This window comes from Zootoca vivipara, chromosome 7 (genome assembly GCF_963506605.1).
Source record: "Zootoca vivipara chromosome 7, rZooViv1.1, whole genome shotgun sequence".
Taxonomy (NCBI): domain Eukaryota; kingdom Metazoa; phylum Chordata; class Lepidosauria; order Squamata; family Lacertidae; genus Zootoca; species Zootoca vivipara.
In genome coordinates this window covers 30,342,780-30,583,991 of record NC_083282.1, presented here as the reverse complement: position 1 = coordinate 30,583,991, position 241,212 = coordinate 30,342,780, and the positions used below count along the sequence as shown (strand labels likewise).

The 241,212-nt window shown below is 41.6% G+C and overlaps 2 protein-coding genes across 6 annotated transcripts; one reads left to right on the top strand and one right to left on the bottom strand.

Moving 5' to 3' along the window:
• Positions 1–18,574: 18,574 nt before the first annotated feature.
• On the top strand, positions 18,575–97,076 carry ST6GALNAC5 (ST6 N-acetylgalactosaminide alpha-2,6-sialyltransferase 5). 2 transcript variants are annotated; one of them, XM_035121998.2, is made up of 5 exons: positions 18,575–21,641; positions 22,902–23,189; positions 83,505–83,914; positions 90,747–90,854; positions 96,845–97,076. In XM_035121998.2, exons 1-5 carry the CDS (start codon positions 21,627–21,629, stop codon positions 97,074–97,076), a joined length of 1,053 nt encoding a protein of 350 aa, XP_034977889.2. In that variant the 5' UTR covers positions 18,575–21,626. The 2 variants fall into 2 exon arrangements, with proteins under 2 accessions (XP_034977889.2, XP_034977890.2); XM_035121999.2 differs by lacking the exon at positions 96,845–97,076 and adding an exon at positions 95,033–95,987.
• PIGK (phosphatidylinositol glycan anchor biosynthesis class K) lies at positions 90,849–204,418 on the bottom strand. Of its 4 annotated transcripts, XM_060276807.1 has the most exons (15): positions 204,299–204,418; positions 202,069–202,122; positions 201,386–201,477; positions 192,533–192,668; positions 190,432–190,543; positions 189,058–189,154; positions 188,332–188,449; positions 187,535–187,645; positions 184,151–184,323; positions 132,025–132,100; positions 103,179–107,401; positions 97,114–97,160; positions 96,092–96,156; positions 93,196–93,293; positions 90,849–91,536 (listed from the first exon to the last, which is right to left on the bottom strand). In XM_060276807.1, exons 1-11 carry the CDS (start codon positions 204,392–204,394, stop codon positions 107,285–107,287), a joined length of 1,182 nt encoding a protein of 393 aa, XP_060132790.1. In that variant the 5' UTR covers positions 204,395–204,418; the 3' UTR covers positions 90,849–91,536; positions 93,196–93,293; positions 96,092–96,156; positions 97,114–97,160; positions 103,179–107,284. The 4 variants fall into 4 exon arrangements, with proteins under 4 accessions (XP_060132790.1, XP_034977403.1, XP_060132789.1 ...); XM_060276806.1 differs by lacking the exons at positions 90,849–91,536; positions 93,196–93,293; positions 96,092–96,156 and having other exon boundaries at positions 103,179–103,326; positions 104,059–107,401; XM_060276808.1 differs by lacking the exons at positions 90,849–91,536; positions 93,196–93,293; positions 96,092–96,156 and having other exon boundaries at positions 103,179–104,204; positions 105,749–107,401.
• Between the last annotated feature and the right edge of the window lie 36,794 nt (positions 204,419–241,212).

The following is a 241,212-nucleotide window of genomic DNA, read 5'->3' as shown; positions in this document are numbered from 1 at the left end:
TCAATGGTCTTGTTTGATAGTAAATTTCATGTTGCTGTTATAGGGGTTGTCTTTAAAAGTCTGAAACGGATTAATCTTTTCTGCATCACTGTCTATGGGAATGCGTTCTTGGTTTTGGAACACTTTGGTTATGGAATGGACTTCCAGAACAGATTACCGTAAGTTTGAGAACCAAGGTACCACTGTAGAATGCTTTTTAGGGTGTATGTCATTGTCACTAATATACAGTATTCATGCTTGAGCATGCTTTGCCCCAGTATGTGTGTTTTTGTGGACATTATCTGGTTGGAGAACTGTGCTGCAAAATTCAGAGAAGTGAGGATTTCAAAGGACAGCTGCCTTTTGTTTCAGAAAATGTTTCCATCAGTGCATTCTTTCAGAATTTCTCCGCCCGCCCCCCATCCCTGTGGAAATGCTTTTTTCATTTTCAACCACCAACATTTGAAAACCTGGGAAGTGTGCACTAAAACTGCATGTTGAAATTTCTACATGCTTCTCTTTTAACATGCTGCTTTGTAAAGGACTGTGACAGCAATTCTGAACAAACTGTGGAGAAATTAATACTGTACTGAACAATGTGACTGCCTTCTGAGTAAACATACATGGGATTACCTTGTAAATTTGCCTGCCTTAAGCTTTGTAACTAGCATTTAAGGTAAAGGTAAAGGGACCCCTGACCATTAGGTCCAGTCGTGACCGACTCTGGGGTTGCGCGCTCATCTCGCATTATTGGCCGAGGGAGCCGGCGTATAGCTTCCAGTTCATATGGCCAGCATGACAAAGCCGCTTCTGGCAAACCAGAGCAGCACATGGAAACGCCGTTTACCTTCCCGCTGTAGCGGTTCCTATTTATCTACTTGCATTTTGACGTGCTTTCGAACTGCTAGGTTGGCAGGAGCTGGGACCAAGCAACGGGAGCTCACCCCGTCACAGGGATTCGAACCGCCGACCTTCTGATCAGCAAGCCCTAGGCTCAGTGGTTTAACCACAGCGCCACCTGGGTCCCTTTAACTAGCATTTACTTGGCTACAAATGTTTAGCATCAAGATAGTAAGTCAATCCTTAGCACAGTGATGTACAAAAGTTTAATAATAATAATAATAATAATAATAATAATAATAATAATAATAATTACTAAACTCCGCCCATCTGGCTGGGTTTCCCCAGCCACTCTGAGCAGCTCCCAACAAAAGATTTAAAATACATTAAAACATCAGTCATTAAAAACCTCCCTAAATGGGGCTGCCTCCAGGTGTCTTCTAAACGTCAGATAGTTGTTTATTTCTTTGACATCTGATGGGAGGGCATTCCACAGGGCAGGTGCCACTACCAAGAAGGCCCTCTGCCTGGTTCCCTGTAGCTTCGCTTCTCACAGTGAGGGAACTGCCAGAAGGCCCTTGGCACTGGAACTTCCAGGTTAAATGATAGGGGTGGAGATGCTCCTTCAGGTATACTGGACCGAGGCCATTTAGGGCTTTTAAGGTCAGCACCAACACTTTGAATCGTGCTCGGAAACATACTGGGAACCAATGTAGGTCTTTCAAGACCAGTGTTATATGGTCTCGGTTAGTGGATTTACCAAAGTGCCCTTCTCAGCTACAATCAGTTTGAACCAAATGTAAGATCTGATCCAGTGGAATATGCTGGGCAATTGCTGCTGCCACTCTGGGCAACCTGTCCAAGTGACTTCAGAATCTGATCTGAACTACCATTGCCATGGGTGAATATGATGGAGCAAACTCAATGATCAGAGATAGCCACTGACCCTTCCACAACTGAGACTCCTGGTATTTCCTACAACTCACAGCTAGAAAAGCCCCCTGCTCACCTTCCTCTCCCCATCCATCACCACGCTCCAGGTTAGGGGCAGGGGGAACCTTTGTCCCTTCAGGTGTTGCTGAACTACAGTTCCCATCAGCCCCAGCAAATATACCCAATGGTCTAAGGTGAGAGGAGTTGGAGTTCAGCAACGTCTGGGGAGCCAAAGGTTCCCTAAACTTGCTCCGGGCAAACTTATGGGAGCAGTGTACAGTCAGTGTGTGTAAGTCAGTTCATCTTATAGTTTGAGATTGTCAGCAGTTTCCATTTATTAGTTTTTAATTGTTTTGCAAAGCTGATCTGCCTTGAAGCACCAGAAGCAATTAACTCACAGCATATGCTAATAGCATGACACTTTAGAAAAAGGTTGCAGGAAAACTCAAAAGTTTCCAAAATAATCTCGACAAGCAGATTGCAAAACAACATCAACATAGACACTCTGCACCCATTGCTGAAGATGATTTCATCACATTGCTTTCATAGCTATAAATTCTTAGAAATAAAGGTGTTCCTAGTGGAACTGCTGATATTCCCTTAAAACCATGGTGGCCTGATCTAATTAAAGCAGGCCAATTGGGTAAAAAGAAATTTGTTGTTCAGCCAGGGCTCATTAAGATAGGTCATGTGGTCCAGTATGCATGGAGACACAGTTATTTAGTGAGTAGCAGATAACATGAAATAATTTCATCAAAATAAGAGGACAGTTTTAGAGCTATGTGCTTTTGAAGTGAAATGTAAGATTTTGTTTAAGGTCACAGGCACTTATCTCTACAAGGCCACCTTTTTCCAACCCCCTCTTGTAAAATCTCTGTAAAGATTAAACAGAAATGCTGCCCCCCAAAAAATTGAGTACACCAGAGTTTGAACCTTCCCAGCACCAGTCCAAAATGTGTGTGCGGGAAATGACAGATGACTTCATATTGCTTGTCAGGACAAAATATGGCTTTCTTTTGTTTAAATCCCACAGTGGGTTTTCTGTTGTTCAGAACTGGCAAAGCTGTTGTCATTGTCAGTGTGGTTCCAACTGGCATTTCCTTGACAGGGTGCATAAATATCTTGAAAGATCAGTTTTGCCCTCTTGCTAATCGTTATGTGCTTGTGTGTTTGACAGTGGAGCAAGGCTGTGTGGGTGGGGATTGAAGCTGCCATTCCCTGTTAACGCTGATATGGTTGTAACAAGCATGTGACTCAGTTGTTCCTTTCAGCATACTCTTTGTTTTCTGCTCTTCTCTGCTGCTGGCTTTCAGTATCTGAAGGGTGCTCTGAAGAATGACCACTTGTTCAGTCTTGCACATGGCCACACGGTCAAAACTGCAAGCTGGAACTTTGGGCATTTCCCAGAAGATCTCGAAAAATAAAATTGATGTGGCTGTCCACACAGAAAGTAAACAGACAGGAGCATTTTTAAAACAATTAGCAAGGAAATATGGACATTGTCAGAAAACAAAATAATGTCAGAGACCGGAGGCTTGTATGTGCTTCCTCCCCTCTGTGAAACTGCAAGTGAGCCAGGCCTTAAAGCATACCCTCCAACCTTTCTCAGATGAAAATAGTGATAGGAATTCTTTTGGGGATAACACAGGAAGGGATATCCCCTAAATTATAGGTGTACACCAGCGCTGGGGAACTCCATTTCCTCATGGGCAACCTTTTGAGGGCTGAAGATCTGTGGTGGATGGGACCAATGGTAAGAGTGGGTGAAGCAATGTTACATTTTAGCCACACAAAAACTTGAGGTTTCTACACATGTGTGCTTTCCCTACAACCACCATATTCTTATCAGACAGACAAGAGGCATTAACACAATTCAAGGACACATTTCAGCCAAACAAAAGCAGGATGGCCACTGGGAGAGTGCCAAGGGCCAAATAGGGAGCCACACTTGTCCCCTGAGGCTGAGGTTTCCCACCCTGCTGTGCACTTAAACTCCTACATGTACTCCTAAAAATCACAACGTGTGAAAACTCAATCTAGTGGAGGATTTAGCCCATATATAGTTACGTAACTGGAACACAGAAGAGTTTGTTAAACGTCAGAAGTGTTATGTTAATCAACATTTTGCCTAGAAGTAGCAGTGGTTGTGACCATGCCTGCATAACTATACTGGGATCTATAGAAGCATGCAAAGACTTCTATAAAGCAGAACAAAACACTAGAAGAAATCTATAGGAATTTGCATGCCTTGCAAATTCAAGATTTGGCTATTTCATTGGGAGCTCTTAGAAAGAGCCAGTTGCAAAGGTGGGCAGATACATGGCATTGCAAGCAAGAGACATAAATAGCAAGAGCTTAGCTGACACATTTTTATTATTCAATTCAGAAATGTGTCACACCTACTTCTACGTCCTACGGAGAGGGAATACGTGCACAAACTGGCAGCATGTACTCATATGTGCAAATTGTATTCTGCATATGCATCAACAGATGTTCAGGAATATATGGGCATTTAAATAGCATTCATTATTGGTCCATTATGCTAAGCTCTTATTAACATAAAGTGAAAACAGAAAAGATGATAAGCAGAGATACACCCTCCCTTGAGGCAATAGCAGGATGCATTTCAGTCAGTCACAAGTGGGAAAGTAAGCATTGCTGAGGCACCTTTATATTTTGACACCCCACCCCCCCAGATGCAAGCTCAGAAACTGCCATATATTCGAGTAAAGTTACTTCTGGTTTCATGGGACATTATTTATATGGCAAATAAATAATGGCTAGCCACACTGTTTTTCTTGGGGGAACCTGATATAAAGTGTGAGGGGAACAACCCTTAACAATGCATTGCTACTTTCTACATATACTTTCTACCCAGTGATCTAATTAGCATGATTTTGTATTTGCTTTGGAAGCATGCCAAGCAAACCATGTTTGCATGCTTTGGGGAGTCATAAAATCAGCTCTACTTCATCCCCCTGTGTTGAGTTGAAAGTTTTTAAGAGTTTTGATAAATACTCAGCATTTCTATACAGAATGTTGTTATTGGTATCCAGAACACCACCATCAATAGGGCATCTATTGATTTGCATAGGCCAGGCATGGCCAAACCTGGCCCTCCAGATGTTTTAGGACTACAATTCCCATAATCCTTGACCACTGGTCCTGTTAGCTAGGGATGATGGGAGTTGTAGTCCCAAAACATCTGGAGGGCCAAGTTTGGCCATGCCTGGGATAGGCTATATATATAAACCTTCATATGAAGTATTGATATCAGCGCATTCAAAAACAGGTCCAGTGGAGCTTGAGGAATTGCAGCCTTAGATCTTAAACCAAGGGTGGTGAACCACTGGCCCTCTAAAAGGCTCCCATTAGGCCCAGGCAGCATGACCGATAATCAAGGATGATGGGAGTTGTAGTCCAACCATATCTGGAAACCACAGGTTCCTCATCCCTGCCTCAAACCATACCAAGGCATTGGTATTGACTTGACAATAGATTGTTCATAATCGGTTTTGAGTTGTTGTGATTTCATGATCTTTGATTAATCTGTAGATTCTTCAGACCTAACGTATGAGTTCAGTTAATTCACTGGCTTGATTGGTGGTGTTGCAATTTAAATGTTGCAGTGAAAATGCAATATGATGCCTCATTCAACTAAATGGTCAATTATAGCATCACCTAAGCAAGTTCAAGCAATTTATTATGATTACGGACCAGTAAAATTCAGTACAAAGGGACAGAACATTTTATTTTATTATTTTTTTAAAATTATTAATTTTCTTTTCTCTCATTACAAATATACTTATAACATACAGCTTACATAAACATCTCTCCCTCCTTCCTTTTGACTTCCCTCAACTTCCATTTCTGATTTATTAACCTCATTACTATATTCTGCTACTTTCTACAAATATCATATTTTCCTTTTATTACATTACCTATTCCCTATCCATAAAATTGTGAATGTTTATTTAAATCCTACCATCAGATCGATATTCTGCCTTTGTTTCTGCAAATATAGTATAAAAGGTTCCCACTCTTTTTCAAAATCCCTAATGTCTTTTTCTCAAAGTCTGTGTGACAGCTTCGCCAATTCCGCATAGCTCATCAGTTTTTCCTGCCATTGTTCTCTTGTTGGAATTTCTCCAGTCTTCCAATTCTGTGCCAGCAATATTCTCGCCACCGCTATCGCATGCATAAATAATGAAATAATGTCCTTTTCTCATTTGGCAGGTCTTGCCCTAAAATACCCAACAGGAAGGCTTCTGTTATTTTATACATTTTTTAAAATTCATTATAAATCATTTCCCAATATACCTTAACACTTTTACACTCCCACCACATATGATAGAAAGTCCCTTCAACCTCTTTACACCTCCAACATTCCCTCTGTTCATTTTTATATATATTGGCTAGTTTCTCCGGTGAGATATACCATCTATACATCATTTTCATGTAATTTTCCCTTAGCAATATACAATCCGTAAATTTCAAATTTACTTTCCAAAGTTTTGTCCAATCTTCTACTGATTTCACTTCTTCATCTTTCGTTTCCCATTCCAAAATGATGTTATACATTTTCTTTAATAATTTTGAACTCTCTTCTATTACTTCCTTTTGGAATTTAGAAACCGTGTATGAAAAGCCTTTTTTATTGTCCTCTTAAAAAATATCTTTTAGCTGTCTATGATGCAACCAACTTTGAAGATGTTCCTTTATTTCCTCATATTCCTTCAATTATAGTTCCCCTTCCTGTTCTACTAACAATTCTCTACCATATATGTCGGCCAGTCTCCCTTTCCCCCCAATGTTTTTAGTGAAAATGCATCAATAGGTGATAACCACCAAGATGTTTTGGGTTCTAATTGTATTTGTCCCATGCCTTGAACAATGCTCTTCTTATTATGTGATTGTGGAATCCTTTATGAATTTTGGTTTCCCCATACCATAGGTAAGCATGCCATCTAAACCTACTGTCATGTCCTTCCAGGTCTGTTATCTCTTCTCTATCAAGTTTGATCCAATCTCGGAACCATATTAGGGTTACAGCTTCATAATACAGTTTTAAATCTGGAAGTGAGAAGCCATCTCTCTCTCTTTCACATCTGTAAGTATCTTTTCCCCATTCCAGACAAATCTTGAAATTTCTTTTTGACAGAACCTTCTAAAACAAATAAAAACAATTACACATTTATCTTCTCTCAAAAAGCCCGCTAGTTTTTAAATATATATTAATTACATAGAAACACTTTAAGATCCTTTTCAGTCAATCAGATTTCTCAATACTATGAAAGCACACAAATTCAAAATATCATATATATAATATTCATTCTCAAATATAACTCATGACTTTGAAATCACCAAATAATTCAGCTTTGCTCTGTAGATCAAGCAATGCGATCTGACTTTATGCAACATCGGTTGAGACTTCATAGCACAGCTCTTTCAGTTCTGTCTCATAATTGGATGTAGGAGCAACACACAGTGACTAAGAAAGCACAAGCCAGGCAAGGTGGGATCCTTGAAATGGTTTATATCAGGCACCCCCAAACTTCGGCCCTCCAGATGTTTTGGACTACAATCCCCATCTTCCCCGACCACTGGTCCTGTTAGCTAGGGATCATGGGAGTTGCGGGCAAAAACATCTGGAGGGCCGCAGTTTGGGGATGTCTGGACTATATTGTATGTGCGAAACAGGTGAAGAAATTGGCTGCAGAGGTTCCAGATTTTGCAACAAAATGATAGCTTATCCTTGTCATAAGTCAAATAGATTGTTAAAATAAAAGAGAGGAAATAGTTGTCAGGATGGGTTAGATCAAAGACTTACTGCAGATGGAAGCAATAAATTGGGAGGTTTGTCTCAAGATGCCAGAGATGGCATGTTTTTCTGCCAACCACTACCCGGAATCAAGTGAAAGGAAAGACAGAGGTTTTTCCTAAAGAGAGATTATAAGGCTAGAAGTCTCCCAACTACCTACCTTCTCACCTACCTACATGTAGCTGTCACTGTAAACCAAGAAAGAGGGTTACAAACAACCAACAACAACCACCCTGGGTCTTTCATGAAAAACTGGTGTTAGCCACAGGGCTCCAGTAAGCACATATCATTTGACATTATATATACTCATGTATTTATACATCTAAATCACTTGGAGCTGAACCACTAAAACAAACTAGCTGAACAAGAAAACAACAAAAACAAAAGGTTCCACTGCCTCCCACCGCCTACAGCAATATGGATTTGATAGATGACTGCTCTGCTCATTTTCATTCTGAGCTAAGCCTGCCTCTCCAATGCCATCAATATCATCAGTGTTGTTACTGCAACTGCTGACTGAAGTTGATGCAATAACTATTAATTAGGTGACTCTGTCCTTTTGCAAAAGCACAGCCAAGCCTGTGTAGTTTCTCCTGGAGTTTCCTTAAGCTATTGTGGCTTGTAGAAGTCTCAAAAGGAACAGCGAAGTTTTGAATCAGTTCCTTCTCCTCCTCCTCGGACTCTCAGTTTTTGATACCATCACTTCTGGACTGTCTGTAGGAGATGGGCCTCAGGGAGACTTTTCTGCAGTGCTTCTAGTCTTTTCAGGGAGTGTTCCAGAAGATAGTATTTACTGAGTGTTTCTCATCCCCTTGGCTCTTGGAATATGGAGTGCTGGTGGATTGGTCTCCAATGCTATTTCACAATGCTGTTGTTGTTTAGTCATTTAGTCGTGTCCGACTCTTCGTGACCCCATGGACCATAGCACGCCAGGCACTCCTGTCTTGAATTGAATTCACAATGCTATTTTTGATAAATCATATACACACTGTGTTGAATTGAGTGTTAGTCAAACTTAGAGTAGTCCCATTGATTTATTAGGTCTGTTCTAAGTCTGGATCCAACTCATTGGTTTAGGTTTATTAAATTTATTAGACACCTTTATCTTTTTTTTAAAAAAAGACTCCAACCTTCTTACAGCAACTCAATTATATAAAAGTGAGGGGGGGAAATGAACACAACAGCAATATCCATAATACGCTAAAAATCAAACCCACTATTTCTAATGAGAATCCACCAGGAGTAATTGATTAGCATGATGCCAGTATTTAAAAATCATCCAGTCCCATTACAAACTTAAGACTAGAGGAATCCCTTAACCTGGTGTTAAACAGATGATAATGTTGGTTCCAGGAGGAGGTCCCTGCTGGGGCTGGCCATGCCCCTTAGCTGATGCATTATTGGGGTGAGTCTGAAGGAACCAATAGGTATGCCCGAGGGCACAAAGTTAGGGAAGGCTGGTTTAGTTGTTTAGCTTTACAGTATTAGCCACATCACACCGGATTTCTCTTCATCCTTCACCTGCACTAACCCTAGTTTTATTTGCACTTAGCAGCAGCAGAATCTGGGATAGGCCTAACCCAGCCATGGCCAAACTTGGCCCTCCAGATGTTTTGGGACTACAACTCTCATCGTCCCTAGCTAACAGGATCAGTGGTCAGAGATGATGGGAGTTTTAGTCCCAAAACATCTGGAGGGCCAAGTCTGGCTAATATTGTTGGGCTGTCCCTTGGCTAAAACACCAGGATGAAAAAGTAAAGAACAGACCTTTCTCCACCTGACCTCACTCCTTTTGTTTGTAGTACGTGATGATCCATTTTAACATTACAGTACACAGGGGGTTTTTTTTAATGGTTTTATTTTATGTAATATATTTTGTGTGTCTGCGTACGTTGTGCTGTGCTCCGGGATTATTTTTAACGAAGAGCAGGCTAGAAATTCTCTCAATAAATAAATATGTGAAAAAAATGTCATCATTCCTGTCTTGTAAGGTAGGAGCTATGCCTGCTGTTTTATCTGGCTGCTCCTGACAAGACCAGGTCCGGGGCATTGTGGATGATAAGAATAATTAACTGTACTACATGGGGTGGCAGATAGAGAAAGACTTACAACCAGCCCACAGCTATTTTCCTTCATCTCTACGATCTTTGATTTGGTACCTCTCTGCACTTTATGCCTTGAAAGTTTTCCTTAAATGTGTCATTATCTCCTGGATAAACGGCTGCATCTCCCAGGGAAAGAGCACTATGAAAATCAGTGGTTTTGTCTTTTAGTGCATTGTGCTGCTGTGGCAGCTCTACTTAATTATCTTGTTGGGAATGGTTTATTTGCAATAAGAAAAGAGACCATTGTGGCTGGGCTTCCTTGGCCCGACTCCCTCGGAAAATAAAAACAGAAACAATGTTGTGTCATTAGTATGCATCCTTGCTCAGAAAACTGTCACTGGTGCAATACATTTATGGGAATATTTTTTATAAAAAAAAAAATTCCATCATAGTAAAAGAGTAACTGCCATTCAATTCTGCGAAATGCTTTCTCAGCGTCAAAAGATGCTATTACCACTGGGCTGGCATCATCTTTCATCTTAAAGAGGACATTAAATAAGCGTAGCAAATTCGTGCAGGCGAACCTTCTGCACTAAACATAAAATAAAACCCCATGTTGTTCAGGATGAATTATTTTAATACTTATGCTTTCGCTCAATTGGCCAATAACTTTTCCAATTGATTAAAACCTACATTTCAAAGGAAAAGGGGGCCTAAAGGACCCATATTCCTATATGCTTTGGTCTGCTTTGAATATTGTTGTAATCAGCACAACAGTGCAGCTTGGGCAACATCTGTTGGTCAGTACCCGATTTGCATAGTCCAGTGCTATGAAAACAATGATGATTGTGAATACTTACTTCCAAGGGAAGTATCCTTTCTGGAAACAAAAGCTGAAAGATTTTTGAACTCTGTAGAAATGGGAAAGAGTTTTGATTAAGTTCGCAAAGTTACCTAATTATCACCTTCTGAAACAAGTCACAGCCATCCTTCAAAACGTGCACTTTCACAGTAAAATGTTGATTAATTTTCATGTGGGTGTTTATTGTTTGCTTATTAAATCACAAAGTGACGTGAAACCGTTGAGAAGTGAATTTCTCCCACAACTCGCAACTCTCACCATTTTTTTGCCAAATTGTGCCCTTTGCACCCCTCTGAAAGTTTCATATTTAATTTATTGATCAAAGAAGGCTGATCGCCGAAGAATTGATGCTTTTGAATTATGGTGCTGGAGGAGACTCTTGAGAGTCCCATGGACTGCAAGAAGATCAAACCTATCCATTCTTAAGGAAATCAGCCCTGAGTGCTCCCTGGAAGGACGGATCGTGAAGCTGAGGCTCCAATACTTTGGCCACCTCATGAGAAGAGAAGAATCCTTGGAAAAGACCCTGATGTTGGGAAAGATTGAGGGCACTAGGAGAAGGGGACGACAGAGGACAAGATGGTTGGACAGTGTTCTCGAAGCTACGAACATGAGTTTGACCAAACTGCGGGAGGCAGTGCAAGACAGGAGTGCCTGGCGTGCTATGGTCCATGGGGTCACGAAGAGTCGGACACGACTAAACGACTAAACAACAACATCCTACTTTCTCTTCACGAGGAAGGAAATCACAATGGATGATATCACAAATGATAAGGAAACTGGGTCCCATCTGCCTCCTCCGTAAGTCAACCACTCTATGTACCAGTTCCTCCAACTCATGAAGAGGATTGATGACTAGCTAAATGTACAGGAAGCCCTATGAAATGAAATGCATCAGAGTTTTAAGCATTCCCATCCACCAGACGTTTTGATATGAACAACATGTTAACTGTACTTTTTGTTACCGTTTTTGGCAGCAGCTGTTATTTTCTCCTTGATTTTTTGCTGTGCTTCTGTTTTCATCTGTTGGTATATTTTGATTAAAATGAGGAGCAGTCTTCAATAAGCTAAGTTTAGACTCGGATATTAATTTCTTAAGGTCAGAAAAAGCTGCAGGTTCTTTGCATTTGGCTCAGGTGACGTATACAGTGCACTCAGTTTTTAGTACACAGACTGCGATTGTTTGCTACTTATAATGTACAAAAACAACAACAACCCAATTACAGGACATAGTAACTGAATCTTCTGTTTAAAATGGGCAGTTCGCTTCAGGTTAAGTACGCTTCAAGTTAAGTACTCCGCGGACCCGTCTGGAACAGATTAATCCACTTTCCATTACTTTCAATGGGAAAGTTCGCATCAGGTTAAGTATGCTTCAAGTTAAGTACAGACTTCTGGAACCAACATGTATACTTAAACCGAGGTGCCACTGTTATATTGCTAGGGCTTGATTTGAATATAAATGCTTCACCTACGTTCTCGGGTATAGTTTCTCAAGTGTGGATGATGTTTAGCTACCATATTCCCATTGAAAGTAGTCATATGACTCTGGTAAACACAGAGGAATGTTTTCCAAGCAGAAGTACTCAATGCTGCAATGTTTTGTCGCAGAGTTCTACCTGTTCTAAAAATATTTCCATGCCATCTCTCAAGGTGGCACCCAGAAAAGATAAAAACACCTTAAAATAAAACAACATAAAAATAAGCATGGTGAACAAAGCATCGATTCAGCTGAGGGAATGGGACAAACAAAAAACAAAACAAAAAAATTACTGCAGTTATTCATATGATCGGAAATCTGAGGAAGCAGGTGATAGAATTCTTCATAGCATTTAGCAGAATGATAGCAACTGATTACATGAACACAGCCCTGTCCTTGAAGAGAATATCTGCTGCCATTTTCCAATGTGGCATCTTTTCATCTTTTGCATCTTTTGACAACCAAGCTGCAAATACAGCATTCAACTTTGCAGTCTTAACCATGTCCACTCAGAATCAAGTTCTATTTAATTCAATGGAGCTTGTTCCCAGATGAATTGGGTTAGGATTATAGTTTAAATCCATCTTTCTTTTAAAGGACTCTAGGCTGGGCTATTCCTATTTGAAATACAGTCTCCCTCATCCCAGCACCTCTCTGATTTCTACCCTATACAACACTGCGGTAAATCCCTTCCACCTGATTTCAAATTTCAGAACCTGACACAACCGTGAGCTTTTCTTCCTTCCGTGTGTGACAGAAATTGCACCGTTCATGCTTAATCCTGTTTTAAATAGTATTTTTGGCCTTCTGGCCTTCTGTGATGATATCTAAGATCTTTTTTATCCATCACACACCGCTACAACTCTTCCTATCACATACAACGTCCCCTTCGTGATTCACATTCTCTCCCCCTATTTTAATGTCCTATTTCCTAGTGTTAAAAAACAGCCTTTGTTCTGTAACAGTCGCATATTACAAACACCAAAAAGAACAGCACACACAGTTTTTGTCATTTGAAAGCCCTGCAATAATTAATTAATTAAATGTTACCTCTGCATACCTTTCAGTTTAGCTCCTTTGTGCTGACACTCTCCAACACAGCTGGATAGCACTTTATTTTTCCTTTGAGGCTGGCTATTTTGTTTTTGCCCAATACAGTATTATCTCCTTTATCAAAGTAGCCAGGGAAATATTGCCATCTTTGGATAATGCTAAGGAATATCTGTCACAAGGCACTCTTCAATGAAGCCAGAAAAGACCAGGAAGCTTTCAGACACAAGCTGGGCAGATTCTCTGTGGCACAGTTAGGACGGGGAACTTTTGTGGCCTGGGGGTCATGTCTTTATCTCTCTCCATGCTGTGGACCAACTTTGACATGTGGGTGGAACCCACTGATTTCCTTCTATAAGTATTCAACACCTACAGGCATTGGTGTCGATCTTGTTGGTAGTCACAGTTTTGAGACCGTGTATGTGAAGAAACAAGAAATTAGGAATCTGAAGCCACGGCAGGAGATTTTAGTTCGCTATTTGCCTGCACCTTGACTTCCCATGCAAACTTATATGTACCCATGGATCTCTTGGTTATTGTGTTTTACACCTTGGAGAGATCCAATGCACATGCACATTTCTCTGCACATGTAGACATTTAAATGGTTGGGGAACCTGTTGCAGGTGAGCTGAATATTCATTTATATCAAGTATTCCCCAGGTCTTGTTATCAAGCATAAAGCCTGGCTCCACTGATGTACCATAACCAGGGTGTACCTGATTGTTACTGATAGAAACAATGCAATATGATACAGTTTTATTCCAGAGTGACTCATTGTCCCTCTCTGCTGTGCTGATATGGCTCCAAACAGTCCTGCAAGGCTGATGTACATTGTGCTTTGTCCACATTTATGCCAACCCTAGGAAATCTACAAGTTTCACATTTTCACTATCTGTGTTTTATGTATCACACTGCTATTTGACTGGGATACAAAATAACTGGATTTGTTTTACTTAATCCTATGCCTCACATCTCTAGTATGAGGAATATATGTTAATTTTGCTTTCAGGTTATGGGTGTGGGCTCCTCTGGAGGATCCTGGTATCAGTGGCTGTCATTGGGTTGATCCACTAGTCAAAATCCCCAGTATCTAGTGTGGTGAATGAATGAGAAGGAGAGTTCCTATCTATGCATATTAGACAGGAACAAGTGTGGGGTTACTCCCTGGACACTGCGGACATCAGCGGCTTACGTCCATGCTATCTAGTCAGCAACTGTGTGTTTACATGATGCTGGCTGGCTGCCCCCCTTCTACAGCTACTTCCTGATGCTTACAAGGCAAACTTCTGGCTGTTTTGCTTAGTGAAGCATCTTACTTGGCCACCACTGCCAGCTACAGTACATAGAAGACCTTCATGCCCGCTCTGTCCCATAAAGCTAAATCACACCTACCCTACAGTATAAGGAGAGTAACTATTGATTCCTTAGCTGCCTTTGCCCCTTTACCTCATGCATACAATCTCTTGTTTGTGAGAAGAGCAGCAATACACTTTTGGCCAAAATTCAAGAGCAGAGTTACCCAAGAGTTGCACTGCTTTCTGTCATATAGACTCCTCTTGCTTACAAAATAAGTACTTGTGCATGTGTCAAGACAATAAAATAACGCCAAGTCCCTCCAAGCCTCACACACACACAAAGCCCAATGACAAAACAAAAAAACAATTGCTAGGCTGATTTCAAAGATATTTGATGGGTCTCTGACGTGCCCTTGCTTGGATTTCACAGAAACAAATCCATTTGTTGTCAGTCTTGTGGTTCAGCCTGTCATCGTAAGTGATGTTTGTGTTTGTGTAAGTAACAGCAGGAGAACTCCCTCTGGGCTATCAACTAATACATAAGACATTGAAAACTGCATCATAATATATTTTTATCTTTTTGTCCTTTCTCGTGGTTTATTAATGCCTTCTTCTATGCATATTAGTTAGATGAGCCTACCCTCTTAATGCTAATTTTATTTCACGTGCAACATTGTTCTAGAATATTTCTTAGTCAAAATAGGGGGTGGGGGACAAAGACAAATGCAGACTGCAAATCACAATCTGCTACAGACACAGCACTGTTTATAATCCCTTCTTTTGAACATCCCCATATATTTCTGAAACAGCTGTCCAATAATTTGCAGAAATTGCAACATTTCACTTTGCTTTTATGAATTCTGTAGCATTCCATTAAATTAGCTAATTTTCTAGGTAGAGAATTTATTCCTTTGTCTTCAGCAAATTTACTTAAACATACACACACAAAAATGCAAATGTCTGTATCTTTGAAATAGTAATAGGAAAAGAATAGGCTTGCCTTCTGCACTTCAGTGACATCATTTATTTATATTCAAAATGTTTAAAAAGGTATGCCTTATCCCAGATATTTAAAATGCAGAAGATACTACTTTGTTAAACCAGGACTATGTTTTTGAAAGAGACAAGCAGCATGCATATTGTTTCTTCACTGGTGGGTTTCATCTATACTGCTTGAAAATATTTGTTCTCGTATAGCTAATACCTTTATGTATACTGCCTAGAATAAAGAGAACCCCAGGAATAAAATGTACTAAAATGGCCAAGTCAGCAGATCTTATCATGGTTTTCCCCGTGCATTTTCATTTGCACTTCTTCCTTCTCGGCAATATTTCATTCTTTAGCTGTTTGCTGCTGTCAGAAGTTCAAAGACAGCCCAATTTCATAAAAGGGAGATAGTATTGATTGATCCAGCATATTGTTACCACCCCACCCCCCTTTTGACCAGTTTTTGATGCACATTCCCAATTTTGAAAAGCATTTCATGAATCAGTGTGCAGTTTTTAAAAAATCTATAGAATGAGCTCATTACCATGCTAGGTGCTGAATATTTTCCACTGGTTGCGTTTGCAATGCAAAGCTGATTTCACTAAGCCTTTATCTCTGCAAAAAGAAAAAAGAGTTAATCTATAAATAAAATATACAATGTATAGCTCAGTCGGTGGAACATGAGGCTGTTAATCTCAGAGTTGTAGGTTTGAGCCCCACATTAGGCAAAAGATTCCTGCATTTGCAGAGGGTTTGGACTAGATGACCCTTACTATCCCTTTCAGCTCTTTCTAAACTTCTTGTGAGAGGCTGAAGAGACTTATTAGGATTTGGAATTCATAGGTTGCATCCCATAGCCAACTGCACCCCCAGGTTGATAGCATTTGGCTAGTATGAGCAGCTCCCTCCATTTGCTGTCTTAAGACACTCTTTCTCCCTGATCTCTCATAGGCAGACAGGTCTCCTCCACTGTCAAAAGTAGAGTGTTTCCTGTCTGTGTTATGCTAAATTCCTAGTAGGTGTAAGCAATAACATCATAGCTTGTTTTAACTCAGTTCTATGTGATCCCACCCTTTGTCTTTCTGCTTTGCTTCCCCAAAATACCAGTTTATCCCCCCCCCCGCTAAACACAACGAAAAAGAGAACAAAATAAGACAATGATGCAAAATGCACAAAGGATTTTTCTCCCTCCGTCGTTTGTGGGTTTTTTAAAAATGTCATTAAAAATCATCTATAGCCTGGTGATTCCACATCCATTTATCCTCTGATCTCCCCTGTTTTAATGTACATTCAAGTCCCACAGAGGGGGAATGGGGTGGGGTGGAATCCCATCTAGCATAGGAAATTATATTATAAATACAGGTGAGCCAGAGTACTGTAATATATGTTGCCCCAGAGTATTAGCACTGTTTTTAAAAAAACCAACCTGAAAATTAAAAAGTGCCTCTCAGAGAGACTCAAAACAGTTAAACCTCTAAGAGAAAGATGTCATGAAAGGAGGAGAATGAAGTTGAACAGCTGTAGACTCTGCATGGCAATAGCTTGAAGGCATTCTGAATGCAGAGGACAGATGCTGACAGGCTGACTCTGGGATTATTATGGGGAGAACATTTGCATGCTCAAAAGTGGAAGCCCTGGTTACTCAATGGGAGTACTGCAAACAAATATGTCCATTTGAGCAACCACAAACAAGGACATATATATATTTCATGTCTTGCACTGACAGTGTCCAGATCAAGGTAGCACTCTATTCTGCCTTGGTCAGAATCCCACCTGGAGGTTCTGGGCACCACAGTTTAATAAGGATGTTGGCAAGCTGGAATGTGTACAGAGGAAGGTGACCAAGATTATCAAGGGTTCTGGAAGCTAAGATTTGTAAGGTATGGTTGAGGGAGTTGGGTATGCTTAGCCTGGAGAAGAGAAGACCAAGGGGTGATGTGATAGTCATTTTCAAATATCTGAAGGCATGTCACATGGAAGATGGCATAAGCTTGTTCTTTGCTGCTCCAGAGGGCAGGACCTGAACAAATGTGCTTAAATTTGTGATGGAATTTGTGATGGTAACAGCTGTTCAGCAGTGGAATGGACTGCTTCAGAAAGTAGTGGACTCTCCCTCATTGGTGGTCTTTAAGCAGAATTTGGATGACCATCTGTCAGAGATGATTTAGCTGTGATTCCTGAGGTGCAAGGGGTTGGACTACATGACTCTTGGGGTCCCTTCCAACTCTACAATTCTATGATGATTCTATTAACACATAGCACCACTGAAACGGCTTTGCTTTGGAAATATTGCAGTGGCGCGTTTGAATATTACAAAACAATTCTGCAATTTTTCAAAAATTAAAAACCCACTAGATTTGTGGAGTAATACATGGTATGTGGGGCTGATATATGGTTATCATTTTCAGATATGGTGGCATTTAGTACATGCACAGCTATATATACACTACGTGCATAGTATAAAACACATCACACAGGAACTCATATAACAGCCCCAAATTTACACCATTTGTGGACATACATGTAGTGATCATTTTCAGCTATGTCTGCTGTGCCATGCTGAAACAGAAGCATCATTTCAACCAATTGTGCATGCAGACATGTGTGCAATACCACATGCCTCCATGTCTGAAAATTATCACTATAAATTAGTCAGCAACTGGGGTAAATTTGAAGATTCTCTCGAAAACGACATGATTGATCAAGTGTGCCATTGCACTACTGCCTCTCAGAGGCACTGAGGAGAAAAGGCAGGCTGGAGCAGTCACTCCAGAACTTGCAGCAGTTCTGAGGTTAAAAAAAGAAGGCAGGAAGATCCCAAGATCACCTTCACTTCAAAAGCAGCTCTGAAGTTTGGGAGGACAGTGCCTGTTTCTTCTTGTGGTATCAGGGCCATTACTCAGTTTAAAAAACCCAGTTGGGCCTGAGATTCAGGAGTTCTGAAGAGTGATGGATTAGTGTCTCAGAATCGGTCACCCCATCCATCACCACTGGTGTGCCTTCTGTTAGTGCCAAGAAGTCATCCAGACAGTTCTGGGCATTGAGACTTTCTCCCACTGTGACTGTCACCTTAATGTTACCCACTGGAGCTGATAAGATCTGGACCCACCTAGTGCCTAAATGACAGACCAGCCAGGAATCCCAATTGCACTCCTCTGATCTCCACAAATGGGATGGATACCAGTGTTGGGAGCGAGCCCAGTCCCTCCACAGACTTGCACACTCCACCTTTTATCTTCTCCTTGGCACAGTTGCAAGAAGGCAGAAGCTTTTGCTTCTGATGCTGATTGTTTAGCATTGCATCCAAAACCTAAACTGTGGTTAATCGTAGCTATGATTTGTTGATGCAAGTCAGATTCATAAATGATGGTATGAAATTGGTTTGTTCCAACAAACCATAGTTAAGATTACCCACCCTTTGCTGAGTTCAGGTGACACAGCAAGCTTCAGATAATCTCAAACAGAATAAAAGCTTATTAACTCCTCCTCCTCTGCTGCTGCTGCCACTGATGGGAACCCAAAGAGTGCAAGCCCCAGGAGACACTAGACTCATTGCCAACATGATAGACTATGGCACCTGTAGTCCTCCATATGTCGTTGGACCCCAACACTTATCACTTCTAGCAAGCCGATGCAGGTAATGGCCAGGGCTGATGGGAATCGGCGTCTAGCAGCATCTTGAGGTCCTTAGGCTCCTCATCCCTGAACCTTGCCTTTTCAAGACACCTGAAAGCAGCCAACGTGGATCTGTGATATACAGTTTATAATACAGTAATGGGTAAAATGGCCTAGGATGTCAAGCAAGATTGCCGATCAGAAACTATTTGCATAAGGGATAATGGGTATAAAGCAAGGAGTAATTATTTATGTCTCCCTTGCATTTAAAACAAGAAATTACAACTGCTATGAATCACTTTGCACTGAATCTAGCAAGTTAGTTGAACTCTTATAAAAATGCTTTATTGACTTGTTCCAAACTCAATTAAGTGTTTATGAACTCAGTCTATTCTGCTACTTGCTGCAAATTTAATTATTTTTGTGGAATGTGTCTGTTCATTTTTCCATGTAATACATATATGTGCTCACCAATAATGTAAAATAAACAGCTACAGAGCTAAAAAGCTTACGGTAATTTCAGTGAGTTTAAATTGAAATTAGGTTAACTTGGCTCTTTTCTAATTTACTTTAAAATTTCCCTTGATGCACTATTTCTACACATAAAAACCACTGCAGAATTTACATTACACTATCTGTTTGTAATGGTACCTGTCATGGCTGCCAAGGTATGTGTCTATGATCATCATGGCTATCTAATTAAATATATGTGTATCAGACAACTGGACATGATTCAAGGCAAGCTCAACATTAAATTACAAAATTTAGATGGGCCACTTAATCAATAGACCCAGCAACTAGCTTGAGCTATCACCCCAACTCATAAGCTTGATGGCTTGGTTAGACATACTGTGTAACAGATGTCCAACATACATCCATGAGCCTTAATCATAAATATGATGCTTTCATTTGGCATGGGATAAAGGACAAGTTTCTCAGCCAGCAACCTGCTTGCTCATAGCAGGGGGGTGGGGAGTACTTTTAAAATGCATGAGCTGTCTTTTGTAGCCTGTTACAGGAAGACTTGGAAATCACCATTAATTTTGCTTTCAATAATCCATCAAGGTGGTCCTTTGTTCTGATAACCTGAGTTTCAAGTGAGACCACATGACAAAGAATAAGACCTGATGAGGTTCTTTTCATATTGCTTCTCCTCTCTATTGGTTCTGTTCAGTTCTAAACCACAAATTGAGTAAATGGCAAAAACAACAACCCAGTGCCGACAATCTTCTTTGAAATAAGATAAAACGTGTTTACTACCTGATCGTTTTAGTATTGTACACTTCTGATAATCAGTTTTACTTTATTCTTTTTTAAAAAAAAATCCTTAAGTGCTACTTTTGCAACAGACTAGTGATTGTATCTGCTCCACCGCTAGTCCATGAGTGAATTAGTAAAGATGAAAAATGGATTTCAGAGACAATTTCAGCCTTGAAAAGATACCATTTGCAACTATGGATAGATTAGCTTGCTGATAGTTTTCTCCTAAATACTGAATAGATATAGGTTAGATGGGAAGTTATATATTACAGTGTGATGGTTATGTGTAATTTGGAGAGAATGTGAACATAATTAAGAAGTGCATATTATCTAAAGTATCACAGTATCATTTTAATCACTTCCTAAGAAAACAACTTAAAGTGTACACACTTAATGTGAGTATGAAATTCAGTTTACTTTACTAAAAATTTACACCAATGAAATATGAATCATTAATAAAGAAGAAGAAAAAGCCCCAGGGAAAGAAAATGGGACACATAAAATAAGCAAAACCCTTTTATTAATAGAGAAAGCTATAATCTAAAATTAGTGCAAAGCAAACATTTTAAACATTATGCTAGGCTATGTGATACAAAAAACAACTAAATATGCTTTATGAATGATGGGAAGGAAGGTAGGATATATTATATGAATAACTGGTTCACAGACATAAGACCTAGAAAACATTTAAACTGTAGTTAAATAATCAAGCACTATGAATAAATAATGGAACTATTCAGAAAAGAGTTGCTTGGAAAACATACAAAAGCCTTGGAAAACATACAAAAGAGATGGAGATTCAGAATTAATGGCCAGAAAACTACAGGCACTTAGGTCTTTAAAAAGTAAATGATTAGGTGGAGAATAGTGCTTAATACAGGAATTTTGAAGAAGATAATTGGTGGTATTATCAACCTGCAAATACGCCTTGTATTTTTTAAATACATACCGGTATATAATTTATGTTGATCATTCACTGATCGAATATGCCATTGTAGAGTTTGTGAGTGCAAATTTAGGATTCCTTTTCCTGTCTCCTGGAGCGATCTTTTCCCCTCTCCACAAATCGAAGAAAGTAGGCATCTGATTCTCACCTAGGGTTAATAAAAGCTAAAAGTAAACTGTTAAAATTCTACCTATGCTGAGCCCGAGAAGGAGTTGTGAGAGGGCGCGGTTTAGGACCCAGAAGGCCGCGCCAGGCGGCAGTTGTGTAGATCACTGGGAGACTCTAAAAGGGTCCAGTTTTAATTCTCTCTCTAATCTCTGCAACAGCCGCGCTTCCCACAACAGCTCAAGGTTGGGCTGATCCCGACTGTGGCTTTGGATTTTTTTATCTCCGCTCCCAATCCCCGGCGGAAACCGCATTAACTGGCTCCTTCGCAATGGAAACCCTCGAGGAAAAAGTGGCTTCAGTCGCTCGAGCCTGAGATCGCGGTATCTGAAGGAGAGGGGCACGAAAATGAAGACGCTGATGGTAAGTCAGTTTTGCAGGAACTAAAAATGGTCCCAGATTACGCTTCCCCGCCTCCGGTCCTTAGGAAGTGTGAAGCGAAACCACCAGACCTGGCTGGGAGTTGTCGGGAGAGACAGACAGACAGACAGACCCCAGCCTTCCTTTGGGTCGGGTGATTTCAGCCTCTGTGCAGCTTGTCCTATTTATTTATGGGCATTTTTGCTCCATGGGCAATTTTGAAAGGGGGTCTTTGGCTGAAACCTTGTCAAGGAAGAGAAGCAAAGGAACTTCCCACCTGCCTTTTTAAAAATAAATAAATAAATAAATTGCAAATAGGTTCACATGCCGTGATGATGGCTGTTGGTGTTCAGCTGAACCGACTTGCCTTGCAAGGAGGGATCTCGGGCGCTTAGGGCAATAATCACGGGCGGGCATTTCTCTTCCCCACCCCCACCCCCACCCCCCCAAAAAACTGCAAAACGTGGGAACAGTGGGAATGACAGCGAAAGGGTAAGCCGGGAAAGTGAGTGGAGGATAAGAGAGAGAGGCTTAGGAAGCAGAAAGCGGGTGTGTGTGTGTGTCAAATTCAGGAAGTAGGTGCACTTTTCAAAAGGCTTCTCTGCTTTGGAACTTGCAGGTGCTGGGAATAAGCGGTTCCACCCCTCCCCACCCCGGCTTCTTCCGCCACCCCAGAGATTAAAATGGTAGCGCTGGGTGGCACCCGCCCGCCCACACCAACCTGCAGCCCTTCAGGGATCTTTCCATGGAGAGACCCAAGAACAAGTTAAAACTTGCAAAGGCTACCAAGGGACGGAGCTGCATTCTCCCGCGCGCACACCTGCATCCCCGCCATAAAAAGGGGGGACAGGGGAAACTTGCAAAAAAGGGCTGCCTCACACGAGTAGGCTGGCGCGGGTGGGCAGAGAGAGAGAGAGAGACGCCAAGCTTCTATTGACAACAATCAGAACTCCTCAAACAGTGGCGGGTTGCATAGGCGAGGCGGGAAGCGGCGAGGCGCGCGCGGGGCGGGGGCTGCGCAGCTCTTGAGGCAGGAAGGAGAGCGGCGGGAGACCTGGAGGGGCGGCGACGGTGCTGCCGCCTGAGCCGCCCGCGCTCAACGCCTCCTGGCCGCCGCCGCCGGCGGCGTTTCCCGCTCCGCCCTCTCCACCACGTCCGGCCTGGGGCCCCGCAGCGCTCCGCTCGCCGCCTGCCTGGTGGGGAGCGCGCTCTCCCCTGCGCGCGGCGGCTTCTCTCAGCGTGTCTCCTTGTCCCCCCTTTCAGCGCCATGGGCTGGCTGTGTCTTTAGCGCTCACCACCATGTGCACTAGCTTGTTGCTCATGTATGGTAGCATCGGTGGCGGCGGCGGTGGTGCTGGTAGTGGCGGCGGCGGCGGCGGAGGTAGTAGCGGCGACGGAAGCCCGAAAGAGCAGAGTCAACCGCAGCAGCAGCAGCAGGTGGCGGTGACGGCGAGCCAGAAGCCGGAGAGCCAACAGCCACTGGGCGGCAGCGGGCAGAGGCGCCTCCCCGACCGCCCCTTGGAAGGCTACATCGGGGTCCTGGACCACAAGGTGAGCGCAGGCGGCGAGGTGGGGGGGGGGCAGGAGGCGAAGGGCGGACAGAGCGCCTAAGAGGGAGTTCCTCCTGTTCCTCTAGGGCCCTTGGCTTGGGGTGACTGATGAAAGTTCTCCGGCAAAAAAGGGGTGTATAGACATTTCTGTTCCATGAACTATGGGGAAATGGCATGGGAGTTAAGGAGGCGACTACAATAAGAGCCAAGCTCTTCTCAGAGGCACTGAGCGTGGAGTGCCCCCCCCTCCCACGGACATTCAGCCTTGTGGATGTTTTTAGGGGTCACGTTGCCATTTAAAAGGCTGCCCTTTATTCCAGGGGGAATCAGTCCAAATTATTCTGTAGATCTCTTTGGATTCCTTTCTGTGTGGGGAAAACCAAAAAGCAGCGAATGCCTGTTGTTAGCAATAATAATGAATTCATATAGAATCCTATAGAAGGGACCACAAGGGTCATAGAGTCCAACCCCCCAGCGATGCAGGGATCTTTTGCCCAACATGGGGCTCGAACTCATGGCTCTTGAGATGAAGAGGGTTGTGATGTACCAGCTGAGCCAGTTTTATTTTATTTTATTAATACTGTTTGATGGGATATCTCAGAGCAAACGCCACATACTGTCTATTGCTTGTTAAGGGATGAATGTTTCTTTAAAAAAATAATACTTATTTTGAAGAATGAATGGAAAATGTATATAATCGATGTAAAACTCAATAAAGAATAATAACAGAAAGGAATGTTTCATTTGGTGGCCGTATACAGTGGGTGGTATCCTAACTAAGGCTGCAATCCAAAACCCACAGGAGGCGTTAGATTGCATGAAGATGTCCCCCCTCTTGTTTCTGCTGGCTCAACTAGCTTCTCATGTGTGGGTAAGCAGAAGGCTTACAGGTGCCTCTGCCAGCAGAGCCCAGCAGAAACCCCCCAAGTGGGGCAGGGTAAGGCTGAACTGGCTGGATTCCCAGCTGATTCCACAGCCAGTGCCAACCAGCACAGAGCCTAATTTGGGCCCAATCGCTGTGCCATCTTCCACTGCTGCCACCGTGAGTGGGTAAATTCAATGGGTCTGTTCCCTGTATGGCTTAGTCAGATTCCACCCACTGGTTTCACAATTGGGAAGTGTCTTAACAGGGAGTTCTGTTGCACTGGGAGCTTTTCCAGACAAAAAAATTGGCATGGCCTAAATTATCAGAATCAACAGAATCAGATCAACAGGCTTTAATCACTCCCTTTTGCAGAAGTGTTTTTGTGAAAAGGCACTACCTTCAGAAGGAATTCCTTCCTTTAAAGTAAGCTTCATCTGCCAGTTTGTAGGTCTGCCTGTAATGGGCAACTTCTGCTTCTTAGCAGATCAAAGTCTCTAACATTGGTTTTGAAGGCTCTGCAGACCCCACAGAATCAATATTCTCAAGGGCAAAGGAAAGATAGCTGGCTTTAAAAAAAATGGTCCATACAAATTTCAACCTTTCCATTGGGCCTTGGATAAATGATGCTGATGATGCAATGCTGTGCGTGCTTTGTGTGTACTATACAAACCTATTTGCAGAAGTAAAATTTGGTGTTGTAGATAAGTTCAGCATGGCACTCCTCTCAGTAGTAATATTTGCTACAGAGGATACTTTCAAGACTGATAGTCTCTAATTGTGTTCTGAAGTGAAGGTGACAAAAGTATGGTTTTCATTAATGCAGCAAGAAGTGTGGGAAGAGGTCTCAAATTACTGTGGTGTAATGAGATTTAAATGCATATTATGTGTGGAAAAACTGGATAAAATATGTGCACAGAAGCATATACCTCCTAGGACTTCACAGAAAATTCTTAGCCTATGAAAAGCGACAATGTCACCAAGAAGGCTTTGAGCCTGCCTTCTTTCTTTCTACCTGCGGGGAGCTGGGTGTTGTCATTGCTTTAACACTGGGGGCAGTTCAGACAGGTACTGGTAAACTCCACCTATAGTCTGAAGACATTCCATTCCATACAAGAAGAGCAAGTGCTCTTTCTGCACATTTCAGGTGGCTGTTCAGAGTAAATAGACAAGATTTGACTGTGATTTTTGGTAGTAAGCATTGTAGTAATTGTTGTCCTTTGATTGTTTTTTAAGCCATACATCTACTGATAGGAGTTACTTAAAAGCATGATTAAGTGATACGGGAGATGAAGTATGGATTAATTTGAGATTAAAAAAATTAATTACTGCACCTTTCTAATATAAGGCTGTGGCCCCTGTGCATAGTTCTCTTGAAATAAATGCCATACAAGTCAACAAAATTTAGGTAAGGGTGCTTCAGGGCTGCAGCCCTTCACTACTGCTGAGGCATTGCTTTTCTATAACTAGCTACCGGTAGGAGTGGAACTGAGACATAGGGTTGGAATTCAACATCATGTTATGTGGGTGTCCCATCTGTCAATCCTCCTGCTGCATGCTGTTCTAGGAGTTCTCCCATAACTGCCACAAGCCCATTTTGGCAGGCGCCAGAGGGGGTGGTGGGATGGACAGGGGTGGGAGAAGCCCCATTGTGCAAGGAGGAGCCCTCATGCAAGATTTGCACAGATGGGACTCATTGTGTGAATCCTGCCCAAAGGCTCCACACACTGCTTAATAGAGTGCTTTATTTAAAGACCTCCTTCTTTGGAGGTCTTTAAGCGGAGGCTTGACAGCCATATGTCAAGAATATTTTGATGGTGTTTCCTGCTTGGCAGGGGGTTGGACTGGATGGCCCTTGTGGTCTCCCTCAACTCTATGATTCTTATTATCCAGCAATGCCATTCCCAATGGCAACCCAGAAGACTACTTTCTAATGCCTACTACTCACAAATAAGTTCTTGTCAGTAAAGCTCAGTTTTCTTGCTAATTAAAGGTTTTATTGCACCAGGTTTTGGGGGGTCTGAGTGACAAATAGCCTCTGGCTTATCACTTGAATGAAGTCCATCTCAATTGGTCCCCACACCCATTTCTTTTTCCTGTGGTAGAAGAATTTAATTACTGATTTCTTGTCATTTAAATCATTATTTTTTAAATGGTGCTTTTAATAAAGCCTTTTTTAAAAAAAGAAGAAGAAGAAAGAAATAGAGAAAGAAAGAAAGAAAGAAAAGAGAAGAAGCCGCCACAGGACATTATGCAATTTACGTTGCAGTCTTAAGCACTCTTACTAGGAAGCTCAATGGGGCTTCCTTCTGAGTATACATAATGAAGTTTATTCCGTTAGAGAGACAATTCAATGGGCAAATCAGAGGCTATTTATCTCGGGAGTCCTCCAGCATGCATCAACAGAAAGCAATAAAGCTGGCTGAAGATGCAAAGAGGAAGCATTCAGTGTAAAGGCACAAAATCCAAGAAAGACTTCAAACACTGCGCCTACCTACTGGACAGACTTTCTTACATAGGGCATGGGGCTATTTAGTTATTCGGTTGCAAGAATTGTGTTCTACCCATAAGCAGGTCTAATAACATCAGGGAAGCAATGGACTAACAATGACAACATGCAAATGCTCTATGAATAGTGTATAAACAACAACTGGAAATTCCACAGAAAGGAGCTACTTTGGAAATACTTTCACAGTGTATTTAGGAACGAGGTGTTGAAGGTTGTATCTGACAGAAGGTTGTACTAACAGATACGTAGAAAACTTTGCAGTTTCCATCACAACTTCACCTGATTTTATTTTTTTAACATTCTATTTTCTCTTTCAAAGCATCATACATAATTCCTATGGGATCTATTCATGACTCTATGTCAAAAGTAAACAGCTTCCTCCCTTCCTTTCATAGTAGGTTCAAACACTGTATATAGCCTTGATTTGATGAAAGCAGGGTTGTTCTTTCAAGAAAGAAGTATCAGCGCAATTTTCAGATAGTTTAACAAAAACAAAATGAAGCTGTCAGCAGTAACAAATACAGAAGATAATGTTGGTCACTTGCAGATAATACCATGTACAGAACATGAATGAAAAGACAGTTCAGTATTACTCTTAATACATGGAAAAATAAAGGGATCTGGTTCAAGTGACTTGCTTTTTCTAGTTATAATGAGATATTTCACTACCGACTTAACATTTGGAAACTAGAAGAAGGGAATTTTTTCTATAGAAATAGTTGAAGGAAAACCTCCAACAATTAACTGGTCTGAAGACGTAGAATATGTTGCTTTCAGAGAGCATGATGGCCAGCATAATTTAATTGTACCACACTGGTATAAATGTGTGTGTGCGTGTGTGCGTGTGTGCGTGTGTGCGTGTGCGTGCTATATCTATCTATCTATCTATCTATATATTTAATGAAGAGTAGTTCTGCAAATGGGACGCGGGTGGCGCTGTGGTCTAAACCACTGAGCCTAGGGCTTGCTGATCGGAAGGTCGGTGGTTCAAATCCCCACGACAGGGTGAGCTCCTGTTGCTCGGTCCCAGCTCCTGCCAACCTAGCACTTCGAAAGCACCTCAAAGTGCAAGTAGATAAATAGGTACCGCTCTGGCGGGAAGGTAAACGGTGTTTCCGTGCGCTGCTCTGGTTTGCCAGAAGCGGCTTAGTCATGCTGGCCACATGACCCGGAACCAGCTTCCTCAGCCAATAAAACGAGATGAGCGCCGCAACCACAGAGTCGTCCACGACTGGACCTAATGGTCAGGGGTCCCTTTACCTTTACCTAGTTCTGCAAATAGTTTGAAATCTCCATAGTCTCCAGTATAGAACATACTTGGGGACATAATTACTTTGTATAATTGCTGTTGGAGAACAATAATAATAATAATCCTTCATTCTCTTCTATGGAGACCTTTTTGTAACAGATGGCATCTGTTGAGGGTTGCTGCTTCATCTCTTGTGATGCAAGATAAGGCCATGAGGGAATGTATCTGGTACTCATTACTTCTGCTCATTATGTTGGTGTGTGTACTTTTCAAATATCTAAATATCTCTTTCTTTAAAAAGCCATGTGTGCTTTGTTATCAAGTAAGCCTGCAATCTTTTGTTCACTTTCCTAAAAGTAGTACCCATTGAAAGTACACATTCAAAGGGCTTGTGCTGAGCATATAGATAGTAATGGAGCATTTGCTCTTCAATATCCACCAGCAGGAGTCTTGGGGTGGAATTCAATGTATCATTAAGGGGGGGGGGTATGCATGAGCGGACCATGGTCTGCTAGTGCAACTGAACTTTCCCCCCTCTGTTCCCCCTAAGTTTCCCCCCACACACATACCCCTAAAGTTCCAGGGTTTTCCCCAGAACTTTGGAATAGGAGGCAATCTGGATGGTTAAAGATTACCATTTTTGTTCTGAAAGGTGAAGTAAGTAGTTGGATCAGTTGTATGATCACTTTGTTCTAGAATAGGCTGTCCAAAGGTTTCTATTCTATATAAGACAATGGAGATATGCTTTCTTTCATGGCCACTTACCACGAAAGCTTGAAATAACAAGTTTTTGTTTTGTTTTTAACACATCACGATTTAATAAGAATTAATCTAACATTCTAAAAAGCATTGTGTGGAGGGGAATAGGCCAAATAATAAAGTAACCAGTTAGTGGGTAAACTACCTTGTGTTTAGCATTAATAGGTTAACCATGGATATGCAGAAGTAATTCCCTCCCTTCAGTTTCCTGGGACTTACTCTCTAGAACAGTGATGGGCAACCTTTTGAGCTTGGTTTCACCAAAAAACTGAGCATAACTCGGGTGGTGTGTCACTTCGAGAAAAAACCCATAATTTCACGATATTTAGAGTTTAAATAACAAAAACGTATAATTGTAATATATAACTATTTAATTAACCAAAAAAATTATTTTAAAAAAATAATAATTCCCCCCCCCCCACACACACACACTGAGCTACTCTCACAATGGCTACGAAGCCAATACTTAGCCACGAGAGAAGGAGGAAGGTAATGAGGCTCAGCAGAGGTTGCAGAAAAATTCCCTCCGAAGGCAGGGGACGTTCCTCCCTGCAAGCGTGAAACAAAGAAGCCGCTGAGCGCAGAAAGAGGGTTTGAATGCTGCCGCACCAGGCTAAACGTTGTCAAACCCCGCCCCCCGCCGGCCCTATTAGCCAGCCAAGAGGCTCGGAACAGCAGCAGGGATAGGCTGGAGCAGGGGGCCAAAACACGCCCCCCTGCTGAAGCGGATCCCGTTCGCAAAATCTCCCCTCTTGAAAGAGGAGAGATCTTTCTGCCGCCGGCCAGAGATCGCTACGTGTCACTGGAAATGGCTATGCGTGTCAGTGCTGACACACGTGTCATAGGTTCGCCATCAGGGCTCTAGAAGTATGCATAGGACTGCTTAAGTATCCAGTCGCTGCATCCGTCTACAGAGGAAATCTGGGGGTTCTTTCATTAATGTAACAGTTCATCTTGACCAAATAATGCAAGCAAATAATATAGTGTTGGGAAACAGCATTGCTTGAAGGAAGAATCACAACAAACCAGTGATTGGTTTGTGCATGCTCACAAACTCATTTTGCATTCTGCTGTGCGCAGGGGGGGAAAACAATTGGCTTTCTGTATGGATGAACCAATGCACACTACTGCTGAAAACTGGGAACAAATCACTATTAGCCTCTATTGACAACTATGATTCAGGATGTGAATGCACATCCAAGAGAACAGAGAGGCTACCAGATCTTGGATGAGGAGGATCAGTCACCCCTGATGTGAGGAGGCATGCTGCTAAAAAAGATAATAATATATATATATGTCTCCTTCAGATTGATGCTCAGCAGACAAGCCTGAAGGGTCAAATGACATGATAAGGCATTAGTTTTACATATAATCCTTGTGGGTAGTTCTGATTTCCATAAAGGTCATTGATGTTACCATACAGTTACTCTACAACTGTTTTTTAAAAAACAACCTTGAGATCAAAGCCAAATATCTAGATGAACAGGTTCATTTGCATATCACATCAAACTAGCCTTTACCAGTCTGATGCCCCCCAGATGTTTTGGCCTACAACTCCTCCCAAGTTTGGACTACAACTCCCATGCATGAGTTGTAATAAAAAAACTAGGCAGTGTCAGGTTGGCAAAGACTACATTAAACCATAGTTAAAATGAACTCAAGTTTAATGTGAACGAGCAGTGTTCAGTTCACAGTTTATTGCAGAGAAATAAACCATGAGTTTGTTTTGTCCCCAGCAGAGCAGGGAAGAGAAATTTGGGAGCTCCCATTAAACATCATTCAGATGTTGACACTGCATGTTGTGTGTGTTCTGCTTTTTGTTCCCAACAGCATTAACTATTTCTCTGAGCTTGAAAAATTGCATCACTGGTTCATTTCATTCTGATGATTCTTGTTTAAACTTTCAGTGTGCATTAAGGGATAATGTTCTATCTGTATCACAAAGCAGTGGAAGAAAGATAGAAAATGGTACCTTTTGCTCCATGCCAGATTGCTAGTTTCTTTGCAAGCAGCTGTCAGTCTTGACTTGGCACCAGCTCTGTTTGTAATCCTTTGAATTACTTTATCCCTTATTGCTACTATGTATCAATCAGCTCAACATGTTGTGCATTTGAAATTCCACATCATTATGTAAGGTGTGGAGCTTTGCCCCAGCAAAAAACCTGATTTGATTGTGACCAGAAGACAGGAATTAGGCATGTTGGACAGTTCCAACAAAAACAGACATGGGAGCATAAATTGCCAATGTTCCCCTATTCATCCCATGTCCAGAACAGATATCAGTCAGCGAATATGATCAGTTTTCACAGTGGTTGCTTTCACTCTGCAAAGAATACGTAATTGATTACATTTTTCCCCATTTCCATTGCATATCCTTTGTATTGAAATGAATGGGGTGGAATAACACAATGCCAACATGTAATTAATTACATAATTGCGCCACAGTGAGCAGTGAGACAAATAATATAGTTTTTGGCGGGAAACAAACTGCATTGGAACAGAAACAATGCTGCATGTTATGCATACAGTACATCTCACAAAATATACAAGTGACTGTAAGTCACTTGTATATTTTGTGAGATGTACTGTATGATATATACATTATTTTGAAGTGGCGAATTAGTATATTTTGAGTGACATTGTAATTAATTATATATCCACTACCAGTTAATAGCCAGCGTGTTGCATTTGCATTTGTGTTGATTGGTACATTTTGCAACACAGGGGTTTGTGTTTGTCCATGTTATGCATACAGGGCAGAATGGAAAGCGGTGCCTTCCTACTTCCCTGGCTGGAATGCCATATTGTTAAGGCCCAGTGATTTGCTTCAGACGGTAAACATAGTACTGTAGAGAGTTGTGCTGTGGTCAGAAATATGCTAACTTCTCTCTAATAGAACTGGATCCATTGGTAGCAGTCCATGGAGCAAGCCAGTTTGTGGAATTCAGAGACTCGAAAAGAGAATTCAAAGCAAGCAAAGTGGCAGGATAAGTAACAGCAGCAAGATGAAGTAGCGGCCTCAGTTTACTAAGACCTAAGAGCAAGGCTGATCCCTGAGGTTCTACATAATGTAGGGGCTGGTCCCCATTTCTCTTTCTGCTGCTGTGTGGCTAGAATTTAATCTCAAGCACTTGCTGCTAGGGTGGAAAAGTTCTATACTACTGTCCTCCAGCAGCAATAACTTATTTAATCAAAAAGTGCAGTAGTGCTATATATATGTGAACTTAATCGGCTAGTTACAGCTACTCAGCCTCTGGCCACATCATACATCCCGGGCATAATGCTATCCTACATAACTTCATAATCTTTGCTGCGGCTTACTCATCACAAGCACCTGCCCACAAGTAGTCACTAGAATTGTAAAAAGATCAAAAGGTTTAAATTGCCTCAAAAATTGACAACTCTGCAAATGCATCAAAAGTGCCAAAAAAATATTTATTTTGCATGAGTATTAGCTAGGTTTTCTGTCTCTGTGTAGTACAGATATCTTTTACACACACACACACACACACACACACACACACACACACACTATACCTCCAGTAAGGACTAAAGCATGTTAAGGGGACATACTGGTAGCTGGCTTTTAATGCGATCAGCTGAAATAGAAATTCCTTAACCCAATAGCATTTTGCTGAAAGAAAAAAGTGGGCTTTAGCTTTTAGTTTCTTTTTGTCACTGGCTTTCTGCTTTAACCTGCCCTGCATTGCTCAGTGACACATGCAGATAATGGTGCCCATGAAACAAAGGTGGCATTGATATTAAGGACCATGGTGTATTAATTTAGCTCCTAATTAGTGTAATCAACTCAACTGAGCTTTGATGCTGATATAAGCTGATGTGACAGCACAAAGGCCACTTTCAAGGTGAGGCTGGATATTGCATTGTCTTTGCTTCTGTCCTACACAGAGTCTCTTCATTTCCTGCTCTTCCTGTTTAATTATGGAATAATTGTGGAATTTTCTTATTAAAAACGGCCAACACTCTTCAGCAATCTTACATACAGCAATCATGTGCATGTCTCCTCAGAAGTATGCATGAGTGGATTCAATGGGCTTACTCCCATGTAAGTGGCTACACGGTTGCAGTCTGTATATTTGAAAAAAAATATCTTCACATTTATGTGTGATACTGTGGCTCTGAGAGAGAGAACTGGGGTATCTTTTTAGTAGAACAGTGGAAACATTTAGAGCAGAAAAAATGGGTGTGGGCTGTTCAGCTCTGTGGTGCTTTCACAGCAGCATTGCTGAATAATGCCAAAGGTTGCAGGGTCAGCCCTAACATTAGGCAGAGTGAAGTGCAGTTGATTTCCAGTGTCATGGAAAGGAAATGAATATATTATAATGTTTTTTTTTACTGTCCTAGAGAGGGACTTAAGATATTTTATGTCTCAAGTGCCAAATGGCTTGACTGGCCTCGATTTGTGATGTCGCAGAGGTGGAGAGAGGGTGCCAATTTCTGCTTAGCCTCAACCAGCAAAATGTTTTGAGTCAGCCCTAGGAACCAGAAATGTTGCAGCTGTACAAACGATAGTTTTTGCGACTGTGTGATTCACAGAACTGCTAATACAGTATGTAATAAAGAGTAAGTGCTATGTTTTTTTGAAGCAGCATTCTTAATTGCAGTATCAGATTGGGTATTTTTGTGGAAGGAAGAAGGCATCTTACCATTGATGTTGAGTCAAGGGAAGTTGTAAAGAGAAAATATATAGCACAAGTGGTAAAGGTGCATTTAATAGACTTTTTATGCTATCTCCTTTTTGATAAGAAGACCTAACAACATGAGTTAGGAGTTTTGCTCTTCTGAAGATTCTTTGGAAGCACTAGGGCAAGTGGAAGATGTAGTCAAAACAGCTATTTGATAAGAAATAGCCTAGAAGACAGAGAGGATAATGTCTCACAGCAAATTATGAATTGTGAACATGCCTTGGTTATTTTTTACAGACTGTAAAATTTGCCTTGTCAGCCATGTCAAGTAACCTCTGGTTTCCAGTCTGTTCAAGTGTGTTATTAGTACATGTTAGATTTGCTCTGGTTTTAGTACCCATAAAATAAATATTTTTTAACATCCACCCTTTCCCTTATATTAAATTTGAATACATTTTGCCCTTTGGTTACAGGAAGGTCAGGAGTAGATGAAACAGTTGTAATAACACTGGATAGCACATTAGTCCTTGCAGTTCCCTCTAAGGGAAAATAAAATCCAGCAACCGAAGAGCTGGGGAAAACATGTACATCTATATATGAGGCACAGTGTATATAGGGACCTTTAGGGAAAAGTGTTGTACTTGGGAAATTGTTTAGTAAGAAATAATCAGGTATAAAAGGACATAGTGCTTCTGGAGATGGCATTTGTTATCAGGAACATGTTCTCCAGTCCTCCAAATAGCGATAAAACATTTTGCCCTGTTGCTCGCGGCTCCAGAACGTGTTTCTCAACTTGCTTCTCCTTATTTCTCTTCTCTCTTCTGCCTCCTCCTGCCTTCCTACACAACTTTATAATTTCATCGTCTGTGTACAAAACCTCTCTCCTGTTCCGGTGAAATTCACCTCCATTATGCTGCAGGAAAGCACAGGATAGCTTTTTTAAGCCTGTGGCCAGCGTTTGCCTTCCCTCTTTTTTATTATTTTATGCCGGGACTCTTAATGTACCAAGCCAAAATTGTAATCCTCCAGGGATGTGATAAGCCTCCAGTTTTTGCTCTCTGTCAGGGCTGGGATGGGTTATGTTTGGCTTAGTGGATAACAAGTTGCACAGGTCTGTTATAAAGACCTTATGAACTTTCTTTATTTCTTTCGAAGCTCCTAGAGTGCACAAGAATTCTTGGACCAGTGATGACCTCTAAACTGCATTCTGGATTATTGTCACAAATTGTCGCTGGCCCTTGGCAGTTGCAACTGTATACAGTAGTTAAAAGGGATGAAAACTTTGAAGGTGACCCAGAAACTACAACTAATCCAGAATGCAGCAGCTAGACTGGTGACTGGGGAGCAGCTGCCGGGACCATATAACGCTAGTCCTAAAGGATCTACTGGCTCCCAGTACATTTCCTAGCACAATTCAAAGTGTTTGTGTTGACTTTTAAAGCTCTAAATGGCCTTGCCCCTGTATACCTGAAGGAACGCCTCCACCTTCATTGTCCAGCCAGGACAATGAGGTCCAGCTCTGAGGGTCTTCTGGTGGTTCACTCACTGTGAGATGTGAAGCTACAGGGAACCAGGCAGAGGGTCTTCTTGGTAGTGGCACCCTCCCTGTGGAATGCCCTCCCATCAGATGTCAAACAGATAAACAACTATTTGATTTTTAGAAGACATCTGAAGGCAGCTATGTACTGGGAGGTTTTTAATGGTTGATGTATTATTGCATTTTTAATATTTTGTTGGGGGCCGCCCCGAGTGGCAGGGGCAACCCAGTCAGATGGAGACATGTTGTTGTTACCAAAAATGCAAGAAATTTCATTTGAAATCATATGAGTTTTGATTCATTGATTAGTTGACATGTTTCAATAAAATCGGTATTTCTGAAGGAAAAAAAACCATGCTTTCTTTTAAACGATGCTTGCATATTTCATAACATACATCTTTAGAAAAGCATTTCCCTCCTCTTACAGACAGGATGTTGCTTGCCAATTTTTGCATGTACATGTATTTAAAAATGAATAAAACAGCTTGCCAATTAATCAGGGCATTCTTATCAGTTTTTCTTAATTAATTAAGCAAACCAATTAATTGCTGCTGCCCCAATGAAAGCATCTTGTTGGATGTGGTGACAAGTGGAAGGGACACATGCATTAACCTTCTGATATTTTCAGCTCCTCTTGGTAGCAGCTAGGGAGATAATATTTTAGCTTTTGCATGTATTTCACAGAATAGCATTATTGTATTTATTTTCAAATATGACTTCATTTTCTGTGTCTTTTAAGGTTTTGTGTGTGTGTTATGCATGACTGCATTATGTCTTATTTATGTTCTGGTAAGTGAGAGACAGTGTTTTCAAGAATAATTCATACTTTTAACTTTCTCTTGCCATGATAATCTTGGAAAGTCTAACAGATGGGAAGCGAAGATTAATGCCACTCGAAAGCCGCAGATTTAAAGGAGGCTACATTAAACACAGTCTCGGAAGCTCTTAACAGACACTTTTTAAAATTGTTTCATGCGCTGAGGTGAAGTTCATGGAAATTGTATGTCTGGGTTGGGGGGAAGGTGATCATCTTAGTGAATATTTAAGGTAATGTGTCTGACAAGTAATCTGAAATTGTGTGTTCCTCTTAGAACCTGATACAAAGGTAGTTTTATTCTTTTGTGAAATCAGAATAATTCTTTTGAAACAAACTTATCAAAGTAGTATAATTTTTCTTCCTATCCCCTCCCTCACCCCACCAGCAAAATATTCCATAATGGATATAATATTTGCATCTTGGTCTCTAGATCGTTTCATAAGCCATATTTCCCTTGTCTTTAGAAGTAGAAGTATTGAGCATTATATTATACTGTGTATATTAAAGTTGTTCTCCATACGTGGGAAGTTTTATGAACCTTAAGGATAAAGTTAAGCTTCTCTTTCAAGCATGTTACTATGATAGGAGTGTTAATCTTCTACTGTCGCAGCCAGGGCTTGCTGTGGTCTTAGTCTAAGCAGATGTAAGTGCAAATAAATTAAAAGGAATCAACTTCTCAGATATTTGTGTTTTACCTTATTCTAAAGAGCAAAGGAGAAAAAGGGGGATGCTGTACCAGATATCCTCTATATAAGAAGGCTGAAGCTTATACTTAGCTGCATCATAAGTTCTTTTATGTCTCTACCTTTGGAAGAGGAAACTAAATTTTCAACAACAAAATCCATGAAAATGAGATGTACACTTGGGGACAGGAAAATCATAACACATTCTGCTTTTCCCTAATTAAAATTCCATGGAGTTGTCTCCAGTATGTTCATGTTTTATTACATCAGTAATTACTCTTATTTTTTCCTTCCAAATTGCACATTAAGCCACTAAGGAAGAACGCATTGCAGTTACAGTGAATATTTGAACAATGTGTTAAAATATTCAACCCCCCCCCCCAAGTTGTAAGAGTAGTTTGCATGAAAATGTTAGATATAGAGTTAAAGATTAAGATTTCAATTTTTAGACATAATAGGGCATGATATAGTGAATGTTTGCCTTCCTTAGGTTTATGCGTACATATTGCATATTTAAGGCTCAAGTGAGTAAACATAGCATTCTTTCCTGTAATGACCCATTTCATTTTTCTTTATAGATGACACCTACAAATGCACCAGCATTTCCCTCCACACACACACACACTACAATAGAATATCTGCGGAACTGGAGCAGTTCTGACCAACCAGGCCAGCAAGTGGACAGCTCCTCTCTCTTCCCACATGAACGCATGGAGATGGATCGCCTACATACCGGTAGGAATAAATTGCAAGGGATTTTAAGGAAGTCACCCTGGTGTCCCATGCAATTTGTATGTACATGCAAGGTAATTGATGATCCTTCTCCATGTGTACAAGCAGGGACAATGGAGTTGGAGATGGCCTGCTGGGTGGGCAAAGAGGAGCCCTACCTTCAACCTACCTGAAAACCCTAGATTACCCTGAAAATTGTTGTGTATGGTTGGTTTTATTTTGTACTGTTTTTCTTGTTGTAACCCTTCCTGGGACTTTATGCTGAAAGGTGGGTAAGGAAAATAATGATGATGAAAGGAAAATGATGGTGATGCTGGTAAATAGGGAAACCTGCATACACAAGAATTTAATTGCTCTGTTGTAGGATGTACCTAACATTTCCGGCCTTCCAATTCTGCTGGGCTGCAAACTCAATGGCACATGATGAATGTAATACCTTTTAAGATCTCCCTCCCCTTCTGTTACCTTATCCTATGGGTTTTCCCAGTGCCCTTTAATGGACCTTGCACAAGTAGCGAAGGCCAGCCTAGGCTGTTCCTTCAAACTGTCTTATTATTTGTGGCCCACAACCTGGCATGCTCAGCAACTGGCGCTCTCCACTTCCAATTAGGTAAATGTTCTGAAGGCATGCCACCTGCTGCTTGTCGCTCAGTCATTCTCTTTTTACTAACTCTTCCAAGGCTTTGACCACAAGGCAGGTGCACAAATGTTAAGGTGACCCTGCAGTTCTGGCAGTCTTGAATTTCCCATAGTGCCTCCATTAGCTTTCCTTCCCATGCTATCTGCACTGATAGTTCATGCACGGTTACTTGCTTACAGTCCTGGCCTTTTTGTTACAACAGTAGCACACAGCTGTGGCACAAAATGAGTGGTGTCGGCATGATAGCCTGCTACCAAGGGAGCATGGAATCCTAGCATTTTCATACTTTACACTATTGCTGAGTTGCAACCCTGGAGGTTTACTAAAAGGTCAGTGCTTTCTTTCATAAGCCACTGACCTTTCTTCTTGATTATCTTTGTGAATTGCTGCTGTCTTTGGGTTAATAGAACTTTGTAATCAAGGGGCTGAGACTGGGGGGCATGAATAGAGGTGACAGGTTGCTGATGTGTGGTAAACACAGGGAAACAGACAGTGGCATTGACATTATGGAAAAGTAAACAATAACAACCCCTTCCTAGAAATATTGAGGAGTGCACCATAGATGTATTCAGCTTTTTGAGATTTTGCCAGAGATAAATGTAATATCTGCTGGTAAATATCATTGCACAGGGCTTGCCTTAATCTGTCACTGAGCTCAGGGGCAACGAATTTTGTATATTCAGCAAGGCAGGTTTCTTCCTTCAGCTTCATATTTCTATTTCTTTATGGTCCACTGAGAATAGGCAGAGGTATTTTCTTTCCAATATTGTCCTGATGCAGTAAGTAAGAACAAAGCTAAATTAGATCACTTTTATGGAACTCTTCTTTGCAGGACAATTGTCTATAATGCAGTTTTTAACCCAGTTAGTACTTGCTTGAAGGAGGTGGCCACATTAAAGCCAAGTGAGAATGGGATATATGCTATGTGTGGTGGCTTTCTTATGGAATTGTGGTATTCTGGTATATGGTGGTGACATGCGCCGCCCCACTTGGCTTGTGCACAGAGTTGCAGCAGTGCTGTGGTGTGATGTCAGTGGAAAGAAAACGAGTCCTGGTAAAAATCGGGTGAGGGTGTCAGAAGCTCTTCCGTTTTTAAATAAACACAGCTTGTTCTTCCATTGTTAACCAATCAAGTGTGCTTTATCTGAACTATGGCTTGCTGTGAAGCTTGTTTCAACAAGCTATAGTCAAAATGAACCATGGTTTAGGGTTCAGGAGTAATGTTGAAGTGTCATTAATAATAATAACAAAATAGTAAGTGTATCCAATTTCCTGCTCTCAGTCTTTCTGGAGGAGCGAAGGGGGGAGTGTGTGAACCTGAGACTTGCTATGGCTAATTCCCATGATTATAAACCATGCTTTATCATCATGCCATAACTGGCCAACTAATAATAGAGGAGTGGATAACTAAAAGCCAAGTATTGATGAGCCTCCCCTCACTTATCAGTCATCATGTAAACATAACTCTGAAGGGTGTAAGCAAGTTATCCTGGGAAACTCAGAAAATCTTATCTGTAACTGCACCTTCTTGCTGGGAAAAGCTGCCACAACTGATGAACAACAAGATTCCTGCCAGACAATCCTAACCATAAAACCTGTTGATTTCATTTGTTTCTTTGTTTAAAAAAATAACATAGGTTGAATCAATGAATACAAACAGAATGTAGTAGATTCTGATTCATTTATGTGCAGGCATAAAGTGGCAATTTAATGTATGCATCAGGTCTTGCTAATATTGTTCGTTCTTCCTTTCAGGCCCCATTTTTAAACACTTTAACTTTCATTCTTTAAGTCCTCAGGGTAGATTGAACTTAATAGTCAAATAAATAAATAAAATTCCTAAAGGGTCTGTTGAGAAACAGCAACAAAATTGAATACTATCAGCACCTTCACCTTATGGGAAATTTAACAGCTCCCCTGCTGAATACTTATTTCCCTGTCTTAAGCAATTTGCTCAAGCATTTCTCTAAGCTCTCACTGGGGACATGTGCTTGCTGGACCAGCACTGATCACAGGACACAACTCCCGAACAATACTTGGTGATAAGTAGTTGTTGAGAATACAGCAGTAATAAAGCCTTTGTGTTGTTGTAATGGACAAAAACCATTTTGTCTCATTTACAACCCAAATGAAATGAAATGTGAGGTTTTCGTCTCACTGAATATTAGACAAACAGGAAATACTTGTTTTGTAAATATTGCTATTTTATTTTTGCCAATGTGCTGCTTATGGTGCAACCCTAAACATGTCTACTCAGAAGTAAGCCCAACTGATGTCAGTAAGTACTTCTTAATGTGTGAGCCACCATGCAGAATGCATATTTTCAACCATGTAAAGAGTCCTACAGCGGATTGATAAACACGCAAAAGTAGGGAAGGTTGTGAAACACTTGGCAGACTGTAGCACCTAGCTGGCAGACCACATTTGGCTCAGTATGTAGGTGTTTTCCACCATACTACATGGGAGGCAAGCAGCAACACAGGATTGAAAAGGGACTGTGCCCTGCTATGTCACATGTTAACTGCTTTCTGGGAGTGCCACAAACGTTTGCCTGTGGCCTATGCCACAGTTGGCCCTCCATGAGCATTCTTATTACTTCTCCTTCTTAGCCGGTGAACTTAGTGACTTGCCAACAACTATCCAGTGAGTCCATGGCAGACTTGGGATCTGGCCACCCAGTCCCATTTCAGTTAGTTTTGTTTCATTAGCTTTATTCCTGTACATCCAAAGATCTCAAATAGTTCTAGTGACTGTATTACTGCTGATTCTCCACCGCTGTTAAAGACTAATGTATTGGGAATTCTTTGTTTTATTCCTTCTCCATATAGCCAGTTGGCCATTGATTTTATTAGGAGCTTAGCTAAGCCAAATGTGCTGGATAGTAGCTATCACTGCACAACACTGGACATTTGCCTGAATTTCCCAACTTAGTGTTAGCTGGTTTTTTGTTTTTGTTTTTGTAACCAGCTGCTGTATTTTCAACCTAGAAGTAGGTTAGATGAAACAACCTTGTTAAAGATTGCATTACTTGATACAGCTTTGCTCTTGCAACTTACATTGATCAGGCATACTCAGGAAGCCAAAATGCAATCCTATATGTACAGAATGGGTAACTTCCAGCCCTTGCCCAGATATGGCCTTACCCATGCCTTTCTACCTGGTCCACCAGCTTCCCCTCAGACCCACACACTTCCTTGCTTTCAAAACTTTGTAAATGTTATTTGTTTTGTATGGAAGCCAGACAATGCAATGTTACAGTTGTTGCTAAATAAGTAAAGGAAACTAAAATTACTTCAGCATAGCTGAAAAAGAGTCATTCTGTTTTAGAAGTGTAGAGAAAAAAGCATAAAATAATGTGACTTGTATCAGATCCTGTAGGCCAGTGTTTCCCAAACTTGGGTCTCCAGCTGTTGTGGACTACAATTCCCATCATCCCTGACTACTGGCTCTGCTAGCTAAGGATGATGGTAGTTGTAGTCCACAAATAGCTGGAGACCTACCGTAAATTTGGAAAACCCTGCTGTGGGCAGTTGTCTGTGACAGCTCAAGCCATAGCGTTCAACTGTGTCTTACTCAGAGTCATTTTCTTTAATTTCAGTGGACGTACTCTGATTAAAAATTAGTTGAACATCACCTGCAGGAAGCTATCTGCATTTTTATCTTAGCTGTATTTGTTACCATTGCTTTCTTTTTGTTTAGGAGGCTGGGAGCATTTTTGTGTGTATGGAACAGTCAAAACAGTTTTTGGGACAGAGAATCGGTGATTAGCCAAAACCTCATTATTCCTCTATGCTGTTTTGAAAAGGCAGGTGACACGTGCAAAACGACTCCTCTTTCAAGCAGCCAAGAGAAGCTGAGGAAATAGGCTTTGTCTCCCTAAGAAAAAAAGAATATAATTTAATCACATGATAAGCTAATTAACTGAAGCGCTAAAGTCCTATTGTAGGTAAAGCCATTGTATTTTTAACATGAAGTAAATCCTACAGTTTGCTTTGGCCAAGAAATATACGGTCAAGCTGCAGTTGCCTAAGCTCAGATACTGTAATTTACTCACACATCTTATTTTTATGGCATTTTTAGCATGTGGATATATTTTCATCCTCCTGTGCTGATGTGGAGCTTGGAATAGAACACTTCTGTATTGCCTTTGATTAATCAGGTCTTCCTTCTTCCTCAGACTTGTATAAACAAAGTTAGACCATCCTTTTCCTCCAACCTCCAGCTGTTCATGTGGTGTGGCAGCCATGTTGTTTGGATGATTAGATTTCCCCACTGCAACCACATCAGAGATACTGTGGCATGTTTGGAAACTGCCTGGTCAACACCAAATTTATACACCCATGTATCTCAGGATCTCAGTGGCACCTTCATTATCAGGATAATGTTTCAATCAATACCTTATCTCCGGGATCTGAGGAAAAAAACAGTCTTGTTTTCCTCAATGTGCAATCCTCTTAATGAATAGCTGCCAAGTACCCCGTTTTCCCCGGGAAACCCCCATATTTTCTTACCGTTTCCCGCAGGTGTCCCGAATGGCAAAATACCCCGTATTCCTCCGGATTACGGAGCTCCTGCCAGCGGCCATGTTCTTCTGGTGCCGCGCCGGCACCGGAAGTCACTTCCACGCACTTCCAGAAATGCATAGAAGCGACTTCCGATGCCGCTGTGCCCATTTCCAAAATGTCCGCAGCGCCAGAAGTCACTTCTACACATGTCCAGAAGTGTGTAGAAGCGACTTCCGGTGCCATGGTGCTGCTGATCTCGGATTTTTCAATCCGGAACTTGGCACCTATGTCTTAATGGGGCAGTGCTCGTATAGAGGTTCTCAAGCTAAAAGTTTGCATATTCCTGCATTTCAATGCATTGCGTATTCCTGCATTCCAGTGACCTTTGGGAACTCAGAGCTAGAGCATCTGCTGTGCATGCAGAAGCTCCCAGCTTCAGTCCCTGGAGTCTCCAGGTTGGAAAAGCTTCCAGAATGAGATCCCTGAGAGCTGCTGCCAGTCTGAGCTAGATACACAATGGTCTGATTCAGTATAAGGCAGCTTCCTACATTCATAGAAGGTTTTGTTTTGGATTGTCTTAAATGAAGATACATGCCACTGTGTTCACACCATACCTTTTACTGTTGGGCCATTTATTTCCTTTACTGGCAATATGCTGAAAATTGTGCATGGAAGGGGAAGAGTTCTAAAAGGTCATCATCTTCATCTTAATTTCAATAATCTTATTTTCACTCCTGGTTAATCATGATAGCAGGTGATGATAGGGCATGATTTACAATGCATATTTGGGAATCAATGCAACATATTTTTTTTCAAAAAGCCAACCCTGCTTGAATGCAAAGCTTTCTTTAAAAAAAAACAACAAGAAGAAAACAGGAGCCATTTTCTATTAGCATTCATGTCATGCTATATGTATTGCATTGGCTGTTTAATATAATTTATCCGACATGGTACATTGAACCCTGTTGAAATCAATGAGAAATGAGGATAGGACCACTCATTGTACACATTTGTTGACATTTTGTGCTGCTTTAGAGTTATGGGCTGATGAGTATTATCACTTGATATGCATTCATAATAAACAAAAGATGATTTCTGGGACAGATAGGTGTTTGTCTCTGTGTAGTTTGGAACAAAGTTGCAAAGGTATTGACAATGGGTAGGGGCTCTGGAGTTGCAAAACCTATGTATGGGGAGCTCAAGAAATGTGTATTTAAAAAAGGAGCACAATGTGAATGCCAAGTATTGGTATATAAACACCTTGGACATAGCTGTAAATGCCTTATTGCTTCTGGTGAATAAAAATTCCTCCTTGCGATCCAGTACAGCCCCTCTACTGCCCTGTGCAGCTGCAACTGATGTGTAGTAGCTCCATTTTGTTGCCTGGAATGGGATATATAGCAGCCAGCTGCCACTACTCTGTTCTGTTTCTTTGTCTCCTGATTGAAAGAAGCTGGGAATGCTCAGGCTTGAGTAGCCATCAATGCCTACTAGTCACAGTGGCTAAGTGCTACCTCTGCTATAGGAGGCAGCATGTCTCTGAATACCAGTTGCTGGGAATCACAAGTGATGAGAGTGCTGTTGTATTTGGGTCCTGCCTGAAGGGATTCTTTAGGCATTTGGCTGGCCTCTGAGAGAGCAGGATGCTGGATTAGATGCGCCCATTGGCTTAACCCAACAGGCTCTTCTTACATGTGTTGTGTTTTCTTTTGACTGCTCTCAGCTGTTCAGGTGAGTTTTGGAACCTGGTGCAGGATTCTCTTTTGGACCTTTGTAAGCCAGAATGCTAGACATAGAATATTTTGTAATCAGAATTGCTTCCCTACAGTCTAGGAAACACTCTCAGTTCCTGGGAATGTTCATGAATAGTTTGTGCCTGCACTGTTTGACACAGTTTGCTTGTATGGGAGACTTGCCTCCCACAATTCTCTTGATAAAATTTGGTTTTGTGACTAGGCCTTTAGACTGAAGAAACCAAGAGGACAAAAGCATTTCCAGGGGAAGGGAATTCATCCCCCAGCTATGTGTATTGGGTTCCAATATCTGACCGGTTATACAATACTATTTATAGATTTGGGTTTTAATGGGCAGCTTAACGAGCCTTTAAATGTTTTGGTGGAAATAACACTTGCAGCCATTTAAGGGTTCTCAAAACAGCCCAGTTCAGGCATCCCCAAACTGCGGCCCTCCAGATGTTTTGGCCTACAACTCCCATGATCCCTAGCTAACAGGACCAGTGGTCGGGGAAGTTGGGAATTGTAGTCCAAAACATCTGGAGGGCCGAAGTTTGGGGATGCCTGGCCCAGTTTCACCTCTTACCTTGCAACTGCAGTTTATAGCAAATTTTGTTGCTCTTTACTCATACTTATATAACCACATTTTACTCTGTTGGTCCCTGCTCTCGGCATGGATTTAATATTGTCAGAACCTCTCAGACTGAAATGGATAGAACCACCATAGAGGAGGGCTGTGAGACCCCTGCAGACTGCAGTATGTGTTCAAACCAAGAGCAGGAAAATCTCTACTGTATAACCATAGCTATGAAGGACACACACTCTCCCCTTGGTCCCCACCAAATCAAAGAACTCAGTTGTATACTCCTTTCCCCATCAGTGGGCTCCATATGCCACACAACCCACCACAATCTGTTCTGGGCCCCAAGAACAAAGACCAGCAGTGAACCTGAGCAGAAGCCACCATAGAAAGGTGGAATAATGGTAGCATCCATTCCCAGAGCTCTGCTTATGAGAATGAGATCCTGACTTATGTGCTTCCAGGATGACTGGAATAAGAAGAGTGAAGCTACATGCTACAAGAACTCTTAGTTTGCCTGGTTGGTGCCGTTGTGACCACAAGCCCAGTACCCTTTTGTGGCAACCCCTCTGGATAGTTCACCTGCTAACGTATTTCAGCAGTCATTCAGAAGCTACCTTTCCTCCCTTCCTTCTCTGTCGCATTTACCAGCTTGTGACATTTTCATGATTTGTTAGATCACCTGCTTTGTTTGCACGGAAAGGGATTTGCATTTCTCATCAAGTCTCTGCCATCTTTTCTGTTGTTCTTTTAAAAAAATGCTTTTTGGGAGGAAGGGGAGCGAATGTGTCTTTTTTATCCTACCCTTTTTATATTTTAGTCAATCTGGGAGTTCAGAATTATGACAGGGTCCTTAACAAGCACCTCTGGTTAATGAGCACCACAGTTAAAAAACACCTCTGGTTACGAACTTAATTCGTTCCGGAGGTGCATTCTTAACTTGAAACCATTCTTAACCTGAGGTACCACTTAAGCTAATGGGGCCTCCTACTGCTGCCGTGCCACCACCACACGATTTCTGTTCTCATCCTGGGGCAAAGTTCTTAACCCAAGGTACTACTTCCGGGTTAGCGGAGTCTGTAACCCGAAGTGTTTGTAACCCGAGGTGTTTCTAATTCGAGGTACCACTGTAAGCTGGAATGCCAAGCAGCAGAACTATCCGCCTCCCCCTCTGAAAGTGCAAATATTTTTTCTGGTTAATTGGCCTGTATTACAAAGCTACTTGCAAACTCTTGAACAAACAAAAAACACAAAACTCAACCATTTCAGGTGAAGGCCAGCCACAAGCCAGGCACCCAAGGAGGTAAATGAGTCGTTAAAGTTTATGAAGGCACACAGCAGGAATTGGGAAAGAGTGCATAGGAACGTAAAGGTTATATTCTCTAGGATCATCTTGCAGTAGTGTCTAGAGTTAGTACTGATCCCTCCTGAGGCACTTTCCTTTTGATAGCCAACCTTTTCTTGCCTGCCATGTTTGCTCTGCTGATGTGCTGGGTGCTTCTTTCATCCCCTATTGTGTCTTAACCTGTTTTTGATGTAAGGCGGGGGAGGGGAAAGGGAAGATGGAGAATGTCATCCTGCTTCCTCACACACTTTAGAGTATCAGCAGTGCTTCTACAGTACATCAGAAAGAAATGCTTAAATTCGTAGGCAGCTCTTCATTTCAAATCAGCCTAGAATTGTTATCCTTTTCTGAAATTTCCTCTGTGATTAGCCAATACATGGGCAGACACATTGCAAAGCAATTGTTCTTCATTGGATTTTGAATCTGATTGTTGTGCATTCAGATAATTGCTCTGTCCCAAATCTGCATAAGCATGAAGGGAAGGGCAAGATAATTACAGATCTGTGTTGTTAAAAACTTCATTGTGCACGATGCAAACTGTTAGATATATTTTGTTGACAAGAGTTGTTGTTTTTAAATGATCTCATTAGATTTTAATGAGTGGTTAGAGTCCTTTGCTGAACTTCTCCATGGTGGCTTTTTCATGATAACCAGGTGGCTCACTGAAAGAATCTTATCTTAAAACACAGACCACAATCTAGTTGCTTTCTTCTCCCTCACTACATAACATACCACTCTGCTCCTCTTTCTGTGTACAAAGAGTTGTCCTTGCAATGCTCCACGGGGTGCAGACTTTATTGTGCTCCTAGTTTTTATTATTTTAAAATGTCAGTTTATTTGGACATCATCAGAATTTTGGGAACATTTATTATGATAACATAAAGAAGGAAGGGATGGTTAGCTCACACCTAAAGCATTAAGATGAACACTTCAAATGAAATATTTTAGAATAAGGTACTTCAGAAAATTCCTTGTTCCTTGCTGCAGAAATGTTCTATCCTGAAAGCATCCTGAAATATTCTAGGCTACTGGCGGCCTAAGGGAAAGAAGGCAACAATAACTATTATAGAACTTAGAGGTGGATGTAGATAATTATTCAAAAAAAAACAGTTGCACAGCTTTTGTCATTAATATGGAGAAATACATTTTGCAGAGTGTTGGATGAAGTTTTGATTGCTGACACTCTTGGTTTGTTTGCATGCATGTTTGTAAGCTAATATAATGTTTTGGCAAGAGTAATGAATATTTCTGTATGCATGTAATTAATTCCATTAAGAATAACACATTTTGCAAATGATACAGAAGATACAGAAAAACTGAGAACACAGTGAATATTATGGTTCCCATTAACAGGATAAATAGGCAGCCAGTATTTTCTTAGTTTTTCATGAAAGCTAGTAAATAACCTATTTGATAATGGGCCATTCCTTTTTTTGATTAGTATAATCCACCAAGCAGTGATTCAGTATGAACCCCATTCATTTAAGCGGGGCTCACAATGCCAGTGAATTGTGATCTCCAATTTATAATTGCTATTTAGCCTTGGGGGGGGGGAGGTTTTGAATATGTAAAGTGCACAGCTTCTTCTGTTTAGAAATTAAAGGTAGCATAAACAGGAAAGATGCTTATTTCATTTTGAGACAAAATTATTTCTCTGATAAATATTCAACATTATTTAATGCTTTCTTGACTAACCATGCAATCCTAGCCACGTCTCCTCTGAAGTAAGTCCTGTTGAGTTCCATGGAGCGTGTTTCCAGATAAGTGCAGTTAGGATTACTGCCTTAATCTGATTCCATTTATATGACGGAAGTGCAAATATTAATCGTTTGTCTTGTAGGCTACATCAGTATGTCTCAATGTGAGGGGTATCCTAGTCCATTTCATTACCCACCCACCAAACTAACTATTGGGAAATTTAAAAATGGCTGTATTTATTTATAGAAGTGGATCAAATTTGCAGGTAAATTAGCCTCTCTATAGTAGATAAATCTTGTGGAATTACAGTCAAGTGGATCCAGAGATTCTATCACTTTTAAAGTTTTGGTAAAATTTGCAGGTAAGCTCGCCCCTTCTGAGAGTGTTTATTCTGCCTCCTTACTACCTAGCCCGTCTCTTCCTCCCGGTAAGCACTACTGGTGCTGCTGATGGGAGGTCAGTTTCACAGTGGCACGCCTCCCTGCTGATTGCTCATAGCAACTAATACATCGTGGAGGTAGAATATAGTCTTATCCGCCATGAATTTGTCAAATCCTCTTTTAGGTTACTTAAGTAGATGATCATTTTCTGACGTATGGCAAACTATTACTATTACTATTACAATTCTATGCAAGTCTATTTGAAAGTAAGTCCCTCTGAGTTCTATGTAGCTTACTCCCAAGTGTTCATAAGACTGAAGCATAAAAGTTTAATTATTCCAATATTTGTCTTCCAAAGAATAGTGCCACATTAAATAATGTACCCCATTGAATTTTGGAGTAAATTGCTTGGGATTTTTAAAACAATGAGAAATGTAAAAACAAATTCCAAGGCCCTATTTATTTTCTGCAGCACAACATCCTTCAGTAGAAATGGTGCTCTATGCTGGGTTTTTCTTTCCCTTTCTTGACAACAATGCAGTAGCTATGCATCCCTTTGAGTATTCCTCCACCATGCATAAGGAGGACAGAATGTTGCAAGATGTTGCAAACACTGACCCATAATTGTATTCATTTCCCAGCAGGATGTGCCTTCTCACCATCAGCCATTATTGGCTTCAGTGAATGAACTGACTAGACATTTTTGGACTTGGTTCAAGCAGCACCATCAGCTGCATTGAATAGTTGCCAGCATGAAGAATGGGCTATGATTAACAAGTAAAGTCCTCTAGTCCCCAAAGATGAGGAAGCATGTGGCTAACCTGGAACATAGAAAATACTCCCTTTGCTTAATATTACACATGTGCTTGATTACCTTCCTGGCTTTGGGACTATAATGATGAGTGATGAGCTGTTTGTTTTGCTAGGATAATGTAACCATTGTTCATCATCCCATGGTGAGTGTAGATTGCCTTGATCCACTGCAGAACAGTTCAAAGGAAGTCCAGGTTTTCCATTGGAACAAGATTGTATTGAGACCATAAACATTCAGGGCCTTTTATTAGTTCTCTTTACACATGGTAAAATACAAAAAAAGGTGGGTAATCAATGCCGGAAGCAAGCTCTCTCCCTCTTCCTGGCTTTTCTTGTTTGGTACAATATGAACATCATTTCAAAGTATGCAAATACGCTTAGTATCTTCTGCATAGTAATAATGAATTTGTTTTGACGTGCTATTGTAAGCTTAGAGAAGGAAATCAATCTATCAAATCCATAGCTGTTTTAAACAAACAAAATTGAAGATATCTGTATGCACTGATTGAATGGAGAGTACAGGAATTTATTTGAAAGCTGGTTAAAATCTAGTTACTGCAATTCAGCTCCTTGGGCAAAATATCATTGACCTTCCTTTTTTCTCAAAATTAATATTGTGATTGCTAGTGAAAAAGGAATGTGTACAGTGCAGTGGACTTAGATTCAGTATGAAAAAGAAGAAATGCTGCTTCTTAGAAACAGCAAAATCAACACAGTAGTGTTTATATACATACCCTTTTGCATCTGCTGCTTTGATGCTTGAACTTGCTTGCGCTGTGCAGTAAACAAAAAGAGCATGCCAAGAAATGACATGATTATACAAAAGAAGAAGAGCTAAAGATAACTCTGTAGCATTTTGATAAGAATGGAACAAAATGCCAGTTTCCTAAGAAATCAGATGGTTTTTTGGGGGGAGATATCATATTGCGGTAGTTGAGTTAGCTCCAGCCTGCATGCGGAAATGAGGGGGGGGACCCTTTTAAGTTAAGTTTAAAAAATAAAAACTGGTTCTTACTGATTCCTTAGACACACATCTGAAGGAAACACTGGAATTCAGAAAACTGAATTGCTAAGGAACACCATTATGTCACCTAAAAGCAATCTGGATTGGAGAGGTCTGACAGTCTTTTGCTTTAGCAGTTGTAAACTGTGCTTCCCAAAGTGAATTCCCAAAGTGAATGTGCCAGTGAAACTGAAATTTTGCTAGCAGAATATGTGAGCCATTTTAAAGAAGTGCAATGTGTGTGGATCAGTATTCATGAACAGGTTGTTAGCAGGGAAATGCTATAAGCCTCTACTTGTATGTGGCAGGTTGCAGCACTTCCTCATAGAACTGTTGGCAGAAGGGAAGGCTATCATCACCTCTCTCAAGCAGATCTTCATTTGGGGAAGGATTCCAGCCTGAAACTTTGGTCTCTTCTTCCCTGATAATACAAAATATTGCTGCCTAGAGAATGTGTAGAAAATACACTCTTGCTTATCTGCAAGCCACTGTGCTGTGTGAAATGTGAGGTTCCACAGACTTGAGTTCTTAAGTGAGACTTGATCTAGTTGGGGCTCTTCCAATGGCAGTATCTGAAATATGAGGGCCAGTTTATAGAGGCAGAATTACATTGCACTGTGAAATGCACAGTGGTGATATTCAGATGGCTCACTATGTGGTAAAGGGTTGGTATGATGAGCAGGTTAGCAAGTGCACTCCAAATGACGGCGATAGACAGGGGCAAGGGATGTGGCAAGTTCTGATGGGTTTCTGTTTCATGACTGGGTAACAGGATAAATTATTCAGTTTGATTTTAAGGAGTGCACCCAAGCTGGTTTCGACCCTCTATCTCCCTGAGATAACTTCTCAAAACTTGGCCGTATTTAACAAGGTAAAACAATGCCTTAGAAGTAGATGCTTTCACAATTTATACCCTTCATATTTCCAGCTGTTCAAGATGAGCATCCCATTGGGTACTCTGATGCCCTCTTTGTGTCATGCACATGAAAGCAAATGCATATAGTGCAATGATGGCAGACAGATTGTGAACTGTCCATGTACTCAGGAATAAATTTGACCTCTTGCTCAGCCATATATCGCCTGGATGCCTTTCCACTTTGTTGGCTGCATTGTTTATCTTTAAAAGTCATGGGAGACGTCACTGAATTGTTTTTTGGAGCAGGGAAAATAAATGTGGAATATTATAGGCTGCAACTCAATAGGTACTTCTACTTCAAATACCAGATTTTCACCCATAGCTGGTGCCTGTCCCCTAAAAGTAGTGAAGCACTGAGAGTAGATGCAGGTACTGACACTGAGCAACATTTTCATCCACAGCTTTAAAAAAGAAATATACCATCTCTGGGTGAAGATCTGTCAACCCCAATTTCACCTGAAGCATTTCACTTTAGATGGTATTATGCCCTCAGTACGTTTCAGCAAGCTTGAGTGCAAGTACTCCAAAGTTAATATGCTTGTGGACCACAGTATTAGAGACTTGAAGCATAATTGCAGTAGCACAGTGACTGCACAATGCACAGAAATAATAGATTCAAATGCATGTTCATTTCTTTTAATGAATGTTGAGCCTAGATAGCATTCCCAAACTTGCCCACTGACACCTAATTGCAGGGCCGGCCCTACGGCCAGGCTGGGTGGAGCAGGGCACCATGGTGCCGGCCCGCCAGGAGGGCACCGCGAGCTGTGCCCGCCCGCTGGCCGGCCGGTCCGCCGTGCAGCTGCGCCCACAGCAACCGCGGTGTGCCTGCCCGTGCACCGCGCAGCCGCGCCTGTGGCAGCCGCGCTGCGCCCGCCCACCACGCTGGGAAACGGGGCGGGGGTGCCGGAGGGGAAACGGGGCGGGGGGCGCCGGAGGGATCCGTCGCTCCACGGCGCTAGGGGCACTTAAGACGGCCCTGCCTAATTGATCTCCAGTCACTCACTTTTGGTGCTTGACAAACTTATCCGCTGGCACAGAATATGATAAAAGCATAGAATTGTAGAGTTGGAAAGGACACTAAGGATCATTAAGTCCAACCTACCTACAATGCAGGAATATGTAGTTGTCCCAAATAATAATAATAATAATAATATTTATTATTATTTATACCCCACCCATCTGGCTGGGTTTCCCCAGCCACTCTGGGCGGCTTCCAACAGAAAAAAAGAATAAAATAAAAGGCTCCCTAAACAGGGCATCAAACCTGCAACCTTGGCATTATTGAACCTGCAACCTTGGCATTATCAGCACCACACTCTAACCAACTGAGCTATCCAGCTCCATCCCAATCTTTCCAAATAAAGAGCTAAGATTGTTTCTATAGAACTGAAATATGTAGGGTTCAACTTGCAGCATACATCACATAATACAGCATTATTCATGTCACAATGTGCTCCTTCTGGCGTAGTTTGTCCACCTTTTGTCCCCGCCCAGCCCTCAGCTCTCACGTGTGGCTCCTAGAAGCTGTCAGCACATGACAGTAGCCACACCCCAGGAAATGACTTTGAGTGGCCGGCTAAACCAGGTAAGGATAGCCAATGTATCTCAAACCCTTGGTGAGTTAGGGACTTCCTGTGGGTGCAAAGACAGACTCTGGTGGGTTGAGCAAACGAGACCAATAGTGGGTCCAACCATCAAGAAGGAAGTTTCTGCATGTGCTTTAGAGGGAAGTGAGGTGCAAATGGGACTCATCGACCAGGAAAGTAACCCAGCTAGGAGAAGGAAAACTCTGGTCCCAAACCTCTGCCTTGCTGATATCTTCAGGAGAAGAAAAGGCTAAGGAGTAAACCCTACACACAAATCTGGAGTGGAGTCCCTAAGATGATTGCATGGCACCTTCTATGGCTCCTACCAGCAACTCCTGCAGCCAACCTGGTGCCAAACGTATTGCTCTGCTTTCCTTTGGTCTTGTTGTCTGGTCAGCCCATGACCTCCATACACACTGTCCAGGCTTGTACCCCAGGATGGTCACTTCAGTGCTGCTAACACAACAGTTTTACTGCATCCCCAGAGACACACTCCATGGTCTGTCAAGACAGATAAGATACCAGCAACATGTATCTATGTAAGCTGTAAGACTTTCCAGTCTAAAAAATAATAATCCTTATATTCCGACACACTTTGTGCAAAACATTTAGTGTAGTACATTAGGGCTTTGACCCTGAAGTAATTGAGTTCTGCTGAATAATTAATGTAGGGGCAGGGCCATCCATCAGTCTGTGTTGTGGTTGTGGTGTGACTCTGTGTGTATAGTAACAAAAGCAAAGTGTTTGGGAGGACTTGGCCCAAAATCTGCCTAATAACTTTCAATGAAATTCAAGATTGTCCGTGGTGCTTTACATTAATATCAAGTGATTATCTCAAGCTAGGATGTAATGAGGGTCAAGACTGGTTCTAACTAATAAAGATAGCATGCTTCCTACTTTGTTCAATGTGTTAATGCAAAACTATGTTAGAAAGAAAAGAGGCAGAAATGCACTTTGTAGTAAGTGCTAATATAAATTTTGATTATTGGTTCTTTGGATCTGTATTTTTTTTTGGAGTTTCTACAACCCTGCTCCTAGTGGTTATGCAAAACTATGTTAGAAAGACTATGTGTTAATGCAAAACTGTTAGAAAGAAAAGAGGCAGAAATGCACTTTGTAGTAAGTGCTAATATAAATTTTGATTATTGGTTCTTTGGATCTGTTTTTTTAAAATGAGTTTCTATAACCCTGCTCCTAGTGGTGCAGCAATAAAACTGCTAGCACATTTACAAAGCTAAGCAGGATTTGGTATGGTTTCAAATTGGATGGGAGGTTGTGTGTTGAGATGCCTTCATTGCAATGGGTTGGACTAGATAACCCTCAAGGTACCTTCCAACTCCATGGTTTTATTTCAAGTTACTCCCATGCTATTTAGTTTAGAATGTAAATTTCGAACTATACCAGTTTGCCTCTTTTGGGGGGTTGTTTTATTATGTTTTTGTTCTGCAAGCTTGCACATGGGTGGTAGCCAACCATGTCATACTGAGTACAGACACACTGAAATCAGTGGACTTAGCTTAAGTCTGTTGTCTTGAATGGGTCTACTCAGAGTATGACTTAGTTGGACAACACCTAATATTTCCGCATCATGTTGAGGTCTTAAATTGGTGGTACTGTATTTTATATTAATCTCTAAAACTAGCATGGGATTTGAGATTGGATCCAGAGAACTTTGATCAGAACACAATGGACTTCCATACCTTTCTTTCCCACTACAATCTCCACTCCTGAATGCTGGAAATAGTGTGTGTGTGTATGTGTGTGACTAAAGCAGAACAGGAAAATCAACAGAACTTGGAAGTTGCACAAGAAGTTATTCTATCTCGAGAAAGGCACCTTCAAATTTTATTTTATTTTATTTATTTTATTTTAAAAGGCTTCTATTATGCCTTTAAAAAAACCCTTCAAAGTGGCAAACAGATCCAAACATACAAAAAAACCAAAAAAACAACACCCATATCAACCCCAGTTGGAACCATTAATGTCTTAAGAATCAGTCCATCAATAGGTTAAAAACTATCAAGAACAACAAAGTTTTTGCTAAATCTTAACAAATTGGAGATTTCACTAGTAGCATTTTCAGCGACCTTCAGTATTTATATGAAGCCCAGATGCTGAAAATTTTAATAATATGCTAATATTACAAAGGAAAAATCATCTAAGCAGATCTGGGAAACTAGCCCACTTTGTGAAATAGTGCAGACATTCAAATCCACTCCGATAAATAAAACTATTAATTGCTAACCAGCCTAGACTTTGATTTCTGGCTTTGAAAGAAGTATGCTTATACATGATTTATCACCTCTTTTGCTTTTGGAATGGCTCTTTAAATTAGCATTCCAATCTAGATGTATTCCATCTCTCCCCCACCCCCTTTCTCAGAATGGATTCTGTAAATCCAAAGGCAAACTATTCCATCCTTTATTTATGTTTCTTTGTTTTATCACATAGCAGTATGCTTTAGAGCTCAGAACTGCATCAAGATAATTCATACAGAAAACTTTGGTTCAGGGCTGTTTTATTTTCCCAACCGCAATCTTTTAAAATTGCAGTAGAACAACTGTGAAAATTTTTGTATGTTTTCAGGATGCCTTGTTTAAAGGGGGTGGAAATATAACGGAGAACCTAGCAGTCCACCTTCAGTTCAGAAGCCACATCCCAAGGACATTTGAAGGGATAGCAGCAGCCTTATCTAGAAAGTGTATGTAACAGAGATTAATTTATTGTAGCTACTTTCTTCTGAATACCTTTAAACAAGCAGAGCTTGTGTGTTTCACTGAAACATTTCATCCACTGAAGGGTAACACAATTCATTCGAACATTTATGATAGGAAAATCATAACACCCTCATTCCAGTGGTTTTTCAATATTTGTGCATTGTGGTTTTCCCAAGTCAGACATGCAATATTTAGCATTCTTTGCATTGTATAAGTAAATTGCTAATTTTAACAAGCAGTCATGGGAAACCGCTAGGTACACTAGTTTAAGGTAACTAAATATGAAACTGAATGATCTGCTGGTTTTCTCTCTGCATTAAAAGTAGCAATTTTGAGACAGCCAAAAACTTGTTAATCCTGCTACTTTTCTCCCATGACTGCACCTTATCACAGCCTCTGTTCCTCTCTCTTTTATTTATTCATTCTGATCAAGGATCAAATACTTGATATGCTGCTGCTGCATGTGCCAGTATCGTGAAGGAAACATAAAGTCTATTTAGAGTGAAGGTACACTAGTCACATGGACTGCCCTTTTCACAGCTCTTTTGCAACTATTGCATCCCAACAAGGATGTCCTGTTTTAATTCTGACAAAATCAACCCTTTCAGCTCAGCCCTAGGATTTACTGCTCATAAAGTGCTGTTTGACAGCCTGTCTTGTTTTGCGTCTTGGGAATGTTTTACATTGTAAACATTTCAGTTCACAGGAAGGGGGTTATCTGCCGCACTGGACAGTAAATTCTGCATTCTGAAGGGAGATGCAGTGGTCCCTTGACTTACGAATTTAATCCATTCTGAATGCACAGTCGTAGGTCAAAAAATTTGCAAGTCAAAAAAAAAGCGGTTTCCCATAGGAATGCATTGGAAACGGAAAAATTCGTAAGTCAAGAAAACCCCATCTAAACTGCAATGGTTTTCCTTTTGGATGTCGAAAAAAACGTAAGCGTGCGGCCTTTTTCTTCATTCATAACTCGAAATTTCGTAAGCCGAGTACTTCGTAAGTCGAGGGACCACTGTATACTTGGAATAACTGCATATATTCTGATAAATGTTCCAAATAACTTGATTATATTAGGTACAAAATGACCTATCCTAGTCTGTGGCATAACAAACAAGCCTATTGGTGATTTTAGAACTGGAACATTTAGTATGAACGTATATAATTAAGCCCTTCCTTTTATTCAGGAATGGAATGCGGTGGACCATTTTAGCTCAATGTGAATAATCATGAGCAACTCCAACCATCTTCTAGGAATTTCAAAGGAAAGCCTTGGACTGACTTTGAAAAATCCCGCAGATTTTGCACAAGCAGGAAACTCCAGATTCACTTCAGGCAGAATTTGGTTGTGAACAAAGGTCATGACTCTCTCGTGGATATATTGTACATCTTATTCCCTAAATTTCCATAGATGTTTTAGCCAAGTGTCTCCCTGAGTCACCCTGAATTTAACTTTTGTCAAAGTTTGGTGGTGACTGTATATGTGAAAAAAAAGTTCTGAAAAAGAAAGAGCCTTTACTTTGTGCCTTTTATAGATTACTAGCAGCCTCTTAACCTGCTGTTGCTTGGGAATTCTAAGAAACTGAAAAAATGGTGCAATTTTGCAATCAATGCAGTTTTGAAAGATTCAGCCTGCCATCTTGATTGCAAATGGCATCCAATCAGACTAAAACTTGCGGTTCTCAGGAACCGTTGTGCAAAGTTTGGTTATATCATCTTAAGAAGTGTCCAAATGGACAGCAAACAGATCAACAACTTTCCAAAATATATTGTAGTTCCTGATGTGTACATTTAATATGTTTGTTAAAATGTTTGTTTATATTTACAAAAAAGAAAGAAAGAAAGATACGAAGTTTGCTCAGAGTTCGTTCACCTGTAGGTTCAGTGACAGGAATGATCACTTTCTTTGCCCTGTTTTCTCTTTTACTATGGGATTTTTTGAACAGTTTTTAAAAACCTTTACTGCATCTAGTCTCCTGGAATTTCACTTGCAAACTGGCAGCTTGTGTCATTTCTTTGGTTGCCACCAATGGCAGATGGAGCTTGCGGGTATACAGAGATGGTATGAAAATTGGATTTGAACAATTGCTGCTGGTTATTGGACAAACTCCAGTGGGTTGTACTGTGAAGGAGTTTGGATCTTACTGGTTAATTGATAGAAGCAATTGTATCAACGCTGCATACTAGTTGTTATGTAGCAAGTGCTTAACTTAATAATAATACCAAATTAGCCTGTAGCGTTGAACAAGCGTTAAATCTCTCTTTCCTTTCCTTTCCTTTTCTTTTTGGATGGCATTTTTAAATTGCTTTCTAAAAATTACCTTCTGTCAATTAAGGTCTGCCTGTGCATTTAAAACTGTAGTGGTGAATAGAAAAGGAGGAAAAGGATTAACTGTTTAAGGATTTGAGTTTTTGCCTTTCACTTTGATAATTGTAATATTTGACAACTCCTACTAATTATGGTTTTCTTTTTGGTTTGTCCCCTCCCCCCATTTATCTGTCTTGTGCTTGTCTTTTGGCTTAGTTCTTTCATAATTTGCCCCTTATAGTGCTAAATACATGTGTTCATTTTGTATTCTTTGTTTATATTTTTATGTGTTTTAATGAAATGAGTGAGAATGACAAATTGTATACAAATATATGTGCAATTTTGCTGTCTTCTAGTCCATTTTATTTGAAGAGCTGTCTGATTCAAAAAGACCTATAAGAAGGGAGAGCAGAGGCCTTAGTCAGGATAGCAGACTAAGCAGGCACACAGGTCGCATGCTTGTTTAAATTACAGTTATTATCTGTAAACTTGCATCTAGATATAAATTCACCCTCTTTTGGCCTTTTTTGTGATGTATTTCATCTTCTTTTTTGCAGTGCATAAGTGTTCACCCAACCCCATACCAAGCAAATATCCTTTGATATTTTAGCTCTCTTTCTATTCAGTGCACTTCCCATTGCAGGTGGTTTTTGCAGCTAGTCACTGCTGTCCTGCTTTAAGCTAATGGAATTGCCACTGTGTGCTTCAAGGGTTTTGGAATGCAATTTAAAAATTTGTAGGGAAGTGGTCAGCCAGCCTGAAATTTTTGGAGCTGATTTTGATTTGGACCATTGTGTGGAGGAAAGGGTTAAATACTCTCCTCTCCTCTTACTGCACTACCCCAATCATGATGGCTGAGTGCAGGACAAAGTGTGGATTGTGGGGGGGACGACAAACAGATATAAAAGTGAATGAACGAAGCACGGTTATTTCACAGTAAATGCTCGGTGTGGAAGCAGCCTCAGTGTGGCAAACTTGGATCTTAAGATACTGTCTCATAGGAAAATAACAGGCTTTTTATCTCCTGTCCTTGACCAATGCAACAACTCTAAAGCTTAACTCTCCTGAGATCAAGTCTCCCTTCTGTCTCCATTGGGAACCCTAGCAAGTAATTTCCCCAGATAACAGCCAAAAACTCAATTAAACTTAGATTAAAGAACAGAAGGATTTATTGGCTTTTTACGGGGTAGAGCGAGGGAAGGAAAATAAAAGATGGTAGATATTAAACTGCCTAAAGAGTGGAAACAGACTATCCCATCACTAGCATTCCTCTTTGGCTTATGAAATAATTAGGAGATTTGTAGCTAGTTTACTGCAGAACAGTAAAGGCTTGGCTCTCCTGCAGCTCAAAGCCATGTATGTCTGTTTCTGTCAGAACTGCAAACGGAATGACATGCCTTTGTGAGGCTGTGAATGAGCTAGAGCAGGCATGTCAAACTTGCGGCCCTCCAGATGTTTTGGACTACAATTCCCATCTTCCCCAACCACTGGTCCTGCTAGCTAGGGCTCATGGGAGTTGTAGGCCAAAACATCTGGAGGGCCGCAAGTTTGACATGCCTGAGCTAGAGTAACCTATTTCTTTGACCCAAGGGTGTCAGAATTTATTTATTTTCCCTGGGATGCCACCCTTTGTTCTGGTTTGGAGCAAGGCATCTTGGGGTAAGAAGACAGGAGCTCAGTGTTTTCATTCTGCACCCTCCTATAAACACTTACAATAATATTGTTATGAGTTGCAGTTGGGGATAGGCTGTATGTTTGACCCCCCCCCCTTCTAATTCCTAGATCCAAGATAGATTCAATTCCTAGACTACCCAGCTAGCTTCCTGGCTGTGGGGGAAGCAAGACCCTCTTGGGGTGTTAATGCTGTGAGCCCCTCCATCATAGGCTCAGGTTATATGTGTGTGTGTAAATAAACCATATATCCTAAAGGCACCATGGTCTCTGCTGTTCCTCATTCCGAAGGAAACACTGACCCTTGGCAAGCCCTTAAACCCCTGGAATCTCGTACTGCTAGGCGACTGTGGGGAGGGGCATGCAACAATATCATAATTGACTTCCCACTGTATTCTCTTTACAGTCATACCTCTGCTTCAGTTTGAGTACTTTCAGTTTAAGTACTCCGCGGACCCGTCTGGAACGGATTAATCCACTTTCCATTACTTTCAATGGGAAAGTTCGCTTCAGGTTATGTACGCTTCAGGTTAAGTACAGACTTCCAGAACCAATTACACTCATACTTCGAGTTAAGTACGCTTCACATTGAGTACTCCGCGGACCCGTCTGGAACAGATTAATCCACTTTCCATTACTTTCAATGGGAAAGTTCACTTCAGGTTAAGTACAGACTTCCGGAACCAATTGTGTACTTAAAGTGAGGTACCACTGTATTTGCTATTATCCAAAAGGCTGTATTCATTATCTTTTTATTTATCTATTGAAATGGGCAAACCAAATAACACAGGGGTCAGCAGAATTATTGAGCAGCTTTAGATCATTTTCCTGTGAGACCACATTCATGTCTTCTGTTATTTTTATTACCATTACCACCACCACCACCACCACCACCACCACCACCACCACCATCATCATTACTACTGTTGCTGTTGTTGTTAAGAATTTATAACCTCTTCTTCATTGATTATATCATTCCATAACAGGGAGCAATTAAATAAAATAATTATAAAAATATACAGAAAAAATAGCATGCAAAAATTAGCAAATCCCTAAAAGCACTCTAATAAATAAATACGCCGGCGCCCTCGGCCAATAAAGCTATGCGAGCGCCGCAACTCCAGAGTCGTCTGCGACTGGACCTAACGGTCAGGGGTCCCTTTACACTTTACCTTTACAGAGCTTAAGATTCAAGACTCAAAATTGTTAAGTGTTCTCTACGCAAATTGCATTATAGCTGCATCTTCATTTGTGCTTTGTTGAATGGGGACCTAATGAGAAACAGCCGCAGTCCCCATTTTGTTAAGGTATTAACAATTTGTGGGTTTTCATTTCAAACACAAAGCGTTTATACAAAAAGCTTTTGTTAACGTTGTCATTTACAGCACAGTTTTGTGTATGTCTACCCAGAACTAAGACCCATTGAATTCAACAGTGCTTACTTCCCAGATAAGTGGATATAGGAATGCAACCTCAGACAACCTGGACTCTTGTGATCTTTCCCAAACTTGAATTCATGATCCCCACCCCTATCCCACAGCCTATTCTGGCATAATTATGACTTTACCCCCAGAATATCTTGGTTTGGAATTATTTTTGTTTGTATTGTTATGAGTTTGTGGTTGCTAGACCGCTTTAATCCTTGGATCCAATAAGTGTTAGAATTTAACCAAAGCTTGGGGTGTTAAGCTGAGTGCTAGCAAGTGTTAAAAGCTAATGGGCCATAAAGAGAATAACTGGAGAGAGAGAGAGAGAGAGGCTTCAAACTCTTGGCTATCAGAGAAACAAGGAAGCCTTGGGGTGTTGATGCTGTGAACCCCTCAATCATAGGCTCAGGTTGTAAACCATATATTCTTCACTGTGCCTAATTTCCAAAAGGAAACCCGAACCTTGGGTAAGCACCTGGAATCCTGTACCATTCAGAGATTGGGGTGGCGTGCAACTGTATTATTGATTGATTGGCTGATTGGCTGATTGGTTGGCAGTGATCCAGTGGATGGTAAGTGGCAACCCAGCCCATAATATGGAGTTTGGGAGCTCTTAAGCCTCACTTCAGTTTTCAGAACAGAAGCCATATGAGATACATATAGGGAAATAAAAATGGTTGTTGTTCATTAGAGCTGCTGTGGCACCCATCTAGGATTATGTGTTGGACTTGAACCAAGGAGATCTGGATTCATATCCTTGCTAAGCCAAGAAACTTACTAGGTGATCTTGAGCCTATCCGAACTCAGAGATTTATTCAGAAGCTTGAATAGGGTAACTTATTTCAGACACTTGAAAAAAGAGTGGTATGCAAGTATGATAAATACTATTTCTTGAGCATCTAAAAAATTCAATATAAAACAGATAATATTTTTTTAAAACCAGCAGAGCCCTGGTTGTAGGTTTGCAATCTAAATAAAAACATCCTGCGACTGAATGTGTGTGGTGGTGCTGGGAAGGAATGGAGGAGGGGTCATGTCTCTAGACACATGCATTCTGTTTGATGATATCCTTAAGTCAGTGAATGCTGCAACATCAAGCCAGTAATTCACAGTCTGTGAAACAAGATCACATTTTCAGCTGGAATTTCAATCAGGCACATTTATATAAAACAGAGAGTACTTCTGGATGGCATGTTTTGCTTGCTGATGTATTTGGTTGGTATCTAAAGTGACTGGAGATTTATAATTCCCTATTAGTACCTTTGGATCAAAGAGGAATGGTGGAGTACTTATTTACTTTTCTAGGTCAGGCTCCTGATGTCAGAGTTTAATGAATTTATGCAAAACAGGAGCTAAAGAAGATTAATGTCTTCATGGAGGAATGTCCAATCAGGTTATTTTAACACTTGGTTGAAGCACTCTTCGTTTCTTTTCTTTTCTTTTCTTCTCTTCTCTTTCCTTCCCTTCCCTTCCCTTCCCTATTTTTGTATGTGTAAGTCACATGCAACTGACCTTTCCAGCTAAAAGGTCTTGGGTACTAGGGCTGAGAAATATCTCTGCCTTGGGAATTTTTGCAATGTGAATAAATTGACCAGTAGACTTCTTGCTATTGGAATGTGTTCATTTAGTAGCCACATTCAAGTGCTCAAGTGAGAGGTTGAAACCATGGAAGTGTATCCCTGCCCCACACACTGTTGGATGTTCCTCACAAGTTAGCACTATGATTTTAATGGAGGTGTAAGCATGGTCATCCCTTCTGAAAGGATGAAGCCTGCAGTGGTTCTCTCACAAAGGTGGACTTTGCCATTTTGAAGTGATTACCCACCCACCAGCAGCAACTCTGTTACCCCAAAGGGCAATGACTTTTTTACCCCAAGGGTGATGGATGGGCTTTTGTGCCTCCATGGATTTTTGGAGATACAGCTTCCAGAAAGAGAAAGAGAGAGAGATTTTAATCCTTCCCCCAAATGATTGGAGTGTCCCAAGAAAATAATTCACTGTAATTAAACACTAAGACTGTGTGTTAAATTAATAATCTTCCCACCTCTCCCCTCCCCTCCCCTCCCCTCCTAAGCTCAGGGCAGTACCCCAGTCAGCTAGCTAGCTTGCTTACTTGTTGGAGAGCCAAGGCCAGAAAAGCACTTAGAAGCTTAGGTAATCCCTCACCCACTTTGAGACAACTTATGAATGGCTCAGTTCAATGATGAAGGTAAGAACCTTGCTCAAATCAACCCAATTTGCCTCATAATTCAGAAAAAAAAACAACCCAGTTCCAACACACATCCCTAATCAGGGCCTTTTTTCCAGCTGGAACTCACCAGAACTCAGTTCTGGCACCTCTGAGGTGGGTGCCACTGTCATTCTAAGAGAACAAGGGAGGTGTTCATGGTGAGTTCTGGCACCTCTTTTTATAGAAAACGAAAATTTGAACATTTACATCGAGCTTTTAAGTTCATGGACTGAACTTCATGGTTGGAGGCTGTTTGCTTCTGAGTACTAGTTTCTGGAAACCACAGTACTGTTCTGCTGAGGTCCTGCTTGCAGGCTTCCCATAGGCCTCTAGTTGGCCACTGAAAGAACAAGAAGCTGGGCTAGATGGGCCACTGATCCAACAGGCTTCTTCTTACATTATTCAGTTCCACAGTGGAAAAAACGTGGGGTTTTCCCTAGTTCACCAAACAAATGGATTTATAAAGAGATCTGTGCTAGCTCAGAATAGGGAAAGTTTCCATCTTGATTTCTATAATTTCAAGTTTTTATAGCTACCTTTCACTAGATCTCGTGTGAATGCTGTCATATTTCCCACATGTGAACCTCCTTGTGGCCATGTAGAGGCAGTAATTTATGAACCAAAAATTATATTCAGTTGCAGCAAGGACTGAATTGTTGCAGCTCTGAAAAGGACTGTGGCAGCCTCACTTTCACCAGCTTCACCCTTCACAATGACCATGGCTAAGTGCAGTTATAAGGACATTCATCTGTGGAAATGAACCATTGTCTTTCATGTGTGTGAACCAGCCCTTGTTAATTAAGTGATTAGTAGTTACCAGCGACAGAACACTCTGAGCACTCAGTTAATTTCCTGGTACGTTATCCTCACTAAGTATGAAGCATTGTTTCTTCCCTAGAAGACATTTAATTTTCATGGTTTCTGTTTCTTCTGACCCCTAGCTATACAGAAACTTGATTAGAAACGTGATATACTTCTATTGTCATGAGTTTTAAAAGGCACAAGCAGAACGCAACTCAAACCAACTCAGTTTGGCCCAAGTGACCAAAATTTCACAGCTGAAAGTTGTGAGCACATGAGAAACGGTAGTGGAAATATTGCTGGCCAGTATGATTTCAAAGTCACCATTTGAGAAGCAAAGATCTTGCGGTTTCTGACATGGTTGCTCATGTGAAAGACATAGTGAAATTTAAAGCTCTTTAGGCCATCTGTGTACCCTGTGAAAGGGACAGCGGAAATGTTCAGGTTTTCCTTTTCACTGCAAACTGTTGCCTACGCTGTTTAGTCTTAAGATTGGTTTTCATGTTAGGCACCCTGCACGGAAGCCACTGAAACAGTCTTGATCCGTTATGATCAAGTAACTTCATTGTTTATAAGTGGTATATAAATTGTTAAAAGTAAATAAAGATTGGGGTAGGTTGAGCATATGGATTAGTCTTATTTATGGATTTCTTCTATTGTGTAAATTTCCCACCCCATAGCCAGATGCAGAGACTGGCGGTGGTATGGACACTCGCCAACTGATGATGGCAATCTGTATATTAAATCTTTCTAGGAAATTATATCCACCAGAGTGGAACGCTCATTATGCAGAGGCTATTTGGAGCAAGCTATGTGTTAGGAGTATAAGGAGCAGACCGGTCCTTAGATTTTGATCTCTTTATGGGCTGGGAGAAGAGAGAGAAACAGCTTTACAAAAGGGAATATTCTTTTGCAGCCCCCCCCCCCAAGCACTGTGTTTTCTTCCAGCAAAAACTCAGAGCTGCCCTTGGCGCCGTGTCAACTTAAACAGTGTTGCAGAGCCTGTCCTAAGGCATATATCACTGGTTACCTGTCACATTAGGAAGCTTGAGTGAATTTCTTAGAGCCACTGAGGGTAAAAGGTGAAACTTGCCAGGATTATGTTTTGCAAATGAATCCTACTTTTTGTGGTTTGGTTCAGGCCAGCACAACACTGATGGGATAAATGTACGCCACACAAGCTGGATGCATATGTTATTTGTTTAAAATTATGTTAAAAATTAGGCATATTTAATTTTATGTAGCGTTTGTTAATGAAGTGTTACTGCTGTTAGAACCTGACCTTGTTCTATGCCATATAGACAGATTGGGATGGTTAAATCTGCATTCTTCAAGGGCCTGTGTTTGGGTCAGTTTGGAGGCATGTGCGCTTTTGTTCTCCTTTCAATTGGCTCATGATTGGACAAAAATCATCACTAATAATAATAATAATAATAATATATAACGTAAACTATTCCTGAACATCTTGCTCAGCCATCTTTTTGTCAGCATCCAAAGGGTCGAAAGGCCAGCTGGCTAGCCCCCAGCTGGATTGCGTCCTTCCAGCCGCCCCACTGCGAAGACCCATCGGCCTCTGCTCTGACGTAAATCAGCGACCCAGGCCTCCCAGACACTGGGCACACTTTATCAGCAGACCAAACTGCGCAAACAGAATAGGCAGGAGGCTTGTGGAAAGCATACTACAACTACGTATTTATTTAGCATAAATCAGAACAAAGAAACATGTCTCTCGCTCTTTGTCTTCTCGGCGAGAGAGTCTCTAAAGCAAAAGCTATATACAATGGAAGTTCCCAGCAGACTGTGCTGGAATGTAAACAGACATGTGACACATAACAGTTCCATGTCTGCAGCTAAAGGTGGAATTGAATTTTCCAACACTTTTAGGATCACCCTGCTAATCAAAGGGTTGCCTAGATTTTCCATGGTTATACCAATCTGTCTTGTGTCCTGAGAAATTATTTCTGAATATTTTCAACTAGTGCCAATATTCCCGATGGGCATCATTATGTTGTTTTGCTTCTCTGGCAGCAGAGGAAACATGAAGCTCTTTTGTCATAAAAGAAAGCATCCAATCTTGAGCTTATTAGATGGAAGTAGGGCCTATTTAAATTGATGGGACTTGCATAGATGTTATGGGCTGTATCCACAAGATGACAAGCAGGAGGAAAATAGCTGGTGGTGTTTCTGCACACCCTTGCTCAGGAGTTCACGCAGTGCTTTGATATGTAGGTTGAATGGTAGTTCTCATGCTTCCACTTGTACAAGCAGAAAAAGCCTATTTGGATTTCTTTTCTTTTCTTTTCTTTTCTTTTCTTTTCTTTTCTTTCTTTCTTTCTTCTTTCTTTCTTTCTTTCTTTCTTTCTTTCTTTCTTTCTTTCTTTCTTTCTTTCTTTCTTTCTTTCTTTTTGCACAATGCTCTAATGCAGGATGTAAAGCAGTTCTTCCAGGAGTGGAAGGCACCTTTCTGTGTGCCTAAGAACACGCTTTGATCCAAAAATCTTCTTTTAGGAATAGGGTGTTAGAAGCAGATTGGGATATTTTTTTGAGAAGGATGGATAGTGTTCTGTAGGGAACTACTGAAAGTCTAGAATGGATGATGGAATGTGATAGAGATAAGTAAAAAGTGAAATCTCTGTTTCATTGATTCAGCACTTGCTACTGGGAGAAAAGGCCTCTCTCATTATGCTATGTTCATTTCCATATGCAAGATTTTAAAACATGACATAATAATTGTTTATATACTTATCACAGGCTGAAAATTGCAGCTCAAGAAAATCCATTTAGAATATAGTGGTGTTCCCCCCCCCTTTTCTTTTTTCTGAGCTGCAAATATCCTCTGAAATACCTGGATTCTTTTTCTTTATCCTTTGTATCCTGTTTTATCCAAACTGCTAAGCAATTGTCATTTTTATAGCATACGGTGTGCAACTTCAGCCAAACGAAAAACTTGGTACTTATTAAAACCATTAGACAAGAAAAGCAGGGCTGGTAGTTTGAGGAGTTGATGTGGAAAAACTATTCAAGGATAACATAGATGCTTATATATTTAAATAGGTATTGTGTAAAGAATGTATGCACATATATATAAAGTACTCATGCATGCTATACCTCAGAATAAAGTGAACAGAAATCAGAATTTTCCTATCCCAGAGGGCTTGTATGCCCATTATTTAATCATTATTGCTGAATGGCCAGTAACCATTTTCATAAATGTTACAATCTTGGCAGCTTTACTCTTCTCAGATGAGATAAGTTGAGTAATATTTAGATTTAGATTTTTTAAAAAAGAAGTGAACTTGTCTATGGGAGGTTTATATAGAGTTTGCTTCGGAAAAGCTTTCAAGATTTCTGCTGCCAAGGCAGAAGCAGAATTGCTGCATCTCTTATCAGCCATACTGGTTACTGTAGTCAATCTATATACTGTAGAAAGCAAATTTCCAACCTTCTGTATCATTGTCCCAGTGTTCTCTCACATTCTTGTGTGACCAAGAAACAAAACCCCTAAGATATGAAAAGGCTTGATTCCTAATGGCTAAGAGTCACAAAAGGCAAGAAGGAGCTATGTCTTAGGTGTTGTTGTTTAGTTGTTTAGTCGTGTCCGACTCTTTGTGACCCCATGGACCAGAGCACGCCAGGCAGTCCTATCTTCCACTGCCTCCCACAGTTTGGTCGAACTCATGTTGGTAGCTTCGAGAACACTATCCAACCATCTCATCCTCTTTCGTCTCCTTCTCCTTGTGCCCTCAATCTTTTCCAACATCAGGGTCTTTTCCAGGGAGTCTTCTCTTCTCATAAGGTGGCCAAAGTATTGGAGCCTCAGCTTTAGGATCTGTCCTTCCAGTGAGCACTCAGGGCTCATTTCCTTAAGAATGGATAGGTTTGATCTTCTTGCAGTCCATGGGACTCTCAAGAGTCTCCTCCAGCACCATAATTCAAAAGCATCAATTCTTCGGCGATCAGCCTTCTTTATGGTCCAGCTCTCACTTCCATACATCACTACTGGGAAAACCATAGCTTTAACTATACGGACCTTTGTCGGCAAGGTGATGTCTGTGCTTTTTAAGATGCTGTCTAGGTTTGTCATTGCTTTTCTCCCAAGAAGCAGGCATCTTTTAATTCCATTACTGCTGTCACCATCTGCAGTGATCATGGAACCCAAGAAAGTAAAATCTCTCACTGCCTCCATTTCTTCCCCTTCTGTTTGCCAAGAGGTGATGGGACCATATTTTGTGCTGTCCTCTTTCACCCTCATTAAAAGGTTCTTTAATTCCTCCTCACTTTCTGCCATCAAGGTTATGTCATCAGCATATTTGAGGTTGTTGATACAGCCCTTTATTTTCTCTCTTTATTTTCTCTCATTTATCAACTCTCATGTTTTATCAACAGCTACAGTCATTTCTGGATAGGGATAGCTTGACCACAGTTTTCCATGTGTTGGTAGCCTCGCAGTTAGATTACTGCAATGTACTGTATGTGGGGCTGCCTTTGAGGAAGGCTGCAGTTAGTACAGAACACAACTTGTGAGGGTTGTTTGTGGGGGCAAACATAGAACACGTTGCCTGCAGGATTTGCACTGGCTTCCAGTTTGCCAAGTTCACAGTGTCGGTACTAACATATAAGGTTACTTGGGAGACCACCATGTCTCTTGCATATCCAGTTGACGACTGCAGTCTATGGGAGAGTCTCCTGCAAGTTCTAAAGATCTCAGGAGCCCATTCTGAAGTTTTAGTGTGACTGCCACTCTTCTTCGGAATAGCCTATATGTCAAGATATGACAGGTGCCCACTATCTGCACGTTCCAGGAACAACTGAAGACATTTTTGTTCCCAGCTGGATAAATGGGTTTTTACCGCAAATAACCTGAGGAGGTGATCAGCAACTTTAGCATTCTTCCTGAATCCTGGCAAACTGTGGCTAGTCTTAAGTACAGTTTGTTGAAATGAGCCTTCTTTGTAAACTATAATTTGAAGTTTGCCTATGCCTGCCTTAAACCATAGTTAAGACCAAACTCGGCCCTCCAGATGTTTTGGGACTACAACTCCCATCTTCCCTGACTGCTGGTCCTGTTAGCTAGGGATGATGGGAGTTGTAGTCCCAAAACATCTGGAGGGCCAAGTTGGCATATGCCTGATTTAAGGAATTAAACATTCAGTTTGTCTAGATTCAAACACAATGCCAAACTGTGGTTAGTGGAAGTGAAAACGCCTTACAGCCATGCTACATGAACAGAGAAGAGAGGGGAGCTGATGAGCCTGAGTTTCATTCATGTTACACTAAACCAGAGTGTTACACTAAACCAACACAGTTTTTGGGGAAATACTCTTTAGTGTTCCATCTGAGTCTAGCTGAAGTCACTAATACTAGAAGAGTGGGTATCAGCAGTCACAACAAAGTCAGATACACCCTCTGTTAAAATCAAATAGTGCTCGAGATTTCAGACTTCTAAATTTTACTTTCTTATTCCATGCACAATTATATTTTGATGGCAAGGCATAAGAATCATAAAAGCACATGAAAAGCAATCAACACTGCAGCTTCACTATGATTGTCGTTTTGTGATTGTGACACGATTTGGCTTGAGGACATTGTGCAGAATACCTGATTTTCATGCCTTTAACTAATTATTCAGTCAAGGATTTGGCAAGTTAGTCGATAGAAAGCTCATGTACAGTAAATAAAAATTGATCACACATCAATTCCCATCAGTAGTTGGGCCGAATGGTGATAGAATTATGCGAGGGTCATTTTTAAGTCATACTTGGGGAGAGACATCCCTTCTTGTGTTGCATAATCCATACTAATCACTGAGGGAGTGTGTCCTTTCGTGTTAGTTTATGAATATTTGTAGCCTTTAAATGAGGGGTGAAACTAATCCTCACTCCATAATTGATGCTTCTTAGTAGTCCCATAATTGCCTAGCCTTGTCAGACTGTCCTCATGTGGTGGTGATGTGATTTTTAAATTTGGTGATCATTACAGATAATTTACTTTCCCATCTATTAGAGATTCAGCCATAATATATCAGTTGTTCTCACTTAGAGTTCTTTGAATATGTCAAACTTTGTCTGTTGGATAAGGGGTGAGCCAGAGGTTTCAAGTTGAGGGAGGGGGAGACTTAGGGTTGGAGGAAGGAGGAGGTGTGCCCGAGGGGGGATAAGGAGGAGAGAGTTATTGAAGTCAGTCTAGACTGAGGAACGGACATGGAGGGATATAGAGCCAGGGAGTTCACAGGAGCAACAAGGGTTAAGTTCCGGTTCAGAATGGGGGGAGGGCTTTAAGCCAGCTCTCCCATGGCGTGTAGAGAAGAGGAGGGCCAAAAGACAGAGCAAGAGAGTTCACCATTTTCTGGCTTGCTGGGAGGGCAAACACAGACCTCAGCAGAGATCTGAACTGAGTGACTCTGGTGAATGATCATTATGTGCTAATGGCAGGTTGTAAATACTGCAAATAAAGGCTATAAAATCATCAGGAGACTCTTGTGGTGACTGTGTGAAGAGAGGAAGCCCATCAGCCCTGACACTTGTAGAATGTGTTCTTTTTTGGTGATTTATTGGCAATTAGTTAGCAGCGCTTGACAGATTTATTCTCCTTCAAAGGGTGATGAATAAAGAACACATAATATTAAAGCCAGGTTTTCTGCCTATACTTATTCCAAACAGGTTCACACTGTATCAGATAATTCATCTGTTTAATGCAAGGTCTTGAGAATGGACGATATGATACAGCTACAAGCAAAATTGATAGTCTGGAAGTAGCATACATTCTACCCCAGTGGGACATAAGGTTGTGTCCAGTGTTGACCATACAGTAGCGCCTTTGAAATTAACAGGCGTGACTAATTTAGGTCCATCAATTTCTGCGGATCTACTCTTGAGTACAATCTTGTTGGATACAGGGACAATGTAAACGAACAGTTTGGCATCACCACAGAAAAGGCCTGACCACAGAAAATGGGTTCACATAGAGAAGAATCTCTGAAGGTGACCCAAATGCAAGGCAGTTTCAGGTGGGAGAAGGTGGTAGCTTTTCAGGCTTAGAAGAGTTTTGAACAGTGAAATTAGAAAATAAGATGACAGACACAGAAACACGTGTTCAAAGGCCAAAAAATAAGAAAGATACATTAAATTTCTTGTAGCTCTGTTGCTCCAGCCCACATTTTCACTTCTCAGGGAATGGGTAGGGAGAGGATTAGCCTGCAAGAATGTGCATGGCAAAGTGGCTTCTGCTGGCATCATTTCATTTCAGTGCTATTTATTTGAGCTATAGAGCAAAAGTAGTGCAGTTTTTGATATAATATAGATGTCTATTTGCACTCTCTTAATGATAAAACATTAGGATATAGTTATTTCTTTAAATCCTATATGCAGTTCATACGATTCTCCCTCTTGTATAACGGCTCAGCTTCATCTACATGGCACATTCCTGCCTGATGTTTTTTTCCTGGTTTGTTTCCCCCCCCCCTCTCTCCCCTCTCTCATTGTGAATATTCTTTTCTCTTCTCTGATTGCTTTTTCTCCTTAGATCATTACTCTTGGTTGATAGCTTCAGGTTATCACTGTATCCTATCTCCCTCTCCAATAAGCTCATGATTGATACTAATCTTCCTCCTGGGATGCATTTATCGGATGCTGGATGGAAACTACTCTCTAAATCTTAGCGTTATATCTACTGACAATTTACAAGGTTGCACCCTACATTTCCATCAGGTGGCTTTGCCAGGGGCTGGTGGGTGGAGGGAGAGTAGCATCAGCACATTGCAGTCATAACTTTATTGGAAAGATGTGCTTCTTATGCTAAAAAGTTGCTTTGTTTCATTTGTGTTTGATTCGAGTTTAAATTTTATAGATTAAGCAAGATGCTCCTTTCTTCATATCCTAGTATCATAAATTTGTACAGTTAGAAGGCACTCTGCCCCTTGGATCATCGGATTAAGCCTTAGAATCACATTACCTAATCTCTCCTTTCCCAGATGCATGTCTAGCCTTTTCCTAAAAGGTATCAAAAGGATATTCCACAGTTTAGCTACTCACCACCTTACTGCCTTTATTAGTGGCTCTTTTTAACTCAGATGTTTTTTGTCATAATGCTGAAACCAAGCCTTCCTAGCGTGGTGGAGTGGTTAAGAGCAGTGGGCTCGTAATCTGGTGAACCGGGTTTGTGTCCCCGCTCCTCCACATGCAGCTCCTGGGTGACATTGGGCTAGTCACAGTTCTTTGATGTCTCTCAGCCCCACTCGCCTCACAGAGTGTTTGTTGTGGGGGAGGAAGGGAAAGGAGATTGTTAGCCGTTTTGAGACTCCTTAAGGGGAGTGAAAGGCGGGATATCAAGTCCAAACTCCTCCTCCTCTTCTTCCCATTATAGAATGTGCATGCCCAGATACAATAAGAGAGACTCTGAATACATTGCTGATGTGATTGAGGCACATCCCCCCTGCGATTCTCAACTAACCCAGCTGATCTGGCGGGATGCATCTTTGAATGCAAAGGGTAACGTGTAATTGCAGACCCTCCAAGTGTCTCTATTTTCCAGGGGCAGTCTCAGATTTACAGAAGTTGTCCCAGTTTCTGATTTAATCCCAGAATGTCCTGCTTGTCCTTAAAGGTAAAGGGACCCCTGACCATTAGGTCCAGTCTTGACCGACTCTGGGGTTGCGGCGCTCATCTCGCATTATTGGCCGAGGGAGCAGGCGTGAAGCTTCCAGGTCATGTGGTCAGCATGACAAAGCCGCTTCTGGCGAACCAGAGCAGCACACAGAAATGCCTTCCTTAGGGCATCCCTATTTTCATTGGAGAAAAAGTTGGAGGGCATGGAGTAATCCGATCCCTGAGCCATCTGAAGGCAGCCCTGTAGAGGGAAGCTTTTTAAATTTAATGTTTCATTATGTTTTTATATATTTTGGAAGCTACCCAGAGTGGCTGGGGTAACCCAGTAAGATAGCTGGGATAGAAATACTGTAGCATTGTTTGTTTGCTTGTTTGTTTATGATGAATAGGGCATCCCTATTTTCATCAGAGGAATGTTGGAGGGTATGTAATTGCATTCAGAACCAACTATTTTAAATGTGTAAACCCAGCCACATCAGAACCATTGTTTCTTTTCTGGTCCTGTTTCCCTTCTTGGTTCACAGCTGTTTCTGGTGATATTCTTCTGACTATTTAAAAAAGGTAGCCTCTTTCAGGAACCGTTGCATATTTCCAGAGAGGAGCTGTATTTTAATTATTCTAATGAAAGGTTTAACTAGCAGGCAAACCCTTGAAAAGGAGTTAATGTGGCGGAAAACCCTTTCCCTAAGCAAATGACTTTTCATTGCTTAACAATACTTTTTTAAAAAAAGAAAGAAAGAGAAAGAAAAAGAAATTACTGCATTGAAAGCTTTATGGAGCATACCATTTTTTATCACCTTGACATAAGGGTCATGTTCTATAACCAGTAAATATTTGTAGTGAGATAATTCAAACTGGCTGGGATTGTAAAATGAATTTTCAGAAGATGCAATTATAACGAGCCTGTCGCCAAAGCCTGAAGGCATTCATAGAAACTGCAAAATCAACCATATATCAAAATGGAAGACTGTGATCACTCGGGTTGAGTAAGAAGCCGATCAACACATTTATTGTTAGATAACAAAATCAGTGTCCATTTGTGTAATCAGGTTAATTAGTGTTCTGTAGGAAAGAAGAAATGGCAAAATTAGCATTTTTAATGTGCAGTCAGAGAAATAGAAAGGAATATTGGGGACCTAGTTACACATTCTTTTAAAAGCATGGCTTCTAGAGTGATAGATAGATAGATAGAATAGTAGATAGATAGATAGCCTTAGCAGCCATAGCTTTAAGGGAGTTTTAAACCCAGAGCAGATTTATTATGGCACAAGCTTTCGTGTGTGTGTGTGTGTGTGTGTGTGTGTGTGTGTGTGTGTGTGTGTGTATGCAGCATTGTGAAAAACACTATTCCTAAACTCTACTATTTGATGGCAAATGTGACATTTTCAAATTAAATAGTATTAGGCAGAATCTGTGAAATCTCAGGACCGCAAGTATGAGAGATGCTGAATTCTGACCACAGAGGGGTATTCTCCACAGGACACACAATATTATACTTTGAATATTATCCATTATTTCTATAAAGTACAGTTTGGGCTGACCCGTAAGAGATCGTGAAAAAGGAAAATTTTTGCTGATGAAGAGGTTAAAGATTCTAGAAAAATAATGTGTTCACAGATTTTTGGGGGGACTATGGGTGGAGTTCAACGTCACGCCAGGGCGATTGTTCCATTAGCTAGCACTGGCATTTCCACTTGCAAGATGGGACAATATTCTTTCTCCACTAGTGTTTTTGTGACTCTTGGTAGCAAACAGAATGGCCATTTCAAAGTGGAAGGCTGGTAGCTTTTTCAAACTCCCCAAGGAGCCTATTTCTCAGACCCTTCAGTGACATAAACACACCCCACCTTTCACCCTGGCTGACACAAGCTGGTAGGTCTTCAGTTCAGTAATGGATCTGCCTCTCCTTCTCTCTGACTCAGTGTTAGTGGATTATACAAATGAAAGTTTGTAGGAGATATGTTTATGGATTATACAAATGAAAGTTGGTGGGAGATATGTTTATGAAATACTGTTAGTCACAATATCTATATGGAAGTCCCAGAACAGAGGAAATGTTACCACATAATGCCAAATTTAGAGGGACAAGGAAGATTAATTGTCTTCATGCTCTGCTTCTGGCTTCTTGGAAGCAAATGACTGTGCAACATCAGAATGAGGATGTTTGGACTTCTGATCTGATCCAGAAGGGCTCTTCTTATGGTTTTATGTGTTTAGGATTGTAGTTGACAAAGGATCTCTTGACAGTTGTGAAGGCAAAAGAAAATTCAAAGTCGGAAAATGCAATGCATGACACGGAAGAATAAAAAAAAACACCTGACTATACACAATGTTAAGCTGTAATAAATCAACAGTTATCACTCAGGCGAAAGATACTGGGGACATTATAGCTAGCTCAATGAGAAGAAAAAATAAACTCAGTCTGCTGCAGCTGTCAGAAAGGAAAACTGAATGCTCCAGATCTATTAAGAATGGGTTAGAAAATAATACAGAAACATTGTCTACATATAAATTGACGGTGCCCCTTTTCTCAGATACTGGGGGAAAAACTTTAAAGCTTTAAAGAGTCACACATGGAGAATAAATTGAAGCCATGAAAGTTCTCAAATTTCCATTTAATAATTCATCAAAGCATTTCCTTTTAATATCTATCGTCTTATGAATGGACAATAGATGGAATTCAAGAGATTGTTCCATCAGTGCAATCATTTCTGCTTGCATGATGGAACAAATGCTTGCACTGTTGGGCCAATCTGTCCTCCTCCTGGTGTTCTGGGGGTTTCCCTACATACCCACCCCAGCCAATTGGGAGGAGCATGCAAAGCAGGAGAAGGGAAGCCTTGTTGCACAAGCAGAATGCCTTGTATGGGCTTCCAGTAGCAGGACCTGTTACAGTGGTACCTCTGGTTACGAACTCCGCTAACCCGGAAGTAGCTGCTCCTGGTTGCGCACTTTGCCCCAGGATGTGAATGGAAATCGTGCGCCGGAGGTGCATGTGCAGCAGGAGGCCCCATTAGTGAAAGCGTGCCTCAGGATAAGAACGATTTCAGCTTAAGAACGGACCTCCAGAACGAATTAAGTTCATAACCAGAGGTACCACTGTAGCTGAATACGGGCAAGTTATTCAGTACCAAACTGCAGATTTGACTTTCTTCTTCTTCTGAAGATAGATTGTATGTATGTATGTATGTATGTATGTATGTATGTATGTACAGCTTCCACAATTCAAAGGCAATATAAATATACATTTGTGTGTGTGTGTAAAAGAGGGAATCTGTCATTGAGTGTGTGCCTCTATGGGATGTACAGCTTTTTATCATCCTGGACCCACCTTTAAGGAAAGAAGTGTCATCTTCCTTGGAAAAACAAAAAGGAGGCTAGAGGGATCTTAAAGTGGGAGTGGGGAATCTCAGGCCTGGGGGCTTCTCCAGACCTCTCTGCCTGGCCCATGAGACTCTTCCCAGGCCAAGCCCCTTCCCAGCCCTGTTCCATACCTTCCCCAGATATTTCCTTGAACTGTGAGAATGGAGACGTGTGCCTTCTAAACCTCATGGCTGGAATGTAGCCTGCTGATACAAGAAAGTTTCACATCCACTGTTGTGTCCACTTTTGCCTCTAGCCAGCCAACTACTGCAAGTTTTCCCATCAGGGTTTCTCACCCCTGCTTTAACCATTTTTTATGGTTTCTGGTGGAGTGGAATCTATTCTGTTAAAGCTTGTGCCATAATGAATCTGCTCTGGGTTTAAAACTCCTTTAAAGCTAAAAAAAAACACACCCCAACCTCCTTTTGTCTACAGTGGACTAACACGCTTACCTGTCTAGGCATTGTGACCTTCTGTGTTGCTATATTGACTGCCCACTGTGCACAGTGAGGCAGTACTCTGCATTCGGATTTTCTTCCTTAATCCATCCAAATAAGATTAGGAATGGAGAAGAGACTTCGGATAAGTTCTCGGTGTTCTGTTCCTTTGCTCTTGCAGTACGTGTCACATTGGATAAAGATTGCTTAGTCCGTTCTTATATAATTGGCAAGACCTTAAAAGTAGGAGGGGCTCTGTCCTGTCGATTCCAGAGGTAGAAATGGCAAGGCCTGAATGCCTTCCTGTCCATGAGCAAATCAGAATTTCAGGCAAGAAGAATTCCCCCCCCCCTTCCCAAAATCGTAAGAGAGTAATCAGCATTTCTGTACTACTTGCACAGTGATCCAAATCTAGATACAGTAGCTTAGATCACGGTGGGGAAACCATTCTAAGCCCGAGAGCTGCATTCCAGAGTTTGTGTGGTGTAGTGGTTAGAGTGTTGGACTAGGACCCAGGAGACCAGGGTTTGAATCCCTGCTTAGCCATGAAGCTCACTGAATGAAGCTCACTCTCAGCCTAAACTACCCCAAAGGGTTGCTGTGAGAATAAAATGGGGAAAGAGGAGACCTATGTTGACACCTTGAATTATTTGGAGAAATGGTGGTATATAAATGTAATAAAACAAACAAATTTCCTCATGGGCCAGCTTCCAAGGGGCACCTGCCACGGGTGGGTAGCTCCAGGGGCGAAAGTGGATGGGGCAAAATATGTGACTTACTCTTGAAAAGAAGCCTACATTCTGGCCACATTCTGGCTAGAGGCATTATCACAGGTGAAGGGTGTGGCTTGGAGAGTTTTCTGCAGGTCCCGAAGGGTTACATTTGGTGCCTCGGAGTGAGGTACTCCCACCCCATGCTAGATATCAGCTGGTATAACTCTTAAAGAGAGAAACTTATTAAGTTCTGTGGCTGTTTTGTGCTTTAGTAGATGGACTAGGCAGTTATTTTGGTATTTTAATTCGGCATTAAAAAAACTTGTTACTTTCAGCTTTGCAGCTGAGCATATTCCTGTTGAATTTCATGCAATTCACTTTAATGTGTATGAAAAACATTCTTCCTCTATGTAAAGCTTTAAAATTTACAGCCCATAGGGCAGCAGGCCATCAATATAAAACAGAACAGTGGTATTAAAGCTGCTTCTTCTTCTTCTTTTTGCAGTGGTGGAATACTTCACTTTAAACAAAACTTGGATGGAAGTTTTGCAGTAAAATCTTTCTCATTATTTTTTTTTTAAAGATGAGGGTGTGCAAGAGTTCTTGGGAAAGCGAACAAGGGAAAGCCAGTCAGAGCAGCAACTATTCTGCTGCCTCACTCCTCCCCCTTTTGTTAACTGGCAGTGATGAATGGCATTGAGAAGCCAGGTAAGGCTGGCCTTGGGAAGTGCAGTTAGAGAAGGAAAGAAGGGAAAGAGATTCCTAGGACAATTACTTGAGTAGTGCATTTAATCTCTGTGGCTGCAGTTCAATTGAAATCACATATTGTGTGTGTTTGTTCACCTTTAGGTAAAGGTAAAGGGACCCCTGACCATTAGGTCCAGTCGCAGACGACTCTGGGGTTGTGGTGCTCATCTCGCTTTATTGGCCGAGGGAGCCAGGGTACAGCTTCCGGGTCATGTGGCCAGCATGACTAAGCTGCTTCTGTCGAACCAGAGCAGCGCACGGAAACGCCGTTTACCTTCCCGCTGTAGCTGCTGGGAAACTGTAAGGGGCAGAACACACAAAGTAATTCCTACCATGCCTCAGACAATGAAGGGACCTGAAATCAAGTTAAGCAATTGTTTTATTTATATGAACCACTGCAGTTCCCCGTAACCCAGGCCATTGAGGATAGGGCTATCATGAACATTCACATAGCAGTGCTCATAAAAGTGAGAATTGCTCCTTGAATGCTCACAAGTAGCATCAAAGTGAGCAGGGCAATAATACCTGTAGTGTCAGTTTCCCCACTGAAGATTTTGGATTGCCAGCCCTAGTCCTCAACGGGAATAGGTTCTCTGGGGGAATACCTATTACCTTGCCTTGTCCAGCCTCAAGGTACTGTAAGCTTCCGGGCCTTTGGAAAATGGGAATGGAAAACGGCGGTGGGCCCTTTGTGGGTGCTCAGTGTGAGCATTGGTTAATGATTGAATTGAATTACTGCAAAGCTCTCATCCCTGGAATGATCTCCAAGGGTCTGAACCTTTTGGGCCAAGTCCTAAAGTTTGAGACTTTGCAGGTCAAAACCTGCACTTTGAGTTGGACCTGGAAACCAATTGGAAGCCAGTGGAGGTGTTCAGAATTGGCAGTATTTCCTCTCTATTGCCCACTCCAGGCAAGAGCCTCATGTCTACATTCTATGCCATTTGTAGTTTCTGAGAGCTACATTTGTTTTAAAGTCTCCTTGCAGAATGTGTTATTGTAATGGAGTCTGGATGTGACCAGAGCATGAATTACCATGGGCAGGTTATGTAGGAGCACTGGCGGAGGAAGAGGGGAGTGGGGGGAGCACACCGCCCTTGGCAGCGTGATCCCAGTGGGGTGCCATCACGGCTGCCTCCCCGCCCACACCCCTGCCTGCTCTCCGCCCCCCGGTGCTGGAGCATGAAGCTGTCACTGTGTAGGTGAACGATAGTTGGTTGTTGTTTTCTAAAACATATCAGCATTTCTTTTACCAAAAATGTTGCTGTATTTTATTTTATTTTATTTTAAATGTAAGGAGTCTTTAGTGGCTGATTCAAGATAAAAATGGATACATTGTTGATGAGTAGGCAAAGTTCTAGTAGGATTTTGTTTTGACAAAAAACAACTTATTGTGTGTCTATTCTTACTTGAGTCAAGTCTGGTAGCAGTTACATTTTCCTTAACCTGACCAGCATTTCGTCTTGCCTTTTCAAGTATTGTGATAAAGTAGTTAGCTTACCTTTCTACCTTTTGGTAGGCAATCCATCAAAGTAGCATGTAAATGTGTAAAGGTATGATGTGCACATTTCATTTGGAAACTTAGGTCACAAAGGCACAAATATTCCAATCTACTGCCATACCTCCCTTAGGAGTGTAGAAATTTTTATTTGTGAATGCAAACAGACCTGGATCTGTTAAGAATGCTGTGACTATAAAGATATTCTGCCAGCATGTAAATGGATTAATTCACCACAAGACTTTAGTTTTGTTTTAAATTTTGTTACAGAAAAGCCATTGAATATTTTCATATAGTAACCTTTATTGAATTGTAATGTATGGACACATATGGGTAGCAGTGTTTTACATTTTCAAAATTTTTAGCATTGTAAGAAATACTTGGAAGAGAAGCAAGTGCTTTGCCAAAACAGGACAAGATGAAGCTTGCTTTCTGCTCAATGAAGCAATGCCACTGATTCCTGCTAATTTTAACCATGCAACATTGATTTTATAAAGTTCCAAATATATATGTCTCTCATACACTCAGTGATGTGTCACCGTGCTGACTTCAGCTCTTTTCCTGTTAAGAATTGTAAGGGGCATGTGAGATTAATATATAGAGACACACTAGCTGTGTGTCTAATGACACATAGATAATTTACTGCCACAGGAAAGCACGGGAGCTAATTTTCATAAGGTAGTAAGAGCCTTCTGTCAGGCACAGAATGTACTTGGTACCTTCCAGGACCAAGTTTTTAATGCTTAATATGGAATAGCAGCTTTCCTTTTGGCTGCATATCCCCAGGAAAGCAAAAAACAAACCATGCAACTAGTTAACTAGGGTTGTCAGAGAATTCTGAATGAAACGGGAGCGGAAGTTGCTAGTGTTTGCTTATTCATCCAATGTCTGGAATAGAACTCGATCCAGTGAATATGATCAGTATTCCCTGTTGGTCTGCAAAAACGTACATGTACTGTACATGACTCCCTCCCTCCCCCTGTTTGCGTTCCTCTTTCTTTACACTGAAATGAACATTGGGGAGTAACATAACGATAACACATTTGATTGCATAAAATTCTGCCACAGTGGGCAGCGAGAACCATGTTAGAACCTGAACTGTAGAATGGAGGTGGAACAGAAACAGCGTTGCATGCAATAAGCATGGGGTTGGAACAGAAACAGATCCTTTCTTACATATCCACTAGGAACTCATGAACTTACATGCTCATAAAGCAAATCTGTAGGCTAGTCAACCAGATCAACTGTTTGGGAGCTCTAGGTAAAACTGTGGCCCTTCAGATGTCAAGGAGGGGTGCTTGCTTGGACTACAAACTAGGCCTTTGAGGAAGGGCCATAGCTCTGTAGGTAGGGTATCTACTTTGCATGCAGAAAATCCCAGGCTAAACCCCAGGTGGAGGATTATGGATGGGAGATCCCTTTTTGAAATACCAGAAAGCCACTCACTACCATTCAGTGTAGAGCAGGGGTCCCCAGACTACGGCCCCTGGGCCGAATGCAGCCCAATTGGCCTCCCAATCCAGCCCGCGACGACCCCCGCCGCCCGCGGCGGCGCACTTCCAGATCTGAAAATCGCCGAAAATCGTTTCTGTGCATGCGTATGGGCCTCTCCCGACCTAGAAGAGGTCATTTCCGGTGCACTTCCGGGTCGGGGGAGGCCCATACGCATGCGCACAAACAATTTTCGACAATTTTTCCGGCCTGGAAGCGTGCCACCGCACCAGTAAATGGGTGTGCGCATGCACACTGGCGCGCACTCCCCCGCCCTCCGGCCCGCCACGCGATCGGCGCGGCGGACACCGGCCCGAAGGCGGGTAAGTCTGGGGACCCCTGGTGTAGAGAGACCAATGGTTTGACTCAATCAATAAAAGGCAGCTTCCTCTGTTCCTAATAAGTATGGAGATCCGATGGGAATACTCTTCTCACCCTAATTTTAGACCTTTGTTTGAAGGGCTCTGTCTCTTATCTCTCATCTGCCAAACTAGAAAACTCTCTTTCAGATTTCCCTCTACCTTGAGCTGTGTTGACTTCTTGTAAAAACAGTAATACTATTTATGTTTGCCAATATGTCAGGATATTATTTTGTACTGTAAGATCTGTAGGGTGTGTGAAGATCTGGGCCACTCCAAGAAGGCAGAGTTATATACTTTCAAGAAGCTTGTTGATTTCATTGGACTTCAGCATGCCTGATTCAACTGGATTATCGTACAGTAGAAGCACATTGGGAGGCTTGATCTTGATGAATTATTGATGGCATGTTTTAAGAAATATCCTTTAAATCAAATACTAGCTAAATAGTTCAGTTGGTAGAGAGCACAAGACTCATAATCTCAGGGTTGTGAATTCAAGTCCCACGTTGAGCAAAAGATCCATGCTTTGCAGGTGGTTGGACTAGATTATCCTTGTGGCCCCTTCCAACTCTGTGATTCTATGACATGCCTCTTTTAGGAAAGCTGCAGAAGACTGTTTGGTAAGAACTCAAATTCTACTTAACCATTTGGTAAGAACTCAATTTTTGGGGTGGCAGTCTAGCTTGGCTTTGAAGAGGCTTGGTTAAAACTGCATACAGTACACACTTCCAAGAAAACCAAATGTAATGGTGTAGTTCATCCAAATCAAAAGTTAAGCCTTTTTAAGCCTCTGAATAAAATGGCAGAGGTTTAAGCATGTGTTTAAGTATCTCTCATTGAAATCATTAGAAGTTACAGTAAAATTATATGCATGTGTATCCAAACGTAAGTGCTAATGAGTTTAGTGAAGCTTACTCCTAGGTGTGTATAGTATTTTAGCTTTAAAAGCGGTTGAATCTGACCTTAATCAACTGATACAGAAAACAAAATGTCCCATTGGAGCTATAGATAATGGGTTTATTTTAATACTCCTAATTTAGAAAAGGGAAACTTTATCTAAACACTTCTAGCTTATTGCAAAAGAATTGTATAATTATGGCCATGATCTAGCCCACCAAAATAGCCAGGTGGTACAATAAAAAACCGAGCTAAATCTAGGACAGTATTAGAAAGACAGTGGCATTCATATGTACAGTGCAAGTGCTACTCTTCCCTGAAGGATTAAATACTTGCTACATATTCTCATGTCCTGCAGTAAAATGTAACATCACAGTTGACAAGTTATTGCTATTTTATTGGCACCACTTACTCTAAGGCAATTGGACATAATAACTCAGAATACTTTATATGCTTTTTGACATTTCTTCTGTCCCTGCTGCTGTAGATGAGACTAACTGATACTTCAGAGCTTTGGGAACTCATTTAACATTGGAAGAAAATATGTGAATGCATTCCATTTCTGTATACCAGCTTCCAGATGCAGTTATATACAGAAAAAACTGCCTAATGAACCACCTAGCTCCTGACTTGAGTCCCAATATGTCATACCCAGGGCTGTGCTTTCACATGTTATGTATTTCCTTTAACACACTCTCTCTCTCTCTCTCTCTCTCTCTCTCTCTCTCTCTCTCTCTCTCTCTCTCTCTCACACACACACACACACACACACACACACACACACACACTTGCTCTCTTTGTTTCTATGTCAAACATTCAGTCAGCACAAGCATTTCAGCTTGCCAAATGAAGTGGTCCAGCTCTCTTGACAGACACCCCCTCTGAGCTAGTTGTGTAGGAGAGAAGCCCCGTTGCACAAGCAGAGGTCCTTGGGTGGACTTCGCTTTTGCTGATGGGGCTTCTTAGGTGAATCCCAACCCTTTATTTTTAAGGTTCGGGATCACAGGGAATGTGATGAAACTGCCTGTATTACAGCATCACAGAGGGTGCAAACAAAGCTAGTTCAGAGTGAGGGCAATGCACTAGTTGCCTGAAATAATGCTGAAAGATGTAGGCACTGTTTTTGTATGCGAAGAATGCTCCCCTTTTAGGTCAGCCATTCCTAATAGATCCTTCCTCCTTTTTTCTGGAAAAAAATCCAAAGAAGGAAGTTCTACTAAAATGTTCCTTCATAGTGAGTTGAGTCCTAAGGTTTAATCTTAATTTGCACTGTGTAATTTAAGATGATTGCTGATTATCTGCTTAGTAGGGAAAGTGGCTTTGCACCTTTTTAAAAATATTGAAATTCACAACTGTTTTCTGATTTTTTTGTTCCTGAAGTGCATTTTCCACTACATTCTCCAGAACAGACAGTAAGAAATTATTGTGTTCACCTTAATGAACATTGGACAAACTGGTTATTCTTCTCAAATTCTAACTGGAGGTGCTGGTTGTCATTATGGGCATGATGATTAGGGAAGGAGTAGCTGGAAACCAAGGCTTCTACCTCAATATCCACTATTATACTGACAAGTCGAAGGTCTCCTGTCAAACAAGATGACCTGGGGGAGGGGGAGATGCTCCAACTTGAACCTGCAGAAAACATCAATCACAGACCCTGAATGCTGCACTACTAAATGTGGAACATTCCACATAAAAACGCCCATGCCCATGTTTGACTACCCTGGATTTTTCAAAATGTCAGGGGTTTTTTGTGTGCATGTGTGTGTGGCTGCAGGAGGAAAACTTGTATGGTGAGGGAAATAGATTAGTGATAGAACAAGGATTTCTTGTAAACTACCTGAAAACAACAACTTCAAACAAGCAGTAAGGATAGCAATATAAAAGCTATATCTGACAAGCTATGTGACTACTCAAGAAGAAGGGAAGGGCTCACTCTGCATAATTATATTGGAAGCCTACCATTTGTATTCAGTCGTTTCTCTTTCTCAAGCTTCCTTTCATTTTCTTTACCTCTCGGAGGATTTGGGTGTATATTGTACTGAGACATTTCTTTCCCCGCAGCCTTTGAAAATGCACTGTGCAAGCTGTGCCCTAGTAACAAGCTCTGGGCACCTCTTGCGAAGCCAACAAGGGAAGAAGATTGACCAGACAGAGTGTGTAATACGAATGAACGATGCGCCCACACGGGGATTTGTAAAAGATGTTGGAAACAAGACAAGTCTGCGAGTCATAGCTCACTCCAGTATGCAGAGAATTTTGCGGAATCGCCATGAACTGCTAAATATGAGCCAAGGGACTGTATTTATCTTCTGGGGTCCAGGCAGCAACATGAGGAGAGATGGAAAAGGATTAATTTATAACAATCTGCAACTGATGAATCAGATACTACCTCAGTTAAAAGTATACATGATATCCCGGCACAAGATGCTTCAAATTGATGATCTCTTCAAGCGGGAAACTGGAAAAGACAGGTAAGAAGCAACTGCATGAGAATATACTGGAGAGCCACTGCCATTGTTTTAGTAGAATGTCAGGTCTGTTGATCATAAGTTCATCAATGGGATCACACTACAGAATGTGGTTGCCTTCTCTTAGCTTCCAATAACCTGTTGCATTATTTCATTTTATGCATCAAATAATAATGCTTGACTTTTGCAGCATAAGCAACAAACACACAATCAAATAATTTATTTGCCCATCAGTTTTTAATACTAAAAAACCAGTGTGTGCCAAATACTGTCAGCAAACAGAATTGCAGAGTAGCACAGAAAGAACATCGATGCTGAATTTAAATCTCACTTTAGGTAATATACCTGAAAGCAGATTTTTACTGGTTTTGAAAAATCAGAATTGATGGGTTTTTGCTTTATGGAGCCTATGCTGCCATTCTGTGAATTATAATGGCTACTTATTGAATATAAGCATTCTTGGAACATTGCAGCTGTAAAGCTTCTTGTAAAACAAATACACATTATTCATACATTAGGTGCCTCTAAAGTGTGCCTTCTTATACTTCCATCTTTGAAAGGGCAAGTTATTATGATACTTAGCTCTTTATGAGCCTATTTATGGCTTGCAAACAGATCTTCAAATCATTTTTTTAAAAAAAATATAGGTGGCTAATATGTTTCTCTAGATAGGGTTGGAAATAATATCACCCCTCCTTCAAAAGATGCATTTATTTTTATTAGTTATTTACTCATTACATAGTAAAAACATAATGACAGCATAAGCACCACTTAATGCATTTATGTATAAATTAAGAGCTCACTTTAGAAAGAAGTAAATCTATCTAATAAAGTTATCTGCACTTTCCATTTCGAAGTGCCATTATCCGCAATGGAAGTCTTTTGAGGCACACTGCTAAGGGGAAATATGTATTTCATATCCCAAGCTGCTGTATGCTTGGAAAAGTCCTTCATTTTAAAAGTGAACACACCTTCCTATCCTTTTGAAAATCCTGGGCCTTCAAGTTTTGCTGTTCTGAGCAGCTTTTACGTGAATGATGTTGTTGGCCTATCATTTAAATGCTGTTGCTCTGAATCTGTGGTATTATATTGGATGGTTAAATTGCTTTATACCTTATGCTTTAAATTGTTTTTAATATTTTTTTAAAAGTGTGAGTCACCTTGGGAGGGTCTGAATTTTGTAGATCACAAAGTAGGGTATGCTAGTGAGCGCCATAAGTTGGATCTGTGGAAACAAAGAGACTTACCTGGGAAAATGTGTCTAGGAGTAAGTTAGCAGCAGTGAAGCTCTAGACTCTCTCCCAACTCTTATTGGATATTGCATTATATAATAGAATCATAGATTTGTAGAGTAGGAAGGGACTCCTAGGCTCATCTAGTCCAACCCTGCAATGCAGGAATCTCAACTTGAATTATACATGACAGGTGACCATCCAACCTCAGCTTAAAAACCTCAAAGGAAGTACAGTCAGTTCTCCTGTCCAACGGCTGCTACTGCCAGAAAGTTCTTCCAGATGTTTAGTTAGAATCTATTTTCTTGTAACTTGAAGCCACTGGCCTCTGGAGCAGGAAAAAACAAGCTTCCTCCATCGTCCATGTCCTTTAGATATTTGAAGATGGCTATTATATCTCTCAGTCTCCACATACCCAACTCCCTCAACTTATTCCTCATAAGGCTTGGCTTCCAGACACTTTATCGCAGGCATCCCCAAACTGCGGCCCTCCAGATGTTTTGGACTGCAATTCCCTTCATCCCTGACCACTGGTCCTGTTAGCTAGGGATCATGGGAGTTGTAGGCCAAAACATCTGGAGGGCCGCAGTTTGGGGATGCCTGCTTTATCGCCTGGGTCGCCCTCTTCTGCACACATTCCAGCTTGTCAATATCCTCCTGAAATTATGGTGTTCAGAACTGAACACAGTTTTCAGATGTGTTCTGACCAAGGCAGAATAAAGTAGGACTATTACTTCCCTTGACTATTACTTCCACTATACTTGTTGATGCTGCCTAGAATAGCATTTTAGCTTTGTTTGCTGCTGCATCACACTACTCATCTTAAGCTTGTGGTCTACTTGATCCTTTTCACGTGTTTTACTGGCAAGCCAGGTGCCCCCCATCTTATACATGTGCAGCTGGTTATTCTTAAGTGTTGGCCAGGAGGCAAACTTAGTTGGCATAAAGGCTCTGTTAGTGTTTGACCTCAGGTGGATAGCTGAATGCCTTCAATATTGTACCCAAAAAGCAAGTTTCAGAGCAAACTAGCATATTCAAAGTCAGGCTAAAACGTGCTGTGCAGAAGGTTTTATTTCCAATCTTGGATCAGCTTCCTGACCAATAGTACCTCTGTCTTGCCTGGATTGAGCCTCAGTTTTTAGTCTACATCCAGTCTATCACTGTGTTCAGGAAATGGCTGCCTAGCTCCCTTGGTTTCAGTTGAAAATGAGAGATAAAGCAGGGCAACACATTAGCGTATTAATGGCACACAAACCCCAAATGACGCCAGCTAGGTGCTTCACGTAGATTTTGAAAGTGCAAGGAGTAAAATTGAGCCCTGAAGGACCTCACAGAACAAGGAGCTAAAGCAATACTCTTCCAGCACCATGTTCTGGTAAATTCTAACCATTTAGGACCAGTGCCCTATATACAAGTATACTGTGAGCAACTAAACATTGATTGCTACCAAGTGGTCCCCTTGTACAGCTCCTGGCATAAGGCTATTTCAGTCCCCAAACCAGGCCTGAACCTAGATGTAAAAGTGTTCCTTCAACTAAGAAAGTCTGAATTTGAGCTGGAGCTGATATACATATGACAACACTTAACTATATTGAAACTAGGACTCTAGAATTACTGCCTAATAAAGAAAGGTTGAGTTAAAAGGAAATTGGGAGAATAAAAGCTTTTGTGAGTGACATACTACCCTAATTAATATAGGTTCATTTTGGAAAGGTTTTTAACAAGCACCAAGTTGCCGCAATAAATTGTAAATATCAGACTGCATAGGTACAATAGCTGACACCTCAGTTTCTATAATAATCTTTAGAAATGTGATTGAAAAGACTGATACATTATGCCCTGTTAAAAACATTTAGAAAATAACAGACATTAAATGGGACAGCAAATGACAGGCTGAAGAACAATATACTTTTCTATTACGAAGTAACTGTACTTGAGAATAAGTTTATAATTGAATAAAAGTCCATTAAGAAAATATGATTCAGAACCAATATTACAGTAATTAGATAAAAGAAGCATAAATGAAATAACTGCAGGAAGAGCATTTCCATAGAGATTATAAATGAGATTTTGATAGAGCAGAAAGGCCTTTAATTGTAATTTAGTATGCTCCACAGAATTATCAGGACAGCGCGTTACTTCATCACATAAAAGAGTATATGATTTCCTCTAATAAGCACATGTCATGTCTTCATTTTCTTTCTTTACAACATAGTAGGTGTAAAAGCAGGAGAGTGTCTTTTGTAAGAACCCCTTTTTTCAGTTTTCAGAAAGAAACACAAAGCAGTGTAACCTTTACTTTTCTTTTTAATGCTATAAAACCAATTTTAAAGCCCGTCCTTCCAGATTTACATTCTTTATCTTGTTGGGCTTTTCACCCATTATTTTCCATTAAGATTTATTAATAATCATCACCTGCCCTTCCTTTTGTAAGAGCCCACAGTAGCTAATGTTGCTTTTTTCCTAGCTAGTGAAATTATAAATTCTGCCATAAGTAACAAGCAGAATATTAAGACAGTTATTCTACTCAGATATGCTGCTGTTTTTTACACTCTGCTCTACATACGGTACCTCTTTGTAGATAATTGCCCTAATGTAGCATAGACAAGTCACAGGCAGAAGAATGTTTGCACATCACTTTTCTGAATCCAGGCCAACATACATTTAAGAAGTGTTGTGGGTCATGGTTCTGGTTTTTGGTTGAATTAATCTAGAACATCACCTTCACCTATAGTATGTTACCCGAACTAACAATTTTTTCTTCAAGGTGAGGGGGCAGGGCGGTGCAAATCTTTGCAAATGTGCAACGCCTACCAGTGTACACGAAGTCTATAGACCTTCACACATTTAAAGGCCTTCTTCAGATCCTTTAACACATTTTCAGTGTTGAGGAAGAGTCTAGTGTTTTGCCTTCCCCCCCTATGGTTTAATAAGGGGTTTCTGTGTTAACTAGAAATGTGTGGGGAACAGATGCATGAGGTCACCTGAGATAGCAGATAGAGATTCACATTCCTTTGTGTAGCACAAAATAAAGGTCCAGCTGGTTTAATTCCTGGCATCTCCAGGTAGGTGTGGAAAGAACTTTTGTTGAAGCCCTGGAGAAACACTGACGGTCAGGGTAGACAATACTCTTCTAGATGGACCCAGTGGTGTGACCAGCAGTATTATGTAAGGGTGGGTTTGGAGTGGCAGTGGCACAGTCGTGGCAGCAGCGTTTGCTATGTTCATGTTGATGGAGTCATTTTTGGAGGAGTCTTGGCTCTGAAAGTGATAAGAAGATACAATCCGGTTTGATTGGTTGCATGCTATAGGGAATTTGTCAAAACAGGTTTAGGCTTGTCAATATCAGGGGTTAAACAAATAGTCGGCAAATGAAACCTTGCTCTTCAGTAATGGAGGTATGTTGGCCCAATCGTACATACATCTAGAGCAGGCATCCCCAAACTGCGACCCTCCAGATGTTTTGGGCTACAATTCCCATGATCCCTTGCTAACAGGACCAGTGGTTCGGGGAAGATGGGGATTGTAGTCCCAAACATCTGGAGGGCCGAAGTTTGGGGATGCCTGGCCTAGAGGAATATATACAATGTCTATAACTTAACCCATTATATAGTGATGCTAAGCTGGAAAATAGTTATTCTCAGCTGTCTTTGTTGACTAAAAACCACGCCTGTTTAGCAGTAGTTCTTTAGCTCTTTTGCTTTTTTTTTAAAAAAAGAATAGCTCATTGAAACCCACCTTTTCAAGTTAAGTGCTGCTTGTAACTAGCTTAAAAGGTTGATGAAGAGTTGTCTTCTTATGGAGCAGTTCCCCTTAGCTTTCTTCCTGGTCAGTTTTCCATATGCAGGATTTTATGATGAAAATCACTGCATGTTCTATTTCAGGAGTAGGGAATATAAATGATGCCTGTGAGACAGACTGACTACTTAACCTGAGCCTACTTCCTTCCGAGGAAGCAAGCCTCTGTCTGGGATATACCAAGGTAGATTGCAGATAGGGACTAACATGATTGCTCCCCCCCCCCAAGCCTGCACTCCAGGGTAGTACATCTGAGTCACAAGCTTAGCACTTCAATGATAACTAGATCCAAGACAACTCAGAGTCCAAGGACTTGCATCCCTATCGTGTTTTCACATGGATACAAAGAGTTCAGATATAATACTGATTTCTCACTCATTCTTACATTTGAAGTAGTACTAAACATTTACATTGGTCCTTGGACTCTTTTCATTAAGAAAATTTGCCATACGTGACTTCCCCTTGAGAACATCAATCAGTAGTTTAAAATCCTCACAGTTTGTAGATGCTCTGTAAGCTAGGAAATTAGTCATTCAATTAATATGCTATCTGTTCTGGGAAGAATCTTATGACTAAGTGTATCGGTTTTGAGAGAAAGTGTGAAAGCTTGATCTTGATAGGCTATTACAGCATGCCTGATTCAGTATTCTGAAAGCAGAGGCACTGAGATTTCCTGGTGAGAACTGCAGGATATTTGGTAGCCATGAAAACAAAACCCTAACGTCGTGGATGCTCAGAATGCTTAAACGTTTTACCATCACAGTCTTAACACTTGAGAGTTGATGGGAATAACAAATTAGGGAGTATCTGCACTTGAAACCCTCAAATACAACAAAGATTTGCATTTGTCATATGCAAGGTGGCTCTTTTCCACCATTTTTGCTTTGATAAGGTTTCAACAGCCAAGACCAGGCATCCCCAAACTTCGGCCCTCCAGATGTTTTGGACTACAATTCCCATCATCCCTGACCACTGGTCCTGTTAGCTAGGGATCATGGGAGTTGTAGGCCAAAACATCTGGAGGGCCGCAGTTTGGGGATGCCTGGCCAAGACAATGTTTGCTGCTCATAAGGTGACTAGGGAGTCTGACACAGGTGGGACACTTTCTCAAGACCCTGTGACAAATGGAGTTCATCATGGAAGGTGCTTTCCTAATATCCTGAGCCATAAGATCACAGTACAGCTGTGATTGCTCGAAGGGTAGTATGTATCCGTATTGCTACAATGACATCCTGTGCTAGTCAAGTAGAGTAGGGCTCCTTATCTTTTCTAGTATCATTTGCTGCTGTCAATTTTAAGTATCAGTTGCAACATTGTCCACATAGTTGCTTCATTAGTAGCATCTTAGCATGGTGAATAACATCATTGCACAGTAGCAAAATTGTTTATTATGTTACTTAAGCATAATGCCTCAATTTACCTTGAAACATCGCTGCAGTGCAATGGGATTATGTTGCAGGATCTGTATAGTGCATCCAGTAATTCTTAGATTAACTAGATGAAGTTATAAAGATTTTTTCCTTCCTGTTAATCAGCAGGAATAATGCAAATGCAGGGTTTTAAGGTGACTATTATTCAACAAAATGCTAAGGTAAATAATACTTCTGTTTGCAGTATTAACATGAAAAATGCAATTACCAAATACAGTTGTTCACAACCAGGCCATATGTTTATTGCATGGTGGGCGAGTATATATAAAGAATGTTGGCTGCTCAATGTATATAACTTTAAAAACCTGCTGTATCAGCAATATCTGTCACAAGTGTTATTTGTCAGTCTAGGAACTTTATTGTTTTTGTTTTCAGGAAGAAGTCAAACACTTGGCTGAGCACTGGGTGGTTTACAATGAGCATCGCATTAGAACTATGTGACAGGATAGACGTCTATGGCATGGTGTCACCAGATTTCTGCAGGTAAATTTTAATTTGGATTTATGATTAGCTTGCAAAAATTCAGTGTTATGGATAAAATATATGAATCTATTTTATACTATCCATAAAACGTGCATGATTTTCTTGAGGCCGTTAATTAGCAGTCCCATGATTGCATTCTGAAAACAACAAACAACATTTAATTATACAGCATAAAATATTAAGTTTTTGTTTGCACTGTGAGAGAGAATTAATCCACATCTTGTTAGTTTCTTTTAGGCTCTGAATATTTATCAGCTAAAAGTAATGCTGTAACTGGCATGAAATTAATCTTGGGGTGGGGGGAGAAGAGGAAAGCACTGGGAAATATTAATTTAAAAGATTTTGCAAACAATTTTTTCTTAGTGAAGAAGCAGAGTGAAGTGTGCGTGTGTGCATGCACACACATGCTTACAAAAAGTGGGGTGTCAGTTGCATATGGCCTCTTCACTTGGATCGCTGTGCCTTTTAGATACTTGATGTGTCCAGGGAACAATTCAGGGGTCGGGGAGACTGATTCATCCAGAGAGCAATTTTGAGAAGTTTACCTCACACAATTTCTACCCTCAAACCTCTGCGAGTGGAAGACATGTGGCGTATGTCTCATATCTGCCAACTGCATGAAGGAATTTGGTGTGAGCTGAGCCATAGCAGATCTTGCTGTATAATCAACATTCAGGATGCTCTGTTGGTTAGGAATTATGTTAAAATAAAAGTTAAAGATTTCATTTACAGTGGTGCCTCACACAACGAAAAACTCACGAGACGAAAGAATTTTGCATTGCGCGAGGCGGCAAGGTTTTCTATGACTGCCGCTTCGTCTTGCGAAGCACGGCCATAGAATGTAGCGCGGGAAGGCGGCAAAAGAAGATCAGCTGTCAGTGTGGGAAGCTGACAGCTGATCTTCCTTTGCCAGGGGGGACGGAGCTGAAGTGGCGGTGCGGTGGCTGCCCCTGCCTGTCTTCCCCTTGGCTCGGGGAAGACAGGCGGGGGCAAGCCGCGCTTCGGCTCTGTCCCCCGGAGCCACCGCACTGCCGCGCATAGCCAGCATGGGACGGGGCTTTGGAGACCTTCTCCGAAGCCCCGCCCCATGCCGGGGGGAGGCGGCGGGGAAGAAGCGCTTCTCCCCGCCGCCTGTCTTCCCTGGCATGGGAGGGGCTTCGGAGAAGCGCTGTGCCTTCTCTGAAGCCCCGTCCCATGCTGCCACCAGCCCAACCCCAGCCCATAGGAACACATTGATTACGTTTCAATGCATTCCTATGGGAAACCGTGCCTCACTAGACGAATTTTTTGTAGGACGATTTAAGTCCTGGAACGAATTAAATTCGTCTAGCGAGGCACTACTGTACTTCTATACCCTACATCACCCCAAAGGTGACAACATTAACAGCCTCTCATTCTCCACTGACTTAACCTTGATTGCCAGGAACAGATTCAATAAACATATCTTAAGAAGTCTCTCAAAGTTTTCGTTATACTCGGCTCTGGAACTGCCTTCAGAGGCCTGAGTCACTGAGAATGCCTCTCTACCTGCCCTCTTAGTGAATGAAATAAATGAGCTGTTGGGTTGGGAGAGGCAGAGACAAATAAAATCCTAAATCTTTTACTAGTATGGTTGTCTGTAATGTATACTTGTGTTTAATCATAAAAATTCAGGGTTTATTTTCTTCACTGAGGCAACATGACTGCTTCCTCACAGAAGTAGTGCATAACATTGTGCAATTTCTGACAGCTGAATGGAAGAGACACTTGAGTTACCTTTTCTTCTCCCCATCATTGCTGCTGTAAACACTGCTATATTTCTGTGCGCTATTGATGGAAGATCTGGCTATTGCATGATGCCATTTTAGGGAACTAAAGTGCATTTTACAAACAGCCCGTTACAAACGTCTCCCAGCTGTGATATTAATAAGCACGTTAACTCTGACAATGCACTGATTAATGTCCAGTATCAAAGAGCAGTAAAACAGCATCTGCTATAATATATTAATAAATGAGGATGACTATCAACTTCCTCATATAAGTTGCTCATGCATTTCATTTGCTAGCATGAAAATTTAATTGCAACATGTGGGAGTTAGCACATCATTCTTAATCTGGGTTATTCACACTGGAGAGATAAAATCATTAAAAGTTATCCAAACTCAGTTTGAAGGTGTTTGGGACTGGAGTAATAATCATCTGGCCCAAGAGACATGAGAGATCCCAGTCTACATAATGCTCTGTATTTTCAGATGGATCAGTGGGACAGACGAGATCTCCCAGTAGGGCCATTTCTACTAACTAGCACTGTAGAAGCATAAAATAGTGAAAGTTGTTTCTGTTTATCTTGATGATCACTTACTTATGCCTTTGTTGTAGGATATCCACATGCTACTTCCATCCCAAACATTGTTCTTAGCTGCTTTTTCTCCATCATCCCACATGTAATTCTTAGTTGAGCTAGAAATTTACAAGAAGCAGAAAACTACTATCACTCAGTGTTTTTTTCCTTATAATTCCAGTAGCCCTCCTGAACAGGTTCTTAGTAATAGCAAAGTTGACAGGGCAAACTACTTGCTTAGCGCCATTCATGTGACACAAGCACTTCTTGCTAAAAATGAATTGAACAAATACAGTTTCACAAATGTGCAAAGAACTCGTTTGTCTACTAGAGATCACATACAGAGGGTGATCCATGCACAGAACCACAGTTCAAGCTTTTCGTTTGTTTGTTTGAACATGCTTTTTATTAGGTTATTACTACAACACATACAAACAAACAAAGAAAACATACACAACAACATATCATAGGACCTCGAGTTAAAATTCAAACTTTCTGGATCAGAACATCTATATCCACATTTATGGCATTATTTTTACCTTTTAATATACTGATTTTTTTGCCATGTTAAACTGCTTGATATTTAAAATGAAAATCTGACATTAATTTAATCCAGAATCTCACAACCTATTTTTGACACGTTTTAAACTAATTAAATGCATATATATCCATTTTCACTCCAAAGTATGGCTTTTGTAGATAAAGTGCTAGTCATACATTTTTCTAGCTGAGTTCTGTAAGTTATAAAATGCTCATACATTCAGAAAAGCAATTTTTAATATTTGTATAAAATTAATGCCACTATCGTGTAATGGAAAGCCAAGGTAGAATGAATTAAAAACACTAATCTAAATGGAAAGCAGAAATGTTAAGAATATACATGATACTGGGAGTGACCGAGTAACAAAATGAGGAACTACTTTGCACAGTTAAAGTGTTATGTAATAACGGATCAAATCATAGCTTTCTAAATACTGCCTTTTGTGTCTATTTTGCATCTGCTGTTAAATGAATTCCATTTTTATGTGGGCAGTACTGCTGCATGTTACGCTGCAAAAAGGAGTCCAGCTGTAGATATTTTTAACTGCTACACTCCCACTTGCCTTGAAACCTACAATAGATGGCAACGCACAAGAACACAAAGAGCCCTGCAGGATCAAGCCAGCGGCTCGTCTAGTCCAGGCACCCCAAACTGCGGCCCTCCAGATGTTTTGGCCTACAACTCCCATGATCCCTAGCTAACAGGACCAGTGGTCAGGGATGATGAGAATTGTAGTCCAAAACATCTGGAGGGCCGAAGTTGGGGGATGCCTGGTCTAGTCTCTCAGTGGCCAACCAGATGCACAACCTGATTTCTACAACATTCTGCTAAACTTATGCTTCTCTGCAACTGGCATACTGCCTCCCACAGTGGAGGCAGAACATAGAAATCACAGTTATTAGCTGTTACCCACTCCAAATCCAGGACTTGTATAACTGGCCAATATATGGTAAGTTTTTCTCCTTGTGGCATGTCCCAGCAGGGGATGTGTTGCCTCTGAGAACCCAGCATGCATCTGTGTAGAAGCTGACATGCAACTCTGGCCTCCAGGAAGCAACTACCGTGACCAAAATGGCTGGAAAATGTAGTGCCCTGATTATAGAAAAAGCTTCCAAGAAGCAGAGTCATGTAACATTTTCAGTGGTGGAACACACAGTTTGCACGCATAAGGCCCCAGATTCAATTCTCACCATTTCCAGGCAGATCTGAGAAAAAACTAGGAGAGCCACTGCCAGTCAATAGCAAGCTAAATGAGCATATGATCTGACTCTGTAGAAGGCTGCTTCCTATGTTCTCTGTGCAAATGTATTCCTGTAGGTGGTTGGCGTGCACCGCACAGAGAACACTCCAAATACATGGACCAGTCCTGACAGAATCCTGAAAAAATATGCACCCTTCCCACGGCCCAGCATGTAACAGCCACAAGGTGACGAAACAGTGATTGAAAGGATCTTCTCTCGTTTGGAAATAGCACACAAAACAGAAGTTTAAGACATTACCAGTCCTCAGTTTCTTATTGCAGAATCAGTCATTTCCCTAGCTTCTCAAAACAAACCGATAAAACACTAGCAAAGTTTCCACAAACATGCAATCCTTCCAATCCGGACACACATCCACAAACAATGGCCCACAACTTTCTATAAAGCTTCACATCTGGGTTTAATAAGGTTTCCCTTATTTTAATCATTGCAAGGTGTTTAGTCACTCATCCTGGTTTAGAGGATTTTTGTAAGGAAGAAGGTGGGAAAAGTCACATTTCCCCCCAATAGAACAGAACTGTTGTCATGCAATAGTTTTGCTCAGGTAATGTGTCACCTTTTGACTGCCAGATTTATCACCCAGTACATAATTTGTATGTTTGTGGCACCTCCAGTATTGCATTGACAACATAGCTTAAAATATAACACCCCAAATGCTGAAGTCTAACTTCCCAATGATTCTGTGCACTTGTATGTTAAAAGATGACTAAGTCAATTTTAGGAAGCCTTGTAAAGGGAAAGCAGGCCAGAATCATTGCTCTACAGCAGGCATCGCCAAACATCGGCCCTCCAGATGTTTTGGACTACAATTCCCATCTTCCCCAACCACTGGTCCTGTTAGCTAGGGATCATGGGAGTTGTAGGCCAAAACATCTGGAGGGCCGCAGTTTGGGGGTGCTTGCTCTACAGGCAGCTCATTTAGTTGCTGTGTGTAGTAGGATAGATATGGAACTGGTGACCAGCAAATCTTCTGTTGTGGTCACTTGCACATTTTATTCCACCAGATTAGTTTTTGTTTTCTTAAATTGGACACGACTTCGGTAAGATGGAGAAAACTGTACCAAAGTTACCGGCCTTAAAACGCACAGAGAAAAGCAAACAAGTACAGGTCACTCACTATTTCTTCTTTGCTGAAGTGGCGCTGGAATTAAATGCAGGCACTTTTCTTCCAAGAATCTACAGCTGACACAGAGAGGAAATGCATTTGAACCAATTCATGGCTAAAATGATTTGAGCAGATCTTCTAAATGCTGTGCCCTAAATTATACACACACACACACACACACGGCAGTACAGTAGTTAGCTGTTTTAATGTTCACATGCAAAAATATTAAAATGACTACTGCCAAATTAAATTTTCTTTGTAAATAACTTCCATTCCCATTAAAAATCACATGACAATGGCTACTGACATCCCACAGCTAGGGCTACAGTGAAATGTGCTTTTATCCTATGTGCCATGCTGGAAGGATTTTCATGTGTTTGAATTGCAGAATCAAAGGGCTGGAGTCAGCTTTCCATTCGGTAGCCTGTTCCTCTGAATGCCTCTGCAGGTTCTTTCTCAAAATCTAAGCTAAACATATACCTATTTCAAGCACCAAGCTCTCACATGCTCAATGTAACAATGTGGCAAATTCTCCCAGCACACTCAACTGCCTTCTTTTAGAGTAGCAATGTTTTAGTAAGATTCAGGAAAATAATTTCAAAAATGCTTCATTTACTATTTTTTGAAAAATATTCAAAATTCAGCTTGAATGGGGACCAAAAGGAGGAGGAGGATTTTGAACCTATCGGCTTACCGTATTAATGATACCATCTCTTTTCAATTGTACATCTGGGCTTTCAATCTATTTTCTCTTTCCTTCTGCAGGGTTCCTAATCATCCTTCAGTACCTTATCATTATTACGAACCTGTAGGACCCGATGAATGTACAATGTACATTTCACATGAACGGGGAAGAAAGGGCAGTCATCATCGTTTTATCACAGAAAAACGAGTGTTCGAGAATTGGGCCCGGACATTCAATATTCATTTTTTTCAGCCAGACTGGAAACCAGAATCACTTCCTATAACTCATGCTAAGATTAAAATGGTATTCTAAGGAACGAATGCACAAAGTTGTAATCACAATCACTTACTGTATCAGGCTTCAGGGGAACTGAACATTGTACCAGAGCAAGCCAACCTGAAAAAAAGAAAGGTTACCAGGGTTTGCGGATAAAAACTGCTACAATATTCAGGAAGTTATTGCAAAGGAGTACCTAAAATGGACATTTGGTATCCAGTTGTATCTTAATTGAACATTTTAACTTCTGTCCATCAGCCTCACATATGTGTATGTGATTTGTTAGAAAAAGAGGAGGAAAGGGATGAAGAAACCTGTGGTATAATAAGAATAATTCAAGAGGTGTTTAATTCTTTGTGTTTTTAAGGCACATTGCCGCTGGGTTTTCATAGTGACATTTAACAGTTACTTACTTAGTGGAGGTTTTTTAATGCAATCCAGTATTTTTCTATTTCACAATGATATGGTTATTTATCTTTCATAATCCCTCCAAAACTGAGGATTTATATACTGCTGCTGGTTTAAGGCCCAGCTTCTTGTTTATACATTTTCTCTTTGAAATGTAAGATGATTCTATCTAGCATGTAATTAATATTTGATCTGGAAGCTATGTGCTTTATTTATTCCTTCTTCTTTTTTTACTCTTGGGCTCTGTTCCAGCATCAAGCCATTTGACAGCAAGCACATCTTTATGTGAAGCTCTAGCAGAGACGGGTGCCCAAAATTATAGTATGCGGCATCACACACATACACACACACACACACACAATTAAAGAGAAATGTAGGGGACCAGTTTAGGGACTTTTCATCTCTCAGTCATTGTTTTTAGTCTTTTTGTATTTCTAGCAACTCACTTTCCATAGTATCACAGCAGTCTGGTCTTGTGCTGCCCTTAGCTTACCTGACCAAACGGTGTTCTAAGCAACCTAAGCCACTAACGTGCAGGTGCTGGTGTGTTGTTTTTGCACATGCTCTGCGAGCAATTGCTTAGTTTTTTCTTTCTTTCAAACTTATGAAAGCGTTTAACAAGAATCATTGTTATGATGATGACAGAAGCTATACAGGCCAACATGGGGGCAGTAATGAAACCAAGAAAGGCCGACTGCATCCTTTTCTGGGCATAGAAGAGCCCAGACTTTTGTAAATAAAGGGTTTGTGTATAACTAAGTAGCAGCTGAGGGAAGGCAGGTGAATGCAGAGGAAGTTTCCACCTCGTCAACCAACTTCATGTACTGTACGTTTTGAGGTGTGGTAAGCATGATTGAGTCCAACAAAATTCTATGTGGATCTAATGTTGGTCCTGACTCAACACGAATAAAAGGTGCTGGTTTATTTTGAGATGCACTGGACAATATGAAATTATTTCAAATCAGACAATGGCACTGTATGTTGATACTTGCACATTTTGTTTTTGTGGGGTTATACCTGGCTGATGAATAAAGAGGATTTCATTTTCAGTGTTGTTTGTCCTTTCACCTCACAAATGCTCAAAGTCAAATCACTTCTTCAAAGGAATTGCCAAGAATTACTAGACCTATTGCACACTGCCATACACCAGTAGTTCAAATGATGAAATCCTTTCACATCACAGGCACTAAAAATAGAGTTAGGTTGTCATCAAGGGGTCAGGTTATTTTAAATTGCTCAGCACTGAAAACCATAATACACAGGTGCTGTGCCTAGGGGTGATTTGAAATTTCTCTTTCTATTTGAGCTGAACTTCAGAATCTGTAGGGATCAAGTGAGTCTTGCTGTATGATTCCCTTTTCTTACAGCATGGAGGGGGGGGAGGAGAGAGAGAAAGGAAGGATTGCAGTACTGAACCCTAGTGCATACCATCAAGTTCCAGGTCCTCCAGGCGCCACAGAGGAACAGACCACTCTATGACCTTAGTTATATTGAGGGGAATTGTCTCTCTTGAAGTGGGGACCGAGCCATGTGAGTACAAATGATACTGCCAGAAAGCCTTCAACATATTGCAAGGGACTGTGAGATTCTGAGTAGGAAGTTGAAGAACCCTGGGGGCACGTGGTTATTTCACCACTCTTTCCTGTTAAAAGAATATATTCTTTCCTGGGAAGAAAATACTAGAAGTTAAAAACTGGTTGTGCAAATGGGTATCATTGGGAAAGATTTGGTTTCTTTGACCATGGTCCCCACTTCCATGGAGGACTTATTACAAGAGATGGATTGTATACCTCACAGTAGCTGACAAGAATTTGTTTGTTAGGAGTCTTGCAAACCTGAACAGAAGAGCTTTAAACTGAATTCTGAGAGGGAGGGAGATAACCCATAGCTGCCAAGTTATCCCTATTTTTAAGAGATTTTCCCTTATGCTGAATAGGCTTCCTCGTGAGAAAAGGGAAAACTTGGCAGCTATGAGATAACCAGAGGACATGGGGAACCAAATACTGGGGATATTTAACTGATGTTCAGGAAACTGCTAAAAGGCAGGAAAGAAACAAGAAACAGCTGGAGGGAATGCCTCATGGTTCAGTTGTCTCTATACTATACTATGCACAGAGCATGGGAAACAAACAAGATGAACTTCAACTATTAAGATAGCAAATAACTGGCTAGGGTTTACTGAAGACTTGTGAGCAGAATATAATAGCTGAGGGCTATCACCTATTCAAAAGGAATAAACCAAACATTAAATGTAAAGGATGTGTACACCTTTGACTTGGGGCATGGAAGGATTTGGGTAAAAACTGCTATGGGCCTCCAAGCCAGACAAAAGACTTAGATGATGCCTCCCTACAGCAGATTACCAAACATTCAAAAAGGAGATATATAGCAGTCACTGGATGCTTTGACTACTCTGGTATCTACTGGAATGCAAACTGCCAAGAATGTATGGCCAACAAATTCCTCCATTGCCTGACAGTTTCTAGTGGGTGAGAGATCCCAAGGTCAGAAATACTTGAGTTCAAGATGGATGGGCATTTCTTAAAGGTGGTATGTTGAAGGTGCAATTGCATATGATGCCATCTAGAAATAAAAGTGGAAGGCATGTAAAGAAACTGATGTGGCTGTGAGATTAGCTGATATTTAAAAGGAGCATATATAAAAATGAAAGAAGGGGAAAATCATGTAGATGTATTCACAAGGAGCCAAAACTTGCAGAAAGCAGGTCAGGTGGAGCCACAAGGAGCCACAACTTGCAGAAAGAACAAGCTCAGGCTTGAAGCATAAATAGATGTACTTTCAGGTTATGAACTCTTGACTTTGACAGCCCAGGCTTCTCCAAGAGAAAGAATGAAGTTAGCAGTGTTAAACTAGGGCTGACTATAAGAACAATGTTCGGCAACTGCTTCTTTAAGAAATAGTTGCAGAGGAAAGAGGGATCGTTGGGAAAGGGAAGGAGGAAAGTAGGTTGTTTTGGTGCCTCATCTGGAGCTTCTATATGCCTTTCAGATGTTGCTTAACTCCCAATTCCTACCATCCCTAACCGGTAGCTGTATGAACTGGCACTGATGAAGGCTGGAATCCAACCATAGCTGGAGGCGATCACATTGACTACCCCTGATCTATAGGCTAGGACCGAATGCAGTACATTATGAAGTCTACACTCCCATCTTCATCAGACTGTTGTCCCATGGCACACTGGAGTGTGTGTTTGGGGGGGGAGGTATTAGGCTGGCAAAATTAGTATGATTTTGGGGAGGGGGGCAGAACCTACAAACCAGACAAGGTAGTGACGCTTTCTCTCCTTTTGCACATTACAAAACCTAAGCCCTGTCTCCCAAGTTGTGACTTGGATGCTATCAGCAGCCCAGATACCATTTCCTTTAAAAGCATGGGAACGCCTCTTGTTTCTGCAGAGAACATTGACACTTGCACAATGTATTTGCCACAGTTTTTATTGATTTTTGTTATTGTGTGTGGCTGCTAATAGAAAAGAGGAAGGTGGATTGAATGCTGGATGAAAAAACACTTAATTCCAACCTGCTCGTACTTTAGGCTCCATTAGTGTTTGTGTCCTTAACACAAATACCCAGGCTTCTCTAAATAGAGAACCTGGGATGCTATAGCCTTTTCAGCATCACCTTGAAAGCACCTCTATTAGTTTCTACACTTACGCAAAAGTACAACAAAGATACAAATAAAAGCTTTGAGAAGTGGAGTTTTTAAAAACACAGGTCACTATTAGTGTGTCTCTGCAGGGATATTATTCTCATTGCTATTGTAATTACCATTCCTAGAAACTCATAATCACATCCAACACCTATAAGAGAGTAACTGCAAAAACTCCTCAAAAAGGCTGGAGAACAGCAGAGTCTATTTGCTTTGGCCTTGTACAGTATGCCCACATCTTACGCAGACTTAATTTGTGTGCTTTCAACTATGTGCAGGCAAATCGGGGAAGTCAGATTGTTGGAAGTCTCGTGAGAGCGCCCCTAACACTCCCAGAACCAGGGCACTGAGCAAGCAACGCCAAGAGCGTAAAAGCACTTTTCGTGCTGGGTAAACTTAAGCAGCCCCAATGCAAAAAGAGTTTTAAGCCACACAGGTGTGCACTGTAAAAAGTGTGAATTAGATTTTGTACAGGGCCTCCGTTTGGTTTCCTGGCCTTAAATTTTCTTTAAAAGGAACTCTGCCCTCCTTTCTTAGACCTATACTGGGCACAATCAAATGTGTTGCTAGCACTGCCCTTAATCTGGAAGTCAGACATAGCACATTAAGCATCTTGGCATAGATATACCATGCATTACTGGCTCTGGATCTTCGCTGTCTCTCCAATGTCTCAGGCATGTCAGGTGCTGTGGGACTCTTTGGGGTGTATATTGAAGAATGTCAATGGGAATAATTTGTGTTGCTGGCTTGCCTCCTTATCTGATTCCCTTGGACCTAGTGCAAGTCAAATATATGTCTACACAGCAAATAGACCCCTGAGAACTTCCGAAAACCTCCTCCTAATGACAAAGGGACACAGCAAAGGGATGGTCTCCGCAATATACAAAATACTACCGTACTCCAAAATCCCACAAACTCCCTAGACACAATAAAATAAAAATAAAAATGGGAGGATGACATAGGATATGAAAGCAACCCCATCCAATGGACCAGAATGTGGTTTAAACCCCCCCTTTAAATCCATATCAATGAAACCCTCACCCTAAAACTCAGCTACAGGTGGTACCTAACACCAATATAACTTGCGCTAATACGCCCAGGAACCTCACCAAAATGCTAGAGAGGGTGCACCTCCACAGGCACATACCTCCACATGTGGTAGGAATGCCCCAAAATCCAATTCTTCTGAACAACCATACGAGAAATATGTAAAATAACCAAACAAGTAATAGAAATCACCCCAGAATTGGCCTTACTAAACATCTTTCAAGACAATAATGCTCATTTACACCACAAAGAACTCATAACCCACCTACTTTCAGCAACCAGAAATATCATAACCAGACATTGGAGAGACCTGTCAGGAGTAAGCATGGACCAATGGTACCAAATAGTATGGGAAACAGCCTTACTAGAAAAACTAACCAATAAGCTGAAACTGACACGGGGACAAATAGAAGAGGACGCCTTCACCCCGGTATGGCTCCCCTTTATCAGACACACAGCCCAACAAGACAATGACAAAAATCTACCAACACCATACAAATCAATATGGCTAACCTGATCCAAAACAACCACCCACCCACCCCACTCACACATGAAAACAAAGACCACCACAGCCAATCCAACCCAACCCAAATCTCTCTCACCACCAAAAGAACACAAGCGAATAAAAGAGAACCTGTGCAAGCAACGCTGACATCAAACCCTACATATATTAAGTAAAATAGAAACATCACTACCTGATCCCACCCCCACCTACTCTCCCACCCCCTATCCACCTCGTTCCCCCTCTTTCTTCCCAGTGTCTCAACAAATGAAACTGATTTGCAAAAATGATACATGTAAAAATATGAGACACTGCAATACCTTTGTAAATCAACAAATCTTTAATAAAAATACTTTTAAAAAATATATGGCTACACAGAAAATAGAAGATGTGGAAGTCCCAGAGTGACACACATCAGCTAATGGGCCATGTACAACAAAGTTACTAGGCCTTAGTCTGCCTCTGACAAATGTATGCCATTTCTAAATAGAAGAGCAGTTTTATTGCTTTACCTTGTAAGAAGATCGTAGAGGGCAGATTTCCCAAGGTTCCCTTCCAGGATAGCTGCAGAAATCGAAATGGCCTTTCACCTGTTCTTCTACTGTAGATTTTATCAATGGCTTGGAGAACACATTATTTAGCCTCTTATGAGAAATTTTCCTGGTTGATCAAAAAGGGTATTTCTGAGTATCTTCCTTCCTTGAGAGGACTAATAAATCTGTTACTGAACAGGCAGCAAAATATCTGAATGCTTTATCTCTCATACAGGCTATGATCATTCATTATTCACTTGTCAGTGTTAATAAACTGGTTCTACTGAGGCTGTGATTTTGTATTTTATACTTTGGTCAGTTGACTGTAACAGACAGGTTGTTCAAGGTTCTAGCCATATCCTATGACACTCCATTCCACACCTTCTTCTTCCCCACCCTCTATTTTGTATTCTGTGGCCCCTAAGCATGCACAGCCCTCGTTGGGCTGTTCTGAAATGTAATGTTTTGGCCCCATAAGCTACCTACAGCCCATTCTGTGTTCTGTGATAACTTTGCATACTGTGATGCATCTAGCAACCCAGTTTGGTTGCAATAGATTTCACCAACACTGTAGACCTTCAGACCTTGAATGCTATACACCTCATTAGAATGTGCTCGCAAGAATATTAGATGCGTTCAACAATAAGCTGCTGGACCCTCAAGCGCCAAAAAGGAAAAGATTGTGGATGTTACAATCCAATTGCTTTCCATTCTCTGTGCATCAAAGAATCATACCCTCAGACTCATTGAGCATGGATTGCTGCATTTCAATCTAATTGCTTTTCTCACCTCTGTTAATCAGCTTTGCCGGCATACTTACTGCTTTTTCCGTTTCATAAATTGTATTTTAATAACCCACCTAATTGCCTCTTTTCCCTAAGCAGATTATCTTTTCAGAAGGACGTCTTGACTTGTATCTCCACGTCTCCTCAGAATCCATCCAAAGTCTGCTGCTTTTACTCAGATGGGCAGTTTTTTAGGCTGAACGAGAGGTCCATATGAGGCCTACAAAGTGAGGATGACAGAGTTCAATCGCAAGTGAAACAGGGCTTTATTAAATTCACTGTCAATGTGACAACTTCTGTCCATAAAACACATTTATCGTTAGATTTATAAAATATGATAAATGTGAATGTAAAGAAAAAAGAAAGATGGAATCACTGTCACATACTTGAATCAAGGAATTATACATAGATGGCCCTTTAAAGACTAATTCAATGTAAAGAAAATGGTGTATCGGTATACTTCATTAAAAAAAACCTTTTCAGAACTTAAATTCCTCTAAACACTTTGTGCATTTGTTTTTAATTTTCTAAATTTGAGGTAACTGCTTGCAAAGGATTCCGGGCCAACTTTCCTGAGAATAAAGCTTTCTTTTCATCCACAAATCTGACAAAATGGTGCCTTTGATCATCATGGGTTTGCAGGTGTACCTACCTCTAAAAAGGTGAGTTATTTTCCCATTTTCTGACATTTTCTTAAAGATAGTATAGGCAAGATGGCTCATTTTATGCTCATTGTGGCCTAGAAGAAGCCTGTGATTGTATTCACAATGAGTAGATTATCTTGGGTGTCATTCTGACCCAGGCTTTCCTGGCCAAGTATTCTCAGCAACCATCTATTCATAAACTTTATCAAGAGGTGTAGAAAGAAGGTTATTTCTCACTTCCCGGTAACAGATGAATTGGCTATGCTGAGGAAATTATTTGAACCAAGTTTATCAGTCTCCCATTACTGAGCCATCCAGCTTATTGAGGTGTGGGCCAAAGAACTGTGAGTGAAATGGGGGAAATGTATTGGTGCTGTTCAGTAAACTCTTCCACAATCCAACAGAGTATTTTCTCAGTGCAGTGCACTATACATCAGGGTATGTTACAGTAAGAGAAGCACCATTTTTTAGGAAAGAGATTAGGAAAGGCTAAAAAACATATACACACTAGGGCTAAGGTTCTTAACCTTTGGTCCATAGACGATCCATGAACCAGGTGCAAAAGAAGGGATGCTCTTCTATTTTCTCCCTGATACTTTGAAAATTGTGTTAGTGGAGGAAAAAAACTTTTTCATATCAAATTTATTGGGTAGGGGTCCATCAAATTATCAAAGAGGCCCATGACCCCCTAAAAGGTGAAGAACCACTGCTCTAGTGCCGACAAAGAAAGAACAAGATTTGGGCAAAAGTCTCTTGCAGTCTTGTGCAAGTGTCTCTCTGGATTTGGGCCACTTCTGATGTAGCATTTCTTTCCTAGATCAGAAAAGGCTCTTCCATGAGAAGAGGCAGCATTTTGCAAAAGGAAGAACATCTTTGGATCCAGCCTGATGTCTTCAATGCCTCATAAAACAGTACTTAGAAGTAACAGGGGTTTTTTTAACCTCACATATTGCCCACTCACCTCTGTATGATGCTGAGTGGACTGAAGGACAATAAACATACACAGCTAACACTGCCATTGATAAAGTCTGTTTTGTATGTTTCCGTTTCATTCCACAGAACAGTATGGCATACTTACCAACGTATTGTGCTTGTGGAACAGAAACTGCATCGCGCTCACCTGAGAGAGATAACTGTTGCTACGGCACTTCAGACTGAAAGGGGTTTTTTGGGTTCCACTTTATTTATTTATTATTTAGATTTATACCCTGCATCTTCCTTCAGAGGAGCTTTCAGAAAACCAAAGAATTGTCATTTTACTTTCTGAAAAGGTCAGGTAATGCCAAACAAACAAACAAATTAACTGAAAGGACTTGGCAATCATTTTTAATTATTTCTACGCAATTTTACACACATTTTACTTACTAAGCAACACTAAATTATATTAAATTAACCAAATATCTTTGGAATTCCCAAGTCATGTTACAACTTTTCAACACTCCTCATTTTTGGAATTCAAAAGTTCAAAAATTCAACATGCTCTAATGTGGCAATCTTCCATATTGGAGTCACTCCATATGAGGACATATTTAGTAACCAATAAATTTGATTGCATAACACTTATTATGGTCCACCCCAAATCATTCTGCAGCAAGCCATTCTTCTTCCTACTTTTATTTTCTCTGTGAACAGATTTAATTCATGAAGAGCAGAACACAAAGAACAAATAAATAATACACCCGACAACAAAATGTATAGCTCAGTTTTCAAGTACATAGTCCTAATGGATTTTTTTCATGAATCTTGTTTTTAACAACTTGTTCCTCTTAACAAGATACTGAAGAACATAAAGTGATTTTGGAAAGTCAGACAGCATATCCTTCTGCTGAACACGAGGCAGTGGGTGGGCTCTCTCACCAGGTAAATCCAGGAAATACATTGTTTGGGCCTTCTTTCTTTTCAATTCTAATCATTCTTGGAATCGAAGAAGCAAAACTGCCCTAGGTAAAAGGATTGATCTAAAGGGCTGTATTTAACAGAGCAAAATCAATATTTCCTATGGTATTTTTGTTTCTGTTGAGCAAGTGTTCAATATGTCACTGCAAAAGTCCGCAAAGTGACTTAAGTCTATATTGATAAAATGACATCTTAAATAAGGTTCTGCATACTGTCTAGACCTTCATTTCAGTGATGGGGGTAATGAAAGAAGAAGAAGAAGAAGAAGAAGAAGAAGAAGAAGAAGAAGAAGAAGAAGAAGAAGAAGAAGAAGAAGAAGAAGAAGAAGAAGAAGAAGAGGAGAGAAAATAATATTTTTACAACTTACAATTTGTTCTGCAGTGCAGGGCAATGCCACCCTGAATACTCCCTGTATAGTAGATGCAAATACTTTTCTCCCTGAAGCAAACTTAGATAAGATGAAGCCTGCTTTTACCTCTTTGGAGTGCCTTTACTCCTGTATGTTAGGTTGCTCATTCATTTCAATGGAGGAGAAGGAGGGAAGGATCTCACCGGCAGGAGGCCTCTGTGTCCTTGGAAGTTTTATAAAATGCGTTCAAAATGGGTATTAAACAGCTGCATTTAACAATACAAAACACAAAGTAAAAATGTGCAAGTATCATAACAAGCGGGGTGGTGGAGGAGAAGTACTTTCTGGTAGAAGACCTCATTTTTATTCAAGGATGCATTCAGAGCAAGACATCTTGATTGCTCTCAGGGTCTAAAAGATGTGTTTCATGTGTTTGATTCCGTAGGTTTTAAAGAAGACCATGATAATGAGCGCCCAGAGTCCTAAGATAAACCCTCCGGGAGGATGCCAGTCTTTCTGTTTTGGTTTCTGTGAAGCAAAAAGGAAAGGAAAAAGTTAATATTCAATGTTCACTACCAGATAAGGGTTAAAAAGAAAATGTGCAGGACTCTTTGGGTCATAACAGCACCAGTAGAGGCCTCTGCTCACAAAAGAAGAGGAAGCTCCCTGTCTGCCCTCGATATTCCCATCTCAGGTAGCCCCTAGTGCCACCATCTATCTCAGAGGGTTCGGAGATGCCCCAGAACAAGACTGTTGTTGTGTGTACAACAGATATATCCTGTTGGATCAACAAAAATATTGATGAAATGTGCTGAAATGTGCCAATATATTACAGCCAGGTAGACCACATTATAGTGTGATAAAGCAACCATTTTAGTTCTCATTTTCAAGTGTCAAAGATACTGTCTCTCTCTCTCTGTGTGTGTGTGGGCACAAACACCTAATTTATTGTGTGAGCTCCTACACCTCACACAAAAGAACCTTTCTGGTTTAAATTTCCCTAATTAACCCAGAACTTCATATGCATATTGCATTGCTCATTTCATCAATCTCTTTGTGCTATCAATCTTTCTTCACTTGGATCTCAGACAAATCCTTACCACAAAGTGGCACCTGACCCTCCTAGACAAATGACTTCAATTTGCAGCCGGTGACACTAAAAGCCTTTCTCGTCTATTTTGTATAGAACACGTAATTTAATTTCTTTAAAGAAATTTATTGGAATAAATATTTATAAGGTGACCCCGGTGGAAGGTTTTACATCTTGTCATACAACACACCAAAGCTGCCACACCAACTGCCTTCCTGGGCTCTGAAATTCCAAGGGAGATCTGGCTAAAGGAATGCTTTTTTATATTTGAATTCAAGAGCATATAAATAATCTGTTCAAAGCTGAACAGTGCAGCTTTGAAATGCATTGGATACATTATTGATATATATATATATAAAGACGGCAAGGCAGCAAAAAGAAAAACAGCTGGAAGAGGTGGATGTGCTGCATTCTAAGAAATAAATATGACTTGACATTGGGGATTTAGAGATTTATAGAGCGAAAACTGCATGCAGGGCTTCACCCTAGCTCAGGGGTCAGCAAACTTTTTCAGCAGGGGGCCGGTCCACTGTCCCTCAGACCTTGGGGGGGGCGGACTATATTTTGAAAAAAATTATGAACGGATTCCTATGCCCCACAAAGAACCCAGAGATGCATTTTAAATAAAAGGACACATTCTACTCATGTAAAAACACCAGGCAGGCTCCACAAATAACCCAGAGATGCATTTTAAATAAAAGGACACATTCTACTCATGTAAAATCATGTTGATTCCTGGACCATCCGCGGGCCGGATTTAGAAGGCGATTGGGCCACATCCAGCCCACAGGCCTTAGTTTTCAGACCCCTGCCCTAGCTACAGCAGTAACAATGCAGTAGCAGAACTGATGTGGAGATCCACGCAGGCTATGATCAGGAAGACCATCCCACCTCAAGGTTGTTGGTCAAGTGTGAACAGCAGTGGTAGACAGCACAGCATGTGAATGAGCATGTTGGTGAGTATCTGTATTGTTATGTCCAGTTTAGTTCACATGCTCATCCCACCAGCCAATTGTTCCCTCCCATGTTCTGGTAATAGCGTGAAGAGTACAACAAGGACATCTGGTGCCAACAACAGGACAGTATTAACAGGACAAATGGGTAACCTCATTGCCGTCATAAAATACAAGTGCCAAGCGCCAAATAGGAGGTGATATGTTAGTGAAGGGGCACTGTGGTCATTTCCATCCTACCTATGTCTTTGGAGCCTGAGACAAGCTGTTGACCCTATATCTTTCCTGGAGCATCACAACCCCTGCACCTGCAAGCTTCTGGTAACCTAGAATTTTGACCTACCCGTGGATGTTATTGAGCCTCATTCCATTGATACCCAACTGCTTCAATTCCGACCTTTTCTACCACCTTGAATTCCTTAACTAACACATACAGCTCCTTCATTTTCTGTTCTTAAATGCTGTGGTAGTTGACCCAGTCAATTTTAGCCCTCAGAGGATTATTCCTGTTTGCTCCTTTATAACATGGGTCTGTTGGCTTTGCAGTTTCCCCTTAAATCTTGCAACTCTGACTCCTGTGACTCTGAGCATATAAACACTGAGCTCTTTGAACTTCCAGTTATTATCCCCTTACCCTTTTGTACATTTCACCTGACCCCACTCGCATGGGGAGAACTTGCCTTTAACTGGGTCACAGAAATCCCACCATTCTTTGTTCCACTTGTTATTTGTTCCTAACCACCTCCTTTAAGTTTCCTGCCCATTAAGAAACAAAAGAAAACACTACAGTATTTTTAGGAGCTCAAAAGTACATGAATGCACAGAGGAAAGGTTGGTCCCCTGGTAAAAAGTCAGGAGCAACTGCTTTAACTGCAAAGCACTTCACACCAAAACGTTTCATGCAATTTTACAGGCATCTGTGCAACTGCATGGGAAAAGTTTGGTGCAAACCAAGATACAGACAATGAGCCAGCAATTGCCTTTACAACTGGAGCTGCCAGGGAAAGTGCATCTCCTAACATGGAAGCAGCTGCTGGATTTTTACAAGCAAATAGCCTGGCTTCTAGTATTTCTCTATACCAGGCATCCCCAAACTTCGGCCCTCCAGATGTTTTGGACTACAGTTCCCATCTTCCCCGACCACTGGTCCTGTTAGCTAGGGATCATGGGAGTTGTAGGCCAAAACATTTGGAGGGCCGCAGTTTGGGGATGCCTGCTCTATACAGTCAAGTATTGGTACTCTTACTTAGAGAATTTCAGAAATGTGAATAAATTCCACACCTCAAAATGTATTTGCATCGTATTAGGACATATGCATCTCAATCTCGTTTGAATAGTGATTAATATGTAGGAGCTTATAACGTGGTGAGGCAGTGACACACAACTGACCTCCAGTTTGTTGCATCGCTGGTGCTTACCATGAGGTAGAGGGAAAAGGCGGGGAGGCATGGTGCAAGCACAGCGGTGGGTGCGCCAGATTGGCTTTGCCATTGTTTGCGCAACAGACTGACCTCACTGCAGCCTCACCCCCTTTATGTCCTAGTAAGCAGCAGTGCAAGCAACCAGAGTTCAAGGGAGCAGAGAAGCCCCACAAAGCTCTTTGCTATTAGCAATATGCTCAGCATTGGGGAAAGGCCAAATTAAGGGAACTGCTAATACAAATTTATTTATTTATTTATTTATTTATTTATTGCCAACCTAGCAGTTCAAAAGCACGTCAAAATGCAAGTAGATAAATAGGAACCGCTACAGCGGGAAGGTAAATGGCGTTTCCATGTGCTGCTCTGGTTCGCCAGAAGTGGCTTTGTCATGCTGGCCACATGACCTGGAAGCTATACACCGGCTCCCTCGGCCAATAATGCGAGATGAGCGCGCAACCCCAGAGTCGGTCACGACTGGACCTAATGGTCAGGGGTCCCTTTACCTTTACCTAATACAATTTTTTTAAAAAATATATCAAACAAAGCATTCATTTAACATCTAAGTTGCACATAAGCCTATTTTCTGATACTATAAATAGGATTTATTAAATAAGACTTGTAAGTTTCCTAGTCTATCCATCCTATAGTCCAAACTCAGCTATAAGTGATATTAGGTAAATAAGAGAATACTGTAATTTGGAAATAACTGGTGGCAGCAGAAGGAATAAGAAAAGCAGATGACATCAATATATAAAGATCATTCTAAATGGTGCAGATCCTATCTGAGGAAATATAAAGGTGGGATTTTAACCTAGAGATAAAACAACAAAAAGTGCCAAGCTGGGAAAGACTTGAGTATTTCTTGGAGTTATAATTAAGGCACAGGAAGGCTATCAGATTTTCCTTTCTGCAATGAAGCTGCATTCTAGACTTTTATCCCATTATTGTTGCATATCTTTTATGCAACAATAATTGCCTAATTTGCCGAGGTCCACAATCTTTCTTTCTTTCTTTCTTTCTTTCTTTCTTTCTTTCTTTCTTTCTTTCTTTCTTTCTTTCCTTCCTTCTTTCCTTCTTTCCTTCTTTCCAAGCAAGGCTATTTTGGCCTCAGTGCTAAAGCACAGTAACCAAACCCTCACGTTTTCTAATGAAACATAAATGCCTCGTGGTGAAAAAGATAAACTGAGGCATCCAAGCTTCGGGACAAGCAGGCTCTATGGCACCTGCTAAACTACATCCATGGCTGTTTTAATTGCAACTAATTCTCCACCTGGCAATTTCATTGGCATGGTACCCATGCTGCAACTTTACTGGAGTTTGTCTGCATTTTTTCCTAGTTTTTGAATTTACACCACACGTTAACCCCTTTGTAAATGCTCTCTTTTCCCTATCATAATTGATGTTAACTGGTGAAAAGCATGCACAAAATGGTACAGTGAGTCATGAACAAATACATTTAGCAGCTTAAGGGCTGGGTATTATTAAATTGGAGGAGATTCTGAATTAAAAAGCTAGGTAGCTAGGCAACAGCTGGCTTCCAACTGTGAATAGTTTTCTGTCATACTCTTTATAGTTGGGATAGAATCATTGCTCTGTGGAACTTCTAAACAGTTAACAGAATCCCGCTCTGCGTATTGTAATTAAGAAGAGGATAAAACGGAGTATTTTCAAATTGGATGGGTCTATAGGGATCCCTGTGGAAAATATCCAAGGTTTCCAGCGAGTGACTTTCATAAAGCGCAGCACACATGTTGTTACTACAGTAAAAATGCATTGCGTGAAAAGAATGATAAAGAAAATGTACTAGAGATAAAGCAACAATTAAGCATTTGAGTAGTTCATTATTTCTTTAATTTTAAAAATAATAATAGCAAAATCAGGATAAAAAGTTAAGATTACAGCTTTTTGCATACAAGCTTCACAGGCAGAAAAGCCACGCTGCAGATTTAATAAGGTTCCAATATAGTTTTTATTCACAACAGAAATAAGACTGAAAACTGACTTCTGAAAATGGGCTTTAAAATTCTGTGCTGAAGGGTGGGGGAAAGTGCAATTATCCAAAAAGATCTATGCTGCCATGCCGAGGCAGCACAATATAGGATGCAACAGTCGCGGCATTGTTCCAAATGCTTCTATACATTAGTAGGCTCACATTGTTACCCTAATGGTAGGAGGGAGAAAGGCAGAGGTAGCAGCTTGCCTCTGGCCAGTCTAGGTTTAAATTTTAATCAGAGATATCCTAGCCGACAGCTACACTCCCAGCCACTTCTGTGCAGAAGCTCCACCTTTGCCAGAGAAATCAGTGGGGCTTTCAATGACAGGCCCACAATGCATAGACAAGGTCTCTCAAGTACACTGCCTAAATTTTGTGACTGTCAAAGGGATGTTTACAACCTGAATGCCAGTCTTTATGACATTTTGGTTAATAAGCAGAAATGGAGGGATTAAACAAAAATGCTCCAAATTGTTTCATAGATTAACATGCATCTTTTATGCCGGAATTCTGTTAGGACTTTAATCGTACTGTGGATATGAAAGGGGATTAAGTTATTAGCAGATAGTTGGATTTATTAAAAATTTTTCCCTCATGACCCAAAAATCCTACAAATTGTAAGCTTGCATATTTTACCATAATGTGTTGGTTCACATGTGTTACAGGGAGGTTTGTGGGGAGGGGGGAGGTGTTTGTTTTGGTAATGCTAATGTATTGTTTGTTTTGTGGGGAGGGAGAAGAAAGTAAAATTTCACAAATATGTTGTCCAAACTATTGTTTTGCAACAACTATATATGATATTCCACATAATAAAACAGCCGAATTTTAGGACAATTTAATGGAAATCCTTTTTGATTGAGGGGGGGAGTGCATTTGAATTGTGATATAGTTGGCTGAGCTGCCTGCTTAATCTATTTAAAATGCAATATTGTAATTAGAATTATTTTGCAATTAAAACACATACAAGTGAAAACGTAAGATAATTCACAACAGGTGAAGGAGACCGACCAGAGGGGAAATTCTGATCTTTCTTGTTTATACTTTTCTCTACCTGTGTGCCTTCTGGTATGTTTGCTGCAGCACTATTTGGGGTCTTATCTTTCTTTGGAGCCAACATGATAATGCTTTTGCTGAATACTATGTATCTCAGTCTTCAGGAACCAGGTACCCACCATATTCAAGTTTCCATCCCTGTTAAGCCTAGGAAACTCATTGGTTATACCTGCTAGGTTTCTTATACTCCTGATGTCACCTATTTGTCCTCCATACACTGCTACTCCTCATCCATTCCTTAAGAAGCCACTCCAATTCTAATCTGAGTACCTGGTCTAACTTCAAAACTACTACTACTATTACTTTGGGAAACACTGATCCGGCAAAAGTTTCTATAGAAGGGCCAATAAAATATAGAAATCAATGACACCTCTCCTATGTGGTATCTTATGCCCACCAAGGGGCTTGCGCTAACAGTAATTATGTCTCTTCATGTCTGAAAGAAAAGACATCTCAGGAGTACAATGTGGAATGTCTAGCAATTATGTACTCGTTGGGTACAAATTCACTGTCTACTTAAGCAAATATAGACCCCTCAGGATCAACAGAAAAGCACCAAGCAAAAAAAAGGGAAAAACCAAACGAGGTTAACATGGCATAAATCTGGGGACATTTATGCAATAAACAATGTTATTCTGCCTGTTCTACAACACAGGCTCTCAACTGCACCCATCTCTATTCATTTCCTCATTCCTATTCATTCTGAAAACAGAAATAATTTGATGAAAACACCAGCCTTTCTGAATTATTTAGGAAAACAATGCTAGAGGAAGCAGCCCTGGTGAGCAGCCTGCCAATATCTCTCTCCCTCTCTATTCATCAACTCTGTCAAGATGGGCCTGTGTGTCACATGACCACAGCCTTACAGGAGACCATAGAAGGGTAAACAACAACAGGAAAGTTGCCAGAATACCATCTCATTAACATTACATGATGGTTAAAGTGTGATTAATGCATGTCTCTACTTGGAACTACTCTGCACTTCGATAATAGTATCTTGCAAAGTAAAATGCCAGAACAGCAATTCTAATGATTTCTCAATTAAATAGGTAAAATATAAATCAAATATACGGCGACACACATGCACACACCCTATATGACAGCAGTATTCTCTCTCATCAATATAGGTCTGTAGGTAACAATTATATTTTACTGTTTTGGCCTGCCCTTGGGACAAATGAAGGCATTATAAACTAGAGAACATTAGCAAAAGCAAAAGCACCCCACCACTACAAATTACTGTTTACATCAGCCTTCTCCAACTTGCTGTCTGTCCCCCAGATGTTTTGGGCCACAACTGTCATCAGTCCCAGCCAGAAAAGCCAGTGGCCAGAGACAAAATGAGCTGTAATCCGTAACATCTGGAGGGAACCAAGTTGGGGAAACCTGATTGACACAGAGCCGTGAATGAGAAACAAAACGCTATGAATACTAGATACTAAGAAGAAGGAAGAGAACATCATTAACACCAGCATGGTTTGCTTGAGAAAATATGTGGGCTCTTGTCTGAGAGAGAATACTGAAGCCCGAGGACTTCCATGATGCAGTTTGGAATTCTTGGGCCTTGGGAACAATTTATTTATCAATATGTCAAATCAGCTATACGCTAGCTATGTACCGTGTTTCTCATATTATAAGACATGTCTTATATTTATTTTTTCCTGAAAAAAACACAGCATGGCTTATTTTCAAGGGATGTCTTATTTTTTTAATTAAGTACCGGTACCGGTATCTGTACAGACCACAGACCTGCTCCCACCGAGTCTTCGGGCGCGGCAGGCAAAGGCTGCAGCTGGGTCCTGGGGCTGCGCACACAGCAGGCAAAGGCTGCAGCCGGGTCCTGGGGCTGCGCACACGACAGGCAAAGGCTGCAGCCGGGTTCTGGGGCTGCGCGCGCTGCGCGCGCTGAGGCTGCAGCCAGGTCCCGGGTGTCCGCGTGCGGTGCACAAAGGCTGCAGCCGGGTTTTGGGGCTGCACGCACTGAGGCTACAGCCGGGTTTTGGGGCTGCGCGCGCTGCGCGCTGAGGCTACAGCCAGGTCCCGGGTGTCCGCACGTGGTGCGCAAAGGCTGCAGCCGGGTTCTGGGGGTTAACGCGGCAGCAGCAACCCTTCTTTGCCACAGACTTGCTCCCACCACCCGGTACGGCTTATTTTCGAGGTATGCCTTATATTTTTCCACCTCAGTAAAATCCTGCCATGCCTTATTTTGTAGGGATGCCTTAAAATATGAGAAACACGGTAATGAGGATCACACCAGCGATAAGATGAAGCTTGGCACTTTCTGTTTGTTTACAGGATAAAGAAAGAAGTCTAGTATGCAGATTCAGGCTATATTTCTACATCTCAAGGTCAAAAACTGTTTTTGGAGAGGAATAAGAAAATATGCTGGCATTTACTACATGGGAAATTATGGCAGTCATGAAAGTAACTGTTCCCCTGGAGCCTCCAAATTGCCTCTAGGCAAGACATTCATGTGTGCATTCAGTTTCACTGTAAATATAGGAACGACATGTGTAGTTGCTTCTCTGCCCATCCCCTTCGGTATACAGTTACATGCACCATATGCAGAACACAGAACGTCTGGCTCATGTGCCTCCTTCAAACGATGGATTTTAAACAAGCCATAGTTTCTCCAGCAGACGTTAATCCTATAGAGCAGGTGAGATTCCAGTTGCACTGAGGCTTCTGAGATGGAAGTCAGAGGAGGGCTGGATGGGCAATGGCTCATTATGCCCTTCTTACCAAAGTGCTTACAGTAAGTTAGGTTCTTTGCACCAGCCCTGGAGCCAATTCCCCCTTCCACTCTGAATCCTTGGCCTCACACCTCAAAGTAAGGGGAGTCAAACCCTAGCATCATGACACCAGCATGACCCATGGTCAAGAATCATGGGGGTTGGAATTCAGCAATATCTGGGCAGTCACAGGTTCCCCACCCCTGGTTTAAACAAGCCACAGTTCCTTTAATTCAAATGTCATTGGGAAGTGTGGTTTAAAATTGGAAGCACTGATCTCCTCTGACATGTGAAAGATGGCAAGAGGGGAAGATGAGCCTGAGACTCATCCCAATATGTCCATATAGTAGGAAAGTGTGGCTTCTCATCATGTCTGAATCAGGTCTGTATTAAAATCTGAATCTATAGCATTAAGGGTCTGTTCTCCCAACACTATCAACATGAGCCCCTAATTTATCTGGAATTCACTTCGCTCACATGTGAGTTTCTCTCAAATGCCCTTATTATTATTTTTTAAAAGAGCGAATAAAAATACTTAAAGAATATTTCCACAAACCCTTTCTGCAGGGCTGAACAATTAACAGAAACTGCAAAAGGGAACTGCAGTAATGCAGGTGACAATTCCAGAATAAATACTTTTTAAAAGGCACTCTGTGTTTAATTTGTGTACACCTCATACTGATATCTGTAAATAGATATAATTAACAATAGGATAAATCTGTTCTGCAGTATATTATTCTAAGCCATTAGGCAAATTTTCTCACCATGATATGAAAAATGTCAACTACTTAATTAGCACACCTACTTAGCCTGAAAACCCTGTAGTGCATTCAAACTAACATTTTTTGTGTGTGTTGGACTATGGGGAAAGAACAACCATCAATTAAATTTGTTCTAGGAGAAAATATTTAAAAATATCTGAATAACTAAGAAAAAAATAAGAAATTATCACATTGCATTTGGCATTCTCAACATTCTGTTGCTTAAGCGGGGGGAGGAAACCATTTCACCCCAGTTCATCACTGCCACATTTGGGGCAATTTTAAAAAATATATCATGTATCTCTAGTGTAGGGTTCAAGGGTGTCAACGAGAGGAGGAAGTCAAATCTCTTTTTAGCTATGCAAATTTTATTTGGTGGTAGGTCTAACTCCCTGAAATGTATTTGCATTTAGTATAATCCTTGTTCAGCAGAAATGTAAGTTAATGTGAAGAAAATGAAGTTTGGGGAAAGCCCACTGGTAGCAAGGCTTTGCAAAACATAACAGCAGTGGCCTGAATTTTGAAAGAGAACAACAAGTCTAAAATTGCTTTCTAAGGATAACTTTAAAAAAGAAAACCAACTTCAAACATTAGAAAAATAGTGTAAAATATCATTATCAGGTGGCTTTTTTTAAAAAAAAAATCTAATCTCCATTCATGGGAGAACACCAGCAGAAAAGCCAACTAAAGTGCTCTAAGCTAATGTGGTAGGTATCTTCACCATTATTATTGGTGCCTAATGTTATTCCTGTGGTTTATGCTAGTGAGGTAAATCAGACCAACTGCTGGCTTTAACACTTCTGTACTGAGTACAGTATGCTGCTGACATACTAAATTCTCAGTATTAAATAAATTTTGAAATACGATTCCTGTGCCTTCAGCTACGCTGGGCATATATCTCTCCAATGCCATGCTTACAACAGCACATGGTATATTAAGAAGCTGTCAAAGCTATTAAGGTCATTAACACTGGCACATATATTTGAGTCTATTCCTGTGCGATTTAGGAGGACATTATTTGCATACTATTATGCACCAGGAAACCTATTCCTCATATTCCCACAGGAAACAACTCGCTGGAGTGACCTAAATAGTATTCACTATTCTGATTCAAAATATGAAGAAACAGCAAATAAATGAGAAGCAATTCTGCAGACAGATGCAGAGACTTTGAGAACAGTTAAGCAAAAGCTTGAGCTAACAAATGACAAACGCAGATGAATGTGGACAAATGTAGCATAATGAGTCTCAGAGGAGCAAAGAATAAAGTGGGGAGGAAGGAAGTAAATTATACGCTTGATGGGTAAAGTTTTACTACAGCAGACTATGCATACAATACCTGCCAGGTATTGCACCAAAACACCTCAAGCCTGCTGTCATAGACCTAAGCAGCTGTTTAAAATGTTCTTTAGTAGCCAGCGGTTTAAAGAATTGCCTTACACTGCTTCTGATTGTTTAGCTTTCTTGTTATATTGCTGAACACCTACCTGGTGTTTTTTGAAAGGGCAGTGTATAAATACTTAAATAAATTAATAGCTAAGTCAAAGTAGCTGCAGACCTAAATATTTCAGCAATCAGTATTACTCCGAGCCACTTCTCAACATAATAAGCAGGGGGGAAAGGTCTTAAAAGGCAGGAAGAAGAAAGGGCAGGAGGGGGAAATCTCAGAAACTCACATTAACTTTAGCTATACCTCATTGTACTCTGAAGACATGACAGCACTAGCAGTTTCTTAGGCAATGCGCAGTGATTCATTTTTACTTACAGAGATGCCAGAGCCCCAATCTGCCTGGAAGCTGCAGTTTGACGAAATGCTATGTTTCTAATCTGAGGTGCATGTGAGCCAGTAGAGATTACCCAGTGCTGTGAAGAAAAGGCCTTCTGGACATACTTAGAGGCACTCTCTTTTTAAATTACTATTTTGCTTTTTTTTCCCAGAGCCATACTATATCATTGCGGGGGTAGGGGAGTTTGCTCCAAAACTCAGTCTTCAAGCTTTTAGAGCATGTAGGTTACTGCCAGAGATTTCTAGTGTACAAAGTTGTTTTTCCATGAAACACTAAGTGCTGGAATATATATTAAATGTCATAGAATTATTATAGCATTACAGAACAAACATCCTTACTGAATTGTAGGTGTCAACCATGGTGCAGTTCTGCCGATTTAAAATCGCGAGTGGCTGAAGCCAGAACCTTACATTGATGATAGAATGATAATCAAACCTACAAGGTCATTTGGTTGTAAAATTAATGACTATACACACACACACACACACACACACACACACACACACACACACACACAAGAGAAATTACCATGCTTTAACTCCAATTTTATGGTAACATATAACAAAGTCTAGGGCTTGCTAATCAGAAGGTTGGCAGTTCGAATCCCTGTGACGGGGTGAGCTCCCGTTGCTCGGTCCCAGCTCCTGCCCACCTAGCAGTTCAAAAGCACATCAAAGTGCAAGAAGATAAATAGGGACCGCTCCGGCGAGAAGGTAAACGGCGTTTCCATGCGCTGCTCTGGTTCGCCAGAAGCAGCTTTGTCATGCTGGCCACATGACCTGGAAGCTGCCTGCGGACAAACGTCGGCTCCCTCGGCCTATAGAGCGAGATGAGCGCCGCAACCCCAGAGTCGGACACGACTGGACCTGATGGTCAGGGGCCCCTTTACCTTTATAACAAAGTCTACTTAAGATTATTTAAAATGAGGTTTCCAGGAAACCTTATTTTTAATAGAATTTCCCAGACATCAAGTACCGGTATAGTGTATGCCATTTTCTTGTAATGGAAAGTTTTTGGAAATTTGAATAGGGTTAGTTAAATAAAAGCTTTTAAAAGCTTGGTGATCTAGTCCCAACAGACTGGGGAGTTTGTGCTGAGTCTATGGCCTACTTCAGGGATGGATAAAAGAATGAGGAAAGAAAAAACACTCCTCATGGGATACAGGAGAGGAAAATGAAGCTCATGTAGCTTAACTTGGGAAGTAGAATCTTGAGATGTGACTGACAGGTGAACTAGATGTTCAACAGAAATGCTTGCAACTTTTTTCTCCCCCCCCCCCCTGAAAAGCAGTTTATGAAAAATGTGAGTTAAATTCTGATGTATTTAACCCTCCCTGCCGGCTATTCAATATCTCCCCCCCCCCCTTTCTGGGTGGCATCAGGGGAGGAAGATATTTGCTCCTCCAAAAGCAGAAAAAGAGGTTGTGGGGATTGAGTGGAAAACAGCTTCAGTCAGGAGAAAGTTACACATATCTGAATGGAAACACACAGTTTGGGTCTTATTCATAATAAAGAAAGCTGAGAGATAATCTGAAATGTAGAGAATAATATCAGTATAATCTAACAGCACTAGGCAGTAAGGTTGACACCTGATCTAGCTTTGAAAATCTTTGAAATAGGTTGATCAGGTAAGGTAAAACATGCTTCTACAAGAAGTATCACCTCTCATTCTTGAAGAATGGTAGCAGTGAAAAAGTTTAAATTAAGTTCATCTGCCTCAGCGTCCTTCAAGACAGCCTGGAAATTTTAGTTCCTAGAGTTCCAGAGGAACTTAACTGGTCATGGAACGAGATCAGACAGACCGAACACCTTGCAAAAAATGGAACTACCTTCAAAACTACCTTGATAATGCTAGGCTCAGTAGCCAAAAACTTTTAAATGCATCAAACACTTGTGTATACACCCTGGGATTCATATGTTAAGTGGCAAATGCACTAATCTAACTATTACTATGAACTGTAACTTGCAAAAGCAAATATTTTCCATAGCAACAATAACATAGAAGCCCTCCCACACTGAGAGTAACAACTGGTGACTGACATTGATTGATGCCCTATAGCACAAGCTACATTAGAGAGCTAGCTTGTCATCCTCAATGTACACTTGAATTTCTTTGGTACCAAGGAAGACAACAGAACAGGAAGACCGACAACAATATAACCTGGGAGTGCATGACCTGCAGATGATGGATGAGGAATGCATCCAATGTTTTTTGCACTTGTGACCTCTCTAGGTAGCTGGAAAAGTCCAAGCAAAGTCATCCTATCTTACTTGAAATATATATACCTCAAGCGCTGATCAATGCCATAAAGCAATGCGCTTAAGCATTTCCTTGCAGCTTGTCAATAGTACTACAAATTATGTTTTATTTAAGAATCAGAGTGACTGCTGCCCTGAACTAGGGCAATTGAATACAACCCATTACAGACATTATGATACAGTGGTACCTCGGTTTAAGTACACAATTGGTTCCAGAAGTCTGTACTTAACCTGAAACATACTTAACCTAAAGCGAACTTTCCCATTGAAAGTAATGGAAAGTGGATTAATCCGTTCCAGGCGGGTCCGCAGAGTACTCAACCTGAAGTGTACTTAACCTGAAGTATGAGTGTAATTGGTTCTGGAAGTCCGTACTTAAACTGAAGCGCACTTAACCTGAAGCGAACTTTCCCATTGAAAGTAATGGAAAGTGGATTAATCCGTTCCAGGTGGGTCCGCGGAGTACTTAAACTGAAAGTACTCAAACCGAAGCGTACTTAAACCAAAGTATGACTGTACATGAATAACTGTTCAGGGTTTGGACTACCCTGCCCATCTCTTAACAAGTCAAGAACCCCTTGTTTATATGCTAATCCGCCTACCCTATTGTTAATCAAAGGATGTGTCCATGATAAAATATAGTTATTGTACACTTCTGGGGTGGGAAGAGACAACCTGGAAAGTTTCAGTAACTGAACTCAATAGAAGCCTCTAGAGAAAATTTCTAATTAAAGGGGATGGGATCATGTGATGAGAGATAAACATTAAGTGGCTACTTTGCTTGTGTCAGTTTCTGTTTGTCTTTGGGCTATAGAGAGATGAGCACAAAGGCAGTGTACATCCAACCTCATGACCTGACACCCAGTTATCACTACGCTTAGCAGAGCAAAGAGGAAACACTTTCTAGATATAAATGCTAAGCCTAGTTGAACTTCTAGAAATAAACTTGAAGTCTGATTTGTTTGTAAAGGAAAGGTAGCAGGGTGGGGGGTGGATGGGAATAACACTAACTTGGAATCACCACCAATCTGGAATTTCCATTAAAAGTGGAACAAGAAAATAAATCCCTTTCTACCACAACACTTAATGAAGAAATAATAACCAAAAGCAACGCTTATCCCCCAATGAAAGCATGAGATTCTGTTAATGGGTTATGTCACCTTTAGCTCTGCTACTAGTCATATAGGTACACCTGTAGGATTGGGTTGTAATAAATGTTAAATGTTAATGATCCTCAACGTGAGTAGTACACAGGGAGTTAGTTAGTTAATTTATTGTTACGGTTCTCGACCAGCACACACATTTAACATCAAACAATCCAATATACAATTTAAAATATATACAATATAAACTGTAGCCACTATAAAAAATTATTAGATAATAGAAATTATCACTACTTGGGAGGGTACATATATAAATAATATGTCTAAACTTACACCATTATAAAATTATTTATCTCTCTGAAATGAATGCTACTCGGGGATAATAAAATATATATTTTTATCATTTTTGATGCTTCAAAATATACTACCGGTAGGAACAATATGATCAGAACTTCCGCTTGATTCTGCACACAGATATTGTCTCTCTGGCACCTCCCTTCTCTTTCTCTCATATGTAGTAGTAATTCCCTTAGATAGTTTGTGTCTACAGAACTGACACGAATTGGCAGAATTTGGCATAATGACACTTGCTGCTCCTGGGCACATAAGTAGCTATGTGCCCATACATTAGAGAGATGAGAAAAATAAAAGGCCCAACAATGCCAACATAAAAGAAAGCAATAAAACCAAAGTGCTCATCTCAAGACACAGAAGTAGGAAAAAACATATTTTATGAACAACACTGGGGCAATTGTTCATTTGTATGTTTCTTTCCTCCTCGTTGTACTTTAAAATCTCAAGTAAACAAGCTATTTTCTTTTCTTAATTTTACCCTACAATAATAAAATCCAATAAAACCTAGAACAATTTGTTCATCGACTGAAGATTAAGAATTTTTTTTAAAAAAAACTTTCATATGTTGCCAAATTATCCTTGTATTCCCCCCCCCCCGAACGAAAGCTCCAGGAGACTGTTTTGTCCCATGATTAGAAGTGAAATGGCTAAAGGAATTTTCATATGTCCTTTCCTCATTTACATAACTACACAATTTAATGTATTCATTTATACTATTTGTATACCATTTGTCCATTCACCATGGCCTAGTTTGTACATAACAGTAAACCGTGGTTTATTAAACCATGGCTAGCATTATGTTTGAACCCTGCCCACAGCTTAACTGTCAACGTACCACAATCTGAAACTATGGGTTGAATTGTAAGCATGTGTTTGTTTTAACCGTGGCTCGGCTTTATGAGTGAACCCTTTAACCATGCTTTGACTGGTGAATATCTGGGGTAGGGTGGTCAAACTACAAAGGCATGATACAAGAGCAAACAGAAAGCAAATTAAACACCAGAGAAACAACCCATGGCTAGTTTTGCCCATCTGCATAGCAACTCAGAATTCATTAAACAAACTGTGACTTAGCATTTTATGTCGAAAAGGTCCTTTAACCTACAAGGGATAAAAACATTCAACCATAATTTAGAATTAAATGGCTATCAGGTAAAAGGTACAGACTACCAACAGATAGCTAAAATTAAGGAGCTGAAGAACATCTTATTTCACAACCAAAGGCCCTCGGGAATAGCACCATCTTAGTCTCAAGACAGAAATCAGGATGATGGGAGCAAATGCTCACAACTGAGTAGAGATGAGAAAACTATGGCCTTTCAGATTTTGGTAGACTATATCTCTCATCATCCCTGATCACTGGCTATACTGGCTATGGCTAATTGGAGCTGGAGTATAGCAACATCAGGGGACCACAGGTTACCCCGCTGGAACAGAGTTCCATCACTTTATAACTGAGAAAGAGCTATGCAACCTAGAAAGAGCTATGCAACAGATTTTATATTTTCAAATATGGAGTATTTATCATTTGCGCCTTCTTTCCTGAAACTCACACAGCACCTCATTCAAATCTCTGCTACCTCCTCCCACATTCCCTCTTATGTCTGTGACCAAATGTAAACCTCATTGCTTCATTATCAGCTGATTTTCTCCATTCCTGCTCTGTTTACCATCCAGTAATGAAGAGCTCTAGTGAAATCAAGCTTACACACGGATTTTGTGACATTTTCATTGGCCTAATAAAGGTATTGCCCTAATATAGATTGTGGAACTTTTCCATAATCTTAATGTCGCTGTGGAGAAGGCCCTGTCTTCTACAGTTCAGACAGTGGAGAGACATGTAAAAGGGCCTCTGAAGATGATCCAATTAACTGGCTAGCGCTAGACTGAGATGGGTAAAGGTAGCTCTTGAGATGAAATGTCACTGAAACTCTTGTGCTGACTATTTCCTAACAACATCTGATTTGCATGGTGTACATCTCACAACAGTCTTTGCTGAATTCACAGGTTTGCATTATGAAAATGTAAACAGCAAGCAATGAGAACTGTAATTGAGGGCATTCTTTTCAGGATCAGAGCTTTTTGAAAGATGAAAGGGGCCTTGCCAAGTGGCAAGAGTTTGACAGGGGATCCATCCAAAAGCAGAATAATATAGAATACCAAAGGTACACGAACTGAAGAAATTACTGTCCTAAAGGGGTCAGAAAGCACATATCATGTGCTTAACAATGGAAGGTCAAGAACTGGCTGCGAATGTTCAGAGCATGCCTCAAAAAAATATCTGGGAGGAAAAGAGTTACATTCAGGGGCAGAAATAGTAATATAAACTAAGCTAATATGAACTAAGAAAGTAAAACAGAAACAGACAGGGTGAGAGCTTGTTCCTAAAGCAAAATCTAAACAAGTACTGTAAGGGAGGATTGGCTCTCATCCAATATGGTTATGATTCACACTGGAGCAATCAAAAGTTCCTGAGGACAGATTAGATAATTTCATGAACACAGGAAAAAAATCAGTGACAGTTCTTCAAGCAAGGACACCACCTTGAAATCGGGAAAACTATATGTGAGCAATCAGCAATTCTGGCAGGCAATGTATTCTTTTCACTGAATAGTAACTCCAATCTTTTGTGAGCTTGAAAATTTGACACGACTAGACCAATCACCTGAGTGGCTATTTCCACAAGCTGTCCTTCAGGCATACAGATGGAGCCAACTCTTTGGAGAAAGGGAAGAAAACAAGATCAGCAGACAGAAGCTGAGAAAAGAGATGAAAGAACTGAGCGATGGAGCAGACACCTATTTGTCCAACTCCATTCGGCCCAAAACTCCAGAGCAGCTCAGTCTTTGTACATTCAAGCCTGGGAGCTATCATCTAATCCAGGCATGTCAAACCTGCGGCCCTCCAGATGTTTTGGACTACAATTCCCATCTTCCCCAACCACTGGTCCTGCTAGCTAGGGATCATGGGAGTTGTAGGCCAAAACATCTGGAGGGCCGCAGTTTTCACATGCCTGATCTAATCTGACAGGGGCCTGCATTAATCCAGTCTGAGGCTCTGGAGCCAACCAAGCACCCCACAGGATGTGCTTAGATACAGTGTGCATAACTACAGTTCCTCTTTACATTTACCGGTACTAATTACAGTAATTAAGATAGTTAATTATTACAGGATCAATTAATGAGGGGTCATTACCAAGAATGCAGTGTGTGTGGGCTGGAGAAACTTATCTCTTTCCTCTCCAGCGTGATCAAAGTAAAATCACCCTATCTCCCCATCCCCAACATGCAGCTAGAACGCTTAGAGGGAATAGTCCCCAATTGTGCCAATGGGAAGATTTTGTTCCAGCTACATGGAGGGGGGCAGTTCTGCGTGAGCTGATTCCCAGGAAGGAATGCTCTACCATTTAGCTCCAATTAATGAAAGTAAAAAGAGAAAAGTGTTACGAGGCCTTTGTTGTTACCTCTAGTTTGTGTGCAGGGGTGAATTAGAGCATGGGTGTAGCCAGGATTTTTGTTGGGGCGGCAGGACTTTTGTGGGGGAGGGGGCAGAACTGTCGTGATGGTTCAGTTAAGTATTTCTATTGTTTTATTTGATCTAGGAGGGGAAGCTGCCCCCCCTTGGCTACGCCCACGAAATAAAGGGTGTATGTGGAGTGTTGTTGTTGTTTAGTCGTTTAGTCGTGTCTGACTCTTCGTGACCCCATGGACCATAGCACGCCAGGCACTCCTGTCTTGCACTGCCTCCTGCAGTTTGGTCAAACTCATGTTCGTAGCTCTGAGAACACTGTCCAACCATCTCGTCCTCTGTCGTCCCCTTCTCCTTGTGCACTCAATCTTTCCCAACATCAGGGTCTTTTCCAAGGATTCTTCTCTTCTCATGAGGTGGCCAAAGTATTGTGGCCAAAGTATGTGGAGTGGGTAAAGCAAAAGACCATGAGAAACAATCCTCCTTCCTTGATCTTATGTACAGTCCCATAGTTGATTTATCTATGCCTGACCTTCATGCTAGCCAGATCCTGGGGATGCAGAGAACTTTGCAACAATCTCTACCATCAGTGCTACCACCCCTTTTAGTTTAGAACTCTTACTCTTTAAAGGTGTGATTGTGTTGGGATGCTGTTTTATGATTGCCCAGTACTTTAAACATATGTTAAAAATACCCTTAATGCTTTATAATAAATTATTCCTTTTCTATAAACTTTGTGTAGGTACACGTTCCTTGGGACCACACACACACACACACACACACACACAGAGAGAGAGAGAGAGAGAGAGAGAGGGACTGCTTGATTTGTCTCCAGCTAAATATCGTTTTTAGGGAGCATGTTTTCGAAACCCTGTCGGTGGCAGTTTCACATTGGTTCCCCAAACGCACAGGCCTATCAGTCCCCGTGTTAACAGAGGTAAATCTATTAAGCGCAATGTATAACAAACCATGGTTTAGAGAGATAACAACAAGCTGTCTGTTCATACATTCCTTTACCAAATCCACCCTCCATTTGTGTGAATCATTCAGTTCCTTAATGACTTCAGGGCCAGCATCAGGTTGAAGGAGGGAAGGGATCTAGCAAGCTCCATGCCTAGTCTTGGTGCTGCAAGGAAGCCTGACACTTCTCTTGTGATTAGCACTGCCTGTACCTAATGTTTCCCAGTGACCTGTCCCCCTGTAGGGTTACCAGGCCAAGCCACAAGGACAGGTAAGGGCTGTTGAGCAAAGCAGAGAAGCACCAAGAGGCTGAAGCCTCAATCTTTATGAGCCTAGAATGCCTCTGCCCCACAATGTATTAGTGACTGCAACTACTTCTGTCAGTACTTTGACTGGAGTGCTGTGCAAAATTTTAATTACTTTTTTTTCTTTAAGTAAGGGGTGGTGGTGGGCTGGATCGCCACTGGTGGGTTCTCCACATCACATGAAACTCTTGGGAGAGATCAGCTGGGGATTTGGAGTAAAAAGTCACCAGCATGTTGGCAGAACTCAGTTCTATTTTTCCTAGTCACGTGAGGATTTGGAAAGGCTGGACCTTGTTCAGTAATGGGCTGGATGGGGGCCAGTACCTTGAAATCATTTATAAAAGGCAGCATATAAATGGTTTTAAGCAAAATATCTCACAGCATGCAAGTTTCTAGGAAAAGAAGTATGCTTGGTGAGGTGGGAGGGGGGAAGCACGCTAACATTGTGCTGGCAAATATTTAGCAGTTGTTACTTTAAAATCATGTCTAATGTAGAATAAGATTTCTCATTCACTGATGTTTGAATTCTTCAGGGGATTTTATCAGTTTTTCCAAAGCATTTTACCTCCAGGTTAACTGTTGTAACCAAAGCGTATCAGTGCTTCCATCTAGCTGAAACCTGTACGGCTTTTGTTCACTCATTAAGCTCTTTGCATGCTTGATTAAAGTTTTAAACACCCTTAACTGATTTTATAAGAGAGGAATAAAAAATCTATAGTGTGCTAATCACCATTTTATTTTCAACAAATTGAAGTGAAACGAACCTATTAATGTGTAAACAAATGTATTCGGACCCATCTGTGTTGGTGATTAACAAAGTGGGAAGAAAGTGTGACTATTCCCCACCCCACCCCTAGAAAAACCTAAAATCTTGATTCCCAATTCAGGCATTGAAAGAGAGGCTGATTATCTTTAAGGCAAATTAACCTCTGTTAAGAAATGTCATGATATAATTTCTTTTAGAAATCTGTTTCTGTTCTCTCTCTCTCTCTCTCTCTCTCTCTCTCTCTCTCCCACCAATCTCCAATTGTAAGTAAATCCAGTCACCGAGTTGTACCGCTCATGCAGGCTTCCCAGCAGATGAACCCAGCAAATGCTGACAAGGTTAAAGTGGCAAGTACTAATGCATTCATGCAAGGCTGATGGACATCACTTCCCATTCATGTGCTTCAGTCTTAGGAGACAGGCATTCCATGCCCAGAAATCCTATCCTAATTTCTTAGTGAGGAAGATCTTCTATTAAAATAATAGCCCACCACCTAAAATATTGAAAGCAAGTTGTTAAGGTGCCAACAGAGTTACTTTGCTTCAGGACATCATTTGAATGTAGACAGACATGCACAATGATACGAAGATAAGTTTACACTCTAAAGCAGAATAGTAATATGCTTCACACTGTGATCCTATACATGTCAATTCAGAAGCAAGCCCCATTTAGCAGGTAATTAGATGCATGAGTTGCAGGTCTGAACCAAGAGGCAAAGAAAGAGAAGATCAAGCACTGCTTCTCTGCATGGACCAAGGCTGGAGCAGAGCTTCCCAGAAACACATTCCCTTGTATGCTTATAGTAAATACATCATCCAGTTTTGCTTAAGGGCTATCATCACCCTAGTTACATTTTCCAAAATGGAAGCAATCTATAACCCCAAATCTGCTGCCCTGAGACACTTGGGAAGAAGAGTCTTTTCCCACCCCTGGCCCTGTTTTCCTGGGAAAACTGTAGCCTAGGAGAGCAATCAGAAAACAGTGGCAGCAAAAAGTCTCAATTTCCAGTGCCCCAGTACAACCAATGTCACTTGCTCACCCCATGACTGTTATTTGTTCAAAACAAGTTGCCAGGAGGGGCATGGACAGGGACGGGGATGGATGTCTTTGGCCCTACAGATGTTACTGAACTACAATAATTGGCCATGTTTACTATGGTTCATGAGAGTTGTAGTTCAGCAACATCTGGAGGGTCATAGGTTCCCCATTCCTGATTTAAAAAGAAAACTAGAGGAGTTCCTATTAATGGATTTCCAATGACAATGAAGGGTTTAAAAATGGGGGAAGGAAGGGTGACATGGGCAAATCAATGCGGGATAAGAATGCACCACAGATTTGCCAAATAGATCTTTCAGTAACCCATCTACCGCAACCTGAACTCACTACCACAAAAAAGGGATTTTATACTGATATATAACTGCCATTTATTAGAGGTTTAAATTAAAATAAAATTAGTAGACCTGACACTGATTAAAACATTCCCTTCATCAATAAAATTATTTCCTCCCAATTTCTAGTGATGTTATATTAGAAGGTCACAGATGTTATCAGATTACATTTAAGGAAAATACAACCCAACAGCTGAGCAAGGCCACTGACTTAATTACAGCTTCATTTTAAAGAATGTCCTCAAATGGAGTCTCCCCAATATCAAGGTTACTGAGAAGAGATGTTTTAAAATTTTTACCTGAACTGAACTGAACTTGCTACCAGCTTCTATCATACTACTGTGTTTACATAAAGCAAAAAGTAAACAATATTTGTCTGGGAATTTGATGGGGGGGGTAGTTGTTAAATATGAAAAGTGAAAGCCAATAAAAACATTTAAAATATTAATATCAAATAAATTTAAATCAAGTATTAAAATATAGGGAATTATAGGAATTCCTATAATTAAAAATAAAATTATAGGAATTCTTGTTTTGTCAAAGACATATTTGCTATGGCTTAGCATAGCTGCCAAGTTGTCCCTTTTTTTAAGGGATTTCCCCTTATGCTGAATAGGCTTCCTCACGAGAAAAGGGAAAACTTGGCAGCTATGTGGCTTAGAACTGAGTTTGGCCCCAAAAGCTGTTCTTTACTTGACAGAGGAAACCTTAGAAATAATGATCCATAATGGATTTTTACAACAAACACAGTACAGATTTAATAGAAAAGTATGCTTGCTAATGATTTCACCATAGACCCAGCTGCAGTGTCACTTTCCAAGTGTTAAAATGTTATGACAAAAAGGGGCCTAAATGGAAAAAGTGGTTATTTGGAGGCCACAATCCCACACAAAAGGTAAGCTTGGCAGTGCACTGAAAATGGGCTTCCGTTCAATCATTTTGAGCTTATTTATTAACTCTATGAACCAACCGTCGCCAGTAACCCCAGAGAGGTTTACACTGATAGAAATATGAAACAATACAATAAAATACAAATCAAATACAGTAAGAGCAATTCCATAGCTGTAATACACAGAAAAGAGGAGGAAAGGAAGCATCAAATTGTTGATCTTTTTTTTTTAAAAAAAAAAGCTGGCTATAAGAAACCATCTAAAAATTATTCACCCCACCTTCAAAATCCTGCTAGAAGGGTGCATTGATCTGCTTCCTTAAAAAGTAGAATGAAGAGGCAGACAAATCTCAGCATGGAGGGATTCCAGGTGTGGAGCCACCATGAACCTCACCATCAATTAACCCGGCACAATTTCAGCCAGCAGCTATTTTATAAAGGTTTACTTTTATAATATTTAACTTTGTATTAGTTTTATATTGGACTGGGCTAAAATACCCAAGCAAGAAGGTCAAATTAGACAATTTTGGCAAGATTGTATGTAATCTGAGTAAGGGTTTTGCTCGAGGAAATGGTCAAAATGCATGAAAACCACGTTTCTGATTCTGTTCAGTGAAGTATTCCATCGCAATATGGCACAAAGCAGCCAAACGGAACCCACTGGGGCTGTATTACTTTCTTTGTGCTGTAAAAATATTACTGTGACATTTCATCTGGTCAACCATCTTAAAGGTTAATTCTGTTTCCTGTATCAGATATTCCTTTAGGTGAACTGTTCTGTGCAGTTCCTATTTACCTATTCCAAACAATCCTCAAACTGTTTCATTGCTCACTCTCACTGTTAAGAACATATTGACTTACTGCCTGCTCTGCTGTTTAATTCATTTATGCCGAGAGTCAGGCATGAAGACAGAATTTTAAATGTGACATTTGCAGGCTGCTGGGTCATTTGAAGCTCTGACAACACCAAGGGAGTTCCTGACATACAAACTGGTCCTGATTTCCAATCTTCCATGTTCTGAACACATCAGATATTCTTCCCGGAGGTGCAGATTTCAGCCTAAAGTTTTAAATTTCCTTTGGGTTTAACATCTTGCAGAAAAGGCCTGTACACTTGAAAGTTTTAAAATAAAGCCCTTGTTTCCTTTAAGCTAAAGCTGGCATTGCCTCCAGCGAGCAAATTCAACGGCAGGAAGCCACTTTGATTGACAAAGATATTTGGAAACAGACTTACAATAATAATTAATACCCAGAGGAAATGCCAAGCAACTTTGACGCTTGGTGGACTTCCATTTTTTTCCCTGTTGATCTATCCATGTTCAAAGGCAGCTGCATCTGAAAGCCACAGCTGTAGATAATGGGCCATTTAGATGGCAGCAGCGGTATTTGGCCTAGCTGGGTAGCAGTTAACTGTGGTAGCAACTAGGATGAAATACCTACACGCAAGACACTCATTTTTGCAGTGACAGCAACTGAACTGAGAGCAGATTAAAAGTACTCAAGTTGGAGACTTACTCACATCTAAGTTCAGAGACCATTTTCCTGTTAAGTCTTGATAACAGCAAAGAGTACAGATGTACATTGCTTGAGGAAGCAAGTCAGCAAGATGCAAACCTTTCTTAATAAAACGGATCACAAAAACCAGTAGTTATTCAAGTTTCCAACACAAGCTGGAGTCTACAGGGTACAGATTGCTTAGCCTCTTGTTGTGCTCTGAATAATAAATTGCTATCCAAATAGAAATATATGCCCTTGTACAATTAAATATTAAATAGAATATAAACTAGTAAGATTACCAAAAGTGTTCTATTGCCAAAACTAAATACCTTACGTATTCTTGAGCATTAACAAAAGAAATAAAGCAGCATACCTGATGTATTATTTGTGCTACAGGAAGTTGTTCTGCATATTTTAATGCCTCCGTTGTTACTTCATCCACAGCATGGCTGGAAAAAAAGAGATTTTAATCAGACACTGTAAAAGTTAGGAAAAAGATAAAACCCAATGGCAACTCACTCGTTTTCCAAATTCCCAATCTATCTCAAATTGCACAGCTATTATTTTTAAATGCATTACATATTCAAATGCCATCCACTTCTTTTGAGCCTATCTCTCTCCGTTTTTTGGTCATGGTTTAAATTCTTCATAGTTATAATACTAGCTTTAAGTCTTTCTGTTCCACATAAAAATTTGCAAAGGTCAGGTCTCCTGAATAGCCCAGAGACTTGGGGAAAGCTGCTGAGAGAAATGGCACAGGCACATGTTTCCATATTTCATTTGATTCCCATCCCACCCCCTGGCAATTGAAATGCAAGGAGTTGCATTCTGCTCTCTTAACATTCAACGAACTTGTGAATGAGATAATTTATAGAAATTTATAGAAATTGATTGTGTATCCCCCAAACTTTCTATGTTGGAAGGCTGCTAGAAAATGTTCTAGATAAGAACAGAGGTGTTTTAGGATGCATACCCATCGAGGAAGGCAGAGGACATAAGGAAATAATACTTGGCTGGTAAACTCAGCCAGGAGGAATCAATTTTCAGCAGAAAACTGGATCTGAAAATGCTTCATTTTCTGATCAGAAGCATTTTCCAGATAGGCATCTAATAACTCTACCTTTTCTCCAAAATAAAAGCTGGCAGGTTATGCATGTTTAAACATGTGACTAACACCACATTTTGTTTGACTATCTTTTAGCTACTGAACTGTTTAAGTACCTGAAATTAAAGTGTAAACCCCTATTATTATTATTATTATTATTATTATTATTATTATTATTATGCCACCCAGCCACATTTCAGTCTCTTTTCTTCCTGTGCCATGACTGTGGGCAAGAACCCTAAATTGTGGAAACATTTTGAAATTTGGAATCCTTTGGGGGACAGAAAATAGGTTTCTATGTAAAATACAAGTGTCAAGGCTTTGAGAGAGACAAATTAGTTGGAGTGAAGAAAGACCAAGGCAAAGAAAATGAAAACCAGGAACAGCACACTTTGGACAATTTCTGTGTTCAGTCATTACTTATCTTATTTCAGTGCCTTTGGGGTCTTAATTTTTCCCTCGTATATTTTCCCCTCATATATAATTTGGGATTTGCCTACCACTCAGAAAAGAAACTCCAGACCAGTCTCTCTTTAGGATGGTTATAGATTTTAAATGCAAGCGCCAATCAGGACTTTGGAATTGCAGTAATCAGAGTAATGTGACTAACCACTGTGTGATTTCAAGGTAATAACTGCCATGATAATAGACATTCTTGCACTCTGATTGGCTACCAACTATTATTAGCCTACCAGGACAACAAGATCTGCATTTTGCATAGTTATTAAGATACAACAGTAGAGTGATTATGTAAAGAGTATAGGGAATTTCCACAGCTGTGGGTGGGAGAAGAGGAATGGATGCACAAACATTCTGTATTATTCATAAAATCAAAGCCATTTTATCAACATAATGAAGATATTTGAAAAAAATTATAAAAATGTCTAGTGGTGTCTCAGTATATGAGAACCACAACCAGTCAGCAAGTAGGCTGCATAAATTAAGCTCTCCAGAGGTATCTATAGAGGATACACACCAACACACTCCAAAAATATGCCCAGCCCTCTTAAATATGGTGAACGTACACTTAAAATGACCGAGTCCTCAGTATGCCGAATTCAAAACATGCCTATGAGCAACTTTTCTATGGCCTTCTTATCATGGGGGGGGGGGGGAATTCTTGAAAGACCAAGACAACCATTTCATGGGTTTTGCGATTCATTTTCTAAATGGCCCTCATGCTGTTCATCTAGGACAGTGGTTCCCAACAGGTGGTCCGGGGACCCCCAGGGGTCTGCGAGCTATGCCAGAGGGGTCCGCAAGATGCTATTAGAATAAAAAAATATATTAAATATATTTCGTATGATAACAGATTTTTTGTTTTGGCCGCTTCCTGCATGAGCAGAGTCTAGCGCAAAACTAGAATTAGATAGAGGCAGTAGTTCTGCTGTATGCCGTTAGGTGGCGCTTTACAAACACTACTGTTTTGCAAAGAGGCAGCACGCGCATTCTACTAACGCTCACCTCCCCAAGATGCTTTGCGCGCGTTGGCTTCATTTGTGCGCTACTGCGCAGGTACCCTGTCTTCTCCATTCCCCTCCCTCCTCCTTGGCGCGCACTGCCTCTTTGCAAAACAAAGATTTAGGATTAGGAATTAATTAATTAAGATTTAGGATTAGGAATTAATGGGGGTCCTTGTCACAATAGCGGCTCGATGAGGGGTCCTCGAGAAAATTTTGTTGGGAACCCCTGATCTAGGAAACTAGGGAATCAATATCACCCACTGCACACTTTAATAATGCTGCCTGTAAGTGGGTGTATCTGTGTATCATTCAGAAAGAAGGGTACCACATTCAAGATAAAACTTTGCTTTTTAGTGTGTGCAGTAAGACTTATGTATACCTAGTCCCAGGAAGATCACTGGCAGATGTAGTATCCACTATCTAGCAACACTGGATACTGTACATATGTTCCTCTATTCAAACTCATATATTTATACACTGTGCTTAGGGAGAAAATACTAACTGGACTTTCAAATAACATTCCCATGATCTTCAAAAGAGTTGCTCTACAAACCAGAAGAAATTCTGAAAATTGCACTTGGCTGCAGCTTCCCGGAACATGTAAAATTGCTATAAACCGAAAACTAATGCGGAAAATATGTTTTCACCTTTTTTTCAATTTACTTTGAACAATGGGCAGCGTTTTGGGTATAGCCAATATATCCCTCTCTCTATACTGTCATTCTTTTTTTTTTTTGGATGACAATAAAATCTTTACTAAAAATTATGTGTGAGTGTGCACACACACACACACACATATATCAGTTTCAAGACAGGCATTTTTATAGGGTGCTATAAAAATCAAAATAACAGTTTTAATTAGGTTTTTTTAAAAAAATCACTGTATATTCATTAGAAGTAACTATTTACATTAATGTCCTTGCTCTGCATTCCTGATCCTAATCGGTCAATTTACTTTCAGGCTATTAACACATTTAGTTGCTTTAGAGATAAACAGAATGTATTCTAGCATAGTGTCCCTAAAACAATATTAAAACGTCTATCATTTATTTATTTAAAAAGTCTGTATACAGCTGTTCATTAAAAACTAGTGATTTACACCAACTATACACAAATGCAATCAAAACAAGGTAAGAATTTAAAATCAGAGATCAACTATTGTCTGTTACAGAAAGATGTTTTCTTAATCGCCTGCATAGATTTGGTGGCATGGAAAAGTTTGCACCACTTATTTAAAGGCTTAAAAAGAAGGCACCAGCCTGACAAGCCTCCTTATCACAAACCCATGCAACTCTGGTCTCCACTGATATATTTTTTTTAAAAAAAAGTTCAGATGTACTTTCTAGTTGATGAGCCTTTTCAGTCAAATGAGCATCTGTTGCCTAAATGTCACATGAATGAAGAGTCCGTTAATCTTGAAAAAGACTCCACAACCAAAATTGCTCATACTGTATGAAAACCCTCTGGAGGTGCATTTTAGCATAGCAAATGCTCACTAATAATCCAGAGACCCACAGAGAGTTTATGAAATCTGAGGACTCCCAGTGACTGAATTATGCCTCAGAACGCAGAACTATTCATTTGGGCAAGTACAGCTGGTTTTAATTATTTAGGAGCTACACCCCACAATATATCATTAAACTTTCCATATAACATTTTGTATATTTAGTTTATTTACAACTTTCGTAAAATATAGACTTAATGAAGTCTTAGCAGCAGCAGCTCTCCACAGTGTACTAATATTACAAGATCTTGCCTGAGGCCTGCTACATTCCCACTTGCCTCCACAATTATTTTGGCAAGGGATGCTATTTATTTTTAGACTAATATAAGCTGCTGCTGCTTTTTTCAAATATGCCCCCATACCCTACGGATCCCAGTCTGAGGGAAATGTCTTAATGTAAGCAATTTGTTCCTTTACATTTAAATACATTATCACTCACTACTGTAAATCAACATGGAGGAAAACAGCTTATAGATAAAGCATTTGACTGGTCTCGCCAAGAGCTGAGGGGCAGGTTTTAGGCAGGGACTTCAGAACAAGATAAACCCTGCTTTACCAGAGGGTTATGACTGGGAAATAGGCATTGTCCCATTGTATGCACACTTTGTTGAAATTTGAACTGTTAACCAATTAAATGCTTTTCAGTTAATTAACTTTCTTGATTTAAACCAATTAATGCTATGGCAGCAAATACCTTTGACACCTCTGGTTCTATAACTGTACAGTGGTACCTCGGTTTAAGTACACAATTGGTTCCGGAAGTCTGTATTTAACCTGAAGCGTACTTAACCTGAAGCGAACTTTCCCATTGAAAGTAAAGGAACATGGATTAATCCGTTCCAGACGGTCCGCGGAGTACTTAAACTGAAGCATACTTTACCTGAAGCAAACTTTCCCATTGAAAGTAATGGAAAGTGGATTAATCCGTTCCAGACGGGTCCGCGAAGTACTTAAACTGAAAGTACTCAAATCGATGCGTACTTAAACCGAGGTATGACTGTATTCATTTTCATGCCAAAGTTTATTTGTGAGTGCAAGAATAGAGTGTAAAAAAAGCAGTGCCATACCACTTTAAACAGTTGTGCCTTCCCACAAATAATCCTGGGAGTTGTAGTTTGCTAAGAGAGCTGAGAGTTGTTAGAAGACTCCCGTTCCCCTCACAGAGCAACAATTCTCAGAGTGGTTTAACAATCAATCCTCCTTCCAGGTATCTGGGGATTGTAGCTCTGTGAGGAGGACAGACCTCTCCTAAAAAGTCGCAGTGCCCCTAACGAACTACAGCAGGCATCCCCAAACTGCGGCACTCCAGATTTTTGGCCTACAACTCCCATGATCCCTAGCTAAGAGGACCAGTGGTCAGGGATGATGGGAATTGTAGTCCAAAACATCTGGAGGGCCGAAGTTTGGGGATGCCTGAACTACAGTTTCCAAAATTATTGGAGGGATGCCCTGCATGTTTGTAGAGGTTTGACACTGTTTTAAATGTATCATGCAGACTTCAAACTTGCTAAGCATGAAAATCTAATCCTGCTTAGCCTCGGTTTTGTGCCTCCAAGGTCCAGGGTTTAGAATTTTAGAGCCTGTATTTCCAGTCTCTTCATGTGAAAGTCTTTTTGCCTTCTACTCTGCCAAATATCAATCTGTCAAATTGTATCTCCACTGACTGTCAACTTGTATCCCAAAGTTACCCTCTGAAAGACAACCTGACACAACTGTGGCCAATATGTATCCAAAAGAGAGAGAGTCTCTTAAAACTTCAAATTGCTAAAAAGTCTCCATTAGCTGCTGCTTATACTCCTCTCCAGTAGTGATGTATGGAAGTGAGAGCTGGACCATAAAGAAGGCTGATCGCCAAAGAATTTATGCCTTTGAATTATGGTGCTGGAGGAGACTCTTGAGAGTCCCATGGACTGCAAGACGATCAAACCTATCCTTTCTTAAGGAAATCAGCCCTGAGTGCTCACTGGAGGGACAGATCCTGAAGCTGAGGCTCAAATACTTTGGCCACATCATGAGAAGAGAAGACTCCCTGGAAAAGACCCTGATGCTGGGAAAGATTGAGGGCACAAGGAGAAGGGGGCGACAGAGGACGAGATGGTTGGACAGTGTTCTCGAAGCTACCAACATGAGTTTGACCAAGCTGTGGGAGGCAGTGGAAGACAGGAGTGCCTGGCGTACTCTGGTCCATGGGGTCACGAAGAGTCGGACATGACTAAACGACTAAACAACAACATACTCCTCTCCCATTCACAAGAGTTCTTTGCAGAGCCTGTCCGCAGAAATCGGAAGCTGACTTCCTTTTTGGCTTCCGTTTTTACCAAATCAATTAATTTGCACCTAATTTCTTCTTTAATTTTTTTTTTACCTCTAATCGGAAGATCCACTGCTTTCGGCGACAGTATGTGGCTTCGGCTGTAGGGTGCGATGGAGCCGTGAGTGGACTCAAGCCCCTTCCCCTCCCCCCTCACCACACCAGCGATGGGAAGATTGGGGTTAAGGCAAGTTCTCTCCCTCTGCTGGACCCCTGGAGTTCCCACTTATCCATGGGTTTTTTTTCAGGGGGGGCACCTAGCCCTGGCGCTCACCCCCGGTGCCCTGTCAGTAAGGACCATGTCGTCTTTTAATCAGACGACACAGAGCACACCACCATTCCGTTCCACAGCAACCTGGAAGTATTGAACGGACACTTCTGAGTAAACATGCTTACAACTGTGTTGTGGTTTTACATGGAAATTCTGTTGATTTTAATGGGAAGCTACAAGTCCCAAAATTCACTTCTAGGTAAATGTGTTTAGTACAACCATTTAAATCAGCAACAATTATAAATTGCAGGCAAGAATTTCTGTCTTTGGCGTCTCAAAGACACATACTACTAAAGGTTATCTCCCCTCTCTAGAAGGTAGAAGGAGCAAGGAGGTTTTCTTGTCTGTGCTCCTTAGCCGATCTTTGGGACAATGCCTTTCAACTCTTCTATGATTCTAAGCTCTCAATGAGATCCATTGTAAAACAAAAGGGAAATATCACACCAATACTGTATGCTCCAATGTACACAACCTCACTCTCCCAACTGCATATCCACTTTCCATGTGGTTCCTAGGTGGTTTCCAATCCAAAATCATCATTTTAAAATACCTGGTGGCTTAGCCACTGTGGGCTCCTTCACACATCCTTTGCCTCTATAGCTCAAATTCCTCCCTCTCAGCCACTCTACCATAGCTGCCAAGTCTCCCGTATTCCCCGGGAAACCCCCGTTTTTCCAGCCGTTCCCAGCTAGAAAAATGGATTTTTTTGTTTTTTCCCGGTTTACTTACCGGCCGGGGGGTGGCTCCTTCTGCGCATTTCTGGAGTCTCTGGACATGCGCAGAAGCGATTTCTGGCGCGGCGGCCATTTTGGAACTGGGCGGAGCACGCTCAGAAGTGACTTCTGGTGCTGCTCTACCCAGTTCCAAAATGGTGACGGTCTGCTGATCCCTTATTTTTCCGGCAGGAACTTGGCAGGTATGCACTCTACATTGCAGGGTTGGGTAACTTTTCCCCCCATCGAGGCCACACCAAGGGTAATCTGTTGGGATTTGCATGGCAGGGGTCCATGGCATCAGAGTCAGGGGGGGGGGGGTCAGAGGAAACTACAGATGGAACCAGAGTCAGAAGTAGGCAGAGCCTGGAGCACTGCAGAATCTCATAACTTATTCACTCTCTGTGCCATCCCACTCCCTGACCACACACACACACACACGGCCAAGATTCCCAGAAAAATGGTCCAGAAAGCAAGAGTGAACCCACAGCATCTAGAGGGCCTCAAATTGACTCCAACATTAGCTTAGGCTAATCAAGGTTGCTCCTTAAAGATTTGAAACAAACTGGAAAGCTGCCCAAGGGGAACCCTGGTTAGCCTTAATGTCAGTTAATGTAAGTACTGACACTTATTCAGTCATGGGATGGAAGTCATATTCCAGAAGAAAGTAAATACGATCCACTAACAATTGTTCAACCATGGTTAAGCAAACAGGAGTGTTAACATACGCACCAGGCCAGTGTAATGAAAACAAAGTAGAACACATATTTCCAATGGATCACAAAGGCTGATGAACATGTCATTCTGAAATGGACTGAGTCTATCTTATTACAATGGTTATTTATATATCCTATTTGGTTTGCTCTAATGGAACAAATCTCTCAACAGCAAAACACAGGCAAGACTGTTTAAGTGATGCAATGCTACAAGTGTGGGGAATCAGGGTTTTTAGAGTACAAAAGAAAGAGGAATTGAAATGACTTTTAATTACTAAATCTATGTATCCCACTGTCTCAACCATAAATAAACCACTGGGTGGTGGTTGTTTTTATTTTGGCCATTATTAATAAAAACAAAATGCCAGCACTAAATGAGAAAATGCCATCAAGGTTTCCCAGAAAGCAAAGGCTAAAAAGCTCTGTACCTGCTTTGAATGAATAGATTCAAAACCCGAGCATTGAAAAATATATTTATAATAACCAGATGACCAAATGAGGAACTGGGCTTTGGTTCAGGGTAACTATACAAAATACTGTATAGCTTGATATAAACAAATTTGAAGTAAAAAGAATGTGTGTTGAAATGACAACACCACATAGTTTTTGCCCTTGAGAAGCACATACGAGCCGGGTACAATGAGAACAAGCTGCAGGAAGTCTCTGAGTCAAGTACCTCCCTCTTTCCCTTTCCTCATGGAAGCTTTCATTGCTGCATTTGGTTAACTGCTGTTTACCATGTTATCCAAACTGACAAACTGTAGATGACATTTATTATAGTTAATTTAAAACTAACTTAAATCCATGGTTGCTTAAACTGTCTGGTTTCAACTAACCCTAGATGTAAAGGTAAAGGGACCCCTGACTGTTAAGTCCAGTCACGGACAACTCTGGGGTTGCGGCACTCATCTCGCTTTACTTTTTGAGGGAGCCAGCGTTTTTCCACAGACAGCTTCCGGGTCATGTGGCAGCATGACTAAGCTGCTTCTGGCGAACCAGAGCAGCGCATGGAAATGCTGTTTACCTTCCTGCCAGAGCAGTACCTATTTATGTACTTGCACTTTGACGTGCTTTTGAACTGCTAGGTTGGCAGGAGCAGGGACTAAGCAACAGGAGCTCACCCCATCATGGGGATTCGAACCGCCAACCTTCTGATCGGCAAGCCCTAGGCTCTGTGGTTTAGACCATAGTGCCACCCAGGTCCCCCAACTAACCCTAGTTAATGTTAAATCATACTTCCGGCTTTAGATGACACAAAGAACCGTGGTTAACTAAAAGTGAAAAGGAAAGTGTTGGAACTCTTCCCTGCAGTGGAAGGTAGTGCAGAAGCCCAAGGTTCAGCACGACAGCTCACCACAGCCAGTAAGAGAATCAAATGCTTACCAATGTATTCTACTTCTAAGATGTGTTTAAAGTCTCCTATGATCTACTCGTCTGCATTATTCATGATGAAACAAATAGAAACATTTGATCATAAAGTGTGTGTTTGAAAACCTCAGTATTATCAAATAAGAAAAGGTCAACTGTGATAAATCAGTTGTTGAAAAGAATCACACTGTAGAAAATATAATTTACTCCAAGTTAGTTCGGATTTCCATATTAGAATTCTGCTGCACCTATGAAGTAGAATAATTTGAGCTACTTTCCTGCACTATGCAGTGACAAAATGGACAGCTGGTAGCTTACCTTAGGTGACCTTGAATGACTATCTAGCAGAATGCTAATGTGAATCTTTTGCAAATCGTTACAGTGGAGCCTGAAAGTCATGTCTTTAATGGGCAAACAATTAGTGCATATTCAAAGACGAGGAGAGGCAAGAGATATGGTTGTCATGATAATATGTAGGTTTTTCACAATCCATAAATACAGCTAAGCATACCAAACTGTGCTGGTAGGATGATCTGCAATGAACCTTCTTCACAACACTTTAGGCCTCATCACACTTGATCTTTAAAATTACTTCAATCCAAATAGGTAGCAAATACTGCTATATCTTCTTGTCAGCAAAAACATAAGATGTGGAAGAGAAATCCAGTTTTTTAAAATAAGGTTATAACGATTTTCCAAACAACTAAGGAGGTCCTCCTGTGTGTTCCTTTACATTCTGATGTTCAGTTGGTAGGAATACAGGACAGGGCCTTCTCTGGTGTAGCACCCAGGTGGGAAATTCACTGCCATGGGAACTTTAGTTTCCCTCCCCACATTACTAACATTCCACATAGACCTTAAAAAAAAAATCTGGCCAAATTTAAAGTTTAGCTGCTGCATAGTATTTTTCCTCTCATTTATTATTGGCTCTTCAAAAAAATTATTGTTGCTTTTCCATTTTTTATGGCTTTTCTTAGTATTATTGCTGTTTTTACTCCATTTACCTCCTCTTTTGTTGGAGGGGGACACGAGGGGGTATGTAACTTCACAAAAGAAACAAATAAATAGCCAACCACCTATCATTTTCATGTTTACATGCAGAATTAAGATAACTATCCTCTGAAAGGAACAAGACTTCTGTTTCTTTAGAAACTTTAAGGGAGGCATTTCAGAGGCAAACCTCATCCTGGAACGAAAGGTAAAGCTTCACCTATAGCATGGGCCGGCAATCCTTGGCAAGCGGCCCATGGGGGTCATTTAAATGGCCCTGAGCCGCCCGCTCAGTGAGTCCCCGCGCGCTACGCTAAATCGGCGCAGTGCGGAGCGGGAACTTGCTTCCATGGCGCCGTAAATCATGTCTGCACAAACGCGATCCAGCCCACAGAGCGATCTCCATGGGAGTGGCCCAGGCGAGGTAAACCTTGTCGACCCCTGACCTATAGCATCCCTTTCCCTTTCAGAATACAACCACTGAAGATAGAAGCAATGACTTTGCTTTTTTAAAAAAAACATATCATTACAACAGAATCCTAACCAGAGCCAGTTCTGATCAGGTGACATGACTCACAGTGGAATGCACAAAGGGTAGAGACTTCATCAGAGATTTTCCATTTAAGGTCATTTGAAAGGATTTTTTTAAACACCAGTTTTGTCCTAGTTTCTTAAAATGCATGCAAAAACAGCTATTTCTCAGAAACCTAGCTCACAAAATACTCTGTCATGATTTTCATAAGCACTACTAAAAGTGAGTTCACTTTTTTCCTTTTTCTTTTTACATTCCTGAACTCCCAAATCTGTGGTTTGGTAATCTCAATAAAAATGGACCTTTTCCATTTTTCTGAGTAATCTGACGGAACAGAGCATACATTTCCCATTTTGTAATCCACTAGTAATTTCCTATCTGGAGAACTACAAGCGATTAATTTCTGCCAATCCATTTATCCTTAACCAGCTCAAGCTCCCAAGATAGGACAGAAAGCCACAGAACACTATTTTCCATCAGTAAATAATAATAAATTCACCTGCACTTTCCACTTCTCAGAGCGGTTTTTTAAAAATAAAATAAAACAAGACTCTGCAAAATTACAGAAGTAATCTGAATTCTCAAAGGCCACATAAGAAAACCAGTATAATAATCAGTAATAAAACCAAATAGTACTTTAATAAATCAGAATTTGCTGTTGGAATTGGGACGGCTTATAAGATGTTCCCATCTTGGTTTGAGGCTTGCTTATTTGTTTATTTTTAAAAGTTTAAGAGTGCAAGACTATACTTGAAAAACAACAAATATGGTGGGTATTGTTAGCACTGCTGTGAGCATATATTGATGCATTGCTATGCCAGCATAATACTCCCTGGTGCACCTCTGTCAGTGCGAGGTCAGAAACGAAGTGGAAACATGGGTGGGGCGTGGGCATGATAGAAAGGAGCACACTTACACCAAATCCTACGCTGTTTCAGACTCTGTTCAGCTGCTTCAGCCAGCTTTATGCCAGCCACAAAGCCAATTTTTTAAAAAAAATCACAAAGGATTCAATGGAGAGGGAACGTGTGTGTACACACAAATAATACAATAGTGTACAATACTATCCTACTCTCCTGCACCAGTCCCACCCACCTACCTACTGATGATGCTGGACTAACTCTGCACCCAATTCACAACATTCCAATACGCACAGAAAATTCCTCCATTGATAGGGTGCATGGCCTAGAGCTACTATCTCTGCCTGGCTGGAGGTCATGTACATTTAGGGAGCACACAAAGAACTCTGGTGACAGAAGCTAAGCGAAAGGGGCACTTTGCACAACAACCTGTCTCCAAGACACAGAAAGCAACTTCCTTCCTTCCATGTTGTGCGCTCAAATAGCAGTGTGTTTGTGTGTGTACTGTATAGAGGGGAGTTAAGCCATGGTGTGCAGAACTTAAGTGTTTTGGTTACTGCTGCCTGTGCTACAGACACTTAGAACCGACATGGGTCCTGCAGCCGTCATCTGAGACCCTTCTTCGTGTGCCTCCTCCATGAAAGATGCAGAGGGTGGTAGCACAAGAACAGGCCTTTTTTTTTTTTGTGGTGGCTCACCATTTGTGGAATGCTCTCCCTAGGGAGCCTCGCCTGGTGCCTTCATTACATATATTTAGGTGCAAGGTGAAAACGTTTCTCTATAACCAGGCCTTTGGCTTATTAACATTCTAATAATAATAATAATATTTTTTTATTTGTACCCTGTCCATCTGGCTGAGTCTCCCCGGCCACTCTGGGCGGCTCCCAATCGAATATCAAAACAATACAGCAATAGCACAATTACAAAAGTCACGAACAATACATAAACCACATCAAAAAATACACAACCGAATGTAAAACAATTTCCCATAAATCAAAATCTAAAACTAAGAATACAGCCTTAATAAAATGACATAGGTAAAAAATAACAGGATTTTTTTTAAAAAGCAAAACAAAACGGAGCCCTCTCTACCCAGCAGCAGCAGCAGCAGCAGCAGCAGCAGCAGCAGCAGCAGCAGCAGCAGCAGTTCTTATAGGCCTTGGCCCCGCCCTGGGCCAGGTGGTGAGTGGCAGGACTGGGGCCTTCAGGCGCTGAGCAGGGGAGTCCTCCCTTTTATGCCCTTTTCTATGCCCTTTTAAATGTGTTTGTGGGAGGGTGTTACTGGTTTGGTTTGTTTTGTTTTTGTTTTAGTGTGTATTTTGTGATCTCATTTTGTATATTTATATTGTGAACCGTTCTGTGATCCTTGGATGAAGGGAAGTATACAAATTTTAAAAACACAAACACAGGGGGGAATCTCATGCCACTGTCATGCCAGATAGGTTGTGTTGTAAAGGTAAAGGACCCCTGGACGGTTAAGACAAGTCAAAGGAGACTGTCAGGTACGGTGCTCATCTTGCTTCAGGTCGAGGGAGTCGGTGTTTGTCTGCAAACATATTTCCGGGTCATGCGGCCGGCAGGACTAAACCACTTCCGGCGCAACTGGACACTGTGACAAGTGCCAGAGTGCATGGAAACGCCGTTTACACGGGTTGGGGCAAGGGAGTGTCTCAAGGCCCTGTTCTCACCACTGTGAGCACATTGACTCAATTCCTGGCTGAGTGACTGACATGAAGTTGTTAACACTACTGCAGCTTGTGAACACTAGGGGAAAGCAGTGCTGTCACTGATATTGGTGGTGTGGCTGGTGGTGCTATTCTGCTCCCCCTGTCACAGTACTTTTCAAGTCCTCTGTTGGGAGTATATAGGGTATGGTGCCCATTAAACCAACATTTTGCCAGATTAAGTATCTTGGCATAAAGGATTGCTCAAACTATTCAGTAAGGCAATCCTAGCCACACTCACTTGAGATGAACTCAGTGCAGAGGACAAGCTTGCACAATCTTCCACACTGAAAAGTACATTGCCCATTGATTCACTAAAGCGGGATGCTGAAGATCAGAGCCTTGATTGTGACATCCTCAAGGATCTTAGTTATGTAACTGCAGATGCCAAAATGTGAACTGCAATAGAGGAACATTTTCATGGCACTTATTATTCTGCAGGCAGGGGAGACCAAATTTAAAACCTGGAATACAATATAATCTAGCTGTGCAATCCTTCCAATGAGATTCTATCAGGAACATCGATTCTATCACTTCAATTCCCCCCCTCCCTTCCTTTCAGAATGTAAATGAACTTGCTCCTTCATAAAATCCCAAATACTAGTGTCAACTTATTTTTTCCCTACTGCACAAGAAAGTCAGTTAGTTAGATTCATTTGAAAATGAAGAGATAAGAGTACTTAATGCTAAGCTGGTTAGAAAGTTTTAGCATTAAACAGATCCAAATCAGCCCAAAGCACATTCCCTAGAAATACTGCAATGCTTTACCAAAATGGTATATACTGTGCTCTAGTGGGGAACTATTTCCTTCCATTACAATTGCATGAAAGGACAAGATCTAAGGCTTCAAAAAAGCCAGGAACATCAGAATAAAGATTGTTTATTAAGCTTGTATGCGCAAAAACTATTTGTGCTGCTCCTTGCACTGGGGACATCACTGCGAAAAGCATATCACCAATAGCACTGTACTAGTGTAAGTATTGGAGAAGTGATGAGAGCTGGCCTTCGTGCAGTCTTCATTTTCTTCTCTATTAGGCTGCCTTCATACCACAGCATAAAACTCTTGCACATGAAATGGGCTACTTAGTAGTGCTTCCAGAGGTGCAGTGAAGAAAACTGGGCTCTTTATGGTCCCAGAGACCACCACCTAAAGATGATGATGTAACATGAACCTCAAGGCACTGGAACTACTGTACGCTGACAGAGGGTAGAACCAGCCAAGCCCATCTGTCCCCCCCACTCATTCAAGACACAAAATGTTGCTGTGGCTAGAGCAGTGGTTCTCAAAGGATGTGGCATTCCACACTGGTGTGGAAGGTCAGGGTGCCAGGTGTGGCAGGAAGATTCAAGGACAATCAAAGAAACTTTTAAACATTTCAGTATAGTATAGTGCAATATTGTATAGTATCAACATTTTTTATTTATTTGCAGAATATGAATAGATACATTTTCAAAATGAAATGGCCTGCATTTCAAGTGATCGCACCTTGATAATGAAACATAGGAGTTAGCTATTGGACACTTTTTGGATACACAACCAGAAACAGTTTCCATGCCTCTCCTCAATAGCACTGGCTATTCATCTACAGTTGTTGTGAACGGGGATTTACAACTCTGACAAATACAAAGGATCAGAAGAGAGAGAGACCTATTTGGGTTGATGCGAGTTGGTTTGTCTCAAATTAGACCAAATATAAATGAGATTGCCCAGCAAAAGCAAGCTCACAACTCTGACTGACTGAGTTTGCATACATGCTTAAGGTACGTATATAAGAGCCTCACTTATATTTTGGGAATGATTCCTGTTCTTACGTAGCTGCATTGTTTTGTGTTCTGTGTTATAAATCAAACACTGCCAGGAGTTGTTTCTTTTTGTTTTCCGGTGATTTCTTATCAATAAAAAAAATCAGTGCGGTATAAGCAAATTTTTATTCTGAAAGTGAGGTCAAGAGAAAAAAAAGTTTGAGAACCACTGTGCTAGAGGATGGCTAGAGCAGCAATATGGAATTAGGTGGCACAGGACTTAAATAAACCCAAAGCTAGACGTGACCAATAGCATGTGAATGGCAGTGGCAGGCAGGTTTTCAAGTTTGCTGGAGCCTTCTGCCAAAATTGGTCCTTAAGACACCCTACAATGGCCTGATCAAGGCTCAATTCAGTGAATGTCAAAAGTGCTCAGTAATATCTCTAAAAGGATACTACTGGGCCAGCTCTGAGGGATGAAAACTAGCATATTCAACCTCGCATTCACACACCTCTTCTGAAACACAGGTTACAACACAATACCAAAGTGGTAAGAAGTTTAGAACTCCATCTCCTTTTGTTGTCCAAGTCAAGAAATGTTGAATGCACATTAAGATTTCTAGTGTGTGTGGTTGATGAATACTATGCACTACTATAAATAAATCAATAAACAGAACATTAAAACAAAGCAGACGAAATACTGCGCTAGTGTGCAATTCAGTACATGGATTAAAATTATAAAACTCATTTGTGTGGTCTTTGTGCTTAAGTGCTTTCCTTTCTGAGATGTGCATCTTCAATACACAGGAGAGGAAATGGCTTTTTAAAAGGCACAAACAGCATTTAGTAAGCTAAAGAACACCTACCCATAAAGCCACAGAATGCAATTTCCAAACATTCAGACTCAGCAAAATCAAAAGTAGTTGCTTCCAGAACAAAGCCACACACTCTACTTAAATATAGTGATCAGACCAAATTATATACATTCAAACTTCAGTCTTCAGGTAGAAGCCTGTTCAGAGAAAAGAACACTCATTCACACTCACACACTCTCTCTCTCTCTCTCACACACACACACACCCTAGGAAAGAATCTATTTTCTCCTATTGTCCTCTCACTCAGAAAACAGCTTGACTGTTTATGTCCTTGTGCAAATAAATTCCAAGTGGGGTGAAGTACAGAACATTTCATCCCAAATGAGAACTATGGGCTTGAAAATATATTTAATGGCATGAACCCTTAACTGTTACTGCTTTTTCCTCCTGTACAATTAGTATTAAACTTAACATTTATCTTTTTCTGACAGCAGCTCCTGCCATTAAATGAAATCATGCTCTCTTACTAATGTGGTTACAACCCACAGAGCAGTATATTAGCAGACCTGAATTACAACATTGCACATGAATGGATTCTAGTGGCAACAAACAAAAACAGTTTTAAAAGCTTGGAATGTCAGGCAACACACACAGCATTCTAAGACCATAATGCACATTATTTATTTCTTACACCCACACCCATCCAACATATATATTGTGTAAGAGAGAGAGAGAAATGTCACAAATGACATACAGAGGCCCCAGCAACAATCAGATTTTCTGTGCTATTCTTAATCACATAAAATGTGTAAGTCTCTGGAAGGCATACAGCATAATTTACAAATAATGGAACAACTGGAGCCTGCGTAGTGAAGTAGTTAATGTCAGACTAGGACCTATGGGACTACGGCAACATCTGTCTAATCCCTAGTTTAAAAACTAATTTTTGTTGGAAGCTGTCATCTTATAATTGCAGCATATTACTATCAATAGCTATTAAGGAAGCAGTACAATGTTCATGAAACAGCAGACAAATATCCTAGTTCTGATACAGACAATGGTGCACAAATACTCCTATGCATACCAGATTCATATGCCCCTACCCACTCAACAGACAGCTGTCACTATCAAAGTTTATTCTATGGCAGGGATCTACATATTTTGGCTCGGGACAGCGGCTATTTTGCTAGGTGATGTTTGGGCTTTCTTGTTGCCTGCTCTACAGAAGCAAAATGTGTTCCTGCTGCATCTGCTACCAGTTGAGTATTTGGGAAAGTGTTTGTTTCTTTTACAAAAGTGGTGTGTTGCATGTGTTTGCAGCAATCCCTCCATTCCACCCACAAACAATGATGCTGTTTCCCAGCATCGGATGTATACAGTAATAATTTTGAAAGAGTAGTTTGGCCAGTGTGTGTGGGGTGTGTGTGTAATTTTTAGAAATTCAGTATTCCCAGGAGGCAGCCAGGGCAGACAACAAACACCAGCAAGCTGGGGGAGCTGGCTGTAACCTGGAGACTCAGAATAGCCACTGTTGGTTCATTGTGGCTCCATTGCTGTTCTCAGCTGCGGCTGTTAGCACACAGCAGGCCAAGAACTTATCCTAGGCATCCCCTGTGGAAGAAGTGAGGGTACTAGCATCATCACCTCCTCAGAGCTGGAACACATTAGCCACTCAACAAGCAAAGACAGCATCCTTCTGTATACCAGCAGTTGGGAATCACAAATGGGGAGAATGCTGTTGAAATGGGGAGAGCCAGTGTGGTGTAGTGGTTAAGAGCAGTAGACTCGTAATCTGGGAAGCCGGGTTCGCGTCTCTACTCCTCCACATGCAGCTGCTGGGTGACCTTCGGCTAGTCACACTTCTTTGAAGTCTCTCAGCCCCACCCACCTCACAGGGTGTCTGTTGTGGGGGAGGAGGGGAAAGGAGATTGTTAGCCGCTTTGAGACTCCTTCGGGTAGTGATAAAGCGGGATATCAAATCCAAACTCTTCTACTCTTCTTCTTCTGTTGCACTGATGTGTTGTTTGTGAGCTTCCAATAGTTATCTGGTTAGTTGCTGTAGGAACAAATGCTGGAATACCTGGACCTTTGGTCTAATCTAGCAGAACTAGAAACTATACTAAAGTGAAACTAGATACACATAAAATGCCATGATTTTATAAACTTCCATGTCCCTCTTCTGAAAGAAGAAAGGACCAAAGGAATGGGGCCAAGGGGGCCCACTGACACCCAGTTGGTAGAGAACCCACAAAAAACTGTAGCCACCTTTTCTTGCTGGTTGCTAGGATTAAAGTTCTATTTGCCGTTGACAACATTGCAGCTGGACTTGTGGAACCCTGTCACAACAGCCCAGAATAGTTTTGGGATTTACTGTACCATAGAGGAACAATAAATGAATCTCAAAATGAAGAGAGTCTATGATGCAAGTCAGTTAGTTACTTTTATAAATCCACAACAAGAATTCCTGAGAAGTCTGCTTTTACAGATAGGATCCCAAACCTTGATAACTCTGAAAGAATATGAAGATCCAGGAAGTGATACGACCATGCAGCACTGACATAAACTAAAGTTTCCTATCTCCTTGCTGTGCTCCCACCATTGCAAATGACACAGAGTTCTACCAGGTGCATGACTTACCGGTAGCTCAAGCTGGTGAAGAAACAGGCTTTAAGTACCATAATTACTACAGAACATGCTTTTTCCATGAGTAGGCCTTTGGTACTAAAAAAAATTATTTTAAAGTTGTAGCCCTTAAATTTCAATAGGTGCAGAATTCAGAAGAAAAACGTTGTGTGATAGAAGGTTTGAGGGAAAGGCTCTCAAAAAAGAAAGAAGAAATAGAAAGACGTGAAAATTGCTTGCACCATCTGGTGGATGTTGATTGAAACTGGAAAACAAATGAATTTTGATGTATTTATGCCGGTGACCTGAAGGGTTTTTGAAATATTTCAACTCTCAATAAAGGATGGCCATATGAATTGCCTTGTATTGTCTATAATAATAGTAATAACACCAGCAAATAAAATGACTGCTTATTTCTTTTCTGAGAAATAATGTCACTGAAAGAAGTATAACAAGCCTTAGGAAACAATTCCAATTTTAAATGAAGATATGAAGCTAGCAAAGGTAAGTGGCTTGAATACTGAAACCAGTACTTTAAAGAAGTTGAAAATGCTGCATATGCTGTCCACGAATTAATTAAAGGCCTGATATATAATCCAATGAAATTCTACCTCAATTCAACAGAAACAAACTGACTTTAATTAAAGCAGCAGCTTTTGAATACATTTCTTGATACACACATTATAATATAAAATCTCTACAAAAATATAACAATATTTTAACTAGTGTCACATACCATGAGGGTTCTGTCACATTTGGTGAAGTCTTCCTTTCCCCTTGAAAGTTTGAAGTTGCAAAAAGATAATGGCAACTGGGATTTTGAAAAGCCAACAAGACAGATGTATGGTGCCTCACAGGGTCTTCTACAAGCCGTATTAACCAACTTGGGCCCTACAATCAGCAAGTGAGGACCTGTTGGTGGTGCTATTGTGGGATACTACTCAGTTTTCACTGACCTATGACAAGCTCTTCTCTACGGCAGTTCCCCGTTTGGAGAATGCCTTCCATGGAGAGGCACCTCTGCCTTCCTTGTTATTAACATTCTGGAGGGATTTAAAAGTATTTCTGTTCACTTACGGAATTTTATTTTTATTATTAATGGTTATATCCCACCTCTCCTCCAAGGAGATCAAGTTATTGTGCATAGTTTCTTCCCTCCCCATTTGATTCTCACAACCAACCCATGAGGTAGGTTAGGTGAGGAGGTAATGGCTGATCCAAAGTCACCTATTAAGTTTCATAAGTTACAATCCTGGTCTCCCAGATCTTCGACCAACACCCTAACCAATACCTGAACGATGCTGTTCCTGGAACCAACACATTATGAGGTTTAAAGATATGCAAAATGTTCTTAAATGTTTTTATGATTTTATTCTAATTGCTATTATTTTGTGGCCCTGTTTACCTTTGAGAAGAAGGGTAGGATGGGAGGTTAATAAATGAATAAATCATTACCCTTTGGGAAAGACTCAAAAGAAAGCCAAAGGCAGAAGAAGACCACCTGAGATGGATTTCCGCACATGGCACAATCTACCACCAACTGTCCCACAAGAATGATACAGTGGTACCTCGGTTTATGAACACAATTGGTTCTGGAAGTCTGTTCATAAACTGAAGTGTTCATAAACTGAAGCGAACTTTCCCATTGAAAGCAATGGAAAGTGGATTAATCTGTTCCAGATGGTCCGCGGAGTACTTAAACTGAAGCGTTCATAAACTGAAGTGAACTTTCCCATTGAAAGTAATGGAAAGTGGATTAATCCGTTCCAGACGGGTCCACGGAGTACTCAACCTGAAGCGTACTTAACCCGAAGCATGGGTGTAATTGGTTCCGGAAGTCTGTTCATAAACTGAAGCGAACTTTCCCATTGAAAGTAATGGAAAGTGAATTAATCCGTTCCAGATGGGTCCGCGGCGTTCGTAAACCGAAAATTCGTAAACTGAGGTGTTCATAAACCGAGGTTCCACTGTACTGATACTCTAGGTCTTGATATCTTACTGCGATTTTGTTTTCATTGGTATTTACTTGTAAACTGCTTTGGAAGCATTTGTATTCTGAACGATCTGATAGCAATCACTGTAACAAACAAATAACACCGAATCAAGAGCATCTACACCACATTCCAGGCATAGAATGCTAGGGAGACTGTCCATGGGATCAGGGTGATCCACATAGGTGGTACTTATTCTCAATAAACGGTCGCCATTTAATTTCAGCAATCCAAGTCTTTTCAAATCAGCAGAGGGGGCCTTAGGACTTTGCCGTGTGCAACAGAGCCTTCAATTGTCTGCTGCTGTTTTGCCTTTCTGCAAGGTAAGGCTAAAAGAGGGTTGGATGAGCCCAAGGAACTGTAAGGAGGAGGCCTGGCTTAAGGTGAGTCATACCCAACTCATTTCTGCTGTCTTTCGTTTGAGGAGAAAGGGGATTTCCATTTGTGAGCACTTTGCTGCAAACAGTCCTATCCCTACATCTAATGAGACAATGAAACTATTTTTAAGCTCAAAGAGTCATGTGCCAGTACCACATATATTTGCTCTTGACTCCTCTATAACCCATTTAACAAATATGATCTGATGCTCATATATAAGCGATGTAGATTAAGAGTCACATTGTGATGGACCTACACCTTCAAGGATGTAAGAAAATGGCCAGCTGCTGTCAACTAGACAACAGCCACCTCAACGCAACTCTGAACTCTTTCCAAATTTTACCAATCACTCCTAGTCAAGCGTGGTGATAATTCCATTTCATTCTTTTGTCCATTTTTATATATAAAAAAACCCAACAGTATGTGGTGCTAGATCCTAGAAAAAACTAGGCAGAACTAAGACTTTTACTTTCGAGAAAAAGCACTGAGTTGTCATTCAACTTTTAATTCTCTCTACCACCCCGCACATCCAAAAGTGCTTGACAATTTTCCAGTATTTTAGATGCACAGAAGATCATGGAAGTAGACATTATGGCAACAAGCTCAGTTTGCATTCAGGAAGTAAGCAAATGGTTCAAAAGGCAAAGCACATCCTGCATGTTCTCCTACGCTTGAGTGCAGAAAGCAAGCTGTGCAGGTGTATTTTCTAAATAGATTCGGCACTAATGCTTCTTAAACCTGTGCAATGAATAAATTAGAGAACAATTTGAAGCCTTTGTGCAGAAGATTCACATAAATAATTCAGGATAAAGGAGGTCCTTCGAATGAACAGAGCCTACACCACTGCCCATATGCTCAACCACATGCATCAACAGCTAGCCAGTGCCTCTGCATTAGACAGGAACAGACTGCTGAAGGCTGTAACACATTTGTTGACTGAACACCCCTTATAGGCAGCAAACTAAAAAGGAACCAAGGATTCGTCTCTATCTCCTTTATATTAAAAGGAAAGCTGGGAGAGAGAGAGAGAGAGAGAGAGAATGACTCAGGTCCTGATCTACAATCTTGGAACAGTCAGTAAAGCATGTGGCTCTAAATCTCAGGGTTATGGGTTTGGGGAAAAGATTCTTGCACTGCATGGGGTTGGACTAGAAGACCCTCACAATCCCTTCCAATTTTACAATTCCATGATTCTATTATATAACTTCACATTTGATTAGGTTTAAGACAGTGCCTAATGGGACGCGGGTGGTGCTGTGGGATAAACCACAGAGCCTAGGGCTTGCCGATCAAAATGTCAGCAGGTTGAATCCCCGTGACGGGGTGAGCTCCCATTGCTCGGTCCCAGCTCCTGCCAACCCAGCAGTTCGAAAGCACGTCAAAGTGCAAGTAGATAAATAGGTATCGCTACGGCGGAAAGGTAAATGGCATTTCCGTGTGCTGCTCTGGTTCGCCAGAAGTGGCTTAGTCATGCTGGCCACGACCTGGAAGCTGTACGCCGGCTCCCTCGGCCAATAATGTGAGATGAGCACCGTAACCCCAGAGTCGGTCATGACTGGACCTAATGGTCAGGGGCCCCTTTACCTTAAGACAGTGCCTAGACCAAAGCCTTCCAAACTTTTCATGTTGGTGACACACTTTTTAGATCTGCATCATTTCGCGACACAGTAATTCAGTTTTACTGGCAAACCGTAGGATAAACTAACCCCTTTCCAGCACGGGGAGCGTTCACGCGACACACAGTTTGGAAAGCTCTGGTCTAGACTTATTCTCTTGTCATTTTTCATTACGTCTCATGATGTCCTTGTGCTCTTGAGACAGTACATTTACGTGAATGTGGTCACAGGGTCAGGGAACACACACAGAAACACATGAGCCAAATAAAGTTGATGTGGTGCTGTGTGTTAAATTCTATATGCAGTGACAATAAAAGCGCTCAAGATGCTTGGAGCTCACAGCCACCCCTGACCTTCCTACAAGTACAGGTTTTATGGGGGTGAGTGCTCCTGGTTTGTATAGTTACTAGCTATGCTTACCAGATACCTAATAGTTGCCATTCCCTTGATGTCAGATAAAGACAATTTTATATATATATATATATAAAAACAGAAATAGAAAAGAAGCACTAAAACAGTAACATGAGAGGTAAAAAGCCATTAAACAAGCAGCAAAGTAAAAGCTAAAAAATGGCAGAGAATGCAACAAGCACATGAAACAAGCAGAAACCAGGAATTAGAAGCTGCAGATTTTAAAAGCTGGAGAGAAATAAAAGCACCAAAAAGACATAGCTACAAAGAGGTGCCAGGTGTGCCTCTCTGGGAAGGAAATTTCAAAGGAAAGCATAGGCCCATTCTCCTGTCGTCACCTTCTGTACTTCAGATTGCGGGGAAACTCAAAGAAGGACTTCTTTTGACAATCTCAGGGCATGGGCAGGTAAAGTAAAGGTAAAAGGTAAATGGGCAGGTACACATGGAAAGAGACACTGCTACAAATACCGTGGCCCCAAGCCACGAAGAAACACTCTGAACTGGGCCCAGAAGCAGCCCTGAGGGAACAGGCTATACTACACCAATTCAACATGAAAATGTGTTTTTTTTTTAATCATTTCCCCAGTTATCGCAGAGGAAGGGCAGAACAGTGACAGGGGCAACTTTTATTTCTAGAATCACGAAGTCTGTAACATGGTAATGAAGTAGAAGCTGCTCTTGAAAAGAAACATGTAAGTGGTCCTTGAAGAAGTTACAATTTCCAAGAGCTCCCACTCTTTACACCCCCCTCAGGACGATGGAAGGGGAAGGAACACAGGGAAAGCTCCCTCCATCCTGCTTCCCACCACTGCCATCTCCACTTGCTTGTAAGGGGAAGGTGATCAGCAGAGGATGCTTTCAGGGGCAAGTGCCTGGTGGGAATAGGCTTTTCATTTCCCCAAGCATCTTGGTTCAGTCCAGTAAATGAGCTAGATTTGTTTCCCATGGTGGCAGAGGTTGGGGGGGATTTGTTCATTTCTGGATCAAACCAAGGAGAAAGATGTGGCAATCGCTATTAAAAACCAACCCAGTGGCACAGCTTTTCCTGCCCACTTTAGACATCTGCATCATTTGGTGAGCCATTCAAGGAAAGGTACTGGAAAACTGAATTTCATTAAAGTTCAGCTCATTTCTCCTTCCCATAAATATCTTCAGCATGCTTCCCCCCCCCCAACACACCTCTTGACATTTGCTCCAGAAACCTTGTGCTAATTCACAGAATGGTTTTTACAACCGTATAAAATATGTATGAGAAATAAAATAACAAAAATCATGTTGATAGCGCTCGCAGGTTCATTCTGATCTGTTGCACTTAAAACATTTTGTTCATATGCGTTCCATAATCATATTTTCCCTCCTTTCGGACCTTTTACTCAGGTTCCCCCCCCCTTTCCTTTAAGCACCAGTAGTTGCTATGGAAACTATATCTCTCTTCCTCCTCCCCAAGTTCACGCAGGTTTTCATCAAACCCAATAACTATTATTTTTGCAAAATCTCATCTAGTCCAGTAAAATTGTTCCTTGACGAAAATACAGTATCCATCAGGACCTCACTGATTCACACTAATCAAAAGTAGGATCATGAATTGCCAGATGCTGAGAATTAGCAGTGCAATTCATTCAAAAGAAGAAGAGACAGCTCATTGCTTAATTTGGATGTGTTAACCCTTCATAACATCACTATCAAATAAATGGCAGCATCATTTGCAAAAAGGGATGGAAAACCCTGTGATATCTACAAATACTGTGATATCCACAATCTGGCAGAAGCAGAGTGACTGCAGAATTTTGAAGTATAACAAAAATTACCTGTAAATTGTCACAATTACTGAAATATTGGAAGACGAAAAGATTGGCGGTGTGGCTGGTTTTCAATTTCTCTGTGAAAAACATCCTATCAGCACAGAAGGAGGAATATAAACTTTTTGATTTCCAGGGGTGGGAGGAGAGAGGGAAAGAAAACCTGGGACTGTGCATCTATTGGTTTTAGGTTCCCTTCTTTGTTTCAATGACATTGTTTGATTCTGTTTTGTACACTGCTTAAGAGATTTTTTAAAAAACATATTAAGCATTTTATAACTGTTTTCAAGTAAAAATATATAGTTAAAAATGGAATGCACCACCTTCTAAAAATAGAATGTGCAGCTCATAGTGAATACAACAATATAACTCCCCGTATCTTTCTTTCTCCTATCTTCCTGGAAAATGATGCAAATGTGTAGGCTGCTAGTAACTACCGTAGAAGGAGGCAACACAGGTTCTTTTCAGTTCAGTAGTCCTCTTCTTGTGGTGCAGATCGGGACATAACTCAATTCAAAGAATGCCGCCACCTTGTAACAGAACCCAGTAGAACAATGTGATGCACACCGCAAGAATGGGACCATGGTCACTAAGCAGTAATTTTGAGAAGAGTGAAACCTGAACTCTTATCAGCACCTTTCAGAAAAGGTGAGGAACAATGAGGTGGGGATTAGCAGTATACCTCAGCAGCTGCCAAGTGCAAATGTTTAATCCTTCAGTTATCCCTGCAGATAACGTACAGCGTTCACAACTCCCCAGCCTTAGAAAAATCAGACTTCCATCTTTCTTGTAAACCGCAGCATTTCATACGGACAACACTACAGACTACATGAGTGATTAAAAATAAATAAAACAGGGTAGAGTGAGTCACCCTTCTCTATGACTCGCTTGGCACGTCATAAAAGTGCTAAGAAACCTTTGAATGCTCAGGGTGCTCATTAACATGCTTTTTTAAAAACCAACTTAATTGCAAATTGAAACCCACCCACCCTCCTCTCATAATACCACCTCCAGAATACTGAGAAGCAGTTGGAAAAACAAGGATCAATACTATCTCAGGGTCAACATCAAAGTTTGCTCCCAACTCTGGGACGGCTCCTGAGATTGCATTAATTAAAACACACAACCAATTCTATGTTTTATGTGCAATACGAAATCTGTAACAGCAGAAAAGATGCCAGGATTCAAGGTAATAATACCGCCTCATGTGGGAAGCCAAAAAATGCAAAGCCAAGTACTGTACAGCTCTTTCCATGATGCTTAGTTGCAGTAGGCTGTGTTGATGCATCACTGAAAACCTACTGCGAGTTTTGCAAACCCTGGTCCCTAGGCCTATACACTTTATGTCTTGTGTATCAGACCACTGGATCAAGCTACAAGGGATATATGCATTTCAAAGGAAGAAATTGCACTCTTTGTCCCTGAACCTTTTCAATCCAGATTCAACAGGAATTGAAATTCGTCCTTCTTGTCATACAAACTCTCTTTTACTGCTGCTTTCTGCAGCCCAAGATCCAGAGAATGAGATTCCTCCACATGCACAAGGGAGCTGCTTTCACATGGCCATCTTTCCTATGACAGTAGCATATGTGTGAATAATACCACGTTTCTCCCCCTCCTCGATTAATCCCCACAACAACCCTGAGAGGCAGCGACTGGCCCAAGCTCACTCAGTGAATTTCATGGCGGGGGGGGGGGGGCTCAAGCCCTGGTTTCACAGGTTCTAGTCAGACACTCTAGCACAGGCATCCCCAAATATGTTTTGGACTACAATTCCCATCACCCCTGACCACTGGTCCTGTTAGCTAGGGATCATGGGAGTTGTAGGCCAAAACATCTGGAGGGCCGCAGTTTGGGGGTGCCTGCTCTAGCATCTTAAGTTGAAAGCACTGTGCCAGTAAAGGGTTAGAGAATGAAAATGCTGAATTACCTTCTATCCATCTGGTAGCAAATAGTTGCCAAACCAGATGAAGCACACTGTGCCAACAGTTGGGAACATCCACACAATGTCCCCAGTTGTTGTTGGCCTGTTTTAGAAAGGCATATATTAAAAATGTCGACCTAGGAGCCCAAAAAAACATGGGGGATCCAGCAGAGGAAGCTGGGCAAAGAGCAGTGCACGTAAAGTGTTCTAAGTTGGACAGCTGGACAAGGCTTCCATCACTGAACCTGAAGGATCTTGGGTCTAATCCCATAAGGGCCTGCACCCAACACAGTGTGGCAGCTGGTACAACATACTGGCCAAATACAACATGATATGCTGCCACACTGCCTGATTATCTCTGCATGCCAGAAACAAGCAGTCACTTGTTATCTGTGTCACCACAGAGCATCACCCATCATTTGCTCCACGGGCTCATTAAAAAAATAATTCCCGGAGATTTATTCATCATGTAGCAGCGTGTGCGATTTGTTGGTGTTTTCTGCTTTAAGGCAATTAATCGTGTGAAAGACATTGATTTAAGACTAGCATTGTTCCAAACAAAGAGCAGCCATAGTTTCACCTGTTCCCCATGCAAAACCAAGCATCTTGCCTAAAACAAAAAGGTAATGTGTGTAAAGACTTTGAATACACTATTATATAGATGCTAAGCATTGCTATTATCTAAAAGCTAAAAAGAGAACGGATATCAATGCATATTTCAAAGCAATTTCCCCACTTCTCAACAAGATGATTAAGATGCCCCTTGCATTTATTAAACTGCGCTATAAAACAATTGTACATATACACAATATTAAGAGTAATCATTCTGAAAAGCACAATTTTAGTGCCACTTCTCCTAATATATGTGACAAAGCAGCCATAACTTATCTTCAGCACTGCACGAACCATCATCTTTATACATAATTTAGATTATCCCACAGTCACGCAGCTAAGAATGACACCATCCTTTCTGCTGTTCATTTATACTTGAGTAAAGCATTGTTTATGTGAATATAAAGATGTGGCACATATACAACCAGATCACCAAACAATCTAAAATTTCATGTGAGCACTGTTCATACCCATGGGCAAGAGTTCTCAAGAAGCCATCTTTCCAGCCTTTAATTATGTCTGGGTTTTTTTGGGGGGGGGGTTTAATTGAAAAGAAATTCTGCCCTACATCACTGCCCACTTTTGCAACTAAGGAAGCTATTCATTGATAATTTAATAGCCTGAACATGGTCCAAATTGACTTTTTTTAAAAATAGCCTGAACATGGGGGCCGGGTTCATGGCTCCCAATTCACTTCTCTCCTGGCACAAGTGTGATAAACAAATAAGGAAGCCTTGGATTCCCAATATGTCCATATAAGGGGTTGTTGTTTGTCTCTTCCTAACAAGCAACATTGGTGAGACAACAAGGACATGGCTTATGACTTTGTTTCCTTTGCAGGTCACAATCCTTGGTCTGGAAGCAGCAGGTTTGGTGGCTTCCAGACTTGCTTATCTGAGCCAAACCAGAGCAGGGCCGATTAAACAGTGTGCACCCACACCCCACTTGTTCACAGTAAACTGCAATAACCCAGACACTCTGGCTTATAATGCAGCCAGTACCTTTGTGGCAAACTTGGTGTTATTTAACCTGTTATCTGCTCATTTTCCATTACCTAAACGCCAAAAGGAATTAATTTAGCCTTATTCCCAATACTGTACTAGGAAGCTTTTTACTTCCCCACACCATAATATATTTAAAAGCAACCAATTGTTTTTACAACTTTTTAGTGCCTCGGCACATTATTTTGTGAAGAACAGTCCAGTCCAGATGTACGGTATAAAATGCAGGACATATCATTTCAATATTGCAACACCTTTTAAGTAGGCAACGCTTACATGGAAGGTTGCGTTGGTTTGGTTTTGAATATATATCAGTATGAGGATATATTTAATATTCAAATTTAACACCAATTTCAGTGAGACGCATGAAGTACAACCACAGTGATAAACAAAGGGACACCTTGGAGGGTCTGTTTAAAGCAGATTAATTTACAGTGGTACCTCGGTTTATGAACACGCCGCGGACCCATCTGGAACAGATTAATTCACTTTCCATTACTTTCAATGGGAAAGTTCACTTCAGTTTATGAACGCTTCAGTTTATGAACAGACTTCCAGAAACAATTGTGTTCATAAACCGAGGTACCACTGTATATGATGGTTGCTTGAAACAATAACTTTTCAAAATTTGTCATTTTGTGCATACCCATGTGAAATAAGAGGAGTGAAACCACATAACCGACCTTCCCCCTGGGCTAGTTCCACCCGAAACTCTGTTCAGGCATCCACACTCAACAGATGCATGTCAGGAAGCAGGGATAATCTGGCCACACAATGGTCAGGTGTAGAGCCAAGGGCAGGGCTAGACTCCTCCTCCATCTATGCATGGTTAAGGCTTCAGAGCTGTTCCCATTCAGACTATCAAAGGAGCTCTAAAGTTTAAACAAGAATGAGTCCTCTCCCCACAGAGCATTTGTAACAACCCAATAGTAATCATACTTACACAGTTCCCTTCACTTTAATGGGATCGACTTTTAGGCAAGTATGGCTAGGACTGCCGCCTTACAATATTAAAAGCTGTTTATCCTAGGAAATTGTTTGCTTTGTGAAATGTAACCAAAACATTTCTAGCCCCATCAATCCTATGAATAGATCTTGGAAGTGTACTCCTGTGAAATACATTTCATGGTATGTGTGCTTTACTCTGGCATTTTGCATTCCGTCCCTAAATACCTACAGAGGCAAGACTAAGAGAAGAAAATGTGTTTGTCCTTTTACACTCCCTCTCCTACCCCTGTTAACAAGGCTTTCCTTGTAAGATCCAACTGTGTGGCTCTGTGTTTAGAAGCAACCTTCCATGTTCCTCAATCAGGAACCATGAAACTAAGTTTCCAAATATACATCCAAAGTGCTATTTCAACACGTACTTGGACATATATTCTAAGGTGAACCCCAGTGTGGATGGGAATCCATTAAAAGCAATGGACCACATCTGCAGTTGGAGCAAAGTTTGGATGTGCTTCTGATGGGCCCTCACTCCTTTAAGGAGGCATTTTCCCTTGAACATTAAATGATGTTATAGGTACCCATTCCACGAGAACAATTACGCCACCTGTGGTCCTTTAATCTCTAAGGTGGATAGCCTCAGTCTTAAGTGATATATTCAGCAAGCCACTTGCCAACTTGACATGGGAGGCGTTTGATTCTGCATTCTGCAGCCAATAACCATTGAGGTCATGCTGCATATCAATCTTTGTCAGCTTTTTTTGTCATGGGAGGAGGCAGAGCTTCCCCCCCCCTAAGTAGGATTTTCTTGCATACCCTTAGAATATACTTCCTCTAGGGATGCTTCCCTGTTTCTGTAGGTGATATGTAGAGTCACACAATGAAGCTGTATGGAGGTCAGGCATTTTACTAATATGGGTGCCATTTATCATGAACATTTCTAAATATTTTAGGTGTTTGACTGGTCTAGAGAGCATTTAGACTTTGATACGTGCATTAGGAAATAATTCTAGCGCAGGAGAACCCTGGGTATACAAAATAAATACCAATGATTTGTGTCTCAGTTCTAATTGACTTGGTCAACTTGCATCCAAGCAGTACCACATCAGACTACAAGAGGAGGCGGGTGCCCTTTTATTAAGTTAGTCTCTCTACTAAGCACACCGCCCCAACCCTGTATACAGAAAACTAGATTTCATCGAAAAGAGTTTGAACCTAGCATTCCCATGAGAATTTAGCTTACCTGGGTGCAAGAATGTTTCTCCACAAACAAACATTCATTTATGTGAGTTCCCCAGTTTACAACCCTGAGGTGGTAAATCTGTGGCATAGCTTTACCACTTCAGTCACAAGTATCTGGCTGCAATGGAAGAAACTAAGGTTACGTTTTCAATGACTAAGACTCAGTCTCAGTGAGTGGCTGTTCTGCTCCAATTCCCCAGGTAAAATTTAGACCTGCAGGCAGCAGTCTTCATTCCTATTCTGTTCTAGCAACGCACAAAAAGAGCACAGATTCTTAAATAACCAGCAGAAGCACATTCACTGGGGAGCTACCAAACCTAAACATTATGTTACACTTAAATTGAGGTAAATCATATAGTTATATAGGTGTTATTACACAGTTCCCAACCAAACTAAAGATAATCCAAAAATCACTAGATGCATGACGACAGAAAATTGTCTCCAACCAATTCAGATAGAAAAACAATATTACCTAGATGTGAAAAAGCTTTTGAAATGTAGCTGTGGTAGCTTTCTCTGCAAGGCAGGAGCAGAATCCAGTCAGCTGTATATTACATTTTCCAAATTCCACTCAGGCTGCTTATATGTAATTATATTTATTAAATTCATACATGCCATCACATCATCCAATTTAATCTGATCAGGCAAAGCTACTGTAACTCATCAACCCCCCCCCCCACCCTCACATACAAGCTTTCTCCATTGCTTTCCCCATATTCATTTTCACCATCAAAAAACATTAATAGTAGCAACCCTTGAAAGTGTGCATTTGGGCATGATTCATTCAAAGGAAGCAACATTCCTAACTCTTCGTTTCCTCAATGGAAGTTTGAAAGTGTTCATTTTGGCTGCAGTATGCTCATTTAATCTGCACTGGGTCATCCTGACCTAGCAATTTCTTGTGGTCAGAAGAATACCTTTATGAGTTGTCTCCCTGCCTGGGAGAGCTGTCCCATTCACTTCAGTAGCCACTACATTTAGGCTTCTGAATCAAGGCAATGAGTACAAGTACGTTGTTAAGAACATAAAACCCAACTTCAATGGGGCTTACAGAGGATTTCAATAGATCTTGCAATGCAATCCTATAAACACTTATTTGGTAGTAAGCACCATTCAACTCAATGGGGTTTGCTTCTTGAGGAATGTCCTTCGCTGTAGAACAGCAGTTCCCCAACCTGCAGCCCTCAAGCTCTTTCTATACAGCTCCCTGGCTGCTGTTGTCACCCTCCTGGCTTTTTTTTCTCCAGCCCTACACAATTCCTCATTGCCCCAGGCAGCACAATCTATTGCTCCTCTCCTCTCCTTTTCCTGCTCTATCTAGGAAAAACACTTCTACTATATAATTTCTTCTGATCTCCAAGCAGCTCCATGGCTGCTTCTGTAGGGCCACCTTCTGGTCTTCTCCAAACTAGCATTTGCCAGCCAACAAACTTCAGAAACACATTCACTCAGCTTTCTCACTCCCTGCCCCCTCACAGTACCATGTCCAGGGTTTTATGCAGGGTTTTATGCAGGTGGCACTGTGGTATAAACCACTGAGCCTTGGGCTTGCCAATCAGAAGGTCGGCGGTTCAAATCCCCGCAATGGGGTGAGCTCCTGTTGCTCGATCCCTGCTCCTGCCAACCTACCGGTAGCAGTTTGAAAGCACGCCAAAAAGTGCAAGTAAATAAATAGGTACTTCTCTGGCAGGAAGGTAAACAGCATTTCTGTGTGCTGCTCTGGTTCGCCAAAAGCAGCTTAATCATGCTGGCCACATGAACCGGAAGCTGTCTGTGGACAAACGCCGCCTCCCTCGGCCAGTAAAGTGAGATGAGCGCCGCAACTCCAGAGTCATCCGCGACTGGACTTAATGGTCAGGGGTCCCTTTATCTTTTAAGAAAGAGAAAGCAGCTGTGTGAATGGGTATTTTCACCTTTCATACCCATTCACTTCTCTGCTTCAGCTCCCTCTTTTCCACCCTCTCTCACCCACTACAGAGGGCTTTTGGGGCGGGGGAGTGAATGGATATTTGTCCTTTGTAGGAGCAGCAAAACTGCTAGTTTGGAGGAGAGGGCAAAGAATGGGTTGCCAGAAACAATAGCAAAACCACTCTGAAAGCATAAGAAACAACACTCTTCCTGGTGTGTTTTGCAAATGGAGGGAGGGGAGGGGACGGAGGGGGGGGTTATCTTATTTTTGCCACACACAAAAAGGCAGGAAAAGGACAGAAGAGAACACATAAAAATATGCACATATGCACATTAAAAATATGCACATTAAAAATGGGCTTGAGAAAGATAGAAATGGATATTTTCTCAATTTTTTCTCTCAGAGATACATGCAGAATTCAGAGTTGTGTTCTACCATGAAGAAGTCAGGCAGCTTAGCAAAGTCCTCAAATGTTTTTTTAGAGTTCGCTACGTCTTTTTTGTACAGAGAGGGAAAGGTCAAAAAGTACTTTCTGACCCTGAATGGATTTTTGATTTGGCTTTCTTAACTGATACCACAGAGCATCTGAACACTTTGAATCTAAGGTTGGAGGAGATGGGGAAAGTTTGCGTCTGAGGTGTATTCTGAGTTGAAGGCTTTGAAGCAAAACTAAACGTTTTTATGAAGCAAGTTAGTGAAGGTAACTTTTTAAACATTTCATGCTGAAATGAACTAAAATTTGAGGACAGGAATTCACTATTCCATATCAAAAGATATATCAAAGCACTAAACCTATTGCAGGTGGAATTCCAGAACAGATTTGACTGATTGCCACAAGCATGGAAACACAGTAATAATTTTTCAGAATGTATTTGAAGATGCAAATGATCTCCCCAGGGTGCAAGCGTATAGGCAGTGCGTATGGCTGTCCTGGGCTGCCCAGATGACAAGACACCCCTCTCCGCCTCAATGATGCAATCCAAAGGAAAGCAGATTAGTGCATTTGGCACTACTTGGCCAAATGTACATGGTTATAGGAGATGCTGGTAGGGGGCATATAAGGCACCCTCCAACCATCTTAGGGACTCCAGATTTATATGGACCCCTTAACTTGCTCTTCTCCAAAAGATACCCCACAAGGAAGAGGAGGTTTAGGACCAGAGTTTTCCTTCTCCTAGATGTGCTACTTTCCCAGGCTGATGAGACCCATCTGCTCCTCACTTTCCTCTACAGCATTTGCAGAATCTGCCTTCTTGACCAATAGATCCACTATTGGACTCAGGCGCTCAATCCAGTGGAGTCTGTCTTAACATGCAGGGGAAGTCCCTAACTCACCCAGCGGCTGCCCTCGCCTGATTTAGCCAGCCAGCCAAAGCCGTTCCCAGGATGTGGCTGCTGTCATATGCTGACAGCTTCTAGGAGCCACAGGTGAGAGCTGAGTGCAGAGTGGGACCCAAAGGTGGACAAACTACCCCAGTAGGATCATGAAGTGTCCCCCACCAGAGGTACTACCCCCTCCCCCAACACCCATACATTCTACTCACAGACTAATACAAGTCTGTTCGATTTTTTTCCCTGGCCTGCCTATCAACCTAAATATATTCAATGCAGGCATATTCAGCATCTTTGGAACCAGATCATCTATGAACGATCTTTTTCAAAGATGAAAACTGTGAAACCCGTGTAGGTCAAGACTCACAGGTTAACATTTACACGACATCACAAAACTTAACCTGGACACCAATGCCTTCGCTAACAGAAAACAGCCACAGAAATCATGTAGCTAGATAAGAACACAAGCGAGTCAATAGCACTTGGATATTGTTCCAAAATTGAGTGAGTTCAGGATAACTGACTTTTTACTTTTGATCTTAATTAGCAGGGACCCCTGAAACCTCTCTCTGCTAGGAGATTGTGGTGCACATAACAATAGCATATACAGTACTCCTGTGTGTTCATCAGATGACCCTCTGACATTTCCAGCCAACACCTGGAGCCTGGAATTGCCTTTTCTGCAGTGGAAACAGATCAAAATCTTAACACAGTACCCCAAAGAAAAATGCTTGTTCCAAGAAAAGGAAGCCTTCTGTCTTGAATCTAGCTGACACCTACATCACCTATATTTCCTTATGCCAATAAGGCTAGAAAATATATTTGCTGGACCATTCTTCTGATAATATCTTTAATTTGAAAAACTGTGTGTGTATCTGTAAGTTAATGGCTATAGCCCAGCAAAGCACTTAAATTCATGAGTGACATGAAGCATTTGAGCAGATCAAAGCAAGTACCAACATATCACATATTTCTCCAACAGCAGAAATATTATGCATGACCACTAATTATAAAATGGCAGGTCGAGTTATAGGTACTGAGAAAGTACAAAAAGGGAAAGAAATTCATATTATCAGCAACTAGAATCATCACTGCAATCTAGATTTAGTGTTACCCGAGGAAAGCCAACGGATCCAATATTTCATTGCAAACTGACAAAAATGCACTTTACCTTACAAACACATGGCTTATAATACTTCAAATTTCAACGTAGCTATATATAGGGCTGCTTCTCTTATAACTTTAATGCTACCTACAGCTAACAGCACAGTCCTAGGTATGACAACTCAGAGGTAAGTCCTACTGAGTTAAATGGGACTTACACCCAGGTAAATGAGTATGGCATTGCAGCCTAAATGTCTTTTGATCTGAACCATGCAAAATGTGATCTGTATATAGTTTTAGATTGAACTGCTTTTTCCCCCTGGCTGCAGAAACCATCAGCAATACAATTTCCATTTCTAGATAGCCTGGCTTGTGGGGTTCCCCCTTCCTCTGAGGAGGAGTAATGTCTAAAGCACGAGGAAGAACCTGAATTCAGGTAAATCAAGTACAGACTTTGTTTTCTTGAACCATTTGCAATTCACATCTACCAGAAGGAGTGATCCTTCATCCTTTTCAAACTTCATACCCATTCTGAATGCAGCCCGACCCTCAAGAGCCAAGCCTAATTGTCATGGAGCATGTGCTTGCCTCATGACTGATTGACATATTGCCCATAGAACATCCACAAATTGTTGACAGTGGGGGAGCGTAAGCTACTGCTGCCCGGGGCAGGCACACAGGCCACACAACCGAGGAGTTCGGGGGACAGAGGGAGCTAAGGAGAGAGGCGGCAATGGTGCCACCACTCTGTTCTATTCCGTCCCCGGGTCAAGTGTGACCCAGAAGCAGAACTGCAGCTGGGCAGCCCAGATGAAGAGGGAGGTGGCAACGCTGCCAACTCTCTTGTACTCAATCCCCCAATTCAGGCTTGACCCGGGGATGAGCTGCTGCGGCTGGGCGCAAGGGAGCTACCTCAGCAGTCAGGCTCCTATGAGAGAGCATGATGCGGGGGTGCCTGGTCGCATCCCCACCCAAAAATGCCCCTGGGACCATAGCTGCCTCAGCCCACCCACCCCAACCATACGCCAGTGTCTGCATAATACAATTTGTATTAGCATATAGAGATATGCTTAAAGGGCCCTATCCATGCAATGGCAAGTGTCCAATTGTTCCCAAATTAAATGAGTACACCAATTATAAATTAAAAACCATTTACCTTTTCTGTGTCTTCTTTTTTTGCAGAGTGCTTAATAAAGAACTATAATTGGGACGAAACTTGCAAAGGGCTATAATTAGAGAATAAGCACCTTGTTCTGTCTTATGGCTGCTGAAATTCTTATGTATCGTAGATTTTTGTTTAAGCATCAACATTTCCTGCTCATAACATTTGGCATTTCACACAAAAGCCCACCTAGGCTATGTGCTCCACAGATTAACTTCAACCTTTGCTCTGAGAGAATGAATCACTTTTTTCTCATTCTGGAATATTTGAGATGAATTTGAACTTAATGTGGCCTAATCATCCATTTAGTGAATTGCTGGCCAATTTAGCCAGATCCTTTAAAGATATAATTAGTCCCCACAGAGACAGTCCACTTTATTTTAGTAGAAATGCTAATCATTTCGAATTTGGTCAGCCTAGCTGCCCCTGTATGCCCTTGCTCACAAGCACAGTCACTGCTTCCCCTGTGAATGTACAATGACACCTCATCAGGATAGAGGAGATAATAATCAAACTGGGTACAATGCAAATTGTACTTCTGCTCAGGTTTCTCCAGCAACTCACTACTGTAGTGATAACCCAGAATTCCATGCTTTTAAAGCGTTGACCTTGCATGCTTACTTTGGTCGTCTGCTTCACAAGGCAAACAGCTATTTGAACTGGTGATATCTAGTGGTTGTCTTAAAACAGGAAGCAAGGAAACAGTCCTATAGAAACTCGCTTCCTTTTTTTAAAAAAACACCACCACCATTGTACAGTGGTACCTCGGTTTATGAACACAATTGGTTCCGGAAGTCTGTTCATAAACTGAAGCGTTCATAAACTGAAGCGAACTTTCCCATTGAAAGTAATGGAAAGTGAATTAATCCATTCCAGACGGTCCGCAGAGTAAGCGTTCATAAACTGAAGCAAACTTTCCCATTGAAAGCAATGGAAAGTGGATTAATCCGTTCCAGACGGGTCCGCGGAGTACTTAAACTGAAGCGTTCATAAACTGAAGCATGGGTGTAATTGGTTCCGGAAGTCTGTTCATAAACTGAAGCGTTCATAAACTGAAGCAAACTTTCCCATTGAAAGTAATGGAAAATGAATTAATCCGTTCCAGATGGGTCCGCAGCGTTCATAAACCGAAAATTCATAAACCGAGGTGTTCATAAACCGAGGTTCCACTGTATTGTGTTGAAGCTGAGGCAGCTCCGATTAGTACCAATACTTAAAAGTAGTAGAGGCATAACAAGTAGGCTCTCTTCTAGTTTCCCCTAGATATAGGCGGGTTTTTCATTGGGCCAACAGTTTGTCAAAACCACATCTCCAAAGCTTTCACATGGAAGCCTTGGGAACCATTTCAGAACAGCTGGTGTAGAACCATCATGGGTAAGAGTCATCTAGCACAAGGAATATACACATGCTATGTAGAAAGTCAGAATAGGGCGGGTAATGAATGTTAACGGTCATCATATGGATCTGCTACATTGCAAATAATGTTCTACCAGAAGCTGTAATGAAGACAAAGCTCCTGCACAATATGCCAGATTAGTAAACATACAAGGATATTTAGACAAACAGATTTTGTCACTACACTTTCTTTTCTAGAAGAGCTGTCTTCTCACCTAGCTGCTAAACCCTTACTGGCAACAAGCAACCCACTGTGCTATGGTTTTGCCTATTTTTCTCACCAATGCTTCATTTCCCCTTCTGTTAGAAGCATTTGGGGACAGAGGATTCTGCCTTAGTACTACTAGATGTTAGAAATACAGGGTGCCTTTTTGGCCATTATTTTTTCTTGACTGTATTTCTGAGATGAATGAAAGGAGGCATTTATGCAGCCGTACATAACAAAAGCAATCTACAAACAAGCACTTTCATAGAGTTTTCAGCTTTATTGCCTATATAAATTTCTGTAATCCAACAGTACCATTATGACAAAATGAAATAAGACAGTAACCCTGTGGGAACTGGAGGGACAAGATCAGAAATCTGTACACCTTCCTGCTCCCACAAGCATTGCTCTTAATATTGTAGTCAAATTTTAGATCCCAGCACACCAGCTGCCCATTCCTAAACTAAATTTTAAGAAGTTAAATTATCAGACTCTCTCACAGCCCCACAGGGAATGCAGTTCTATAATCTGACAAAGCAGAAGCTGTTGGGGACAGCAAGAAACCCAGCCAACATACTTGGCCCAAAGTACATCTGAGAACCTTATTTCCCCCCAGCAAAGCCACTTCTCTCTTGAAAGCTAATGCTTTCAGTATCAAGCATTGTTCCTGCAGGCAAATGTCACACATTCATTGCTACAAGGAACTGTTATCCTGGGTACTGCTGCCGCACAGAGGGGAATGAAACAGCTGGGCGCCTTTTCCCTGCCATCCAAGCTCTGACTATCAAACTCATTTCTAAATGGCTAGCTACATCTGAAGATACTGTGTCAGCATTTGCAAAAGAACAACCAGCTAAAATATAGCTTTCATTAACCAGAGTTGTAACTATCGAAACACCAATTTAAATGTTCTGCTTTTGATTGATATTAAATGAATATTATAACAATATTAAATTGATTTTTGCAACACTTCCAACATATGGATAGGTTTTTAAAAATTTTGTCTCATGTATTGTTGCTGGGGTGATACACGATCTATCCATTTTCTTTTAACAGTTCAAATTTATTTATTTGTTACATTTATATCGCACCTTTCCATAAAATATGCCAGTGGCAGCTAGACAGAAAGCCATTGTGTTTCCTTCCTGGGATTCAAAAAACCTGTCAACTTTAAATACATACAGACAAAAACAAAAACAAAAAAAACCTTGACTTTCTTCACCATCAAATGTAGACGGAGCTAACACATCTGTACCATGAAGTGCCCATCAAGCCCATCAATTACTCAGTGTGAACATTTTAGATCACAGATAAAGTTTTCATTCATCAATCTACACTTTAAATCTTGATTTCAGCCCTAAAAACACATTAATTGCAGTATGAACACGTAGGTGACACTTTTCTGTGCAGTCCATCTCCCTGCCTCCTGCACTAGATCATGATGAGATAGAAATCTTCAGTGGAAGAAATTTCTGAGCATCTGGAAGGTAATCCTTTAGGCACTCGAAAACCAGAGCGTAAGCTTTTCCACAATATTGAGACAGGCAAAGATTGAGAGCACTTGCATATGGTTTAATGCCAAACAGAAAAATATTAAGGTTGCCCGCCCCCTGCAGCTCTCTAGAATTTATGGTCATGTGCTCAGTTCCATTTTCTTCAGGCAGAAAGGAATAGTGTAACACATGCTGATTGCTAAGAAGCCAGAGCATGGAAGAATTAAGAGATGAACCTCAGCAGCTTTCTCCTTTGCTTTCACTTCACGAAGTGTGTGCTCCTGTTATCCCTTTGCTCTTACTAATCACTGCCAACAGCTTCAGTGGCAAACATCTTACTGCTGCTAACAGCTCAACAACAGGACAGGCAACTGGCAGCCTCTGGGCTCAATCTGGCCGCCAGCATTACCCCAATCCCCAAGACCACTACCCCCAATTATGCATCTCACTGCTCTCTCAGAAGGGAGGGAGGGAGCAGCTGAGACGCATAATAAAAAGAGGGCTTTGCCAAGGCCTTCCTTGCTGCTAATGCTGGAGAGGAAGGGATTAGAAAGGACTTTGCCTAAGGCTTAGTTTACTGGGGGGTCAGGGGTGGGACTGGCAATGAAAATCATGTTGCTGGCTCAATTAAAAAAAACATGTCCCTGTTAAAAATTAGTTGCTCTACTACATGATATTCAAAGAGCAAGCCTGTATACATCACACTGTAGATAATCCAAACAATTACAAAAAGTAGTAAAGCAATGTGCTTGCAGAACTTCATGTGCTTCTATGTCAGGGACTGGCAGGGTGGCAAAGCCACGGGGCCGGATGCTGACCCAGGGAAAGTGGGATAGAGATTAAGAGGGTTTTGTACCTCCCAGCAGGCAGGAGCCAGAGCTGGAAGGAGGGCAGGATGCACCAGGAATGGAGGATGAGACGGCGCCTGAGAGGGAGTGGTGGTAGAATCCCCTCCGTCCCTTCCTCCGCTGTCCCCCAGGACCAAGAAGGGCTTGAAGAGATAGTGTCATGGACTGGCTGGGCATAGAGGAATGGTGGAAGGCACTAGCTGAGGAACTCCCAAGGGACGAAGGCTCAGAGCCTAGGGATTAGTGGTGGGATGACAATGAGTGGTCAGAGGGAGAAGAGGGAGAAGCCTTGGAGGTGGTATCAGAAGCTGAAGAGGAAACAGGATTTAGTGAGCAGGGAGTGTCTATGGCAGAGAGGAGTCCAGAAGCAGAAGCAGAGGCAGAAGCAGGAGAGCAGGGATGCCAAGAGTTCCCCTTCCCCCTGGTATTCCCAGGCCAGGAAGAGGAAGGAGCAGAGACAGGTGTGTCGGCGTAGTCTCAGATTGCTTGGTAATGACCAGGGTGGTGGTGGAGGAGATTTAGGTAGCTACGGGGAGGTGGGGGCCACTGAGCAGGCCTTGCTTCTTCTAATACAGAGTAAACTTCACTTACTCCGTGTGATTTATTGTTGGCTGGCTCCCTGACAAGACAAGCACAGTAGCAACCTCTGTGTACAAGACGTCGTAGGTTACTTCTGTGCGCCCCATCAGACAAGGGTACTTAATTTGGGTGGAGACACGGTTACACTGTTGCTCCAACTGTCCAGTTCAGAGCACAAGCCTGGGGAAGGAATGTCAGCAACTTAGTTGCCAGAAGCGTATATGCATGTTCAGTGCACCTTAGAAGCTACTGTGGGTGTGTGCTTTGTCAATAAAGAATGAAACTACCAGTTGTTTGTCCATCTTGGGATACGTGCACTCAGGAAATTCTCCTTGGAAATGAGCATGGAGATCATTACAGGCTTTTTATCATTATTATTTGATGCAGAGAATTGCGCACACAGGAACTTTCATTCCCATGCCTCAATATTTCAAGGAACTTTCATACTGCATCATGGTTTGTCTCTTTGCTAACAACCCTTGAAAACAGATTCAGAGATTCAGTTGGTGCTCATACCTGATACCCTATATACACCAAAATTCATTCAAACAATCTCCACGTTCAACGGAATTAACACATAAAACAATTTACAAATGGAATGCTAAACAGGCAAGTTAAACCAAAGGAGTCACTTTGCTTGGCTAATGAAATTTAAAAGGGGCACGAAAATAAATGGAGCAGTATATAAAAAACAAAGAATGACAACTTTCAAAAATCAATAATATGTTTTGTTGTATACCAGAGGGAGCACAAGGCTTTTCATGAGCTAAACTGCATAGAGATCACAAATGTGTGTTGCTCAACACAGTATAAATACTGGGCTTATATAAACACTCTTCATCAGCTAAGCTAACAAGTTTCCAAACCCTAACATAGTTAATCTAATTGAGTATTTCTCTAGTGAACTGAGGTTTATTAAATCTTAAATGCAATCTTATGTAACTATCTAGCTTCTGTGCTGTCCCTATAAAGAGGAATCCCATTTGGGAGAAGAGGGGGGAAGAAAAAATCACTATGCTGTAAAAAGACTACATCAGTTGTTCTTTATGCATTTGAAAGCAACTTTTCCCCCAAGATGTCATTGAGTGGCTGTTGAAGAAGAGCAGATTTTGTATCTAAAGTTGAGATCCCATAAGAAACAGTTATCTCAAATGTGGCAAGAATAAAATGATTTCCCCCAACCCTACTGTAAGGGGGAGGGATTACAGAGGACCCCCCCCTTATCAGAAGCAGCCCGTCTCCAAGCAGTCATGAAAGCGCGGGGTCTGAAGGGGCGAGTCAGGAGACGGAGAAGGAGTGCCAGGGCTCTGGCAGCACTGGAGAGCCCCTGCTCCACAGGCAGGAAGAGAAAGAGGCGGGAAGGGTGGACAGGAATAAGGCAGACCGTAGACCCTTTCCCCCCGACACCGGGATTGAGAAGGAGGAGAAAGGGGAAGGAGATTCACTGTCCCGAGGCTTTTATGTTGGTCAAAGTCGCGAAAAGGGGCAGTGCCGGATTCTGATTTGGAATAAGGAGACATGAAACCAGCAGCTCGTTACACTGTAAATAATGTGCACTAATAAAGACTTTTGAAAGACAAGCATGTGGAAGGTCGTTACTCAGGAGTAGTCATAACAACCCTGACACCTACCCAGCTGTCCGATTCCCAATTTTGTTTTTGAGCTTCATTTTCCTATCCTATGCTTAGGTGTCAAGAGATCTGGCAAAAAAAACAAACCAACTTCCACCATAGGGCAAACAAATGCTTGGAAACTAGTGTGTGTTAAATAACCCAGCGCCCATGATCTAAGAAGACTGGCCGGCCTTCAGAATTGCAATTCATTTTGTTTGTTTTTAAATGGAAATATAGCATAGGTCTTTCAAGTAATTGTCACTGACTGGTTAAATGCAGAAGAATGATGGGGAACCCCCAAGGGAGGAAAAAGCTAGGGGATTGCTGCAGGGACAGCAATGAGTGGTCAGAGGGAGAAGACTGGAAGGAGGTGTAAGGGAGAGGGGAGATTCTGTGAGAGGGGAGATTCTGTGGCAGAAGCTGAAGCAAGAGAGGAAGGAGGCCAAGTGTCCAGCTGGAGAAGCAGCAAGTCCATCGAGTTGGTATTTTCTCCCTTCCAATGAAAGTGAACACATACACGCACAGAGAGAGAGAGATTTAAACATTCCTCTTAATTTGTTCATTTTGTCATATTCTAAGAGGGGTGGGGAACCTTTTTTTTCCTCTTAAGGTCTGCTTTCCCTCAGGGTGCACTCATAGGAAAAGCCCTGCTTGACCTTCTAGTCCAGCATCCTGTTCTCAAAGTGACCAAGCAAATGCCTCTAGGAAGCCCACAAGCAGAACATGAACTCTAAAATGCTCCCCCTGCTTGAGATTCCTAGCAGCTGGTTTTCAGAAGGACATTGCCTCCAAACCTCTCTTTCTTTCTGATACACCTTTTCTTTCTCTTTCTCTATCGGGCTAATTGTTTGTTTCACCTACACCCTAGTAGGGAGGAGCAAACTGGGCAAAACCAGCACATTTACATGCAAACACTGCCTTTATAGGTTGCCTTCTGTGTCTGTGACACAGAAAAACAGGGCATAGATATTTTAATAAATAAGTATTACAGGTGTCCAGTTTTTCGTTCCCCCCAACCATTAGCAATGAACATGAAACCAGTTCAACCATATCAATCTAGCAGTGTGTGAAGGCGTTTTGGTTATTTTTAGACTGGCAACTAACTCTAACATTGTTTTTCTTTTCCACATTATAACCTAATGCTGCAAAGTCAATTAAAAATAGGAACAGTTATCTACAGTATCCAAATGTACTCAAAATCTAACCAGTCCCTTCATTTCCTTTTAAAGCTCTTGAGGTTCCTTCTCTGTCATTCCCATCAACTCATTTCCCTTGACTTTTTGCTATGCAAATTCCACTCCACAGTATTAATTGTGAGATGGTATTTGTTCTATTGATAAAATTGTTGCTCCCCACGGGATTTCTTCCCCATTGCTATTATATGTATAGTGCTGTATACAGCAGCTTTGCAAAGCCAATTAGTTGCTAATCAGCAGAACAGGCAAGACAAATACCTCTGACACAGATTACAGGAGAGTCAAGCAATACTATCAATGTTTAATACATGCACACTTTTAATAACACTTTTGCTACACAAATATTTGCTGCCTAATTCTCAAGTACCACATCACCCAAAGTTCCATGTTCTTTAACTAAGTTTGCTTTAGTCTCAAAAAGCAGGCTGATGGGAAGCTACGGATATGGCAAATATCACCCAATGTCAAAACACAAGTGCCATAGCATTATGTGTCATGCTTAACAACATATTCATTTACTATTCAAAACCAAACTACAGTATTATCTGACAGTTTACTGCAAGTTCATTATCCAATATAGCCGTAGAACATTTTTTTTGTGGGAAATTATAGAATGATTGTTTTAAGTTTTCAATACTAGATCAAACCATTTTCATGGTAGCTGCTGCTATCAGCCAGTAGTTCACAGGATACAATCTATGGGCACACAAGGGCAAAGTTAAATTCTATTCATGGAAATACTAGATTAGACACCCCAAACTTGAAATGGCAGGACCCCACTCTGCTTCTTACATGTCAGCGGGTAAATCTCTCAAGACCTTAAGACATAGCTGCCAAGTCTCCCATTTTTCGCGGGAAACCCCTGGATTTTAATCCGTTTCCCGCTGTTATCCTGAATAGAAAAAAATCCCGGAAATCCCCCGGATTTCCTACCTGCCAGGGAAGCTCCATTTTGGGTGCCACTCTGCCCATGCCTGGGCACCGGAAATCGGTCAGAGCGGCACCGGAAGTTGCTTCTACGCATGTCCAGACATGCATAGAAGCGACTTCCGGTGCCGCGCCGCTGCTGATCCCGCATTTTTCAGCGGGAGACTTGGCAGCTATGCCTTAAGAGCCTCACAAGTCACTCAATGCAGTTCTGGCAATACCAAAAGGTAAAGGAACAGCAGATTCCTGAGGATTAGGGGCAGAGGTAACCTGCTCTGGCTTGGTCCACTGCAGCAAGACACCTACCTTAGCACAATCACTATTTATCCCGCCATCCAGATCTGGATGCTTCAGAGGGAAACTCGGGCATGAAACCAGCATGAATTTCTGGAATCCAGAAATTTAGCTCTATCACCTGTGCTTTGAATCAAGTTTACAGGTTTTCATCCCATCACATGCTGTTAATTAGCTAACCAACGCCAGGATATCTATGTTATTGCCAATACCATCTTGTTAATGGTCACTATAACTATTTTGCTTTAATGTAATTGGCACTGTCTGTTCTTTATATAGTTTCTCCCCCCCCCCCACGGCCCCAACCTTACTCGTCTCCATTACACACACACACACAAATTGTTTCCTTATTTGGAACTATACTTCATGTGTCTGAAGTGGACTCTGGTCCTTGGAAGCTTATGTCATAATAAATTGTTGGTCTTTAAGGTGTCACAAGACTCAAATGAAACAGAATTGTAGAATCATTGTGTGTTTCTTTCCTTTCCTTGTGAAACTAAACATTTTTGCCACCATTATTTAATGAACAGTTTCTAAGTTAGATTGGTCCCTATTTCCGATAAATTTGCTACTAGGTACTAAGTTGATCTGATTAGATAATGTTTGCTATTGTACTACAGGCTATTTCCTCATACCTTCCAAATGTGACAGTGAGCTCATGCTTGAAAGGACCATCAACTGAAATTTTCTGCTTGGCACAACTGCCATCTTCTGGTAAGACGTAGACATCTCACTCCGACCTAAAACTTTTAAAGCAGATAGTAAGGAAAATGTACAATTTCCTTCTAATTACTAGAAGAGTGTCATCCCTGGGATATGTGGCCACCAAGTCCTACTCTCTACAGCCTAAGTTTGGAAACGACTGAGTGATGTCTCAAAAATAAAAATAAAACACACATCCAATTTGGTTTTTTAAAAACGCTGTCAGAGCATCTTTCAGGCATGACCTTGACTGACTCTAGAGCTTCACACGCTCTAGATTTGATCTTGAAAATGCCAAAATACTGCTAGTACTGTATTTTGTATACCGTAATATATCCTTGGGCACCTTTTGGGAGAAAGGCAGATTCAGCATTTTAAATTACGCTAAGTCCTGACTCACATTTTAAAAAAAAAATCAATAGCCGGTTTCAAACTATTCATGTTCATGAGAGTTTGACCTATAATCCAACACAGTATGGCAATGAATATGCCATTTCATAAGATTTGCTAGATAATTTTCAATTTATTGATGTGATAATAAGCATACATTACAAGTGCTACATTTCTACATTAAGGAGACATGTTTTCAATAGTGTACCACTGAGTTCTCACTGCAACCTGTGGACTAGTTTTGTGTTTAACAGTAATAACCTTAATTAATTTGATTTTCTTGAACTGACCACATTTGCAGTAAGTCATCGTTCATTTCAACTGATGATTTCTGTTATTGGGATTGTCTACTTCAAGATCAAGCAGGCAACAAAAAAAGCATAAAACAGAAAACAAAATAGATAAGGGTGGTGAACCTGGTGATGAAAGTTTCCAACTTAGGCACTAGAACTCACAACTAGTATCAGAGCTAAGCCGTGGCTCAAATGCATCACAGTGCTTTCCAGGACGAAAAGAAAATTAAGGAAAATGTGTCCTCGAGTATGAATAGCCTTCCTATATGGCTTGCCTCTGTACAAATTGGGAAGGAAGGAAGAGTGCCCCATTGAGCTCAATGGGACTCTGTATATTTGCATAGGATTGGATTGTTAGGTCTGGCTTCCTTTATCTCATACTCTTAATGGCTTACACCACCTGGTTGCTGTTCACCAGTCCATATTTTAAGCTGCCAGTGAAGAACAACACATTTTGTCAATATATACATATATTCAGGCTCTGCTGAAGAGGGAGAAAGTTAAAATTACTGAGAGACAATCTTTGAAGCCTACCTGAAGTTATACAAAAGGATGTATTTGAAAAAAATATTACAAAGTTACAGCACTTTGCCACATAGATCAAAACAGTCTCTTTTCATTTTTAAAAGAAAGTTTCAGAAAAGTTATCTAATGAGAGTTAAAATTAGAAACAGCTTTCTAATAAAGTTCACCCAATGGAAACTCACATGGAAACACAAACACAACCACATAGACAGAATCCACAGCTTAGCAAAGCAGATTCTCCAGTTCAAATCTTGCGAATGCTGCACATAAACCACTATTTGGCTTTTCTAAATGTATAGATTCAGGAAGCCCATGCATGTCTGAAATCATCATTCCTCTCTACATAAAGTTTACAGTATGTATAGGAGCAGCGTGGGGTTTTACTATTGCAAAGGAAGTGGTTTGGACTCATGTTTACACATAGGGCCCAGAAATACAGTCCAGAAGCTTCACGTGAGTTCAGATATGGCTATATGACTGCTAACTGCATATCATATTATAGGGGATGTCCTTTTTTTGGACTCCAAGGGGAAGCCTTCTTGCAAGCTGGAGGCACAGCAGGGCTTTGCTGAGGTTTTTCAGGTCTCCCCCCCTTACTTTTGGGTTTCTGGGGCCACGTGTATGCATGATCGCGTGTGAACAGAACACGTGTAAATGGGGGGGGGGACGCCTGTATGTGAAGAGCTTTCTTGAAAGGGTTTGAGAACAAACATGGTAGAGAAAGTATTTGGGGGGGGGAGAGAACCGCCTCTTTGGCTTTACAGAAACAGTTTACTCAGCAGCACCACAGTGAGTTATCACAGGGCATTCTCGAGCAGGTCGGGCGCCCTGGCGCTGAGGGGCGAAGATCGCTCCGGCGCGCCCAGTATGGCTTCCGCGCGGCTTCGTTGCGCAGCGCCCCGCCTAAGGGCCCGGCGCCCCACGCCACCAGGACTTTACCTAGAGCCGGCCCTGGGATATCAAATGAAGGCAAGCTACCCCTGCCCCCCTGATGCTAAAGGAAAATGTAGCATGTGATTGATTCAGGAAACATTTGAGTCCAAGCTCAGAGGGGGGAACCAATTAGGAGAGCAAGTAGAGTTTGAAAAACACAAGTATCGCAATGGGAATACAAACTCCACATCTATTCAAAATAAATGAGCATATTGTTTTTGAAAACATTCATCCAAGTGGAATGTCAACTTTTCTCCCACAAGTTTATGCAGGTCTATTATTATGCTATTCATCATACTTCTAAATCTGTTTACTATACTGTCTGAGACTGCACGCGCGCACACACACACACACAGGCAATTCTTATACACACATATGAAGAGTGATATAGTGATATTAGCACTCCACATTAATGAGAAACAGCCCTCCCCCTCCAATATAACATCATGTAGTGCAATACACTCCCCCTCCAGAGGTTACACGATTTATGGGCTGTAGCAACAAGGTGCAAAAATGCAACATTAAGAAAGCTGCTGGAATCCCTAGTCTGAATTCTGGTGCTTTAATGAGCTGAGCTACAGCTATAAACAATCCTAGAATTGCTTTTAGCAGAGGCTTCCTGGGCCACAAAATGTGTGTGTGTGTGTGTGTGTGTGTGTGTGTGTGTGTGTGTGTGTGTTTATCCTCCCCATTCAAGGTCCAGACATTACCAGAGCTTGATATTTACAGCAAAATAGATCTTACCAGGAAGAATAATGTCCTTCTTGGTGTGTTTATATTTTGCCTTCTCTTCATGGGACTCAAGGCACAGGATTCCCAGGTGGTCCCTGGCCCAGACCCTGAGCTGACCCAGACATGTTTAGCTTCAGCAAGATTATTACATCAAGTGTCTTCAGGCTACAATGTGGACCCATTAACACCTGCTGAGAGTTTTAAAACACTCCCAATTTCTTCTCCCTGGTTGGTAGGAATTGGTCAGTTTCAGATATGCATCGGCTGCAAGGAAGATGTGGCTCATTCAACAGAGCTGAACACAACAGACAAAGGAAGTACAGCGAGACCACTAACTCAGGTGGCTTTAAAGGTGAATTAGGCAATTTTTGAAAGAGAAGTCAATCAATGGCTACTAATCATGATAACTATATATACTTTTCTAGGTTTCTCGCACACCTCTCAGTATCTGTGGCTGGGGGGCAGCAATGGGAGACAGCTACTGTCCTGATGTCCTGCAGGTGGGCTTTCCATAGACATCTGGTTGGATCGTGGAGTAGGTGGACCTTTGAGCTGATTCAGAAGGAATCCTACTCATTACTGGCTTCTGCACATCCAATTCTGACAGGCCTATTCCATCAAACTTTAATATCCTTATATATGTACTTGTGTACTTGCGGATTATACAACAACACTTTTAGGTCAATAGTCTGATTCTATATAGCCATACTTTTGGAATGGGGAGACCACATAATTGACGCTCTGGTCAAAAAAGTCATAGCCAGAAATTCCTCATATCTGCATTCTGCCCATTTTCAAGGAGCTCAGAACAGCTTTCGTGGAGATGATCCCCACATACTGAATAGCACACTGCCTTTATGTTCCTCAACCTCTACTCTAGTCTAGGCTGACTGAGTAGAAAAAATAGAGAAAGGTCTACACCAGGCATCCCCAAACTTCGGCCCGCCAGATGTTTTGGACTACAATTCCCATCATCCCTGACCACTGGTCCTGTTAGCTAGGGATCATGGGAGTTGTAGGCCAAAACATCTGGAGGGCCGCAGTTTGGGGGTGCCTGGTCTACACTTCTATAAGCTTGCCCATTACCAAATTGGCAATGGCTTTATTCTCTCAACCTTTGAGCCAGTGGGTACATCTGGAATTTTGAGATAGTGCTGTGAGCACCAGGCTCCAAGTGGTTGCTGGGGGGGGGGGTGGCATAACACAAAATGGCTGTCGTGTGGTAGGGGATAAGGTAAAGGTAAAGGGACCCCTGACCATTAGGTCCAGTCGTGACCGACTCTGGGGTTGCGCACTCATCTCGCATTATTGGCCGAGGGAGCCGGCGTATAGTTTCCAGGTCATGTGGCCAGCATGACTAAGCCGCTTCTGGCAAACCAGAGCAGCACATAGAAACGCCGTTTACCTTCCCGCTGTAGCGGTTCCTATTTATCTACTTGCATTTTGACGTGCTTTCGAACTGCTAGGTTGGCAGGAGCTGGGACCAAGCAACGGGAGCTCACCCCGTCACAGGGATTCGAACCGCCGACCTTCTGATCAGCAAGCAGTGGTTTAACCACAGAGCCACCTGGGTCCCTAGGGGATAATGGCTACCAAATGTCAAGAGAGCCACATGAAGGTGGGAAATCCTAGAATTCAATGAACTAAGGATACATTTAAGGGGTTATGTTCAATGTAGGATAGACCCGAGTAAGAAGAGCAAACAAGTCTCCCATGTACTATTGTGATGGCCTGGCTGGATGCTGTGGAGTGGTGGGTGGCACCAGCTGGTGTGCCCTAAGGAGCACCCCAGGGGGGAGAAGGTTCAGAGCCAAGGGAATTGTGATGGGACAACAATGAGTGGTCAGAGGGAGAAAAGGAAGCAGACTCTGAGGAGGGGGTGTCGGAAGCTGAAGAAGTAACAGGATTTAGTGAAAAGGACGAGGCTGTGGCAGGGAGTAGTCCAGACTCAGAGGCAGAAGCAGAGGCTGGAGAGGAATGAGGCTAGGAGCTGGAGGGGCAGGCTGCTGAAGAAGCCAGAGAGTCTGCTGTATGCAGCTCCCCCCCCCCCGGGTCTCTTAGGACATACAGAGAAATCCAAAGAGCAGAGTTTAGTTGTGTGTAAACAGTCTGAGACTGCTTGGGAAAAGCCTGGGAGGAGGAGCTTTAGAAGGTGGTGGAAGGAGGACTTTCAGTCCTCGCAACTGCCTTGTTGGAGCAAGACCTACTGGGGAGAGCTGTTGGGAACACTAGGCCTGTGGTGTTTTGATTTCTTGAATAAAGTGTTAACTTCATTGACACCATGGTTTGATTGGGTTGCTAACCTACGGTTGACTCCAGCTCCTGACAACTGTGAAGTTTTATGGGGATACTTACTGAGCCCTTTTGCAGGCACCACAGGAGGTACAGTCAGGCACATTGCTGTCCACTGGCACAACACTGTCCACCTCTGCTCTGTACTGAGCACAGCCAATGAGGAAGCAAAATAGTGGGCTACGATTTCCTTTTGTACCTATATGCACCGTATAATGACCCTTAGCATCATCTTCAAGGATCAGGGACATGAAGAGGCAAACTGCAGAACTCTTACCTAAGAGTTCTATGGCTGCTCCATCTCCCCTTCCCCAAGCACAATTACTAAATAAAGAGCTGGAAGTTTTTCAATGTTTATATGTAATATAATAAAGAAGATTTATATTACTTGCAGCATGAGGGAATATGCTACATGGAAGGATTAAGATCAGTGGCTACAAACTGGACAAAATTCCAATTATCGTTTTGAAAGAGAACCACACATTTGAATAACTGGCCATAAATGGTTTGTGTAAACATTTTGGTACTACATTAGAGGCAGATTTCTGTAGCATCTAAGTATTTTCATGTATTAAAAGACTGTGGAATCCTTACAACCCAGTTCTTGCTTATCCAAAGTCCTTCCAATAGATGGCAATACAGCACCATGAATAAAATCAATCTACTGAAAGTTTAAATTCTGTAAATCCTCAATGCTTCAACAGAGGAATCCATTTTAAACTATTTATTTCCATTGCATACACACCAGCCTATAAGGTAAGCACAAGATTTATAGTATTCTATCTAGAAACAGGACACACCTTCCCATTAGACTGAAACCACAATGTTTAGGTATTAAACATTGTATATTGAATTTGTGTGTCCCAGAATCAGAAAATCACTCTCATGTTGAAGTAGAAACAAAGAGCCTATAAATACACAAATATGTAGCTCATTCCATCAATTGATGCCTTGTGAATTGCCAAACTGCCTCTACAGAAAATATTGAGGTCCTTGTGGTGTTTGACCTAATTCACACATGCAAATCACCAATCAGGCTTGAAGTATGCCTGTGTGATCTCACTCCATGAAACCTTTCTAGCCCTCTATACATAGGGCTAGTAATGGACATATTGGTATCTTAGCACAATACTGGTGTCGCCTCTGAACTGTAACCTGAAGCTCCTAGACTACACCTTGCACAACCATAACTGCCCCTGCAGGTATTCTGGCCAGCCTCTGCCTGATGGCCTGCTCCCTTTTCACCAGATTTCTTTATGAGCTCTAGATTAGATTCCAATTGACTGCAAATGTACATCAATTTTCAGATACCTGCTCTTGCTCACCTGGAGCCTTCATTACATATCTTTAGGCACCAAGTGAAAATGCTTCTCTTCAACCAGGTGCTTGGCTGATTAAAATCCAACGGCCTTTTAAATGCATCTGTTTGAGGGGGTTTATTTTGCTTTTGTTTTATTATGTATTTTGTGATTTCATTTCATATTTGTATGCTGTGAACCACCCTGTAATCTTCAGATGAAGGGTGTAATACAAAGTTAATAACAAACAACAACAACAACAACAACAACGCTTCCATTGAGAACATTTGCATTGTCCTTCCTTTCTTACATGTAGCAATTTATCTTCTATTTATCCACAACCCTTACAGCCGCTGTGGCTCCCACAACAAAAGCACAAATACCAAAGTTAATATTCACAATAGAAAACAATTCATAAAACAAGCAATGATTTCTGCAAGTGCCATTCTAAGCACTGCCTACTGTTGGTTAGTAGGAACACCAAGCAGGTTTAAACACACATTAACATTCCCAACACACACACACACCCCATAAGACTTGGACACTTAGAAAAATTACAAATGCATAGAAATGCTTTTTGAGTAATCAAGTCAAAACTTGGAAATAAAATAAGCAAGATACCTGGTCTCTTGAGGTGCTAAATTAGGATCCAGAGAAATGGTCTCCGTTGTAATTTCTACTTTTCGTACACTTCCAAAGAAATCAGTTATCAGAACATTTTCAGGATCTCTCTGAAACAGATCTGTCCGATGTCCAGGTGTAGACACACACAAACTTTTAGGGCACACCTGAAACTATATAAAGGAAGCAAATGTGCATTGGTCAAAACAGGTGCTTGCCCCAATACTACACTGGTAGGTGAGGGAGAGTCAAAGAGAAAACAATTGTTGACACTGTGTTCATTTCTATTGAATGTAATGGTCAGTAAATATGGTCAACGGCAAGCCTACAGGCTTTGAAATTTACAAAGTTTAATGCACCCTGCCGGCAACATCCAGGTTTTCATTCTGCTTTATTGATGCGCTATTGTTTTGCTTTTAATGCCAAAGCCAAGCACACATTTCCCAGATTTACCTAGATCAGGGGTGGCGAACCTTCAGCCTTCAACCATGTTGTTCAGCTCCTACTCCCCCATCCACAACTGATAAGGAAAATGGCCATGCTGGCTGATGACTTGGAGTCAACATCTGGACCGCCATAGGTTAGCCATCCCTGACCCAGATTAAAATTACTCCTGTGCCACTTCTTAGTGACTTAAAGCCACTTAAAGTAACTAAGCTACCTTACAAGTAGACCTGTCATGTTAACGGATCAAAACAAAGCTTGCAGTGCTCAATTAACTGGGCACATCTCCAAATTCACCCACACATTTTCCAGCCTTCCGTTTCATGTCCTCTGCTTGACTCGCCTCCAGTCCTCAGCTTGGTGTTTACATTTGCTGTTACATGCAGTTTGCTGTTACAGTCGTACCTCGGGTTACGAACACCTCGGGTTACGAACTCTGCAACCCCGGATGTATTTCTGCCGCGTGCACGTTCTGCGCATGCGCAGAAGCAGCACATGCGGTTTGCGCAAAGCGCGAAAATCGCAGAAATTGCGCTTTGCACATACGCAAAATGGCGCTTCGGGTTACGACCATTTCGGGTTACGAACTGCGTCCCGGAACAGATTGTGTTCGTAACCCGAGGTACCATTGTACATGCAAAGTGGGAAGCAATAATTTACCTTTAAACCAAGGTTTGATGCAACAACAAACAAAGGTTTTGCGTCTACTAGGTACTGAGAGAGTAAACTATGGCTTGTAAGGGAAGGAGAGAATGTGTGCACAAAGGACAAGATCGCAGGAGCCAAACCATCTTTTACAAAGATTTTACCAATCCCTGTGCATGTGTAGTTAGAAAGAAGTCCTACTGTGTTCAGCGAAGCGTTAATCCCAGAGGCACATGGCACTGCAGCCTTAGTTTCCCCTAAATAAAAATTAATGGAGAACTTAAAGCCATGAAAGGAAACGGCTTGGAAATCTGTCCCACCATCAGCAAGTTACAGACTAAAATTTCTAACTGGTGTATCGTTTTCATACTGCCTTCCAGATGGCACCTTACATACTTGCTCCCTGCTGCTGAATTCCACAGACTATGAATTCCACAGACCACGGACAAAGTGTAGCAGCCAATCTGATCAAAATGGCAAGATCAACTTAGTACTGTGCTACTTGGCTTGTACTCAAGATTCTTTATATCCCATACTTGTGCCTTGTTAAGATAGCATTTGGCTGTAATTTAAAAATAAAAAGCTTTGTCCTCTCTGTAGTAAGAAGGCTGAGCATTAGTCACTGCCTATGTTCTGTGTCACTACCAAACCTGTCAGCGTGGGCTGCTTATTGCAAAATTAATGCCATCTTATTGAGCAATAAGACTGCACCTATCTCCATAGTCAAAATGCTGGTAAATTCTTTTAAACAGCTGTGCATTCTATTATCAAAATAATCAAACATTATATATCCACACCACAATTCGTATCTTTTAAAAGAGCTTGCCAGTAACCCTTAATGTAAACTAAAACCCATCTCTAGAATCTGCAAGGCAGGATATAAATGCATTACATGGGCCTCAAAATCTCTACATACAGTATAGACATGCAAAAGTCTTTGAGGCATGTTATTCCCAATCCGCAGGGAGGTGCATTTTGCTGCCTCCCATATAATCTGATTACATTTATGCAGTCAGGTTACTTTTTTTATGACAAGGAAAGGTATTCAATGCTATTCCTACTCAGAGGAGACCCATTTAAATTAATAGACAGGACTAACTTAGGTTCCTTAATTTTTAGTGGGTCTACTCTGAGTAGGACATAACTGACTACAAACAAGGGTAGCAGAGCATCTCATTTCACTGCTTTTTTTTTTTAGCCTTGTTTCATGTGTTTGGATCAGGTTAGAAAAAACAGTGCCAGGACTGAGACTTGACTGCCCATCCCAACAGCATCAACTGAAGTTTTTCAGCATATGGAGGTCAGCTTGTCTCATCAGTGTCTCTGAACACATGCAGAAGGCACCAATGTGTCATTGCAGTTGGGCTCCATAAATCAGACGTTAAGAATGGCCTCTACTAATCGGCTATGATGTGACTGCCTAGCATATTTTTAGTCCTGATTTTTTAAATAAATATCAGTAGCTGGTATAGCCTTACTACCCTAATCAAGCTGTACTGAGTGAAGAAGACCCACTGAGATCCTGACTAACTTAAGTAAACTGATTTCAATGGGTCTCTTCCAAGTAGGACGTAGATTGGATATCACTATTAAGCATACTAATTACAGGAGGACTTGCTTGGGATTGCACTGTTAATTCTGCCCTACTTATGAAGCTCTCTGAAGGCTTTTTGTCCAACATTTCTAATACTGTCTATACTGACAGGAAGCAGCTCTCCAGCAGAGGTCTTTCGTAACACCTTCTATCTGATCCTACTGGAGATGACAGGAATTAAAGCAGGGATCCTCTACATGAAAAGCATGTGCCCCCCCCCAATTGATCTGTGGCCCCTTTTCCAAGCTGTGATTAGCTTTTATTGGCAGCAGACATAACTGCAAGATAGGGGAAGAATTTCCACTGAGTCCAGGAACTAAAACAACAGCTCTGAAGCTTAGCTCAAGCCACTCGTTCTTACAATAATTAAACTAAAAGGCAGCATTGCATGTAGTGGACCAATGACTTGCAAAACTTCAGTGTTTAATGGTAGTAAATCAAAACGCAGCTTTATTGCCAAGATTCCATAGTCTAATGGAATTGGCTTCTTTAATTGTGCAGTGTATAAAATGTTAAATTGAAAGCTATATCAGGAAAGCTTGGGCAAGTCTGATTCTCAATCTCACAACTGAAAAAATATGAATAATCTCATCCAGGCTGGGAAACAGGTGGTTAAAAAAAAGGATTATATTAATTAAACACAGCAGCCTTGCAAAAGTTGTGGTAGAAACCATTGATAAAGCCAATTAACTAGTACTTACAAGGTCATTCATATTGGTCTGGCTAGCTGGATGGATTTCTTCCAAGAACTCCAAGACGTAAAATGTGTATCTGTCCATCAAATGAACTCCAATCCCAAGATCTGGTTGATGCTGAAAAATCAAAACAGAGAAATTTTGCGAAGTAAAATTCAGTGACCATCATGTTCAGCACTAAGGACTGAGCTGAAAAGCCCAACATCGATTGCATGCTTGTAAGTTACCTTCTGTGGACAGTCTAATTATCCAAAATACAATGACTAATCATTAAAAAGCCATCGTGAGAACCCAAATTTTTTAAAAAATGGTTCTTCTACCTTGATGTGCTGCCCAACTGCTTAGAACAGCTTCTCCAACCTGGTGCCCTCTAGATGGTTTGAATTACAACTCCCACCATCATTGTCCATTGGTCATGCTGACGGAAGTTGAAGAACCCAACAAGAAAAGTATCTTGGAAATGTTGCCACTGATCAAAGAAATACCCCCCTTACTCCCACCATTTTGCCCACCAACCATGTCATAGTCCTACTTTCTGTTTAAACTCATTTATCATTCCACATGCTAGCCTTCATTTCTCTACAGTATTGCTCTCTGAATCTAAAAAAAAAAAATCCAAATTAGATGCAAAACATGTGCCAAAGGAACAATATCTTCTTATTGAATACATTCAGGCAGACGTGTCTATACGGTATTTGTTTGAAGCACCAAATCTGATAAAAGGGCAGATATTTTCATTACATAATTCCAAACCTCCTGCACCCAGATATTATAAACTAATACAATTAAAGCTATTTACTTACTGAAAGTGAGTCTTCTCCAACTTGGCTACTAGCCAAAGCCATTATATTGGGAGAATAAAATCGTTCATACATGGATGCACCTTGGCACGTATCAATAATAAACAGCAACTCGTTGTACCTGGAAGAAAAAAAAATATATTTGTGTCTACCATTTTTTAAAAATAAATCACGGGCCATTGTTCCTATGGCTCCTAAATGTCATTAACACTCTTGATTAGGAGCCATCGAAGATTTCAATCCTATCCCAGACTTAGTTCCAGGGCTTTTCTTCAGCAGGAACTTGCTGCAACTCAGTTCCAGCACCTCTCAGATGGTTGCCATTGTGATTTCTAAGAGAAAGAGGGAGGCGGTCATGGTGAGTTCTGGCACCTTGGGATGGTTTTTAATGTGTGTGTGTGTGTGTGTGTGTGTACACTATATATACTACACACACACACACTACTACTACTACTACACACACACACACACACACACACACACACACACGGCACTGCTAGTTTCTGCTTAAGAGAAGCTCCATTCTAATGTGTTCACAGACCCATGAGTTCATTCCTGATCCATTAAGATCAAATAGACGAAACTTCTGGATTCATTAAAAATTAGTATGCCTCTATTCCTTTTCATGAAACAGACAGATAGGCAACTGCCTCAAGGAAAACTGGAGGAGATAGTAAAAATGAATGTGCATCATTTACTTTATTCAGAAATGAGAGTGCAAATGTTTACCTCCTTTTCTGCCACATTTGTTCAAAGGCATCTGCAAGCTCTACATTTGTGATTTCTTCAGAATCCTGAAATTTCAAGAAACCATTCCCGCCATGACCTTGGGAGGAAAAAGCATAAATGAAATGGACATGCTCTAAGCTAAAGCAACATCACTACGCTTTCTTAGCCAGTTCCATCATGAAGAATTCATTTTGGAGATAAAAGGCAGAGAAGAGAGAAACTATTCAAGAAACACCAGTGTTCAGCCTCAGCAAGCTGAGACTGAGTAGGCTTTAACAGTATCATATCTGTAGAATCTGTGACTCACATTCTTTTATTTTGTGAATTTTATAGTGAAGAATGAGCTCGACTTATTTTACCCCTTTTATCAAAATTTACACCCTTGCAGTATTATTTGGAATTTCCCCCCGAACTCTTACGAAAATTCCTTCTGGAAGATTTCTCAAGCCCAGTGTCATATGACGTGGCCAAATTCTGCACTTTAGCTATCAAGAAACGCAAATCCCTTCTATTGAATGACACATTGCAAATCCCTTTTGTGTAATTGTTTTATTTCTGGTGATGTTATTGCTGGTTTTCTTTCGTTTGGAATTATGTTATTCTGTATTGCTGGCTTTCGCTGTAATAAAAACTGAACTGAAGTATCATATCTGTATAAACCATTCCCTTTGTACAGACCACTATTTTTCTCTCATGAGACACTCAAATTTTCTTTTGAACTGCGAGTTCCTCTTCCCTAGTCTATTTGGTGAAGCTGCAGCATAATTTTGTTTTTCAATCAGTTCAAGATCTGAGGAATTCACTCAATGTCTCTTCACAGCTAAACTTATCAATTTCAAAAAGTCACTAGTGTATCACCCCAGCTGTGGGCCCCGGTATACATCACATGCATTGCAGTTACACGAATTATACAATGGATTTCTGACTCATGGTTACATGCTGAATGTGGCCCTCTGTACTTAGCAGGAAGACCATTAAAATCATCATTATGGTAATGTCCCCTAAATAGACTTTTTTTGTATGTTCAACATATGACTTGAATCGATTTATATTGCAATTAGTTTGACATAACCATTTGCTTTCATAACTCTAGCAAACCTACTGTAAGAGAAGCCATTCAGCAAGGTGAAGTATTCTGCTATGAATGGAACAGACCTCTCTGACAGACATTGCTTTAAATCAGGCATCCCCAAACTGCAGCCCTCCAGATGTTTTGGCCTACAACTCTCATGATCCCTAGCTAACAGGACCAGTGGTCGGGGGAGATGGGAATTGTAGTCCAAAACATCTGGAGGGTCGAAGTTTGGGGATGCCTGCTTTAAATATCTTCAATGCAAATATTACAATGCAAAATGTTGAAGGAAATACAATTACCTGTCATATATATAAGAATATTGCTTCTGTCATCAGAAAGCAGACGCTTTGAGCGAGGTGCGCTTGCTGGGATTCTGCCCGTTAATACTCGCAGAAAATTTTCCACAGTAACCTAAACACAGAATATCATCATCCTTTCTAACTATCTTATACCCTGCATTTTAATGCATATAACCCTCCCAAAGATGTGTTGTCATATAAAACAGCCACTAATGTATAGGATGGTTCATTAATAGACCGGTAGATTTGACAGCAATACCAGACCTCACAATCCCCCATAGTGCAATTTCTTCTTCATAAAATTCAAAACTTTTTATCACTGAAGAATAATAAAGTTTACAGCTGAAACACGTGATATCTAGTACATGGCTACCACCATTTCAGTCTTCCTAATGTGCCTTCATTGATTTAAACACCTGTCACACTGTGTGGCTTTATCTATGTGGAACGATTTGCGTATTTGCTTACCAAGCAACATTACTATGCGTTACCATGGCAAAATGTTAATAAATATATTTTGAGACTTACAATCCCTCAGAGGCTCGAAGAAAATAAAATTCTTGTGGTAGAAACGTTTGTTCAGAGGTTGTCCATCTGGCGAGCAATTTGGGGGGACCGGGGGGGGGAGAAACTTACAAAAAAACCCACCAAATCTGCTAGGTTTGCATACAGATTCAGAAGGCTCAGAAAGTGCTCACATGAATCAGGCTCATGACAGCTGTTTAACTAAACCCAAAATCTGAACACAGTGAGAGATAACATAATCTCTTCTGAGAAGTCAGATTGGCAGGCACGAACATTAAACAAAATCTTCTTGTAATTTCTCCCTCCCCCAAACAGAAATATTATTGTTTAATCCAGGCACCAATAGGATGCTTGCTCTGCTGCTTGCTTGGAAGCCTGCAAATTATTGCAGCTGCCATGTACTGAATTCCTCTAAGAGATACGCCTGGGGTCAAAACTTTATACTGTGCCCAATTATATACAATGGGAAGCCCAGCATCTCATTTCCTTGAGGAACTAGAAAACACCAAAGACATACCTGCCCCATTGTTTAACTTTTCATTTGTCCAGAGTGATTCAGTGTGCTAAAACATTTTGTTATCAGAGCTCATGAAGTGCCTAAAGTACTCTCATTACTAAATAACCCTCTCATTTTGTATGAGAGTTTGAATAATCTCCAACTTGCTCATTATGTTGAAGAATGGCTCTGCAGCTCAAGAATATACACATTCTCAGCAAGAAAATCCAATTCACTTTGAGGTTATTTCCTCCCTAAGCTCTCTTCCCCCTGCCTCAAACCAATGCAGCATTAAGACTTCACACTGGTGAGGAATCCTTGAGCAATGAAAATAATTACAATCTAGGTCTCCAATCCTAAAACATACAAAATATATTTTAAAGCCTGTAGGCCTTTTATTATTCCAAATACAATTACAGGCTTATGAAATTTACACCTGCCTGGATGAAGATGAAGACAATCAATTCCAGGTGGCAAGCTTTGTAAGCAGCCAGAAAGCAGACTCCCCCACCCTCTCTTCTTTCAAGCCATCAAAATGGCAAAACAACTAGCATTGGTATATGTGGCTTAGGAATCTTTGAAGACTTGGTATAATATGGCCTTGGGAAACCCGTGCTTCAGACTCATTCTCAAGCCTTATTACCTCCATTATGTTAGGAAGTGTTAGCAAAGTTTAATAGACACAGTTCAAATGTCAGTGTAAAATAATACTTATCAAATGGTACTTGTCCTAAGCACAAAAATTCCCAATCATTAATAAATTTTTAACTATTTTCAACACAGCCATGCTGCCATGCAAGATAACAGAACTGTTACTTCCCAGGATCACATATCGGTGATACTGTTGATACAGTTCCTGAAGCAGTGGTTCAAGATTTTGGGGGACCAAATGGTAGAACTTTATTTCAACACATACCTAGTGGCTCTAGAAATAATTCCCTCTAGTTTCTTGACACCAAACGAACCTCCCACCCTTTGAGCAGGCAGACTATCAATACACAAATGTCCTCCTCCATCTATTAGCGTGTCCCAGTCCACCAAGTTGGCAAACACTCGGTTCAGGATTTTCATCTACTTTACCTCATAGCTTCGGTAATCCACTTCCACGTCATCTCCATAGACATTCAGTTCCATGTTTTTGTGACTAAAAACAGTAGCTGGGCTTGGATTTCGTGGGTTGCATGCCATATCATCTGCCAGCATCAAGACTATATGGCTGATGGAAAAAATAAAAGAATTTTATTTATGGCTATAGTTGTATAGGACGCCAAGTCATACATGTTGTCAAACTGCACAAGGTGATTGCAACAAAAAAACGCTGTCAGTAATTGAAACACCCATCAAATGCACTCTAGCTGTTAAAAATCAAAAGCGCAAACTGCCAGCTTTGAAAGGCAACTTATCGGTTTTTAAATCCTGCTTTATATGCAAGACTATTTTGTGACTAAGCAGACACACGTAGAGAACCAAAAACAACTTTAAGAAGTTAATAAGGGTAATGTTATTTCGACAACAAAGGACAAGGTGCTCGGCTCCATTTCAATCCACAAAAGCTAAAGGCGGTTTAGAAATTGTTTCGAAAGCAAACAGGTGCTGGGTCACCCTGAAAAGGAATCTGTGCAGATCAATCAGTTGCATTTGTTCTGCCTATTGGTCTTGTCTTGCTTAGTCACTGCAGTATCATTAGCGCAGTACCAGCACAGGCAGGAAACATTGGAGCACTGCTCTGCATGCTTAAGGCTCTGGATTCAGTCCCTGGCTCCTCCATTTAGATGGACAGACTAACCAGATGTACATTTCTCGTGATAGCTTCAGGAATGAACAAGGAAACGAAAGCTCAGGTTTCTGCTGGCCACAAAATGTACATTCGGGTCCCTGCGTGGTAATTGGCTACTCCTGCTCCAAGTAGGCTCACTTAAACCAATGGACTTGTAAGTCACAACTAACTCAAGCCCGTTGATTTCAGCGGGTGGAATTCAGCATTGCATTCTTCCCATCATTTTCTCTGCAGAAGCCTTCCAGCTTGCCAGACAGAATGATCCCCCATCCTCCACCCACACATTGAACTGAGGAGCCAATTTTGGGGAGCGGGAAGAGAAGAGCAAGAAAAGTCCAGTCCATGAGCAGGGATTCCACTGATGTGAGGCTGGTTAGGTGAATTCTGCCCAATGGATCTATTCTGATTTGGTCAGACACTGCCTCCTGTTTGTTTCAGTTCAACTTATCTCAAATACAAATCATTGTACAATACATAATTATCTTCTATTTCCCCTGCTTCTATCAGGCAACAGCTATGATGTGCAATCCTTTCCTTTTGGGACATCTTTCACTTACAAAAATTCAGAAAACTGCTATTTGCCCATGACACATATGAAATCATAAATGTGTTTTAATTATAATTCTATTATGGTATGCATTAGGTAAGGTAAAGGCAAAGGGACCCCTGATGGTTAAGTCCAGTCACGGACAACTCTGGGGTTGCGGTACTCATCTTGCTTTACTGGCCAAGGGAGCCGGCGTACAGCTTCCGGGTCATGTGGCCAGCATGACTAAGCCACTTCTGGCGAACCAGAGCAGCGCATGGAAACGCTGTTTACCTTCCCGCCAGAGCAGTACCTATTTATCTACTTGCACTTTGACATGCTTTCGAACTGCTAGGTTGGCCGGAGCAGGGACTGAGCAACGGGAGCTCACCCCGTCATGGGGATTCGAACTGCCGGCCTTCCAATCAGCAAGCCCTAGGCTCTGTCCCCATGCATTAGGTACTTATGTTGAAAATTGTTTTATTTTAAAACCAGTTTTAAATTAATAATAATGATGCAGATCTTCATCCCCATTCCCTTCCTTCTAACCAAAAGCAGTTTAAGGGACTTGGCTAATTTAGAAAAGTAGGGAATCTGCTTTATGTGCCAAAGGTCCCAGGATGATTCCCCCCCCCCTTCATTGGGTAGAGCTGGGAATGTTGGTTATTACTCAAATGATGTAACTACCATAGAGGCAGTGGAGGGCAAATGGGGCACTGCCCTATCTAACTCAAGTCTCCTCTCAGACATTCTGCCTCCTCGGGAGGAGGATTGGGACACAACTACCGGGTAGAACTAATTGTCTCCCACCTGCCACTGGCTCTGGTCCACCTGTCACGTGTCACGTTGCCTTCTAACCTACCAGTCCTAATGGGGACCAGGGACCACTGTATACATGGTACTGATCAGGGAGTATGAGCTGACAAGCAGAGTGTGCGCTAGTCCCTGATTGACGTGCCAAGCCTGTTTGCCTCGGTCATGATTTATTTGGCCAGGAGACAACGGGTTGATCTATCAATGTCCAAATTGGCTGGACGCAAGTGAAAATGCAGGCTACTCTCCCACTCCCACACAAACACACACTTGGCCTCACCCACTGCTGAATTTGTGCAGACTTTTTACCTCTCCAGCACTTTCCCCTGTTTAACATTCTTCATTATTTCTTTCTATTTAGTCCATCCCAGGCCCAGCCATGGAACACGAGTAAATGTCACCAACTCAGCTACCAGTACTTCTGTTTTGGCTTGGAAAACATACCTCCACCCCAATAAGCACTGTCTGGTCTAAGGGAAGCTATATGGCAAATATACAGACCCCCCAGGACTAAGTGATCATTAAGAACGATTGACATGCACATCACAACTCTATGCAACTTGGTTCTACGTGATTTCTTTTCAATGTGGATAATATTCAGAAAAGGGGACTTGCAGATGTTCATAAATTTCGGTGGGATTGTTCCTGAAGTATGACGTTGCTAAACATACCGGGGGCTTTGCAATTAGGAAAATAATTTAAGTCTGATAACGTGGAATTTATTATGCTGAAAGACGTGTCCAATGTTGTACCATCCTATTATCTACCCAAGAACACCCATTATCATTGTACTGAATATATTCCCAATGATTATATGCAATTTAATTTTATTCTGCTGTGTTGCATAACAGAAGGGGAGGAATACATACTCTGGAAAGTGGGAACATAATGCGGTGCGTCAACAAGCAAAAAGCTTGTTTGTAACTAAAAATCATTTTCCTGCTTTTATGGCTAAATGGCAAAACAGGTTTTCTTTTGAAGCTCTAAAAAACCATGCATTTCTTCAGTTGGAAAGTCTTTTTTCTTTAGTAATAATAATAATAAACACTTTCAACAACCCTAATAAATTATATTGTTAAAGAACAGTATTGCTATTGCTTATCACACATACTCGATGTCCTGTTTACAAAAAAGTAAATACAGGTTGAATTTATCTTTGGTTCCTGATGACAAGTAAGTGATTTGTGGACTTAACACTGCCACACACACACAAAGAGACATCTTTGGTCAGGTTCTACTCCCATCAACTGCACCCTGGCAGCAGCCATTACATCAGATTGTACTGGAGGAGGGAAGAGAAGGGATTCAGGACCACTCCATCACAGCCAAGAGACCAGCAACTTTTTGTGCCTCCTCTCCTTGAACTTTTCCACTTGCACTGGTCAATAGAAAAACCTGTAAACAACTTTGAATTGCATTTGCTTAGTTCCTCTTCCCTGCCAAGTCATTTTCCTTTTGTGTCATGTCTTTTTAGATTGTAAAGCCCGAGGGCAAGGGCTGTTTTTGTTTTTTAACGGTCTGTGTTTCTTTCTTGCTAAAGGGCAATTTTTTATTTAAAAAAGAGCTTTGAATAAATAAAATAAATGTGATCTTTTATCTGCTTTGGAATCTGCCATTAATTTCAGGCACTGTATCTGTTGGCTCGAACCCAGTCTGTGTTGTGTTCTAGTTTCTTATGTCTTGTTAATGGGTTCTCAGTCAGGTTATCAGTCAGATTGACAAAAGGAAGCAAAAGGCCATCCAAAACAAAGAGGACTGGGCAAGATCATAAAGCTGTCCAGATTCAGGGCAGCATTTTATTTTACTTTGTGTATATTGGCTGGCATGAAGGAAAAGCTTTGCTCAGCCACTACTTTGGATGTGGAACAGTCATGGAAGTAGGAAGGGTTTCCTCTGCTAGACCTCGCAACCCACCTCACAAATGTAAGGTAAGAACCTTTTTCTTTCTTATTTTTGCAATGATAAATGGGCCTGAATATAGCCACTACACCAGTGTTTCCCAACCTTGTGCCTCCAGATGTTTTGGGACTACAACTCCCATCATCCCTAGCTAGCAAGACCAGTGGTCAGGAATGATGGGAATTGTAGTCCGAAAACAGCTGGAGATCCAGAATTAGTGTTGTCCTCACCCCACTTCAGCTGTACTTGCAAACAACCAGGCTCAAAGAATACACAAGTCATTGCGAGAATGTTTTTGGCTAGAGCCAGATCACCAGGTCACGTAACACTTCTTGCGCCACCATCTGATAACCTTCACAACAGAAACACCCCTGTGACATTCCGGTTTGGACATCATTAACAAATAATCCTTCCTGGGGAGGGAGTTCCAACTAATACCCATATTCTTCAATCTGGCAGTGCTGGATTTACTAGCTAATCCAATTAATTATTTCAGCCTTACTCAAAATGTTAAGTTGGTGTATTACTCAAAACCAAAGGATGATTCTTCTCTTTTATTTTAAATGTTTTTCCACCCATCTTTTCGACTAAAAGACAGAAAATTAAAGTGCGACTTTAAAATTGGCAGCTAGCTGCAGAAAGAGGAAACCAACTGCACTGACAGTCACCTGAGAGAAAGGCTCATTCTTCCCCAATTTGCTTGAAGACGGATGAATGCAAACCTTGAAGTAGGATATTCCATAGGAGGTGTATTACAGCCGTGATCCTGCCAGCAGAGCACATCTAAACACCATCCCTGCCTCTTAAGACTACAGAGTCCACTTCTGTAGCCCAGGGTTAGCCAACATGGTGCTCTTCAGATGCTGTTGCACTTTCACTCCCATCATTTTTGATCACAGGCATGCCAGCTCAGGCTGATGAGAGCTGGGAGTCCAAAAACATCTGGAAGGCACAATGTTGGCTAACAATGGTTTGGGGGCAGAGCGCTGGCTAATAAGGGAACCTGCCTGGCATCCCTTTTGTGGGGTGCCCACCTGGCGAGGTGCATCTGTCTCCCTCAGTGCTGATTTTTCAGGAGTATTTCACACATTCCTCTTCACCCAGGCTAAAACTAACTAAAAGATACTGTTCCTTGCAACCCTGTAATCAAATGTCTTTTAAAAAATATTTATGATTAGTGATTTATTTGTAGCCCTGAGCTCCTTCAGGAGGCAGTCCGGTACATACACTGAAGAAATAAAAATAGTATTTGTAGCATGGTTTTATTTCACTAAATTTGTATACCCCTTGATTGTAAAATAAAATTTAAAAGGCTCAAAGCTGTTCACAAAAGGATAAAACCATAACATCAGGGGGAAATTGCAATACATTAAAACACACACACACAGTTAAAATATGGCTCACATAATTTGGGCCATTGCATTGCAAGTTTCCCTAGCATCTCACTACTGAAGATAACGGCACAACATGATGTCCTGATTTACACTGAAAACTGTATTCTGAACTGGAGCGTCTCCCTAAGGAGACACAAGTGAAGCTGAGGAAAGGCAAGATGAAAGCGACTTTCTGAAGAAGTCAACAGAGCTTATTCATGTTGCCAGGCCTGAAACAACTTCTTATAGTGAATGTTCATTTTGAATTTAGAGGGTCCTCCAGCATAACATCTGCCTTTTCCTTTTCTCTTGCAATCCAATCCTAAATATTATTATTAGCCTGTAAGGCATGTTTAGTCCTAGTGTTGGACTAGGTAGGACCTGGGAGACCAGGTTTCAAAACCCTGATAGACCATGATCTCACTGCATGATCCAAGCCACACACCAACACTCAGCCTAACCTACCTCACACTATTGTTGTGATAATATTATGGGGGAGGGGTGAGCCATGAACACCACTTTGTGCACCTAAGTGGAAAGACAGGATTCAAATGCAATAATAAATAATATAAGAGGAGGCTCAAATCTGATTCCCACTTTTGAGAACTGCTAAAATATTTTACTTTCGCACACACACACACAAAAAGAATATGAAAGCCCTTTTGGAGCTTTGGTATACTTTTTTCATTAAAAAGTAGGCGACAATTTTCCCATTCCCTTCCATCAAGTACTTCCTGTTTAATTTTATGAAAAGGCCCAAGTCTCTAATCATACATCAGTGTAAGTGTGTAATTAAAAAAGGCTATTTTTGTAGCAAACTTTTGTAATGCAAACAAGAAGATAAGATTTGTGTTTTTGGTGGATACAGGTTTAAGAGGATGGGAGTGAAGAGGAGGAAGAAGTCCTGGGGGCAGGGAATCAAAATGCAGGATTCTAAATGTACACAAAGCAGGATGAAGTAACAGGACACTAACATCTCATCTAGAAATTAGAATATTCCACCAAAACGTTATCTGCCACACTCCTAAAGAAACAGCAGCACCCTGTCATGTTGATACGTAGGAATGCAGAGAATCTTCTAAACATAATTAAAACAAGGCCATCAATTCTGCAACCTTATGGTCACTCTAAAACAGGCTTCCTCAACCTCAGCTCTCCAGATGTTTTGAGACTACAATTCCCATCATTCCTGACCCCTGGGCCCTGCTAGCTAGGGATCATGGGAGTTGTAGGCCAAAAACATCTGGAGGGCAGAGTTTGAGGAAGCCTGCTCTAAAAGGACAAAACTGAGTCTAAAATCAGTTTGGGAATTTCCCACAGGAGCATTTTTAAGGAAAAACAACGCAAGCAGTCCAACAAGAATTGCTCTTCAAAAATCTCTCCCGCCAAATTCTCAAAATGATTTCTGGAGCCAGCAGAGTTTGGTGAACTCTGTAGGTAACACCTAAGAAGTCAATGCTGAGACATTTGCAGGTGTCCACTACATCTTGTGTGGATGTTACAGAAAAACATCTCTGGACTGTGGACTCTAACAATGACCAGACAGACAGCGCTGAGAAATTTCAAAACAGCAGGCAAGAACATAGGGAAGATGTAAACTCTAGAAATAATAAAACATGCAAACAGAACTAAACAATCAACACTGTACAGTGGAACCTCGGGTTACGTACATTGTATATTGCACTTAAAACACACTTAAAATGTTTTATTTGCAGCCAGAAAGCTGAGTCCAAATTCATAGCTAGTATGAGGTCTGTATTGGGATCCAAGTGCCTAATGAAAATCCTTACCCACAACACTACACTAGTCCTTCTAAACAACACAGAAAGTCATTTTCACAATGCATATGTTAGTGACTGGCAGGCTGACATGTCACAATGAAGCCACCTGCAAATTGCATTGATGGCTGTCAGGGTCCTTTGTTTATTTTTTTGGCTGAAGAGATATCCTAGCAGAATCAGCACAAAGGGAACATAATGCACCTAAAAGGAAATACGAATGAAGCAAAGAACTGACAAATAGTCTGTTAAAATTGGAAAGGCAGAGAATCAGATGGCAGCAGAATCATCCAAAAGGTGAGAGTAGGGTTCAAAAAAAAAATCCCCTCTTAGGGAAAAAATGTTATCTGGAATTTTCAAGTGATCACACCGTGCCTTTGAAAATCCTTTGAACCTTAAAAGATCTCAGTAGGAATGCCTCAGAAATTCAGCTGTAGCAAGTAACACACTTAATCATTATGAAGAACTTATAAGTAGGCTATCAGCATCTCCAGTTTTCCCTCCTTCCAGGAATAAGCTGGACCCCCAGCCTTAACATCTCCTTAGTCTTACAACTGCAACTTGTTATCTTAACCATCTACAAAACCTAGCTATGATATAAAAAAACTGGTTCAAATGCACCATAATTAGCACCAGTGGACAGATAGCAGCAAGCAAGGTGGGCACAGACAACATCAGAGCCTACTAATTTTTTTTTAAAAAAATATTATTGTTGTTGTTTACAGGTAGGTAGCCGTGTTGGTCTGGATCGAAGTAAAATAAAAAAAATTCCTTCAGTAGCACCTTAAAGACCAACTAAGTTTTTATTTTGGTATGAGCTTTCGTGTGCATGCACACTTCTTCAGATACCAACAACAATTGTTGTTGTTGTTGTTTATACCCCACCCATCTGGCTGGGTTTCCCCAGCCACTCTGGGCTTCCAGCAAAATATAAAAAGTAATAAAATGTCAAACACTAAAAACTTCCCTGCCTCTCTGGGTATTGGGGTGGGTGGGGGTGTTATCTGGAATTTTCAGGGATGTTTTCTAAAAGTTGTGTAATTCTTTATCTCCCGGACATTAGATGGGAGGGTGTTCCACAGGGAGGGCACCGCTGATGAGAAGGCAGACTATCCCCTTCTGTCCCCTCACACACACACCCAATTTTACATTTGTCTTAGTACTTTAAAGCTGTAAACAACTGTGGTGAACCTATTTAGGAAGAAGGTTGAGCAAGTAAGGAGTTAAGTTTGGAACCTTAGAACCCTGAGGGGCAGGTGCTGGCAGGGTATAAAAAACCCTTCCCAGTGGCAGTTAGGGCAGTTGAGTGGAGTTGCAGTTGGGGTTGGAGTTGGAGGTGGGGGAATTGTGGAAGAGAGGTGGAGGTGTCAGTGAGAGTCAGAGAACTAGGTGGATTATTGGGGGAAAGGAACACACAGGATAGGAGATTGAGGTGAAACTGGTGGCGTGGTTTAATTAGAGGTATAGGCCGGTAATTAATTTAGCAGGTATAGGCCGGTATAGGGTAATAGTTATAAGTTTATGTATGACTTTATGCTTTCAGTAACCACACGCTTCTGTAACAACAAATAAAACACACTTGTTATTTCAAACATATCCTGGTCTGTGTTATCTGAATAAAGTGCAAGCATCCAGCTGGCAGCCTGAGGGAAACTGCAGCTGCGGATACAAAGTGTCATTGGTGCAGCATCAATCGATCGTAAGACATCCAGTGGTGCTGTACAGGTCCATGCAGGACTTGTGACAACAACCTCCATATTTTCTTACCTATCAGGAATGCCCAGTCTCTTGACACTTCTGTAAACTGAAAGGGTATTGGCCACATGGCGGTAGTTAAACCAGAATCGAGATGTGCACACCTAAAAGGGTTAGGAAAAAGTAAGCATGCGTTAGCGTTATGCGTTATGGTTAGCAAACAGTAGAATTAATTCTACAGCCATAGCCCCACAAAACTATATGAGTGCGGAAAGAAGAACTGTGCATGCAGCCAAATGTTTCTTTGAAGCTTTCACCAGATGCTTCTTATGATTCAGCAGCAAGCTTCATTTTGAACTGAGAAACAAATTGTGTTTTCAGTAGCAAGAGGCTGCAATAAGAACTCTATAAAAAACCCACCTCTGCTCTGTGTGCAATTCTCCCATGTACACATACAGACTGAATACATAATTCTCCCATGCCTCTCTGGGTACTGTGGTTTAGGCGTTTTTTCTCATTATGTTTTATTTTTAAACAAATGGTGACTGATACTAGCTATAATATTTTCATTAGAATTATTTATGCCCTTCAGAAGCTTAGTGGATGTAACATTATGGGATGGGATCCAATCCAGTCTATCCCACCCTCCACCCCCATGTGGAAACAAGCATTTCCATACACCATCAAAGTGGCAATATTTTGGAATATTTGTGCACATTGATCATGGAGAAGTGGACAAAAATGTAGAAACTTACCAAAACTGCCCAGTTGTTTGTATGCCCACTTCTAAAAAACTGTTCTGCTTGATCCTGAAGGTAAAACAAACAAAATAAATGCAAGAAACAAACATCCAAGAACACTGATTGTTGCTGACTGCTTATTGATAAACAGGAAGGATTTGTGCCACTGCAGTTTGCCACAAGAACTAATTCTGTGAATGCTGCAAAATCTAACAGTAGCTCCAAATTTCCAATGTAGCCATTTTTACAAACGACTATAGGAAGTTCCAGGGTTCAAAATAAAATACCTGAGGAGAACCAGAGTAGTAAGCCTGTTTGATTCACAAGCCAATTTACCTATTTTAAACTGGGCCAGGCCTGAAAATGCTCACTGCCAGACTACAAATTATATTCACTGTGGAAATTGGGTTGTTTTAGGCTTGGAGGAGAAAACTGGGCAATAAGCGGAAAAATAAGTCATTGCTCCTGCCTCTGTGTGCCTATGGTTCCCTCCAGCTCTCTCAGCCTGTCTCCACAGGTGCCTTCAATGTTCTCGATAGGCATTGCTCAATTACACATGACTATGTTTCACACAGCAAGTGTTAAGATGAGGAGAACTCTCACACAGGTTGCTGCTATTATTATTCCTACTTCATATATGAATCACTTCCTAAGAAGCGTCTTGAAGCAATTTCGCCACACAATAAAAACAAAAATAAAACAATTTCATATATAAAATCAATTACAGACCATTACATCCATTAAAAAAAACTATTTCAAATCAAATACAGACACCAACTGGGGTACCTCCACACAGAAGGGCTGTTGCAAGTCTTCAACAGACCCCCAAAAAGCCTGTCTGACATGTAACTTGGGGCAATTCCAAGATACCCACCACACTAAAGGCCCAATTCCAACACTGTGTGGAACAGACCTCCTTATAAGCTAGTATCTGTGCTCCTGTAAAGCACAGTGTTTGATTGGATATGTAGGAAATGAGGCAATATTTTAGGTATCCTGGCCTTTATGGCATACCCCCAAGCATGTGCAAACATTATCTTACCAACGGTCTCAAAAAGCATTAAACTGACAAAGGTGAGGTGTTATCAGCGCCATATGGAATCTCCACACTCACAGGTAGCATACCTTCAAAAGCCAGGTGCTAAGATGCTAGTGTGCTAGTGATATCACTGCATGTTTTTCATTGCCAGCTGAATGAAGTGGCCAAGTTCTGGACTGGCCAGAGTATGTTTTGGTCAGCTGTAACTGAGGAACATGTCTGTCTGTTCTGGTTTGATTTTAATAGGCTTTTAATTTGTTATGTCATGCATTTATAGTTTTAACATGCAAGTGCCGGTGCTTGTAAACCACCTGGGCATAACAAGTTATAAAGGGCAGTATAGAAAAAAATTATTATTATTACTGCAACAGTAAACAAATGTGGGTGAGATAGGTATTCTCCCATCATGCCCTCCTTGCGTGTTCTTTGGAAGCAACAGGATGCTTGGTTTTATTGACTCCCAAGTCTGATCTGGCAGGGCTATTTTTACCTTGTTATGCACACCTACACATATGCAGAAAAGAAGATTGAATGGCTGGAACAACTTCCATAGGAGAAAAGGCTGTTTGCTTTTTTTAGGCACAGGAGGAAAGATTTAGAGTTGCACAGGTGAGCATGAGCAACTGGGTGGCTGATCCTTGCCTCGGCCCACCTGAATGCCCGCCCTCTGGCAACAGCAGCTGTGAGGATGAGGTCTAACAAGCCTCATCCTTCCTGCTGCGCCTCCAGAGGGAGAGGACGAGCAAACAAGCTGAAGCGGCCAGGTGAGGCGCTCAGTCCCACCTGTTTACTCGTAAAATGCAACCCACTACCTCGCTGGGCCGACTAGGCTGGAGGACGTCTCCAAAGCCTTGATCCACAACCTGGAACCGACCCTGCTGCGTGCGTACGAACTATTCCGCAAAGGTGCATTCTCACAACTAGAGGTTTCTCTACTGCACTTCTAGAGTTGTGCTTGGTTTTATTTCGCTTTTAACGTCGTCTTCTCAAAGGTTTTAATCCCTGGCAAAAGGCTCCTGGGTCACACAAAGTCACTCACTCACAGCAGCAGAGAGGGGACACTGGGAACGGAAAGCTCAAATGCTAGTTTAAACGAAACTGCAGGGTCAGGGAAGGGGAAGAATCAGGGGCAAATCCCTTGCGCAGCCGCGCAACTCAGCTCAGCTAGCTCAAGCCAGCCGGCCCCCCCTCGCCCCCGTCGCGTACCTGGAATCCGTCTGCGATCGCTAAACTACAGCAACCCAATAAGAGAGCTATTACTATTGCTGCAGGAAGACACCGAGGCACGATGGAGGCAGCCATATTAAGCAGCTCTGACGACCAGGAAGGAGGAGGAGCTTTGGAGGCAGCCGGCTTTGCAGCGCCTCCTCTTCTTAAAGGTGGCGACGCGCTCTTGCCGGTAGCAAATCGGTCCGTGCGAGAAATGACCACCAAGAACTCGTACACTGACCATTACTAATGAAACATATGTCGTAGATATTATTTCCACATTCATTGTGTTATTTTTGTGATATACAAATGACAGAGCAAACTTGGTATACTTATTTGTATAACATTATTCTTGTTTATAAAGCCTAATAATAATAATAATAATAATAATAATAATAATAATAATAATAATAATAATAATAAAGAGAAATGATTCAGCTTTCGCCTCAGCGCTCGGCTAAGAGTCGCTTCTTTCCAATGACTCTCGGTCATTGCGATTTCCGACTATCATGGAGTGGGGGTTATGGCTCAGTTGGCTGTACAGTAGCTGAATAGTCTGGAAACCCAGGTGTATATAGGGTTAAAGCCCTGTAAACGCAGTCACTCTGTACGCCTAGGACAAGGATCTCTCTCTCTCTCTCACGCACACACACACACACACACACACACACACACACACACACACACACACACACGGGGTTTAAGCAAACTAATTTCCTGCTCCCTGGTGCAGGTGCAAAGCATTCCACAACGAAACTATGACGGTACTGCAGCCCGATCCAACGTAGGCATAGCAAAGAGCTCACATCAGAAGGCAACGGTGGTGCAGTTAACTAATGAAAGGCAGAAGTTACCAAAGTTCTTTCCCACACACGGGCCATTGGAAAATCGCTGAGAGTTTTGTCAGGTTCTCTCCCCCCCCAAAAAAAGATAATGGGGGCCAGGGCGTAGATAAAAAGGTGGCCCTTCCACATCTGTCTCCACAGGTCTGTTTTGTATGAGGAATACTGATGACAACCAAGAACAACACATAAACACAACCTCTGGTGGAGTTTCAAATCTCAGAAGCATTACAGGAGACAAAGTTGAGCTGACTATAGCTTTACCAAGTCCGCTAGCTAGCTAGCTATTTATTTATTTACAGGTAACTCAATTTGCATGTTTTCCAAGTGACACAGACACCCCATTTTTCGCACTGGAAGGGGGCAGGGGCAGGCTTATGTGCATCCCACCAATGCACACAGTAACCTACTTCAGAATGCAACCCCCGCATAAATGGAGAGTTGCCTGTATTTATTGAATTACTATACGGCCCTTCATCCGACGATCACAGGGTGGCTTACAATATAAAACCACAAAAATACAAAGCATAAACAAACAACACCCCAACAGACACACACACACACACAGAGAGAGAGAGAGAGAGAGAGAGAGAGAGAGAGAGAGAGAGAGAGAGAGAGAGAGAGATTAAAAGGCCATAGATAGTTTAATTAGTCAAAGGACTGGGAGAAGAGGAATCCTTTTGCCTCGTGTCTAAATACCGGGTATATGCAATGAAGGCGCCAGGTGAACTTCCCTGGGGGAAGCATTTCACAAATGGGGAGCCACTGCAAAAAAGGCCCGTTCTTATGTTGCCACCCTCAGGACCTCTTGTGGGAGAGGCACACAAAGGAGGAGTACAGATTATGATTGTAGGGTCTGGGTTGGTTCATATGCGAAGAGGATTTCTAATGGGCCAGTGAAAGAATCAGCTAAAAGACTTTTAATTAAATTGATTGTGAAGGCAGAAAATACCTACAAAGGCCCTGTATCAAAAGGATGATGTTCACAGTACAGTATACTGTATGCCCTATAGCCTGCTTTGTTCACCTGAAATTATGCATTCTTCATTTGCTCTGTGTCTTAAAGGCCTTTGATCTGATCCAGCAAAGCTTCTCTTGCATTCAAATAAATTAGCACCAAATTTGGTAAGATTTCTATACATCCCTCAGCAAAACACTGAAGGACAGACCTACGCAATGTAAATCTTATTTAGAAATGAAAGAAATGGAATCCTGTCTCTATGCACAGGACCAGATTTAGGTTTGATGAGGCCCTAAGCTACTGAAGGTACTGTAATGGGACCCTTTATATGTCCAGCTGTCCTTTGTCAACAACAAATTTTCGCTGTTTGTGTGTGTGTGTGTGTGTGTGTGTGTGTGTTGAATATATGCTATATGGTAATTTATGGACCTAATAGGTATCTAAAGCCATTTTATTTGTTTTTTATCTTATATTTTGGAAATGTACATCCAGGGCTTTTTTTCCTTTAAATTTTGGGGGGGGGGGGGCCAAGAGAGTGGGGCCCTAAGATATAGCTTGTTTAGCTTATACATTAATTCAGCACTGTCTATGCTCTGAATCATCTATTATATAAGTTGTTTTGTTCATTTGTCTATTAAATACAAAGGCAATATTAGTCTACTCTATACCACTGCCCTACAGTAAGGAAATCTTGATTCTTCCACCAGTGTCCTATTTTTAGTCCTATTGTTGCTAGCAAGAAATAAGACAATAAGTGCTGCTACTAGTCTTGAGCACAACTGTTAAAATTTGTAGGTGTCAGCTTCAAACCCTCAGGTACCTGGCTTTTTCCTAGCTCTGGAACATGATTGATTCTTTTATTAAATCAGAGCCGAGTCATTAGTGCCCATTTCTGGTCCAAACAAAAATGACTACACAGCAAGATGCCAGCAAAAGATTGTATGCTGGAATAAAAGGGGCATTTAACCCAATTCTTCAACACTAAACACCTGGACAGAGACTAAATGTACTATTATTAGAACAGTGAGAAGCTTCTGGGACAACATGGCTGTTCCTTGTTTCCTTTGAATGTAAGAGCAATGAAAGCTGAAGATGTGTTCATAGTATCTTCTTTATTTACATGTACCCAAGCAGAGCCTCTTGGAAGCAAGCAGACTCTTAACCAATTTCCCCAAAGAGCAATTTGAACAGACCCTCAGCCCCAAGACTGCACACCCAGCTGAATCCAGCAAGCAACTCTCCAATCTCTGTCATATTTCAAAATGAAAAGTGCTACTTCTCTTGCACACCTGCAAAGCACAGGTCTCAAAGCCCACCTCTGCCATTGAATTATCCATTCAGGAAATCCTCCACAATCATTAATCAACATTATGAGTCTTTTGTGAGGTTTCTAACCACTCATTCACTATGAACAAGCCAGCCAAAGCAACTTCTTAAACGATAATGGAAGAGAAAACATATTTGGTGAGAGCTTTTCTTAACCACAGTGCATAACACATTCCCATGCTGTCTGCTCTTGGGATTTTTTTTTAAGACTGAGGGATGCAACGGAGCAAAAAATGTTAATTTGGCATTTTCAACTCAGTGAATTCAAGCAGGCACTTTCCCAAGCGTATTAAATGAAGGATTCTTTTTAGGAAACACATTTTTACATATTTACCAAGCGCTTAGGAAATAATTTTTTTCAACTTGTATTGTTGCATTTACATGAACTGACATTTCAAGTTGCCATCTAAGGATCCTCAAAGGGTTCCCATACTTTTACGAGTTATGCAGGAGGAAAATTAAAAGCCCCAAGATACAGTTTCTCTTGACACTGGAACTTTGTGCTGGGAAAACCAAACCTAGAGAAATTATTATACATTTCTTGTATAAGAAAATGGCAAAGTTGTCCTTGCCATTTTCTTTGAAAACAAACCAAAAAGACAACAAAATCATTGTACATTTAAAACTCACGCAAATCTAAGTCAACTGCCTGCCAATATTTACTAGAATTCTGCAATTTACCAATCCCTGTGAGCCCATATGCTATAGCAGTGTTTAGAGGACTGGATTAGGAGACCAGATTTTAATCCCTGTTTAGCCATGAAGTTCACTGAGTGACCTTGGGCCAGTTGCTGTCTCACAATCTGTCCTACAGTATTTCAGAGTTGTTAGAAAGAAGAAAATTCGGATGAGGACAACCAAATACACTGCCCTGTTCTTACTGGAGGAAAGACTGGCTAAAATGTATCTCTTGTAAACATTTTAAATAACTAAATTATAACACTGCACGGGACTGCAAATCCTGCTCACTCCACATATTCAGGGTGTAGTTAATGTGGTCCTAGCCTCTTCAAAAGCTGCAGAAATATATTTGCTGGGGTGCTCTGCTGGGGTGACTTGCTGTATCACTGTCTAGTTTAATTGTTATTTGTATACATAATGTAAGCCGCCTCAAGAACTTTGATTAGCAGGCGGGAGATAAATATTCCTAAATATGAATAATAATACATAACGAGTATAATGGTGATGTACAATGCTATATATGTTTTTCTTTTTACTTAAAAGGGTAAAGGGATGCATTAGGTAAGGTAAAGGTAAAGGGACCCCTGGCCATTAGGTCCAGTCGCAGACGACTCTGGGGTTGCATCTTTTTTTTTACTTATTTTTACTTATGGGATAACTAAAAGCCAAGACCAAGCTTTGGGGTATATGAATGAGATGCAACATTACAAGAGCCAGTGTCTATTTCCATAGTGAGGCTATTCTTTCCTCTCCTCTTCCCTCCAGACCCCTGTATATCTCCAAAATCTGGTCCAGAGAGTTGGGGGTCCTCTGGAATAAATGGGGGAGGGGTGCACAGGGGTTGCAGAAGAGAAGCCAGGACATTTGCTACAGGTAGGTGTTAAATGGATTGTATGATTATGTATACTGAAAAGTGTGATCATTATAAGGGGGGGGGGAGCTTCAATGACTCCCAAAAAGGCCACTTTCTCTCAAGTTAGTTCTCTCCAGTGCTTTTTTTCTGAGGGGACGCAGGGGCAGCGGCGAAACAAGCCGATCAGGCGCCTGGGGAGGCGCACGTGCCCTGCGCCCAGGGGCAGGGTCAGCCACCGGCCATGGGGCGAGGCGAGCCAGGGCAGGATGCTCCATGGGGCCTCCGAGGAATCTACTGCCTCCTCCCACTCAGCCACCCTACAGATGAGGGGGAGGCAGCGGGTGAACTGTTTGGGGCAGCGGAGAGCCTGCGGGCACTTAAGCACCATGTCACTCCCAGAAGAGATGTGTGGCTTGGGCGTGCTGCAGGCCCCATGGTGAGTGCCGCCCACCATTTTGTCACACACACCCCTCAGTGGTGAAACCCAGGGCAGGTGGCCCCACTGCACCCCCTTCCTCCGCCCCTGCACAGGGGGACGCATACCCCTAAACATTTTATGAATCTTTGTACTTTTATCCATTTGCGTTATTTATTTTCCCCAATTTGAACTATAAAATGGTGGTTTTCATGAGAGTACCCCTAAACATTTTTTAAGAAAAAAAAGCACTGGTTCTTTCTGTTAGTTTGTCCTGTATTTATCCTGGTCCCCTTTAATCTTCTCTTATGTTTTCTAATGCTTGCTTTCAAGCTTACAACTGCAGCCTGTTCCTTCTCATCTCCCACTGAATTAATAAAGAAAAAATATACTATAATGCTCCTCACCATCTTTTGAAATTTAAAAGGAAGGAAAGCAAATAATGACAATAAAAGCTTTCAGTGGTATCGTTCCAATTTACTTGGCATCTACTGCTATAGCATAAACAGAAAGTAGAATTTCATGACCCATGTATAAGGGGAAAGCACACCACAAACAAATTTGCTTTGAATGGTGCCAGGTAACCAGTTGCATTTACTTCAAATTCCCCAGTGAAAAACTGAATTATCTGCAGTATTTCTTTAGTGGATTTCAAATTTATAAAGGCAATCCTAGAAAATGGTCTTTATCCATTTAAAAGATTATAGGAGTTGTGGCTTTAAAAAGCATCTCTGCCTGTATTGTACAGAAGCAAGCAGATCAAATGAAAACTGTGCCTTTGAGCATTCTGGCTAAAAAAAATCAGTGGCTAGGATTTTCTGTACCTTGAGCATCCCAAATGACACAAGTGGGACCATGAGGGAGATCAAAGGTTGCTTTCTGTAGCACTACCCTTTGCTCAAAAAGCATTTGTTGCTTTTTCTCCTTTCTGTAGAATCAATGGCTCCATGCTGCCTGACATCTCATGCATCTAGATTCACAAATGCACACTTTAATTTACTTATAAGGAAATTCACAACTTGTTCCTTCCACCCTCGGAATGCCAACAGAAGTAGCAGCATAATAGACCCATACGGCTATGGGGGCATGAGTCCCAAAACCAGGCCTCTGACAGCTGGTCTCTGCAACTCCAGGATCCCAAACATAATGTACTGTGTTCTACTGAGAGGCGAGGGTGTCTGGTAGCCTCTGTGATCTGGTAGCCTCTGAGACCCCTAGAAAAGTAACCCATGAAACATGAGGATACGATGCAAGAAGAAAGCATCCCCCCCCCGCCCCAAATACATGCAGAAATGGGGAATGAGGCCCACATAGCTTCATAAAACCAGGGTTTGTGGCTCACACAGTTCGTACAACAGCCCCAAGGCTTACAAGGACTTAAATTACTTTTAAAATAAAAACTGAATATTTCTTTTAAGCTTTACATAAATTAATGCTCCTTTAGAAAAAAAACATGCATTATTTAAAATAAAACTTCTAAAGCATAACAGGAGTTTAAATATAGTAGCTACATCTGCACCCACATAGAGTCAGCAATGATGTCTGTATCTCTTGGAGCAGCTTTCCTGACATAATTACTTCTGCATTTTATTAATATTATTTTAATTGGAGTCTCTGATCACTTCAGGTTTGCAAATATCTTTGCAAAGAGGGTACACGGTTTTGTGGTTTGTAAGGGCATGAACTTGTTCTTGTGAGACTAATTTTAGGTTTTAATAAAGAGGAATAGAACAGTCGGGAAATGAATGGGACAGCTAAGATGTCTAGCAATGGGATTTAAGTAATCTCTGAGTTTCTGTTTCCACAGCAAAGGAGCAACTGCAGGGACAGCATGTCCTGATGAACTTTTGCTAACCTGTGCAGAACAATCCTATACATGCCTACTCAGAAGAAAGCCTGAATTACATAATTGTGAAGTTCACGCAAGCTATGTACCCACTCCTTCAGAGGGAGTATAACCCCATCAAGAACAAGCAACCTCCCCTCTGGTCTAGTGAATCTGGTCTAGAGAACCACCCACTAACCGTGCCTCAGCATTATCTGGATTGAGCTTCAGTTTGTTGGCTCTCACCACCCAGTCCATTACAGAGGCAGAACAAGGGTTCAACACATCCACTGCCTCACCTGCAGATGTAGAGAAGAAGGAGAGCTGTGTGTCATCAGCATATCGCTGACAACGTACGCCAAACTCTGGATGAGCACACTCAGAGGTTTCATGTAGATATTGCAAACAAGGAAAGAAGAACATATAAAAATGCCAACATACTTCAAATCCTTTTCATAGAATCATAGAGCTGGAAGGGACCCCAAGGTCATCTAGTCCAACCCCCTGCAATGCAGGAATCTCAGCTAAAGCATCCAAGACAGATGGCCATCAAACCTCTGTTTAGAAACCTCCAAGGAAGGAGAGTCCACCACCTCTTGTGGGAGTCTGTTCCAGTGCTGAGTAGCTCTTACTGTCAGAAAGTTTTTCCGAAGGTTTAGTCAGAATCTCTTTTCTTGCAACTTGAAGCCATTGGTTTGAGTCCTACCCTCCTCTGCAGACGTTCCAGCTTGTCAACATCCTTCTTAAATTGTAGTGCCCAGAATTGGACATGGTATTCAAAGAATTGATGCTTTTGAATTATGGTGCTGGAGGAGACTCTTGAGAGTCCCATGGACTGCAAGAAGATCAAACCTATCCATTCTGAAGGAAATCAGCCCTGAGTGCTCACTGGAAGGTCAGATTGTGAAGCTGAGGCTCCAATACTTTGGCCACCTCATGAGAAGAGAAGACTCCCTGGAAAAGACCCTGATGTTGGGAAAGATGGAGGGCACAAGGAGAAGGGGACGACAGAAGACGAGATGGTTGGACAGTGTTCTCGAAGCTACCAACATGAGTCTGACCAAACTGCGGGAGGCAGTGGAAGACAGGAGTGCCTGGCGTGCTCTGGTCCATGGGGTCACGAAGAGTCGGACACGACTAAACGACTAAACAACAACAACAACATTCAACGTGTGGTCCGACTAAGGCAGAATAGAGTGGTACTATTTCTTCCCTTGATCTGGACGCAATACTTCTGTTGATGTGAATAGCATGGAAAAAAATAATTTTATTTAACTTGGGGAAAAAATAAAGAGAATGTGATTCCATGGTAGGCTTTATATGCAATCCACATTTATTAGTAATAAAATGTGTCTTCTTCAAGGTCATTAACTCCGTTATTCACAGAGTGTTTCAAAAATGGTTAACGCTAGTCACTAACGATAGAGAAAAAGGAAAGATAAATAGAAAACTGTCAAAATTATCATAAATCACTGTTCTATAGCTGTGGTTTTACTTCCCAGGGGCTGTCAATGAGTACCTTTCAAAAAAGAAAAGAAAAAGCAGCTCAAATATCAGATAAGAAGAAAGGAATAACCTTTTAAAGAGATCTACTGACCAGAAGAAATCTATGATTTCAGAAAAGCATTCAGAAAACCACTCCAAGGATATTTCATTGCCTCTTAAACCTATTTTCTGGGAGGGCACAGCCACTAATAGGTTTTGGTGTTTGGGGGTATTAATTATGTCCTACAACACACACAACAGATCTCATGATGCAGAGCCATTTAAAAGGGACGGGAGATCTCACAGGGCTTCTGCATCTTTAACAGCTGTGGAGAAGAGGACATTTCATACCAGGTGTAGCTTGCTGGGCAAGCTAGCCTCTTTCACACCTGAGCACCCTAATATAGGGGGCAGCAGTAATGATAAATGAGGGCAGGAATGTTGTCTGAATGGGACAACAACACTTTTTAAAGTGTTGGCACTAGGAACGGCGGGTCATCACTTCAGGCAGGAAAACATCTTGGGTAACATTGTTCAAGAGCATCTGTTGTTCAGATTATTATATTTAAAAAGCAAACCAATGCTCTAAAGATAGACTTCTCTTCTGTAAGTTAAAAACGAATATGGGATGTTGGCAAACAATTCTAGATAGTGACTAAAAACAAGGGTTATCAGCAAGAGGGTTAAGAGTGGGCTTGCAAGAATCTTACATGTGTTTATTTACTTTAATGTACATAGAAACACACACGTCCAACTAGTCAACAAGAGGTTTCAAGTGATCTTTGAGACCACTCTGATTAATACTGTAATACTTGTCCTCTCTGCATTTTTCTGGAGGAGAGCCCTCCTGGGCAGCCAAGATGAAAACTGCTTGTTCTGATCTCATGATGTTGCTCTAAACAGCACATATACAAGAGTTGCTGGGAACAACACTGGGAAGCTAGTGGGCAGATATTTAGCACAATAATAGAGAAGTGCAAGAAACTGATAGATGAAGTGGATGCATAAAATAACAACCATGCCAATCATAGAGTTGGAAACTGATCCACTGAAGAGCTCTACCAATGGTACAGGTACATTCCCTACCTCTATTCAGATATTTCCTCATGGAGGATGTAATTGATTAAAACCCACCTGCTTCCAGTTTGCTGAAACTACATCCATCTCAGGATGGTCTGTCGCCATTGCTGATCTGCGGGGGAAACCTTGGTCTCCAGTGACTCGGGGGGGGGGGTGAGCTGCACGAGTGACGCGGCCCCCTGGAGAACCCCCGGATCGTGCTTTCCAGGAACGTGGATACCCAGCAGAGCCCCATAGAGTCTCACTCGCTGCCCGGTAAGCCCCTTTTTAGGAGCGCCGAGAGCAGACTGAGCGGGACGGAGCCTTGGGTAGATTCGCTTCCTCTGAGGTGCAAAGCTCTGTGCTGGCGACAACTGTGCGATAGATGCCTCTTAAGAATAATTTGGACTTGTGAGTAAACCTTTTGATTGGGCTAAAAGAAGAATTTGGACTTGGGAGGGGAATTTAAAAGAAAACGTAGGTCGTTCCCCCCCCCCCGAGATACGAAAATGCAGTTACCGAGCCTGCAGCCATTGAGCTGGAACGGGACTCTGAATTTCTTTAAAAATTAATCTGGACCCCTTCCCTGTGGTGGCGGAGCCAAGGGAAGGAGAGTTTATTTTCTGTTGATATCTGCAAAAATTGGAAGTGCGTATTAACGAGCCCACCGGTAACTTGGGGGCAGGAAACTGGAAGCCTTGACTAGCCGCCATTGTGACGTCAGAGACTAGGGAAGTTTTGGATTATTGTGAACTCTTGAATCTTTAAAAGAAGATTTAAATTAATGGATTTAATAGGATTTGAGTTTTAAGAGACTTTGGAGTTGAAAAGGAAAATTGGAGTTTTTATAAATTGGACAAAGGAACCATTTCAGAGGGCAGTTTGGAAGTGGAATGTAAAAAATATCGCACCGTCTCTGACACAGCAGCCCACATGTCACATTGTAACATGAGAAGACAAAGGATACAGCCAGTCAAAACAACAAGTCATGAGCTGAATAAGAATTGGATACAAAGTATATTGGAGCAAGTTCAAGAAGTGGTGGTAGAACTGCATGAGTACAAAAGACTTACAAAGTCATGGATTGAAACCCAACATCAATTTCTTCCCAAAGACAATTTTGAGTCACAGGCTGAGGCCATAGAAGATAAGAATATTAAAGCATCAATGGAGAAAGAACAAGAAGAGCAACAAATTCTGAATGAAGAGCAATCTGTGAGAGAGGTTGCACAGGATACATATTACAACCAGGGAGCTCCAATTCAAGAGAAAACCCAGGATCCTGTTCTCCCAGTGGGAGAGGGAGAGCAGGTTCTTGGTAAAGACAATCAAGCAGTGGCAAAGGACAAAGATGTGTCCTGGGTTCGAACCTCCCTAGTGAGAGAGGGGAGGCAAGAACCAGGCGAAGGACAAAATATATGGGGGGACAAGAAAAAGGAAGAATTGGAGTGGGGTTGGGATAAGGAATGGGAACAGCAGAAGGAGGGGTGGAGAGAGGGGGGTGGGCTGGAGTGGTCAAGAGATGGAGTGGGCTGAAAGCTACAAGGCAATGCAATTAAGGGACGGATTAAATGGTCTGAAATTGGAATGTATGAAGGAGTTGGTCGGGGCATCCAGGGAACTGTCATCCAGGGGAAGGAGGGGGGCCCTAGAAATTGTAATAGGTTAGAAAGGAGGTATTAGATTTGGTAAGGTAGAATATTTTTTAGAGAAAAATAATAGGCTAAGGGGAGTATCTAGAGGGTGTATATATATATATATATAATTGGAAATTAAAGGCCAAGAGGAATTAGGTAAAATGTCAAAGTTATTATTTAAAGATTTTTATTCAAGTTATTATTTTAAGATTTAGATTGATAGTAATGGATTTGTTTAATTGTGAAAACTGCTAAGGTGGGGTATAAATAGACTCAGGAAGGGTGGGACGGGGAAGTCGAAGTTATGACAAAGTTATTAAAGTGAGATTGGTTTTTCTTTTTAGTATTTTTCTTTTTCTTGTGGTTTTTTTAGTTTTTTCTTTTTTTCTCTCTTTTTTAAATTCCTTTTCTGAATTTTTTATTGTATTATGATATGATATGATGTGATGATTTGTAGTCTTAAGCTGAAAATCCTAATATATTTTTAAAAATATATATGAAACTACATCCATCTCAGATGTTGTTTCTCGTTGCTTCTCTTCAACACCATGTAATAGTGCATAGGGTTCAATTGCCATAAATACTGCAAACAGTCAACAACTTGTAGTAGCTACAAGTCACAGGTCTGGCTCCCTCTGGAATTATTTCTGTGGACACCATACACATACCCAAATAGAGTGATGATTAACGAGGAATCCTAATCATGGCAAGGGAACAGTGAGGTGGAGCAGAACAGTAGTTCGACCATGGCACCCCAAGCCCTGTTGATCATACTGGACCGAATGGAAGGTGTGGAGTGGAAACAGGTTTGTAATTTTTCTTCTGCATGAGCAACAGATTGTTGCAGCAGCACAGGAGAGCAGTACATCTCTGGCTCATCCTAACTTCCTCCAACAGAAGGATAATATTGCTTGGTAACTGATCTCAACAAACATCTATTTTTGTTGCAACCAAATGAAATATCCCAAAATATTTCCTTCCCCCCCCCTTTTATTTATGGCCAAATCACACATTTCTTTAAAAGTATGATAGGCAAATTCCAACTTTTAAGCATCTTCCTATTTCATTCAAATAACAGCACAATCCTCCATACCGTCCTCTTAATACAAAACACATTCCATTGAGCTACACTGGGCTTGTTTCTGAGGAAGCATGCATAGGATTTGCACTGTAAGCCTTAACACTTTACTGAAAGTGGGCCTTCACAGTTTGTGATCCACTAAGGCACTGATGGGGAATCTATGAATGCCACATAGGCAGTATGCATTTAAAAATAACCCAGAGATGCATTTCAGATAAAAGGACACATTCTACTCATGCAAAAACACACTGATTCCAGGACTGTCCATGGGCCAAATTTAGGAGGTGATTGGGATGGATCCAGCCCCCGGGCCCCATTGTTTGCCCTTAGCTGGTTTAGCTAGTTCATGGGTAGAACTAGCTAAACCAGCTAAGGGCAGCCAATGGGTCACAAATCTTCATTGAGTTAGGGACTGTCTTTCAAGACAGGCGGATGCCAACTGAGCGCATCTTTGTGCAATTTAAGATCCTGCCATCACAAGGCATGTGGCATTTTTTGCCTAGGTTTTGGCCAAAGTAGAGGCTAATTGGACAGAGCTGGCAGACTTTATAGCATGGCTTTCTTTTTATATAATTTGTTTTGCATGATTACGGGAGTCATTTGACACCAGCTTTTGAAGTTTTGGGTGACAGATGGATGATAATTGTACATGGTGTCTGTACTGTATTTTTATTTATTTCATGGCCTATTGAATAAAATTAATTTATTCAGTAGGGTTAATGTTACCAAACAGATTTGTAAACTGGAGCTGTGGTTGAGATCTGGGTTGGATGTCTTAATATAAATTTCTTCATAATAAGAATACATTTTTGAAATCCTTTTTGAAAACATATTTAAAATAGAACAAAATGAATAGGAAGACTGAAATTAAGTTCTTGATTTGGTTTAATTATCAAACATTCCTGTATATGCATATGCTGTTTATATCTCTTTTCTGTGAATATGGACGATCATAGCAACATACAAATGACATACCACAAGCCTACTCTTGAATCTTCACTGTCACAATCAAATCAGAGAAAGATGAAAAACATGTCCATCAAATCCTATTTTCAAAGCCCACATATTCCCTAGCGATCTGGTTTTATATTCTCAGACCATAAGAAGGCTGGATGACAGCTAAACCACTCTAACAAGTATAAATATGCTTTCCCTCACTTTATCATTTGTGATCTCTGTTGAACCTCTAAAAGAAACAAAAAACACATACTATTTGCAGCTACCTAATACAGTTTCACAGAATCCATTTTTGTTTGAATTCCATTGAATTTTAGAAGAAAAATGCCCACAATGCTATTTGCAATTAATTTGGTGGGAAATTTCACATTAATTATGTAAGAATATGTACTATTTCTGTTCCAATTTCTTGATGTGTGGAGTTCGGGGACTGGGCTAGAGCGGGGACACAAAGTTGGCAGGGGGTGGTGAGATGTAGAGTCCTGCTTCAAACCATAAGTGCCATAAGTGAGCATTGTGCAAATAAGGCTAGTGTCATAAGCCCTGTGGCTCCATTGGGTTCAAGCATGGCTTGCATTATGAGCTGACAGGACACCAAGGACAGGGAGGAGGATCCTGGTAAGGTATACACACTGGGACAAGCTGAAGATGGGGAGGGGCAGGTTGGGGACTTATGAGGTACTCATGGGACAGCAGAAGACACCGAGGGGGTAGCACAGACAGTTCAGGGGAGTCAGGGGGAGAAGACACATTACCAGAACCAGAAGTACCCCCATCTCCGCAAACACGGTGGGCTCCGAAGTGTCAGGAACATCAGGAAGTGCACTCCAGGAGACTGAGGCAAGCAAGGGAACACAGCTCAGCCACTAGCGGACCAGGTGAAGGTCATAGGACTCGTTAGGTCTGGGAGGAGATTGTGGATTAGGTTCAGGGCAGGTGAGGATCACATGCTTCATCAAGTTGAGAAGCACAGGTGCTCAGCTGGAGAAAACACTGGTCTGTAAATTTATCAGGACAAGTTATTTGTTTACTGTTGTAGTAATTATGTTCATAAAATTTACCTTCTGTACTATGAAAATAAATAAAACCATTATTTTAAAAAATAAAAAAGATTGGGTAGGATTAAAGGGAAGCAAAGCAGAAACTCTTTGTCTGCTCAACTTTCTCTGTTAATGTACCACAGCTTGGCTGCTTCAGGAACGCAAGTGGACTATGACTTCAGGACTGACGCCAGGTGTTCCAACACAGGTTCTTCTGCAGAGGCAGTAACCTGACCTTACCAATTGTCTTTGGACGTTGCTTGTTGCATTGGACCTGACTGTTTGGACTGTCTGACTACTCTCTAGCGTTGTCTTTGGAACTGTGTGCACTATCAGGACTTACCTCTGGGGTATGCAGGGGTTCAGAACAGCTTGGCAGACTCAGGTGGTTGAAGAGGATGAAGAGGAAGTAGGAGCAGAGGTGAATTGTGGGAACCGAGGATGACTCCTTTCTGCCCCTCCTGTGGAGTAGAGAGCCTCTTTGGGGGCTGAGGAGGGCAATGACCAACTACTGGAGATGGCTTAGTGGGAGGTGGCAGAGGCCGAACTGGAGTCAGGAAGGGAGGGGGCAGCCTAGTCACAGAAGACCAAGTGCCACCTTCAGAGATGGGAACAGACTCACCCACCAGAGAGAGTGTGAGCTTATGAACCCAACATTCCTACAAGGTAAGAGAGTCTGATGAGAATATTGTCACCTTGTCTTTAAAAGCTTGGTGAGTGGCACATGAAAACTCACTGGGGCATCTTTATTGATTCCACCCAGTTTTGCCCATCTCCTGGACTCCTACTTCTAAACCTGCTGCTAAGTTATGCTGTTCCTTGCCTGAAGAAAGTTCTCTGTCTACCTCACAAGTATGAGCCTCTGTCGTCGTGTTTTGGGCAAGAGTCAGGACAGCTAGACTGATACTGCAAGTAGAAAGCTAGTATTTCTTCCTTTCCCTTCCCTTGCAGTGCATACTGCAACTTGTGAAGAAGGTCTTGGGTCTTCTGCCCTGCTTTCGCCAGCGAGTTGAGAGGTTGGGCTGAGGAGTGCAAGATGGCTCAATTCTCTTCTTCGTCGCATCCTCAAAGTCCCTTCCCACCTGGGCTAGGAATGAGGGGGAGGCTGGTGGCAGCAACCATATAGTAACACCCAACAGGCAGCATTGCAGGGCTATTATGCAGCAGCAACAGAGGGGGTGTGAGAGGCTACTTCCCCCAACTTCATGTTGCAGCATCATTACATGAGTATTTCTCTGCCAGTGCATCATGTGACTGGCTGCTAGGGAAGAGGAACACATACTGTACAACTTCAAGAACACAGGGCTGGTTGCACAACACATTATGTAGGAGGAACTGGACTGGGGGCTGCCATTTGGGAATCTTCCTTATGTTCCTGTAACATAGTTCTGCTGTCAACCACAGCATCAGACTCTATTCTGCTGGAGCAAAGGAGCTTCAAATGGAGACTGCAAAATGAAATCACTGGATTTTAACACATAAAGTGTCTCTGTGCCTCCACTTGTGGATTGAACTGTGACAATGGGTCATTATTTTTAGCACATTATATGTGTTAATTGGTTTAGCAATGACAGGACAGCTGTGTCCTCAAATACTGCTTTGGGAATGACCACTGTTAAGTATGTAATTATCATTGTCTGTTCTTTCCTGCATTTTGTTTCCCTCTGGTGTCACTTTTCACAATCACCCCATCCAAGTTCATGAATCTGATGAAGTAGACTGTAATAAACTTGCCATAATATATTCTACAATAAATTAGCTAGTCTTTAAATTGCCTCAAGACTCTAATGTTTTTGCTCTAAAAGACTAACATGGCTACATGGCTAACATGTAGTCTAAAACATCAGAGGGCAATAGCTAAGAGAGGCAGGATTAGATTATATAAATCCCAATGGATTTTGAATGCATGCTTCCACAGAGGCAGGTCTCTGCAAATATAAGATTTCTCAAGGCAGGATCAAACTCAACAGGTTTCTGTTTTTCCAAGGTGTGACGAACAGAATTAATTGACTCTTAATAACATTTCAAACAAAATCAAATACACTATTTTAAAGAATAATAACAACAAAATGGAAGAAACTTTCTATTCTACTAAAAACTTGAGGCACATTTCTATTCTTGTGCTTTCTGCTCTTTTGACTCTCTGTTTCTCAGTTTCTGGCAAATGTCTGCCCTGCTCCCATATCACAAAAGACAATAGCAAAGGCTTTTACTTGTTAAGTAATAGATCTTTATTCAGGAATGTACTAGTATAGGCTCAGCAGAAGCCACAGGGTCCAGAAGTCATCATTCCAAAGTATGCGAGTAAGACAAGATCTCTCCTCTTCAGGGAGGGGAGACTTTGCGGTCTGGGACCCGCTCTACGCACCAAGCAGGGGGGCGTGTTCAGCCCCCTGCTTTACCTATACCTTCTGCCGCACTCAGGCCCCTGGCTGCCCAAAAGCTGCTGCTTTTAAAACAGCGCGGCAGCATCGGTATCTCCCCTTCTGCTGCTGCTCCTCAACGGATCTCCTACCCACCCTCCCTTTAGGTCTTCCCTTAGTGTGTTTGCTTTGACCTTGCTATGGACTTTGGTTGGTCGCCTTTGGTTGCCCAAGGGGCCTGGTAGGAGTTTTTTATCCAATTGGCTAATTGGCACCGGCCTCTTGGTTTTTTCGCCTACCTCGTAGCAATTCGTCACAACTTTCTTTCGGTATTTGGTGGTAGGCATTGGAATATGGAGTTGTCTGGTTGTGGCCATCATCCAACCCTCCTCTTATAGGGGTATCCCCTTAAGGGATCTGGTGGTCGTGGATCCTGTCCGACGCCCTGCTGGGGGCTAGGGCCATGGCACGACCCCCGGTGACACCAGGGGGAGCTTTCAGTTGTATTTGCATCAACAGGCTCCTTCCTCGGGGTGCTAACCTGATTTGACCCCCCACAGAGCGGGGTGGAGTCATGCTTGCTAGGGAGTCCAATGCCTAAGCCAATACCTCTCACTTGTGGACTTATTTTACCCATTAACTCAAATACCATGTGTCACTGTGTCTTTATTTCTCGCAGGGGGCGGGTCGGGTCCTCGAACTGCAAGAGATTCAGAGCTGAAGGAAACCAATGACAATGTCTCAACAGTTGTCACACCCGTCCCTTCCAGCTTTTAAAGCCGAGGTGTGGTGAGCTCACTTGTGAGACTTAGTGACAAGACTGTGCCCTGCCTCTCTGACTGCAGGAAGAATTCAACATAGCACTCTCATTCTGCCAGCACAAGCATTTCAGCTTGCTAGATGAAACAGTCTCCCCTCTCCTCCCTCTGCGCACTGCTTTGGGGGTTCTCCCAAGCCCCCCCAAGCCAATTTGTAGCAGGAGAGAGGAAGCCTAGTTGCACTAGCAGAACTCTGCTAGCAGAACTTGTTACTTGAATCTGTAAAGGCTGATCGGACCTCAGGGGCATAGGGAACCACTAGAAGTGGTGATCAAGGTGGCACATAAGGAATCATATGATCCTTATGGTACCATCTGGATGGGCTTGCCAAGAAAAGCAGCTTTGAAAACATACTGTTAAATAAATATCCAACCACCAGTAGAACCATCTTTTGTACATGCAGTGGTGGCCATTCCTCATTGGGACTGGCCGGGCATAAAGCAAGAAGCCAACGGTATTGTCCTTCACAGCAGGCACCACATTGTCTCAGGCAGCCTGCTGGAGAAGAGAGTGCCCTGCCTACTTTTATCTACATGGAGAATTGTCTTCATACTGTGGGATGCAAAGGGTTAAGTGCAGTCAAGTCACAACAATCCCTAGATAGTCCACTTGGAGGACTGAGGAGGAGGATATGACTAAGCGTAGTTTCCTCTTCCTTCACATGCAAATGAGTTGAGGAAGTGGCAGATAAATCCTGAAGGAAACAGCCATTTCCCCTCTCTTGGACCAGACCTCTTGGACTACACACATCTTAGTGAGTCTCTCCCTCAAGGCCTCCAGCCTAGAGAGAGAGATGAGATGGAGTCTCACTTCTTATAAGTGAACTTCACAATGTATATATTACCTTTTAACTAAGCAAGTCTACCTCTTGAGTGTGCTGTACCTCGAGATGCTTGTAAGTAAACATCTTTTATACTTTTAAGAGCATTGTGTTGTGTCTTTCCTTTTAAGAGGGAAAAAGGGGAAATACCAGGAAAATACACTTTATTTTAGTGGCTTAAATCAAGCCTGCGCAAACGTTCTTCTGCTGTGTATTTTGAAAAAGGGGAATGTTTTACTCTGCTAAAGTTTTGTGCTTGCTAGCGCAAGCGGGGATAGGATATATCAAACAATATCTCCTCATCCACATTCCTGAACATTCCCACAAAGGGTTATTGCGGCCCAGAGTTGCGTATTTTGTGTATTTTTGAAGGATTGATTTGGATTGTGATTTTGAACTCTGTAGGATTTTTCCAGTTAGGATTTCCTGGTTGAGCACATGGTCTCTTTGTTCTGCAGTGTGCTTGGGGGATTAACTACCCCTCCCCTCCCTCAGAGTTTACAGCACTGAGAAAGCTCAGAGGTAGTGAAGATATTTTTGAGATTTTGAATTTGATTTTTGAAAGATTTTTGAATTTTGGAAATTTTTGAAGTTTTAAGATGGCAAGCTCCAGTTTTGATAGTGAGGCAAGACCAAGTTTTATGCTGCTGGATGACAATAATTTTGTGCAGTGGAAGCAGCGCGTTTTAGTTTATCTTGCTGCTAGGCGTGTTCTGCAGGCCATTAAGGAAGAAAAGCCTACAGGAACCGATGCAGAAGCTTTAGCTAAGATAGAAGCTTGGAGTATTAAAAATGATGAAGCCAAGCACATAATTTTGAGCAGTTTGAGGAATGAGCATCTATCAATGATAAATTTTGAAGATGATGCATCTAAGATCCTAGAGGACATTGAACGCATTTATGCACAATCTACAGAGAGTTCCTATAGATACTTGTTGGATAAGTTACTCAAGTTGAAGATGAATTCTAGAGAAGAGTTTACAGAGCATTTTAAGAATTTTTCTGAGATTGTTCAAAGAATTGCCCTTACTCCCAGAGCCTTTGATGATGTGACTAAAGTAACGTTTATGCTTGCATCATTGGGACCTACGTTTACTCCATTTAAAAGTATAATGGATCACACAAAGGATTTAACTTTTAATGAGCTTATCAACCATTTAAGAGAGGAATGCAGAGATAGCCTTGATTCTCAAGAAAGGAATCCAAGGAGGAAGGATAGCAGCTATGCATCCAAGCATTTTGGAAAGTCCAGACAGACATCTAGAGAAATAATTTGTTTTAAATGCAATGGGAAAAACCACATAGCAAGGAACTGCAAGAGTCAAAATGGGGATAAAGTTGAATCCCACCCCTCAAAACCACAAGGTGTTAAGAAGGGGAGTCATGAGCAAACCATGTTGATGCAGGAGAGGAGTTTAGCTGTCCAGGATTGTGAAAATAAGCGCAATAAGTGGATTCTTGACAGTGGAGCGAGTTCTCATTTCTGTTATGAAAAGGAGTATTTTAATGAGATTAATGGGGATGAAACCTCTGAAATTGAGATTGCTGATGGCAACATTGTAAAGGCAATTGGTTCAGGAACTGTGAATTTGAAATTCAACGTAGATCATGAAACAATTAATACTAAGATAACTGAAGTTAAGTTTGCACCAAAGCTTAATTGCAACTTACTCAGCGTGTCCAGTTTGGACAGGAAAGGTTTTAAAATTACATTTGAAAAAGGACAATGTATTGTGACTAAGCATGATGAAGTTTATGTTCAAGGCACACTAAAGGATGGTGTATATGAGCTTAATGTTTCAGAGAACCAGCAGAACCAGTCTGCAAAGGTGGCGCAACCAAGTCAAAAGGACGAAGGAAGTCTGGAACTCTGGCACAAGAGACTTGGACACAGAGACACCAACGTTATTCTGGAACTACAGAAAGGTGATCTTGTGAGAGGTCTGCAGGTAAAGCAAAGCAACACAAATACACCAACATCAAAATGTATAACTTGTGTTAGTGAGAAAGCAACTAAACCTTCTTTCCCACGTTGTGCAGAGAAGAGAAGCACTAAAGTATTGGACATTGTCCATACAGATCTATGTGGACCAATGAATGTGTCTTCTCTAGGAGGTAATAAATATATTTTGATATTTTTGGACGATTTCTCGAGATTCTGCGTAGCCTACTTTATCAAGGAGAAGAGTGAGACAGTGGAATTGTTCAGGGACTATCTTAACATGGTCAAGAACAAGTTCCAGCGAGCCCCTTCCATTTTAATGTCCGATAATGGTGGGGAATTTTGTTCACATGAGATGCAGGCCGTCATGGCTAGAGAAGGCATATCACACGTGACCACAGTTGCCTACACACCCCAACAAAACTCAATTGCAGAGAGGAAATTTAGATCCATTTTGGAAATGACAAGGTGCATGCTAAAGGAAGCTAACTTGTCACACAGGCTGTGGGGTGAAGCGGCTCGTTGCTCAGTCTATCTTCAGAACAGACTGCCCACAAAAGGCGCAGAGCGCACACCATTTGAACTTTGGCATGGAAAAGCCCCAAATTTGTCACATATACGTGTATTTGGAAGTTTGTGCTACTATCATGTGCCCAAGGAGCACAGACACAAACTTGATTCCAGAGCGAAGGCAGGGATCCTAGTTGGGTACGCTTCTGGAGGAAAAGGATATAGAGTCTTGGATCCGCAAACTGGCAAGACAAGTTCGCAGCATGTAATTTACTTCGATGAGCAAGGCAAAGTTGATACAAAGGACACTGCCATTGATTGTTCCAAGGAGCCACAGGATGAGGAATTTGTGATTTTTCCTTTTGAACCAATACAAAGTACTAATCCAACTTCTAGTGTCGTAGCACCCCCTATAGGTGACACCCGAGAAGACGTGGAGGTCCAGGCCCCTGGCAGCACCAGAGACGAAGATGATGACGAGCAGCTGTATGGGGATATGCCACTGCTGGAGGAGGATGAGGAAGCTGATGCGGTCGAAAGACCAGAGGTCAGACGCTCATCCAGAACCAACAGAGGTGTTCCACCATTACGGCTGTCCTACCTTACAAGGTCGGCGTCTCCACAGGAACCTTCCAAATGGGAAGAGATAGAGAGGATGCCACCAGATGAAGCCAGTCTCTGGAGGAAAGCTGCTCAGGAGGAGATAGATGCACTTCATCGGAACAGGACCTGGACACTCACAGAACTACCTCCTGGTAAGGAAGCAATTGGAAGTAAATGGGTGTTCAAGGTTAAAAAGGGTTCAGAAGGGGAGGTGCAACGCTACAAAGCTAGGCTTGTGGCACAAGGTTTTTCCCAGAAGTATGGAGAGGATTACGATCAAGTGTTTGCACCGACAGTTCGATACAGCAGTGTCAGACTACTTTTAAGTATTGCAGCATCTAAGCAAATGTCAGTTTACCATATTGACATTGCGACAGCCTTTCTTCACGGCGAAATTTCTGAGCAGATTTATATGAAGCAGCCCAAAGGTTTCATTAAACCAAATGAGGCACATCTAGTGTGCAAGCTGCAGAAAGGACTTTATGGTTTGAAGCAAGCAGCGAGGGCTTGGAACCAGAAACTCCATGAGATGCTGGTGCAGCTTGGGTACAAGCAAGGGACTGCTGATAAGTGCTTGTACACCAAACAAAGGAATGGACAGTTTTCGTACATTTTAGCCTTTGTTGACGACCTTTTAATTTCTACGTCAAATGAGAAAGACTATAAAGACATAGTCAAACACCTCAACAGGGAAGTAGAGGTCAAGGAACTTGGAAAAGTGAAATACTACTTGGGAATTCAAGTTGAGAGAGAAGAGGATGGATCGTTCTTACTCAGCCAAAGGCAAAAGATAACTGAACTGATTGAAAGCATGCAGATGCAGGACGCACACCCAGTTGCGACACCGATGGCCACAGACTTCTTGAAGAATCAACAAGGTTCGAAGTTGCTGCCAAACAACACGCAATACAGGTCAGCGATTGGCAAACTTTTGTATTTGGTTACCACATGCAGACCTGACCTGGCAAGTGCAGTGGGGATCCTAAGTAGGAAAGTAAGTTGTCCCACTGAGCATGATTGGGCTGGAGTTAAGAGGGTTGTTCGTTATCTAAAGGGAACCATGGACTGTAAATTAAAACTGCCAGCTGTCAGAGACCCTAAACTGCTTGGGTACACTGATGCGGATTGGGCTGGGGACAATAAGGATTATAAATCCACAAGTGGCTATGTTTTTATGTATGGGGACGGAGCTATTGCATGGGGCAGCTATAAACAGAAATGTGTAGCTTTATCGTCCACAGAATCTGAGTACATTGCGGCTTCGGAAGCTTGCAGAGAGATCCCCTGGCTGGATCAGCTCCTGAAGGACTTTGGCGTGCCAAGAACGGGACCTGTCAGCTTGATGGAGGACAATCAGAGCAGTATGAAGCTGACACAAAGTGAAAAGTTCCTTGCACGCACCAAACACATTGGGGTCAGGTACCACTACATACGCCAGGTGATCGAGGATGGACTTGTTGAAATGTGTTACTGCAACACTGACCAGATGACTGCAGATGTCCTAACAAAGCCCCTGCCAAGAGAGAAGTTCCAGGATCTTCGTGGCAAGCTGGGACTCTTGGGTGGTTGATTAAAGTTATTTATGTATGTTTTTGTGTATGTTGTGAATTGCCTGAGAAGGGGTTTGTGGGATGCAAAGGGTTAAGTGCAGTCAAGTCACAACAATCCCTAGATAGTCCACTTGGAGGACTGAGGAGGAGGATATGACTAAGCGTAGTTTCCTCTTCCTTCACATGCAAATGAGTTGAGGAAGTGGCAGATAAATCCTGAAGGAAACAGCCATTTCCCCTCTCTTGGACCAGACCTCTTGGACTACACACATCTTAGTGAGTCTCTCCCTCAAGGCCTCCAGCCTAGAGAGAGAGATGAGATGGAGTCTCACTTCTTATAAGTGAACTTCACAATGTATATATTACCTTTTAACTAAGCAAGTCTACCTCTTGAGTGTGCTGTACCTCGAGATGCTTGTAAGTAAACATCTTTTATACTTTTAAGAGCATTGTGTTGTGTCTTTCCTTTTAAGAGGGAAAAAGGGGAAATACCAGGAAAATACACTTTATTTTAGTGGCTTAAATCAAGCCTGCGCAAACGTTCTTCTGCTGTGTATTTTGAAAAAGGGGAATGTTTTACTCTGCTAAAGTTTTGTGCTTGCTAGCGCAAGCGGGGATAGGATATATCAAACAATATCTCCTCATCCACATTCCTGAACATTCCCACACATACTGAGAGGTTCTTTCTCTTCACAAACTGCCTGATCCTTCTAAAGGGATCAAGGGCTGGATCTAGACACGTCAAATACTGTAAGCCAGGCATGACCAACAGGTAGATTGTGATCTACCGGTAGATCACTGGACGTCTGTGGTAGATCACCGGTAGATCAGTGGCTCCCCCCAAAGAAGCTAAAAAAATTTGGCTCCCCTAAAAAAGCTCAACATCTTTGCCCTGCACCCCTAAAATGACCTGAACCACCAAAACAGGGCTTTCTCTTCCTAAAAAAAAGTTCAACGTTGCTTTCCTCTTCCATAAAGAAGCTCCACAACATTTATATGAACCCCACCCCACCCAACATGGGCCTTCCTCCTTCCTAAAAAAAGTGCAACAACTTTTACCTGAACCCCCCAAAAAGGGGGTAGATCACTCCCAGTTTTTAACTCTGTGAGTAGATTGCAGTCTCTTGGAGGTTGGCCACCCCTGCTGTAAGCGATTCAGTTAAATGTGTTGTGAACTCATACAAGGAGATCCAGTAGGGAAAGACAGGACCAATCTAGCTGAGTCCAAGGACTAAACTTTGGACCTTCTTCTGCAGGCAAGGTTGAGTATGTGCTCTACCATTAAATGATGAAAGAAACACTGGTGGTATCTTGCAGAGTTTATTCCTCCAAGGTACTCTTTCTCTTCTGAGGTCAGTATTGGTCACTGCCAACCCTGACATAGGACAAGAAAAGGGGTCCCATTTACTTTTCTGGAACCCATCTGACTAAATTCAACCATCTGCTTATTTTTCCTGTCCTTTCCTCTGAAGCCCTTTTAAAGTCCTGCTCTGCTTCTGAAGCTAGTAAAACATCACTCACAGCATGTTGTCAATATGACCCATTTCTGCCACCTCTCTCGAGTAGACAATTTTCTTTTTGGGTAAGATCTATTTGATGTTCTCTATATAGATTTGCTCCCCACATAGCCTTCGCCAAGAGGTAGACAATTGTGTGTCTGCAATGGGTAGAGAAGAACCACACCCCACTGGAGCTGAATCAGATAGGATTATTATCTTTTATTCACATTAAGAATGAGAATTGTGCTTCTGGAGCTGGTCTTGAGACAACCCAAGCATATAGGTCCACACTACAGAACTTGAACCTAAGTCTTGATCTCCTTCACTCATCTTACAAAATCTCCACAAGGACTGTTTCATAACAATATACCCGGCATGGCCAACAGGTAGCTCGGGATCTACCGGTAGATCCCCAGGACGTTTCTGGTAGATCCCGGGTTGATTGTGGGTTCCTTAGTGATCGCAAGCCTAAAAGAAAAGAAAGAGCTCTCCCCCTAAAAATAACCCCTCAAGAACTCTTGTCTCTCCCCCACAAAAAAGCTCAATAACCATGGGCAACTGCAGGGAGAGCTCCTTCCCTCTTCCCGATATTGAGCTCACCAGTATGTGTGTGACTATGTTAGTGCGTTGCACAGAATGGCTGGATTGCTCCCCGTCCCTCTTGCCTGCCTAGAGCTCAGCGGCTCCTCCTCACTCATGCCGGCAGAGAGGGAGGGGTGTGTGAGAGCCACTGGGAGCCAGAGAGAGAGAGAGGTGGGTGGGTGGGTGAGTGGGTGGGTGCCCCTAGCTGAGGGGGTGGGGGGAGAAAGAGAGAGGGAGGGAGGTGGATGGGTGCCCCTAGCTGAGGGGGTGGGGGGAGAAAGAGAGAGGGAGGGAGGTGGATGGGTTCCCCTAGCTGATGGGGTGGGGGGAGAAAGAGAGAGGAAGGGGGTGGATGGGTGCCCCTAGCTGAGGGGGTGGGGGGAGAAAGAGAGAGGGAGGGAGGTGGATGGGTGCCCCTAGCTGAGGGGGTGGGGGAGAAAAAGAGAGGGAGGGAGGTGGATGGGTTCCCCTAGCTGATGGGGTGGGGGGAGAAAGAGAGAGGGAGGGGGTGGATGGGTGCCCCTAGCTGAGGGGGTAGGGGGAGAAAGAGAGAGGGAGGGAGGTGGATGGGTGCCCCTAGCTGAGGGGGGAGAAAGAGAGAAAAAGAGAGAGAGAGGGAGGTTGATGGGTGCCCCCTAGCTGAGGGGGTGGGGGAGAAAGAGGGGGGGGGAGATGGATGGGTGCCCATACTGAGGGGGTGGGGGAGAAAGAGAGAGAGAGCAACATTCAAACATGACAGATGAGCACCTTAAGGATTCCCTGAAGGATTCCCTAACACAGTACTCATCTGATATTGAACAGTTGGTTACCAAAATTGTGATGCAGGTTTAACACTAATAATGGATGAAGGCATGTATTTTTTAAGAAATCTTGATAGGTAGGTTAATGGAGTGGGTAAAGGAGTTTGTGCGGCGTACAGTTTTGTGAGTGCTTTTATGCAATTCTCTCCCAATAAATCTCTAAAAGTTTCTGTTGTCCCCCGTAAGAAAAGTATTTGGGCAGTGCTCCCCCCAAAAAGGTTACCAAATCTGGTCACCCCCCCTTTCCTTCTCCCTAAAAAAAGCTCAACAACTTTGAGCCGAACCCCAAAAAATGGGGGTAGATCACCACCAGATTTTAATTCTGAAAGTAGATCACAGTCTCTTGGGAGTTGGCCACCCCTGCAATATACTAAAACCTTGCCCAAAGAGTTTGAAAATAAATGAATACCATTTGGCCATAAGGAAAATCTAGAACACCTGTGAGAAGTGTGTTGAGAAACAGTCTTATAAATAGTGTATTTTCTTTTTAAGGTAGACAGATTTCATCTTAGTCATCATCATCTGTCTGATTAATTTGTTACTTGCAAATGAACTGTGCACAAAGTGCACTTGTATCCAAGTAATGCATCTGAAGACACTTTTTTTTGGAATAGAAGCATATGATTCAGCAGGTTCTTCTGAGAAGGTTTCACACACACACACACACACACACACACACACACACACACACATATATATATACAGAATCTAAACTTATAGACTTGCTCACTCTATGTGATTACATCAGATCCTGATGGAACTTTACAACAATCTGGCCTAGCTCTTGCAGAGGCAATGTTGCAGAGCTTTCACTCTCTGGTCTGATGCAGAATTCTGGGTGCATCTCACCTCTCATTCAAGTCTTTTATTATCATTACTCGTCCTTCCTTAGGAGTGCAGAATTGAGCTACCTCCTCTTTAGCTTCACAGCAACTCTGTGGAGTAGGTTATTCTGGGGGGAAATGACTGGCTCACTGTGCCTTGAACCCAGAGTTCACCAGTCGATGTCCAGTACTAAACCACACTGCCTCTCTTTCTTTGTTGTTTTGCATTGTTTAGGCTGCAAAATAGTGGTAAGTTATATGTCTAATTAAACACATAGTCTAGTTGTGCACAGACAATTATAAATAAATGCATCCACAATTTCCTGTTGATATTCCTCAGAGACATTTACATTTAGCTATTTTCCTTCTTAATGGGGGAGCCTGGATAGTTCAACTGGTTAAGAATGTGGTGCTTATAATGCCAAGGTTGCAGGCTTGATCCCTGTATGGGACAGCTGCATAGTTCTACATTGCAGGGGGTTGGAGTAGGGACTCAGCTATATTAGTAAACAAACAGTGATTTGAATGCGCTATAAACATGCAACACCAGGTGGTGCCAGAGAGCAGGAAATTTTAAAACACGATTTCCCATAGGGATTTTTAACGATCTAATTTCTGACTTATTCATAGCATTTCCCCCCTGTGTTTAGATCCACCCTAGATAATCTTCAGGGTCCCTTCCAACTCTACAATTCTATGATTCTATTTATGCATCCTAGCCCCTGAATATATTTTGTCACAGCCATCTAGTTGCAGGGGCCTTTTAGCAGGTTGTTTGAAAGTGTTGTGCTATTCTGTTATTTAAGTGTCTCTGTGTTGTCTTTTAAATTTTTTAACAAAGGTTTTGATGTACAGTAATTTGGAGGGCTATGTTTACATACATTATTATTATTTGTTTCTGTGTCCCTCCGCTTTTTGGTCCACGTGCGTCTCTCTGCAGTGCTATTTCTCATGGACACAGATCTGTAGTGTTCATATGAACTACACGAGGATATATTTAATAGGGTTTTTTGTGGCTCTGTGATACCTTCATACAGATTGGCCACAGGCTGTTGCATGGGTCGTGTGTGTTCGTTTATGCTTTTAAAATATTATTTCCCTGAACAACAAAGCTGTCTCTACAGGTGACCAACATTCTAGCTCTCTTACTTGGCCTTTAGGATACTGTCCAAGAGTCTAAGAGTTGACATTAGAGCTGAGAGATACTAGTGCTGGCTGCCAGAATATTTATATATACACATACCCACAAAAGCGCTTGCACTTGGGTTATATATATTTTTGGGAGGGAAATGCATTTACTTACCTTATATAAAACCTTACATTATGTAAAATATAAAACCTCCTGTGAAATGTACCTGAGAAATTAGCTTATCTGATATTCAGTTGCAAACCCTGGTGTGTGTCCCTGTTTTTTTCCTTTTCTCTCCCTAAAAGTGTAGTACTGAATGCAGTTTCACTACCTTCAAATCCATCTTCTTCCTTGCTATGAGATGGTTTAAAGCAGCCAATAAGCCACGCCTGGCTATGTAAAGATCACTGGAACTGAACAAATTAATGAGCTCTTGAGACGCCATATTATAGCAAGATAATGATTTAGCTGAAGTTTCTGGATCACACCCTGGAGAACTAAAGTATATTTAAGGCCTACTGCTGTGCTCCCAAAACTGTGGCATGTGAAGTGATGCAGAATAGTCTGCCGTATTTGGCAGCACTGATGATGGTGGCTACAAAGCTGCGGCCACCACAAACCTGCTGGGTTTTTATGAATCTGACCTCTAGTACTGGCCTGGCTGGGAATGACTCTGAAGTCAGAAAGAGACTCAGGAAAGACACATATGGCTTGAAGAAGCTAAAGAGCCAAGAAATAGCCAGTGGTAAACATGGTTTTAGGGACCCAGGTGGTGCTGTGGGTTAAACCACTGAGCCTAGGGCTTGCTGATCAGAAGGCCAGCGGTTCGAATCCCTGTGACGGGGTGAGCTCCCGTTGCTTGGTCCCAGCTCCTGCCAACCTAGCAGTTCGAAAGCACGTCAAAATGCAAGTAGATAAATAGGAACCGCTACAGCAGGAAGGTAAACAGCATTTCCATGTGCTGCTCTGGTTTGCCAGAAGCGGCTTTGTCATGCTGGCCACATGACCTGGAAGCTGTACGCTGGCTGCCTCGGCCAATAATGCGAGATGAGCACGCAAACCCAGAGTCGGTCACGACTGGACCTAATGGTCAGGGGTCCCTTTCTTTACCTTTAACGCCAGATGAGCACCGCAACCCCAGAGTCAGGGGTCCCTTTACTTTACCTTTATACATGGTTTTAAGGCATAAAGGTAAAGGTAAAGGCGCCCCTGACCATCAGGTCCAGTCGTATCCGACTCTGGGGTTGCGGCACTCATCTCGCTCTATAAGCCGAGGGAGCCGGCGTTTGTCCGCAGACAGCTTCCAGGTCATGTGGCCAGCATGACAAAGCTGCTTCTGGTGAACCAGAGCAGCGCACGGAAATTTATCTACTTGCACTTTGATGTGCTTTCGAACTGCTACCGGTAGGTGGGCAGGAGCTGGGACCAAGCAACAGGAGCTCACCCTGTTGCAGGGATTCGAACCGCCGACCTTCTGATCAGCAAGCCCTAGACTCTGTGGTTTAACCCACAGCGCCACCTGGGTTCTTAATGCATAAGAACGCCAAAAAAGCTATTTTGGATCAGACTAAACATCCACTTAGTCCATCCTGTTTCCCACAACAGGACCTGGTCCTACAATGGAGGGGCTGGCAGCATTAGCACCCTAAGGGCCTTGCTTCCCTCATAGCCACAGCCTTGGATTCAAACAGGAATCGAACATCACTCTGACTCTCTCTCCAGCTTGCTGCTTTTCCCTCTAACTCACATCACTGCAAAACTCTCTGCCCTCAACTCTTTGTCTTTTTAACTACCTGCCAGTTGAGGGAGAGGCCTCACCCATTTCTTTGTTCCCCTTAATGGCCCATCACCCACAAGATTCCCACATCAGGAAACTAGTGTGGCTCTCTGCATACAGTCTACTACTCCTTTTCCCCAAACTCCTAACAATATACCGTACTGTAATTTCTGAGGTGAGGAAACCAGAAACGTATGCAGCATTCCAAATGTGTCCCTACTATAGATGTGCATTATGGTATTGGCAATTTTATTCTCTTTCCCTTTCCTAATGCTCCCTAGCATGGAATTTACCTTCATCACAACAGCTGCTGCATACTGAGTTGATATTTGCAAACAAAAATGACAGAGAGGGACCCTTGAGACATCCGTGTGATATTACTGAATCTCTTGAGCCTGAAACTACACTCTCTCCCCTCCAATCCCCAAAGAAAACAATTTGGCAAAAGAAAGTATCAAACAGCTCACACCCCTACACATCTCTACTCAAAAGTCCCATTGTACTCATTGGGGCTTACACTCAGTTATAACTGTGTGTAAGTTTGCAGCCTAAAGAATGGAAGAGTACATTTTAACATTAGGAAAAATCAAAGGCTCCAATAATGAAGAAAGCAAGGAAGAACACCAGCTAGTATGTGAGACGTTGACATTTGTCAAAAAAGATTGCAGGAAGGTCGGCTGGGTACAAATGTCCACATCAAGATAACAAGAAACAGAACACCAGTTAGAGACAGTCAGTATGGGAAGATGAGATCAGATATAGAGTGCAGTCTAGCTCTTCAACATTGGGTAGGGACTGATGTCCAGTGTTGGAAGGGAGGGTGATAGGCTATTCTGCTTCCCAGGGGTGCTACCAGATAGAACAGATGCTCCTCATGCACACAACCTTTTCCCAGTATCCACAATACGTTACTTGCATAAAAAGGCCAACCTGCATTTAGTTCTGGATTTACCCTTTCTGTTTAAACAAACAAACAAAAAGAGTTGCCAATGACCCATTTACAATATTAAGCCTTCATGTTAAAGCACACCAGGTTACACCCAGCAGATGAGCAGAGGTATTTCAAATTCTACTCAAATTCAAATGGGATTGCAGAGAAGATGGGTGGGGTTTTATTGTGTGGTTTTTTTGCATCCAGACTTTACAGTGGAGGATGTAGGGCTGTGCCTGAACTAACTTTCTCAGGAAGGGAGTCAGAGGAACTGGGGAAATATTGGTGACAAGAAACTTTATTAACAAATTAAAAACTGACTCTTTGCCGGGTCTAGATGCTATTCGCCCAATAATTCTTAAATAACTAAAATGTGAAATTGATTATCTCCTAACAAATCTCCAAGATCAGCCTCTATACCTGAGGGCTGGAGGAAATTGGCAATGGAACACCAATTTGTTTTAAAATAGAAAAAAGTTATCTAGAAGAGATCCAGGAAATTACAAGCTGGTTGGTATAAGGCTGTCCCAGGAAATCTGGTGGAAAGTATTATTATATATAGAATTACCAAGCATATAGAAGAACCAGTATGGCTTCTGCAAGATACTTGTTAACCTTTTAGAGTTCTTTGAGAATGTCAACAACCATATAGATAGAGGTGAGGCATTTGGCATTGTGTACTTGCACTTTTAAAAAGCTTTTGGTAAATTACCTCACCAAAGACTCTAGAGTAAGCTTAGCAGTCATGGAATAACAGAAGAGGTCCTCTTATGGATCAATAACTAGTTACGGAACCAGAAGAGAGCAGGAGTAACTAGGTAGTTCTCCCTATGGATGGATGCAGAAAGTTGAGATATTGAGATGTCCTTTTTAACTTGTTCATTAACAACCTAGAGTTAGAGGTGAGCAGAGAGGTAGCCAGGTTTGCCGATAACACCAATGGTTCAGGAAGGATAAAATAAAAGGCGATTGCAAGGATCTGCAAAGAATCTCTGCAAAGTGGGCAAATGGGCAGTAAAATGGCAAGAGTGTAATTCAATATAAGCAAGCGTACATAAAGTGATGCACGCTATTGCTCATTTGGTATGTTGTGAGCCACTTCGGCCACAGTTTTGTGGGTAAGCGGCATACAAATTTAAACAAACAAGAAGTTCAGTGGAGTATTTTTAGCAGGAGTGTTGGACCCTTTTGAGCACAAGAGTCACATTCTATCGTGGACAACTGTGGGAATGTTAGGGATGTGGATTATATAATAATAAATAATAATTTATTATTTATACCCCGCCCATCTGGCCGGGTTCCCCCAGCCACTCTGGGCGGCTTCCAAAAAAACAGAAATTCTAAAATACAGAAATCCATCAAACATTAAAAGCTTCCCTAAACAGGGCTGCCTTGAGATGCCTTCTAAAGGTCTGGTAATTGTTCTCTTTGACCTCTAGTGGGAGGGCATTCCACAGGGTGGGTGCCACTACCGAGAAGGCCCTCTGCCTGGTTCCCTGTAACTTGGCTTCTCGTAATGAGGGAACCGCCAGAAGGCCCTCGGAGCTGGACCTCAGTGTACGGGCAGAACGATGGGGGTGGAGACGCTCCTTCAGGTATACCGGACCGAGGCCATTTAGGGCTTTAAAGGTCAACACCAACACTTTGAATTGTGCTCGGAAACGTACTGGGAGCCAATGTAGGTCTTTTAGGACCGGTGTTATGTGATCTCGGCGGCCGCTCCCAGTCACCAGTCTAGCTGCCGCATTCTGGATTAGTTGTAGTTTCCGGGTCACCTTCAAAGGTAGCCCCACGTAGAGCGCATTGCAGTAGTCCAAGCGAGAGATAACTAGAGCATGCACCACTCTGGAGAGACAGTCACTGGGCAGGTAAGGACTCAGCCTGCGTACCAGATGGAGCTGATAAACAGCTGCCCTGGACACGGAGTTGACCTGTGCCTCCATGGACAGCTGTGAGTCTAAAATGACTCCCAGGCTGCGCACCTGGTCTTTCAGGGGCACAGTTACCCCATTCAGGACCAGGGAGTCCTCCACACCCGCCCGCCTCCTGTCCCCCACAAACAGTACTTCTGTCTTGTCAGGATTCAATCTCAATCTGTTAGCCGCCATCCATCCTCCAACCGCCTCCAAGCACTCACACAGGACCTTCACCGCCTTTACTGGTTCTGATTTGAAAGAGAGGTAGAGCTGGGTATCATCAGCATACTGATGGACACCCAGCCCAAACCCCCTGATGATCTCTCCCAGCGGCTGCATATAGATGTTAAAAAGCATGGGGGAGAGGACAGAACCCTGAGGCACCCCACAAGTGAGCGCCCAGGGGTCTGAACACTCATCCCCCACCACCACTTTCTGAACACGGCCCAGGAGGAAGGAGCGGAACCACTGCATGACAGTGCCCCCAGCTCCCAAGCCCTCTAGACGGTCCAGAAGGATGTTATGGTCGATGGTGTCAAAAGCCGCTGAGAGATCCAGCAGAACAAGGAAACAGCTCTTACCTTTGTCCCTAGCCCGCCGGAGATCATCGACCAGTGCGACCAAGGCAGTTTCAGTCCCATGATGAGGCCTGAATCCTGACTGGAAGGGATCCAAATGGTCCGCTTCTTCCAGGCGTGCCTGGAGTTGTTCCGCAACCACTCGCTCAATCACCTTGCCCAAGAATGGAAGATTTGAGACTGGGCGATAGTTGGCCATATTGGCCGGATCTAAAGATGGTTTTTTAAGAAGCGGTTTAATAACCGCCTCTTTCAGCGGGTCTGGGAAGGCTCCCTCATGGAGAGAAGCATTTACCAACCCGCGAAGCCCATCGCCCAGCCCTTCCTGGCTAGCTTTTATAAGCCAGGATGGGTGTTATCAAGCTTCCAATATCAGCAGAGTGACATTCCCCTTTTGTGCGCAGCAAAAGTGTGCGTTCAGGTTTGTTAAAACCTCTACAACATTATACTTCCTGGCAAATCCCCCTTTTCCCTCTTAAAAGAAATACACGACACAGTGTTCATAAAATAAGATAGCGTTTACTCACATGACATCCTGAGTTAACAGCGTAATCTCAGAAAGGCAGGCTTACGTAGAAAAGTTACAAATATATACATTTGGAGTCTACTTAGTAGAGTAAGGCTCCATCTGGTCTCTCTCTTGGTAGCAGGCCGAGAGGGAGAACCATCCTAACTGGAGATTCTCTGGAGATGTGTTCCCATTGAAGAAGAGATGGCTAAGAGGGAGAATGGCTGCTGGCTAGGGGCTTTTATCTGCCAGCTAATCCATCTCATCTGCATGTCTGGAGGAACAGGAACTGAACTTAGTCAGGTGTTCCTCCAGGTGAGTTCCTCTTAGTGGACACTCTAGGAACTATTGTGACTTGTCTGCCCCAGTGTTCCATCCCACAACAACTTTTGGTGGCCACATGCAAGTGAGGTATGGCACCAGAGGCAAAAGTGAGTCCAGCAATTTTGCACAGTAGCTTACAAGTATGCTTGAGGCTCCACTCCAATCTCCATCTGGGTAAGTGAGAGGCATTACCACAGTTCAAGGACTCATTCCAGCCAGGCAAAAACTCTTGAGAAGGGCACAGAGCAGAGGTGTGGACAGGGGATAGGTAGCCTGTGTGTTGGTGTGGCCTGGAGAGTGTCTTAAGAGAGCTCCAGAGGGCATGAGAGATTCTCTACCCCTGGTGCATAGAACTGAAGCCCATTTCCAGGGAAGGACCTGGCAACCCTTAACTTTCATGGAAATGAGTTGGCAAAGAAAGGTTCTAGACATCATCAAATGACACTGTTCCTTTTCATTACTGTGAAGTCATCTGGATTTGGCTCAAAAAGGAGGCAGTAATAGAAAGAAGCTTGGATGAACACTGGTTTGGTCACATTACAAACACAGACATTCAAATAAGCCAGAGAGTCTGACTGTTAGGCAAGAGAGGATGAAAAAGGCCAAATGAATATGGACTGAGATAGAGGGATTGATCTAGAAAGCTAGTCAGGAATTGGCAAGTACCCTGTTTATGTTAAAAGGACAGATGGTCACAATGATGATTTCATTATTTTCACAAATGTATTTTCTAATGCTTCAGGATAATAGCCAAGCTGTCTATGCATTTGTGGTTATGAGACCAAGATTTTAAAGAAAGGTCAATTTTCCTTTAAAGGGTTTTTTTTTTACTTTTCTGAGGGTGTCTCCTGTTAGTTGTCGCTAAAAAAAGGGCATTGCATTGCTAGAATTATCCAATCCAGCATGTCAGTTGTTATGTTGATTTAGCTAGACATATTCTGCATGCTTTAAGTTGCCATATATTTCCCAGCTGTTGTTCCTGATATTTTTTTATTTAGTCTACAGAGAGCTTCAGCATTGTCAGACAAGCCCTTCATTCTGAGTGTCCCCTGCAAACAATAAAGGATCACACTATGCTATGTGATCAGAAGATTAACTTGCTATAGTGCCAACTCCTTAGAATGCAGATGCACCCTCCATCCGAGCAGTGTGCATGTTGATCCAAAAGCAAAAAAGGCACGCCCGTGAATTTTATTGACAAAAACAGAATTACTGCTATATAAATTCTAAAGGTCAAGATGTAGCACTTGAAAAGCAGGAATTGAATTTGTATGACAACCCTTTCTGTCAGATTTGGTTCTGAGAAATCTACATTAATCCCCATGATGGTTGATCAAAGTATATATATATAAAATCATTTGTCCCACAAAATACAGAAGGTTTCGGACTTAAATAAAGGGAAGTTCCACTGCAACCTTTTGTATATGATATAAATTTCTCAATTATCAGGACAAGCACTTTGGCCTCAGTCATTTATTCAGTTTATGGTCTTAACTGGGGTTCTGTGGTACATACTCCCTGATCTTCTCACTGCATGCAAAGTTACTGTCATCTGATTATCACTAGTCAGGTATCCAGGGCCTTATTCCCAGCTGAAGGAAACTGACAGTCTGAGAGAGGCAAGAGGAGCAAGGGAGAAGTTTGCATATGCCTGTACAATATATTGGCTTGGTATGAGAGTTGTAGCAGAAGACCAAGTATGACATAGAAAAGAGAAACTAGTAGGTCTTCAGAACGCAGCTCAGCTTAACACCATAACTCAGTGATGGGCAACCTTTTGAGCTCGGTGTGTCAAAATTCACCAAAAAAACGAGCATAACTCGGGTGGTATGTCACTTCGAGAGAAAAACCCCCATAATTTCTCGATATTTATAGTTTAAATAACAAAAATGTATAATTGTAATATATAACTGTATTTAATAAACCAAAAACTAATTATTTAACCAAACCAAACCAAAACCCCCTTATTTACCGGTATCACAAAGTGCCCAGAGTTGTTGAGCTTTTTGGGGGGAGCTGCTGACAAAAGTTTTGGAGGTTTTTTTGGGGGGTGTGTGCAAAAGTTGCTTTGCTTTTTTTGGGGGGGGGGGTGCCCCAAAGCTGCTGCGCTTTTTTGGGGGGGGAGAACAGAAATAAATGACGAATAATACCTTTGCTGGAACTAACACGCAGCACCGACATAGTCTGCCAAAGCACCAGAAAAACAGCACTGAAAGGGTTACAAAACCAATCTCTGGCTACCAGCAACAACAACAACAAAAAAGGATCCGGGTTTTCACAGCGGAGACAAGCTGTAGTGTGAGTGGGAGAACAAATGGGGGGGAAACAACAACAACAGCGTGAATGGGCCGATGGGGTGCGTGCCAGCAGTGAGGGCTCTGCGTGTCACGTCTGACACGCGTGTCATAGGTTCGCCATCACTGCTTGGGAGCCATCAGGGCTGTCAAATCGGAGGTAGCTGTCAAATATGGAGGTGATTTTGGCTTTGCACGTGGTAGGTTGTCTTGTCCTCTTGCCCAAGAGAAACGGGCGAATTCCTAAGTTTTCCCTTAACTTGGCCAAATAGCCCCTTGGGCGTTTAAGGGGGGGGCAAGGGCGTACCCACCACGGGGCAAGTTAGGGCAGCTGCCCTACTCTAGAAGCAGGGCTGGTGGGCAGAGGCGGAGTACAGCCCGGCGGAGCGCGAGTTCGCCATTCCCGCCGCACCGCGCCGCACCCTTCCTCCAGCTCCCTGGCGCGCCCTCAGGCAAGGCCAAGCGCGGCGGGGAACCAGAGAGCGCGGTGCGGCGGGCGGGAACGCTGAACTCGCGCTCCGCTGGGCTGGGCTCCGCCTCCACCCACCAGCCCTGCTTCTAGGGAGGGGCACAGCCCAGCGGAGCGCGAGTTCGCCGTTCCCGCCCACTTTGTGGCCCCTCCCCTTCCGTGCCTTGGCCCCTCCCCTTGCCCCCCCCTAGTTTTGATCCTGGGTACGCCCATGGGGGGGCAGTAATCAACGTGGGGGCAACATGTTAAACCACCCTTCCTTGCGCGGCCCCGATCCAACTATCCCTGCCCTGCCTCCGTGGCTTGCGATGCATTTATATAAAGGCCAAACGTACATGCTGAACCAAACATAGTACCAGAACCTCAGCCAATTCCACGTGGGCGATCATTTCTGGCCACCCTTTGCTTTGAGTTCTTCGCCGGCTCCTTGCTCTCTCCGCCTTGTCCGTGCGCGCTCACACACACACACACACACACACACACACACACAGAGAGAGAGAGAGAGAGAGAGA

What these genes read in the sequence shown, in the direction of transcription:
- ST6GALNAC5 (XM_035121998.2), top strand. An exon ending in TCGGGGTCCTGGACCACAAG is followed by an intron (nt 23,190 to 83,504) that starts GTGAGCGCAGGC and finishes CTTTCCCCGCAG; the next exon opens with CCTTTGAAAATGCACTGTGC. An exon ending in GTGTCACCAGATTTCTGCAG is followed by an intron (nt 90,855 to 96,844) that starts GTAAATTTTAAT and finishes TTCCTTCTGCAG; the next exon opens with GGTTCCTAATCATCCTTCAG.
- PIGK (XM_060276807.1), bottom strand. Translation starts at nt 204,394, where the DNA reads ATGGCTGCCTCCATCGTGCCTCGGTGTCTTCCTGCAGCAATAGTAATA. An exon ending in TGGATTACCGAAGCTATGAG is followed by an intron (nt 190,544 to 192,532) that starts GTAAAGTAGATG and finishes TTCTGTGTTTAG; the next exon opens with GTTACTGTGGAAAATTTTCT. An exon ending in CAAATGTGGCAGAAAAGGAG is followed by an intron (nt 188,450 to 189,057) that starts GTAAACATTTGC and finishes TTTTTCTTCCAG; the next exon opens with GTACAACGAGTTGCTGTTTA.